Genomic DNA, 288,358 nt, shown 5'->3' with positions numbered 1-288,358 from the left:
TGGGTGAAAAGAATTAGCACAAAGAGGAAAACTGACCTGTTTTTGCTCCATGAAAATTTTTCACCTCAAGTTAACTGTGCCGTGTAGCCACCTACAAGATGAAGCCAGTCAGACATCTGGCATGGATGGAGGGGGTGCTCACAAGGCCCCACTCCTGGCTGAGCACTAACAGCAGTAAATGGCTGTCAGGGGCTGTGGGTGTAAGTCTGTTTTCTTCAGGAGTCTGTCCCATAGGTTGTCCATACTCCTTCATTGATGGCTCCAACTGGACTTAGTGGGGCTAAAAGGGAGGACAGGAAGTTGGAAGGGAGATGCAGGGGAGGTCTTGGAGGAGTTAAAAGGGGGGCAAGGGTGGTAATATAAAATATATTGTACACATGGATGAAATTCTCAAATAATAAATTGGAAGTATGTTTCCTTTCAAGTTCTCCAGGATAAAACAGAAAAGCAATGCCTTTCTTTTATTAGAGACAAAAGCTACATAAATAAAATGTTAACAGTATGTCAGATTCTCTTTGCCAAAACAGGATTTCTTTGATGGTCCGGCCAGTTGGCCACTCCTAAGTGACTCCTGCTCTGAGTGGGAAGGTTGAGTAATACACTTGCTTCTTGATCTAAGCCTGTATTCATTCCCTATTAAACAAGTCTATCTGGGGTGTCTTTGTGCTAGGAGATGTGGGGTCTATAAGATTGTATGAAGCAAATTGTTTAACCGTTGGAAAGATTGGGCATGAACAAAAGGGTTAAAAATGAAACTGTGTTAAAGTGCAGGAAGTCCTCACTAAGAGCTGGGCTGTGACAACCGGAGGAGGTGGCACTTGGGCACAGGAAAAGAGGACAGAAAGAGGTGCCTGGCCAAAACTGAGGGACAGGAAGTTGTAGATTGGATTGTAAAATTCGGTCCCTGGGACTAAATTCTAAGTATATGTGACAAAATAGGATGTAGAGCTTGAAAGGTCAGTGAGGGCCAGATAAGGGGTGTCCTTGAGCATCAGGCTTGAAGCTGTGAGACTGACAGGACCCACCTTAGATGGCCAAGCCAAGAATGGTATGATCCAAACAGCACCTAAGGATGGGGGCTTGGTGAGAGTCCACAGATCATTTAGAGGAGGAAGAGGAGGGGTCACGTGGCCGAGACAGCTCAGAGCCTGAACACAGAGCTGAGCAGTGCCAGACGAAGATGTGGGAGCTGGGGAGACAGCTCACTGGGTAAGTGCTTCCATGACCTAATGGGGACCTGGGTTTGGATTCCTTGCATCCATAAAAGCCAAGCATAATAGCATGCATTTGTGATCCCAGCACTGGGGAGGCAGAGGTAATAGAATGCCAGACTTGCTAGTCTAGCCGACTAGTAAACTCCAGGTTCAGTAAGGAATCCTGCCTCAAAACATCAGGTGGAGCACGAACGAGGAAGACTTCCAACAGCAACATCTGGCATCCACATGCACATGTGAGAAGGTTCACCAGTATGCCCCAGTCCACACACATGAGCATGTACAGACACACACATGAACATGTACAGAACGCACACAAATGAATTTGTACACACACATGAACACAAAGACATGGAGAAAAATGAGAAAAGGAGGAGGAAAGGAGATGGGAAGGACATGTAAATTAAAAGGTAAACTAGCCGGGTGGTGGTGGCACACAGGAGGCAGAGGCAGGTGGATCTCTGTGAGTTTGAGGCCAACCTGGTCTACAGAGTGAGTTCCAGGACAGTCAAGACTACAAAAGAGAAATCCTGTCTCAAAAACCAAAAAAAGAAAGAAAGATGAAAGGGAGGGAAGGAAGTAAGGCAGAAAGGAAGGGAGGGAGGGAGGGAGGGAGGGAGGGAGGGAGGGAGGGAGGGAGGGAGGGAGAGAGGGAGGGAAAAGAAAGAAGAAAGAGAGAGAACTAAGATACAAAATCAATGAGAAATAATCAGGAGATTCTTGGTCCTTCACAAACTTGCATGTTACAGTATATATAAAGTGACTGCTTTTTAAAATAATTGCATCAAAGTTACATATTTCTAATTAAAAAAATACATGTTGGGTTCAGAATACAGAAAAACAAAGTGCAAAGAAAAATACCATTTTACCTCTAACCCTGACCCAGAGATAACCCACCGGATACACCAGTAAATAGCTTGTGTATGCACTTTTGCACACTTCTCTGAATACTTTCTTACAGATTCCTTCACGTGGAGCTGGGTGACCTGATACACTCTATCTCCACACTCTCCTCCAGTCTTGTGTATTAATTTGTGTTTCACTAAATGCATAAGTGATTTGAATTTTCCCTGGTGTTATTGACCATGGGTATCTATCTCTTCTGGAGGGACTAGTTTGTGTCTCTTGACCCTTTCAGTTTTGGTTCTTCATCTTCTTCTTACATTTTAGTTCTTTATATAGCAGGATATTAATTCTTTATCCATCATATACATGACAAATCTTTCCCTTACTGTTTCCTGGCTTTTTGGGTTTGAATTAATTGTATGATTTTTGTGCTATATAAAAACACTTACAAATTTACACACATATAGTCAAATATGCCATTTTTTGTTCTTTTTCATTGCCTGGTATTCTTATGAAATATGAATTATGAAATAAAGGTGAAATGATCACCTTTATTTTCTTAAAGCTTTTAAATCATCATCTATATATGTATGTATGTGGGTTTTACATGTAGCAATTTTCTGTGTGTATTCTATTTCAGTATTTTCATGTGTGAATAATTAAGTATAACACCACATCTTTCAGGCTTTGTTTCATGGACTTTTTGCCCAGAAGATGTAAATTGAGGCTTTGAAAAGTGTGTCCGCAGACTGAGTAAATTTGTATAGACTTACATTTTTTAATGCCCATTTTAGAAATTAATAATAATAAGTAATAATCTTTTAGGAAACTCCAGATAACATTAACTCAAGGCTCTATATTTTAGAGCTTGGGACATGTACTTTGAAACTCAAATAATGAACTCAAATATATTGCATGTCTGCTATTTTTATAAAGCTATAGAATTGAAAAGATCAAAAACTAAGAGACAAAAACTAAGCTTGCAACCAGCTAGGCTTACTGGCACACACGATCCCAGAACCCAGGAGACAGAGGAAGGCAGGTCAAGGCCAGGCTGTTGTACATCACAAATTCTAAGCCAATCAGGGCTACACACTCAGACTCCGTCTTCAAAACAAAGCTAAACAAAACAAAAGCAAACTTACAACCAAAAAGGACTGTTTTAGAGACAGAAAAAATGTCAGTTCCCATTAGAGTGGATGACATCATGTCATGAATATACAAGAAGGTGAAGAGATAGAGAAAGTCTAACAAGAGTCCCTGGGCTGGCAGACAGGACATGGTAAGCCTGGACATGTCCTGATTGAGCTGATAGCACAACATCTGAATAGAAGCAGTGAAAAGATCTAGAAAGAAGGCCAGATGAAACCAGAACTGAGAAGGAAATTCTTGAGAGAAGATTAATAATGTAAGAGTTTGGACCACTATATCAAAATACCATGCAGAGGAAGGCTTGGCCGACAAACATAAATTTCTCACAGTTGTGGACACCACAAAATCTATTGTCAAAATGTTAAGGTTTTCACTTGGAGACAGTCCTGCCCCCTCCCGCTTGCAGATGGCTGCCATTCCATGCTCAGATGGCCTCTTCTTTGTACTCCTGAAAGAAGAGAGGGCTCTTCTGTCTCTTCTGGTGGTGGCAGCAAACCCACCTGGAGGACCCCTATTTTCTATCTGTATGCTAGATTTCGGCATATGAACTTGGGTGTGGGAGGACAAACACTGAGTATATAACCAGAGGGGCTCGCAGAGAGGCGCAGCTTGAGTCCTGGGATGGGCCTGCTTTAGGAAACCACAAGAAGAGTTAGAGAGAGAAAATCATGATGGTGTCAGGGAGCAAGGAAAGTCTTAAATTTAGAAGTGCTTGTGGTAGGTTTGTTTTTACAGAATAAATCTGAGATATGTTATTAAAAATTAATTGGCAATTTCCTGGATGAAAAGCTTGGAACAGAGGCTCAAGTGACTTGCTTGGAGAACTACCATGACTGAGATACACGCCAGCCACATGAAACACAGCTAGAAATGGAGGCTGAGGAAGAAAACAAACTCTGCAAACTAAGCTCAAGACACAGTGTTTCAAAAGGAAGAGAACTTAAAATATATAGGTATAATTTCAAAACCCTCAGGCTGCACACAAAACTGCACTTTCTGCCTTGACGGAGCAGAAGGGGACAGACCAGTGGCTGAGAGGGAAGTGGTGAACACTTTCTAAACTGGGCCAAGGTTCACAGGCAGCTCTCTGGTTCTGAGGGCTGGCAAACAGGCAGGAGAGTACGCTAATAATAATGATTAAAGCCACAAAATCTCTTCTGGCAGAGGAACAGAAACTAAAGGGTATATGGGGGGCAGGGGGAATGTTTGGTGCCCTCAAGGTAAAGGAGTCTCAGGTCAGATGAGGAAATAGTCAGCTGAACCACAAATGAAAATCCTTTTTTGCTTAATACCTTCCTTCTTGTTCTTCCATAAAAACAGTGAACCCAGTTCAGCCCTCCCTCTTTGATTAGTTGAGTTGATCTTTGATTCTTCCCATCTCTTTTTTTGTTTGTTTGTTTTGTTTTGTTTAGAGACAGGGTTTCTCTGTGGCTTTGGAGCCTGTCCTGGAATCACTTGGTAGACCAGGCTGGCCTCACAGGAATCTGCCTGTCTCGGCCTCCCAAGTGCTGGGATTAAAGGCCTGGGGCACCACTGCTCGGGCTCTTCCCACCTCTTAAATGGCATATTCATTACAAACCTGCGGCTAAAGTGAATCTCAACTTCATCATACCCAATATCGTCAGTCCGGACAGTGTTTCTATTTCTGCCTTTCTCGACGATTCCCTGTATTAGCTACTTTTTCTCTGTTAGAACCTCCTTAAAGGAGGAAGAATTGACTTTGGCTCGTAGTTTTAAGGTTTGGTCCATCTTGGTGGGGATGACGCTGCAGAACAATTCATTTTGCTCTATAGAAGGTCCGGGAACAAGGAAAGGAAATGTCAATAGTCAGTTTTTCCATCTAAGCCCCCATCCATCTATATTCAAGTTGGGTTGTTCCCCTCAGTTAATCCTTTCTGGAAATGCTCTTCTAGACACAACAGAGGTGTGTCTATCCCTTGGGTGTGCTAAACCCAGTTGTGTTGACAACGAAGATTAGCAACATATTCCTCCAAGGGTTTTTTATTATCTTTCTTCAGCTGCCCTTTCAAAAATGCACGCTTGGATGGCAAGCTCTACTGTTTTTCTTATAAACTGTTTAGGGAGCACACGACAGCGTTCTAGCCGTCTGACATTACTTAGGAACTTCTGCATTTTCCTCTGTAAGCTATTTGGGACTTCACTCTCCTGTTCATACAATGCTGCATGGAGAGTGAAGAGTTCCCTGTTGCCTTTCAGTTAAGGAGTTGGGGATAAGCATATTCTGCTTTGTGAATGGAAAGCAGGTATCTCAAGATGCAGAGAAAGAATGAAGGAGGAGGAGGCAGGAGGGAAATTTTAGGGTTCCCAACTGCTTCCCAACCCTGACTCTAACTCCTTCCTGGTACTGAGCTGTATATCTACGCATAAAGTTCTTGACACACCTGAATTTCCATAGTAATTTCCCATCAGATTCTCTAGAGGAACAGAACTGATAGGATGAATATACACTGAAAGAGGATTTGTTCCAGCAAGACAGCTCCCTGGGTAAAGGTGCTTGGTGGGCAAGTCCAGAAACCTAAGTTTGATCTCAAGAGCCCATGTGAAGGTGGAAAGAGAAAACTGACTGCACAAAGCACTCCTCTAAGCTTTGCATACACTGTGGCACTCAGGCCCAAGTGCATGTATGCACACTGAGTCCCATGTCTATGGCCACGCCTCCCTGGTTCACAACCTCACCACTTCTATCTAAAGAATCAGTTGCTCAATCTATTTCAGGTGATTTCCTCTTAGCATGTCTTCATTTGCATCTCTTCATTCATTGCCCATCAACAAAGCCAACCTCCTGGGCCTCCACTCCATCTGTCACAGAAGTCCAAGAGTTCCTAGAGGTTGTCCAAGACCAGAATGAGGCCAGGATCTAGATGTGCTACTATATTGTCACAGACTGGGAGAGGGTCTTGTCCAAGGTCTACCCTTAGTCTCTTTTCCAAACACTGGATTATTATAAAGTGCCTCTAAAATGTCACTATAAGTCACCAGAATGATTTTTGAAATAGATACTCAAAGCTGGTCAAAGCCAACGTTTATGAACCTATTGTTATGAACTAATGACTGCCTTCAGGTCTTCATATGCATTATTCCTCCTTAAAGATGAGAGGCTAAGTTGAAGAACCAAGATTCAACCAAGCTGTCTAACTCCTCATGTGTTTCATAAAAAAGTTAGGGTGGATTTAAGAGTGTAGGTAGCTGAGAGGTGAAGTGTGTGCCTAACATGAACTGAAGACGCCCTAAGTTTGATCCCCAGCTCCCCATTAAAAAACTATGACGCAGAGGACACTCTTCTCAACCCTTGAGCTAAGATCAAGTGAGAGAACATGTTAACGAGAAGAGACGGGATGCGGCATGACTGAAACAGGAAGGAAGCAGAGCACAGTGGGTGAGAGGCTAGGAAATGAAGCCGACTTCTGACTTCTTGCCGTTAGAGAGGGGGCCTGCTCCCCTCCTCCCTCTCCAGCATGCTTCCTTCCTGCTCCTGTCCAACCATGTACTGAAATGCCCTTTCTATTTTCCTTCTGCACACCCTGTCTATCCAGGAAGCCGCCTCCAGTCCTCACCCGCTTGACTTTCCCTGACCCACGCCCCCTCCACACGCACACATGTGCAAACACGCACACACACAACCCTCCACTCCACTACTTACTGAAACGCTCAACCTCACACGGCTTGAGATTGTTACTTAGCATTTGGAGGTGTTTGGTGTGTTTCCTGCTTGTCCCTCCAAGTCAGTGGAGACTCCTGATGCCCCCAGGCTATGTGTTAGGAGTGCTTCCTTAGTTCCTGTCTGCATCATTCCTTGGAAAGTGAATCATGTGTTGGGTGTTCCTTGAACATTGGTTGACTCAGATCCCATCATTGCAAGGAAACTTCTAAGTGGCCTTTGCATGAGTGAAGTCTTACTCTTTAACTTTCTATTTGCATGTGGCATCCTAGGGACAGTCATTGTTTGAGACTTCTTCCAGAATTTCTGTTTACTAAGTATGGTTTGAGTTATTTCATGCAGACAAAAAAAAAGTAATCGTTTGTTTCCAGAAAACATTCTTCATAACATTATTACTGGCAACTCACACTGACATGGTTTTAGCTGAACTGTAATCACAGATTCCCACTCTCCAAGTTTCTTTTGGAGCCAACTTTACTCTCCTGCAGCTTCCTAAGACTGGCGGCTAAATCTTCATATAAAGTAGACACAGTCATACGTTAGAAAAACAATCTAGTTAAAAGTCCAGTGTCTGTGTTCAGTATGAGCAGGGACAGGCAAGTATCTTTCACAAGACAGCATGAGGACTTTCAGGCCATAATCATCTGAGAATTCATAGCACATGGCTCTCAGAATTCTATCCAAGCCACGAGTGCCCAGGTATCCCAAAATCTTTGAAACACCCAGCAGAGAGTTTCTTACTGTTGATAAATTCTCATAATACAATTTTGTAAAATTATTCAAATTTCTTACATGAATTTGAACTCTGTCTTCCAAGTAGGTTTCAAGATATAAGTAAAAAAGAAAACATTTTTATATTTCTTTGTGTAATTTCTAACTCTTATTCGCAGTACTTTGGAACTATAACTGAGCGAATGAAATTGACTCATGATTAAGTCAATAGACATTTAAATAACTTTTTCTATCCAACACCGCAAGGATTTGTTTTGGAATTTCGTGTTCAGAGGCTGTTATCACCTTTTATGTTTTAAGTGTACGTGCAGTAGCTGACCCGAAGAATCCCGGACTGAAAGGAGGTTAACAGAAACCTGAGAAGTGTTACCTTTCTACTGAGTAAGGCTCATTCCACCCTGGCTGTGCTTCCTCCTTGAGCCGGTGCTAGGCAGACACTCCACAGACAGCCCTTCCTGCCTTACTGAAAAGATACGGGTGGGTTCCTGGGTTCACTTTTCATGTTGCTACAAATACCTGAAAAATCTCTGACAGCTGCTCACAAGGAAAACAGTTTTCTCCGGTGGCGTCTCACTGGGTACACACACAGCACTTAAGGCCAGGCCCCGTGCCCAGCAGTAGATGGGCACCACAAGGTGAACTTAATGCTACTTTTGGAGGGGTGTGTGTGTCTCATATTACTTTGTTTGGACCTCTTTTATCTTACAAGTCTTTTGTTTGTCTGTTATGGTTTCCAGTTTTGTGTTTTGATGGTTTGTTTACATGTCTGTTGTGCCTTTTCTTTCTTTAATTTTAATTTTCTAAAGAGAAAAAGTGTGGAGCTGGATGGTGGGGAGGGTCTGGAAGGAGATGAGGGAGAGGAACTGTGATCAGAATACATTGTGTAGAAAAACTGACAAAAGCAATATAAGGAAGGGCGGGTTCATTTTGGCTCACAGCCTGTCCTAGGAAGGCACAGCAGGGAGAGTGGGAAGTTGCTGGTCATATTGTATCATCTGCCAGGAAGCAGAGAGAGAGAGAGAGAGAGAGAGAGAAAGAGAGAGAGAGAGAGAGAGAGAGAGAGAGAGAGGGATGCTGGCAACTCTAGCCTGTGGGACAATGCCACCCGCAGGCAGGGTCAGTCTTCCCTCCTCAGCTAAACATCTCTGGAAAAACCTTCAGAGACATTCCCAGAGGCAAGCCTGTTAGAGCATCCAAATCCAGTCGTTTACAGTGAAGGGTAACTACGGCAACTTACACACAGGGTGGGCAGTACTTCTACTCCGTATCTACCAGCATCTCCGGTTCCTAATAACAAGGACAGTTGTTAGGAAATCCGTTACCCGTGCAGAAAGACCACAGACTTAATCCGAAGTATAATTAGTTAAATTCATTGATGCTGTTAGCAGAACAACAGTCTCTGAGCCAAACTGATATCATCTTGAGGAGGGAGGTGAGGGAAGGGTTTTCAAAGGCAAACCATGGGAAGACCTTGAGTTTTTCTGTAGAAAGTCAAGAGCTGCTTTGCTCTGCCAAGATTAGGTAGTCAAAGTGACCTCAAAATAGTCCTTGAATGTCTGCATAAGGTGGTTACAGAAGCCGAAAGGTAGTCAGTCATATTGATAAGAATAAGAGCAGCTCCGCCGGAGCAAGAAATTCAATTAGGTCAAATCAAACCAAATCAAAATGCCCATCGTTTTATTAAGGATGACACTCTCGGGTGGCTGAGCGCATGGTAGGGAGGCAGGACAGGAGGGAGCCCATGCAGACCCGAAAACCACGTGTTCCTCCTCTAGTAGGCCCCTTAAATACCCTGTGGGAGTATTTAAGGACCTGGCATGCTTGGATTTGGAGGCCAGAGAGAAGCAACTCCCAGGCCAGAGGCTGGGGCTATGCTCCCAACTTAACATTTGGCTCCCTGTCCGGGAATTGAACCCCAGTCTCCCATGTGACAGGCGGGGATACTAACCACTATGCTAACGAGGGGCTACGCTCCCAACTTAACACATATCATAATAAGTAGATGGTCGCAGCTGTACATTTTTGGATGGGGGTTACTAAACCGGGGTTACTGGGAACTTATCTTCCAGGGACTGGAGTCACAGACAAATGGCTATTGGGTACCAAGATGGATGCCTGGCATACAAGGGATTTCTTTAGCCATCATAGTGATTGCTGAGACAGCTCATATATAGCAGCTGGTACACTTGCCCATAGTCCCCTGCCCAGTTCTTAGTATGTTCTGGATTTCTCCATTTCCACAGTGTCTGGTGGCCAGTGTGATTCATTGCACACTGTAATATGTCAGCCAACTGGCTCTGTCTTCTCTGCCTCCAATTTCTTCTACTTTCTCTTCTCCTCCTGCAATCAACCTTTCTTTAAGAACCACCGTCAAGAGGGTGTGTTCTGAAATCTTCCCCTGTGCTAACCTGGGCTACAGGAGTTCTATTCTCTCTTCCTTCCCACCAGTTCCATAGTGGCTTTCTGCAGCCCCTGCTCCTTTCCCTTCCTTAAGTTTCCCATCCTCCTCTCCCCTTCCTTCCCTTCTTCTCACACCCAACCCGCACTAGGAAGCACCACGTTCCATGCTTCTGCCAATTTCACCAGGGCCTGTGGGAACGTCAGGACAGTGTAAGTGAGGGTTGGAAGTAACAGGAAGGTAGGAGGAACTCCTATTCCTGAGACTGTAAGAAAATAAATTCTTGGGGTCCCCACTTGGCAGCCGGAACAAGTAGAAACAAAATCACAGGGAGTAATCGGTTTTACTCACGTTGTAGCACTTCCGATAGTCTGTGAGTTCAAGGCCAGCCTGGTCTACAGAGTGAGTTTCAGAACAGCCAGGGCTACACAGAGAAACCCTGACTCGAAAAGTAAAAGCAAACAAAACCCTCCCATCAATTCCTGTATCAGATAGTAAAGAGACATTGTGAAGGCAGCCTAGAAAATAAAAACAACTACTGATGAGAAGAAACTGGCTTATTGTGTGAGAGTACAGTTGCTCTAACCTATAGTCAGACCTTAGGTCCTTGTCTCCATGTCCTCACTCCTCTCTGCTTGTTCTCCGCCATGAGCCTGTCTTGGTTGCTCTTCTATTGCTGTGAAGACACCATGGCCAAAGCAATTTACAGAAGAAAGAGCTTGTTGGGGGCTTACAGCCCCGAGTGTGAGTCCACAGCCACCATCAAAGGGAGCAAGGCAGCAGGCATGGCCCTGGAGCAGCAGCTGAGAGCTCACACTTGAGACAATGCCCACAAAGCAAAGAATGGCTTAGGAAACCTCAAAACCCACCTGGAGTGATTCACATCCTCTGACAGCCTCCTAATTCTTTCAAATGATTCCACCAACTGGGGACCAAGCATTCAAATATATATACACCTATTGGGGCAATTCTCATTCAAGCTTAGTTACAATTCAAATATCCACACACATGAAGCAAAACCTACACCTATGCAGTGGTTCTCAGTCTTCCTAATGCTGCAACCCTTTAATACAGTTCCTCATCTTGCAGTGGACCATAAAATTATTTTCTTTGCTATATCGCAATGTGAATATCTGTGCTTTCCAATAGGCTTAGACAACCCCTATGAAAAGGTTGTTTGACCCCAAAGGGATCTCCACCCACAGGTTGAGAACCACTGACCTAATGGAACATCTGTTCTGAGTACCACACACACACACACACACACACACACACACACACACACATTCACCAAGCAGAAGTGCATCTCAGCAGGTGTGGTTCAGGTTTCTCACCTCAACAAGTTGCCCACGGACATCTGCATCTCCCCTTCATACCAGCCCAAGGCCAGGCACAGTACTAAAAAGCATTTCCCTGTGGAAAGAGAGGAAGAACTGAGATATGCTGCTGAGCTTTTCCTCACTGTGAGGCCACATCAGAGGCAGTCAACATATTAAATTTTATTTTGGCTCATCTTTATGGCGGGTCTAGTCTGAGACTGGTTGGCCCTACTTACTTGAACCAGTGGCCAGGGAGCAGAGTGGGGAGCAGAGAACTGCCAATCACCTTACAAGCCTGGAACAAGGAGGGCGCTAGTGCTCTATACCCCACTTCAGTGTCTTGCGGACCTCTTGCAAGGCCCCACCTCTTAAAAGTTCTGCTCCTCCTGCAACCTTGAAGCTGAGTCTTTCTGCAGGGGAGGCCTTGAAGCTGTCTTTGTGGGGGAGGGGAGCACTCACCCCTTAGCTCATGGAAAGCACCCACCTGTTCTGTAGGGGACTGGAAGCAGGTCAGGGTTCTCAGCTTGGCTGCCAGAACACGGGCTGAACTTTCAACCAAGGCTGTCAATCCTGAGTGGAGGTTCCTCATCCAAATTGCCCTTCCTGTCGCTGTTTTCCTAGTCATCAGGTCTTCCAGGAAGTGCTTTTTGACCCACAGAGTTAGATTAGGTGCCTCTCTGCATCCCAGGTTGCCCCTTCCTATGTACAGTGGCAACTCCTAGTGTCTGGCTGATTCTCACGCTAGACTAGAAAGAGCTGGGAGGACTAAGGAAACCCAGCCACCTTGTTTAGCTGCCTCTTGCAACAAGGGCTTTACTCCTTCCACTAGCTAAGCTGGGACAGATGTGTAAGAAATACTGTTGCTTTCTTTCTTTTTTCCTTTCACTGTTTCATTTTTACTTTCAACTCCATTTCACACAGTGTTGCAGCTTCCTGGGGGAGGGAGGCCTCTAAGGTTTGGAGTTCCGTGCCTGGGGGCTCTGGAACTGGTAACAGGCGGGCTGTGGTGTGACCTTTCCTCTGTTCTTAGCCCACCAGTTCTCAGAGCACTACCAGGAGAAGCCCCTTCCCACACCCCAAGGCTAGGAGAGTCTACCACCACCTTCTTCCCTCTCCAAGGACACCAGGCACAACTTTCTAGTTTTAAAAATCCTGAGTCAGAAGGGGAAGTGTTTTGCCAGCAACTTCTGCTTTCTGCCCTCTGAAGAAAGACAGGAGTGTGGCTCCCTGCACAATGAGAGAAGAAAAGGTTTGGGGGAGGGGGAAATCTCACTTCAGGAAAGTTTACAACCATTTCTCAGGCTCCTACCAGAGTGCTTACACCCTCATCCCAAATAGAGACACACCCTGCAGGGTGGGTAAAAGACTTTTGCAGGCAGGATTGAGCGAGGACTTTGAAATGGGGAAAGCCTGAATCATCTTGTGGGGCAGGTTCTTAAGAGACAGGCCAGTGGAGTCAAAGAAAGGGGAGCCGTAGAGATGAGAGCAGAGGCCACTGAATGGAGGTGTCCCTCCGCTTTTTATTTATTTATTTATTTATTTATTTTTTTAAGATAGGGGAAGGGACTACAAGGTGTGGAATACAGGTAACTTTCCAAATCCGTGAGAGGCAAGGAAGTCTCCTGAGAGCCTCCAGAGAGAACACAGACCTATACCTTAAGGTTAGCTCAGAAGGACTGAGTTTGGCCCTCCATCCTCCAGAACTGTTGAGACAATACATCTGTGTTTTAAGACACAAGTTTGTAGTAATTGGATACATCAATAACAATAGGTCATAGCTGGAGGAAGTTTTATACAGAAAATTACAGAAATGTTTATACAATTGACTTCCCTTTCTCTTATAAGTAGAAGTTGAAAAGCAGGTATTGGCATACTGAATCTAAAATAAATGTGCTGTGTTTAACCAGCAAGGAGTTTGGAGGGTAGTGTTTTGGCTTCTAACTGTATTTTCCCTACACCATCTGAATGATACCTAGAACTTCCTTTGTGCACCGTTTCCAGGTGCAGACGATCCCAGCTTGTGAAGACTGCAGCACTGAGCTTCTGGACACTTGGGAGACGGGGCCCATATCTGATACAGGAATTGATGGAAGGGTTTTGTTTGCTTTTACTTTTCGAGTCAGGGTTTCTCTGTGTAGCCCTGGCTGTTCTGAAACTCACTCTGTAGACCAGGCTAGCCTCCAACTCACAGAGATCGACCTGCCTTTGCCTTCTGAGTGCTGGGATTAAAGGCACGCATCTTTAAAGTTTCCAGAAATAAATTCTTTTTAAATATCAGCAGACGCACCCAGCATGCTGGGCATGGCATTCATAGCTCAAGTGGCAGAGCAGAACTAATGTGCTATTATGTGACAGCAATTCCCACCCAAAAGGAAGGCATTGCCAATGGTCATCACTCACCTTCAGTGGGTCTCTCAGAGAGTCTGTGGTTTACATACCCTGTCTCTGGGCCCAACAATGACAGGGCAAGAGGGTAAGGAAACAGAGGGAGCCCTTGAATTTGCTTGCTTGGGAGATTCAGGTATAGAAGGACAGAGTAAAATTACAGCCCTCCGGGCAGCAGGTTTCAGTGAAGTTGCTCAGCTTGGGGGGCGGGGGACCATGTGGTACCACAAGACCCTATATCCCAGAAGTACCCTCATCCTCATTCCCAGTAAGAGGATGCAATCTGATTTTCCTGCCTTAGTTCGTTAAACACAAAGAGATTGCTTGATCAAGTCTTCATGGCGTAAGTCTGTGCTATGAGTGAAATAGCTTCAGTTGGGGAGGGTGTAATGGATTATTTTTTTTAATTTTTTTTATTTATTTATTATGTGTACAGCCTTCCATGTGTGCCCACATGCCAGAAGGGGGCGCCAGGCCTCATTATAGATGGCCGTGAGCCACCATGTGGTGGCTGGGAATTGAACTCAGGACCTCTGGAAGAGCAGTCAGTGCTCTTAACCACTGAGCCATCTCTCCAGCCCCGTAATGGATTATTAAAAATGTTGCAGGATCCCTGGTGGCAGCAGGCGGCAGAAACCGCTGCAGGTTCCCAAGTGGTGGCAGGCAGGGGGCATCAGGTCCCGAGAGCAGCCAATCCCAGGCAGGGACGGTGCACGAGACATGCGGCAGGTCTCATGGCTGGTCCCTGGCAGAGTCCCCAGCAGGTGGTGGGCAAGAGACAGACGGATAGGCATACCACACAGAGTGAGGTTGGATATTTATTTAGTGGTTATGGAAGGGAAGGGAGAAGGGGAGAAGAACACAGACATACAGAGAGAGAGAGAGAGAGGGGGGGGGGGAGACTGGAGCTGCCTCTCAGAGACTGAGCCAGAAAAGAAGAGACTAAGGTTGCAAGCAGGAAGGAAGATCTGCCTGCCTCTGCCAATGGGGAAGGGAGTGGGCATGGCTTGTCTCTTAAAGAGACAGAACAATCATTACAGAGGGATGCAGACAACTATATTTCCTATATCAGAAATATATAGCCTGATAAAAATTCATGTAAAAACAAAACATCTGTTATCCAAGACTTGCATTCCTCCATTCAGTTCAAAGAAGAGACTTCTGTTTCATGGGATTTAAAGAGCTGGGTTTTTATATAAAAACCCAACTGTCCTTGTATACTATAATTTCCTCTCCTAGGCCAATATAAAATTAGATTTCACAGAACTCTTGGGGTTTTTTATTGCACTTAGTACGTATGTATGCACACACATGTGTGCACACACATTTGACACGTGTGTCAAATGAAAGTGTAAGGACAACTTGGTGTGGGCAGCTCTTGCATTCCTCCATGTAGGAATCAAATGCAGTCATACATCTAGGCAAGCACTGTTACCCACTAGCCATCTCGCCCTCCCCAATTCTGCTTTAAATATGCATTCTTTCATAGCAAGAGTGTTTCCCCTTTACCAAACAAGAGCTTTTCATTTAAATTCCTCTATTCTGTTACATATCTTGAATAATGTTCTTTTTAAAAAAAAACAAGTTTATTTATTGAAAGAATCTGAAAATAGTAATAAGGACTTCGTTAACAATTAACAAATTTTAAGATATTAATATGAAACATTAAGAATTTACGTGAAAACTCCATGTGTTCTAGATCAGTCTGATAGCAGCTGCTTCTAGACTTGTCAACACTTGCTTTTTAGATGCATGACAAGCTACCACAACTTAACAGCGCTGATACCAGACCACTTAGGGCTCCAGATGTGCTGCGGTGTGTCAACAAGGGCCCAGCAGGCCCTGACTTTAACAGGCAGAAGAAAGCTCAGTGTGGTCAACACTACTGAGCAGCGTGAGACAGAAGCCAGGCTAAGAATGGGCAGTTCTCCCTGCCATAGGAGGGGAAGACGAAACTGAAGGCAGAGACCTAACTGCAGCACCTTGGCTGACCAGTGACTCCACAAAGGCTCCAGGGTCTATGTGGTATCCACGTGTGTTATTTGTTACATACATGTGCTGCACAGAGAGCTCCATATGGCTGATGCTCGGATGCAAACCTAAGACTCTTATGGGAGAAGGGCAGGCCCACAAGCCTGATGTCAATAGTGAGTTGGTCTCAAAACCCTTGTGGCCACTGCGTAAGGGAAGAGAGGAAGCACAGAGCCCTGTCCTGCACTGTCTGCATTGGGCTGGACACAATGGAAACACTGGACAACAGGCAGTCTCCTCTAAATCTTCACAAAGTGTGTACAAGAAAATATGTACATAATCACTTCAGAAAGTTTAAAATAATCTCTAAAAAGTGTACACAGGATTTAAAATGTCTCGGGAGCTGCTGCCCTGCGATATGAGGACCGTGACGTTGCTGGATGGCTGTGCAGTGTTCCTCTGCTCTGGAAGGCGTCAGAGGCCGTGGGCCAGACTGAAGAGGCACCTAGACATCACATGCCTTGCCAACCCATAGCAAAGCTGCCAGGTGACCCCAAGAGTTGCAGGGGGAAAGGTGCAGTCCCTGGGGAAAAGCACTGCAGCTAAAGGATGATTTCTGCCTGAGACATTTATTTCAATATCAAAGGGAAGATCAATTCATTCTGACCCCCTCAGAATTTCAACAGACTGATTTATGGGAATTCCTGATCTGGGATCTCAGGGGGCCCATAGGAGAGATGTAAGACACCCAGCCCAGTCCTCATTTTGCTTCTTTAGAAATGAAAAAGAGGTTTAAAAACATGAAAAAAATGATCTGTTCTTCAAAAGGCAGACCCGAGCTCTCCCAGCAAGGCAGGAGGACACAGAGATGCCTGGACACCCATGTGGTTGGTCAAGGCCAGGTCGGCCAGAAGGCCAGCAGGAGAGCAAGAGAAGGAAGGCCCCCAAGGGCTTGAGGGCTCAGGTCAGAGGCTGGCAAGTGAGGCCTAGCTGTCCTCCTCGTCCTGGTCCTCATCCTCTGGGAAGTGAGCTTGCTTCTTTTGAACATTCCAGTGCAGATACTGGGCAAGGCTCTCAAACCAGCCACTCACAGGGTCACACACACAGGTAGAGGGCAGTGGGTAGCAGGAGGTGGTGATGCTGATGCTGTCTCCATGGCATATTTCCTGCCTCTTCCGTCCATCAAAGGACACCCATGCAGTGTTCCTGGCTTCTGGTGACAGCATAATGATCAGTTCCACCCCTACTGGGACCACGATGGGCCTTAATGACAGCGAGCAGGGGCAGATGGGTGTAACCATGATGGCCGGCTCATTGGGGTGGATCATGGAAGGCCCGGCTGCCACTGCATATGCTGTACTGCCCGTCAGGGTGGACACAATCATGCCATCGCCCTGCACAGTGGTGATAAGGTTTCCATCCAGGTAGACATCTACATTCTATAGGTATGAGGAGGAGCCTCTGTCGATCACCACTTCATTCAAGACCTGGTACTGCATGTCCTGCCTTCTGCCCTCTGTGTCCAGGCCATTCTCACTGAGGCCATTATGGATGGCTCTCTTCTTATCTCTGGGCTCTTTCACCACCCTGACCTTCAGCCGGCTCCTCAGGATAATCGCAGCATTCCCCTCTATCACCTGATTCACTTGGGATTGGAAGTTCTCAAAGTTGAAAGGGGTCAGGAAGCTCAGGGAGCCAAGGTGGAAGGCTATAACAGGAGGTGCACTGCCCTGGAAAAGAGAGGAGGCATAGAGCAGGGTACTGTCTCCTCTGAGGCATATGATGAAGTCTATCTGGTTGGAAATGTCATCATAATCTTCACGGAAAGTGCAGAACTTCTTCACTGGTCCAAAGTTTTCATCACTCACTATAGCAGGGTCTTCCAGCACTTCCTTTTCCACATATACAATCATGTTGTTCTCCTCCGTGAGGTACATGCAGAGCTTTGAAGGGCTGCAGTAGGCTGGCATCTCTTTCCTTACCTCCTGTGTGTGCAGAGTGCAGCTGACCCACTATCTACGGCTTCCACATCCACAAAGTTGAACAACTGTGGTTTGAAAATAATTTTTCAAATTTGAGTGTGTGGCAAACACATAGAAAGCTCTCTTCCTGTCTCTGGTTCCTAGACAATACAGTGGTACAACTGTTGACACTGCGTTCTCCCTGATAAGGCATCGATATCTGATGGAAAGTGTGTGGCAGGACTGCCCGGGGTGCATGCAGAAGTGTGGGGGATGTGGGGGGGGGCTTTTTTTATGTGAGGCACTTGGAATTTGGATCAGTGGCAGTCCTGGAACCAACTACCAAAAGACAGCTGTATTTCTATGCTCTTCATATTTTAAAAGCACATTTGAGATAATTGAAAAAACAAAAGTGCTTATTGTTAAGTTTGGATCTTAATTGCTCCTCCAAGGCTGGTGCTTTGAAGGCTCAGTCCTTGTCTGCCAGCAAGCGCTGTGAGCAGGCGGTGGACACAGGAGGCAGGACCTAACCATAAGAGCTATGTTAGGACCCTTCCTCTCTCCTGGCTCCCTTTGCTGGGTTGCTGCTGTGAGGTGAGCACCCTGCTCCTGCCATCTGTTCTGCCTTACCTCCAATGCCAGCTGAGTCTTCTCTTTTGGCTTCTCTCAGTAGGTACCTCAGAAAGTAACATACTGTTAGAGACTGCAGTCACTGTTAGTGAGTGTGGGTCACCATAATCACATGAGCACATATGGTTTTGCTCTAACCCAGCACTTCTCTTGTCTCATGGAATGCTAAAATCCCTGAACCTGTTTTTAAAAACTGCCAGTGCCTGCCCACTCCCCACTTCCATGCACATCAGAGCTGGTAACTGGTTTAGGGAGGAGGAAGTACCAAGTATTTCTCAGAAACTCCAAGGAGAAGCATTGCAGGCCAGTCCCGCAGAGGAAGGCCCTCCAGGTAAGCTGCTTCGTTGTTACCCATTAACCCAGGCAGCCGTGCATTCACGTGAAAGCTGAGTTAACTTACACAACTCACATAAAGATCAATGCCTTGTAACTCGGGGGGTGGGGTGCTCTCAGCAAGGGAGATGATACAGGGACAACCCCCCCATGCCCCACTTTCTTTGGTCCGTGGAAGGAAAGTGGGGAGATTATAAAGTTTCAGCACACCTACTTAAAGGGGGCTGTCCATTTTCTTTCCAGAAGCCTCATCTTTTACTAGCCAAACCTTGTAAAGTTGGCAAAAACCAGAAGATGTGGTCAAAGTTTCTGGAACTGAATGTCAGTCACTCAAATCCCTTAGTAGAAGAAAAGTCTTTCCAGTATGTCTGTCACTCTGGCTACAAAGTCAACCCGCCAGGGTTAGAATGTAGGGCCTGAGCAGTGTTTGTGATTAATTTCTACACTGTTAAAATTGGCAGTGGTGCTGATGATGAGGCTATGGATATTCAAAGAGCGCATGTCTATAAGAGTGATGTTTATGTATGGTTGGGATGTAGGACCCATCCACCCACTTTAAAGAACGGTGCACGGGCTAAGAACCTGGCTCAGTGGTGCCAATTACTTGCAGTGCAGGCAGGAGGACCTGAGTTTGGATTCCCCAGCCCCCACATAAAAGCTAAGCATGGTGGAGGCAAAGCCAGGAGTATCCCTGAGGCTTACTGCTGGTCAGCCTAGCTAACACGTCAAGTGTCAGGTTCAGTGAAAGACACTGTCTCAGAAAGTAAGGTGGAGAGCAATACAGAGGAGACACCTAAAGTTGATCTCTGGCATGCACACACACACAGACACACACACACACACGCACGCACACACATACTCATGCATGCAAGCACGCACACATGCACGCACATGCACACACGCACATGCACACATGCAGGCACACGCATGTACACACACACACACTTAAAAAACGCAAAGAAAAGTAGAGTACAGAGGTCAAACCAGTTTGGAAGTACCCTGCTTTCTCCTGAGTCCCAGGACTCCTCTGCTCCCTCTGCAAGCAAAACCACCACAGAATTTACATCTGCCATTTGTGGTTTTCCTGCAGCGAAGAATTCAAACCACTGATGTTTCTAATTCTACCCCTAAGACGATGACAGTTGGACAGAACATGAAGCCTTGGTCTTCTGTCAACTCCCAGCTAGCCCTGCGGTGATGTCCTTATTTAAATCTTATAACAAATATTTCCATCCTCTCTGTCACTTTAGACGAATTTACATTCTAGGCTCCTATCGAGACTTAAAGAAGGAGAGCAGGTGACTGGAGATCATGCCGCAGATCATCCTGGCAGCGGAGGAACTGTAGGTTACTGTGGGGATTTCTTGTAATAGAAGGAAACCACTGGCCTATCCCCAAGTATCTTGTAACCTTAGGGTCAAGGAGTTTGACGCTGAGGTGTGGGGCTTGGTCACGTATGATGCAGAATGTTAGACCTGCAGGTTGTGATTTTGCCCTCATAATCTCCCACATATTAAAGCCTAATATAATTAGGTAACCTGACTCTGAGTGTCTACTTAATGAAAGCATGAAACACTCTTAAGTAAGACAAATGTATTCCTTCTAACTGATTAATGGGAGCTTCTTGGGAAGTAGAGTGGAAGTGCTAATAACAAATTTTCACTCTTTAGGCACACAAAAGTTCAACAAATGCTAACCAATACTTCCTGAATGCTAGCCCCTGTATTTTATTCACAAGTCCCACCATAACCTCATTACCCTATTGAGTAAGTAATATTATGAACTTCATTTTCCAGATACGGATACTGTAAGACTAAACAGCTTGTACAAAACTACAGAACTCCAAAGCCAAGATTCAAACACAGAATCTAAAACTTACGCAGCAGTGGTAACATGTAGTCAGGGTCCTAGCTCAAGGTCTAGTGGGAAAGATCTCTTGATTATTACACAAAGCTCATCTGCAGGAAATAGAAGACAGTCATTTGCAGGGAGTCAGGGTGGAAGAAGACTGGGTCAAAAGCTCCCGGAATTAGCTCTATTGGAAACGTGGCCAAAATAAACAAGACTATGGGATTTCACAAAACAGAGAGAAAGAAGACATTGTAGGTGGAGGAAACATATGAACAAAAGCAAACAGCAGATGTATATGTTGATTCTCACCATTGTGCTTCAGTAAAGAAGTGTGGCCACACGAATACACAGCGACTCTGCAGGAGCCTGGAGAAGTCGTAGGGTCTGAACCTGCTGTTGGCAGAGGAGGTGATAGGAGAGAGATCTACGAGGCATCACCAAGGAAGAATGCCAAGAGTTTTGTTGCTGTTTAAGACATATCTGGCACATAGTAAACTCTCAGGTCATTGTCTTAGTTAGGTTTCTATTGCTGTGATAAAACACCATAACCAAAAGCAACATGGGGAAGAAAGGGATTATTTCACTTATACTTCCAAATCACAATCTTCCTTATCCAAGGAAGTCAGGCAGGAACCTGGAGGCAGGAACTGAAGCAGAGGCCACGAAGAGGCACTGCTTACTGCCTTGTTCTCCATGACTTGTTTGCCTTTCTTATTGCGTCCAGGACCATCTGCTGAGGGATAGTACCACTTGCAATGATCTGGGCCATCTCATATCAATCACTGATCAAGAAAGTGCCCCACAGATTTGCTCTCAAGCCAGTTTGGTAGGTGAATTTTCTCAGTTGCGGTTTTCTCTTGTCAAATGACTCTAGCTTGTATCAAGTTGACAAAATACTAACCAGGACAGTCATATCTGCTGATTGAATGAAGGAGAAAATAAAATGCTTATAAGACCCAAAGATGGGTGAAGAAGTAGAGTGGATATAAATGATTTAATAAAAAGCAGAAATAATTCTGAGGTTTTACACACGGGTAAATGGTAGAACCATGAACTTTTATACAGAATTCAAGCAAAGCAACTCATTTGGAGGCTTGCCAGGCACAGGTGAGTCAAATGAGGCCAGGATGATGCTTCCAGAGCTCTAATGAAGCACGTGCTGGTTCATTTCTTCACTAAGCATTCTCTGGTCCTCTTACTTGTTCAGTAAATGATAAACATGTATCATCTGTGCCACAACAATGGGCAGGAAAGACTTGTCAGAGAAATGGTCTAATCATTGACCTAGACGTAAGCTGAATGCAGAGGTGCACATCTGTATAGTCAGTATCAGGGAGACAGAGATGGCAGCTCTGTGGAATTTGCTGACTAACCAGCCTACACGAATCAGTGACCTCCGAGTTCAATGAGAAATCCTAACTAAAAAGTGAAGTAGAGAACTTGGAGCTGGAGAGATGACTCAGGGATTGAGAGCAAGGGCTGTTCTTCCAGAGGACCTGCATTCACAGCACTGACATGGTGCTCAGAGCTTTTTGAAACCCCAGCCCAGTGTTGTGTAGCAGTTTCCCCTGAGATTGAAACATTCCATCTAGAAGGGAAGCTCCTTAAGACAAAGTTAACAACTCAAAACAGCTCCAGGAAGTCCCTGAAACTGACCAGATTCACTGGGCTCCTCCCTCTCAAGAGAAAATCATAAAGCGGGCTGCAAGTCACTCTCAGGAAAGTAAGCCAAGCTGCAAAGAGGGCTCTGAGAACAGCCAAGTGGTCTGGAAGAAGCAGAAATCAGCTGAGTTTCCTGGAAGAGGTTCTCAACAACTGAGATACCTGGGAAGGATCCTCTCCAAGCTGTTCAGCCGCTTTCAGACTGTGCAGTGAGCTCCACGTCCCAGTTTTGTGAGCTGTCACCCATGTGGGGCAGGCTTTGGTGACGCACCTGTCTTAGAGTCATTTCTGCTCCTGTAAGGAACTCCTCACCCGTACTCCTGTAAGGAACCCCAATAAAACTCATTGGTTCAACAAGTTGGACTTTAGTGGTATTTGTACTTTGGTCTGTCATGGGCTCCCTATTTGGGGAAGTAGGTATATGCATTATATCTCTCTGAGAAAAATCTGTCACACAATACCCAAGGTACCTGACACCCTCTTCTGTCCTCCATGGGCACCAGGCACACATGTGGTGCACAGACTTACATAACAAACACCCATACACATAAAGATAGGTAGGTAGGTAGGCAGGCAGACAGACAGACAGATAGATAGATAAAAGGGTGAACAATTGATAAAGACACTGGCATTGGCCTTTGGATGCCACAAATACACACACAAGTACATATGTGCACACACATATGCACATACACAAACACATATATGTTGGAATACACTCTTTTTTTTTTAATACACTCAACACCAATGAGAGTAGAAGAGACAAGACATAACCAGTGAACCGAAGTTAGGATTCTCGGAAGGCTCTGAAGCTGGATCTAGTTTCTATTCTTGTCTTATACTCTAAACCACAAGGTGGGGTGGGCAAGCATGCAAGAGTTTATAGAAGCCCACGTGGCAGTCAGAAGGTTGTGAAGGGCAACAATCCATTGTTTCAGGTGTTTCTCCAGGTCATTTTGTTCTAGGTAGCAAATGAAGTCATGCTTGGCAAACAGGCAGCACAACCTTCAAGCAAATCTTAAAAAACTCAATAAATCAATATCTAGTAATTGGTCTTTTCTAACTTCAACGCTTCACTTATCACACACACACATGAGCATGAACACACACACACATAAAGAGAGAGAGAGAGAGAGAGAGAGAGAGAGAGAGAGAGAGAGAGAGAGAGAGAGAGAGAGAGGGCGCTGAGTTGGGACCTACAGATGGCTATCCTGGCAGAGGACCCAAATTTGCTTCCCAGCTCCCATGTTGGGCAGCTCACAACTGCCTGTAACTCCAACCCCAAGAGAACAGACACTCTCTTCTGACCCCCACTGGCACTGCAGGCAAATGTCCAAGCCACATACCGATACACATACACATTCTAAAAATAATTTTTTTTAAAAAAAAAAAAAGCTAAATCAATTCATTTTCCTCTTTCTTTCAACTTCCATGCCCATACGTCTGCTCTACTAGTGCTTTCCTTCTGTCTGCCTAGGTTCCTACAGAGGCCTACACACCTCCCCGCTTCTTTCTCTGTTGCTCTATGGAGCTGTTTTCCTCACTGTGATGAGAATGCTCTGATTCAGAAAACCAGGTCTTGCCACTTTACCACTTGACATCCTTGGCTTTCTGTCCAATTTACTATAAAATCCAAATGCATTTGCAATGATGCATTGGTCTCTGCACATTCCCACCCTTGCCCATTTTGTCAGCTTCGCCTCCCACCATTGTCTCTAAATCACTGACCTTTTGGTTATGCTGAACTGCTCCCATGGCCTCTACCTCCCAGGTTCTTCATTACTGAAAGGCCTTTATGCACACAGCTTCCCTTTGGTGATGCACACACACACCTTTTACCCACCTAGTCATTCTCCAGTTTTCAGGCTGATTGTCTCCTTCTTGAAATTATACCACAGACTAGCTAGTTTTTATTGTTGTTTAAAAAGAAGGGGATGGGGCTGGAGAGATGGCTTAGTGGTTAAGAGCATTGCCTGTTCTTCCAAAGGTCCGGAGTTCAATTCCCAGCAACCACATGGTGGCTCACAACCATCTGTAATGAGGTCTGGTGCCCTCTTCTGGCCTGCAGACAGAATAAAAAGAAAAAAAAAAAGAAGGGGATGGTGGGTGGTGGTGCCACAAGCTTTTAATCCCAGCACTCAGGAGGCAGAGGCAGGTGGATCTCTGTGAGTTCGAGGCCAGTCTGGTCTACAAGAACTAGTCCAGGACAGGCTCCAAAGCTACAGAGAAGCCCTGTCTCAAAAAAGAAAAAAAAAAACCTAACTAACTAAATAAATGAAAATAAAAAGAAGGGGTTAATTTTGACTCATGATTCTGGAAGTCCATGATCAGGGCCACACTGCTGAAGTGCCAAGACCAAGGAGAGTGTCTAGGGTGGGAGATTGGGAGTGAGCGTGTACACACATGTGTATTGTATACTCTCTGCTTCATAAAGCCATCAGGAGTAAATCGCTAAGACTCCACTCTGTCGGCCTCATCTTATCCCAATCACCTCCCATGGGAGGTAATGTTGTAAGAACATTTAAGGTCTGCTTCCTTAGCAATTTTTAAGTATAAAATACATCATTAACATCTCATCCAACATATCACAGTTGGGTTAAGTTTCTGCACTCTTACTTTCGCACAGTGAGGTGATCCCATAAATAGTGTTATTTTATTTTATTTTTTTTTGTTTTTTGTTTTTTTGAGACAGGGTTTCTCTGTAGCTTTTGGTGCCTGTCCCAGAACTAGCTCTTGTAGACCAGGCTGGCCTCGAACTCCCAGAGATCCGCCTGCCTCTGCCTCCCGAGTGCTGGGATTAAAGGCGTGTGCCACCACCGCCCGGCTGTTATTTTATTCTTTAATTACATGGAATGGATAGTCTCTTTGTCATTATCTAAGAAGACTAGACTACTTGAATAATACATCTTAATTTAATTCAATAAGCAGTCAATAACAAGTTTAATTTACATTTTATAATATCCTTTATTACTGCGTTGATCACTCTTATCTATACCTTAAATCAACTACATTTAAAACTAAAATGTCAAGTAATAACAAAATTGATATTTTTTTCATCCTAGTTAACTTCTTTTGACCTTTGCTTTAAACATGTGATAAAACCACATGTTGCAGAGTTAGAGAAAGGAACACACCAAACTAACCCATAGTATCATGAATTCAGAAGCCATAAACCCCAAACAGGAAGATTATGGGCTAGATATGGCTTTTAGAACTCTCCAATAAAAAATAAAATACAAATTATCCAAATTACACATAGCAAATGACCAGTGCTTCTCAAGTAGATATTTGGATTAGTAAATAGTAGCAGGCACATGAGACAATAATACTCATAAGCTTATATCAAGTAAAGGTATATTTGGATCATTCTAGGCAGAAATGAATCTGTTCTTTTGAAAACTCTGAGACATAAAGAATCAACCATTCTTCCTCCATCTTTGTTAAAGTAACTTTTAACCAACCCCCAAAAGAGGGCAATAGATATACGGAATCTGTGAATTGGAAGAAAAATTTAAATTCAAGCAGTGGATTTACATTTTGAGGCTACAGCCTGTGTGTCTGGAAAATGTCACGAGTAAATGATTCACAATATCTGATTTCATACAGGTTACCAGCTGTGTGGAAAGGCGAGGCGAAATATGCAAAAATCAAACAACACGCAGGTAAAGGAACTGATGAAGCAGTGAGTTCATGACTGATTGAAAGTGTGTGCTGGTCACGGGTCACACTGTAATCCCAGCACTCAGGAGTTTAAAAGGTTGGTCTGGGAGACACAGTGAGACATGAGAGCCTAACTCAAAGCACATTTTCTCAGGGAGCAAGATGGCATCAAATATTCATTCTGATCTTGATAAGGGGTACCACTTTTGTGGTGTTGTATCACCCTTGAGAATCAGCCTCTCCTCTGTAAGAAGCCTAACTTCTCCTCACAGGCCAGGAGGAGGTAATACATAGAGTGCCTGGCATTGGGTGAGACACAAGGTAAGGACTCATTAAATGCAATTGTGTGTGCCTATGGCCCCAGCTAAGGCACAAGGTAAGCACTCATTTAAATTTAACTATGTGTGTCTATGACCCCAGCTATCTGGGATGGTGGGGCAGGAGGATAGCTTTTTTTGAGACCAACCTGGGAAATATGATAAGATCCTGTCTCAAAAAAGAAAGAAAGAAAGAAAGAAAGAAAGAAAGAAAGAAAGAAAGAAAGAAAGAAAGAAAAGAACAGAAAAGAAAAGGAAATTATTGTTAAGATTAGTCTCTTGTAAGTTTTAGGTAACTGTACAAATAAAGATAAAGATAGAAGACCATTTGTTGAAAAGTATTAGAACCAATGCATTACTCGCCGTGGTTCTTAGTTTGCTGGGAATGATAACCAGGACCTCGTGTCTAGCCCCATTGTCTTCACTTCCTAACCTGTAGCTGCCATGAGCGAGTTCATCTCTATCCACATTGGTCTGGCTGGTCCCGACTGGCAATGCCTTCTGGGACTGCTGTTGCCTAGAACATGGTATCTAGCTGAGTGGCTAGATAATCAAAAAATAAAACCATTGGTAAAGAGGGGACTTTTTCAGCAACTTCTTCAGTGAGGTGGGCACTGGTAAGCATGTGCCCAGAACAGTGTTACAGAACTGAGATCCATGGTCATTGACGGGATTCTCAATGGCACTTAGTACCAGCTCTTCTGCAGAGAACAGTTCATCACAGGTAATCACGGTGCTGTTAATGTCTATGCCAGGGGACTACACCACTGGCTAGGAGGTCACTTACCCGGTGACCATCTTGAAGATGACATCTTTGATGTGATCATCTGAGTTTAATTTGTAAGCTGAATGGCCTGTGCAGAGATCTTTGTGGATTTTGTGAACCAATACCAGAGCTAATGGGGGAAGTGACTCTGGTTTACCTCCCTATTGATGAAATGTCTTTATCTTGATCACATCAAGATGTCTGAGCTGGAGTCCCATGTACCCAGTTTCACAATCGTATATGAGTCCTACAACTCCATCCTCTCTACCCGTACCATCCTGGAGCACTCTGTCCACTTGATGGTGGACAATGAGGTCATCTCTAACACTTGTCATAGATACCTTGATACTGAATGTCCAAACTGGACTAACATTAACTGCCTTTCTACCTAGATTACCTCTCACCAGTGCTTCTCCCTGAATGTTGATCTCACAAAATTCTAGGCCAACCTGTTGCTCTATCCTCACATCCACTTCCTCCTGACCACATACATCCCTGTCATCTCTGCTTTTTAAGAAAAAAAAAAGCTTACTATGAGCAACTTTCTGCAAGAAAGATCACCAGTATTTACTTTGAGACAGTCAACTAGATGATGAACTGACCCTCACTATGGGAAATGCAAGGCTTGCTGCCTGTGGTACCATGAAGATGTGATTCCCAAAGATGTCGATGATGTTATTGCCACCACCAAAACCAAATACACCATCCATGTTATGTATTTATACCCCACTGGCTTCAATGCTGGCATTAATTACCAGTCTTCTACTGTGGTACCTAGCAGAGAGCAGGTCACCATACAGTGAGCTATGTGCAGGCAGAGCAATACCACAGCCATTGCTGAAGCCTGAGGTTGCCTAGACCACAGATTTGACCTGATGTAGGCCAAGCATGCCTTTGTTCACTGGTGTGGGGGTGAAGGAATGAAGAAAAGAAAGTTTTCTGAGGTTCATAAGGACGTGGCTACCCTAGAGAAGGACGATGAGAACCAGGAAGTATATGGGTTCTACTGAGGTGAAGGAGGGAAAGAGGAAAGCAACCCTCATTATGCTTCCTTCCTTCCAGCCCTGCAGGCCACATTTGCAGAATCTGAGCTACATGTCAGCTGGCAGGCTTTAAAGGATTGTCTTCACTCTGCAGTAGTCATGTCCTGCCTCCTCCATATGTACCTGTGACACATTTCCATGTCTCAGAGTAAACGCTTTGCAAAAGAAAAGCAGAACTCATATAATCACAGTTCAGCTGTGTTATTTGCTATGAAGAACAACATACAGTTAGCAAGATAATTGAGAGAAAATACACTATAAATTTCTTCTTGCCAGAAGTTTGTCATTTTGAGATTTCTAAAGTTACATGGCTCTTTTCTTGCAAGACACTTCCATTTCAATTGGATGTTTCTATAGGACAGAGGTCCTATCTATTATTGTATGTGGGTTTTATGAATATGCCATTGTTTGATGGAGGAGGGTCATCTGTCTATGTGTTACTTTCATTGGTTAATAAAGAGACTGCCTTGGCCTTTGATAGGGCAGAAAATTATGTGGGCAGAATAGATAGAACAGAATGCTGGGAAGAAGGGAAGTGAGGCAGTTGCCATGATTCTCCAACCCAAGACGAACATAGGCTAGAATCTTTCCCGGTAAGCCACCACCTTGTGGTGCTACAGAGATTATTAGAAATGGGTTAGGCAAGATATGAGTGTTAGCCAAGAAGAGACTAGATATATATAATGGGCCAGGCAGTGTTTAAATGAATATAGTTTGTGTGTTGTTATTTGGGGGCATAAGCTAGCCAGGCGGCCGGGAGCTGGGTGGCAGGAATGCAGCCCGCTGTTCCTTCTACGATTGTTTAAAAAGAAATTGTTTGTGAGGAATACCAAGCATTATATGCATTGTCTGACTTTTAAAAGACATGATGTAGGCCTGGAGAGATGGCTCAGACGTTAAAGGCTAGATGCCCAACCAAGAATATAAAAGACATAATGTAGTTACATAAAAAAAGCATATTCATGTTCATACATACACACACACACATAAAAATCTTATACACAAACCAGTAAAGAGTCTATGGCATTTTGTCTGAAAACCCCTCCTTTCTCATGGTTTAAACTGCTTCTTGTTTTCTGATGGATCTGAATCTGTATATGGCACCTAACTTCCCTTCTGTGTCTCAGATTCACACGTTCAAGTGATGAGCAGATAGCTCCATCAAACAGCAAGTCAGAGTCACACTCATTGTCCTGCTGCCAAGGGACACAGCATTTACCTGAGCAGCACTTTCTCCCTTCTCCCTAAACGGCATCAGGTTTTTGCCTCGTTCATTTTCTTGACCCATCCTTCCTCTCTACTGGGACCACCACTATCCTAGTTTGGGGTCTCATTTATGATTGAAAGGTTGCTGACCTGACCTACTCTGGCTTCCTGTCAGAGGCTCTGTACTATACTGAGAGGCATCCATCTACACATTAAACTGGCCTCTAACTCCCCTAGTATCACCCGCCACTTAATAATGCCATTATAGCCTTTTCCAATTAGTATCCCATTGATCTCCTTTTGGTGTCTTATTGCTCTAGCTAGGACCTCAAGAACTATATTGAATAGATACGGAGAGAGTAGATAACCTTGTCTTGTTCCTGATTTCAGTGGAATTGCTGGAAGTTTCTCTCCAGTTTGATGTTGGCTGTTGGCTTGCTCTATATTGTCTTTATTATGTTTAGGGATGTTCCTTGTGTTCCTGATCTCTCCAAGAACTTTATCATGAAGGGATTTTGTATTTTGTCAAAAGCTTTTTTGGCATCTAATGAAATGATCATGTGGTTTTTATTTTTCAGTTTGTTTATATCGTTTTGTATGTTGAACCATCTCTGCATCTCTGGGATGAAGCTGACTTGATCATGGTGGATGATGGTTCTGATGTGTTCTTGGATTCCATTTGCCAGTATTTTATTTAGTATTTTTGCATCAATGTTCATGAGTGAGATTCGTCTGTAATTCTCCTTCTTAGTAATGTCTTTCTGAGGTTTGGGTATCAGGGTAATTGTAGCTTCATAAAAAGAGTTTGGCATTGTTCCTTCTGTTTCTATTGTGTGGATTAACTTGAGGAGTATTGGTATTAGTTCTTCAGTCTTGTAGAATTCTGCACTGAAACCATCAGGTCCTGGGATTTTTTTGATTGGGAGACTTTTGATGACTGTGTCTATTTCTTCAGCAGTTATAGGTCTGTTTAATTTGCTCATCTGGTCTTGATTTAATTTTGATAAGTGATATTTATCCAGAACATTGTCCATTTCCTTTAAGTTTTCCAATTTTGTGGAGTACAGGCTGTCAAAATATGACCTGATGATTATCTGGATTTTTTCCATGTCTTGTTGTTATGTCCCCCTTTTCATTTCTGATTTTGTTAATTTGGATATTCTCTCTCTGCCTTTTGGTTAGTTTGGATAAAGGTTTGTCTATTTTGTTGATTTTCTCAAAGAGCCAACTCTTTGTCTCATTGATTCTTTGTATTGTTTTCTTTGTTTTTATTTTGTTGCTTTCAGCTCTCAGTTTGATTATTTCCTGCCATCTAGTTCTCCTTGGTGAGTTTGCTTCTTTTTGTTCTAAAGTTTTCAAATGTTCTGTTAATTCACAAGTGTGGGATTTTCGCAGATTTTTTATGTAGGCATTTAGTTCTATAAATTTTCCTCTTAACACTGCTTTCATTGTGTCCCATAAATTTGAGTATGTTATGTGGTCATTTTCATTGAATTTTAGGAAGTCTTTAATCTCTCCCTTTATTTCTTCCTTGACCCATTGATGATTCAGGTGAGCATTGTTTAACTTTCATGTGTTTGTGAGTTTTCTGGAATTAGTATTGCTGTTGACTTCTAGTTTTATACCATGGTGATCTGCTAAGGTACACTGGGTTATTCCAATTTCTTTTGTATTTGTTGAGGTTTGTTTTGTTACCGAGTATTTGATCAATTTTTGAGGTTTCATGAGGTGCTGAGAAGAAGGTATATTCTTTTCTGTTTGGATGGAATATTCTATAGATGTCTGTTAAGTCCATTTGAGTCATAACATCTGTTAGTTCTCTTATTTCTCTGTTCATTTTTTGTCTGACTGACCTGTCCAGTAATGAGAGGAGAGTGTTGAAGTCTCCCAGTATTAGTGTGTGGGGTTTAATGTGTTTCTTTGACATATGAGGGTACCCTTGTATTTGGGGCATACATGTTCAGTACTAAGATTTCCTCTTGATGGATTTTTCCCGTGACTAATATGAAATGACCTTCTTTGTCTCTTTTGACTGATTTTAGCTTGAAGTCTATTTTGTTAGATATTAGGATAGCTGCATCCTCTTGTTTCTTAGATCCATTTGATTGCTATATTTTTTCCCAACCCTTTACTCTAAGACAATGTCTGTCTTTGAGGTTGAGATGTGTTTCCTGTATGCAGAAGAATAGATTCTGTTTTAGTATTAATGTGTTAGCCTGTGCCTTTTTATAGGTGAGTTGAATCCATTTACATTAAGGGATACTAATTACCAGTGATTGCTACCTTCTGTTAATTTAGTTTTCATCATTGGTAATGTTAATTTGTGTGTTTTTCCCTTCTTTGTGATTTGCTGCTATGAGACCATCAATTGCCTGTGTTTTTGTTGAATGTAGCAAATTTCCTTGGGTTGGAGTAACCGCTAAGTAAGTGAGCCAGAGTCAGAGACCACTGAGGGTCTGGATATGAATCTGGGACCTTCAAGGGAGTAGACCTAAACCAGGACCCTGTGAGTCTGGGCATGAGTCTAGGACCTGCCAGGAATTGGGCCTGAACCAGGACCTCTGCCAGTCTGGGCGTGAATCTGGGAACTCTGAGAGTAGGCAGGAACCAGAGATCTCTGCAGGGCCAGGCATGAGTCTGGGTCCTCAGAGGGAGTAGGCCTGAGCCAGGACCTCTGAGGGTCCAGGCATTGGTCTGGGACATCAAAGGGAACAGGCAGGAACCTGAAACCTCTGTGGATCGAGCGTGAGTCTGGGACCTCTGAGAGAGTAAGCCTGAGCTAAGTCCTCTGCAGTTCTGGGTGCACCTGAGCCTGGGAACTCTAAGCAGTAGACCAGAGCCAGAAACCTTTGCAGGACCAACTCCAAGCCAGGGACATAGAGAGTGACTGATGGAGACAAAGAACATTGACTTCTGGTTTCCACAGGCATGCATATATGCTCCTGTACGTACACACACACACACACACCAGAAATCACCAAAGAAGGCACACTCTGCCTTCACAGGTTGTCTTCAAGCATAGGCTAATTGCTCTCCTTCAGGAAGCTGGAAGATTTGCTTTTGTAGTGAAGCTGCATTAGCTGAACTAACTACATGGTTCCTCTCAAACCTAAGCTTGTCTAATTTATTTACACATTACTAAAACAAAAGATTAAGTCCTACAGACTCCAGTCCCATACAGTGTACTTATTCTCAGAAGATAAGTCAGGAAGTGCGGTGAGTGTCTCTCCTTGTTTACCTTTTGTAGCAGTTGGTTCTGTTTAATGATTACTGCAACCAGAGCGGAATTTCTGTCTGGTTTTAATCCGTTAGGGCGGTGGCCTGAAGCATGGGATCCAGAGACAGGCTGCTGTGCTCCACTTCTATTTCACTGGTATGAATTTGCGGCACATTATTAAACCTCCAAATTTCGACTTTCAATCTGTAAACTGGGAATGACATGCCTGTTCATGGAGTGGCTGTGAAGATTCAGTGGGGTCAGATCAAGCACTCAGTGCAGTATGTTGGACAGAGCAAATGCTGGAGAATGTCTGATATGTACTCTCCTTTTAAATACAGCTCCTGGATTTTACCCTCCGACTCTGACACTATGCTACTTTAGACCTGAGTAACTGAGTTAGTTATGCCAAGTGTGCTGCTTCAAGAGTGGTGTAGTTGAAATCACAAATGGTGCTCCTTAAACACAGGAAAGGCCATTCTGTGAGTCAAGGATACAGCTTAGCTGTCAATTGTCTAACATACATGAAGCCCTGGTTTGGTCCCCATCACCACATAAAACAGTGATTGATGGTATATGCTTATAATCCTAGCCTAAGACGTTCAAGTTATTCTTAACCACATAGCAAATTTGAGGTCAACTTCAGATACATAACATCGGAAGGAATGGAGGAAATAAGAGAAGAAGGGCGGTAGAGAGGATGGAAGGATAGTAGGGAGGGAAGAGGGAGAAATAAGGAAGGAGGAAAAAGGAAGGAACGAACAAAGGGAAGAAGACATTGCTGTAACACTATCAATCCTTGGTGCAAATCTTTGACATATTTTCCTCAAGCTCATTGTTTTAGAATATTTGATCTAATACTTCTCTATAGGTATTGTTCTGTATGGTCAAGAATGATCTATGATAGCCATATTTTCTGTGAATGAGCGAGTTTATTTATGTATATAGCAAGCCAGGGTAAAAGAAGAGAAAGAATGCAAAACATCATCAAAGTAGGCACTCAAAACATCCAGCAGAAATCAACTAGGGAAGCCCCTTAAAATACCCTACTGCATGGGCAGTGGTGGTGCACGCCTTTAATCCCAGGACTCTGGAGGCAGAGGCAGGCAGATCTCTGTGAGTTCAAGGTTAGCCTTATCTACAGAGCAAGTTCCAGGACAGCCAGGGGTACACAGAGAAACCCAGTCTCAAAAAAACCTAGCAAACAAACAAAATAGCCTACTGAAGTTATCTCAGAATGAGTCTCACTGGTGCAAAGCAGAGTGTCCCCTCAGGTGAACCTTTCAAGTAAAAGAGCAAAGAGCAACAAACAGGCACCATCAGAGTGGGCACTCACAACATCCAGAAAACAGGTACCATCAGATTGAGCACTTGCATCCAGAAAACAGGTACCATCAGATTGAGCACTTGCATCCAGAAAACAGGTACCATCAGATTGGGCACTTGCATCCAGAAAACAGGTACCATCAGATTGAGCACTTGCATCCAGAAAACAGGTACCATCAGATTGAGCACTTGCATCCAGAAAACAGGTACCATCAGATTGGGCACTAGCAACATCCAGAAACCAAATGGAGAAATTGAGGCAGTTAGCACGGCACTCTCTCTCTCCATGGTTGAACTTCCCATGTCTGAACTTCCAGCCTCCATTTCCCACAACAGACCCTTTTATATCATGGGATAAACAGTAGCAATCTCCCTTGGAAATGTTTCACCTTCCTTTCTCACAAATACAATGTTTTCCTCCATTTGTTTTTCCTGTTCTCTTCCCTCCCTATGACAGAGTTAAGGGGGTCCAGCCCATTCCTAGATAAGAGGCCTTGGAGGACATTTGACAGAGATGTGCTTGGGTCTGAAGTGGGAGCCGCACTACTTCTCAGTAAGTTCAAACCTCACCTGAAATATATCAATACAATATACAATTCAGGTAGACAGGCTATTCCATTAAAAAGACTAATGTATGTGTTTGTATGTATTCATTCTCTGTAAACAAATGTAGATGTATACATAACATCCCTTAAAATATCTTTATGCTTATATAATACTATACAGTAAGTGTTTGTGTATAAGATAGATATATCGTGTGATTGTGAAGCTGGGTTCTTAAATCTGCTAGCAATTCTGTCAAGGTTGAACCTGGGTGAAGGCAGTCTGGAGGAAGAACTCCCCCTGCTTCTGGACCCAGTCTTGTCTCTGAAGAACGTCAACTGTTTGTATGGAGCCAGGTTGCTCCTCATTGAGCTGGGTAGACTAATTTCATCCATCTTTACCAATTTAAATGTCAACTCCATAATGTTGTTTTGTTTTTTATATTAAAAAGTTTCTTCCATACATTATATTTTGATCACATTTTCCCCTTCCCTGATGCCTTTCAGATCCTCTCCACCTCCCTACCTATCAAACTCATCCAGCTTTGTGTTCTTTGATCTCTCTCTTTCAAAAATAAAAAAGACAAAAACACAAAAATTAAATAAAAACAAAGAACCAAATAAGCAAAAATGAAACAAAAGCCCACCAAGAAACATGGAAGGTGTTTGTTTGTTTTGACCAACTACTTCTGGGCATGGTTGGCAAATTCCACCAGAATTCCCAGGCGTGCATCTCCAGCTGCACTTTTACCTGACTTTTAGCTCTGTTCTTATGTTGTTCTAACAAGGCCTGAGATGCCTCCCTTCCTCATGTTTCCCATTGTGTCTACAGTAACACACTAGCTGAGATGTCAAGAGAGTCCCTGTTACTTGTCATATTAAGAGGCTTTATGACTAGTCAAGGCCCAAACAACCTAAAAAACAAATTCTAGTTTAGGAAAAATCACAGAATCTTTAAACATTCAAATTTCTCAAATGCAAAAAAAAAGTCCTTGTTTCTAATTCTCATATAATTCTTCTGAGGTTTTATATACATGCATTTTGACAGGTGAGAAATTTAGTATCTCTTCCCTTTCAGCTAGGGACGGGAAACCATGAGTCAGAAACTGAAACGAGTATCGTAGCATGCTGAACCTTACACCACCTTCAAATGTAAACTGAAGTTTTCCACAGAAGACTGACTCAAAATGAAAATTAATCACACTGTGTGTGCGCACAAACACATGCATGCACAGAGGCAGGAAGGAGGGAGGGAGGAAGTGTATGTGGTGTGTATGTGAGAGAGGGGGAACCAGAAGCAGATCTATAAACTTTCAAAACCATTCCTAACTCATATTGCATTTGATTCAATCTCTCTGTTCCATTGGGTCTCCTTAGCTATCAGACACAAGACACAAAAGCAACACAATATGAACGCCTACTGAACAAAGAAGAGAACGCTTATGTGGATTAGCAGAGACATTAACAAACAGCAGCCACTGCACCGACACCAGTATCTAAAGGGATGGATGGTACTACCAGTTGTGCAGTTGCTTGGGGACTGTTTGAGACTCTTCAGCCATCAGCATCAGCAGGGAAGCTTCCTCCTGCAGTAGAATAGTATAAATACAAAGACCCACAACTGGACATTGTGCACAGACTGAGAGACCTTGGAATACTAAATGGGATGTCTCTATCAATGCCCCCCACAGAGTTCAGGGAGCTATGTGGAAGAGGAGGAAAAAAGATGGTAAGAGTGACGGGGGGGGGGGGCGGATGGTGCTAAGAAAACGGTCTTTCAGACACAACAAGACTAGTACACATACGAGTTCACATAGACCATGGCAGCATGCACAGGGCCTGCACAGACGCATATCGGATGGGGGCCTACTGCTAAGAGGGGGAAGTTGACAAGAGCTCCCATCCCTAAACCATCCTTAACCCAGAAGCTATCTCCAGCTGACATCTACTTACAAAGGAAATTTTAGTTTTCCCCAATGGAATCTTATAGGCGCCATGCCCAGCAGTAGATGACCAACATAAAACAAACTCAGTGGTATTTTTGAAGATTTGTTGTCTCATATTGCTTTGCTTGGGCAAAAATAAACAAACAAACAAACCGCCTTACTGGTCTTTTACTTTTATACTATGGTTGCTAATATTGTGTTTTTAGACTATATATTTGTATGTGTGTGCTTTTTCTTTTCCTTTTTTAAGAACTACTTTTGTTCTTTGTTTTAGCCTATCTTTTTCTATTAGAGAAAAGAAAAGACAAGTGCAGAGTTGGATGGTGGGGACTTAGGAAGGGTCAAGGAGGAGATGAAGAAGCAGAGTTGGATGGTGGGGACATAGGAAGGGTCAAGGAGGAGACGAAGAAGGGGAAACTTATCAGGCTATACTGTTTGAAAAATGTTTTTAATTTTAAAAAAAAGAGCATACTAGTAAACTAGAAAGGATGGGTTTTCTGGTTTGGGGAGATAGCTTAGTTGAAAGAATGCAAGCGACACAACACTGAGGCCTGGGTTCAGAGTCCCAGCACATACCTAACAGACACAATCTGAGTAGAGGATGACATTAGCCCGCCCTTGAACTACAGCAGCGTCCCCTCCACCCTGCTCCACGGTGCAGCAGCGTTGTCAGCCCCTAGCCTCCTGTGAACACGAAGATGAAATGCACTCTGTATCTCTTCCTTACCCTTAGGTGTCCTGGGATTTCTCTTTGATTTATAATTAAAGAATTCTAGACCATTAAACAAAAGGTCAAATCAGATTGCTAATGTTACAAATAATCATGACTTGTTCTTATTTTTATTTATTTATTATTTGAGATAGGAAAGTGGTCTGCAGGCAAACAGCAGCATAGGATGGTCTGGATCTTGCGGTCTTCCTGCCTTGGTCTTTCCAGTGCTGGGATTACAGGCTTGTGTCGCTGCATCTGCTCCACAACTCTGTGTTAGCAACTACTAGAGAGCAGTGATGGAAACCTAGGCAACTTAAACAAGAAACAGGACCACTACCCAATGCACTCAAGTTAGACTATAAAAGTAAAACAGGAGTGAAGCAATCAAAGGTATTTTTTCTCTTAAGATAGTTTACTAAATCAATTCGTCCTAGGGACACATGCAAAAACACATTCACAGCAAAGATAAGCACTACACGTACATACAGGCATACCTAGCCAAGCTCTGAAACTGCACCAACATACAGAATTTACACAAATACATATTTTTGAATGTTATTTGTTGTTAAGACTATATCTTTCCTTAGAAGAAATATAAAATTAAATCCCAAAATATTAAACAATAACTTTAGGGTTTCATTCGGAAAGAAAATTTCAATTTAAGATTTCTTTTTGTTTTTAATTATGTATTCTTGTAGGTGATGTGCAGATCTGGATGCAAGTGCCTGTAGAATCCAGAAGAGGGTGTCAGAGCCCCTGGAGCTGGAGTTACAGGCGTCTGAAAGTCACCTGATATAGGTGCTGAGAACTGAATGCAAGTCCTTTGCAAGAAAAGGGCAAAACCTACTCTAGCTACTGAGCCATCTCTCCAGCACCCACTTCCTTTAAAAAAAATGGTACAAAAAATTTTCAACTTAAAGTTTCATTTATTCAACTGCCTATCACACATGTGTATCACAGATTATTTATCTGTTTGACCATTCATTCAGAAAGCATGATGTGTGAGCTGAAATACATCACCAAATGTAACAAAGTCTATCTTTAAAAGACATTGGAGGGCTGGATAAATGACTTGTTAGTCTCTTAAGCACAGACTGCTCTTTCAAAGGACACAGGTTCAATTCCTAGCACCCACATGACCTCTTTTAACCATCTGTAATTCAAGTCCCTCTGCTGGCCTCCACAGGCACTGCATGCATATGGTACACAGACATAAGTGCAGGCAAAACACCCGGGCATATAAAATGAGAAATTTAAACATAAATAAAAGACACCTGAGAGCCAGTCATGGCAGTGCATGCCTATAATCCCAGCACTTGGAAATCCAAGGCAAAAAGGATAGCAAGCCTGAGGACAACATGGACTACTGAGTAAGACCCTATTAACAGCAAAAGAAAACGTAAGTTAAGAGACTGGAGGCTAGAGAGATCACTAACTGCTCTTCCAGAAGACCTGGATTCGACTCCCAACACCCACATAGTGGCTCACAACCATCTGAAACTTAAGTCCCAGGAGATCCAACACCCTCTTCTGGTCACCACAAGCAACACATGCATGTGGTATACAGACATATACGCAGGCAAAACATCCATACATTTAAAAAAAAAGGCTAAAAAAGTTTAAAGATTATTGGAAGCTGGAAGTATAACTCAATGGTAGATAACTTGTGCCTAACACGTACAAAGGTCAGGGTTCAATCTCCAGCATATTCTCTCTCTCTCTGTCTCTCTCTGTCTCTCTGTCTCTCTCTGTCTCCCTCTGTCTCTGTCTGTCTCTGTCTCTGTCTCTGTCTCTCTCTCTCTCTCTCTCTCTCTCACACACACACACACACACACACACACACACACACACACACACACACCATACAAATCATTATTTTCTGTAGTTGACAAAATCTGTAGACTGTTGTTGGGAGGACAGACCAATAGCACTGAAGGGAGCCTGACCTCTTGATGTCCTGTATTACCAGTGGGGATAGAAAGCTTCTATTTTATGAAGTTAGGATTAGAGCAAGTGTTAGCAAAATACAATCTGTTACACATATTTGAAAAAATGTATCTCATGTTTGTCCATTAAGGGAGCAAGGGAATTACTAGAAATAACTCTGAAATTCTTTCCCACCAACACTGAACTCAATTTCTCTTGATATGTTTGTTAATAAATCTGAGGAGAAAGAGGAGAGCAATCACTGTGCATGAGTAGTTTTGTCCATGAGTTCTACTGTGCGTTGTAGGCAGAGGACATGCCTCAGGTGGAAGAGTGCTTGCCAAGTACATACAAACCTTTAGCCTGGAAGCCTGGATCTCCAGCACCTATAGATTGGGCATGGGGGTTCACACCTTTCACCCCAGAACGTGAAGGGTAGAGAAAGGAAGATCATAAGGCCAAGGTCAAAGTCACCCCAGCTACACAGAACTCAATGATAGCCTTGAATCCACGAAACGTGTGTGTGTGTGTGTGTGTGTGTGTGTGTGTGTGTGTGCATATACGTATGAATTTTTGAGGAAAGAGTTCATTTTGGTTCATAGTTGGAGAGTACAGTCTCTCATCATGGAGAAGTCATTAATGGCAGCAGAAACTTGGAACACCCGGTCAGACTGAAATATAATTTTAAAATATGTTCTTGGGCTGGAGATATAGCTCAATGGTAAAGTACTTGCTTAGCATGGACAAGACAGTACATTCAAATTTTAGTTCTACAGAAAGGAAGGACGGTGTTCTTAACGCTAGCCTTGATTTGTTTATATGAACTGAAATTGAAGCTTGGAGAAGCACCAATAGTGTGTGACTTTGCACCTATTTTCAGAACGGTAAATCATGCCATATGCCCCACAAGAGAAAGGCCACTGTGAATTGTTGAGTTCATGTTTATAACACAAAAGTGTTTTCACCTGGAAAGGTAAATTGGGATGAGAAAGTCTGAATCAGAGAAGTGCTCAGTGGGAACCAGGGGGTTACTGGGGGTGTGTCAGAACATGCAGATGAAAAGATGTCTCAAAAGCTGGTTGTGTCCGCAGCGGTGAGCAATCTACAAGACTAAGAACGTGAGAGGCCTGCCTCGAGTCCTAGAGTGTGAAAAGTTCTGACAAATTCCACACACGATGATAAACTTGTACAGGATGAGATTTCACTCCACCCCCCTACACTCTCTTGCCCTCTTTTTTTCTAGCTAGTCCCATATTACTTTAATGTCTGGAGTTTTTGGACCTACTGAGTTTGTTCTTGCTTGCATCAACACAGAAGGGGGTCTATTTATTGGAATGTGAGCAGCTTATCTGCTAGACCACTGGAGAAAATGGCACCTCCTCTTCCAGCACTCAGTAACTGATCATAGTCCAGCACGGAAGGGCAGGCCCTCATGGGACCCTCTCTCATGCATGATGAAATGATGAGGGGTTCGATCTTGTGTAGGTAAATAAAACTGCAGGGAGTCTGAATAAAGAGATAAAAAGTGTTATTTTTAAAAGTCTGACTAAGGCTGAAAATTGCCTTTGATTTCTGACAAATAAAAATTTGGGAACTCATAGTTTTAAGTCCAAAAGACAAAATTCTATAACCATAGCTCAGGGTTTTCTTGCTGACAAAAAAAAAAACAAACAAATAACAAATGTTTCATCACTGTGGTGGTTTGAAAGAAAATGGCCCCCAAAGGAAGCGGCACTATTAGGAAGTGTGGCCCTGTTGGATGTGCATGTGGCTTTGTTGGAGGAAGTGTGTCACTGTGGAGATGGGCTTTGAGGTCTCCTATGCTCAAGCTACATTCAGTGTCACAGTTCACTTCCTGTTTCCTGTGGATCAAGATGAAGAACTCTCAGCTCCTTCTCTAGCACCATGTCTGCCTGCATGCCATCATGTCCTGCCATGATGATAATGGACTAAACCTCTGAAACTACAAACCAGCAGAATTAAATGTTTTCCTTTCTAAGAGTTGCTGTGGTCAGGGTGTCTCTTTCACAGCAACAGAAACCCAACTAAGACATTCACTATCATGAGCTCAAGTCCACAGCTGAGGCTTGCTTTCAGGCTTCTAGAACTTCCTTCCTTCTGTATTTCAGATTCTTCTAAATCCTTAACATTTATCACTTGGTCATGGATGGATGGATTCTCCCACATATTTGCAGAACATCTTAGGTAAATTCTATACTGAGTTTCACAACAGTCAATAGAGAAATGGACATGTCCAGCACTCACATCTTCCCCAACTTTTCTAAAATGTTCAATGCTCGACCTAAGCATGGACTACAATTGGTTGGATGAAAACTATCAGTGATTTGTCTTCCATCAGGTAGCTTCAAACAGGTTCCTTCCATCTCACCTTCTTAAAAACGGGGGAAACTTGCTTTCTCCTGTCTGCTTCATCTGTGCTTTGCCACTTTCCATGCACAGAAGCATAAACATTACATGCACAACATGACAACCACACTATTATCGTGTCTGTCTTCTTTTCCACTGTCCTGTGCAATGCCACCAAAAAGAAACTTCTGACCATTAAGTATCATTTCATCGCTACCTTTCAAGTACTACTTCTGAAGGGAAATTGCTAAATGACATTTTGTGACATCAATCGCCACCACCTATTGATGTGGGATGCCCCTCTGCATGCTGTGAATATCACTGGTTAATAAAGGAACTGCTTTGGGCCTATAGCAGAGCTAAAGGAGAACAGAGCTAAGCAGGGAAAACTAAACAGAATGCTGGGGAAAAGGAGGAAGAGGAGTTAGAGAGAAGCCATATAGCTAGATAGACACTGGAACTTTAGACAGTAAGCCACAGCCACATCGAGATACACAGATTAATAGAAATGGGTTAAATTAATATATAAGGGTTAGCTAATAAGAAGCTAGAGCTAATGGGCCAAGCAGTGACTTAATATAATTTTGTGTGATTATTTCGGGGCTAACATCCAATAACCTATCTCCATCCTTATTGCCAGCCTGACTCAGCTTCTCACCAGGTTGTTCTTACTCATGTGCAATCTATGGCAAGCCCCTTGACTTGCACTCAGCATCCTTGGGGTTAGAGTTTTGGTTGTATGGCCCAGATGTTTTAGAAAACTCTCTTCATTTTGAGTCCCCAGTTGGGATGACTATTAGCACTGTTTGGGTGGCTTCTTGACTGTTAAAGAATCTTGGCAATGGAGTGGGTGATGAAGCAAACAGGTTTATTTTATGGAAAGTTCACTTAGTAAGTTGGGATTTCTTAGCTTTCAAAAGCTGAGTCTGTTTCATAGTGCTTGGTGAAAATTAAAGCAATGATGGGAAAGGACTCCACATCTGGGGACACTGTATATAATACAAGACAGTATGAGTTCATATTCTTGTGGGTTTGGATTTTAAAAAAAGCTTACTGACAAAACCATTCTATGGAAGCCATCAGAGGCTTGGAAACTAATATGTCAATGTTGATTATCTAAAATGTTCACAGTACAAAATCTTAGAGCATACCAGAGATAAACTACAAGAAGGGGTTTTAAACCAACCAACAGATAAATGTTTTTATTGTGTTTTAAAATAGTTTGCCCTCCATGACTTCTTGAATCATATTAAGAAGCATTGTGGGAACCGTGTCTCAAAAGACTCCTTCTTCTAGGAAACATCGGAAACAATGGCACACCTTGAAGCAAACCAAAGAAAGGACAATGGGGTGTAAATACCATCTGGCCCTTCTTATGCTATAGTTGCTTCCTGGAACTGTAATAACTGTGGTGCTCAGGAGGCTTGATGAGTTCCCATTTTGGATATTTTATACTTCAGCGGAAAAAAAATATGGTATCCTAATAGCCTGGAAAACTTGCTGCAGGAAATGACTTCTACCCTAGAGAGTATCTGATTCATTCTGGTTTCCAGGATAAAGCATCCGCTACAACATTGCATCTCTCAAGGATTTAATCTACTTAAGCTAATGTAGGCAGGGGGCTGGTAGAGAGAGTCTTCCACTCTAACATGACTGGAGTAGTCTCTGGGGTAAGGACCATGAGCTTGATAAGCAATCCATCATAAAACCTTCATTTTTCTCTTTGATCAAACTAGAAACATCTGAATTTAACTTTTCTACCCTTAGAGTCGGATGCACAATCACTGATAAGAGTATAACCCTGATTTATAACCCACAGTCCAGAGACCAACTCATTAATCCAACAGCACTTGTTGTGTTTGGCTCCTGGTCCTCTCCGACCTTCTAGACTTTTCTCTAAATCCCTTTCATTCCATATCGAGCTGCTGCCTATTTCTGCAGGCGTTGTGTTCTTCATCATCTCCGTAGCAATGCCTAGGCTCACTCCTGTCCTTGGACATTCCTTTGGTAAGTTATACTCCAAATTCCAGCTCAAGAGGTTTCTATCCTATAAGCTGACTTAGGTGCCTCCTAGCAGCCCCCACTATTCTAGGTAAGTCTCCATGCTAGCACTTAGAGCCCACAAGGGAAGAGTGTTTTCTATGTTACTCTTCCTCACACACAGTAGGCCTGTAGATAATGGCTGATTCCTGGTTTAATTCTATGTTCATAGCACTTAGCTCAGGGCCCAACAATTATAAATACTATAGCATTTATTTGTTGATAGAAGATATAAATGAATTTATGATATAATCTAAAAGTAAAACATCAGATAATTGATTATGGTATTTGTAAATATAGTTCCTAATTTATTTTGTGTGAGCCATATTTTTATTTCTAAGTGGGAAAAGCAGGACTCCATTCATCTGGTGAGCAGGAAGGAAACACAAGGGTTTCCTTGTTCTCTGAAGAGTCACTTGAATTGTCCCCAGACACTGAGCAAACATAAGCAAAACATCTGTCCACGTTTACTTTTGTTGCTGTGATAAGGATAAAGAGATTATTTCACGCTACAGTTTGCAGTCCTAAATCAAGGGAAATTAAGGCAGGAACCCAAGGCCAGAACTGAAGCAGAGCCTGTGGAGGAATGCTGCTTGCCAGCTGGCTTCCTCTGGCTTGCTCAGTTACCTTCTTCAGAGGACCCAGGATCGCCTACACAGGGGAGACACCGTCCACTGGGACCGGTTCTCCTCCATCAATCACCAGGGAAGCAGTTAGGCTAACTGCAGATCTTCACCTCGCCCTTCATTCCTCCAATCTCCTAGTCTCATTCCAGCTCTGTAATAGATCGGCTGCGGCACCCTCCCCTCCCTCTGTGCTGCCGCCATCTTCAATGGAGTTCTCAGCTCTTCTCCAGCCTTCCTGCCCTTCACTTCCCGTACCCTAGCAACCATCTCCAGCAAGCACTCCCTGGGAACCTGCTGGCCACATAGACCAGGGAAGCAGGGAAGGCTACTGCAGGTCTTCAACTCTCCCTCCTCTCCTCCAATTCCAATCCCCCAGTCTGATCCCCAGTTCTGTAGCAGACTACCCGCTACGGCCCTCCTCAGTCCATATCCCAGTTCCAGGGAGCTAGGCAGATCCCCGTGGAACACCCTGTTCTCCTCCCTCCTCTGAACTCTCTCAGCACTACTTCTAGTCCATTTCCATTCCTAAGTGTCAGATCCCAATACCTAGGAATACATGCTACCTGGAGCTCTCAGTGGCCACACCTGTCAGGATCCCAGAAGCATTCACTACTAGACAACACATAGCCAACAACTCTCCTAAGAAACAGAAAGACAACAGAAACCACGTAACAAAAGATGCACCCAACAAAGATAAGAACAGAGATCAGCACCTAGAATTACAATCTTCCCAACACCAGATGCCTGGATAAAAACATAATCAAAACTGGCAGAGCCCAGGAACCCTTCTATAGTAGACCCTGAGAAAAGCAACATGGCTGAAGCACAGGCAAGGACCTCACATCGCTTCATGAATGTGATAAAGGTTCCTTAAAAGAAAATGAATAAGTCCATTAAAGAAATCTACAAAAATGTAAACAGTGGGAGGAAATGAAGAAAACAGTTCAAGATATGAAAGTGGAAATAGAATCAATAGAGAAATCCGGAACTGAGGAAAGTTTGGGTATGAAAATTTAGGAACTCAAAAAGGAATTTCTGAGGCAAGTCTTACCAATAGAATACAAGAGATGGGAGAGAGAGTCTTGGGCATTAAAGACAAGGTAGAAGAAATGGATACCTAGGTATTAAGAAAATGTTATTTAAAAAAAAACCTAGCACAAAACATACAGGAAATCTGGGACATTAGGAAAAAACGGGTCAAAGGTACAGGAAATATTTTCAACAAAATTATACAAGAAAATTCCCCTAGCCTAAAGAAAGAGGTGCATACCAAGGTACAAGAAACATACAGAGCACCAAATAGATGAAGTCATAAATAAAATCCCCTTCAGCACATAATAACCAACATACTAAATGTATATAAGAATTAAAAATCTTAAAGGTGCAAGGGAAAAAGAAGAAGTAACATATAAAGGCAGACCTATAAGAATAATAACCTGACTTCCCAATGGAGACTGAAAGACAGAAGGGGCTATAAAGATGTTCTACAAACTTGAAGAGACCACAGATATCAGTCTAGACTACTATATGCAGCAAAACATTCATTCACAATAGATGGAGAAAGAAAGACATTCCATGATAAAATCAAATTTAAGTAGTACTTATCTACAAATACAGAAGGCTGAAGAGGTTAACCTCACTAAAGAAAACACAAGAAATAAATAATATCAGACCAGCAAATCAAAGAAGGAGGAAAAACATACAATGAGAACAAAATAACAGGGCGGGAGTGATGGCTCAGTGGTTAAAAGGACTGACTGTTCTTCCAAAGGACCTGGGTTCAATTCCCAGCACCTACATGGCAGCTTACAAGTGTCTGTAACTCAAGATCTGACACCCTCATACAGACATACATGCAGGCAAAACACCAGTGCACAAAAAACAAAATTAATTTTTTTAAAAAAGGAACAAAATAACAGAAATCAAGAAACACTGCTCAATGAAAACTCTCAACACCAATGGTCTCAACTCCCCAGTGAAAAGATACAGACTAACAGAGCAACTGCAAAAATAGGATCCATCCTTGTGCAGCTTCCAAGGAACACACCTTAACTAACATCAAGGATAAACTTCGTCTCAGGGTAAAAGGATGGAAAAAGATAGTTCAAGCAAACATGCTCAAGAAACAAGCCAGTGTAGCCATTTAATATCTCAGAAAATCAACTTCAAAGAAAAACTAATCAGCAGAGATAGGGAAGGACACTACACTCATCAAAGAAAAAACCCACCAAGAGGACATTGCAATTCTTAACATCTCTGTACCGAACACAGGGGCACCCAAGTTAATAAAAGAAACACTACAGCTTAAATCATATATTGATCTTACATATGGATAATAAGAGAATAATAGCGAGAGATCCTACTCTCCCCAACAGACAAGTCATCCAGACAAAAACCAAACAGAGAAATATTGGTGCTAATTGATGTCATAAACTGAATGGACCTAACAGATATTTATAGAACATTTCAACCAAACACACATAAATACCTTCTTCTCATTACCTTTAGAACTTTCTCCATAATCGATCAAATGCTTGCACACAAAGCAAGGCTCAAGAGATACAAGAAAAATGAAATAACACCATGCATCCTGTCTGACCACCACACATTAAAACTGGGTATCAACAACAGAAAGCTTACAAGCTTAGGGAAACTGAAAACTCTCTACTGAATGAAAAATGTGTCAAGACAGAAATGAGGAACTTTAAAACTTTGTAGAACTTATTGAAAATGAAAACACAACATGCTCAAACTTGTGGAACACAATGAGGGAGGTTCTAAGAGGTAAGTTACTAGTGTGAGAATCCCTCTTCCTGTGTTTCAAATTAACAAAAACTAACCAATGCAATCACTTGTCAACTTCGGCACACAAACACAGCACTTCCTTCTTTTAACAAAATAAAATATAAGAAGATAAAACAAAAACCACTACATTCTATTTGGACAAGGCAAGCCAAGAGAAGGAAACAAGCCCCAAGTGAAGTCACAAGAATCAGAGACTCACTCATTCATACATTCAAAAGTCCCACAGTTACTAAATTGGAAACCATAATGTACGCACAGAGGACCTGGTGAAGACCTGTGCAGGCCCTGTGCTTGCTGCTTCAGTCTCCGTGAGTTCACATGAGCATTGCTCAGTTGATCTAGAGGGCCATGTTCTTCTGGGGTCCTCCATTCCTCTGGCTCTTACACTCTTTCTGCCTCTTCTTTGGTGGGGTTCCCTGAGCTCTGAGAAACATCACTTTAAAATACAACCAACCTTTCCTTCCTTGTTTGCCCCCTAGATCTCATTTTATTATCATCATTTATAAAATACAGTCCAATTTTAAAATTCCCGCAGCCTTTAAAACATTCCAAGGATTTAAAAGTCCCAGGTTTCTTTAAAAACCTAGTCTCAGATGGGTGATGGTGGCACATGCCTTTAATCTCAGCACTCAGGAGGGAGAGGCAGGAAGATCTCTGTGAGTTCGAGGCCAGCCTGGTCTACAAGAGCTAGTTCCAGGACAGGCTCCAAAGCTACTGAGAAACTGTGTCTCAAAAAACAAAAGAAAAAACAAAACAGATAAATAAATAAAAACCCAAAGTCTCTTAACTGTAACCCCTTTGAAATAAAAAGAAGTTAAAAAGAAGTTATATACTTTCATAATCCAAAAGGGGAGAATCTGGGCACAGTTACAATCAGGTTAAAGCAGAACTCAGCTAGTTATCTTGATGATTCTTCCATCTGAACTCAAATCTGTCCTCTAACTAGTCTGCTGTGCTGGCTAGATCTCCCAGGTGGCTCTAGACATTCAGGTTTCCCAATTCTGTTTACAAAACATAAAACACTTCCTTTTAAATTACATGTTTATTATATATACATACATACATACATACATACATATATATATATATATATAAAGATATGTCCAAACAACTCCCTCTCCTAAGAATGTATCTTCAGGAAGAAGAATAACCCTAGCCTCTTATTGAACTGAATGAGGATTTGGTCACGCATGCTCACCTATGTTCATACCATGGCATGTAGGACTGGAATGGTTTTAGAGTCCTACGTGGTAGCTTTGGTTATGGATGTTACGAATTTGCAGTGAGTCCCAAGAGCAGAGGGGGCCGGGCAGCAGGTCCCGAGAGCAGCCAGCCCTGGGCAGGGCCCAGGCGCACTACACAGCGGGTTTTGCTGCGGGTCCCCAGCAGCTTGCTGCAGGGTCCAGGTGGTGGCAGGTCCACAAACCAAGGTGGCTGGTCCCAGTGAGCCCGGCAAGCAGTGGTATGAGCAGGCGGCGGGTGGGAGGCACATGGACAGGCATATCATACAGAATAGAATTGGATATTTATTAGTTGAGTTATGGAGGTAAAGGAAAAAGGGGAGAAGGGGGTGACAGAGAGAGGGGGAAAGAGAAGGGGACAGAGCAAGAGCCAAGATGGCAAGGGAGGGAGGGAGGGAGGGAGGGAGAGAGAGGGAGAGGGAGAGAGAGAGAGAGAGAGAGAGAGAGAGAGAGAGAGAGAGAGAGAGAGAAGCTGTGGGGGAATGGGCATGGCTTGTCTCTTAAAGAGACAGAACAATCATAACAATAGGTTTAAGCACATCAGTTACTTCAGTACAACAAAGCAGACCTTCAGGGAATCCATGGCACCAAGAATAGGGTAGTTTGTTACACTGTATTTCTAAAAATGAATTAAGCTCAAATGTGAGGAAAATTAATTCTCCAAAGGTAGCCTTCATAGCTTCACATGATATCCACAAAGGAAACAGAAAACCCAGGCTTTGTGGAGTGCCAGAGGAAATGAGGACTGTATTTGATTAAAAGGCTAAAGTGAAGTTTTGCCTATTTGAAATCAAGAGGGTTTTCTGGGATATTTCACTGGATCTGGATTCTGCAATCTCCCTATGTTTTTAATGACTCTTAAAGTCTATGTGAGGACTTGATCGAAGGTTCTTCAAACTAAATCTTGGGCAGGATTTTATTAACATATCTTAGTAGTTTTTAAAGGTTTACTTTAACAAAATGTGAGGTGTTAGAACCTAAATCAACTCTAAAATGAGATGATGTATGAACTATCTGCTTAGTCAATAATTTAGTAGCAGAGCATATTAGTATTATTTTCAGGTACCACACACCAGCATTACTTTTTCTCAAAGAAACATCATGGACAGGAAAGACTTTTCTATATGATCCCACTTTGTAGATATGAGAAGAGTCGAGTTTATTTCTGCTTTAGTTTCCTTTCTGTTGTTGTGATCAAACAAACAAAAACCACTCAGAATAAAAGTATCTAAGGACAAAGGGATTTGTTTGGCTTACACTCCGGTGACAGCCCACCACTGAGAACTCAGGCAGAAGCAGAAAGCACAAAGGAACACTGTTGCTAGCTCCCTTGCAGGCTGTTCTTTATCTGCCCTTCTCAGAAAGCCTAGGACCACCTGCCTAGGGAATGGCAGCCCTCCTACCCAACTAACAACAATGACAACTTGTCCCAGGCATCCCCATCCCTCAACTGAGCTTTCCTTCTCCAATAACTCTAGGCTGTGTCGACCTAACAGTTAAAGCCAACTAGGACAACCTACGAGCCTTGGCAGTTAAGAAGCAATGGATGCCCAGATTTCATCCCAATCTTCACCTTACACAGCTAGAGCAACACTGCCCCTTTCAGCATTGCTTTGTATTGTTTCCTTGATCAGTCACATTGTGGTCAGAAAGCATACCATAGACTACATTAATCTTTTAACAAAATTTGAGATTTACTTTATAAGTAAGTCTATAAGCTAGTATATGTCAACTTTTAAAAATGTTCTTAAGGTCTCAAAAGGAGAGTCTATTCTACAGTCCTTAGTAATTTCCTTTGTTTTTTTCCCCCTATTAGCTGTATTAATTAGGTACCTAAAAATAGAATGATAATGAAATTGTTTAGCTCTACTAAGTTCTACTTCGTATACTTAATATATATTTACAATGTTATTAGGTAATTAAAATTTTATAGCTATCTTGGGCCTGGAGAGATGCCTTTGAGATAGAGAAATTTGTTGTTCTTGCAGCAGACCTGGATTTGGTTCCCAACATCCACATGGCAGAGTACAACCATCTGTAACTCCAGTTCTGAGGGATATGGTAGCCTCTTCTGGCTTGAGGGCACCAGGCATGCATGCAGTGCACAAACATATATGCAAGAAAAACAAACATGCAGATTTAAAAAAGAAGTTTACAACTATCTTAATTTACTAGTGAGCTGACATTATCATTATGAAGTAACTCTGCTTAATATTTCTCACTTAATGTCTATCTAGTATTAAGATTTTTCATATATAGAAATCTTGTATATATTTTCCTATTCTTTTACTTTTTAAATTTTTACATGTATTTTTATGTGTATTGAAGTTTTGCCCACATGTAAATAAATGTATGTACCACATGTGTGGCTGGTGCCTACAGAAGCCAGAAGAGGGTGCTGGCCGGGACTAGAGCTAAAGACAGCTGTAAACTGCTATCAGTTTACAATCAACACTGTTCTCTAGAAGAGGAGACAATGCTCTTACCTGCTGAGCCATCTCTCCAGCTCCTCCTACCTCTGGGTTTTACTTTTAGCCTTTCTGTATATTTCCAAATATATAATCTGTCCTGGCTATTTATGGTTTTGTGTCAATTTGACACAAGCTACAGTCATTTGGGAAGAGGTACTATCAACTGGGAAAATAAAACAAAACTCCAAAAGATCTATCTGGAGGCGAGTCTGCAGTACATTTTCTTAATTAGTGATTGAGACAGGAGGACCCAACCCATCGTGGGTGAAACCATCCCTGGAGAGGATGTGTAAGAAAACAGTGAGCAAGCTGTGGGGAATGAGCCAATGAGCCTTGTTCCTCATGGTCTTCACTTCAGTTCTGCCTGGAATTCTTGCCCTAACTTCCCTTTATGATGGACTACCACTGTAGACAGAAACAAACTCTTTCCTATCCAAATGGCTTTTAGTCACAGCGCTTTATCACAGCAATAGAAACCTAATTAAGACACCAGTTTATACTAAATGCAGAAAACTCTAAGCATTTATTGTAAAGTCAGGAATACAAGGGTGCTCACTCCCTCTGCTCTTACTCAGCATCATGCTCAATGTCCTGGCTAGACAAGAGAATCAAAACAGGTACAAATAGGAAATGGGCACATTTTTCCTTATTAGTAAACAATATGATCATCTACTAAAACAAACAATAACAACAAAATCCTCAAGACATAACCAGGAAATGTAGACAACTTTAGCAAAGGAGCAGGATACAAAATCAACACAAAACCCAGCAGACTTTCTATATATCAACCACAGACATGCTGAGGGGGAAAGGTCCCATTTACAATAGATTCAAAAAATAAAATAAAATACCAAGGAATAAACCTAACCGAGGAGGTAAAAGGCCTCTGTGATGAAAACTTTAAAACATCAGAGAAAGAAACTGAAGAAATTACAAGAATAACAGCCTCCCCTGCTCATAGGTTGACAGGTTGACAGACAATATTTATACTGACAATAAATAGTCTATAGATTCAATGTGTTCCACATCAAAATTCCAATGACATTCTTCACAAAACTGAAGGGGGATCTTAAAATTCATATGGCAATACAAAGAACTTCAAATAGCCAAAGCAATCTTGTGCCGAGTAACTTCAGTATCAGTGAACAGTGATTTGTTTCTGCTATTAGCTCTTGATTCTTAATTCACAGTAAGCCTGATTCCCCCCCACCCCCTTGTGTTACTGCTTAATTCTGCCTATGAAGCGTGCATAGGCAGAATTAAGCAGTAACACAAGGGCAGGCGGTGGTGGCGCACGCCTTTAATCCCAGCAATCGGGAGGCAGAGGCAGGCGGATCTCTGTGAGTTCGAGACCAGCCTGGTCTACAGAGCTAGTTCTAGGACAGGCTCCAAAGCCGCAGAGAAACCCTGTCTCGAAAAACCAAAAAAAAAAAGCTGTTTTAGGACTACTTTGAAACCTACTATAAAGGCACCCTTTTCATAAAAACAACGTGCATTTACTTGTGTAAGATACTTGCTTCAGGATCTATTGGAACTACTTTAGACTGAATTTAATCACTGGAGAGTTTGTCTGGATCTTAGGGTATGTCAATTTTGTTTGTAAATCTCAACGGTGGCTATAATGTCAAGTTCTCAGAGATGCCACTGACGATGCCCAATGCTGCTGACATCCTTGTGTTTTTTTGTTTTGTTTTTGTTGTTGTTTTGGGTTTTTGTTTTGTTTTTGTTTTTTTGAGACAGGGTTTCTCTGTTAAACAGTCCTGGCTGTCCTAGAACTCACTTTGTAGGCCAGGTTGGTCTCTAACTCAAAGAGATCCACCTGCCTCTGCTTCCTGAGTGCTAGGATTAAAGGTGTGTGCCACTACCACCTGGTTTTCCCTTCCTTTCTTATTCAACATGCAAACATCTTCCCACGGAATCACTGAGACTGCAGATGAAGAAAGCAGCCTTTCCTTCTTCTCCCTCTCCCTCATCCCCTCTGCTCTGTCACTCTTCACTGTCCCATTCCTCGTTTCCTCTAGGAATTACAGGGACACCTTGAAGGCTAAGCTCTCCTCTCTTCTAACTTTAATGATACTGTCCCGAGAGGTTCCAACTTTCCACTCAGGGTTTCGCCTCCGTGGCTGTAGGAAGGAACACAGAGACTCTGTCTTCCATGTACTTCCCAGTCAGATGGAGCCAGTCTCTGCCCAGGGGTCTCAGGAACTCTACTGCAAGGTCCCACAGAGATGGGGACTCTGTGGGCACCTGTGGCTCCGGGACTCCAAACTTCCCCCAGACTAACATTTCTCTTTCCTTATCTTCAGATCATCAGATTCAATGTGGCTAGAGAAAGCTGATGGCCATGTTTTCATTTTCATATTTTTTATGGTTTTCACTTTGTAAGTTTGCTCAAATAACCACAAGCTTGACAACTTAAACGGAAAACTGTCATGGATTTTGTTATTTGTCAGCCAGTTATCCCTACCTAAACTGTCCTCCATGTAACAGCTACAAAGTTTGAAGCTCTTCAGTTTAATGGCACATTCAAGGGTTTTCATGTTAGTTTAGCTTTTGTGTTTTTGTTAAAACAATGAGAACAAGGCCTGGAGAGATGGCCTAGAGGTTAAGAGCACTGGCTGCTCTTCCAGAGGTACTGAGTTCAAGTCCCAGCAACCACACGGTGGCTTATAACCATCTGTAATGAGATCTGGCGCCCTCTTCTGTCGTGCAGGCATACATGCAGGCAAAACACTGAACACATAATAAATCAATCTTTTTTTTTTTTGATGAGAACAAAATGACTCACTGAATATAACAAGTGAAATTTGATCATATAATAAATACTTTCAGGAAAAGGCACTGTCAGAGATATAGTTATTTCTCTGGGTTTTACCTTCACTTAGATTTTGGCCAGAAAATTTTGGTCTCTTATCAGCTGCTCGATCCTTTAAAGAAACTTTTTTTGCTTTAAAAAAAAAATTATCTACCATTTAAAATTGTTTTCGGTATCACCAGGACTTAGTTGCTGTCCTGTTACTGGCAAGCATTTAACTGGGGGTCTGCTTACAGTTTCAAAGGCTTAGTCCATGAGCATCGTGATGGGAAGCAGACAGCCATGGCATTGGAGCAGCAGCTGGGGGCTTTACATCCAGATTCACAGGCAGCATGCAAAAAGACAGAGATAAAGACAGACATAGACAGACACAGACAGAGAAACAGAGAGGCAGACTGGGCATGGTGTGGACTTTTAAAACCTCAAAGCCCACCCCCAGTGATACATTTCCTCCAGCAAGGGCACACCTAATCTTTCCCAAACAATCTAACAACTGATGACTAAGCAGTCAAGAACATAATCCAATCAGGGCCATCCTCATTTAAGGCCTGTCCTCGGCGCTCCTGAGCTTAGGAATGAAAAACCTGTTGAGCTACTAGGATGCATGAGCTCCCCACACACAGTTCCCAGAACTGCACCTGCCTTCTCAAGACCTGTTTAATTTTATATTAGATTCTGTGAGTACCCAGTACTCCTGTTTGCTTACATCAGTCAAAGCTGAGATTCTGATGCTTGGAACCCTAGAAACTAGGCCAATAAAAGGTAAGAGGTCCAAGAGAAAAAGGAGAGAAACAGGGAGCACATGAAGACAGTCTGAGATTGCTAAATCACAAAGGGGGGTGTACTGACGGCTGTCAAAGTACAGCTACATGGTGAACGAGCATGCTTTTGTGTGTCCAGTTAACGAGCATCTCAATGATCAGGATGATATTAAGAGTTCACCCACATACCTCCTTCATCGGAAATAAATCAATGAGAATGAATGGCAGGAGCAGGGCACACCAGGCTCCTGGGAAAGTCAAGCAAAGATGATGAAAGCAGCAAACCAAGTATGTTACAGTCAAACACTGTACAGGTTTATTGAAACTTAACTGTGAAATTCAAGTTATGAAACTCATTTGTACTGTGTAAGTGATACATTTAGAAAATGTAACAAACAAGATAACCCACAAAGAGAAATACAGCCGGTCACTGATTCCTGTTTTCAACAAACACCTCAGAGAATGTGCAGTGTAACAGCGAGCCAGATCCACAACAAACACATCAGCCCAATGGTGTGTGGTTTCAGATGAACAATGAACTGTTGTATAGTCCTGTACTCTTATCATAAAGGCAAGTCTTATAGCCCAGAGAAGACCAGATGCTCTGTCCCAGGCTAAGAACTAAGAAGGGTAGATTTCAGGCATGACTCAGACAAGGCAGTCTCTTTTCTTGATAGAAGATGGTGGCAGAATATTTAATTTGTTTAATCTGAACCTTAGCAATCTAATTTAGAGAGATAAGAGCTCATTTAAGACTACCTTATAATGCAAGTGTGTGTATATATGTAGATAGATAGATAGATATAGATATATACAGGAAGTTGCAAGAGATTTAAAGTGCATGCATATGTTCACAAAGAGATGCACACAGAGAATAAAATGCATTTTTATGGATAAATACAGAGATTCACACACAATTTTACATATATACTACATCCTTTTGTGGAGACTTTTTTTTTTAAATTTTTCTAGACAGGGTTTCTTTGTAGCTTTTGGAGCCTATTCTGGAACTTGCTCTTGTAGACCAGGCTGGCCTAGAACTCACAGAAATCCACCTGCCTCTGCCTCCCGAGTGCTGGGATTAAAGGCGTGCACCACCACCGCCCGGCTTTTGTGGAATTTTATTGCTTCTAGAAAGTATAAAAATTGGGGCTGGAGAAATGGTTCAGCAGGTAAAAGCACTGGCTGTTCTTGAAGAGGAACTCAGTTTGGTTCCCAGTATCAACATGGCAACTCACAACTATCCATAACTCCAGTCCCCAGGGATCCAATGCCCTCTTCTGACCTCTGTGGGCAACAGGCATGCATGTAGGGCATTTATGTGCATGCAGGCCAACCACTCGTACTCATAAAATACAAATAAATAAACCTTTAAGAAATTAATTTTTAATAATCAGCATTAAGACAGCCACTAATTTTTAATATACCATAGTAACTGGGCAGATTAAGAAGATATTGGGATCCACTGTGCTACATGATACAGGATTATGAAGCCTTGGCACTCCTGGCACTATGGGAAAGACAATTCTTTGATGGGGGAAGCTATCCAGTGCAAAGTGCTGAAGAGCACCCCAACCTGTCAGTAGCATCCCTAAGTTATGATACTAAAACTGTCTCTTCACATTGACAAATATCCCTATGAACAGAACTGAAAAGCAATGGTTTTAGCACGACTACAAGAAAATAAATACAACTGCTAGCTATGATTTCACTGTAGAGTCAATGGTGATTCAGTAGAGCTACATCCCAGTTCTGATTTAAATACACGTCACGGCTAGAACTAGGAGAACGACCCTGGTGTTTGTCTGCTAGGAGCTGCCCAGTACAACAGTCATGTACCAGCTGGGACAAATAAGAACTCGAAACACAGCTCTCTATAGTGAGCAATGGCATTAAGTACAAAACGCACTGCATCTTGAAGAATTCATGTAAAAAATGTAAATCTCTCGGCATTCTTATATAAAGCTATCTGAGTTTACTTACCGGATGAAATACATTTTAAATCCATTTTACCTGCTCATTTTATGGTTTTAAAGTGTAGCTACTAAGAAACTTTATGTATGTTATTTGTAGCACAACCCACTGAATGGCGCTTGTCTAGACTTGACATGGGTTATATTATTCTTAACAGAATGAACCTTGAGTTTCTTGAGCCACAGAGAGGGGTCAGGAGGTCCGATTATAACTCCTTGTGGGGCTGCGAAGACTCCTCTGCTTCCTTCGGCCAGTTACTCTTGTTCCAGTGCTTTATTCTGAGCACTTCAGCTGGTCCTCTTCTGGTTGTCGACGGAGCTCCCTGGGGCTGCTCAGCACTCTCCTGCACCCCCTTTTCTTTCATACACTCCAGAACTTTCTTTGTGGGAGGCTGAGACATAGGAGCATCCATCATACTTAGAAAATCAAAAGCTGGAAGAGGAGGTTTCCATTCCTGAGCAGATAAAGTTGCTGGAAGGAAGAAACAACCAGAGTGTCAACGATTAACAGAGATGAAATCACTGTATAAATATAGCTACAAAGTGCTTTATTTTGAAATGCATATTTGTAGGAAGCCCTCATTAGCATCACTCATCAAATCCACGTGGGAAGTGCAGTGTCAACTCCAGGGATTTGACTAAATAGCTAGCATTGGACACAATGTCAGCATACTAGAACATTCCAAAATTCCTGAAACAAAGTCAAATTGTAAAAGTCTGACTGAATTGAATAGACAAGAATGAGGCTCAATATGACGGATTTCAGATGCCAAGCAGTTAGTGCATGTCTTACTTTGTTTTGCTGCTGCTGTTGTTGTCTTTTTAACAGAATAGTTGAGTTTGAATCATTTACAAAAAAAAAAGTTTATTTGGGCTCATGGTTCTAGAGTCTGGGAAGCTCCATCAGGGACAGCATCTGGAGAGGACATTATAAAGCTTTAATTTAACTGTGGAAGCAGAAGGCGAGTGGGTGGGTATAGGAGAGAAAGGAGGGTCCAATTCCTAGAGGAGCTAATCTAATGAAAGGCATTAACTGATTCATGAAAATTCCCCCTTATAATCCAACGCCACTTACTAGGACCCACATTCCAATATGGCCAAATGTTGACCAAATTTCAATCTATGTGTCAATGTAGACAAAGCACAGCAAGAGAAGTATACTATGATTAAAACTAGTTATAGTTAAAGAGCCAGGCATGTTAGTGCACACCTTTAACCCCAGCACTCAGGGGGCAGAGGCAGGCGGATCTCTGGGAGCTGTAGACCAACTTGGTCTTCAGAGTGAGTTCCAAGACAGCCAGGGTTTCACAGAGAAACCCTATCTCCAAAAATCACTGCCCCCCCCCCAGAAAAAAGCTTTAAGAAAAAAAAAAACAATTTATAAAATTGAGCAGAAGAAAACAGTCACTTATAAAGCAGTCATTCAGGAGTGGGGAGATGACTCAATGGTTAAGTTCACTTGCTGCTCTTGTAGATGGCCTGGGTTCTAGTTCCCAGTGCCCACACTGGGTGATTCACAGCTGCTAGTAGCTCCAGTTCTGGGGAACCCAACCCCTCTTCTGGTTTCTGAGGACTGTTGCATGCACATAGTGCACATACATACTCAGATGCGTACCTGTGTACACACTTACACATAGTTGTAACAGGACCCCAGAGTTAGGGCCCCAAGACCTCAGCACAACTGACTCTATGACGGAAATAAAGCTGTAAAACTCAGTATGTAGACAGCACCACCTGCCAAAACTAAAACAAAGGACTATTCCATCCAAGTCCATAGTTCTGGAAAGTCTCTAAATGTAATAACCTTGCTTTTTGACTTCTGTAGTTCCACTTTGGGCTAATTGTTCTTGTTAACTGAAGTATGTCAACCCAGAACATGGTTTGTGTCCTTAAACGCTCACCCTGAGAAAGGCTCAGTGCTGCACTGGGATCCTACCCAGTGTAGTCACTAGTCAGCTAATAAAGACTTTCTACTAGTTTAAATCCACGTCTGGGCAGTCTTCTCTGGTGAATATTCCACAAGAAAGCAATAAATAAGAAATCATCCATATATACAATCCATCATATCCGTTTAGAAGACTAACATCTTAAAATTGTAGATTAAACCCTTAAAATTACAAACATCACCCACTCCAGTCCTAAAAAGCATCCTGTCTTAATCTTACTTATTTTGTGAGACAGAGATCTCACAGTATAGCTTTGGCTACCCTGGAACTTGATATGTAGAACACTCTGGCTCACTCTGGTTCCTGCCTCTGCTTCCCAAGTGCTGGGATTAAAGGTGTACACCACCACATCTGACCTTTTAGTCTATTTTTAAACAGTTTACATTCTGGCTAGTTTTATGTCAGGCTGACACAAGCTAAAGTCACCGGAGAGGAGGGAACTTCAATTAAGAGAATGCCTCCATAAGATTGGGCTTTAGGCAAGCCTGTGGAGCATATTCTTAATTAGTGGCTAGCCCTCCATGGCCTCAGTGGCAGCCCTACCTCTGGGTTTCTACCCTGCCGACTTCCTTTAATGACAGATTATGATGTGGAAGTGTAATAGAAACCCTTTCTTCCCTAAGCTGTTTTGGCCATGGTGTTTATCACAGCAAAAGAAACCCTAACAAGACTGTGGGGGGGGGGAGGAGGCCAGAAGTAAGCCATGGTGTCCACAGTGTCTTCCTCCATCACTCCCACCTTATTTACTGCACCCAGAGCTCACTGACTGAGCAGGTTCCACAGAGCTGATCTGCTCTTTTAGACCAAACTCAGGCTGTTGGCTTCCACAGCAAGCACTTCACCAAGTGAACCATCTCGCTGGCTCTGAAAAGTAACTATTTCTATGACTAATTCCAGAGAAAAATACCTTCGAATATATTTAACATTGTTGCCCATACTAGTAATGCCTTAATCTTGAAGCATTTTCTGTTTTTAAGTTAACATCCTTTCCATACACTTTATAAAAACAAGCCCATTTTTTTAAGTTAATTATAGATAGTAATAATTTTAAAGTGCCATGGAGTCAACTGAACTATAAATACACAGCGATTAGTTAATTTCCCTTAGGTGACTGCCATGCAGTGAATCTTCACACTGTTTTCAAATACTGGTCATACTGTGTAGAGAATGACAGACTTTGGAGAACTTAGCCCCTTTTAAAAGGGATGTCTTTATCAACTTCCTCCCCTTGATGCTCACTAACCTATGCAGAAGAGGAGTCAGAAAGACTCTAAGAGCCAGAGGGGAGGGATGAATCAAGGAAATAGCATCTTCCAGACACAACAGGCCTGATACACGGGTGAGGTCAGAGACTGGGACAGCACGCAGAGGCCCACGCAAGTCTAAACCAGGCAAAACCCCAGCAGATAGAGGGGTGTGGACACAAAGGTTCATCCCTAGTCCAGAAGCTATCTGCAATAGAATCCTCCTGGGGGAGGGAAGATCAGAGTTCTCCAGTGGAGAGTCACTAGGTCTACCCACCATGCTCCACAGCAGGCCCACGCCCAGGAGTAGCTGTCCAAAACAAAGGGGACCCCACGGTCTTCCGTTGTTGTTATTTGTTTAGTGAGTGGTTGTTTTGGTATTTTTTGTTTGACTGGTTATTTTGGTTTTGTTCTTTTTAGTCTGTTTTGATTTTCATTTTGTTGTTATTGTTGTTTGTTGGTTGGATGAATGGGTTTGTCTTTTACTTTTTTTAGAGAGAAAATTAATATGAAGTTAGGTGGGTAGGGAGTTAAAAGAATCTGGGAAAAGTTGAAGGAAAAGTATGATGAAAATACATTGTATAAAATATTTTAAATAATAAAATGCTGATCCTTAGACGGGTAAAACTGATTAAAGTTGATAACTTATGAGCTACATTAGCTAACCAAAAGTTTACTAAAGATTTAGTTGGCCTAATTAAAATATTTTTGAGAAAGAAACTAAGTAAGCACATGAAGTAAACTTTTAGAAATAAGTTGTGGTAGGAGAATTTATATGATGTTACATGCAAAAATAATAAATGCTCTAAAAATACAAACTTGCACCTCTCCTACAAATCAAGCAATCACCTTCGTAAGGTTCAGAGTACAAATGAAGAACAGTTTATTAGAGCTGGAAAACTCAAACAAAAATCTGCACTGCTCATATGCTGTGCGTCGACATCTGCTGACAGACAATTTCTCCTACTCAACTATACCAATCTCGGCACTTCACGGGGACATTAAATTATGTTACTCGTGGAATTCAGGCTTCAAACAGGTACTGATAAATTACTAGATTACAAAGTGACCAATGGATGAAATTCTTATCTGGATGAAATGAACAGGCAAGGGGAAGAGTGACTATGTGCAGTGGCAATATCACTTAAATGTTTATTGAAGTGTCTTTGAGGAAAGTCTAGTTTAAGGGGAATAAACATGCAATTTTTTAAGGCTAACCCCCGGAGCTTGACATTTCAATGCTGCTAATTATTGCTCAGGGAAATATAGAAAGGTCTTAATGTTTTCAATTGAAAACAAATCTGTTCTCTGATCATATGGCTGATACATTATTCATGAAGTTATTAAGGACATAAAGAACAGTAGTAAACACTTCTTGACCCTTTATTATATGCCAGACATTATTTGCTCAATCCTTAAAGTAACAAAAGCATAATAATCTTCCCATACCAGGGCAAAGAAAGACTGAGGGACTGGACAAACTTACATACCAACTCTCAGTAAAAAATGGCCAGTGGCCACAATCTCACCTGTGGTGCAGGTCACTCTGGGAATATTCACTGTATTCCCAGAATGTTACTACAACCGGCCCAGCTTCTGAGCCTCTCTCAAAGCATGGTTAGCAGAGGCCTGTCTATCAAAGAGTGTCCAGTCTGGCTAGCACAGAGGGACACAACACACAGGGGTGTGCCATTAAGTCTTATATGCTGCAGGAGTAACTTAACAGAAACACAGAGGCACAGAAATGATGGAGACCCTCACTAGGTGAGGTGGTAAAGACATTAAAAACTGCACAGAAAAGATGCCAGGCTCTCAGAAAACTCCCAAAAGGACTGATTCTTTCAGAAAAACTGACAACAGTTGCAGTAAAAGCTCTCAGTATGTCCTTGCCAGGAAGACCTGAACACAGATAATACCTTCAAGTTTATACGTTACAAAGTTTTTAAAAATAGCCTTACTTGACTGTTAATTAACTTTGTGATGTATCAGAGTAGGAACTGTGCATCTCTCCAAGCAGCAAAGGAAAAAAACAACAGAAAGCATGGAAACTGGGTCATGAGCTCACGGCTGTGCACCTGAGAGCAAAGCGGCAGCACTCACGTGACCCTGTAAGGAGGCCATGCAGACAGGACAAGCATCTGCAGAGTAAGAAAGGACCAGGAGCCTCCTTCCACATTATGACTGATGCTAAATAGGCAATTTTCTCCGTTTCTAAGAAAATATTACAGTCAGTGAACTACCTTAGAAATCAAACCTAAGTATCAACAAGTTATCATCCTATAGGGATAGAGGATAGCCAAAACAATTTAGAAAATAAAGAATGGAGTCAGAGGAATTAATGTCTCAAAAAAAAAAAAAACAACAACCCTACTCCAAATCAACAGTAATGGTGTGGTGTGACCAGACAGGGCCATGTAAATGAGCAGTGTGGTAGAACGCAGACAGGGACATGTAAATTATTTCACAGTAGAATTATTCATAAGAGCCAAAAATTGAAGGCGATCTATCACATGATGAACAGTACACACAATGTAGTGTCTTCACATGGTGAAATATTACCTGCCCATAAACAGCAATGACTGCTTATCCATGCCACAGCATGGTTATTCTTTGAAATCTGCACCCCAAGAGGTGGTCAGACATAAACACCCACATATGATATTATTCGTTAATACTACAGGTTAAATATTAAAGCTAGAATAGTTTGTGGATGCTAAAATGTCGAGATATCTATATTCCTATGTTCACTATAGCATTATTCATTAATTGCCATGATTTGAATATGACCTGTGTCTGTCAAAAAACAATGAGTAAGAGTGCACACAATGAAATGCTATTCGTTCTTTAAGTAGAAGGAAATCATGTAATTTGTGACAATGTGGATGACCTTAAGGGCATGACACTCAGCAAATTACTCTGGGTATAGAAAGACAAATACATGACCTCACTTGAAAGAAGAAATTTAAAATAACCAAACTCACAGACGTAAAGAAATCCCAAGTTATGGAGGGAGGGAATCTACAAATGGGGAGATGCTGGCCAAAGAGCACAAAACTTGTTAGACAGAGAAAGCTTTCTGGAACTCTGCGCTAGAGCAGGGACTGCAGTCAGCAGTACATTACACAAACAAGAAAATTCCTAACAGAAGACTTCTCTCTTTTCTGCATGTATATATGCATGCACTGTGCAAGACTGTGTGTTTACATGTGTGTGTGTCTGTCTGTGTATGCAGGTACATGTGCACATGTGTGTACACATGGAGACCACAGGTTGACCTGAATCTTTGCCCACCTTAAATTTTGAGGCAGAGTCTCCTGCGTGAGCGCAGAGCTGGCAGTTACCCTAGTTAGCCAGTTTGCTGTAGGGATCCCCCGCCTCTGCCTCCTGTGTGCCGGTGTTTCAGGCAGGCCCAGCGTTTATCAAAGTGTTGTGGGTCCAGACTCCTGTCCTCAAGCCTGTTTTACCTGGTAAGCCATCTCTCCAGTCCAAACAGTAGATTTTAAATGATCTCATCACAAAAAAAATAATAAGTGTGTGAGGTAACAAATGTTAATTGGCTTGATTTAATCATTCTCCAGTACATGTATATATTAAAATATCATGCACATCATAAATATAGAGATTTCCATTTGTCAGTTTTTAAAATTGTCCCTGGGGCTGGGTAGAGTGCTCAATGGTCAGAGTCTCTTTGGACTAACATCAAAGTTGGACAGACCTGGTGGATGCCTATAATCCCAACACTTAGAAGGCACAGAAAGGGAATCCTAAAACAAGCTGGCTAGACTAGTCAGAATAGTAAGCTTTGGGATCAGGGAGAGATCCTATCTCAATTAATGAGGTGCAGACAGTTGAGGAAGACATCTAATGTCATCTTACCTTAAATTATCCCATCTATCTTTTGCAAAAGACATCTTTTTATCTTTCTCTATTTCTGTATACCTTACTTTTACTCTTACTGTGGCTGGATGTGTAGCTGACCACTAACACCCTCCTTGATCTCTCTTGCTCCTCCTTTTTTTTCTCCCAGATTTCTACTTCTATTTATTCCCTCTGCCTACCAGCCCTGCCTGTTCTTTCTCCTGCCTCACCAGTGACCGTTCAGCTCTTTATTAGGCCATCAGGTGTTTTAGACAGGCAAAGAATCACAGCTTCACAGAGTTAAATGCAGCATAAACAAAAGCAACACACCTGAAAATAATATTCTACAGCAACTCACTTCCTATAAAACTAGGTATTTTCTTACAGTTATAGCAAAACAACAAATTTCATGCATAAGAAAAGACTGTATGCAGACTGTCCTGTGACACCTGCAATTTAAAGACTATGAAGGTGGCAAGATGGATTTGACTTTGGCAGGTCAGCGTTCCCAATGTGACAACTTTTTAAAGTAGATTTATTACGAGATTCACATGTCTGAAGACACTGACAATGTACACAAGCAACATGGACTTAACAAATCAGTATCCTAAAGAAAGAGGCCTTAGTAGGTGAGGCAGAGGTCTCCATTCGGGATCCAGGGACTCAGACTGTTCACAGTCTGTTCAGTATGGTGTGCAACCAATACATTAATACTTATGCAGCCATATAAACATTACAGCCTTACTCATTCTCATCTTTATTAGCTATGATTAACATTAAAAAAATCTATGCAACAAAATACAGAATTAAGTGTACTGAAGAAAACAGAAAACTTACTGATAGGATTTTCTAGGCCCGCTCCCAATTTTCTAAGCCACAATCTCAGGTTTTGTTCCGTTATAGACTGAGGTGAAGGAAATGCATACACTTGGCCTCCTGAATGCAGATTCACCAAAAGCAGCTGAGGAAGTGGGGGCAGAGAGCCAAAATATGCCTTCAAGATTCCCCTCCCCACTGGAGTATTCTTTCTGCAAGAAGGGAGGATTGAATATGTCAATTATTCCTTCTGTGACAAAGAGATAATAATGATCATTTATAGAACAGTAAACTTCAATTATTAGCCTGTCCGTAAGCTTATGAAAAGACTTCTCCAAGACCAAGAAGTCTACTATTAAATTAGTAATCAAATTCCTTTAAAAATTTTTGTGACATGGAGCAGTCTATCATGGGAGGAAAAAAAGACAGCCAGTGACTTTCCATGAAACTCAAGAACCCAAAGCCTTATCAACACAGGCTTGAGACAATCAATAGGTTCCCCTTAGAAGTTTAGCTAAGTACTTCATTGTGTGTCAGCCCCAAACTAACCTGTTACATAACTATAACAGGATGCTCCCTTTTACAAATACTTCTTTCCCCTAAAAATGTGCCTTTCCTCGAGAAGGGGGGGGTTAATTGCATATTAAAGAGCTAAGAGAATAGCTATGTTCCTATAAGGAACTACACATTAAACATGTCCAGCTTCCTAATGCAGCAGGTTTCACAAGACATAAAACACTTTAGGTATCTACAATGGTAGTTACCTAGGCAAACTTGCCTCAAGAGTGAGATGCTAACAAGACTTCACAACAAAAATGTGCATTGCCACATTTTTGCTGCTTTTCAAGCAAGTTTTTTTTAAAAAAAGAAAGCATATCTCAAGGGTTATGTGTGCACATGTGAACTGTATTTACAGACATTTAATAAAACACCAGTCATTCTAGAAAACATGCCAAAAAAATACCACTTAGGGATACACTGAGTGAAACCCTTCTAATGCTCTGGGGTGACTTTAAGCAAACTGAAGTTTGTAAATATCACAAAGCTTACTTTCTTATTTGCCATTGTTTTCAATGGACATCAACTACTTTTAAAATCAGAATAATATTGCCTACAACTATTTTAGAATAACAGTCAAGTCTAAACAAGGCCATCTTGAAACTTACCTGAGAGAGTTAGTTATGAAAATATCGTGATAATAAATTTGGTCCCATGTTAACTACAAAGGTTATGGGATTTCATTTCCTAATGAAAATGTAATAATTGTATTTCCTTTGTGTAGCTCAGAGTGGCCTTGAACTCACGAGTGCTGTGATTACAGGTATGCACCACACCACAGGCTTCCCCCACCCTTTACCTCATAAGTCAAAACAAAAGCATTCAACACATACTTACAAATTTAGCCAGCAAGGGGTAAACGAATCCAACTGCTTCTGTCTCATCAGTGCCAGAACTATGTTCCTATACTGAGGGTTTATGCTGCCATCACTGAACAAGATAAGCAATGGTCTCTGAAGTCTTAAATATGCGGGAAGATTTTCCACAATGATTTCTGGCTGTTAAAGAAGAAGCATCTGAAATCCCTCAAACAAAAATCATGGGCATTGTACAACAAAAAGTATAAACAATACTCAAATCATTCATGTGATTTCAGCTCATAAAATGTAATTCAAACATCTTCATTCAGAGATTTGACCACAGTAAGTAAATCTTAAGCACTTCAAATTCAACCCTACTTCATGGTAATGAATTATAGTCAAAATAAAATTACTAACAGACCTTAAGAACATATTACCTTTAAGAACATATTAAGCAGTGGTGCATGCCTTTAATCCCAGCACTCAGGAGGCAGAGGCAGGTGGATCTCTGTGAGTTCAAGGCCAGCCTGCTCTGCAAAGTGAGTTCCAGGACAGCAAGGGCTACACAGAGAAACCCTGTCTAAAGAACCAAAAAGGACACATTAGCTGATGCCTCTATAATAATTCATGCTGAACTCTGAATCCAGATTAGCTAATACACACTTAATAAGCAAAACTCTTTCATAAGCTAAAGTGGACTTCTTGATGCCTGTCTATATAAGGATGTACGGCCTCTCAGTCCCAGCATCAGGTCTGCCTGCATGCCACCATGCTCTCCACCATGCCGATAGTGGACCGAAACCCTGAAACTTGATTTGCAGCCTAGATCCTACAATCCCCAGGATGGAACTCATTGCCTCCAATGCAACAGCAGCCAGGTGTATGAAGCGAAGGCCACTACCTCGCGTGATCCAGGGGCTTATTAAACACAAAAGTATACTTTGAAGGGCTGAATTATAATAAATCACTATTATGCCAAAATTAAACAATCAGAATTTACAAAGAAAAAACATAAGCTAAATATTGAAATTATAACCTTTTCCCCACTATCCATGATTAGCTTACTTTTTCCAAACAGGAATATTTTGGAAGATTAAAATAATTAAGGTTGTCCTAAAACAAACCCCAAAGCCAATCTGACCTCTTCTGAGTTTAAAGAGATGGAGAGGAATTTAGTAAGGAGAAAGTAATCTAATCTTCCACCATTTTTAGTACTGTTTTAGGAGAGCATCCTAAAGTGAATCCAGCGCAGTAGCACTGAGCCCCCTGGAGGCACCTGTGAGAGAGAAACATCATCTCCCATCAGATGGAAATGTTCCCAGAGGCTCGGTGGGACAGGAAGCTTAACCCCAAAGAGGCATAATGCCTACCAGCTTCCTCCTTCACCGGGTCACCAGAAACTCTCATTAACAACCTGACATTTTAGATGATGCCAATGACCTTTGTCAAACATCAAGCTGACATATGCCCTTCCCTATTTAGTTCTCAAATTACCTTCCCTCTGCCAATCATTTCTCTTCCACTCTTTCTCTTCATATTTAAAATCATCATCCTACATTTTCCTATACCACAAGCTGAACACTAGGTCTGTTTTTCAAATCCCCTAGGCCGGTTTTCTGTGCTAACTACTGCCTATCTTTTACACGTGACACAGTCCCCTCCTAAACGCTGACAGATCTCACCGAGCCCCAGAAACATGAGACGAGGATGATGACTTCCACTCAACTCATTTACTAAAAACTAAGAATCTTGACACATGATGCTAGGTGCTTCTTAAGGAACTTTCCTGCCGACACAGAGTTTATACATTAGAAGAGAAAGGTATGGAAACTGCCGTGATCCTAGAGTGCTTTTCATGTTTGACTGTAAGGAAGCCTACCTGTCAAAAAGACACGGTGGGGGAACTGAGAGATAGTAAAGAACAGGCAGAGAGCTGCAAAGGCTACATGCGGGGCATCAGGGAGCTGAAGGACATCAGTGTAGGGAAGGCAAGCGGCAAGTGTAACCATGGGAGCACACAGGAGCACCTCAATAGTCTTCTGGCACTTTAAAGCTGTACAGATTGTAACAGTAGCTGATACTTGCTGAATATCTGCCAGATGCCTTCTACAAAGTGGCATTCCTCTGCCATTCAGTCTAACCCCTAGAGAGTCTGCACCTCACACGTAAGAAACTGGGAGCAGCAAAGGCACCCCAGAGCCAATAAAACTCAGAGGAATTTGCAACCAGAAAGTATGCATCTCTAGACCATCTGCATTAGGACAAGGTTCACCGTACATTGGATACTTCGGCCCCAGAAAGCCATGTAAACTTTTAGCAACAAACGCAAAAAGCTGTGTACATAATCAATGGAACAGCAAAATCAAACCAAACAGTATTCACCCACAGAACATGACACCCCAGTGCCTCCAAAAGCTGAAAACGTGTATGCTAACATATTACCATTTATCAATGTGGATTTTACTTCAAAGAACTTTCTTATTCTAAACGATATACTCACAAATGCTTCCAGTGGTGCATTTGCTAGGATCTGAGCCATGTCTTGCATTGAGGCACTGGCTAATGGGACACTCTCTATTCTGCCTTCTCTGGGTCTGGCCAGCAGCATGGCTGGGAGAGGTGCACCATATTTATTTGACCTATGGAGAAATATACTATTAAAATTCACAACCAAAACATATCAAGTCACCAAAAACATGAAGAACCAGCCCAGCACCTCCTAGTGGAGGCAGCACAGGGAAGCCTCGCTGCTAGCTAGTGAGATGGTATAAGCTACAGTGTCCGCTGTGAGAACAGAGGAGAGGGGATCATGAGTTTGAAGCCAGCCCAGGCTATACAATGAGACGCTGTCTCAAACAACTAAAGCTTAAAACTTTAAAAAACCCTAGTGCTAAGTAGAATTTAATCTGTTTCCAGACAAATTGATATGTGAGGTTATCTGAGAAAATTCAGGAGTCTTAACAATCTCTTTTAAAAGGACATGACAATAATCTAAAGCTCTCTTCTCTACAACTCACCCTCAAGAAAATGTGTGAGTAGAACCTGGAACATGGTGCGTGGCTCTCCACCTTCCGGACTGCTCGTCACAGGCCTGAGGAAGCAGGGCACCAATGGCAAGGCTACAGTCTGCCAGGTACTATAGTCAGTGCCTTATCTATCTTCATTTAATAGTCTGAGCACTTCTAGAAGTAGTCTCTGCCACCTGTCTTAGATCTGAATGGGGTTCAGAGAGCAAAGATCAGCAGGCAATGAACTCCTGAGGTGCTCTAGAGTGTGTGAAGAACTCACTTTTGCTACTAAATCTGATAAAATCCAAATCCTCTAAATCAAGAGAAAATTGTGTTGTGTGTCATTGCCAGTAAGTGTGTATGAGAACAAAGTATAGACACTACAATAACATAAAGGTTGGCGAAGACCCTACTACAGATCACCCAGAGGGGACACCAAGTTGACGAGCTAGCTGGCTATAAACCACACACTCTGAAAACGGCATTGTCCCAGTTCTTTATATCTTGGATGCAAATTAACAGCAGAAAATACTAGGTGGCTATAGTTTATCAGATAGATAGGTCTCCTGTTTCCTGGTTCAGTAATACTTTCTACAGAAAATGACTAATTTCACAAAATGATCTAAGGTTCCCTTATTGAGAAGTGTTCAAAATGAAACATTTGCGCTCCAACATCAGAATTAGCAACACTGTAGCCAGAAAAATCAAAAGCACAAACTACTAATGTTTAATAAGTCCACTTGTACCAAAAAATGAATTGTCCAGATGAATATGATGTGTGTTAATACAAGTGTCCACATGTGCAATACAGGCCTCCATTCTATAGCAATATTCCAATAAAGCATCTTGGTAACCCACAGCAATCCCATCCACTGGTAGAACAACTGAAGTTTTAATATAATTTTATATATTCTTTGGTGGCAAATAAAAACAATCATCAAAAAGTAAAATTCTCAACACTATAAAGATTCCAAAGACAACTTAAAGCACAAATATCAGGACACAAAAGTGAAAACTTTTATAGGAGCAAAAATAAGTATAATCACTTCTGTGGATGCTTCAAAATAAGTATGAGTCCAAGATAACTCTTACAGGCACTTCAAATGGGTTTTTAGAGAACTTAACAGCATGCACTTCCCAGACATCTTCCTGGAAGAAAATTAAAAATTTAGAATACTGGGGTACAGATGGAAGCAGAGGGGGCAGGAAGATGGGAGACCAGGCTAAGTGTAAATGAAATTCCAGACACCTGTCACCTTGCACATTGGCTGAAAATTAACTTAAGAGTCTTCTTAATCCCCATATGAACTGTGAAGTGGCACATTCTATTGCATCATTTCATCTGCCCCAGAAGTAGAAGAGCAATAAACTTACAGTATCCAAACGTCATCCTCAGAATAAACTCCTGTGACGACAGAGCCTCTCAGCTGCTTTCCCGCTTCCCTGAAATGTTCTTTTGCTGCACAGACACAGTCAAGATAAGCTCGTGAAACTAACATTATGTGTGCTAGGCAGCTAACACAGGCTTTACAGATGGCAGAACTTCATTACCATTAAATTACCAAGATTAATACTTAAATGCAGATATGTAACAGCTAAAACAAATCTGTTTTGTGACACTGTTGCTAAAGAGATATCTATTGATATGATAGAACCATGGTTTTCTAAAAAAGAAAAAAAACTCTCTAAATGTCTTTTTAAGGTTTACAGCACTCAGAGGCTAGAGAAATGGCTCAGCAGTTAAAAGCACTGACTGCTCTCCCAAAGAACCTGGTTTCAATTCCCAGCACCCACATGGCTGGCATCTCACACTTAACACAATTCAAATTCCAGGACTTTTGACACCCTCACACAAACACACACTCAGGCAAAACACCAATGCATATAAAATAAAAATACATTTTAAAAACGTATAGCACTCTAATCATATAGACTGCCCAAGTAAATAGTTGGTATTTTTAATGTACTGCTCAAGCACGGAAAATGGACACAGCTGTCTTTTTACATATAATCTGGAGAGAGAGATGGACCTTAAAATTGCAAACACACACACTCACGTACACATGTATTTACCACACATGAAGCAAACATGAAATAAAATAAAAAAGGGAACTTACCTGATATCATGGCTGGACTAAAGAGCCCCAGTACTGACACACTCGTAAAACTGAACAGGTCTTTATATAACTCCCCATGTAAGTATTTTTCTGCTTCTTGAATGGATGCTATATTCACTGGGCAGGAAATCCTGTTTCTGGATAAATATATAACTATATTCAAAATTAATTTTTAAAGTTTTTTGCAGTTTGTAAAAAACATATAGAACATAACAAATAGTACATTACACAGACGACTGGACAAAATTATTCTTTTTTTTTTAAATCTGTCTTTTTAGATGAAAGTGATAGACCATGCAGGAAGTTTCACTGTCAGTATCTACCCTGTGATCTCAGTCTAGTATCCTCTTGAACCTATTAGAAGCGTATCAGCAAAGAGTGGAGTTGAGCTGCAGACCTCAAACCTAGACCTCTTCGAGTGAAGCTGAATACTCACATCTGAATGAACTTCAGGAGATCTTTAGTTCCCAACATGCCCGCATAAGACACTGGGCTCTCGCCTTCTTTATACAACTTTACCGCAGGAAATGCAGTGACATTTTGCTTCGTACATACATCAGACCAATCTGCACAGTTTATCCTAGTGAGAAGGATGGTGGATGTGCCTGGATTAAAGAAAAACGCACATTTTAGAAACACCAATGCAGAATGCTCACCACTTAGTTTCCCTATCTTCTAATCCCACTCATTTCAAGCACCCAGCATGAAATACTCCAGGACTCTCTTCCCCTGAGCTCTCTAAGACTTTCCCCTGCTGGCTTTTTCCTATCTCTACAGCTCCTCCCCTTTGGACCTGTCAGTAGGCTTTCTATTCCTGGGGTTGGGACCTTCTTGAGCCTGAGTCTAAACTGCTTTTCCTCTTGATTCTACACTCTCTTTTTCAACAATCCCAGGAATGACCAACAATCCAATACAGCCTACACTTGTACCTCTGGCCTCAAGTTCTCCTTGAAGTTCCAAACCCAGCTAACTTTAGTGGTGTCTCTGTCACGCTGTGAATAAACACATCCTGAAACTCCAAAGTAGGAAACTAAGTAGCTTCCATTCTGTGTAGTGATGAAGGGGCCACTCTTGTGCAGCCAAGAAAACAAAAACGAAGTAATTTCTTTTATCCCTCCTTGTTCCTAAGTGTCCCACGCCTACCCAGTCAGTATCTTGTCAATTTTAACTGCTCCAATTTTACATGTTTCTAATTATTTTCTATTTATATTTATTGGCAGCAATTTCTTTTTTTCTGGATAACAATAGGCTTCTAATTAATTTCCCAAATTCAGTATCTCTAAAATATTCCTAGAGATACCATTTTCAAACTCAAATCTATTCAGGGGACCAGCAAACTCCTCCTCACCCATCCCCCATCCCTGTTTTGCTACCAGCCCACCAAGCTTTGTAGTGTAGGTATGTGACAACATGATACTATGTCATGGTCGCCATGCCTGGCGCCTCACTTGCACCAGCTCCCTCTGCTACATGCAATGATATTACTCAGCTCCTCATCAAGTTTTGTAGCTCAGTATTTGCATTTCTGATTACTGTCTGTCCCTGTGAATGAAGAGAACTCTTTGGCAGAAGGGACTGTGCCTGTACTCTTTACCATCAAGGCTTCAGTCTGGGGCCTCAGCTACCAGCCCCATCTAAAGCCTACAGTCTCCTTTCGGCCTAGGAAAATGCATAAGACATAAAGCATAATTCTTACTTGTTCAACAACGAAATATGTACAGTTCTATGGAATATACAGATCATTGGGTGGAAATAGACTTTAAAAAATTAACTAACAAGCCGGGCAGTGGTGGTGCACGCCTTTAATCCCAGCACTCGGGAGGCAGAGGCAGGCGGATCTCTGGGAGTTCGAGGCCAGCCTGGTCTACAAGAGCTAGTTCCAGGACAGGCTCCAAAACCACAGAGAAACCCTGTCTCGAAAAACCAAAAAAAAAAAAAAAATCAACTAACAGAAGCAACACATAATTAAGCTAAGAAAAAAGAAATAAATTCATTCTAATAAAAAAGAGCCAATAAATTAAATTAAGAAATCTGTATCAATTTAGGGCACCCATGTATAACAAAACTCTATGACTCAAGTTATGAAATATACTGTTTTGTATTTTATAATAAAAGGTTTTTAAATTTTATTTATTTGTGAGTGTGATGTTTTTGCCTGGATGCCTGTGCACAGTGTGCATGCCTGGTGCCCATGGAGGCCAAAAAGGGCATCAGATCTCCTGGAATTGGAGTTACAGACAGGTGTGAGCTGCCGTGTGGGTGCTGGGAATCAAACCTGTGTCTTCTGGAAGAGCAGACATCACGGCTATAAAAAGTTTTGAATAATGGAGACCACCTTTATGCTTTAAAAGAGTCTAGCTCCCAGAAGTAATAACATCACTTCAGATTTTATGTTGCCTCTGCTTAATAAAACGTAAGGTGTGAGATTCACCACTATAGTCCCAGTTCTTCGGGAGCACACATCCCATAAAAATGTGGGGATGTAGACTGTTATTTTTTACAGGTATATTAAAAATGGTTAAACCAAAGTACAATACTACCCAAACATTAAATGAATTAATAAACAAAGGTGCAAGCTCTTCCTTCTAAAAGCAGACCTGCTAGCTGTTTGTCTGCAGATCTCTACCCCTGAATCTTGCTGTGCAGTGAAGCCTGCTCATCCACAGCATCATAACTGCCTCCTAAGTGTGGAGCCCAGTGAATACTACTGCATCCTTCTTTTCCACTGCGACTGATGTTCTCAGCATCAGTCTCTCCTAAACTCTTCTCTCAAAACCCAAAGCTGATTTTTCTTTTAAATAAAAAGGAGCACTGATATGTGTTATTTAAAGTTATAGGATTCCTGATACCGAAGGAATTAGTTCAAAGAAAGTGGATATTTCAGTCAACAGTCTAATATGCCTAGGGTACTAGATCCATAAATTTCACTAATACATTAACTTCAAATAGAATTTCTAACCTGAAAGGGGGATATACATAGTGACTATAGGTACAAAAAAATAAAAGAAAAAGAAAATCTGACATTTGCTGCCACCTTGTGGATGAGAAAAAAATACTCATAATCTTGGACTTAAAAAGGGGGCTTTTTCTCAAGAGGCCAACATCAAAGACAAAATATAGAATTAATGTCCAAAGTACTACAACATCTTTATAACTTAAAAATTTACGGTACAAGTTGAGTTATGTTGGTAATGCACATGCTTGGAATTAGGATGGTCAAATATGTGGTTACATACGGATTCACGGGCTGTAGTCAATGGTCTGCCTGGACGGTTGGGGACTTGGAAGGAGTATGATTGAAAATTGGTAAGAAAGACATTTGGGGAAAAGGTATATGGACAGAGCTCACCAAATTGGCAAAGGATGCAAAGACAGTTTGGTGCCCCATATAAATGCTCATCAAAAGGTGAAGTGTTCAATAATCAAGTTGATAGGATGACCTATACTCTGGAGAGGCAGCCTCTTTCTCTGGCTATCCCAGTGGACCCATAGTTGTAGACGTGAAGCTTATGCATGAGCTCAACAACATGGACTTCTACTCCCCAAAGCTGACCTGGCTACAGCTGCTGCTGAATGCTAGATCTACCAATAGTAAAGAGCACTGAGGCCGCATATATATGGCAGCATCCCCCCAGGTGACTAGGTAGCAACCTGGTGGCAGAATGACTACACTGGACCATTATGGAAAGAGTAGCATATTACTCTTAACCAAACATATTTTGGCTATAGATTTGCCCTTCCTGTATGTAACGCTTCTCACGGATAGAAGGCCTTATTCACCATCATGATATTCCATCCATGGACTGACAGAAGCCCTTATCCACCATCATGATAGTCCATCCGTGGACTGATAGAAGGCCTTATCCACCATCATGATATTCTATCCGTGGACTGACAGAAGCCCTTATCCACCATCATAATAATCCATCAGTGGACTGACAGAAGCCTTATCCACCATCATGATAGTCCATCCGTGGACTGACAGAAGCCCTTATCCACCATCATGATAGTCCATCCGTGGACTGACAGAAGCCCTTATCCACCATCATGATAGTCCATCCGTGGACTGACAGAAGCCCTTATCCACCATCATGATAATCCATCCGTGGACTGATAGAAGGCCTTATCCACCATCATGATATTCTATCCGTGGACTGACAGAAGCCCTTATCCACCATCATGATAGTCCATCCATGGACTGATAGAAGCCCTTATCCACCATCATGATAATCCATCCGTGGACTGATAGAAGGCCTTATCCACCATCATGATATTCTATCCGTGGACTGACAGAAGCCCTTATCCACCATCATGATAGTCCATCTGTGGACTGATAGAAGGCCTTATCCACCATCATGATATTCTATCCGTGGACTGACAGAAGCCCTTATCCACCATCATGATAGTCCATCCGTGGACTGATAAAAGGCCTTATCCACCATCATGATATTCTATCCGTGGACTGACAGAAGCCCTTATCCACCATCATGATAGTCCATCCGTGGACTGATAGAAGCCCTTATCCACCATCATGATAGTCCATCTGTGGACTGATAGAAGCCCTTATCCACCATCATGATAATCCATCAATGGACTGATAGAAGGCTTTATCCACCATCATGATAGTCCATCCATGGACTGATAGAAGGCCTTATCCACCATCATGATATTCTATCCGTGGACTGACAGAAGCCCTTATCCACCATCATGATAGTCCATCTGTGGACTGATAGAAGCCCTTATCCACCATCATGATAATCCATCAATGGACTGATAGAAGGCTTTATCCACCATCATGATAGTCCATCCATGGACTGATAGAAGGCCTTATCCACCATGATAGTCCATCTGTGGACTGACAGAAGGCCTTATCCACCATCATGATAGTCCATCTGTGGACTGATAGAAGGCCTTATCCACCATCATGATAGTCCATCCGTGGACTGATAGAAGGCCTTATCCACCATCATGATAGTCCATCTGTGGACTGATAGAAGGCCTTATCCACCATCATCATGATAATCCATCTGTGGACTGATAGAAGGCTTTATCCACCATCATGATAGTCCATCCATGGACTGATAGAAGGCCTTATCCACCATGATAGTCCACGCAGCACTACTTTGAACCAGGGAACTCACTTTGCAGTAAAAAGAAGTACAGCAGTGAGCTCACACACACAGAATTCTCTGGTCTCACCATGTCTCCCATCATTCTGAAGTAACTTGACATAATGTGCCTTTTAAAGGCACAGTTATGGTGTCTACTAGGTGGCACTAGCCTGGAGGGCTGCAGCAGAGTTCTCCAGAAAGTTATAGGTACTCTGAATCAGCAGCCAATATACTGCACTATTTATCTTACAGCCGGTGTTCAGGTGTCCAGGAATCACAGGGAGGAGTGAGAATGGAGCCACTCACCATCACTTCTAGCAGCCCACTAGAAACGCTTTGCTCCCTGTTCCTGTGACTTTGCTCTCCTGGCCTAGAAGTTCTGGTTCCAGATAGAGAGCTGCTTCTGTCAGGAGGCATAACTAACATTCCATAGATACAGAAGTCAAGACTTCCCTGTGGCCCCTCAGGACCCTCATTACCTTGAGTCAGCAGACTAAGAAAGAAATTACTGTATTATGAGAAGTGATTGACCTAGACTATCTCAAGGAATTAGACTGCTTTTCCACAATGGAGATAAGGAAGAGTATATCTGGAGTACACCAGGTCCTGGGTATCTCTTGGTGTCATCATATCCTATGATTAAGATCAATGAGAAGCTACAGCCCAATCCAGACAGGATGAGAAATGGCCCAGAGGTTTCAGGAATAAAGGTGTGTTTCACACCTCTAGGTAAAGAACAAAGATCTGAGGCGGTACTTGCTTAGGTGGAGGAAATACAGAATGAATAGAAGAAAGAAGTTACAAACACCCGCTAAGGCCATGGTGACCAGTTACAGAAACAAGGACTGTTATGAACACTGGTCGTATTTTGTTAAGAATATGCTTGTGCATATATACACACACATTAAGCAAATATCTGTGCTTTCTTTCCTCTATTTCTGCATCATGCATTATAATGGTGATTAAGGTAGTATCAGTAATTACATGTTACAAATCTACAGTATCAAAGTTATGGGACACTAAAACACTAGGCATTCCTTCAGGGATCTTTTTTTTTTTTAACCTGCTTTCAGGGGAAACTGTATTGGTGGTTGTAAGTGGACAGTCACATTACAACAGACAGAATTATGACTTGTTACTGTTTTCACCTGGAAATTCAACATGATGTACGGAGATATGATTGAGTGTCGGGTTGAAAGGACTTATGACAGTTATTCTTGGTTGTCAACTGATCTGGAATTAACTGAGAGGTAAACTACTGGGCACACCTGAAAAGGGTTTCCTTGATCAGGTTACATAAAAACAACCTAAATCTAAGTAACACCTTACTTGGCAGCCAGATAAAGGATGTCCTGAGCGGAAGTCTTTGCTTTTTTGCTTCACTGCCTTCCTCTCTCCCTGGTGAGTAGATCACCTGTGGGAAGATCACCTACTCAGTTGCTGCTGCCTTTATTGCAGATGTGTTCTTTTGCTGAGGTCAGAGCTATCTTCTCTAAGCTTCCAATAGAGACTGAAGACAGGCGGCTGTGCAGGAATCCTTCAGGCTTTCAGCACCACTGGAACTGCAGAGGCCTCCAGCTTTGTGCACTGGGTAGCTACTGGACTCTACTGGTTCTCTTTCTCTAGAGATCCCTGATACAACTTTAAAATCTGAGGTGTAAAATGCTCCAAAGTCTGAAAGTTGTTGGGTGTTCATGTAACACCACAAGCAGAAAATTCTAGACCATTATCAGAAAAATACTGGCTACAATTACCTTGACACTATGTTTACAGGATGTATAAATTTCATGTTTAGATTTTGGCCTCATCCCAAAGATATCTCATATAATTTATATATAAAATTAAAATAAATTACATTATTAAATTTAATTTACTGCCAAATGAAATTATTAAATTTACTTACAAATTAAATAAATCCAAAATACTTCTGTTCCTCAGTTTTTCAGATCTGGAATATTTAATCTGTATAGAGGTCAACACAGATGCAAAATGCTGTTGTCATTGATACTATTGTGCTGGTTGGTTTTATCTACTTGACAAGAACCTAGGCATATCTAAGCGGTATCATAATTGAGAAAATGCCTTCTAACTGGCCTGTAGGCAAGTCTCTTAATTACTGATTTCTGTAGGAGGGCACAGTTCACTGTGGGTTGTATCAACCTGGGCAGATAATGCTGGGTTGTATATAAAAGCAGGCTGAGAAAACCAAGCAGAGCAAGCCAAGAAGCAGCATTTCTCCATAGTCTCTAATCCAGTCCTACCTCCAAGTTCCTACCTGAGTAAGGAGAAATAAACCCTCTTGCCCCTAAGTTGCTTTTGGTCATGATGTTTTATCACAGCAAAAGAAAGCAAGAAAACTAATTCCCTGCAACCCACCAACCACAAAGGCCAGGGAATCTTCATCCTATGATCTCTGTTCTAGATCCAATCAATCCCCCTGCCTCATCTATAGTTCTGTGGCAGATCATCCACTACAGCCTTCACTTCTTCTCTGACCCATCTCTAGAGAATCACACAGATAGATCTTCTACAGCCATCTTCACTACCCCATCCTTTTTCTCGGCCAACAACACCCCCGGAATTCCTTGGGACCCCCACCCCCCACCCCGTGCTGGCTAGGGAAGTAGGTAAGCAATTTTCAGGTCTTCACTTTCCCTTCTCTCCTCCAAATCTAATCCCCTACTCTGATCCCTAGCTTGTTAGACTACTTGCTGTGGCCTCTCCTCACTCTGCTACCAATTCCAGGACACTAAGCATACACTGGTGGAACACCCTGCATTCCCACTCCCCACCCTCCCAACCCCCCACCCCACCCCAGTCAAGATCATCTCCATGCCTAAGTGTCAGCTCTCAATACCAAAAAACCACATTCTATCTGGAACACCCAGTAGCCACACCTGGCAGGATCTCAGAAGCATATTCTACCAGGCAACTGTAGGCATCGCCTACAGCCATCAACATTTTCCTAAGAACCAGAGAGGGCAACAAAAACCGAGGAACAGAAAATCATCCCAACAAAGATAAGACCTAATATCAGGTCTTATATATATTTTATAAAATTATAAATATTCCAAACCCAGATGCCTACGCATCAGCAAAAAACGCCATAATAATAGTCAAGACAAATGTCACCAGTAGAGTCCAGCAACTCTACCACAGCAGGCCCTGAAAAAGCACTATAGTTGAAACAGAAGACAAGGAACTCAATCTAGCCTTTATGAATATATTACAAGTCCTTAAAGAGAAACTTAATAAATCAATTGAAGAAATCTATGAAAACACAAATGAACAGTGGAAGGAAACAAAGAACAAGACTTGCAAGTGGAAAAGGAATCAATAAAGAAAACACAAACTAAAGAAAAATCCAGAAATAAAGTGTAGAAACTTGAAAAGGGGCCTTAGAGGTAAAGCCTCACCAACAGACTACAAGAGATAGAAGAGAGTCTCAAGCACTGGACACACTAGAGAAGAAAAGACACCTTGGTCAAAGAAAAGAGTAATTTTTAAAAAAAAACTCCAGCTACAAAACATCCAGGAAATCTGAGACACTATGAAAAGGCCAAATCTATAAATAACAGGAACAGAGGAAGAAGCAGCAGCACAGGTGAAAGGAACAGAACAATTGAGAGCTCTAGAACAAAAAGAAGAAATCACACCCAAAAGGAGTAGACAGCAAGAAATAATCAAACTCAGGACTGAAGTCAATAAAATAGAAACAACAACAACAAAATTACAAAGAATCAATAAAGAATTGTTTCTTTGAGAAAATAAAATTGAAAATCCCTTAGTCAAGTTAACTAAAAGGCAGGAAGAGAAGATACAAATTAAGAAAATTAGAGACAAAAAAAGAAAAAAGAGGCCATAACAACAACGAGGAAATCCTGAGAATCATAAGGACATACTTTAAAAACCCATACTCCATCAAATTTGAAAAATCTAAAAGAAATGGGTAACTTTTTCAATACATAACACTTAACAAAATAAAATCAAGACTAGATAAGGAATTTAAAGAGACCTATACCCCTATTGAAATAGAAGTAGTAATTAAAAGTCTCAACCAAAAAAAAAAGTAAGTAAGTAAGTCCAGGACCAGGCAATATTAGCACTGAATTCTGTGAGTTTTGAAGGAGAGTTAATGCCAATACTCCTCGAGTTATAACACAAAATAGAAACAGAAGGAACACTCTCCAATTCTTTTGAAGGGGCTACAGTCATTCTAATACCTTAGCTACAAAAATTCTCAATAAAGTATTTGCAAATCAAGTCCAAGAACACATCAAAAAGACTATCCACTATGATTAAGTAAGCTTCATCCCAGAGATGAAGGGATGGGTCAACTATGTAAATTTCTAAATTAAGCCACCATATAAACATCGCATTAGATACAGAAAAGGCCTTTGACAAAATTCAACACCCCTTCATGATAAAAGTCCTGGGGAGATTAAGAACATAGGGATATACCTCAACATAATGAAGGCAACTTACACCAAGCCTATCAACTTAAATAAAAATAAAAAAAACTCAAAGTGTTTCCACTAAAATCAGGAACAAGACAAAGTTGTCCATTTTTTTCATACCTATGCAATGCAATTAAATCTTAGCTAGAGCAGTAAGACAACTAAAGGAGATCAAAGGGATGGATACAAACAGGAAGGGGAAAAGCAAGATAACTTTATTTGTAGACAATATCATAGTATATATACGTGATCCTAAAAACTCTACCAGGAAGCTGCTACAGCCGATAAACACGTTCAGCAAAGTAGAAGAAAACAAAATTAACTCACAAAACATCAGTAGGCTTCCTATATACAAATGACAAAGGGACTCAGAAAGAAATCAGGAAAACAACATCCTTTACAGTAGCCTCAAATAATATAAATCTTCAGGGAACTCTAGCCAAGCAAATAAAAGACTTGTGTGATTAAAATCTTTGAAACATTGAAGAAAGAAATCAAAGAAGAAATCAGAAGATAGAAAGATCTCCCGTGCTCATGGGTTTACAGTTAAAAATGATTAAAATACCAGAAGCAATCTACAGATTCCAACACAGTTCTTTACAGACCTTGAAATGACAATTTTCAACTTCACAGTGAAAACAAAAATCCCAGGACAGTTCAGCACCCCTGAATGACGGAAGAATTGGTGGAGGTGCCACCACTGTCCCTCCTGATTCACTCTTCAAGTCAGAGCCACAATCTAAAGTCTTATGTGTGGTTTGCTTGGGTTTGTATCTTTAAGACAGTTTTATAAAAAGTTTCACATTCGGATCAAAAAATAAGCATGCATATCACAGGATAATACCTTTCAATTTAATTGCCACATCAATGTAGGACTGCAGAAATGCCATGGACACTGCATGCCCTACAATAAAATCAGAACATTCAACACACATTAGGACATGCTTATCTAGGGAGCACCCATCCTTACATCACACACATAAACACGTGTAGAGATTTAGGAAAATTATCAAAACTAGCATTTCCAAGTAACAAATAATCATACTACAGAATACTCAATATTACTCAATCTCTTATACAGATTTCAAATGCAACTCATTTTCATGTATACAGAGAAATAGCTAGTTCTTAAAGATAAGACATTTTCTATACTACTAAAAAATGTTGATATTTTAAAATAGTTACATTCAATCATTCTAGCTGTCAAAAGTAACTAGGTGAATTTCTAGCTTAATCATTAACCTTCATTTTGTAAATTATATATCTAGAAAAAGAGATCAGTTTTACTCCTCAGAATCAAAAGTAAATGCTTCAATGTGTGCACTCTACCTGAGACATGAAAACTATGCCATTTTACAATGTATAATATGTAGAAAGCAAACGTAAAACCCATCTACTAAGGGTCCTCATATGTAATATGCCCTTTCAAAGAGCATACTTACAAGTAGCATAGAAGAGCACTATGCTGTCCGAAGTCATGACTGTCGAGTTAAATGTTTCCTGTGTTAACTCCACTGTCAGCTCCAAAGGTAACTGTCTCTTCCTATCTCTGTAAACAGTCTCCGCCACTTCATCATCTTGAATAGCTAAAATGATTTAAAGAGAGGTTAATTTACATATATATTACATAATTAAATATTCAAAATGCCAAGAGTTCTCGTAGGAAAAGTGTACTTTATACAAATTTCTGAATCTATGTTGTCTAAACAGTATGATGATGTTTAGGAAAGTTCTCGGTTGCCTGGTTATAGCTTAATGACTCTGGGATGCTTTGACCCAGAAATCACAAAACTGGTCAATTCCTGGAGCATTCATTTAATTTTATTCTACAAACAATGGGAACATGACAATTTTGTTTTTAACCACTATTAATTTGGAATTCTAAAGGAGTCTACCGCATTTTCCTTTTTACTTATTTGTAGCCTACAGCGTGCCAAGCATGGTGATAAAGTAGGACAAATGGCTCAAAGACCTACCCTCGACCACACGGCACTTCTACCGATGGACGTGCAGGGTAATAAACTCATTGACGAATAAAGATATAATCACAAATTCTGACCAGTTTATAGGTAAAAGTCTACCAGATAAGGAATAAGAAGAGTGCTTTACAAGTGAGCAATGACATGAAAGCTGTGAGATACAGAAGTGCTTGTCACACTCGGGCACCGAGAGGAGAGGACTAGCGCAATGGAACTGTGAAGGCTGCAGACAAAATAGACTCCAGACTAAACGGTTTGAACTGTAGGCAGAAAAGTGAGCCAAAAATTTTGGGTTAGAAAACCCTAAAAGCCTAAATGTACACTGATTTCCTTTAAGAGCTGCCTTCCTCCCATGGCACCAAAAAGTTACACTCTCAATAACAAAACTATTAAGAGTTCTTGTGTACCATATGCGACTTAGACTTTTTTTTTCCTTTTCTGTGTGCTGTCCATTTTAATTCACACTTTGGCCACTTCCTTTGGGAGGTACTTGTCTCTTAAACTGCACTGTGACTAATTCTTTCCTAAAACCCTTTTCTACTTCACTGTCAATGGGATGATTCAAACTAGAGAGGACACTATGTGTGTAGGCACAGCGCTATGCAATACCAAAGGCCAATGTAGATTACATACAGTAGGAGGGTAAAATGGAAAAAAGTTCACCTGCCTTTCCCACACCCAAAACAACAACAACAACCTCTAGGGGCAAGACAGCAGATCCTAAGGAAAGCAGCTCCATAGGAGGCAATCTGGAGCAGACAGAAGGAGGCAAGAGGGCACATGACTTCCACAAGGAACTCTTAAAAGAAGCAATTGCCACTGAGGAGAGGAATCCCACTAAACCTAGACAGGACCAGGTGCCCTAACCCTGACAAGTGGAATAGAGCAGGAAGCAAGAGGTGTTGACTGAGGTTTCTGTTCTGCCCGGTTTCCACAGTCGTTAAGTTCCAAAGAAATCACAAAGAGGTTTACATTAGTTATAAACTGATTGGCCCATCAGCTCAGGCTTCTTATTAACTCTTATAACATATATTAGCCCATTATTCTTATGTGTGTTAGCCACGTGGCTCAGTACCTTATTTGGTGGGATAGTCACATCTTGCTTCTTCTGTGGCTGGGCTAGGACTGTGGGCCAAGCTGTCCTCTTCCCAGAATTCTCCTGTTCTCATTGACCCGCCTCTACTTTCTGTCTGGTTGTCCTGCCTATACTTCCTGCCTGGCTACTGACCAATCAACATTTATTTAAAATATAATTGACAGAATACAGACAATTGTCCCACACCAAAGAGAGCAGAACTCAGGACAAATGATTTAAAGTAAATCTGGGGAGAAAACAGACATTCTACACACCAGAAGAGAACCAGGGCTCAGCTCAAACCAGCAAGCAAGTGATGCCGATCAGAATAGGAACACCTCAAGGGGAGCACTGTGGAGATTCTGTGATGATTAGATATACACAGAGCATTCAAATACTCATTAGTGGGACACAGAAACAAGACGTGAGCCCTGATTCAGTGGTCTGTAGTTCAGCACAGAAAAATGTAAATAAGCAATTACAGACTAGGATTAATGTCACAAAAAAATAATAGGAATGATAACAATAGCAATAAGCCTTGTGTCAGATGCTTAAGTTCTGGGCTATTGTGACACTGGCAAGTCACATAATTGTGGAAACAGATTCTTTATAAATCAAAGGTGAGGTTAGTTCTCTCAAAGGACTTGATTGTTAATCAAAGAAAGGCAAGTCAGCCATGAGAATAAAAGTCAAAAGAGACTGATAAATAAATAGCAAAATATTACTGAAATCTATTACTGATACTGCTGACAACCAGACGTATTTACAACTGCAAACACAATGTTAATTACAATCTCATTTCCTAGGATGAACAATAAAAATGAAGCACACCATGGGTGAGAACTGACTGTGGGAGACAAAGGCAAAGATGTGGGAAGCTGGAAGCCTGGTGTAAGCAGTGTAGGTGTGGACTAACGTGCAAAAGAACGCCCCTTTCATCTGCTCACTGGTCACCAGTGACTCCAAGTCTCCCTCCCCAGATTCCCTCACAGATCCTGAAGGAGATCACACAGTAAAGCTGCTCATCTACCTGGCATTCCACTGCTGCACTAGGGGAGGGGAGAGCAGGAAGGATGGTCTTGCAGATCTTACCCAGATCTGGGCCCTCCTCATCTCCGTCTTCATCTTCCTGGATTTCTTCAATGTGCATATTATTTTTCACATGAGAAACTATTAAATCAGCATCATTTAGCGACAGAAATTCCACAGGCACTTCCTAAAAAATGTTATTTAATTTTTCAAGTTAGCATACAAAGTGGCAGGTGCCATTATGACATTTTCAAATGTGTCAATATATTCTGTGCTTGTCTCTTGCCCCTACTGACCTCCCCAATCTTCCTGCACCCTCTTTGCTGGTCTACTGACTCCTGCTAAACAGTACCCCTGCTGCTTTTGTCATGTGTGGTTGTTCCCTTTTCCCTCCTCCTCTCTCATGGTCTCCTTTCCAGTTTCCTGAATCTTCACACACACACATGCACATGCACACACACACTCACCTAGGTTCTGCACATGCATATAAACATGCAGTATTTATCCTTCAAGTCTGTTTTATTTCACTTAACATAATGATTTCTAGTATTCCTATCACTTTCCCGAAACTATCATGATTTCATTCTTTCACTGCTGCAAAAATTCTATTGTGGGGCTGGAGAGATGGCTCAGCGGTTAAGAGCATTGCCTATTCTTCTAAAGGTCCTGAGTTCAATTCCCAGCAACCACATGGTGGCTCACAACCATCTGTAATGAGGTTTGATGCCATCTTCTTGCCTGCAGGCATACACACAGACAGAATATTGTATACATAATAAATAAATAAATATTTTTAAAAAATTCTATTGTGCAGATGGACTATACTGTTTATCCATTCATCTGCTGATGGACATTAGGCTGATCCCATTTTCCATTTATGGTGAATAGTGAGTAAAGTAATAAGAACAATATCCCTGTGGTCTGTTGACCTAAGAATCCTTCAGTTAGATGTCCAAGAGTGATATAGCTGGATCATATGGTAGTTTTATTTTAGATAGTTTTAAAGATTTATCCTTAAATTGTGTGTGTGTGTGTGTGTGTGTGTGTGTGTGTGTGTGTGTGTCTGTATGTGTGTGTGCACGCGCGCAGGTATGTGCCACATGAGTGCAGGTGCCATAGTGGTTGAACCAAAGCATCAGAGTCCCTGAAGTTGGAATACAAGTGGCTGTGGGTGCTGAAAACAGAACTTCAGTCCTGTGCAAAAGCAGCAAGCCCTCTTCACAAATGGGCTCTCTTGCCCCTCTATTTCTTTTGTGTATGAAGGGTGTGTACACATGCACATGCTCATCTGTGCGAATGACGTTAGTGCTGGGTAGTTTTACACTAACTTCACATAAACTACAGTGTCATCTAAGAGCAGGGAACTTCAATTGAGAAAATGCCTCCAGAAGATCAAACTTTAAGCAGGCAAGGCTATAGGGCATTTTCCTAATTAGTGATTGGTGGAGGAGGACCCAGCGCATTGTGGGTGGTGGCACCCCAGGGCTGATGGTCCTGGGTTCTATAAGAAAGCAGGCTGAGCCTAGCAGTGGTGGTGCACGCCTTTAATCCCAGTACTCCCAAGGCAGAGACCAGAGGATCTCTGTGAGTTTGAGGCCAGCCTGGTCTACAGAGTGAATTTCAGAACAGTTAAGGCAGTTATACAGAGAAATGCTGCCTCAGAAAAACAAAACAACAAAACTGTGTGTTTGTGTGCATATATATATATATATATATATATATATATATATATATATATGAGAAAGAGAGAGCAAGCGAGCAGTATGAGCAAGCCATGAGGAACAAGTTGTAGTGATAGGAGCGGTGGGCTGCGTCCCTGGCACCCGGCCGCCTGCAAGGCTAGCTTTACCCGAAATAATTACACAGAAACTGTATTCTTTGAAACACCGCTTGGCCCATTTCTATCTAGCCTCTTCTCAGCTAACTCTCGCACCTGGACTAACCCATTTCTAGTGTAGCCCACGAGGTGGCTTACCAAGGAGATTCTAGCCTACGTCCATCCTGGGTCGGAGCTTCATCGCGTGTGTCTGCCCGGGAGCGGGCAGCATGGCGTCTCTGCTCCAGAGAGCATAGCTGTCAGTCTGAGCTCACTTCCTCTTCCTCCCAGCAGTCTATTCTGTTTACTCCACCCACCTATGTTCTAAGCTATGAGCCCAAGCAGTTTGTTTATTACTTAACCAATGAAATCAAAAGATTGATATATGACACTCCCACATCACACCCCTCAAGCTTCTGTATCATCTCCTGTTTCCAAGTTCCTAACCTGTTTTGAGTTCCTGTCCTGACTTCCTTCAATGATGAACTGATGTGAAAGTGTAAGCCAAATAAACTCTTTCCTCCCCAAGCTGTTTTTGGTCACAGTGTTACATAACAGTATTAGCAACGCTAACTGAGACAAGGCCCATGCCTGTGAATGAGGCTGTGGGGTGGCATATCACAGGCATGGAGGTCAGAAGACAACCTTTTGTGTCCTCCCTTCCCACCCTTGTTGGACAAGACGGATGCAGGTTAAGATCTTTCCTGGTAAGCAACACCTCATGGTGCTACACAGATTATTAAATATGGGTTAAAACAAGATGTGAGAATTAGCCAATAAGAGGCTGGAACTAATGGGCCAAACAGTGTTTCAAAAAATACAGTTTCTGTGTAATTATTTTGGGTAAAGCTAGCCATGCAGGAGCCGGGCAGCAGGAAGGGGCCCACAGCTCCACACTACAGTACACCAGTAACTCTAGCAGGCACAGCACACAGGAGGATGAGACAGAGACTCCAAGTTAAGGGCCAGTCTGAATCTCATTTCTTTTGGCAAATTTTGCAATTTTGCTTCCATAAATATCGCTAGAAGAAGGAATCAGTGATAGTCAAAACAATTTAAAATATTACATAAGATAAAATAACTAAATATAATTTTAGGTAAAGGTCAGATATGCTTTTAGAAAAAGTTATATGTGTGTGTGTGTGTGAACATGAGAAAAGAGACTGACACATTAGAAAATAAAAACAGCAATTATTCATTTAAAGAATGATAATTTAAAGATCTTTTTAATAATAAACATGTATTACTTTAGTCCACATGGATTACTTTAGTTAAAAGAGGTAGCATTATAGACCAGTGTATAAAGTGACTAACCTTCTCTGCTCTTCTGAAGGCCACATTAGCATACTGAGGAATGTTCATATCCATGGAATCTCTTTTAAAAATTAAAATAAATTTCTTATTAACTAATCTGAAGAAACACCTAAACAGAAGTCCCATAGTCATTCAGTCCCAAAGAAATACACAGCTTATATTAATTATAAACTGTTTGAGCTATTAGCTCAGGTTTATTATTAACTACCTCTTACAACTTAAATTAACCCATAATTCTTATCTATGTTTAGCCACATGGTTTGGTACCTTTCATCAGTGAGGCATTCTCATCTTGCTTCCTCTGCATCTGGCTGCATCTTACTGACCCTCTTCCTTTCCTCTTCCCAGAATTCTTCTAGTCTGGTCTCCTCACCTATACTTCCTGTCTGGCTACTGGCCAATCAGCATTTTATTAAACTAATATGAGTGACAAATCTTTACAGTATACAAGAGCATAACCCACAGCAGAAACCACCTAGGATGTCAATCTAAAACAGAACTGTATGTTCTGATTCTAAAAACGATTGTGAATAGATGATTACATTTTAGTGAGACTGAGAAATTTCATGTATAAATACCAGCTGGATTTTCTAGTCTTCTTTTTAATTCTAATCAAGCTAGTGTATAGTCTTCAGCTCAGGAGTAGTCCTGACTATAACAGAATCTGCTAGGTTTAAAGGGATTTTTGTGATTAGCTTGCAATATTAAAAATAAGGAAAACTACATTGAAGGCATCATTAACACTCAATGTGCGATACCTTGACAAGAGCAAAACTCCGGCTTTCCCCAGAAGACGCCATGCTACCCACTCCGCAGTTCTTCGATCAGCTTCGTATGTAGCTTGTCGGCTGATAATAAAAACCAGCGGCAATCCTAGTTGTAGATGAATGGTTGAAACTTGCCGAGGATCTTCAGCTACTTCCATCTCCATTTTTAAAAAAAGGCAAAACATCCTCACTATATGGCATTAATTCAATATGGTGACAGAACTGACTTTCACAAACTATCCTCTTTCAAATGCAACCACGGTACACTAGTGTGCATGCATACCCCTCCAACATACACACACACACACACACACACACACACACACACACACCACAAAAATGTATTTAAAAATACATTTTAAAAAATTTAAAAATGTAAATGAAACTGTCTACTACCAAATTAGTCCCTAGGAAATGAAGTAAACAAAAGTTTAATTTACCTGTCTTAGATCTCAATATATAAACAAAAATTAAAATAAAATACTATTCAGGAAAAATTACACTATAAGCATATATATCTACTTTTACCATTTTTACCAAATTATTTTACTTTTCCAAAATGTCGTTGGAGTCCAGCAGTGGTAGCACATGCCTTTAATCCCAAACTCTAGAGGCAGAGGCAAAGGCAGGTGAATCTCTGTGAGTTCAAAGCCAGCCTGGTCTATAGAGTGAGTTCCAGAGGAGCCAGGGCTACAGAGACTTTGTCTCCAAAACAAACAAACAAACAAACAAAAAGCAAAACGAAATAGGTCTGAGGTAACTTTGTATCTGGTAGAATCTCAATCCGTTTGAGATTGAAAACATATGCAAATTTACAGTCAATATTTGTAGTTTAAGTTGATTAAAGAACAAAAATCTAGATACAGTGATGGCCAGGTGTGGTGGAACATGCCTTTAATCATGGAACTTGGGAGTTAAAGGACTGTCCAACACTTAAGAACATCCTAGGCTACTGAGAAAGTCCTATGTCAACCTGATCCACACAGCCAGGTTCCATCTAAAACATACATAAACACACCCAATTGTTAGGCTCTATGTCTAAGTTACAAATCCATGTTCCATCTACCTTTAAAAAGAGAGAAAAATGAACATATATAAAAGCACCAACCTGAATCAATTTTCATAGGGTTGGAAGTGAAATACTATCACATTGCAGTGATTAGACATATACTATGGTGGTTTGAAAGAAAATGGCCTCCAAAAGGAGTAGCACTATTAGGAGGTGCGGCTTTGCTGGAGCACATGTGGCCTTGTTAAAGGAAGTGTATCACTATGGAGACAGGCTTTGAGGTCTCCAATACTCACACTACACACAGTATGACACTCAGTTCACTTCCTGTCGCCTGCAGATCAAGATGTAAAACTCTGAGCTCCTTCTCCAGCACCATGTCTGTCTGCACACTACCATGTGCTGCTATGACAATAATGAACTAAACCTCTGAAACTGTAAGTTAGCCCCAATTAAGTGTTTTCCTTTTTAAGAGTAGCCATGGTCATGGTGTCTCTTCACAGCAATAGAAACCCTAACTATGACATATACTATCCACACAAAAGTTTGAGTCTTACTTTCTACTTTTGCTTGCTCAAAATATAATGCGAACACACCAAGTTATTCAGCTCTCAAACGCCTGAGGCCAGGCTACTATGCAAAACCCAATGTACCATACCTCAAAGGCATGTGGTGTGACTGATGTGTAACTAATACAGAAGAACTCTGTAGAACAGTGGTTCTCAACCTTCCTAATTCTGTGTTAACAGTTTCTCATGTTGTGGGCAGATTTCTCTGTGTTTCAGGCCATCCTGATCTACAGAGTGAGTTCTAGGCAGTCATACTATAGGGCTACATACTATAAGACCTTATCTCAATTAATTAATTAATTTCTAAAAAAATGACCATGACTGGGGCTAAAGTTTAAGAACAAACTACAAATGAGTCCTTCAGATCAACTAATTTTGTGTCTCACGGGTTATAGAATCTGTAGTAACCCCAGTGGCTCCCTACCTCTTGCCATGCCGCCAAAAAGCATATTCCTGTCACACTCAATTTTGGCCTACAGGCTGTTTCCTATAAAAAGGCTTTGATTTTGTTTTGTTTTATAGCCTCAAGGACATTCATTAAAAACAAAAAAACAACCTTGAATACTAATAAGGCCAAATCTTAAGTTAGAGGTGACCAAATCAGATCAGATCTCTAACATCTCCTTATCCCAAAAGGTTAAGACATCAGCCCTCGCCCATCCCAGGAATCCCCTGAGCTCCCTGCTCTTAGATTGTCCTCCTCCACAAGAAGGCTGCCAGACTGATCTGCTTGGCTTTTGAGAACACTTCCAGAAACACTGGGCCAAGCCTGGTTTCCCATTCTAGCTCTAATCCCCACTCCCTTCAGTTCTGCACTCAGCCCTCTCCTGGCTTCACGCTGCCAGGCATTGGGCCTCTCGTCCCTAACCAAGATTCAGAAGCCACACAGTTCCTTAGCAGTCCAGGGGGAGCAAAAGGATTTAAACTAAAAAAATGAGATGCCTATGCATCACACTGTGAGAGTTTTGAAAGAAACACACACACACACACACACACACACACCTGCAGCCCAGCGATTTACTATTCCTTTTGCCGAGCAGAGCCAGCTGTACTCCACGGTTCCAGAGAGAATACAACGCTACCCTTGACTTTATGTGTGTCATACTTTCAGGTGCAGCTACACTGAATCTATTCCCAACTCACTATGTAGTCTTCAAAATTGGGGTTTTTTTTCCATTTCAAATTTAGTATTGTATAATTCCTGTCATAAAATGAAATAAAATCAGAATCTCCTCCCTGAGTGTCTACCTAAATACAGTTTTTAAAAACAGCAAAAGAAAATTCATGGAGTAGAAACTAGAAAAAGGGTACAACTCCAAGATAGACAATCAAGAAAAAAAGCAACACTTTTATTGTTTAGCGTTATTCTGCCCCCTACTGGTAGGTCAACAAAAACCCGGAGTTCTCATTTAGTTGCACTTTTACTTTGTGCATGTGTACGGGGTCCCAGGGTTGAACTAAGTCATGAGGCTTGGTGCCTGACACCATCTTGCTGGCCCAAAATTCAGAGAATTCTTAGTACCCGACTGAAGATAAGAAAACATGGCTGGAGAGAAATGGTGAAGAACTCTGGGGGGTTCTTCACCTGTTCCTCAAATGGGACACCAAAACAAATCCTATGGATGTAAGATATAGCTGCCATTCTTTGTCAAAGAAAGAGATCTATTACTTACTTCCTTTTAATTTTTTTTCTTATACCGTACATGTGGAAAGTGAGGTACGATGATCATGAGTTGGATGCCAGCCTGGGCTACACAGCAAGTTCAAATCTAGCTACACAATGAGACCTGATCTCAGCAACAACAAAAAACAAACCAGAAACGTCTTCACAACAAAGATCCAACTGAAGGAAGTGATTTAAATAAAGAGTTTAAGGATTAAGCCAGGGAAAGTGTAGTTGGCTAGCTCTAGTCCATTAAATGTGAAGCCTGGCTTCTGAAAAGGTTGGAATTTTGACTACAGAGTAGACTAGAAATACATATTTATATATATGTTTTAACGGTGAGAAAAGAAAAATATTAACAAAAATTCGAAAGGCCCAGGAACATACTTGAAAATAAATATATGAAGTTAATTTTCCCATCTTTCAAAGAAAAGGCAAATACCTCCTTCTACCTAAAATGAAAATATCAGCATTTTAAAAACTTACTCTTTATTAGTTTTTATAACTCTACACTTGAGACAGTATTTCCTAAAGAGCACTTTATAACGGTGAAACATTCCTAAGAAGAACAATCCCTTTAGATGCTTCTCAGCTTGTTCTTGTGTTAAATCCACGTGAGATTTAAAGACATCCCTTCTCACTACACGATGACACTTGTTTGCCCACCCACACTCCATCTGCATAAGGGCAGCGATAATAAAAGTGATATCACTGGATATTCACTGTCTGAAGGACGACATGGGGCAACCTGCATTTCTTAATTTACACTTTGTGGTGCTCTCCAGATTATTTGTAAAACACACGAACCATTTTTTAAGATGTATCACGTGAGAACATCTACTGAAGGTTTTTCTATATACTCAATACAGGCCTTTAATGTTTCAGAGAGAGTGCTGATCACCATCATTAAATGTGGCTCTAGAATTCTTGAAGGCTACTGCTAAGCAAAGAGAGACACAATAGGCCCACGGCTGCAATAGCTACCAACTTTTTAAAGAACGACTAAGCCATTCACAAAGGAGGGCTCGTCTCAAGCGTGACTGCTCTGTTCTCTGGACGCTCACCACGCATCTGCACTCCTTACAACCACCACACAGCATGACCACTGCTGTTATCTGTAGGGATTTTGATGCAACTAATCGAGACATAAAAATACTATTTTAAAAACAGTTTATAATCTACATTTAGCAAGAAATTACTCTTAAAAGCTGGGAAATGAAAATGCTGTGTCCAAAGAAAAGAGATTAAAATATATAGCCATGAATATAAACACCTGGGGATCAAAACTTACTAAATTTCATGTGATAAAATATGAATAGTAAAATGAAACACGTACCAACAGAGGTGCTTTCATTGTCTTAACAAATATGTGAATATTCAGTGTGGTCAACGGCTGTTCCATTAGTGTTCTTCTACAGCGCTCGGTCAAGTCCAAGGCCAGCTCACAATGGCAAAAGTAAAGATGTGCACGCCCTATATCCTCAGAGCTGCAATTGAACACCACGAAGAGACACTTAAGGAAATTCAATGCGTGATCCTCTTACAATCCAAAAGGACCTACTAACAAATTTCTTAATTCTCATGCATTCAATTACTGTCTTAATAAAAACCTAAGAATTAACTTTAAAAATAAAATCAACTTGGACAAAACAAGAGAGAAAATATTTCAGAAAATTAACCTTAATTAACTGAACTTTTATACATTAACAACCAGAGTAGGTTAGAGGTTTCAATGAAAGACTCACAGATGAGATTATCTTTAAATACAGCTGCCTTCCTAGAGCTATGCTAAATGAAGTTTTGTAATATAAATTTTCTAAGTTTAATTTAAAACCAAAACTGTTTTAAATAAACTTTAGCTAAACTATGCCTTAAGATAGAAACCATGTGATAGCTGTGGGAGTCTGTGAATTTGTAGTTCAAAAGTACAAAACTAGCAAATACAATTCATAATTTTAGTTCTGGCATTATTTCAATATGAGGACTTAAACTTACAGTGAAGATTAAGTTTTGCCAAAATTAAAACAGCATTTTTTTTTTACAACACTGTTTGGCCAACAGCTCAGGCGTATTTCTAGCTACCTCTTATATCTTAAATTAACCCATTTCTATTAATCTATGTATTGCATGAGACTTTCTGGTAATGTAAAACAGCATTTTAAAAATCTCCATATATTACTAATGGAGTTCTGTAAAATATTACAATACTTTATTTTTATATGTCAACTGAGTAGTCAACTGATTTTTAATTTAATTACCATGTGATTCCTAATAGAGCCAGTGATAAGTAAAACAACCATAAATAGTTACTTAATAACTCTTGTTAAAGCTCTATGCTACTTCAGAAACAGTGCCTAGAGACTGAAATGAACCTGAACAGCCCCTCTTTGAGGACTAGCTATCACGGTACCAGGAGGTTTTCAAAGGAAGGAGACAACCAACAATCCTACCCAGCTACGATGCCCATGAATTACATCAATAACCCAAACGGTGACACACATACCTCAGCAATAACCAAGAGCTCTCTAATTGGGCTCAAGACCCACTCAACAGGAAGGACCCCACACCTGGTTCTGGAAACCAAGCTACCTACTCAGTACTAGAAAAGTCATGGTTATTGGAGGAAAATCTACAACTATTAATTTCCTAAAATAGCATAATCCCTAACAACAATCTATAAACATTTACCTTATAGCCACTGATAAGTGTAGTCTTCATCCTCTATCAAGGAAATTACTCTTTGCAACAGAGAGACCATAACAGAAAACCATAACCAGTACAAATGCAGAATTGTGGGGCTCAGTCCCAATCTACAAAACCTCCTGCACCTAAGGTTCAAGGACCATTGTGGAAGAGAAGGCAGAAAGACTGTAAGAGCCAGGGGGAGCAGAGAGTTTGCTGTGAGACTGTGTCTCCTGGTAACATCAGAAGCTGCACACATTAAGTCTCACTAACGTGACTGCCCAAAGGAGAGTTGAATAAGGATGGCATCAATGAGTATGCCAAACTAGATGAAGAAAAGCCCATGAGACCTCGACCCTACACAGAGTATAGCCAACTGAGGAAAGCTGGAGCAGGAGAGGTGGCCCTCCCCAGGGAAGAGCACACACAATGGGTTGTCCAGTGCCAATGGTCACTCTTGAAAACACACAAACAAGTAACCTTATATGGACTCAACAGATTATATTTAGGAATATGTATACACACACACACACATACACACACACACGTACATATATGCACTAACAGTGAAAAAAGAGACCATAAATTTGAAGGAGATGGGAAGAGGTATATGACAGGGTTTAGAGGGAGGACAGGGAAGGGAGAAATGTTGTAACTAAATTAACCTAAAAATTGAACAAAAAAACCCCTCTATGTTCAACAGTAAAGACTAATAAAATTACCTGAAGTCTTTAAGGGCTTAAGCAAAAAGATGCATTAGGAGAACAACTAAAACTAACTTTATAAACTATAAGATTGTACAAAGAACAAAGAAATATTTCATTCTGCCTCAAGTTGGGAAGGAGAAGGAAGGGAAAGAGAGGGAAGATCACAGAGCTCACACAGGAGAGGAGGCACGTGAAGGTAGGATAAGAGTACCTGTGAAAGGAGAGCAAGCACTGTGTCGCTAAGGCTCTAAGAAAGTGCACAGCTTCCCGAGGGCTAACTCTGGACCTGAAGCACAGTGCTGAGCACATCCTGCTTAGGGCTGCGCTTTTATCAAGAGCTCCAAAGTAGAAAAAAGCTGAAGAGCTGCTTTAATCAGGGATCCTTAGTTTACTGCTCACAGAAAACAGAAAATAAGGAGTTTATTGGAAGTTTAGAAGAGCATGCCACAGAAAACAAGAGAAGTTCAGTAGCAGACTGAAAACACATTGAGAATCCACCACGGAGAACTGAGCAGCGGAAACACAAAGACTTTGGCACCAACTCCAACTCTATGAGGACCTGTCTGCTTTTCCTGTAGTCAACCTGACAACTGCAGAAGCAGAAGAGCAAAGACCTATGAGGTCCTGAGAGGCCCACAGGAGGGCACATGAGAAACCCTGGCACGACCACAAGAGGTCATTGGTGCGGGAGAATCGTCTTCTGTCAATCATGTTATAAATAAACGCTGATTGGCCAGGCAGGAAATATAGGCGGAAAAACCAGACAGGAAGTAGAAATGATGTAATGAGAACAGAAGAATTCTGGGAAGGAGGAAGTTGATTCCTTCCACTCCTGCCCAGATCACTGAAGCAGTAGGATGTGAGCTGCCAGCTGGAAAAGATACTGAGCCACATGGCTAACATAGATCAGAAAAATGGGTTAATCAAGATGTCAGAGTTAGCCAGTGAGAGGCGAGAGCTAATGGGCCAATCAGCTTTATAACTTATAAAGATCTATGTGTGATTTTCTTTGGGGCTAAACAGCTGGGGGTACTGGGCAGGACAGAAAACACAAACAAGCAAGCCTGGCCCCCCTCCATGTTACAGGTCATGGCATTTTGCCTTGCTTTGGATCAATTTTCTTGGAGGGAATTTTGAAGCTACACTTGGTTGTTAAGTTTCATTGGCTACCTCTTGTGATTTTAAGTACTAAAAGGAGAAACTTTACCTGAGATTGGCACTCCCCTATAAAAAGCACTGAAAAGTGAGCTTCTCTCTAGAACTATAAGTTATGAATTAGACAAAAAATTAAAACATCCTGTTCAAAAGCTGCCTTAAGTACATTAGGATTATTATGATGAAGTGACTTAGAGAACCGTCAAAAGACTCTGGAGCCTAAATCTGAGCCTGTTATTTACCATCGTGTGACCATTACATATCTATTCCTAAAATACTTCCCGTTGCCACTGTGACACTCTAGTACATAGTTACCCACTGTCTCTACGTAATGTCACAGAGTGGGTTACCGCAGAGTAATGAAGGCAGCCCAGGCTTCCCTATATGTTTACAAATGTGTCATTCCTTCAGAGAACCCCAAGTCACGTCAGTGATGGAAATGCTGACTAAGCAACATGAAATGTGTCAACAGCAGAAAATCAAACCTTTGACCTGGGCTTCTCATTACATACCCAATATCTTCTAAAAGAGCAACTTCTGTGGTTAAAGCAAACTGATACGAGGTTCCATACACAAAAGCAGCTTCCATGACGGCTCTGTGCTCTGAAGAGGAGATAGGGAGATGTCAGTTTCTGACAACAAGTAAACTTTTATTCTGAACATTAGCCTAACCTTTTATTACCTATTAAATTTAAGGGAAAATACAGAGGAAAGATGGTTCAGTAGATAAGAAAGCTTGCTGCTCTGCCAGAGAACCTGAGTCCATACCCCAGTACCCACGTGGGGTCGCTTGTAACTGCAGCTCTGAGGGAAACACCTTCTTCTAGCCTTCTCAGGCACCCACATATGTGGCATACCCTCAAGACATAAACACATAAATAAAAATAAATCTTAAAGAAATTTAAAGTATATTTTATTCTAGTTTATAAAGGTACTGAGACCACAGAAAATTAATTATCCTTGAATATCTTTGTAACATACAAATGTGCGACTGTTTCTTTTTATTAGTGGAAAGTATGCATGAATTCACAAGTTTCATGTTATATTTTATATGTTTATAGGTACATTATTATTTATTAAGAGACAATTCAGGAAGGCATATTAAGAAAAGAAAAACCATTCCCCTATTTTCTATCCCATCTCCAATACTCAAGGTAGGATACTTCTAATTCATTTTTTCTTTTGGTGTTTATCTAGAAGCCTGTAAATGTCCTTCTTATTTCCTGATACTTGCTATCAACATGTGCATGCAGACATACAAGTGTCGATGGCAGATAAAGCTACTATTACAAATGGTCTATTTGTGGATGCCCCACTGTGAAAGATAAAAACTACATCTCATTTCTGAAATCCAGCTCTAGAAATGTCCATTCTTCACACTCCCTTTCTGGTATAGATTTCATTTTTATTACATCTTATTCAGTGTTCCCCTTAGCTACAGATGAGCCATAGAGAGCAGAAGGACATACTGCTTCTCCTTTGCATGGACATTGTTTCTACTGCAGCTGTAACTATTCCTTCATGTTTGCTTTAGATGTCTCTGTTTTTAAACCCTTCCACACAGTTCTTCCCTGTCAAGTCTTCCAATGTATCGGTAAGTTATCTAGCCCATCATCTAGGGCATGCTGCCCATTCTAACATAATCAGGTACACAGCTGCCATTCTGAGGCCCCTATTTTTTGTCTTGTATTGGGTACTTTGTCCTGTTAATCCTGCGTTCTTGTTTATTGTTACTACCTCTCTCCCTTCTCTAGCACCATCCTACAAGATACATGAAATACACAATTGCCATAACCCTGTACCTCTTTTTTTTTATGTGCACTCTTTTGCCTGCGTGTATGTCTGTGTGAGAGTGTTAGATCCCCTCAGTAGGAGGGTACAGACAGTTGTGAGCTGTCATGTGGGTGCTGGGAATTGAACCAGGGTCCTCTGGAAGAACAGCCAGTACTCTCAACCGCTGAGCCATTTCTCCCACCCCTACCCTGTACATCTCAAAGTATCTTAATTCTTTTACACTCAACACAATATACAACTGGTTGGTTAGAGACTAGATCCCAGCCATCTCTCTTAAGAGTGGCAATTAAGAAGTTTGATGTTATTCTCATTCTTGGTCCTTGTGCTAACAACTGTTAGCTGGGACCAAGCACCTGACCAAAAGCAGCATAAGAAAGAAGGGTCTGTTTTGGCTCGTGATCAAAGAGGATATAGTCATGGTGGGAAGGGTATAGCAACAGGAGCATGATGTAGCTGACCACGCTGCACCTGGAATTGTGTTCAGCTTGCTTTCTCCTTTTCCCTTCAGCCCAGGACCCTGGCCCATGGGATGGAGGTCCCCATGTTTACAGTTAGTCTTTCCTCTCAGTTAGATCTTTCCAGAGAGACCCTCACAGATGCATCCAAAGGTTTGTCTTCCAGGGAATTCTCAATCCACTCACACTGATCATGAAAATTAATCATCATAGTCCTTACATTGCACACACACCCCAGAAAATTTCAGATGATTTTCCACTGCTAATATCCTGGGCATGGCTCTGTAATGACTGCAATCTAGAAGCTCGAGGCCTTTAGCTCAGCAAATGTCTTGAAAGGCATCTTTGATGACTCCCCTTTGTCATTACTGTGTTCTCTTTTGGCATCTTTGCTATTTCCAGACAGTTATCTGCGCCTCCCTACTTAGTCCCTTAGCACTCAAACTTGACTTCAGATTACTTCACACACCACCACCACCACCCTTGTTACACCCGCCACTGCAGCCAGAATCAGCCTCCTCATCTCACTCTGTCACTCCCATCAGCACAACTGTCTTAATCCTTGGTGATGTTACTGTGCATATGAATGATTCCTTCAAAACCCTCATCCTCAGCTCTCAGGCCTTCTCTATGCCAACACTGCCTTTACTACTCACTGCTATGACACAATCCACAATACAACTTTCTGCAGCTGTTCACTGCATTCTCATCTTTGCTTCACTCCTAATCAAGTTTGGGTTACATGGTCAATATTTACAACTGCTGCCATTCCTAATGGGCTAGTACATAGTTCAAGTTAAGTTCAATATTCTCCCTATTCTGTACCTACACCCATGAAAGTAAACTCTGCAAGGCGAAAAATAAACAAAACCTGTTAGCCAAGAGTCTCGCTTTCAATTAAATATTATTTCTGTCTAGCAATCATCCTGTTTTAAATTTTATTACTTGTTTATTTTGAATGTCTGAGACACAGTTTTGCTACAAAGCCCACTCTGGCCTTATGTGGCAGCCCAGTGCTCTGAGGACAGAGGGTGAGCAGCCATGCTTATGTAAAAACCATTCTTTATTTCCAGACCTCCTACATGACTACTTCATCTTTATTTTCCTTCTCTCAAACTGAGGTTTCATTTCTACTTCAGTGCACTATTTTATTTCTATTTCGTTGGTAAAACAGACCCAATATTTTAAAGGAGTGGGATTGGAAGAGATGTCTCAGTTGGTAAAGTGCCTGCCATACAAGCATGAGAATCAAAATTTGATCCTTCAAAGCACACTTATCAAACAAGAACAAAATCTAAGCATTGCAGTGAGTGCCTATAATTTCAGCACTGGGAAGGTAGAGAGAGGAGCGCCGCCTTCAGCAGCTCAGGGATCGAGGAGAGACACGAGACACGGAGTTGGTGGTGGACTAATCACTCAATTAACTTTTCTACCTGAGGGAGTAAAACTTAACTCTTCGGGGCCGGCAGAAAAGGGGAAACACACACACACACACACACACACACACACACACACACACACACCTTTAGCACCAGTCTTCTTTCTATCATCTCTCTCATCTATTTCCTTTTTTACATCTATCAAGATGTATCCCTCTGTCTATTCTTAATTTTTTCCTTTTAGCTTATATACTCCAGCAAAATCTTTCAAACAACATAAAAATTACAATGTGATTACATTCTACTTTTAAGTGAATGATTATATGAATGGAAGTAAAAAAAAAAAAAACATGTTTTACATATCCCTTACATGATTAAACCTTTTATGCATTACAGGTGAAAAACAAATTATACTCAAGAGCACACGTACATTCATGTTCAAGCAACTTGTTATAGAGTAACGGCGTGTAAGCAAGGTATTTTTCTCAGCCAGTTTTTTTACTGGCAGGCTATATTTTGTGGTTACAAGGAAAGAATCAATTAGTTTATTATATTATTTTTCTTAAATGGTAATCTTATAAAAAATCTTAAAAGAATCACAAATCTAAACTTTTATATATGAAAAAGAATCAGTCTGTTCTACTGCAAATCCTCAGGGTGCATACCTGCTCATCAATAATTTTTTATACCAGGAAGCTGAGGATAGAAATGGGTACAAGGAATTACTCACCTTTGACCACCAACCAACCCATCCTAGCAGGAAAGGCACATCAGCTAATAACAACAGGACTTTGTTTGTTCTTGTTTCTTGATCTCAACAAATCCCTCACTCAACTATGTGCCTTTCTAAAATTTAAATTGTTCCCCAAGATTTTCTACCTCAAAGCCATTTAAAAAAAAACAAACCCTTAACCTAACCTGAAGTCATTATCTAAAGCTTTGTTTTAGCTGTGATGCACACTGAAAACCATGAACACGTCTCCCAACATTAAGAGAACTTGCTGGAGAGATGGGTTAAAGGTTAAGAACACTGGCTACTCTTTCAGAGGTACTGAGTTTAATTCCCAGCAACCACATGGTGGCTCACAGTACTCTATAATGAGATCTGGTGCCCTCTTGAGGCATGCAGGCAGAACACTGTATATATAATAAATCTTAAAAAAATAAGATTGCATAAGATTAAGAAAACTCGAGCTAGCCTCGCTTCTGAGACACAATTGTTTTTCTTAATCATTAATACTCATAAGTACCAGCCGCAGGGCACTTCCTTATTCTCTGTAGCCCTTGGTTTATCAGGGCAAGGGCAACCCGATATCCTGCCTTTACCTATATCAATTTCCCACTAAACTGTCCTCTCTCACAATCCTTTACTGTATTTATTAAAAATCCTCAATCATCAAAATTCTATTTAAACTGTTACTGTATAAAACCCTTGCTTCAATTAAACAGTACAGCTTAAGAGGAGATCATCTTCATAATAATCCACAGGTAGAAATAGAAATGCCCAGTAGAACGGAATATTTCCGTGAGATAATCACACTACATTAAAGGCAGTGGGGATCCCCCACACCCATGCATGCCATGCCTGATTCCAGAGAAAAATGGCAGTGGCAAACATGTAAATACACAGCAGTAGCAAGAGGCACTCTGGAGCCGAAGCCCTCTGGGCCTTGACTATTCAAGAATCACCCACTAGTGCCTTGCATTTTGGTGGGCCAAACACCTGAAATCAATTGCCAGCTGCTGCTCTTCTGACATGGCCACTGGGAAAAAGAAGATCCCCTGGGCTTCTAACCAGCCCCATCTAACTCAATCAGTGAACTCCAGATTCAGCTAGAGCAGTGGTTCTCAACCTTCCTAATGCTGTGACCCTTTAATACAATTCCTCATGTTGTGGTAACCCCACCAGCCATAAAACTGTTTTCACTGCTAATTCATAACAGTAATTTTGCTACAGTAATATTTGATATTTCCAATGGTCTTGGGCCAACCAAAACAGATCACAACCCACAGGCTGAGAACCCTGAGCCCGAGGCTTTGTCTCAAACTATAAAGGAGAGAAAAGCAAAGGCACATCACCCTCTGGCCTCCACAGACAAGCATTCACAACGGGTGGGGGCAGGGAAGTCCATATGCTCCCCAAACTCTATCTATGAACTTCCCTAGTCTCTTCCTGCTGCCACAGAGGAACTCTCCGTACTCCCATGACAGAACCACGTCTCCCTTCCACTAGATTCTACCCAGCTCTTGCACGCTTAGAGCTCTTGCTGCAGCCATTCCCTGCAGGATGCAGTCCCTCCTCACAATCAGCACTTTCTTGTTTCTTTCAAGCTTTTTCTCTGCTTCACATATTCTTCCACACAACGCCCAGCTTTCCCCATTCCCTTAGCAAAACTCCTCTACAGCATCTCCAGATCCACTTGTTCTCCTGTGCTCTCACGCTCTACTGCTCTGAGTCTGCAGAAACTGCACTGGTCAAGGTCATCAGAAACCAACGTGTTGTGAGGCATTACAGTCAACTAGCAGTTCTTAATTCACTATATTTAACACAACTATTCCTCTGTTCCTTAAAAATCTCACCTCCAGCAGTGCCCCATTCCCCACTACTCATCCCAGTGGTGAAGACTGAGCCCATGTTAGCAAACCTTCTTTCACTGACTCTAGCCCCAACCCCAATCTCCAGGGTATAAGCAGAAATGGTCCCCTTAGAGGAGGGAAGTGGCTACAGCTTGAATGTTTGGAGGTTCCTGGTTTCTGCCAATTATTGAACCCTGAGAAGACATCCCCTGAAGGAATTCAGAAACATGAAAATATCTCTGTACTGTAGAATGGCTCACAGAAAATAATTTTTGGCATTATAGGCGCCTGTCCTCTGATGTCACTAAGACAGAAGGATGAGGCATGCATGCCCAGCAGACAGAAACCTTTTACTTCTTTAGTAGCTGGTTCCTCTATTTCAGACGTTAGAACATTAGTAGCTAGCATACCCACTGAGCTGGAAAGACTTGCTTTGTTCTGATCCAAGATCTGAGAGCTCCTTTTCCATATGTGGGGTGTGTGGCTGATGCAAACATTCCCAGTGCCCAGAGGAGAATCTTGAGAAGCAGTATGCTGTGATGTCTCCCAAGTGTGCCTGGCAAGAATAACCTGATGTTTATTTTCAAAGTCAAGATTCATGGGCGTCCTTCCACACCTGCTGCTTCAGCTTCCAGAAATGGAGACAGAGGTCAGCGGTCTTTCATTCTGTGAACAGAGCCCTCCTTTCAGCTAAATATGGAGGCTGTTCCATGCTATTTACAGCCCTGACTCTTCTCCACCAATGTTATACTCATCACGTTTGTACCAAGAACATGGCTGACAGAAAGCAAGCATCCCCTTCTTGTCAGATTGTCTGTTATCTATGTATGGCTTCTTTGATGACCACTCTGGTGGTAGACAGGATCCCATGCCTACTTAGCTCTTTCCAACACTTTTTGTCCAGGGATGGTGGTGCATGCCCTTAATTCTAGTCTCAGGAGGTAGGAACTGCTGGATCTCTTTGAGTTTGAGGCCAGCAAGGACTACATAGTAAGACTATCTCAAAAACAAAAACAAAGAACAAACAAATGAAAACCCCACAAACCCTTTCTTCCCTCACAGAAATATGTGATAATGGTGGAAGAGGTGCAGAAGAGATTGTCCAACAGAAGTTTTGGAAGGGAGGTGGGGTCAGTAAAGTATTCGTCATTGCAGATCTAGCTCTCTCTGCACAGCTCACTTATGACCACTTGTCCTGAAAACAGTGCAGACAGATGTTACCCCCTTACACTGCCTACTGTGACTAACGCTGCAAGGAACACGAGAACAGATGCGGCCCCTTTAGACACACACCCAGAATTAAGACTGCTGGATCAAACGCTGGATCATTGGAACCAGAGTAGACGCAGCTTACACCATCAGAAGGTGGCCACAGCCCTAGAGAGAGGACCCCTAGATCTTAAAAAGTAAGACTTTCCCATCTGGATGAGCCCCAGGTTAGCATCACCACTGGTCAAGGAGTGTGTAGTGACGTCCCTAGTCCTTTACCCTAGACTCGCCAGACACATTCCACATGGCATGGCTAAAGGGATACCAGATACTGTATGAAAGGAAGCTCCAGGCTAACTTCATACAAGGCAGAGTAGAGGGGGAGTCTTCGGCAAAACACCTCTATTACTGTGTTAATGAAAGTAGTTTCTACTAATGGGCAAACAAAAGTACCAATGTGAGGGAAAAAATCTAATAAGATGTCAACTCTCATAATCAGAGTGAAAGGTAAACCATTGGTTTAAATGTGGGCCTCCAATGACCGTTTTCTTCAAAGGTCTTAGAAACAAACCTCTCTATATAAGTTGTTAATATCACATTATACTACCTGCGAAAATATGCCTGGTTTACCCAATTACTGCTGAAAATACATAGCAAATCTTTAGAGAGGTGGGGTTTGAGAAAAGTTACGTCTGAGTGACATTCCATCCTCCCTGAATTAAGAAAACCAGCACAACTCGACACTTTCAGCTCAGATGTAATAAGCATGAAGTCACTGACACGCTTCTCAGTCACCTGAAGGGAAGAAGAAGTGAAGTTAAATTCTTCCTCTGCGTTCTAGAATGAGAGGTCAGATGATGCTGTATCCTGGCGAGGCTCACAGTAGTGGGACTAGAGACCCCCAGAGAAGACTGGGTTTGCCGTGTAACATAGCCACCGCATTTCATAGTGTTGATGACCCTCACCTGGGGTATCTGTGAGGGCAAACAATGGCAAGTCTAGTCCACCTTCAGCCTTAGGGAATAAACTAAACTTAGGAGTCTTCTTGTTCATTCACGGCATCCTATACCTTGAGCTAAGGAGAAAAGTTTGGAGAAAATTAGCTGGCATATCTTTGTTCAAAGAGGAAAACACTTATCTTCACCTTGCTTTTCGGCAAATGTGCACACAGACCACACCTTCTGTCCCTTTCACTGGTCCCTCCTGACTGAGTGTAAATGCTCAAGTGCTCCCGGGCATCACAGCTCTCCTCCTCAAACCCATGCTCTGAGTCTGCATCCCCAACATAAGCTACTGTAGTGTATTTCACAAGTATAATATCAGAAAGGGCACTTCAGCGCTCCTATTCCAAGCTTTCAAGTCTCATAGACCACCTCACAGGCACCTTTGTCTGTAACATAACAGAAAACATACTACACCTCCAAAACAGTACCCCATGTTCACACTTGCTCCTACATCACTGCTGCCACCCTGTCTAGGTCACCCCATCATCCACATCACCCTGTCTAGGTCACCCCCATCATCCATGCCACCTTGTCTAGGTCACCCCATCATCATCCTCACCACCCTGTCTAGGTCACCCCATCATCCACACCACCCTGTCTAGGTCACCCCATTGTCCACGCCACCCTGTCTAGGTCACCCCCATCATCATCTGCACGACCCTGTCTAGGTCACCCCATTGTCCACGCCACCCTGTCTAGGTCACCCCATCATCCTTACCACCCTGTCTAGGTCACCCCATCATCCACACCACCCTGTCTAGGTCACCCCATCATCATCCTCACCACCCTGTCTAGGTCACCCCATCATCATCCTCACCACCCTGTCTAGGTCACCCCATCATCATCCTCACCACCCTGTCTAGGTCACCCCATCATCATCCTCACCACCCTGTCTAGGTCACCCCATCATCCACACCACCCTGTCTAGGTCACCCCATTGTCCACGCCACCCTGTCTAGGTCACCCCCATCATCATCTGCACGACCCTGTCTAGGTCACCCCATTGTCCACGCCACCCTGTCTAGGTCACCCCATCATCCTTACCACCCTGTCTAGGTCACCCCATCATCCACACCACCCTGTCTAGGTCACCCCATCATCATCCTCACCACCCTGTCTAGGTCACCCCATCATCATCCTCACCACCCTGTCTAGGTCACCCCATCATCATCCTCACCACCCTGTCTAGGTCACCCCCATCATCCTCACCACCCTGTCTAGGTCACCCCATCATCCACACCACCCTGTCTAGGTCACCCCATCATCCACACCACCCTGTCTAGGTCACCCCATCATCCACACCACCCTGTCTAGGTCACCCCATCATCATCCTCACCACCCTGTCTAGGTCACCCCCATCATCCTCACCACCCTGTCTAGGTCACCCCATCATCCTCACCACCCTGTCTAGGTCACCCCATCATCCACGCCACCCTGTCTAGGTCACCCCATCATCACCTGCGCCACCCTGTCTAGGTCACCCCATCATCACCTGCGCCACCCTGTCTAGGTCACCCCATCATCCTCACCACCCTGTCTAGGTCACCCCATCATCATCCTCACCACCCTGTCTAGGTCACCCCATCATCATCCTCACCACCCTGTCTAGGTCACCCCATCATCATCCTCACCACCTTGTCTAGGTCACCCCATCATCACCTGCACGACCCTGTCTAGGTCACCCCATCATCCACACCACCCTGTCTAGGTCACCCCATCATCCACACCACCCTGTCTAGGTCACCCCATCATCATCCTCACCACCCTGTCTAGGTCACCCCATCTTCCACACCACCCTGTCTAGGTCACCCCATCATCATCCTCACCACCCTGTCTAGGTCACCCCATCATCCTCACCACCCTGTCTAGGTCACCCCATCATCATCCTCACCACCCTGTCTAGGTCACCCCATCATCATCCTCACCACCTTGTCTAGGTCACCCCATCATCACCTGCACGACCCTGTCTAGGTCACCCCATCATCATCCTCACCACCCTGTCTAGGTCACCCCATCATCCACACCACCCTGTCTAGGTCACCCCATCATCCATGCCACCCTGTCTAGGTCACCGCATCATCCACGCCACCCTATCTAGGTCACCCCATCATCCACACCACCCTATCTAGGTCACCCCATCATCATCCTCACCACCCTGTCTAGGTCACCCCCATTGTCCACGCCACCCTGTCTAGGTCACCCCATCATCATCCTCACCACCCTGTCTAGGTCACCCCCCTTGTCCACGCCACCCTGTCTAGGTCACCCCCCTTGTCCACGCCACCCTGTCTAGGTCACCCCATCATCCGCTATCCACACTACTATAGGAATTTCCTATTATCTCCCTCATTCTACCACCCTTACTTCTTCCAATCTAGTTCAAACGTATTGCCAGATTGAAGTGATTAAGTATAAATCAAGGAATTAATCCTTGTGTAGCTACAGCTGAATGAGCCCCATAAGTTATGTTTTGTACTAATTACTAATTAATTAGAAACTGGGGACAGCAAAATAGGCAAATTGTTAGTACTGTTTTAAATTTTAATTTTTTTTATTTTGGGGGAACTGTTCACATGATAGTCAAGAGACAATTTCTGGGACTTGGGGCTCTCCTTCCACAAGGAGAGGGAATTCTAAGATTGGAAGAGTGGCCCAGTATCTTTACCCAGTGAGACATCTTGCCAGCCCTGAAGTACAATTTTATAAGCATATTATATTTTACAACATGCCATGAAGCTATATATTTACAAAAACTAAAATTTCAACATATAGCTTATTTCATAAAAGCATAGAGTTGGGTAGAGAGATGACCCTTTGGAGCCGAGTGTGAGAACCTGAGTTTGGATTCCTCAGAACACACATAAAAGTCAGGCAGAACCCAGTGCTCAGGAGGCAGAGACAGGAGATCCTCCAGGGCAAGCTGGCTAGCTAAACTAGCAAAACTGGCAAGCTCTAGGTTCAGCAAGAGACCTTCTCTCAGGAAATAAATTGGAGCGGCTGAAGAGAATATTGATATCACCCTCTGGACTCTGTACATGCACCAACATACAAATACAGAAACATACACAATGAACCAATGAAAAAAGTACTTAACATTTGTGGGAGGCACAGCCGTCCTTGTGCTCACAGATAAGCACTAGGGGGACCAGGAATGCCAAACACACAGGGCTGTCTCTTCAAAGGGAGACATGTGGAACATGTTTCCCACTCACGAGACTGGAAGCAGATATGGTGAATAGCAGCGTGACCTTTATACTGTCTGCATGGCTGAGACCACACCGGACCCTCGCCCAGACCCTTATTGTGAATTTGTCAATCTATAGAACCCATCATTATGGAAGATGTCTCATGTACTTTACAAAGAGTTTCTATGTAGTCAAGTCTTAGGTTTTATTGTATAATGGGCTGAATTAATTATCACCAGGATAATTTCACCAGACTGTGCTGTGCTTAAATATGTCTAAAATAAACTACTTGGGGTCAGATTCTTGCAGTTTGAACCAAGCTTTCTTGTTGCCTCACGTGGATGTTACTCTGCTATACATGGTGGTCAGAGAGACCCCCTGCAAACATTACCACGAATAAGTTACTACTGTTAACATCTAAGAGTTCTGAAAATATAACTAATCTGTTTATAAAGTGCTTATAAACTTCTTTACCAGATAATTTGGTAATAGTTTATGTGGTTCTGTCAAAAATGTATTTTTATATTAAGGAAAACTACAAAATATTTTTAAAAAGAAAAGAAAGGCAGAGCCAATAGCATTTATCAAATATTAGAAACTATAATAAGTACCATAAGGACTATAAAGGAAACAAAACTGGCAATAATTAACAGTCTTATAATACTTCCAAATACCCAAATACTCCAGAAAGCATTTATTTATTCAGATTCACTTAATCCTATTCTGGGTTCAGTCCTGTGCACTGAAAAAAAAAAATCATTTGAATCTCACAAATGACACTGAAATAACACTAAAAGGTAGGGACAATTATTTTCTGCCATGTTCTGCATGACTTGATCCTAGAAACCTGACCAATGCAATAAAGGAATAAAGAAAGGACGGATGGACGGACGGACAGATGGACGGACGGACAGACAGACACACTCAGGAAGGCTGGGATCAGGTGGGTTGTGTTCACTTTGATGGAGTGCATCTACTACCAAAGCAACAAGGAGTGGGGGTGGTGTTGTCAGCCTGGCTCAGGAGGGGAGCAGCCTCAGAATGCAGCAGTCTGAGAAGAGGAAGTTACTGATGCTGGTGTCACCTGGGAGAAGGCTTCCTCACTCAGCAGGCATTCACCCCAGGCTTCCTCCGCTGAGACTGGAAAACAGAGGTTAAATAACTTGCCCCAGTCCCACTCTCAGCACCTGGTGAGCTGGGGAGCCAGCCTGGCCCACTGGGCTCCGAAGCACAGTACCTGGTGTTCCGATGGCTTCCACATATGAGAATATCATATTGGCTTTTCCTTTCAGAGAGTTTTCTATGTTGTGAAGGTCTTCCAGGATGGTAACATATTTTACTTCATTAAAAAGCAGAGCACTGAAAAAAACACAAAAAAAATTGTCTTGGGCTTAGCTACACGTGTACGAACTCTGATTAAAGAACCTAACTTTTTTCTGAGATAGGATTTTTCTTGTAGCTTTGGTGCCTGTCCAGGAACTCACTCTATAGACCAGGCTGGCCTCAAACTCACAGAGATCTGCCTGCTACTGACTCCTGAGTGCTGGGATTAAAAGCGTGTGCCACCACCAATCGGCAAGAACCTAACTTTTTAAAGTGTAACTCCTTTGAACGAACTGTGGGTAAGGAGACACTGTTCCTACTGGCACTGGAGTAAAACTGGTCTCTGGGCCATTCTCTCCTTGAACATGAACAAGGGCAGCTGTGAGAAAGGGTGTTCATTCCCCATCACGGCCACCTCCGCAGACCTCTAATCTCACAGGTCTCTCAGGCTTGGACACAGATGAACCATCCATATGTCATAGCATGGGTTTCTTCCCAGAGTCCCTAAGCCTTTCATGACCCAGCCATTACCTACCTTTCCGATGTTACCGTGTCCCTGTGCAGGCACACCTCAGAGCCTCGGCTGGGAGCTGTGCTTTGCTCCAACTGACTACACATCTCAGAGACGACTTCCTGCTGTAGCTGCGTCAATGAGCCTGCAGCTCTTCCTTCTTACTCTGCTACCCCTTCATGGCCCCTGCTAGAATTTGCAATTACCTACAACTACACTTTGTTTATTCCATTTTCTTTTAATTCCTCACTCCCACTAACATTATCTCCATAGGCAAGGACCTTGATACGTATCAGTTTATCTGTAATAAGTATTAAAATAGAGTATAGTACAGAGTAGGTGATCAGACATTTATTGAAATAACCAAAGAAAACAGCAGGACACGCTTCATTTTGAGAAACGGAAATTCAAATCACTAGAGAAAGTCAGGCACAACACATATATCTGTCAGGCAAGAGGATCGTGAATGCAAGGTCAGTCTGGGCCACAGAGAAACAGAGAGAAAAAACAATACTGTAATGTTTACTCAGAAATACATTTCTGAATTAAGGTTCTAGGGAGAGGACACAAAGCAGATACTGTCATGTTTAGAACAGTGACCTCCCTACATCACCATAATTGAGTGTGTTTCTTCATTTGTTTTATGAAGACAGGGTCTCACTCTGTAGTTCAGGCTGGTCCAGACCTACTTTAATATGAAGCCCAAGTGGGATTTGAGTTTACAGCAATCCTTCTGCTTCTGCCTCCCAAATACTGGGGTTTAAGCATGAGCCAACATGTCCAGCTTACTAACAAATCCTATATCTTCATCCAAAAGATTCCTTTATTTATGTCTATTTCCATATAAGATGTGCCCACAAAGTTTTTCTTTTCATTTAATCTCTACATGCATACCATATTTTTTATTAAGCTAATTAAAGACTTTGGAAAGGTTTTCCAGGCCCACTACTTAAGTAAAGGTCCATTTAAATACTTACATTAAGTTATTCAAATATAGCTTTCTCTCACAGAAAAGCACTTTCCGTTAAACAGAAATTCTCCAAACTTTTGGAATTAAATCCCTTTTATAAGCTTATGTTTATATATGTTTGTTTATGTATGTTATCCTATTAATAGTTGCCAAATGGAAAAGCAAAATTTAAAAATATTTAATTTTAGAAAATAAATAAAATTTAATTTTAGAAAATAAATAAATGTGCATATTAACATAACTTTTTATTTTAAAAAAATTTTCAGAACAAAAGAAAAACTCATAAAACAGTGTCAGAGTTTTACATTTTTGCAAGTCCCTTTAATATGGAACCAAATCTGCCTCTATGTCCAATGTGTTGTGGTATTGTATGTCATATGGCCTCTGGGAACTTGCTCATGAGAAAATTCTGCTGAAAAAGGCAAATAATGCCTTATATCACAAGAATATTTTGATTTCATAGTCACTCTGAGAATGCTATTCCAAATTATATTAGCTTAAATACTTAACTATTTACTAAAGATTTATGAGACATAAAAACTTGAGCTATACTCCCAAGTAGGCTCTTGCTGTGTTTTCTGAGCAGTCCTCACTGTGCTAGGTGTTCTGTATGTTTCACTTCTGTCCCCGACAACAGTACTGAGGTGCTGCTGCTCAGACAGGAAGTGGACTGGCTTCAAACACTTTCCCTGTTCTGCTAGAGCTGAGATTCAGACCCAGGTCTTGTGACCATAACGGGTGGACATTCTGATGGTATCACACACCCTTTTGGGAACCGGGGAGGAAGGTCCTGCTAGTTAGTGCAGGCTGAACTCAAACCTGCAGGAAATCCTCCTGTCTCATCCCAAGTGCTTAGATTACAAGCATGTATCAGCACACTCAGCCATCACTGACGACTCTTACAGTTAATGATGAGGCAACCCAAACCGACAACTTTACACTAACACTCCCAAAATGCCCTTGAGATACTTCAAAACCAGCTGAGCATCATCCAGTGTGCTTAAAAGGATCTCATGGGAATCCTTAACTTGGAAATTATATTCAGTGTAAACACAGCCCAAGTTTCTGCCAAAATGCCAATAATATCACAAACTTGCTTTTCCAACCTCCCTGCTACAATGCTTGGCTAAATGACCTGGAATCAGCTACTGGAGGTTCTGGTCCAAGGGCAAGTGATACAAAGAAGCAGAGACAGCACAAAATGACCTTGCCAGGTGGTGGCAGTGATGGTTCAAAGGCAACGATGTTAACAGTGTTGCCCGAGCACCCCAGTGCAAATAGATCATCCAGTACAGCAGAGTCCTCCCTGCATTAGTGCCATGATTCTAACTACAACTCTGGGCTGCACAACCTTTCAGTCCGCTTCTCCAGCTCTTCAAGTGAAGCTGAGATTTTCTGTATCTACTCCAAACCCTCTGCGCCAGTCAGTCAGACAGACAGACCCTGATTTCAGGGTCTCAACTAAGAACCCTATGTAATGCTCTCACTCTGTCTGGTTTAATTTTCATGGCAAACATCTGAGATGAGAACTATCATTAACCCCATTTTAAAGATAAGGCTATGGGGTTTAGAGAGGTTACTTTGCCTAATGTCCCAAAGCTCATTAAGCAGTCATTATACAGGAGATAATAATAACCAAAACTAATGACATTCATAATCTAATGATCTGTGATGTTTCCCAGTGGCTTCCTGGCTTTATTATATTCCTTAATAGGCTGATTTCCAGAATATGAGCCATGTCTAGGGAGCTCAAAGATCCATCCCAAAAGCCTGTGTACTCCTTCACTTTGGTTCCAACGAGAAAAACTGCTGACAGAAGTGGGTTAAGGAAAAAGTCTCTTGGGATTTTCCTACTCTGATAACAGGGTGAGACTCTGTCTCCCTTCCCTTGGCACCACTCTTCTTGAGACGTTTCTATCAGAACCACCATGTAGATAAGACAGACGATCAGCAACTGAGCCGGTGTCAGTAAAACAAAGGAACCAAGAACCTGCTTTTTCCTCTTGTTATAATGTACATCAATGAGTCCTTTTTCAGAAATCAACTTCTGTCAGAATTCAAATTCTGTTTTAAAAAAGTCAGTACAACAGTGTATGCTAACTTAGCATCCAAAACCTCCCACAAGAGAAAGGCATAGAAGAGGTATGATTAATTTTATGTGTGTGGAGTTTCTTTATTCATGCTTCATTTTGTTTTGATTTTGAGATATGATTTAATAGGTAGCCCAAGATAGCTTGGCCTTTACTACATGTGTAGTCCAGGCTGGCTCAAACTACTTCTTTTTTAGTTTTCCATGTGATGGTGTAGAGACAGCACAGCACAACACTCCCAAGAAATCACTAGGACCTAAACCACGAGGCTGTGACCACCAGACTCACGCAAAGAGACAGGTTGAAAGCAGGAAGCTACCTGAGAAACACAAACTAAAGTAGACATGTGCCCATTCATTCTCGAGTACTGTACAGCCTCCTACCAGCTTACCCCTTAGAAAACAATTACAGGCACATAAAGAAAGATTTCTGTTCCTTCTATAGTCAGTAAGAGTGTGAGCTTTCCAAATTCATCAACCACCAACCCACTATGTACTGACCACCTAGCAGAGTTCAGGTCACAGTCTGAAGATCTGACATCAATACCTATTAACAGCGCAGTGACAAATTCATGTCCAAGACAAGCAACCATTTATTCTAAATATCCAATAAAAATTCCAGTGTCAACTTGGTACATTTTAAAGTAATTTTTAATGACATTTTAAGTATCATTTAAAAAGTCTACATAATTGGCTATAGTACCCCATAAGTATCTAATTTATAAATAATTAATATGAACTTTACCCTAAACTTATTTTATTCTCAGATTTTATAACTTCATTCTTTTCTAATTGCATTTTTTATATTTTTTAAAAAAATAAGTCATTTATCAACACTTTTGATAGTCTACTGACAAAAGGAGCAGAGTTAAAGAAAAACTGTGGATCACTGTTCTCAATCAAAAACATTCTACATAGCAAATTCAAAAGCTTTGAGAAAAAAAGTAACAGCATGGCTTACGCATTTTTAAAGCAAGTAAACACAAATATTTCCCAAAGCAAGCTCATGAACAAATGTTTTGAAAACAACCTAAGTATTATCTACAATTATTTGCCATATTTAGTTACAAATATAAGTAGAACATCTTGACCAAAAATAACTAACAAGTTGGCTGAAATTAGTGTAATTTAGCTTTGCACACTACCAGAGGAGAAAGGTAAACACCAACCCAGCTATAAACCTCCTATCTACATTGGTGGCCTGTACTACGTGTACGCTAGAACAGCAGTGGCTCAGAAGGTGGAGTAACCATCACTATCTGGTTGGATTTAAGGTCCACTCCGAGAGATGAAACCCATGCCTGACACTGGTCAGGTGGTACCTGATAGGTGTGAACCTAGAGGGAAACCATATATTTTTCTTCTAAAATAACTCCAAACTACATCCTGCTATACCCACACATCAGTATCTTGTCCAGCTATCATCAGAGAAGCGTCCATCTGCAATAGATGGGAACAAATACAGGGACCCACAACTGTACAATGCACAGAGATTAAGACCTTGGAACACCCAGTCCTAAATAGGAAGTCTTGAAGCAAATCCCTCCCCTCAGGGCTGAGGGAACTCTGGGGAAGAGAAGGTGGAAAAAGCCAGTGGGGATGGAGGACAGCCAGGGAACACAATAGGACTGACACATATAAGAACTCACAGAGACAGTGGCAGGATGAAGAGGATCTGCACAGGTTCAAGTCAAATGGGTCTCTCTACTGAGAGAAGTGGACACAAGCTACCATGCCTAACCAAGACACTATCTCCAACTGACAACTGCTTACAATGGAAAAACTAAGTTTCCTCCAACAATCTCTCACTGGGTTACAAACCACACTTAAAGGCAGGCCCATGGCCAGCAGATGGCGGCCAACTCAAAAAGAACTCAATGGTATTCCGGGAGATATTTTGTCTCAAAACGCTTTGTCTGGGCACTTTTACTTTTAACCTTACTGGTTGCCTTAGTGTTCTATTGCTGTAAAGAGACACCATGATCAAGGCAACTCTTATGAGGAAAGTATTTAATTGGGTCTTGCTTACAGTTTCAGAGGGCTAGTCCATTATCATCACGGTGGGGAGCATGGTGGCCTGCAGGCAGGTGCCCTAGTAATAACTGAGAGCTGCGTCCTGATCCACAGGCAGAGAAAAAGACTGGCCTGGTGTGGGCTTTTGAAAGTGACACACTCCCTCCAACAAGGCCACACCTTCTAATCCCTGGTGACTAAGTATTCAGTACATAAGCCTATGGAGGCCATTCTTATTCAAACTACCATACTGATCCTTTGTTTGTGTATTATGGCTCTGATTTTGTGTTTTTAAGGGTTTTCTGTCTGTGCTTGTGTCTCTCAAGCTTTTTCTTTGTTTTGTCTTGGTTTTTTTCCCCTTCTTGTGTGTTTGTTTTGTTCTATTCTTATTTGGTCTTTACTTGTTTGTTTTCCAAAGAAAGAGAGAAAGAAGTCTGTAGTTGATATGGGAGGAGATGAGGGAGGAGAAACTGATCAGAATAAATTGCATGGAAAAACCTATTTTTAACTTAAAAAAAATTTGTAAACTTAAAAATGTCAGTAAATTTTGGGTTGCCTATTTTCTGCTTAATAAAATGCTAGAAGAATAATATGACCATACATATATTTCATACACATGACTGTACATATATCTCTTATGAATATATCAGATCCTAATAAGATGCTAGAAGAATAATATGATTATACACATATTTTATACCTATATACTTATACATCTTATGAATAAATATATCAAACAGAAAACAAAAGCATTCTTAAAAAAAACAAGATATGGGCCAGTGGAGGGGAAACCGTCCAACTATGGGCAATGGGATTATGAAGACCATTTGTGTGTTGATAGCGTTATGTAACACTCATGAAACAGTAAAAATATCACCGTTCAATCTAACTATAGTTTATTGCTGGCACTAATACACTATACAACTTTATTAACAGGTATAATCTAAATTTTCAAAATAAAAATTAAATATGAATAAAAATAAAATAAATTCTTTAGGGTCAAAGCAAAACTATGAAGACACAAAGATCAGTGATCTCTTGGGGTGGGGCACAAATGTATTAGGACAGTGAAAAAGCTGTATGATACTATAATGATTTGATTCAGTTCTTTACATATATGTCCAAACCCACAGAATACATAACATGGAGAAATTCATCACTACAGACTGACATACCGTTAGCAAACGACATGCTGCTCTGATAGTGGCAAGGGGCAAGTGAGAGAGATCTCTGTACTTTCCTCATCTTTTTGCTATGAAACTAAAACTGATCTTCCAAAGGAAAAATGTCTTTCAAAACAAGCAAAACTACTAGAAAATACTTTGACAAACGGAAGCCATCATATTCTCGGATGGGAGGATTCATTCCTAAGATGTCAACTGTCTTGAAGATAACATAAATTTAACTTCAACAGAACTTAGAGTTAGGAAAGAGGAGAAACTGCACAAGATAATTTCGAATGGCACATAAAAACAAAATAAGCATGCAATCCTGAAAACAAAATCTGCAAAGACCTAAGCCTTTCATATATATTACAAACTCTACAAATTAAACCAGTGATACTGACATACAGACAAACCAATGAGACACGGCTCAGAAATAGAGTTCAATACATATAAGAGTTTTGTGTAAACCACAGCACCTCAAATACTGAACAAAAATCCTTATTTCAGTTGTGTGGGGCATCTAGGTAGCCACCTGCATCATACACTCCTCATCCCACTCACCATGGCAGATCAAAGCAGATTTTAATCTTAAACATAAAATATTTAAGATTATATATTTACATGTCTTCATAATATATATAATTTGTAAATATGCTTATAACATATAATTTTAAAATATATCTATTCTTAAATATAAAATAAAAACAACACAAGAAGAAACTCTCCCACATAAACACAATCTACGGCTCTCTAACAAAGGAACAAAGACAATTCAATAAAGAAAGTGCAATCTTTTAACAAAAGGTGCTAAAAAAAATGGCCATCTACATACCAAAGTGTGAACCACAATACACACTAACTCTACACCTTATACATTCTGTATGTAGTGGTACTGCCTGTAGTCCCAGGATAAGCTGACAAAGAGGTAGAGGAAAGAGAATTAGAAGTTCCAGGTCATCCTTGGCTACAGAGTCATTTTGAGACCAGCCTGGGCTGCATAACACCCTGTCCCCAAAAAGAAACCAAAAGTTGGTGACCTGCGATTGTTAACTCATTTTAAAATACAATATCAAAAGTATAATCCATTAAAAGTATTGCTAGGTTCAACTTCACTATTAAAAAATTTCTGTGCTCTGAAAATAAAAATATTAAGAAAACAGAGGAAAAGCCACAAACTGAAAGACAGTATCTAACAAAGCATGTATCTAATAAAATGCCTCAATCTAAACATATAGCAACCCAATTTAAAAAGTAGGTAAAATAATATCTGGACAGCACACCAAATAACAGGTAACCAGCCAGCATCTGAAAAGATGTTCACAATGAGATGTTACTACACACAATAAGAACACAGAGAAACTAGAACTCTTTCATTGCAACATTGAGGAAAGCAGTTTGGCTGTTTCTTACAAATTTAACATTACAAACTACAAATCTTCTTACTCTTATGTATTTATAAACAAAGGGAGGAATACATATCTACACCAAAAATTATACATCAGTGTTTATAGCACTTATTCATAATTACCAAAACTTGGAAGGAACTAATAAGCTTAGCAGGTAAATGTGTAAACAGGTGAACACGCACACCAAAGAACACTATTCCATGATAAAAATGAATGTAGTATCAAACCATGAAGACATGTAATCATTTATATAATGCTTAAGTAAAAGAAGCCAGTATAGAAAAGCTACACGCTGTGTGGTTTGCACGTGACATTGTGCAAAGGGAACGGTTACAGGAACAATAAAAGCATCAGCCATGAAGGGGGATAGAATTTTGGAGCAAGGAAACTCTTGTGCACAACACTGCAATGGTGTAAACACGCACAAGCATGAGTGCTTGCTGAGCACTGGGTAGTCCATGAAAACAGAATGACAAACTGAAAAAGTATATTCTTTTTCATGGCAATTTACAAGGTATAGCCATGATATTTGGTGGAGTTATTCAATATTTAAATATCATTATTGGAAAATGCCACACAATACTGCATTCCACAAGTCTCTATTATGTTCAAAGTGAGAATGAAGGAATGGTCTCTCTGATTTCTACTTCTTGATTTTATTTCTTCTTCCCCTAAATAGCCCCTAGATGACCTGTGTCCACAATGCCCAGCTGCCCTGTCACAGCTGCAGTTCTTGCAGCTGCCTGAAACTCTTAAAGGAGAAGCCCATCACTGTAAATGGCTCTTCTTGAGGTGGGCAGGATGAAAAAGAAATCAAACATTAAACTAAGTTTGTAGTTCTGCTGACTGTTACTGAATTAACTGTCTGTCGCTAAGCCCCGTTATTTTCACATTCTAAGCATTAAGAAGAAAACCACCTTTTTGCTCTACTTCCCTAGATTACACAATGCCACACAGCAGTTTCTACATGTGCTAAAACTGATCAGATTTTGTGTTGAGTCATCAGGACAATAAGCCCAACTCCAAAGTCATGATGGAAATTTAATTAGGGCTGGATACTCCTGGGTTCAATCTTTACACACTAGGAAGGGGACAAGAGAAAAAGGGGAAAGATTTTTATTCACCCACTGTGACATAAAGAAAACTGCCCACTCCACAATGGTCTTGATTCTTTGTAACCATCAACAGTCAAGTGCAATGGTGTAGACACAAGCAATTATTGTGTCCACCAAAATTCTCCCAAGGGGCTCTTCACTGCCTCTTTGATGGTCCAGGGAGGCAGATTAACAGAAAAGTATTAGGAGTGACTCAAAATATCCAAAACTAAAATGTTTTTTAAAAAGCAGCTTTCGCCAAGGACTACTGACAACAACTTCTTAGCAGAAGTGCTTGGAAAGTGCCTCAGCCAAGGTCTGAGATAAGGAACCTCAAAAAAGGAGACATACATATGAGTAACATTATATGAACCCAGCAGTTATATTTAGGAATATATGTGTATATATGAATACATACATGCATGCAATAACAATTAGTAAACAGCATGAAAAAGAGAGATCATATAGAATGTATAGCAGGAGGAAAGGGAAGAGAAATATGTGGTAATTAAATTACAATCTCAAAATTAAGTAGCTGAAAAAAGCGGATGAATGGACCTGAATCCAGCTGTACACATTAAGCACAGCTAGCCTAAAGTGAGGTCTTACCTGTGGATATCGGCTCAAGGACCTGACAGTGAGGGTCATGAAAACATCACCAATAACAAAAGGCTTCTGAAAGCCAACAACAAAAATTAACTAAAAATAAAACACAGGTGCTTCTGGGAGTGCACACCACTTCACTGCAGCCTTGGTTCCAAACATTCTTTTTTTTTTCTTTTTTAATTTATTTATTAAAGATTTCTTCCTCCTCCCCGCCACCGCCTCCCATTTCCCTCCCCCTCCCCCAATCAAGTCCCCCTCCCTCGTCAGCCCGAAGAGCAATCAGGGTTCCCTGCCCTGTGGGAAGTCCAAGGACCACCCACCTCCATCCAGGTCTAGTAAGGTGAGCATCCAAACTGCCTAGGCTCCCACAAAGCCAGTACATGCAGTAGGATCAAAACCCAGTGCTTTTGTTCTTGACTTCTCAGTAGTCCTCATTGTCTGCTATGTTCAGCAAGTCTGGTTTTATCCCAGGCTTTTTCAGCCCCAGGCCAGCTGGCCTTGGTGAGTTTCCGATAGAACATCCCCATTGTCTCATTGTGTGGGTGCACCCCTCACGGTCCTGAGTTCCTTGCTCGTGCTCTCTCTCCATCTGCTCCTGATTTGGACCTTGAGATTTCAGTCCAGTGCTCCAATGTGGGTCTCTGTCTCTGTCTCTTTTCATCGCCTGATGAAGGTTAATATCCAGGAGGATGCCGATATGTTTTTCTTTGGGTTCACCTTCTTATTTAGCTTCTCTAGGATCACGAATTATAGGCTCAGTGTCCTTTATTTATGGCTAGAAACCAATTATGAGTGAGTACATCCCATGTTCCTCTTTTTGGGTCTGGCTTACCTCACTCAGGATAAGACACTTAAGGTCATGCTCAACTTCCTTAGCGATCAGGGAAATGCAAATCAAGACAACTTTAAGATACCATCTTACACCTGTCAGAATGGCTAAAATCAGAAACACCAATGATAGCCTTTGCTGGAGAGGTTGTGGAGTAAGGGGTACACTCATCCATTGCTGATGGGAATGCAAACTTGTGCAACCACTTTGGAAAGCAGTGTGGCGGTTTCTCAGGAAATTCGGGATCAACCTACCCCTGGACCCAGCAATACCACTCTTGGGAATATACTCAAGAGAGGCCTTATCATACAACAAAAGTATATGCTCAACTATGTTCATAGCAGCATTGTTTGTAATAGCCAGAACCTGGGAACAACCTAGATGCCCTTCAATGGAAGAATGGATGAAGAAAGTATGAAATATATACATATTAGAGTACTACTCAGCAGTAAAAAATAATGACTTCTTGAATTTTGCATGCAAGTGGACGGAAATAGAAAACTATCCAAACACTCTTGACTGAGACTGTCAGCACACCAGGCAACGTCAAAGTACACTGCCTGAACCTCCTCAGGACACAATCAAAACTGTGCTACAATTTGCCTTCTTCACACGTCTGACTCCAGCAAAACTAACTACCCCACTATTTCCAACAACTCCATGTCTGTCACACATTTCCCCACCTCCCTCTTCACCAGGCATTTACTCTTAAAGATTATCACATCCGCTACTTCTTCAGGAAGCCTACTTAGTAACCATCTACCCTCTACCTTGACGTGACTTCCCCTTCCCTTCGGCATACACACTTATAGTACTATTCTAACCACATCATATCTTCTACATCTACCTCCTCGAGAAAATACCAAGTTTCTCGAGAACAGAAGCCAGAGCCTACTCATCATCCCCAATGTCTAGCAAGCGTCTGACACGTAGCAGGAACACAGTAAGCAAACGATACGTGGAACCTGTATTCTCTAAGTCGGTACTAGGGCTGCACCTCCACAATAGGACATCAACGATCTCCTCCGACAGAGCACTTTGGATGACCTGCTCCTCAGCACCCACAGTCTCTCCTGAGCTAGGACCCGGCTGATTCACCACTTTGGGCCATGAGGTGTCCAGTGTGAACCTACTCTCAAATCTGGTGTCAACCCTGGATTCTTACTGTAAAAAAAGACAATTTTAGTGTCCCTATACCTTAAACAATCACCTTTCTCTTTTTCTTCACCCCTATTTCTATGTTGAAGATTGTTATCAGGAAAACACAGCTTGCTACAATACTGAGGGGACTGAGGGTGAGGGACTAGCCATGCAGCAGGACACATCACTCTCTAGGACCTCCATAGTTGGACAAAACCCCGGGCCCCTCCCGCAACCTCCTTGGCTTCTCTACCCCCAAACTTGCCTATCCTCCTGCAACCTAGGTGGAACTCTGAAACACCAGAACACAGTGGTCACACAACAGGAAAACCTGATCATCCTAACCCCAGAAAAAGCAGAAGAAAACGACTTTAAATGTAACTTTATGAAGATGATGGAGACCTTTAAAGAGGAAATAAAAAACTCCCTTAAAGAAATGGAGGAAAAGACAAACAAAAAAATTGAAAGAAATTAATAAATCCCTGAAAGAAACCCAATAAAAAAAATCAAACAGGTGAAGCAATCAGTTAAAGACTTGAAGACTGAAATAGAGGCAATTAACCACAAACCGAGGGAATTCTGAATATGGAAAATCTGGGTAAATGAACAGGAACTACAGAGGCAAGGATAACCAAAAGAATACAAAAGATTGAAGAAAGAATCTCGGGTGTTGAAGATACTAGAGAAGAAATAGATTCATTGGTCAAAGAAACATTAAATCCAACAAATTCTTAACACAAGACATCCAGGAAATCTGGGCCACCACAAAATGACCAAACCTAAGAATAATAGGGGTAGAATAAGGAGAACTCCAGCTCAAAGGCACAGAAAATATATTCAACAGAATCACAGAAGAAAACTTTCCCAACCTAAAGAAGGTACAAGAAGCTTACAGAACACCAAATAGACTGGATCTAAATAAATAAATAAATAGGTACCTCACCATATAATCAAAATGCAAAACCAAAACATACAGAATAAAGAAAGAACATTAAGAGCTGCAAAGGAAAAAGGTCAAATAACATATAAAGGTAGACCTATCAGAATTATACCCAACTTCTCCATGGAAACCATGAAAGCCAGAAGGTCCTAACAAATGTGCTGCAGACACTAAGAGACCACGGATGTAAGCCCAGACAACTATACCCAGCAAAGCTTCCAGTCATCATTGATGGAGAAAACAAGATAGTCCATGACAAAACCGGATGTAAACAATGTGGATCCACAATGCTAACTCTATAGAAAATACTAAAAGATTTCCTTCCCCAACCCAAGGAAACTAACTGCACCCACAAAAACACAGGCAACAGATAACCCCCACCAACAAAATCCAAAAAAGGGAAACACACAAACACTACTACCAAAAAATAGCAGAAATTAACAACCACTGGTCATTAATATCTCTAAATATCAATGGACTCAATTCACCTATAAAAAGACACAGGCTGGGGCTGGAGAGATGGCTCAGAGGTTAAGAGCACTGACTGCTCTTCCAGAGATCCTGAGTTCAATTCCCAGCAACCACATGGTGGCTCACAGCCATCTGTAATGAGATCAGGTGCCCTCTTCTGGTCAGCAAGCATAGAGACAGACAGAACACTTTATACATAATTAATAAATAAATCTTTAAAAAAAAGACACAGGCTAAAAGAATGGATACGAAAACAGGATCCAGCTTTCTGCTGTATACAACACACCTCAACCTCAAAGACAGACATCACCTCAGAGTAAAGGGTTGGGAAAAGGTTTTCCAATAACATGGACCTAAGAAACAAGCAGGTGTAGCTATCCTAATATCTAACAAAATAGATTTCAAACTAAAATCAATAAAGAAGAGATGGAGAAGGACACTTTATATTCATAACAGGAACAATCCATCAAATGAAGTCTCAATCTTGAGCATCTATGCCCCTAATACAAGAGCACACACATATGTAAAAGAAACATTACTAAAACTTAAATCGCACCGCACACCCCACACACTAATAGCAGGAGACTTCAACACTCCACTCTCACCAATGGACAGGTCAACCAGACAGAAATTTAACAAGAGAAATAGGAGAACTAACAGATATCATGAATCAAATGGACTTAACAGACATCTATAGAACATTCCACCCAAACACAAAAGAATATACCTTCTTCTCAGCACCTCATGGAACCTTCAGTCAAACTGACCACATACTCGGGAACAAAGCAAACCCCCACAGATATAAAAAAAAATGGAGCCGGGCGGTGGTGGCGCATGCCTTTAATCCCAGCACTTGGGAGGCAGAGGCAGGCGGATCTCTGTGAGTTCGAGGCCAGCCTGGTCTACAAGAACTAGTTCCAGGACAGGAACCAAAAACTATGGAGAAACCCTGTCTTGAAAAATCTAAAAAAAAAAAAAAAAATGGAGTAACCCCCTGTGTCTTAACGGATCACCATGGTTTAAAGTTATAATTTAACAACACTAATTGCAGAAAGCCTACAAACTCATGGAAATTTGAACAATTAACTATTGAACCATCCCTGGGACAAGGAAGAAATAAAGAAATTAAAGACTTCCTAGAATTCAATGAAAATGAAGGCACAATGTACCCAAACCTGTGGGACACTATGAAAGCAGTGCTAGGAGGAAAGTTCGTAGCACTAAGTGCCCACAAAAAGAAAATGGAGAAGGCTCACATCAGTGATTTAACAGCACACCTGAAAGCTTTAGAACAAAAAGAAGCAGACTCACCCAGGAGGAAATAATTAGAGTGAGGGATGAAATCAACAAAATAGAAACAATACAAAGAACCAATGAGACAAAGAGCTGGTTCTCTGAGAAAATCAGCAAGATAGACAAACTAATCAAAAGACAGAGAGAGAACATCCAAACTAACAAAAATCAGAAATGAAAAGGGGGACATAACAACAGACACTGAGGAAATTCAGAGAATCATTAGGTCATACTACAAAAACCTGTACTCCACAAAATTGGAAAACATAAAAGAAATGGACAATTTTCTATATACATACCATATTCCAAAATTAAATCAAGACCAGGTGAACAATTTAAATAGACCTATAAACTGCAAGAATATAGAAGCTGTCATCAAAAACCTCCCAACCAAAAAAATCTCAGATTCTACCAGTGAGGCAGACGCCATAGCTCTCCTCTCCAGGACAGATGTGATGAAGCTCCAGCCCAAGATGGACGTAGGCTAGAATCTTTCCTGGTAAGCCACCACCTAGTGGTGCTACACAGATTATTGGAAATGGGTTAATCAAGATGTGAGAATTAGCCGATAAGAGGCTAGAACTAACGGGCCAGGCAGTGTTTAAAAGAATACAATTTGTGTGTTGTTATTTCGGGTGTAAAGCTAGCCGTGTGGGAGCCAGGCGGGATGAAAAGCAGGCCTGCTCACCTCATCTCACTACATACCAGAAAGTCCAAGAAGAGCTAATACCTATACTCCTCAAAGTGTTCCACATAATAGAAACAGAAGGAACATTGCTAAACCCTTTTTATGAGGTTGCAATTACCCTGATACCAAAACCACACAAAAACTCAACCAAGAAAGAGAATTACAGACCAATCTCACTCATGAACATGGATGCAAAAATACTCAACAAAATACTGGCAAACCGAATCCAAGAACACATCAAAAAAATCATCCACCATGATGAAGCCAGCTTCATCCTAGAGATACAGGGTTAGTTCAACATATGAAAATCTACCAATGTAATTCATCATATAAATAAACTGAAAGAAAAAACATATGTTCATCTCATTAGATGCTAAAAGAGCATTTGACAAAATCCAGCACCCCCCTATGAAAAAGGTCTTGGATAGATCAGGGATACAAGGAACATATCTAAATATAAGAAAGAAATATACAGCAAGCCAACAGCCAACATCAAATTAAATGGAGAGAAACTCAAAGTGATTCCACTAAAATCAGGAACAAGACAAGGCTGTCCACTCTCTCCATATCTTCAACATACTTCTTGAAGTTCTGGCTATAGTAATAAGACAACAAAGGAAATCAAGGGGATTCAAATTGAAAAGGAAGAAGTCAAACTTTTGTTATTTGCAGATGATATAATAGTATATAAAAGTGACCCCAAAAACTCTACCAGGGAACTCCTACAGCTGATAAATACCTTCAGAAATGTGGCGGGATACAAAATAAACTCAAAAAAAATCAGTAGCCTTCCTATATACAAATAATAAAGAAGCTGAGAAAGAAATCAGAGAAACATCACCTTTCACAATAGCCACAAATAAGAGTTAATAAAAAGCCTGAGCCAATAGGCCAAAAAGTTTATAATTAATGTAGACCTCTGTGAGTTTCTTTGGGACTGAATGGCTGCAGGACTGGGCAAAATAGAAACCTCTGTCAACAGACCTTGAAAGAACAATAATCAACTTTATATGGAAAAACAAAAAACCCAGGATAGCCAAAATAATACTGAACAATAAAGGAACTTATGAAGGCATCACCATCTCTGAAATCAAACTCTATTACAGAGCTACAGTAATGAAAACAGCTTCGTACTGGCAAAAAAACAGAGAGATTGACCAATAGAATCAAATCAAAGACCCAGATACTAATCCACAAACCTATGAACATCTGATTTTTGACAAAGAAGCCAAATTTATACAATGGAAAAAGGAAAGTATCTTTAACAAATGTTGCTGGCTTAACTGGATGTCAACATGTAGAAGAATGAAAATAGATCCGTATCTATTGCCATGCACAAAACTCAAGTCCAAGTGGATTAAATACCTTCGTATAAATCCGATCACACTGAACCTGATAGAAGAGAAAGTGGGAAGTAGTCTTCAATGCATGGGTAAAGGAGACTGCTTCCTAAATATAACTCCAGTAGCACAGACCCTGAGAGCAACAATAAATAAATGGGACCTCCTCCCCTTCTATCCCCTCCCATGATCCCCATTTACTCAGGAGACCTTGTCTTTAGCTACTTCCTATGTAGATTAGATCCATGTATGTATCTCTTGGGGTCCTCTTTGTTGTCTAGGTTCTCTGGGATTGTGACTTGTAGGCTGTTTTTTTTTTTGGGCTTTATGTCTAAAAGCCACTTATGAGTGAGTACATAATATATTTGTCTTTATGGGTCTGGGTTACCTCACTCAATATGATGTTTTCTAGCGCCATCCATTTGCCTGCAAATTAAAAGATGTCTTTTTTTTTTTTTTTTTTGCTGTGTAAAACTCCATTGTGTAAATAAATGTACCATATTTTCCTTATCTATTCTTTGGTTGAGGGAAATTTAGATTGCAATGCAGGAGTGTTCCCTTTACCCCACATCCTCTCCAGCATTAGTTGTCATCAGTATTTTTGGGTCTTGGTCATTCTTACAGATGTAAGATGGAATCTCAGAGTTGTTTTGATTTGCATTTCTCTGATGGCTATACTGAGCATTTCCTTAAGTGTCTTTCAGTCATCTGAGATTCTTCTGTTGAGAGTTCTCTGTTTAGGTCTTTACCCCATTTTTTTTATTGGATTATTTGTTCTTTTGATGACCAATTTCTTGAGTTCTTTGTATATTTTGGAGATCAGACCTCTGTCTGATGTGGGGTTGGTAAAGATCTTTCCCCATTCTGTAGGCTGCCATTTTGTCTTGTTGACCGTGTCCTTTGTTGATGGTGTCCTTTGCTTTACAGAAGCTTTTCAGTTTTATTAATTGAGAAACAAGGTACTTTTAAAACCCTAAAGGCGGTAGTGGCACATGCCTTTAATCCCAGCACTCGGGGGGTAGAGGCAGGCGGATCTCTGGGAGTTCGAGGCCAGCCTCGTCTACAAGAGCTAGTTCCAGGACAGGCACCAAAGCTACAGAGAAACCCTGTCTCAAAAAAACAAAAAGAAAAAAGGAAAAAAGAAACCCTAAGGGAAGCAGCAAAGCTGAGCATCTATCTGCAGCTACCAACCACCTGTGTGTATGTGTCCCTTGAGATGCATACACTGACACCTGTGTGTGTCCGGAGGTGCATACACTAACACCTGATTAAAGGTGTATACTACCACACCCAACAACTCTCTTCCTTTTTTTTTACTTTAAGAACTTCAACTTTTAGCCTGCATATATTTTTAACACACTGTAAATCATTTAAAAATTTTCTTTGTCTTTGACACTCTCTTTACTGGATCTCTCTCTGTTTTTCTGACCACATGAGTCTTTAATTTACCAAGCAATCTCAGTAGGACTAAAGCCGTGGCTTTGTGTTTGTGTGTCCCCTGAGATTCAAACACTGACACCTGTGTGTGTGTCCTGAGATGCATACACTGACACCTGTGTGTGTGTGTCCTGAGATGCATACACTAACACCCGTGTGTTTGTGTCCCCTGAGATGCATACACTGACACCCAGGTGTATGTGTGAGTGTGTGTGTATGCATGTGTGTGTCCTGAGATGCATACACTGACACCCAAGTTTGTGTGTAGGGGTGTGTGTGTGTGTGTATGCATGTGTGTGTCCTGAGATGCATACACTGACACCCAGGTGTGTGTGTATGCGTGTGTGTGTCCTGAGATGCATACACTGACACCCAGGTGTGTGTGTATGCATGTGTGTGTCCTGAGATGCATACACTGACACCCAGGTGTGTGTGTATGTGTGTGTGTGTCCTGAGATGCATACACTGACACCCAGGTGTGTGTGTATGCATGTGTGTGTCCTGAGATGCATACACTGACACCCAGGTGTGTGTGTATGTGTGTGTGTGTCCTGAGATGCATACACTAACACCCATGTGTTTGTGACCCCTAAGATGCATACACTGACACCCAGGTGTATGTGTGAGTGTGTGTGTATGCATGTGTGTGTCCTGAGATGCATACACTGACACCCAGGTATGTGTGTAGGTATGTGTGTGTGAGTCCTGAGATGTATACACTGACACCCGGGTGTCCAGGTTTAGGGGTGTGTAGGTGTGTGTGTGTGTGTCCTGAGATGCATACACTGACACCTACCCCCAATATGTGGGGATTCAGAGGCAGAACTCTGAGGAAAAATTAGATCATGAAAGCAGATCCATTATGGATGATATTAGTAGCCACGTAAAAGAAACTAGAGATATCCAGGTTCCTCTGCTCTGAGAGGACAAAGGGAGAACACAGACCCTCATCTGACACCAAATCAGCCAGTAATCTGACACTGGACTTGCAGCCTCCAAAACTGTGAAAAATAAAATTCTGTTTTCTATGCCACTTGGTCCACGCATTTTGTTACAGCAGCCCAAACAGACTAAGGCATCTAGTAAATACTCACTGTACTAGCAAACCAAAAGCAACTGTATGACCATCAGGTCCAGTTAAGAAAACCTTTCAAAAAAAAGCATATATTCCTGTTTTCTGTCACTGAAGAAACTTTAGATCCTTGAGATAATAAACCAGCGATCTGTATGAAACTTATGCCTATAAAGATGTTAAACTCTAAACTAGCTCCCAGAACTGTGATTCTTGAAAGTGAAATGACCAATAAGCAAGCAGAGGAGTGCCCCCCCCCCAGTACTTACAAAAGAACGTGTGCAACAATGGCGTCCACATCAAATAAGGTGTCGGTGGGGAATTCTCTGAGCAGTATGCTGCCCCTAGGGAAAGTTTGAAGAACATGTTACTGAAGCACCTCCTGACACTCCAATTTGCTTAACTAGCTAACATTAAGTTCTTTGATATCAGAGCCTGTGTCTTGTCTGTGTAGCCCAAACACCTATCAGACTGCTGGTACACAATATTCTCAAATATCTACTGAGGATACACTCAAATAAGCATGTTCATTTTGCAAAGTTTAGGACCTACACTTGGAAAAAAACGGGTAAAGGAACCAATCCAAATTCAAAAGTGACTTCTATTAACATCTCCATCACATGCAGGTTTCCAGATTGGCTTGGGAAGGAAGCAAGCAGTGAGAGAGAGAAAAGTTTGTCTCACATCTCCAGGAGAAGACGACAGAGTCAACAGTAGAAGAACCGATACCTAGACAATTGTAGACGGATCCCTCAGGAGGAAAGGGTTCCCTATATGGAGCTGGAAGAGCCACACAGAACACTCAGCCTGCTCTGTGCTTCTTGCCCGATATTCTGAGTAGAAATTCACATAAGGTTCTGCAGCTTTTGTAGAGAAGGAAATTAAAGCTCGGAAAGGCTAGCAGTAACTCTACTCCTTGGACTTTCTACCGAACTTCCTAAGCCGTTTCTGAAGACCACGTTATTCTAGCCTAGCGATGTGCTATGTGCTCTTAAGTGGTCTAAAACTACTGCTTTGCATGAGTAGGCCACACTCAAAGAGAATTTACCTGAATAAATACGCTTTCATCAATCCCTCTTCTTTCCCACAATACCTTGATGCTTCTTCTTGGACACAGTTAACCTGTAAGAGATTATATTCAAGGTTTAAGGTATGCATCACAGGGTCAGGGTTCATGGTAAAGAAAACAAGGAGAATGAAACATTACCACCTGTCTCCAGCTAACGTCTGCCCCTCACTTTTCCTGACTCAATGTGTTCACTGCTCACTCAAGCGCTCGAGGAAACCACAGAAAGGAACTCAAAGTGATATTTAATTTTCCACAAGTTTACATTTAACTCAATTTTGCAAAGCAATCAAGAGGTAAAGAGGTAAAACAGGAAAAAATGCTTACAATAAGATAAACAACCACACAAGAAAACCAAAAAGCAGAGGCTGAGGGTAGAGTTCGGAGGCAGAGTGAGTACTTAGCAAGAGAACTTAAGCTGGGTCTATGACAGCAACTCTGCACCTGTGCACAGGAGTGTCCAATAAGTTCTGATGATTTCCTCATCCAAGTCCATCAACCCCTTTACTTTTATTAATAGAACCACACTCTTAAGAAAAAAATAAAGTCTCATATTAGAATTTTTTTTTAGTCTCCACAGCGGGTCAGGATGGTCACAGGGTAAACATGGCATTAGGAGATGTCACTGTGTGAGAATTCATTGGCAGTCCTCAAAAGGAGACTGGAAGCTTCTCTCTCAATAAGAAGTCTAGAGTACCAGTGGCAATCGCAAGCACGGGCACCTTTACACCATCCACTAAAATTGTGCAACAGAAAGATAAACCAAGTGTCCAGTGTTAAAGGAGCCACACCAAGGCAGACAGCACAAAACCCAGATTTATGTGAGGAAATGTCAGACCAGTCATGAACGTAAGATGGAAGGTGAGAGGGCACAAAATAAGGAGGCAGGAACATAGGTACAAGCCAAGGACTAGGACAGGGAGGAAAGTCATGAGGACCTAAGAGAAAGGAAAACTGTGAACAGTGACTGTGTGCACGTATCACCACACAGAAGCAAGCACATTTCCAGCTAGAGAGATAAACGACCACTGATGTGACTAACTTAAACAAAGGCTGGAGAGGCAGTTATTTTATTTGAATTTGGTTAAGGATTTTGTTTGCTTTGATGGAATGGGGTTTTTGTTCTTGCTAGTTTATTTATGCAGAATATAAGGAAACCGGAAGAAATGTTTCTCAAAAAAAATTATAAAAGGGGAACTGGCGGGAAAGACATAAGGAACAGAAAATGAGAATTAAGTCAGCTATAACCAAAAGAACTTTGGTGGACGTCTCCTTAACTTTGAAGTCCAAAGAATAAGGAATGCCTGATGTTATGACAAGAGGTCATGTACTCACTCACTAGTGTGTGAGGATCTACCATTATGTTAGCCACTGGGGATACAGCAAAGTCCCAAATAAAAAACTTTGTTTTGAATTTACATTTTAAAGTAATAAACACTAAATAATCAATGTATAAAGTTAAGTACCATACACAAAACCAGTAAATGGACAGAATATACCAGACCATTTGAGATAATCAGGGAAAGGTTCCCTGTAGAATAAGTAATAAAACCTAGAGACAGATACTGGGGTTCAAGACAAAGATCAGAACAGCCAAGCCAGTAGAGAAGCCTTACTTCTACCAAGGCTGTGTGACTGCAGACTGAGCTCTGAACCTCTGTCTCCTCCCACCTTATAGTCCCCTCTAGCATTGGAATTAAAGGCACGTGACTCCCTAGTACTGGGATTACACAGGTGAGCCACCACCACCTAGATCTCTTTCTGCATTGATATTGTGTAGCCCAGGGTGGCTTTGAACTCACGGAGATCCTTCTGCCTCTGTCTCCCAAATCCCAGGATTAAAAGTTATGACACCTCTACCTGGTCTCTAGTGGCTTAGTTTTACCCTCTGATCTTCAGGCAAGCTTTATTTATTAAAACATAAATAAAATCCCACTCTCTTTCCCCTTTTTTATCTAAAATAAAAGACTATAACTAATATATGAAAACTGTATACAGTAAGTACAATAACTCTATACAATATGTACAGGATAAGTACATCAACAATGTCTAGTCCATTTGCATTTGACAAATTCAGAGAAAATAATCCCCATCCATCCTACTGTGTGAGTCCAAAGTCTTGTGCCTAATTTACTTTCTATCATAATTTGCTTTCTGCATCTGGTAAACAAGGAAAACTAAAACTATCTACTCTTCAACTCTCTCAAAGAGCCAAGAAGGAAATGACATTAACTGAGAAAGCAGGAAGTACAAGCAAGCGACTTCCAAAAATTGTGAGAAAAGACAGAGACAGCTGGCTGCAGGCTGGCTGCAGTTCTTCTGCAGTGTTGAGGCATCCATTTCAGCCTACAGGCCTGGAATCTCTGACAGACTTTTCTATGAAGCAGAATTTTTGAAGTTGTCCCACCTCATCTGGGCAAAGGTTTGGCAGTCACTCTCTTTTGTGTCCTGTTTGTCCAATTAGGACAGCATACTGTCAGCAGTTGAGACAAGAGCACTTTCTTACCCAGTGGCTTATTTTTGCCACAAAGAAAGCAAACTCCATATGGAGTTTCTTCGATGCCCATTATCTTTTCTGAAGTAGATTGGTGTTGCCAGGAGCAGACATGTCTCAATGTCATAAAAAGAAGAACCTATGTTATTAAAACATCTTAAATGTCATACTCTGTATATCTCTGAAGTATTTGAAGATGACCTGTGCATCTAAAATATATCTGTTTGACCTCGAAAACATACCTAATATGACTACAAGTTCTGTTGTAATAGGTGACTAATTACTAACCTGCATTTCCTTATTATCCTAAACAGTTGGTAGTAATAATTTCCAACAACTAAAAATTTTTGTTACATTGTTAAATGAGCTGTATAGGTACAATACCTTGAACAAGATTAGGCTTAGAATTCTCTTATTTAAACAAAAAGGGGAGGTTCTGTGGGAACTCCTTCAGCCAATAGCCTTTAAGATATCAGCCCACTTGAGTGTGGTCTCTTATATTATAAATGCAGCTATAAAGCTTGCATGCTCTCTCCTGACTGTTTCCCGTTCATGCAGAAGACTATGAGTCTACCCCTAAATAAATAACCCTTTATTATACTCAATTCTGAGCTAGTGTGGGATTGCTTTATAGCGTCCATCTTCAGCTGAAATCTACATTTCTAACTTAGTAGGCTTGCCTTTGAGTATCATGCAATTACTATTTCATTTCTAACGTTTATTTTTATTTTATGTCCATGAGTGTCTGCATACATGTATGTGTACCACATGTGTGCCTGGAGGAGAATGGTGATGGCGGAGCCAGAAGAGGACATCAGATCTCCTGGAACTGGAGCTACCGATGGTTGTGAGATGCCATGAAGGTGTTAGGACCTGAACTGGTTCCAACACAAGAGCAGCTAGTGCTCCCAACCACTAAGCATATCTATCCCACCCCTTCTGAATTTTTGCTTAAATTTTTACCCAGCGTTCATGATAAATCGATGTTGGTAATATCCTAGAACAGACTCAGTAAGTAAACGAAGCTAGCTGACAGAAAGAACTGACACACCTAAAAGACGGAGACTGTGGTGTGACTGGGTTTTGTAAGGTAGGACGTCTACTGTAGACACTCAGAGAGACAACAGTCACCTCTGGGAGAAAGGCAGTAGATGAACTGAGAAGGAACAGGTAGTAGACACTAACCTGAAAGAATGACAGTCACTGGGAGACGTCTCTGTAAAGTCTCAGGTAATGAATGAAAGTTAGATGTTACCCAATCCAATACATGTGGAAATTGTCCATAAAACTCCATAGCAAATTTGAATTTTTTTGAAAAAAAATTATATTTTGAAATTCATTTGTTATAATTTACAAAACCTTACCATGGGCTTGAAAATACCCAGACAGAACAGGTTATGAAACACAGCCAAGTTCTCACAGCTAGGGATTAAGCCAGCTTTTTTCTCTCCATGTACTATTACTTAGTCATCTGAAACTGTGCTTAGGTAAGAAGCAAGAAAAAACAAACTTTTTTTTCTCTCAGTTTGGGAAAAGGTAAGAAGCTAATGTGTTTTTAGATATACAGTCATAGGCCATACTGTGTAAATGTCTGTCACTGATATTCTATTGATATAAATAAATATCTGTCTACCTTTGAGACAGAAATTCCATGATCCTGGAGAGGTCTAACAGCTTCTTTAAGTTCTTCAAGAAACACAGAGTTACTTGGCGAACCTAAAAAAGAAATGTTGAATAAATATTTGTGAATCTCCTCTTTTAAAAGAAATAGTTAAAATTAAAGGTAAAATCTGAACACACAAAAATATTGTGTGACTAGACTTCAAAATGACAAGTGAACACATCCAGTCACATATTTCCTACTGTTTCTTCATTCTTCTCATCACAATAAAATTTTGTAAATTACCTTAAAAATTTCTTATTAAAGCATATGATAAAAAAATAAATTCAAGCTGGGTGGTGACACCTTTAATCCCAGCACTTGGGAGGCAGAGGCAGGTGGGTCTCTGTGAGTTCCAGGACAGCCAGAGCTACACAAAGAAACCTTGTCATGAAAAAAAAAAGTTTAAGTCTAATGTGGTATTATTCCTCCAAGAATAACACCATATACACAGTTCTTATATACAGATACAAATCTCCAAAATGACTTTAACATCCCAAATCACAATTATAATTAAAGAATGCATAGAGACATGAATTCGTTTTGGTAATTCCAATACAGCTATACTGTCATTAGCATAAAGACCTAAATAAAACCATCACAATTACATACAATAGTCATGCTAATTAACTCAGTATAATTAATGACACAGCCAAAGCAAAATATAGAATACTAAGCTAAAGCATTATTAAAACTACATATCCAAGTTTTATAAAACTGCAAAAATAGCTACATGTAAAGAAAAGAATAAGAAAGCATTCTTCCAGAAATGACTGCATGAAATCCAGACGGCTGGACTGTGTTTGCCATGAAGTAAGCACATGTGTAAGCCATCTCATACTCATCGACATCCTACACTTAGAAGGCAATCGCTACTGCATCGTAGCCGATGAGGAAAGAAACGGCTCGGGTGCTTGGGTTCTTCCAAGCAGGCAGATGACAGGACAGCTTTACAGCACACACTATTACACCCGACAGAAGTCCTCACTGACTGTGGTGACGAGAGAGAAATGCATATCACAAGAGCCCTGAATGACGTTTCAAAGATACGTACCAACTTGACAAAAATAAGCTAAGGAGGCTTTTCCTGGCTGCAGTGTGCTGAAATACTGCTCAGGACTCAGTTCTGGGAGGGCATCTTGGGCTGACTTGGAAAAACCACACATCACAACCAATGCGACCCCAGCCCTAAATACACCGATCCCAGACGACATCATGAGCAGGAGCTGGATATGTGTGCCAGGAGACGAGTCTGTCTTCTTCAGGGCTCCGCTCTACTGCCTGACGCGTAGCTGGCACAGAGGAGGAGACCCACAAAGTGCTGTTAGATGAATTTGTTAAATGAAGTTAAAGACACCAGATGAAGAGTTAAATCACTACATGACTTGATGTTGCTAGAACTTTATTTCCTTCTAATAAGAAAAAAAAAATCTGAAGGGGAATGATATATGAGGAGGACACTGTGATCATGCTTCCATTTCATTTTATCTTCTCCCAGTGCTGGGGATTGGAGAGTTAAAGGAAGTACTGTGTCACTAATCTAGCTCCATTCCCAGGCTTTGAAGCAGGTGTGTGCGTGTGTGCGTGTGTGTGTGCGCGTGTGTGCATGTGTGTGTGCGTGTGTGTGTGCGTGTGTGCGTGTGTGCATGTGTGAGTGTGTGCATGTGTGCGTGTGTGTGTGCATGTGTGAGTGTGTGCGTGTGTGCGTGTGTGTGTGTGCGTGTGTATTGTTGTTGTTGTTGATTTTTGAGTTTGGTTTTTCTGAGACAAGGTTCTAGTTTGTAGCCTGGCTCACCTCAAACTCACAGCACCCCTTTGTTGCCTTTCGAGAGTTTGGATTACAGTCATTCAATATCATACTCAGCTTGATTCTTGATAATGGCAAAAGAAATCTAGGATATCTACAAAATGCTTAAGTTGCACAGGTATCTACTGCAGTGTTAAGTTGACAATTTTTAACATTCTTAAATTAATTAAACCTAGTTCTGTGTTTTTTTAATTTTCTGTGTTAGACAATGAACTCAAAGCCTTGAACAAGCTAGGTAAGCACTCTACCACTGATCTTTAGCCCCAGCCTGAAGTCAGGGTGTCACTTACTGTCCAAGCTGGCCTTGAATTTATAATCTTCCTGCCCCAGCCTCCTAAGTAGCTGGGAGTACAGGCCTATACCACCAAGCCTGACTATACTCATTTTTAAAATTAGACATTTTGTTTGACCCATTTATAGCTAATGTATAACAAATACTTCCAGCAACTGCTAAACACCATTTGGCTGGGAAAAAGACACTCAAACTCTGTTATGGGTTCACTACCTTTTAAATCTCCTGCAAGCGATCTACTCACATTATGCTGGAACATTCTTTTTGAACATATGCCTACCTTAATGCTTAAGACATACTATTTGACTATTTTACACTGCTTACACAGAGTTCTTTCTCAACTGACTAGTCCAGCCCTACCTTTTGAACCCAATTTGGTCTACCCATCCTCCCGTCACCTTTCTTGGTATACTTACCACTTTCCTCTCTGGTCTATTGTCAGTTTGGTCTGCTATTCTCAAGTTTTACTTGTTTTTTCTTGAACAACTCCGGGAGTTTTTCTATTGATGATCTATACTGTCAAAATTTGAAAGATAGTTTAGTCAAGCAATTTACTACAGAGCTACATTCCCAGCCTCTAGGAAAATTAAAATAATCTTAAAAACTAACATATTTACAAAGAACAGAAGTACACTCACAGGTACAGGTGAGAATTTTCATCTTTTAATCTGAAATAGGACCTCTGTATTTCAAACACAAGATCATTATTTTAAAATAGGCAATGAAAGCAGCAAAAATGATTTCTATATACTCCTAAGAGTAAGGGCAGAATTTTTCAGCAAAGAATGACTTTATAAGCAAATCATGAAAGCCCTGGCTACATGCTCATTCATTCGAGAGTATCAACAAGACAGCTCTCCCGAGAGAGCAGGTATTCTTTAAAAAAAAAAAATGAAACTAATGATTCATGAATTACTTAATATTTCTGAAATTCATTAGACCCTGTTACTATCACTGTGCAGATTTGCCTTTCAGGTTTTAATTCTGAGTTAAGTGTTTAAAAGTTTAAAGCAAAATGAGAAGTGACAGCTATATATAAAAATGTCACCTTAATGATACCTAATTAAAAGGTATCGTTGACATTAAAATTGCTTATACATTCTAGCCACTGTAAGCAACCTATTCCAGGGCTACTTTATATTAATGGGAACATTTTAAAAATAGATCACCCACTATTTTCTTTTTATTCTGGAGGAAACTGCATGTATTTCTGTGGCTAAGGGAATAACTATAGAGCATTCATTCCTATATGAAATAACAATAACCTAATTAAACCACAAAGTATTAGGTTAAATTACAACTGAAAGATCAAGCATCAATTATTTCCTTGTCTTGAGGCTACAATTCAATTACTTTAGCATAAATTGGACAGTCGAGTTGGTACGCTGTTTTTCTCTGCGCAATACGGTATGCAGCTCCAAAGGTTTGCAAACTTCAGATGCCTTTTACCTAACTGGACAGATGAGATTGCATGTGTGATAGTGCTGTGCAATTGATCCGTTAGCGACCAGAGACAGGAACGTATCAGTCATCTCTCAATCTTTCCGCCTTCAATAATATTGGACTATTTAAAAATTACATAAAGCACAAAGTATGTGGGGTCCACTAGGTGCCTGGTCAGGAGCCACAACAGAAGCACAAAGGGTGAAAGGGACAAAAGGCTTACGTACTATATTTCACAGCACCAAAAGCCACAGTGCTGAAAATAGGTGTCGGTGTCAAAACACATAATTATTGATTGATAGCAATTATCTCTAAAGAAAAAAACTGAGGCAGAGATAAATATCAAGGCAACTTTTGAAGTTCACAGAACATTTCTTTTCTTTTTTTTTTTTATTTCCTCAGCTTTTTCAGATATGATCTTACTATGTAGCCTAGCCTGGCTTCATTGTGATCCTCTGGCCTCAGGCTCCAGAGTTCCAGAGTGCTAGGATTATAGGCATGAAATGTAATCATACCTGGCTCGCATCACTTCCTTAAGTAAAATCACCTCATTTTTATTTTGATATTCTCCTCTTTCTTCAGATCTTACACTCTTTCATCTTTCTTTTTTCCATGTAAATAAACTTCCATAGCTTCTATTATTAATCTAATCTATCAAACCCAGCTACAAAACAAGGGACGAACCCATCCTTGGAAAGTAAAAAGCATTTGTTCAGTCTTGCCCTCCTTACACAAGGATCTTTAAACTAAAGGATAGAGAATGTGGGTGGGCAAGACTATAAGCAATCAAAGAGTAAAAACAAAGATAGGGAAGACATTTAGTCTCTCTCTGTCTCACACACACATCCCTAGTAACTAGAAAATCTACACACCTCCACAAACTGATGAGAACCATGGGAGAAATGTGACCTGGCTCCTCCGGTGTGGTGGATCCTGAGTTCCTGGGGTAAAGAAGGCTTCACTGAGCTTCCGCATTCCTCCTCTGCTGAGATTGTTTATGACACCATACGATTTCACTGTGGGAGGGGAGGAAAAGAGGAATATCAGGCGACAAAAGTCACCAGAAATGCTCAAAATGGTAGCTATCTTGTCCACATGAACACAACACCAAGAACCCCTAGCTAATGTGTCGTGAGCCTCAGGAAGAAATCCTATGATATTTTAAGCCGTTAAGATTTAAGGAACTACTTGTTTAGCGTAAACTAGTCTCTGTCCACTGACACACATGCTATAAATTAGCAGTTGCCTTAACATGAACTCTCAAACACTGGCTAGGAGATCAAGCAAAGCTCAAAACTGGTCTGGGCCTCACAAGAGGTTTATCAGACACTGCCAATCAAAAACTGAGCCACATCAAGTTGATAAAGCTGTGGCTACAGTAATCTGGAGAAGACAGTAACTAATGGATCTACAATGAGTGTGTACCAAGATTCTTGCAGCTAATCAGCTTATCTCAAGCACCGAGAGAAGGGGCTTCAAAACAGGATATGCACACTGAATTGGAGCTCTTGGTTGTATCTGACAAGGTATGCAAGCACCAGCAAAAGCAGGCAATCTACAAACATAAACCCTAAGTTAGACCCACGCTGTTCTGTGCTCAAAGAAGCATGCTGATCAAACCACTCAACCTCAAAAAGAATTCACATGCTCCAAAGCCAGTTTAGATATGGCTCAGATAATGATAAGATTCTCACAGTTTTTATCTGTCTCACAGGACGAAGCCAGAGGCCATGGAGAACTGCACGCTAGGGCACACAGAATGAGAACTGTTTGCTGCTGCTCTGTACTGAATAAGTGCTGCGTGGTCAAGTTCCCTGAAGAAACTGCATCTCTGTAAAGCCCCTGCAGCATGCTTTCGTAGAACACCAGGAAAGACGGAGTATCATAAAACAAGACCCAAAATCGTCTTGCACTACAGCTCTTGCCCCTTGCAATCACCGCATACTATCCCCCTTTGTGTCTGGCTTAACACCTTTAAGGTCTGGAATGTAGACAGCCTCCACCAACCCTAAAACTAATGAGATAAAAAAAAAAGCATCTAAATGCTACAGATTCCCCTGCCTCGTTATAGTTCACCTGATGAGCCACTGAATAAACCCTCTGACTTTTATGGCTTTCTTTTCATTTTATCATTATAGTGCATGCATGTGCATGGTTATATGCAGATGGGTGGTGATGCCATCGGCTGCATGGTAAACTACTGGCCCAGAATGAGGAGGACAATACAGACCTTAAACCACCCAGCAACATGCACTTGGTGCATGGAGGATGGGGAAGCCACACTCTTCTTAAGCAGAGCATGGGAAAGGGGTTATTTAGGAGAGGCTGGGTTTTGGATGCTCCAGTAAATATTCTGCCTGCAAGAACACTCAATCTGTGATGAGATATTCATTCTAAGAACGCAGGATTCCCTCTTAATCTTGCATCATTCTGACTGATTTGCTACCAAGTAACAACAAAAAAGGTAACACATTTCATGTAGTGACCTACTATACAGTCGTTTCTCACTTTTTTAAGGTTTATTTTTGTGCCTCTTAGTCTCACACGAAGATAGCACCATGCGCTCCTACACACAATTCCATCCTGGACAATCACCAAACTGTTACTGCTCTCCCCCTTCCCGCCCTAAATTTTATGCCAAGGACATCTTTCCAAACTGCAGGTTTCAAAGAATCGCCTTTCCCTTGCAGAAGGCCTTAACATTATTCACCTCTTCCCAGTACCACCCGTGCTTAAGGACCTTTTCCCAAGAGAATACTTACAGTTTCGGCTCGCACTTTACTTCATTCGATGTCCTCGACTCGTGTTCCTTCCTACTCGCGCAGAAAAAGGAAATAAAAATAATGATAATAGATAAAGCACAACCAGGATCCTTCGGCGCCCCATAAATAGGTGGGCTAGCTCGGAAGTCGGAGCTCCGCAAGCAGCCTGCTGCGGACGTGCATGCAATCCTGCAGGCAGACTCTCGAGGCCCGCTGCCACCCACCTGCCGGAGACCAGCGCACAGGACCTCACGGCAAAGAGCTGAACCGTCTCCGAGGACAGCACTTCCCGCCACCCGGGAGGAGGCGGAGCCAGAGGCGGAGCAGCGGCTGGTTCCCAAGGCAGCCCGCAAACGACAACGCCTACCTGAGAGAGCTCGCCGCCCACGGCCGCCTCCGCAAAATCGGTTTTAGGGGCAAAAACAAAAAAAAAAAAGAAAAAGAAAAAGAAAAAAAAGGAACCCGAGGCTCCGCCTTCTCCTCGTGCTCCTTACGTAAGAGATCCTCCAACCAATGGAAGGCCGGCGGGGCGGGGCAAGAGCACGCCTAGGTGACAGAATCTGGAATCCTCCCGCGGGCGCGAGCAGGTCTTACAGTTGCTGGGCCAATCAGCAGCGTGCGTGGGGAGCGGGGCGGGGAAAAAGAGGGGGAGGACAGCAGAAGCCCAATCAGATGGCGGCATCCTGGAGTGACGGGCTCCGAGGCCCGTGGTCCTCCGAGCGCGGCACCCAGAGGGCGTGTCCACCCGGGCCAATCGCCGGCAGCCCACAGTGCGGAGCGAGCGCCTCAAATGCTCGGCTCGCTCAGCTGATTGTCTCCAGCCGAGAGTTGTTTTCTGCTGCTGCGGAGTCGAGCGGCGGCAGGAGGAGCCGAGCCCCCCGGGGGGAGGGGGAGGCGAGCCCGAGGGCAGCGGCGGCCACCGCGCGGGGCTGCGAGTCTTGTCACGGTGCTGCCCGGGGGCCTTAGGCTGGGGCGGGCGGGAGGTCCGGGGGAGTTTGGGCCGCTTCCTTCCCGCGCTCCCTTGCCGCTGCTCGCGTCCCCTCATGAGGGTGTTAGTGTCGGGGCCGGCGCCAGCCGCGGTCCCCACGGCTGGCTGCGAACCCTCGACGCCCGGCGGGGGCGCCGTCGCGGCCTCGGGTGCCGCGGTGCCAGGCTCGGTGCAGCTGGCGCTAAGCGTGCTGCACGCGCTGCTTTATGCAGCGCTCTTCGCTTTTGCCTACCTGCAGCTGTGGCGGCTGCTCCTGTACCGCGAGCGGCGGCTCAGTTACCAGAGCCTCTGCCTCTTCCTCTGTCTCGCGTGGGCAGCGCTCAGGACCACGCTCTTCTCGGCCGCCTTCTCCCTCAGCGGCTCGCTGCCCGTGCTGCGGCCGCCCTCTCGCCTACACTTCTTCCCGCACTGGCTGCTCTACTGCTTCCCCTCCTGCCTCCAGTTCTCCACGCTCTGTCTCCTCAACCTCTACCTGGCAGAGGTAAGGCGGGAGGACCGGCGTGCGGGGGAGCGGGGCCGCCGGGATCCCCTCCCGCCGAGACCGTCGGGGGGGGGCGGGGGAGGGGCAGGGGGGAGGTGGCCGGAGAGCAGCCTGGGGACACTGAGGCACTCCGGTCTTTTCCCTCTCCCTCAACTTAAGCCGCTGATGGACTCGGTGCCTGAGAGGGTTGGAGAAGTGTGAGAGAGAGTATTGCGTGCCCCGACAACTTAAGACTGTGGGACACCCTTTGTTCAGTGTTCCAGACCTCCACGGTAAGGCGTCGGTAGCGACCACAGAGCGGCATCGTAAGAAGTCACAGCTCCGGTGGCTCTGCTGGGGCTGGACCGGGTTGAGGGAGGTTGGATGCTGAGGTAGCGGCAGCTCTGCCGAAGCTGGACCGCTGCCAGCCATTACGTCACCAGGCAGAGCTGTTCCTCCGCTATTGTTGCTGCGTTCCTTTTATTAGAGGCTTATACCCCCACACACACACACACATATCCTTAACTATGACTCTATGCACCTTACACAAATTCTGATCGATCGCTACCCCGGCGGGGTGAACGATCAATAACCAATGCTGCGGGACAGTCGAAGGACCTCCGTAAAGCCCTTAATGTCTGTCCCAGTTGCTGCTTGCTTTGGCGATTCTGCCGGTCTCTTACAGCATAGCCCTTTGGTGGAGAGCGAATTAGAAGAAACAAGCGTAACCTATGCCTGTTGCAGAAACAAACCACGGAACTGGTTTTTGTTTTGTTTTTGTTTTTCAACAACTTGCTTAATAGCTGGAGTCTAATCACACCCCCTTTCTCTTTTTATGGGGACTTGCTGTTGGATTGCATTGTTCGGCAGCGCTTAAGTATTTGACCCATTTCAAGACAGGTTTGGGGTGTGAGGTTGTCTATCATGTATATCAATGGTATTTAAGCCTTAGTATTTTCAGGCTTAACCCCCAAAAGTCTTCCTTTCTCTCAAAATAAAAGCTTAGGAGGGGAGGGAAAAGGTGACATCATACGCTTAATACTGACTAATATAGAACAGTATTGGTCTATGCAGCTAATCCTCTCAAAGGCTTTTGGAGGTGATAACAGTTCCAAGGAAAAGTTTTTTTCAAAGGCACTTTTGAATCAGATTAAGTATTTATATTTTCAACATAAACCAATTCTTTTTCTCCCTTAATAGGGAAACAATGCACCATTTTAAAATCACAGTTATAATTTCAGCTATTCACACTGAAAAAATTGTTAAGTAAAAAAACAAACTTTATTTTTATTCTCCATCTTTTGGAAGGCCACAAGATACTGCAAGAACCCAAACCTTAATAAGCAAAAGTAAACTGCATATGCAATTATAAATCAAATAAACATGCTATAAGGTGTCATTATATGATGTTCTTATCCACTTACTCAAACGGTCCAACACACTTATTTATAGATGAACTGCTACTGAGTTCTTCTTGACACCACTTCTAATAGAACACTAATAATTTCCCATCATTGAAGCTTTACTTTAGCTACAGACACAGTTCATCTACCTGAAAATGATTAGAAGTTCCTTTGCTGGGAGCATCAGATACCTTGTATGTCTGCCTCCCCCTCCACATACTCGTGACTTAGATTACATATGTGATTCTTGGGCCTTTCCAAGTGGCAGACTACCCTTTCACTTGAGTTGTAACACATGACCATAAAGTACACAAGCTTACACATGCAGCTAGATGAGATTTTAAATATGTATACATCCAAGTTACCAACAGCCTGAGTAAGATACCGGGGATGCCTTAAGGCAATTTCTCAGTCTGTGGGTTGAGACCACATTGGGGTTCAAGCAACCCATCACAGGGGTCACCTAAGACCACCAGAAATCATAGATACATACATTATGACTCATAAAAGTAGCAAAATTACAGTTATTAAGTAGCAGTGACAATAAATTTTATGACTGGGGGTCACCACCACATAAGGAATTGTACTAAAGGGTCACAGCATAAGGAAGGTCAAGAACCACTCCTTAAGGGTTCACTTGTATCTTCTACCAGTACCTCTTGCTCAAAGGCAAATAAACTGGCCGAAACATTACAACAGGAAAAATATCAACTATATTTAAGCATAAAATTCTAAAAAGTATACTTCTAGAACTAAAAAATACAGAATATCTAGGTAGAATTTTCACATTTTTTAATCCCTAATATCACAAGTAATGAAATATTAAAATCTGAAAGTCTTATTAAATGAATTACTTGTAACCAGGCATGGTGGCTCATATCTTTAATCCCAGCACTCAGGAGGCAGAGACAGGTGGATCTCTGTGAGTTCCAGGCCAGCTTGGTCTAAAAGCAAGTTCCCAGACAGCCAGGCAGTTAGACCAAAGAAACCCTGTTCAGAAAAACAACAAAGTATCACTTCTTTGTGTGATACACTTTTTGAAGAAAAAAAAAATTCTTACCCTAGAAAATACAAGTTTCAAAATATTGTACTAAAGCTTTTTGTGATATTTGTCTTTTATAATAATACTAACAATTTTAGAACACACAATACTTGAATAAATTTCATCTTTTTTGAAAACCTTTAGAATATACATTTTAACCAGAATTTATTTCCCAATTCATTACCAAAAAACCCACCTCATAGGTATTTATACTTAAAAGATTATTTGAAATCAGGTATGGTGGTACATGCCTATAATCCTAGCACTCAGGAGACTGAGGCAAGAAAAATGTCATGACTTTGAGGCCAGCCTATACTGCACAGTTCTAAGACAATAAGGCCTGTGTAGCTGAAGTACTTAAAAGGTGAGTATGTTAGCACACATTTGTAATCCTTGCACCTAGATGGCAGAGGCAAGAGGAGCAGGATCTCTAGTTGCACATTGCAAGACCCTGCCTCAAAAAAAAAAAAAAAAAAAAGAAAAAGAAAGAAAGAAAGAAAAGAAATCAGTAAGAGTGAATTTGTTTTTCTTGTGCTTCTTGAGGTAGGCTATTTATGTACTCCAGGCTGTCCCTGAACTCTCCATCCTCCTGCTTTAGCCTTCCAGATGCTAGGAATTTTAGATATGTATCACCATGTCCAGCTCTAAATCACAATTTTTAAGTAATAACTCTTAAGTAACTGGAAGTATGATTTCCATTGATCCTTCTGAATTAGCAACCTTTCTCTCAGTGCAGAGTTGTTTATTTCAGTGTTTTGTTTTATTTTTCAGATAGGCTTGCTAATTAGCTCAGGCTGGCCTGGAATCTGCTGTGTATCAAGATGGTATCAAACTTAAAATTCTTATGCCTCAGCTTCCGAAGTGATGGGATTATGGGCATGGGCCACCCCACCTTTGAATTCTTCATACTATAGCAAAGCCACAGGGGAAGTTTGTTGCTGAAAGCAAAACTATTATTTGATTTTTATCCCAAAGTATTATATTTACTGTCTCTCGTGTTAACTTAAAACATTTGATGTGTCCATTTCTGATTAATTAAAAACATTCCAACTTTTTATTGGAAAGAACCCATAGATCAGGAATGAAGATATGGCCCTTCAGGTAAGAGCATAACTCTGCTCAGTTTCCTTCACCTACGTGGTGGCTCACAACTATGTAACTTCAGTTCCAGGAGTTCCAACATACCTACACTCACATGCACAGCCCCACACACAGTTACATAGTTTTAAAATAAAACCACACATCACTATACATACAGAAAAAAAAATTGCTACTATGAACACATTTTATGGTGAGTCTTCCAAAACACATGTTTTTAAAAGTTAAGAACTGCTTAAACCACTCTTTCATTTGGTCTACACCTGAATGGAATTGAGCTAAAAGTAGTCCTTTCTGAAAAAAATTGGACTTTAAATCTTCTCATAGATATCCTCCCATAAATAGATTTTTAGAAGGAGAAAACTACAATACCTAAAAGCAGATATTGAACTTTTTCTGGCAAGATCAGTGGAGCATGACATTTACCAGACTAAATTTTGTACTCCTGTGTTTTCACTAGTGAAGATTTAAGTCTTTAACTAGATTATCTTATGGTCCTATCCTCCTTTAGGATATATAAAAAGACAACATAATAACTAACGCTATGGCACAGTCAAATAAATAAGTTCATCTGTGAGGCCCATATTGACATTTTCCCTTCCAGTTTTTGTAATATAAACACTAGTTGCTTAGTCAGTATAAAGTGCAACGAATTCTAATGCCAAAAGAGCTAAACTATTGAATTTTGGATTTTAACTTTTACATTCATGAATGTTATTTATTGCCTCTTCAAGGTAAATGTACTATTCTAAATAGCAATGGCACTTTAAATAAAATGTAACTCAACTTCCGTGTATCCTGCTTTGTTGTATTATTTCCCACAAATGTATTTTATCACCTAAAATGAAAACTCCTAAGGACAAGTTATTTTTATTATATTTTTGTCTCACAGCAACTAGAGCAACTGTGACTATATTACTGAATAATGATATAAAGCCCTATTTTGTTGAATATTTGAGGTAAATTATATATGGGTTGTCTGTAGTCTTAATTTTGTGTTTAAAAATTACACATGTTATGAAAGCATAGATTATCTGGCTTTAATAAAGAAAAGGTTAGTTATGTTTACTACTGGAAAAATATTACTAACAAACCTACTTTAAGATATATTAACTGAAAAGTCTACAAAATAAATGTCTCACATCACAAGTTACTATTCAGTGGAAATGCTTTAGTTCAATGTTTGACTTCTATCTGCAAGAAATATAAACTGCTTTTGTCTGAACCTACTCAACTGTCTTTAACCCACTAACTTAATCCTACTTTTTCTATAACTGCAAACATATATTCTAGATACATGGTATATCACAGAAGGCAGGATCTGAGTGATTTACATTTACTGGAATTAATAGTTTCAAAGCATTTTACAACAACATTACAGTGAGAACCTAATGATCACCAAAGCAGATTATGTAGGTGCAAGTGCCCATGTAGGCCAGAAGAAAGTATTGTTTCCCCTGAACTCGAGTTTGAGGCCATTGTTAGCTACCTAATGCGGATGCTGAGACCCAACCTGGGTCCCCTGAAAGAGCAACAAGTGCTTAACTGTTGAGCCATCTCCCCAGTCCTATAAAATAAAATCTTTTTTTAAAAAAACAAAAAAACTATACTGAGGTCTTAGCAATTACAGTATAGCAAGAAGGAAAACCAAGTTTAGAGAAAAAAAAAAGTAAAATTGTTGCGGTCAAACATCCTAATGATGGGCACAGTCACCGCTGAGGTCAGAAATGTGCTCCATGGACTGGATGAAACTCCAACTATGGTTAGTATCTGCTGGGATGGTGGTGATGGGACACTGGAGGAGAGCCATAGCTTGGGATTGAAAGTTGAATAGAATCAAGGGAGAAGGAAATAAGTGTAGGCCACACTAGAAGCTTTTTCTGGGAGCGAAATGTTCTTTTAATAAAGTGTGTGCATGTGTGTGTGTGTGTGTGTGTGTGTGTGTGTGTGTGCACGTGTGTGTGCACTTGTGAACATTGATTCTAACCTTATATATGTGTGCACGCACACTACATAATTAAGCATCCTAGCAAGTGCCATGCTTCTTGATAGGTGTAAAGCTCATCTACATTTGAGATAGTTATCTCAGTCCTTTTGTTGAAAATTTATCAACTAGTCTCTCTTTGTTAATTATGGCATAGATTAAATAATTTGGAGTAAGTTTATATGAAAGAACTTAGATGTGACAGTGGTGTGTTTATAAATATTATTTTTATTTGCTGAGGACACAGGTTAAAATCCTCAAATAGTTTTTGAGTTTTCAAAAACTATTAGAAGTATCTGGGCAGTAGTGTTGTACACCTTTAATCCCAGCACTTGGGAGGCAGAAGCAGGTGGATCTCTGAGTTCAAGAGCAGCCTGGTCTATAGAGCGAGTTTCAGGACTGGCTCCAAAGCTACTGGGAAACCCTGCCTCAAAAAGAAAAATAAATAAACTTAAAATTAAAAAACTATTAGAACTAATGAAAGAACTTAACATACTTACAGAATAAGACTTTTTATACTGCTAAAAAAATGGAAACTGAAATTAAGAAACAAGCCACTTACAGAACAATAGTATTAGAAAGTAAAGTACTTAGGAATAAATGTAATGAAATGCAAGACACTATGAACATTAAGAGAAATTAGAGAAAACAAGTATATATAGTTCAATGGTAAAGTGGTCAGCTAACATACACAAGGCCCTAGCACTGAAAAAGCAAAAGCCTATATAAATGACAGGTATACCTAGTGAGATGCAGTGGTTTTAAGATGCCCTATACATGTAATGCCATCCCTATTTAAAGCTCTGTGGAAGTTCTGATAGTTATGAAATACTATATGTGAAAAATAGAGGACTTAAGTCCCTAACGTTCTGAAAAAGAATAATAAAATTGGAAAATCATACTACGTGATTTTTAAGATTTATATGCTACAGTCATTGAGACCACGTAATACTGATTTAAAGATAGATCAGTAGAGCAGAGTTCAAAGTTCAAAATTAGACACACATACTTAAAAAACAGAATGTTTTACAAAGATGTCAAAATTTAGTAATAGAAAATTTTGTTAAATATACACTGTAGGGAGAATGAACACTAATTCTAACATATACCATACTTAAAAATCTGTTTGAGTTAAATCATGGATCTAAATATAAAAGCTAAAATTTGTGGAAGGAAATCTTTATTTTAGAAAACTAAAACTGACAATGAAGTTTAAACAAATTAAAGTCTTTGGGTTTTTACAAAACAAAGAGTGACAGAAAATATTTACAAAACTTATAGCTGGCAAAAGTATATGCATTAAGAATATATAACAAATTCTTAAAATTCTATAATTAGAAAAGACAACAAAAATTGGCAAAAGCACCTGGTTGTGGTGGCACATGTCTTTAATCCCTGCACTCAGGAGTCAGCGGCAGGTGGATCTCTGCGAGTTTGAGGCCAGTATGGTCTACAGAGTGAGTTCCAGGGCAGCCAGATCTGTTACACAAAGAAACCTATCTAAGGAAATAAATAAATAAATAAATAAATAAATAAATAAATAAATAGGCAAAAGGGTTCGACAAACACTTTGCAAAAAGATATGTGCAAAACCAAGAAGCACTTTAAAAGATAATCAGGGTGATTAATTAGGATAATTAAAATTACAATCATTAATTACCAGCAAACATTGATTAGGGAATTAAAAGTGTAAAAGACTGGCTTTAAAAGTATACATGGGGGCTAGAGAGATGGCTTAGCAGTTAAGAGCACTGGCTATACTTCAGAAGAAACTGGGTTCAATTCCCAACACCCACATGGCAACTCACAACTGTCTATAACTCTGGCATCTAGGGAATGTGACACCCTCACACAGATATGCATGCAGGCAAAACACTAGTGCACATAAAAATAAGTCATTTTTAAAAATCATAGATAAGTAGATATATATTATGTATGTGCTGACAGTTTACATATAAGGCTTAAAACCAGTTTGGAAAGCAACTTAGAAAGCATAAGCCTGCCATACAATATAGCTGTTATTGTCATAAATAATTAAGAGAAGCCGTATGTCCATAGAAAGCCTTACATATAAAAACTAATAACATTCAGCTTCATGTATAAGAGCTCAAAACTGAAATTAACCCAAATATTCATCAAAAGTAAATTTGTATGGCAAAGGAATACTACTGCTATAGGTTTTTTTTTTTAAAGAAAAAACAATTTACACATTAGTGTAAAGTGATCCTCAAAGTAGGTAGGCTGAAAGAAGTCAGACTTCCCATTCCCCAATGACATCACTTATTCTATAAAACATTATACCAAATGTTTTAAAATGCAAAGTAATCTGTACAAGTACAAGTATGACTTGTATAAAATGTACAAGTCATTTACTAGGCACTTGGGGTATAAAGACGGGAACATGCATAACATACAACAAAGAGTCTGCTTGAGCAGTTCGGGAACATTCAGTATCTATAGATGGTTTCTTAAACCATCTTTTAAAACTCAGAATTTGCCCATAGTGGTGACACGCACTTTTAATCCCTGCACTCAGGAGGCATAGGCAGGCAGCTCTCTTGAGTTCAAGACCAACCTGCTCTACAGAGTGAGTTCCAGGACAGCCCAGGCTACACAGAGAAACCCTGTCTCAGGAGAAAAAAAAACAACTAAGAATTCTATACAGTGATGATGTATGTTATTTTACGTTAATAATGCCTCATATGGATTGATCACTTCCTCAATGAACAGGATTCTGTTTACTCCAAGGATAAAAACTAAAGTGGTAAGTGGGAAACATAACTCCACATTTATTAAAGTTACTTAGGTAAATTATTCAGTTACTCTGTGCCTTCCACCTTGCTTATAAAAATTAGAGCAATAGTAATACCTGCTTATAGGATTATTGTGAGAAGTAGATTAAATATGGATATTTAGAATGGTACATGGCATATAATATTTGTCATTAGCTATTACTAAATTTTGGAGAATCTGTATTCTCTCACCACAAAGACATTACAGTAGAATTCTGTCACAAAAGTGTTTATTTGTAAGGGCTGAGAATGTGACTCTAGTATAGCATTTGCCCTAGCATGTGTGGGGCCCTAGATTAAATGTCCAGCATGGAAAAAATACATAGAAAAGCCGGGCGATGGTGGCGCACGCCTTTAATCCCAGCACTCGGGAGGCAGAGGTAGGCGGATCTCTGTGAGTTCGAGACCAGCCTGGTCTACAGAGCTAGTTCCAGGACAGGCTCCAAAGCCACAGAGAAACCCTGTCTCGAAAAACCAAAAAAAAAATACATAGAAAATTAAGTTGTTGTGTAAAACTAGGTTTGAATCTTTATATTAGGCCAGAAAAAGAAAAATCTAAAGTTTAACAAAATTAACATTCACTTTTAAAAGAGCATGATAAATTCAAAGAAAGGAAACAGAAGGAAGTAAATATAGAAAATAATGAAACAAAAAACAATAAAGAGGTTTAACAAGCATAAAAGCATCTCTGTACTTTTATCCTTTTGGGTTTGTTTTGATATGCATTTGATCATTTTGTTTTGTTTTGGAGACAAGACCTTTCCACATAGTACAGGTTGTATAAATACTTGAGCCTATTTCTCCTCCTTCCCAAGTGATAGTATTTACATTCATGGCATAATGTCACAGAAAAAAGAAGATTTATATCTACTTCTGATTCATCTAAACTGCACCTCTGAGCCCTGACTTTCTAAATTTTACACATATTTGACATATTCATCATACCTAAATGTTGACCAAGGTTTCCGTCCCACCCGGTCCCACAGCCTTTCAGTCCCAAAGAAAAACACAGAGGTCTACATTAATCATAAACTGGTTGGCCTATTAGCTCAGGCTTTTTATTAACTCTTATATCCTACATTAACCCATAGTTCTTGTCTGTGTCAGCCACATGGCTTGGTACCTTTTATCAGCGAAGCATTCTCATCTTGCTTCCTCTGTGTCTGGATGACGACTGCAGACTGACTCTTTCCTCTTCCCAGAATTTTCCTGTTCTTGTCGTTCTGCCTCTATTTCCTGCCTGATCACTCCACCTCTACTTCCTGCCTGGCTACTGGCCAATCAGCGTTTTATTAAAACAATACAATAAGTGACAGGATAAAAGGCCATCGTCCCACAGCACCTAAAATATCCAGATTCAACACATCTTTGCTTCTCTGTTCCCACCCTACACCTATGTCCTCCAAAACCTAGTTTTCCACTTTCATTCTGCATTTAATTGGCTCCCACTGCTCTACAATTGTGATTGAAAAACTGTAAGTGGACTGCAAGAAGGCTCAGAGGTGAAGAGCACTGACTGCTCTTCCAGAGGTTCTGAGTTCAATTCCCAGCACCCACATGGCAGCTCACAGCTGGAACTCCAGTTCCATGGAATCCAACACCCTCATACAGACATAAATGCAGGCAAAACACCAATGCACATAAATAAAAATAAATAAATCATAGTGGGAAATGAGGTGAAGCACTTTAAAAAAAAACTATAAGTAATACTTTTTACTATCTTTTCACGCATACTTAGCATTCACTCTGTCACCAAACCCTAACCTCTTCAGCCCATCCCCCATCACAATACCTGGTTTAAGCCACTACCACCTGCTGTATAATCCATCCATCATAGCTAGCCACTGAACTAGCTGTACACCTACACCCACTTGCAGGTTCAGTCTCTGCACTGCTGGTAGTGTTATCCTTCTCCAACAGAAATCTAATTTTCCAAGTTTTCCCTTTAGAATCTTTTATTGGCTCTAGTAACTCTTTAGGACAAAGACAAATTTATACACACTATAAAGCATTTCATCTTTTTTTTCTTTTTTCTTTTTTTTATTGAGAAAAGGAGAAAAAAAACAAGTTTCCACCTCCTCCCCGCCTCCCATTTCCCTCCCCCTCCTCCCACCCTTCTCCCCCTCCCCCCACTCCTTTCCCCCTCCCTCTCCAGTCCAAAGAGCAGTCAGGGTTCCCTGCCCTGTGTTAAGTCCTAGGTCCTCCCCCCTCCGTCCATATCTAGGAAGGTGAACATCCAAACTGGCTAGGCTCCCACAAAGCCAGCACATTACGTAGGATCAAAACCCCGTGCCATTGTCCTTGGCGTCTCATCAGCCCTCATTGTTCGCCATGTTCAGAGAGTCCAGTTTTATCCCATACTTTTTCAGTCACAGTCCAGCTGGCCTTGGTGAGCTCCCAATAGATCAGCTCCACTGTCTCAGTGGGTGGGTGCACTGTAGTAATATGAGGCGGCGGCGGGGCTGCGTCCCCCACACCCCAGCCGCCTGCTCGGCTAGCTTATGCCCCGAAATAACAACACACAAACTATTCATTTAATCACTGCCTGGCCCTTTAGCTTTTGCCCTTACTGGCTAATTCTGATATACCGATCAACCCATCTCTAATAATCTGTGAGCACCGGTCTTACCGGGAAGATTCTAGGTCGGAGCTTCATCGCGTGTGTCTGCCTGGGAGCGGGGCATGGCCTCTCTGAGGCGTCTGCTCCGGAGAGGAGAGCTGTCGAGTCTGACCTCACTTCCTCTTCCTCCCGGCATTCTGTTCTGTTTACTCCACCTACCTACGTCCTAACCAATAAAAAAGGGCCAAGGCAGTTCCTTTATTAGCCAATGACCTTCCTCCATCAGTGCACCCCTCGTGGTCCTTGTCCCTCATCACTCCAGCCACGACATAGCCTTTCTTTTAGTCCTTTGTACTTGCTGATTCCCTCTTCTAATAGAGTTTCCCCATGGTTTCTGATAGCTAGGGTCTTCTTCCTTCTTTCAGTCACCCTTCTCACTTCCTGTGTAACACTTCAGAGAAGTCCGCACACCACTACTCCAGTAGATCCCCCATGTATATGTACATGTATAATTTTATAGTAGAATGATGTCAGTCCCTCCCCCTCCCTCTCCTTTCTCTTCCCACTATATTTAGGAAACTCAAATGTTAAGAAAGGCTTCAGTGGTGACGGTGAATCGAAGACTTCAGGTCTTAAGAAGATAGCCACATTAACAGTTCCCATTGTGAGACAATATTAGAAAATAATGTGACTTTAAGGGAAAAGAGAAATTTGTATTTCTTTTTACATGTATTCATTGTGTATGTGTGTACTCAAATGCATACATGCGTGAGCATGCTGCGAAACTTGTCAGAGAACAACTTTCAGTAGTGAGTTCTCTCCTCCACCTCGTTGGTTCCAGGGATAGAATTTAGGTTAACAGCACCATACCCCAAACCCAGAAATGTGTTATTTCTTAAAATAGGAAATATGATAACCCCAGGATTTGGGAAGTGGGTGCACCCAGAAGATCAGGAGTTCAGGGTAAGCCTCAGCTTACTAGTGAGTTTCAGGATAGTTTGGACTACATGACACTGTCTCAAAAATTAAACCTATAAATAGGAAATATACTTGTAATGATGAAGAGAGTCAGATATATGAAGAAATTGTCAATAATACTAGATAAGGCAAGCAAAACATTTGTGTGGGTCATTCCCAACACATGTAACTGTTAAATGTTACTCCTTTTTTTTTCTTCTGTTTCTGTGTTGCCTTTCTTAAAGTACTAAAAAACCAAATAAAGTCTTTATAATTTTCATGTAACAAACTGTGTTAGTTTTGTTTCCATTACTGTGATAAAATTAAAAATCTGGGCAGTAGTGGCACACACTTTTAATCCCAGCACTCAGGAGGCAGAGGCAGGTGAATCTCTTTGAGTTTGAGGCCAGCCTGATTTACAGAGTGAGTTCCAGGACAGCCAAGGCTACAGAGAAACCTTGTTTTCAGGGTGGGGAGGTGGATTCTGACAAAGACAATTATTAGGTTGAGGAATGGTTTAGTTTAGTTCCCAGTTCCAGCCCATTCCGTCACAGCAAGAAGTCACAACAGTGGGAGTTTGAGGGAGTTGGTTAAATCTTACCAGGAACAGAGAGTAATGAATGTGTGCTTGCTTCTAGTGCTCAGCCCACTCTCTTCGTTCAGTTCAAGGCCTAACTGATTCAAGGGTGCCATCCACCTTCAGGGTGGGTCTTTCCATCTCCATCAACCCAGTTAAGATCATGGACCAACCTAATCTAGACAGTTCTTCACTGAGACTTTCTTCCCAGGTGATCCTAGATTGTGCCAAGCTGGCAATGAAAACCAACCATAACACAAAACTTTAATTACATCGAATACTCATCAGTATTTCAGGTGGAACCTGAGCAATATATTCATTTCACCTCAAGTCTGAAGAGTAAAGGAAGTATCATAGAACACAGGACATACCCTAAACATCTGCCTCCTACTGTACTGTGGGTTATCCACTGTCAGATACTAGTTTAAGAAAATGTACATCTTTGATCTGCTTTCTTGAATAAGATGTGGTTGACTATTTTAATTCTGTATGTCCTTTTGTTGGTCTTTTATTTGGTTGTTTTAATTTTATTTTTATTTGGTTTGCTTTTCTTATTTGTTTGTTTGTTTTGAGATAGGGTCTCTTTGTGAAGCCCTAAGTGTTCTGGAATTCATGTAGACCAGATTAGCCTCAAACTCAACAGAGATCTCCCTACCTCTGCCTTCCAAGTGCTGGGATGAAAGGGATGCACCACCACACCCAGCGATGTTCCTACAATTCAACTGAATTATTGCTGACACTTTGTCAGTATATTAACCGCACTGTACGATTTGTTTTTCCAGATGTCAGTCCCTCAGAGGTAAAAATCCTTAAGTAATACTGTCTTTAAGTTTTGTGCTATTTTTTCTGCTACTATGTAGGGCTTTCCGATTGCTGATTCAGTCATTTGGACTGCTTTGAAATGATGTAATGTATTTAACAGAATATGAATTTTTCTCCTTTGCAGCTTCATATTAAATTTTTTTGGTTGGTCGGGTGCTCCCTCACTTTCTTTCATTTTGTGAAGCCTCTTACAGAACAGAAAGTTCAAGACGTTTCTAACTGATATTTTTGACAAATCTGTTCTGAAAGGACATTTAATAGCAGAACTGTTAGAATAACTTAAGCCTGAGTAGATACGTATACTTAGCAGCAGCAAGAAGGAAAGGAGAGGTTTTGTGACAACCTACTGGGGGCATTGCAAGTACTCCCTTTGGATGAGAAGCAGCCTAGAATCAATTGTGACTAGGGAACCACTGTGAATGTTGTGGGTTTTTCAGGATTATAAACTAGAAGTTGTTAGAATCCAGTTGGAACATCAAATATGGAGGGGCCGTGTAGTTAAGGATTGGAGTTCTGCCATGTGTAGGGTGGTGCATGCCTTTAATTCCAGCACTCAGAAGGCAGAAGCAGGAGGATCACTGTGAGTGGCCATCCTATTCTACATAGCAAGACCCTGTCTCAAAACCAAACCAAAAAAACAAATTTTAACAGTATATCCTAATCCTGAGACTCTTGCTAACTGACCTTGAGAAGTTTACCTAACTTCCACGCCTCAGTATTTCCTCCATGTTTAAAATGGAGCTACTTGTGACTATCTCAGAGCTATAAAGATTAAAGAAAATACTATATTAAAATACTGAAAGCAGTAAATACCAGAACACAGTGAAGTACAAATGTTACCTATTGTTATTTTAGATAGGGGAAAGAGGGACTGAGGAAGAGAGCACCCCTAAGATTAGAATTTCCTTCAATGAACTTTGGACAGCATCATATTTCCTAATCTATGATAATGTATGTTGTACCATTGTTTCCTTTCTGTATGATGCATATGGGTTTGTAGATATTGACCCCAATTTTAGATGATGAACTGAGGTAATAGGTTTACAGTGAACCACAGTAGAAAGGAAAAGAGTTGGAAGTCGGGTCTTGTGGCTACACTAATGATTTTTCTATGGTATTAGCAGGTTTTAACTACTGTTAGTGAGTATTGATATTACATCCAACTGTATTGCCTTTAAGAAACCAAAAGGAGAGCCAGAAAGATGGCTCACCAGGTAAAGGCACCTGCTACTAAGCCTGGTGACCTGAGTTCAATCCCCAGAGATTACATGATAAAAGGAGACAACTGATTTCCACAAGTTGTCCTCTGATGTCCGCAGCATGTTGCATTGTGTGTCTGTGTCTGTGTGTGTGTGGGGGGGGCTGTCTGCCTGCCTATCTGTCTCTCTGTACATACACACAAATGCAAAATGTAACAAAAAAAGTCAAGAAGAAAGATAAGTGAACAGCATTCCCCTTATTCCTCTTTCCAGAAGTCCCTCTTTCTCTGGTGTACGCTGTCCCTTTTCCCTGACCATTTCACTGAAACTGATATTCTTCCGTGTATTTTTCTTGTATTTGCAGTCTACCATCTTCTTGACTTAAAGGCATGAAGGATATTATGAAAAAGTACTACAGTACACTGTGGGAGTTTTTGCTACTGGAAAATTGATTAAAGGACAAAAGAGTTTCAGATTCTATTGAAATCCGTCTTCTAAAAAGGCATAAATCTTCACTCTTTGTTCAGAAATAAACTCAGCATATTCCTTAAATATAAGACATTGACATCTTCAGCAAACTTTCCATGGCAACAGTCTGTGGTGACCAATTAAATTGGGTTTTGTTTGGTTTTGGAGAGCTCACAAATTTTCTACTTGTCCATAAACTTATACTTTATTTCTGAAAATTTTAGCCGCTGCTCTTCGAGGGCATAAAGAGTGTGTGAAACAGTGTTTACAGATCATTGTACTTTATTAAACAGATTTCTGACTACTTGGGCATATTAGTTCTATAAATCTTTAACGGCTGTTAACCAATTACTTTCACTGTTAACATTAATGAAGCAGTATTTGTCACCCTGAAAACTTGTTAACTGGGGAGTCAACTTTGCTTTTTTCTCCTCTTCTTTCCCTCTGTTCTGTTTTTCTGGAATCTTGGATTTAAATCTTTTTCATCCGCCAGTCAGTGGTGACACATGCCATTAACCCCAGCACTCAGGAGGCAGAGGCAGGTGAATCTCAGTGAATTCAAGGCCAGCTGGTCTACAGAGTGAGTTCCAGGTCAGGTTCCAAAGCTACAGAGAAACCCTGTCTCAAAAAACTGAGCATAAATCAATGAACAAACAAATATTTTACAGCCTATATTGAGCTATTTCTTATATCTCCTTGTCTATTTTTCCAAATGCCTTCAACACACACACTTTTGGGGAAAGATTTTCTCCACTTCCAGCCCTTCCCTTGACTTTGTCATTCTTCCAGGGTAACTTAATTTCCATGAGTTCATTTTTTTAAGTTCTTTATTAATAGCATTTTGTATTTTGTAAATACATTCTTTTTTATTTACTTTTATGTTTAAAAGAACAAATATTTTGCCTGCAGGTATGTCTTTGTGAGAGTGTCAGATGTTGGAATTGCAGATAGTCATGTGAGTGCTGGGAATTGAACCCCGATCCTCTAGAAGAGCAAGTCAGTTCTCCCAACCACTGAGCCATCTCTACAGCCCCATAAGAGCATTCTAATCTATGTGAATATAATGATCATTTTTGTTTACTTGATTTCTACTTTATTTTCTTTTTCTCTTTGTTTTGATCTCACTCTTTTTTTAGAGACTCTGAGGCTCTTGTTACATTTGGCTTGCTTTTCATAATAAGAAATAACTGAGCATGCAGGTGAGGCATGTATACTTTGAGCTATGTTTAAGGGAGATCTGAGTGAGCCACTTCTTAGAGGTTTCTGATATAGAGGCATAGAACCTTTCCTCTTGGGTTGATCAGATTCCTCATGGGAGATAATATTATAATAATTCAGAGTATCAGAAGTTCACTCCAGCATTTTGAGAACAGACTAAGGCAAGAAATGTAGAGTAGGGGAGAATACTTAAGTCTTGTGTATTCCCTCACTCTCCCTGGTTTTAGTGTGGTCCCAAACTGTCTTTTGCCAACTTCTTCATAGAACAAATGTACGGGTATCTAAAAAGGGATGTTTCTCCAAGGAACTAGAAGTGAGAGATTTATTGATTCAACTCTCAAACCAGTATTATTTACTATTTAGTATTATTTATTATTTTAACACTTTAGTTTTATTATATAAAACCATTTTAAACAACTTTAAAGTAAACCAAAGTAGAGAAAAGAAACTTTAAGAACACAGTTATTAGGATACTCGATTTCTAAGAGAGATGCATGAAGATATTATACCCTAGAATCAAGAACATAAGCTACAAAGTAAAATACTTAGAAGACAGAAGTGCTTTAAAAATTAAGTATATGGTCGGGCGGTGGTGGCGCACACCTTTAATCCCAGCACTCGGGAGGCAGAGGCAGGCGGATCTCTGTGAGTTCGAGGCCAGCCTGGTCTACAAGAGCTAGTTCCAGGACAGGAACCAAAAAAGCTACGGAGAAACCCTGTCTTGAGAATCAAAAAAAAATTAAGTATATGATTGACATTGAAAAGGAGGAAGTGTTCAATTTTCAGCTGAAGTATCGGAAACCTCATAATCCCTATGTAGTCAACAGCATTGGTAAGTTTGGGAATAATGTACCATTCTGCACAGGAGCACGAGCAGCTGAGATGGAAACTATAGATCTGTGAGAGTAATCTGCATAGATATGTATGCCTAGCTAGTCACCATGGAGAAGAGATTATATTTATCTTGGTTCATTTCAGTATGAATTCTAAATTTTATACAGTTATCTTCTGTGGTAAAGTTTTTATTTCAATTCAAAAAAGAAAATTCTACAGAAAAGTGCTTGTTCTGTAAATATTTATTTCATCACTTATCCACTTCAAAGCAACAAATCCTACATGCCATGCAAATAAACAGTATATGTCTCCAAGGTAAACCTTAGGCCATTCAGTATGAGGAAACAGACTACCATGAACTAGTTTAAACAATTTTTTGAATAACCAAAACTTACCCTACCATTCTACAGACTGAAAGGTCCATGGTTCTGGCAGATTCACTGTCTAGTGAGGGCCCACTTTGTAGCATAGATAGTGGTTTCCCACAAAAAAGTGTCTTCACTCTCTGAAGTTTCTTTTATAAGAATACTGTGGCAATTTGAATGTAATTGTCCCCCATAAGCACATAGGGAATGGCACTATGGGGAAGTGCTGGAGTAGGCTTGGCCTTGTTAGAGGAAGAGTGGCCTATGGAGGCTGGCTTTGAGGTCTTACATATACTCAAGCCACACCAAATTTCTCAGACAACTTCCTTTTCCCTGCAAGTCAACATGTAGAACTCTCAGCTACTTCTCCAGCACTACGTCTGCCTGCACACCGTGTCATACCATGATGATGAACTAAACCTCTGAAAATGTTAGCCACCTCAAGTAAATGTTTTCCTTTATAAGTTTCTACAGTTGTGATGTCTCTTCACAGCAATAGAAACCCTAAGGCAAATACTAAGTACTCACTTATGAGGACTCCATTGGTCCCAAGATCTAAGCATACCCTAAATGGCCTCCTAATACCTTCACACTGATGATTAGTATTGTAACGTAAACATGGGAAGACCATAGCACCATCTTCAAATTTTGGGTAGTCACAGGAGACTTACATAGGATAAAATTCACATGTAAAATATATCTCTACACTTACCTCCCCTTTGAGAAACAAAATTAGAATTCATAATCTACATTTTAAGATAGAAAAATATTTCAGATTGCTTATTTATGATTTTTATAAGATTAAAATTAAACACATCGTGACATTACTTTAAATCTTCATTAATCCATATCCTACATCAGCGCTTTCTCTCATTGCTACTGAGTACATAAGAACTTCACAGACACATACGATGTGCTTTGGGCACACCCCTTATACCTGCTTACCTTTCACTTTTTCCCCATTCCTTTTGTGGGTCTCTCTTCACCAGAAGTTCTCTTCTGCTTTCCTGTCATACACACACACATGCTAAGTGATACTTTCTCCATTAGAGATGGTAGTGTGGATGTTGTAAAAGGGGGCTATATGATGAAAACCACTTAACATTCATCAACCTTCATGAATAAACCCTTATAAAAATGGCCTATTTTATTTTTCTAATATTTGGAAACTAACATTATTTACTATTCTAATCTTCAAATAATCTGCAAAAACGTGTTATGTTTTATGAGTTAACTATCTTAACAAATTGTATATCATTGATAAGCTTGTTTCTTGAAAATAACTAACTTTATTGTCACTCAGGATTATATCCTGTTAGATGTAGTTGTAAAGTACTTGGAGTCTATTGATATTAATACCATATTGTCGTTTTTAATATTCCTACAGTAAAGGTATGATTTAAATACCTGATTAAACAATACATCGAAATACATTCTGAAAGTTCAGGTTGTAACTAACCTTTTAATTCTGTTTTTATCTAGCTCAGATCCATCTTACACCCATTATTCCATGACCTGTAATATGAATCACCCTTCTAAACCAGTTCCCATTTTCCTCTTGATAAGATCTTTTTAATAGCCTGTTCTGAAATGTGGCTATTCCCAAATGCACTTTATGGCATGGCTTTTGTAGAAGGAAGGCAGAAGTCTCCCAACACTCTTTTCTGCAGTTATGCCATCATCTCTGAAATCTATGCCATCTGATTAGATCATAATTGGGTATAATGATAGCCTGTACCTCCTTGAGTGAGTCAGCGCTTTTGTCTTGCTTGTCTCCTTTGCTAGAGGAGCATTTTCAAAGCCCATGTTGTTAGCCCACCAAAAGCTTCAGTCCCAGAATTTTTCTCTTACTATTTAAGCTGTCCATTAACATGACCGTACCTTGAGACAGTTCTTTACAACAGAGCTGTTCTTTCTGACTAGTGTTGTTTTTTTTTCTCCAAGACTTTTTCAGTTCATTTATCTGTTTTCCACCCTCACCCTTTTGATCCTTTTACACCTTCTTTCTCATTCCATTTTATTCTTCGTCTCTTGATATTTTGGTCTGCCAGACTAGTGCAGACATCAGAAGGAGCTCTTGCTCTAGAACAGTTCCCACAGCTTACAATTCTTTTTTTTAATTTATTTATTTATTAAAGATTTCTGTCTCTTCTCCCCCACCGCCTCCCACTTCCCTCCCCCTCCCCCAATTAGGTCCCCCCCCATCAGCCCAAAGAGCAATCAGGGTTCCCTGCCCTGTGGGAAGTCCAAGGAACCCCCACCTCCATCCAGGTCTAGTAAGTTGAGCATCCAAACTGCCTAGGCTCCCACAAAGCCAGTACGTGCAGTAGGATCAGAAACCCATTGCCATTGTTCTTGAGTTCTCAGTAGTCCTCATTGTCCGCTATACTCAGAGAGTCTGGTTTTATCCCAGGCTTTTTCAGCCCCAGGCCAGCTGGCCTTGGTGAGTTCCCCATAGAACATCCCCATTGTCTCAGTGTGTGGGTGCACCCCTCGCGGTCCTGAGTTCCATGCTCGTGCTCTCTCTCCTTCTGCTCCTGATTTGGACCTTGAGATTTCTGTCCGGTGCTCCAATGTGGGTCTCTGTCTCTGTCTCCTTTCATCGCCTGATGAAGGTTAATATTCAGGAGGATGCCTATATGTTTGTCTTTGGATTCACCTTCTTATTTATTTTCTCTAGGATAGCGAATTATAAGCTCAATGTCCTTTATTTATGGCTAGAAACCAAATATGAGTGAGTACATCCCATGTTCCTCTTTTTGGGTCTGGCTTACCTCACTCAGGATAGTGTTTTCTATTTCCATCCGTTTGTATGCAAAATTCAAGAAGTCCTTGTTTTTTACTGCTGAGTAATACTCTAATATGTATATATTCCATACTTTCTTCATCCATTCTTCCATTGAAGGGCATCTAGGTTGTTTCCAGGTTCTGGCTATTACAAACAATGCTGCTATGAACATAGTTGAGCATATACTTTTGTTGTATGATAAGGCCTCTCTTGGGGATATTCCCAAACAGCTTACAATTCTAAATCAATACATGAGAATGCAGTCTAGTTAAACTTGAACATTCTATAATAACATTCTTTTTTCCTGCTAGACTATTTCAATTTCAAAGTCAACAAATCATGCTTGGCTATTCCTGCTGTCAAGTGAATTTCTGCATGTTAATATTTTTTAAACATTTCTATTGATCTTCTCTGTGTTTCAAGTACTTAAATCTAACATTTTCCCCAGAATACACTTTTATATTGAAAATATATATGCTTTTATAGAAAAATAAAATAGAATCCATTTGCCAGTTTTCCTCATCCTTCTTTGTATCAAAATGTCTCAATCGGTAGCATCATTTTTTAATTACATTTACTCATTTGTATGTAGACATATATCTGTGTATGGGTAAGCATGTCACAACACATACGTGGAGGTCAGAGGACAATCTTCAGGAACCTGTTCTCTCCTTTAACTATGCAGGAGAGAACATGCAGGTCCCATGACAAGTAACTTTAACCAGTGCACCATCTCTCCAGGCCCAAATGTTTTTAATAAAGACATGGTTTATAAATTATTTTAATGTTGTGTAGACTTCTAAGTTTTTCTTCCTTCTTGAATCAGAATTTGTTTTTCTTTCTTCAGCTGAAATGCTCTACTACAGTCTTCTTGAGCAAGCTCAAGCTGCTTTCCTCATCCTGATCCACCTTCTGCCTCACCCTTTCTATTCAGTTCATTTCTACAAAAGGATTTTAGATCAGAACATGAAGGGTCTTTTTACCCTGCTTAAAATATAAGAGTACCTGTCACTGTTTGTATACTATGCCAAAAGAAACATTAGACTCATGGGTTAGAGAAAAGGGTTATTTATTACTCCAGGCTTTTAAAAAACAGCTACCCGAGCAGGACTTTATATCAGATTTCTAGGCTCCAGTTCATAGGGCTACACTGTGAGGAGCTAAAATTATCTGCACATGCAGCAGGGTGTGCTACAGTGGAATCTGAAGGGAAGAAATAGATAAAGCAACAGGAGAAAATGAATATAAGCAGACTGCCACCGGAAAAAGACTCTCCAGAAATGTCCTCAGGCAAAGAAACATCCTCCCTTATCCTGCTAGTTAAGAAATGTGTCTTTAAGTTTTAAACTATCTCTACCTTTCAAAGATGTTTACTATACATATTACTTACTTCTCAGAAGGTCTAAACTGTGCACAAATAGATATTCATAGAAAATTGTCTCCCAACACATTATCTAATTTGTATTAACTTCAGTTATCCATCTATGCTCACTACCTCTGTGACTGTATTTTGTAAACTTCTTGAACTGCTCTGTCATTACCCTGAAAACTCTTCTTTGGAAGATTTTAGTGACATACAAGTCACCCAAGCAAATGCTATTTTCTTAAGTATTTTTCACTTTTCATGGAATTACAAGGGCTATACTTCCCTTTAACTTTAAACTATCCTGCTGTTTTCTATACCTGCTTTGTTTCTCTTCTTGGCTGAGTTCTCTAGTTCTACATTGTGCTTTTTAAATCCTGACTGTTAAATACAAGATACCACAGGTTTACTTCTCATCTTTGTTCTTCAAATATCTGTTGCTAGAGCTTCAGTTGTCACTTCTGCAGGTGTCTGTACTTTACATCATATATTCCAAAACTCACTGACTTTGTATCTGTATAAGTGTAATAAACTTTAAAAATAAAAGTGGAGCCCATAATCTAATCAATTTCTTTTATTAGTCAGTCTCTCATTCTAATATTTATTTTCCTGGTAACAGCAGTGGCAAATGGCTCAGCAGGTAAAGGTACCAAGACTGACCACCCGAGTTCAATTCCCAGAACCCACTTGGTGGAAGGAAACAACTCTACAACTCCTCCAACCTCCACACACATGTCATGGCACATGCCCACACACTCATATACACAAATAAATGAATTAGATTTTAAAAGTTGAATTTTTGTCAGGCGGTGATGGTGCACACCTTAAATCCCAACACTCAAAAGGCAGAGGCAGGCTGATCTCTGTGAGTTTGAGGCCAGCTTGGTCTACAGAGTCCGTTCCAGGGAAGCCAGAACTGTTAGAAAACCTTTTTAACCTGAGAACATCGTTTAGTAGATTCAGTCTTATCAATGGTTTTTAAAGAAAAAAATGTATAGCCCATTTCACTCCATTTTCTGTGGTTATGGAAGAATCACCCAAACAAAAATCATATTACAGTTTGTAATGGGTTAAAACCTACTCCCCTAGCATTTTATATAAGAATTCTGATTAGATGACCGCTGTCTTCCAGCTTCAATATCTCCAGTCATCGCATGCTCTTCCATACTCCCCATAATACCAAAGTATAAGCTTTAACCTGAATTTATCAATCATTTTAAAACATATTTTCTGAAAAATCTCTGAACTTTTTGCTAGAAAGTGAGGCTACAAGTAAATTGTGACTTTTCTCAAGCATGTAAATATGACAAATTCCATGGATTTTGGTTAGTAATGCAATGACATAAAGCAGATCTCTTTCCCTGAGGCACTTAATCAGACATTTTAGAGTGTGGCATGTTGGTAGTCCTTAGAATGAGGTGATATTTGTTACATCATCATGAAAGCATGTTCCAGATAAGGTAAAAATATATACAAAGGCATGAAAACGTATAAAATTGATGCTTTTATTCAGAAGTTGTAAACTTTTCAGAATGATGGATCATAAGATTGAAGGCAGGAAGCTAAAAGAATATTAGATGGGACACAATTTCACGTATTAAATGTAAAAGACCTTTCATATATTAAAATGGATGCATTTTTTTTTCCTGGAATGAGATTTACAAAGACAGTACTCTACTTTAATTCACTCAGACAAGAATCATTTGTAGACACTAAAGCTAGTGAATAAGCTTTGAAGAATAAATAATTGCATAGTTTTTTAATACTTCTCCATATAATACTTACTAGTTACAATGTAGAAAGTAGTTAACAACAGTAGGAAAACCATACAGATATTACCTCAGCTAGTTAATCAGAATTAGCAACATAGGAATTGAACAAAACACCATCATGAGTCACTGATGGAAGAGTACTTCATTATCACTTCAGTGGCATTCCAGCTGAAAAGCATAAATCAAGTTGTAAGTAAACAGCAGATAAATCCAAAGTGGAGAAGCATTCAACAAGTGGATATGCTAACGAGGTAGGCAGAAGAGCCACTGAAATGCTAAGTGAAATTATAAAAGACAAAGGTATAATAGATTAAAGGAGATTAAACAAAGACAGATGGCTAGGAGGTAAAGATGTATGCCACCAAACCAAGCGACGTGAATCGAGTCCCCAGAGCCCACATGGAAGGAGAAAACAGACTCCAGTAGGATATCCCTTGATCATATGTGTATCATAGAACCCACATGGAAGGAGAAAACAGACTCCAGTAGGATATCCTTTGATCATATGTGTATCATAGAACCCACATGCCCACATGTACATGAGATAAATTTAAAGTGAAAGACTAAACATAAAATGTATTTAATGCATATTTTCTGATTTTTTTTACCATAAAGACATTATTGAGACAACTAAAAAATATTAATAAGGTCTGAACATTGCATAATAGTGTTATATCTACCTTTAATCCTAGTACTTAGAAGGCAGAGGCAGATGGATTTCTGTGTTTCCAGTGAGCCTAGTCTGTATAGAGAGTTCTGGCCAGTCAGGGATACATAGTGACATGTTATCTCAAAAAGTACTGGCTGGAGAGATGGCTTCGTAGGTAAGAGCACTTGTTGCTCTGACAGAGGACCCAGGGGCTGTGCCAACCACCCATATGGAAGCTCACAACCATCAGGAACTCCAGTTCCAAGGGTTTCAGTGCCCACTTCTGATCTCTATAAGCACCAGGCATATACATGGCTCACAGACATACATACAGGAAAAACATGCATACAAAAAAAAATGAAAAACTAAAAACTACTTAAAATACTATTATTTCAACATTGAATTTTTGACTAATGAAGCTGGAGAGTTAGCTCACCAGTTAACAGCACTTGCTGCTCCTACAGAGGACCCAGGACCATGTGGTGGCTCACAACTGTAACAACTCTGGTTCCAGGGGCTCCAATGCCCTCTTCTAGCCTCTATAGCACTGCACAGACAGGCATGAAAACAAACACATAAAATAAATCTTTAAACTTAAAATATTTCAATTGTGTATGGTTATATGTGAATTTAATTTTCAAAGGATATGTTAAATGAGGTAGTTAGCAGTAAACACGCAGCTTACTACTAAATGATATCTTAAAATTTTACATAGAACATAGGTATTCACAGCAGCATTATTCACAAAAGACAAAAATGTAAGGACTTGGTCCTGCCCCAACTTAATGTGCCAGACTTTGTTGATTCTCCATGGGAGCCCATACCCATTGGAGGAGTGGATGGAGGGTGGGCTGGGAACGAGGCAGAAGGGAGGTGAGAGGACAGGTAGAAAAAAAATGGGAAAAAAATGTCCATGCCACCTACCTCTCCAATGAGTAAATGCATATATGTGTATGTGTGTATACACATCTACATAATCTTAAGAAGGAAATTGACACATGAATCTTAAAATCACTTCTGCTAAGTGGAATAAGTCAGGCACAGAGGGTTAATATTGGATGAGTCTAGTTATATAAACAGAGCTACATTTATAGTTGTGAGAGACTGGAAGAGGAAGAATGGGAAGTTTTTTTTAATAGACTGGAAAAATGGAAAGGTTGTGGAGGATGATGGTGATGGTTGTGTAGCTGTGTGAGTTTACTTAATGCCACGGGAGCAGATATTTTTAATGGTGACATTGTAATTTTCATTTTCTCTATATATTTTTTACCACAATTTCAAAATTAAATTACTTGGACCCAGAACAGGAAAGGTGATGAAAGGGAGGGATTGTCTCCTAAAGAAGTGGATGGAGTTAGCTGTGGTCTTAGAGAAATCAATTCAAAGGCTCTTGAAATAGCCCACTGTGGTAATGAGGACAGAAAATGGACAGTCTGAGAAGGATAGAAGTTGTCCAATCTGGTGACTAATGGGGTAGGATTTCAGACTATGCCATACACTGAGCTCTTGGTACACAGTAGCATGTTAGGCAAACACAGTAGCTATGGCTAGACCTCAACATTCATCTGCTTAGTGCCCACTTATTTACCTTTCATAACGTGGTTCCTTTGAGAAGCCCTGCCTTGCTCTTTATAGTTTCTCCTTATCTCTTTCTCTGTCCTGGATCATTACTCTCTCTCTAAGTTTTATAACAGCACCTTCACCTTTGTACCATAATATGTCAAAGTAGATATAGATCTCTCATGCAATGAGGTCCTTCAAAATACAAGCAGTAATTATATTTATGAGTCTATGACACCTAACATAGATATCTGAGTTTCCCCATTGTTTTGCCTTCCTTTGTCTTTGTTTTAAGACAATCTAATCATGTAACCCAGGCTAACCTAAAATCCTGTACCATTCTGCCTTTGCCTCTGCCTCCTAAGTGCTGGGGTTACGGGGACATGACACCATATCAAAGGAAATGGAGTAGTAATAAGTGCCCAGGAAATATTTGAATGAAATCAGTAACTTCCTGAGTATTTCAAATATTTTTGGCTATAACATTTTGTATTTTGTTTTTCTCTCCAAACCACCAAAATTCGTACCATATTTCAGTGATCTTGTAACTGGTCTTCCCAGTTCTGTTTTGTGTTCCCTCTGTGCAGACCTATATGTTAATACCGGATTAGTGAAATCCCATGCTTTGGAATATCTTGATAAAAACCTTCAATCCTAGCCAGGTTTAATGGCTGGGATTAATCCCAACACTCAGGAAGCAGAGGCAGGTAGATCTCCATGAGTTTAAGGCCAGCTTTGTCTCTGTAGTGTTCCAGGACAGCCAAAGCTGTCTCAAAAAAAAACATTTAGTTCCTCCCCATTATCTAAAAAATAAGGTTTAAATTCACTGGTAAGGAAATGATCTTTGGAGAAGAAATGACCATAACCATATTGATACTAAGTAACAAACTCTATTTTAGAACAAAACAAGACTAATAAAAAGTTTAAGGTAGGGGCTAGAGAGATGGCTTAGTTAAGAGCACTGCCTGCTCTTCCACAGGTCCTGGGTTCAGTTCCCAGCACACATACCTCCCATTAACTCACAAAACTCTGTAACTCCAGTTCATAGATCTAATGTCTTCTGGTCTTTAAAGTTGCCAGGAGCACACATGGTACACAGACACACATGCAGGCAAAACACCCATGCACATAAAATTAAAAATTAAACTACACTTTTTAAGAAAGCGTTTAGGATACATGGCAAACCATATAGCATATAATCTGCTTCATAACAAAAGTTCAATACATATTTAAACTAAAATAACTTTGTTGGATGTTTAAGGTAGAAACTTAAGTATTTGGATGCCTGGTTTTGTTTCACAATAATACAACTGAAAGCATTGAACTTTATAGCTACATTAACTTGAAGCACAAAGTCAAAATAAACTGAATAATTCTGTGTTACATATGTTCTCAAAACTCTTTTTATACTCTCTTTATAGGTTATATGTAAAGTCAGATGTGCCACTGAACTTGACAAGCACAAGTAAGTTTCATGAGTATCAAGTTTACTGCCTAAAAGATCTAAAGGATTAATTCATTAATATTAATGCTTCGTACCTAAAAGATATAAGTAGTTATTCTAATTTACTTATTTACTATATATATATATATATATATATATATATATACACATACATACATACATAATATGGTGTTTTGTCTGTATAGCTGTATGTATCGCATTTATGAGTTACAGCTGTGAGCTGTCATGTGGGTGCTGGAAATCAAATGCAGATCCTTGCTCACCAACGACAGCTGGACAGGGAAGGAACAAGCATAGGACCAAACTAGACCCTCTCAATATGGGTGACAGTTGTATGGCTGGGGCCACTGACAGTAGCACCAGGATTTATCCCTACTGCACATACTGGCTTTTTTGGAACCCATTCTCTTTGAATAGATACCTTGCTCAGCCTAGATTATAGGTGGGAGGGCCTTGGACCTTCCCCAAAGCAATGTGCCTTACCCTCTCTGAGGAGTGGATAGGTTGTAGGATGGGGGAAAGGTAGAGGGAATGGGAGGGGGGAGTGGGAACAGGAACTGGTATGTAAAATGAAAGAAGATAGTTTGTTTTCTTTTAAAAAATAAAATAAAATAACCAGATCCTCTGGAAGAGCAGCCAGTGCTCTTAGCTGCTAAACCATCTCTCCAGGCCCCATAAGTAAATATTTTTTACAAGTGGTTGATAAAGGTAAAAGGAAGGAATTACTGAGGGCGCCTAGGCAGTCTTGTAGGAAATTAAGTCATTAGATTGGTTCAAAGGAGTAAGTCCAGCAGCTCATTTTCTCCCTTCTGCTGTGAGAGCCATGATGCCCATACCTATTCCCTCCTTCCCTCTTCCTCCCCTTCATCCCCTCTCCCTTTACTATCCTGTCTTCTCTCTCCCCCTTTCTGACTCTACATAAAAAAAGCTAGTGTATACAGAGTGTCCTGAGCTCAACACTGCACTGATTAATCTCAACAGAGCAAACAGTAAATGAGTCAAGAGACATGAGTTTCAGACCCAGTTCTAGCTCACTTAATTCTTCTATGCTTTGGCTTCCTAAACTATTCTAATTTTAAGGTCACTTTTGGATTTAAAACTGTGTAATTATTCTATTATTTGGTTTAACACTTCACTAAGTGTGATAGCACACGCTATAGTCCCAACAATGGGGAACTGAAAGAGGAAGACAATTTGGGCTGCATAGCAAAAGCCTCTCAAAAAATGTTTTTTAATGTAACTAAAATTTTTTAAACTAAATTTTTTGCTTGTATATTCAACAGTCTTTTTCTTACCAATAACAGATTAATTTAATTAAATTCTATAAATTATCTCTAAGGGCAGACAGTTTATGATGTTCATTGCTGAAAGCAATCCAAAATAGAAGATGCTAGAATGCCAAGTGAATTGCTACACCATACATACTTAATTTGGGGGTTCAAATGTCTTTGACCTGGGATTATTTCCACAAGAGAGCAGGTAACTGTTAATTGGTACAGATGGTCACACCATACAAGAATTTTGTGTAAGTGCTTGGAAACTATGTGTTCTGTTCCTATCTTCTTTTTTGGTTAAGTTTGAAAACTATGTTTACTATAGATAATCAGGTCATAGGTTCAAACATTATTCAAAACACATTTCCCATAGCTCTTAAAATACTGTGGCTGGCCTTTAATCCCAGCACTCCAGAGGCAGAGGCAGGCAGATCTCTGAGTTCAAGGCCAGTTTTATCTACAGAGTGAGTTCCAGAAAGCCAGTGCCACACAGAAAAACCTTGTCCTGAAATAACAAAACAAGAAAAAAAATAATACTGTGGTGAAATTAATTAGACACAGCATTTTAATTTGCTAGACAGATTTTTAAAAACTGATAATTATTAGAATGCAAAGGTCAATGCAAATGCACTCAGTAGTTATAAAAATGAAATGGTGTTAAAATGATTCAATATTTTCTTCAATTCCACGGGTCAGTCTTTACTTTAACACATGAGATTATTTCTAAAGTAATGCTTTAGAAACTGTGCCATTTTGAAATAGTTCATTTATGAAGTTCATAATGGTAGACATAAAGTAACTCTGAGAGGTTATTAAATTCATGTTGAATGAAATTACAAGTAATTTAGGCTGAAAGAATTCTTGCACCTGAAAAAACACTGAATTCTCAATGGTTTTATAAACACCACACTTTGCTTTCTTTCAGAATTCTACTGCACTTGGGCTTTATACTGGCAAGCTTCCTCTTCTTAGCAGTGAACTTGACCTGTGCAATGCTAGTCCATGGAGATGTCCCAGAAAATCAGTTGAAATGGACTGTGTTTGTTCGAGCATTAATTAATGATAGCTTGTTTATTCTTTGTGCCATCTCTTTAGTTAGCTACATATGCAAAATTACAAAAATGTCATCAGCAAATGTCTACCTCGAATCAAAGGTAAGTCTAATTTCAAATTTTAATCCTATACATCATATTTTAATGAGAAATTTGTGCTGCTTCTTTGAAAAAGTACTCTGAGGGCAGTCACATTTTTAGCATGAAAAAATCGTTGTAACAATTAAAAGGTATTCAAGTTTTGGTTGTGATCCTTAGCCCTCAACAGGTAAGCCATCTCTCCAGACCAAACTTAGGCTCTTACCAAACAATAATTTGAGTATTTTTTGTGACCCTGCATTAGAGGCTGATCAGGGGAACTAAACTAAAACAAATATGAATGAATGAATCAAAAAGCATCTTATACTCTCTGGGGTCAATTCTCAGAAATACTCAGGATGGTCCAGCATTTGACATGCGTCATAGGCTTTCCTACAATATAGCCTCCAGCAAAACTAGAGGATCATTTACCTTTATAACAAGGTTGAGAAAGCCCCAAAATCTACACGTGATGTGTGCCCTCAAGGGTTTGGTGCTGGTAAGACCTAAAGCCCTCATGAACTTGTATAAAACATAGAAACAACCCACCGGGGCTTCTGCTGGCTCCACGTAGACCAAGTGTGTCTGAGAAAGGTTCAAGCATGCCTCTGTATTAAGGAACAGAAAATAATGAACATGTTGAAGGCACAAACACAGAATCAGAAAATAAATAAATATGAAGCTTTTTAAGTAATAAAAATCAAGGCATGTTCTAAAAAATATAAAGCATCTTATAAAGCTATAGAGAGAACTTAAGACTTTGTCTAGTAAAAGCAGTAGTTTGCCATTAAACAAACTTAGCAGATAATGTGGACATACACTTGAGTTAGCAGTGTAGATATGCCATGGAGGGTTTGGAAGTGTTACTTCAATCTATACTAAGTCCATGCCTTATCTATATGATACTTGAAACAGTCATGTCTTGTTTCTTATTTTTCTTGTTTTGAAAAATACATAAATGTTAATTCACTAATAAAGAGTCATGGAAGTTTCTACTATTGAAGATAACTGACAGTGTCATTGGATAGTGAGTGTTTACCACAATATGTGTGTGACATTGAGTGTAGGTTTGTAGATGTGTGGATATTGAGGTGTGGGGTGTATATATTCCGAGGAACTTAGACAATTTGTCTTCTCAGACTAACGACTACATTCAGAACATTATGTAAAACCAAACTAAAATTGTTAGATACCTAGAGAAATGTGTGTGTGTGTCCAGACTTTAGAACCACAGTCCCAGAAGAATCTCTGCTTCATTCAGGCAACACATCATCTTGCTTTTACTTGCTCCTTGTAAAAACACTAGGCTTATTTGTAGGAGTTTTTGTTTTCCTGTAGCAAAATTCAGCAATGGTCTTTTCAGACAATCAATGTTTATCAAGCCATTACCTCTTCAGCTTCACATCTGCTGTTTTGCTCTCCCTGATAATGTTTTCTAAAACTCAGACTTGGTCTTTTGCTTTCTTCTTTCTATTCTTCCTTTGCACAATTTGTAATAATGATCTCTCAGCCAGATCTCAAGTGCTTTGTTTTCAAATGGCACATGGTATGCCACTTGCCTGACACAGAAAGAAGGCCTTTTTGTTTCCTAGTGCTCTCTGTATTTCTCTCTTCCCCGGCCTCAAAGACCTAATTAAATTCAGCCATTTCTCTCCATCTCCAGAATCAAGTCCAAAAAGACTGACTATCAGACTGAAGTTCTGGGTTCCCTAGGAATTATTCTCATTTTCTATGAGCTACCATTTTGTGTGTGTATGTGTAGGTTTACAGTAAAACAAAGCCGCTTCCCCCCCCCCCTTTTTTTTTTGGTTTTTTTAAGACAGGGTTTCTCTGTAGCTTTGGAGCCTGTCCTAGAACTAGCTCTTGTAGACCAGCCTGGCCTCGTACTCACAGAGATCCATCTACCTCTGCCACCCAAGTGCTGGAATTAAAGGCGTGCACCACCACTGCCCGGCCGCTTTCCCTTTTGTATCTTTGTCATGTTTTAGAATGTACACATCTGTCTCATGAACTAACATGGGTAAGACAATTAGAGCAGGAGTAATTGAAGCTCTAGGATCATGCTACCTGGGTTTTCCTAACTCAGGGTTGTTAACTCTCTGTAGCTCTCTTCCATAGCAGTGCTATAATGATAAGACAGTAATATGTGGGAAATCACAGCATCTGAACCAGCACTATTAGCTATTATTATCTTTTTTTTAATTTTGAGACAGGGTTTCTCTGTGTGGCCCTGGCTGTCCTGGAACTCACTCTGTAGACCAGGCTGGCTTTGAACTCACAAAGATCCCCCTGCCTCTGCCTCCTGAATGTGTTACCACTGCCCAGCAGCTGTTATTATATTTATCATCATGTTTAGCATAGTCTATAGATGACTTATTAGAGGATTGGAAGAAATTTTCAGATAGCACTTTGGGTAAAAGTTGTTTTTTTGGTATTTTTGTTTGTTTTGTTTTAGCTTCGTCTAATATTGTTCACTAGCTGGTTTTATTTCCACCAGACCAGCAGTCCTCTCTCCACGCTGAGTGTTAAAACTTGCGAATATGAAAGCATATAATTTTACAACTTTAAAGGAAGTAGCAGTGGACTGCATGTAGCTCAGTGTACTTGGCCTTGGTTTCATCCCCAGCAGTGAAACAAACATGCAGCAATAATGTTACCATGATACTTATATTTAGAACTCAGAGTAAATATAACTTTATGCCTTCCTTCCTCTACCATGAAGTAGCAAAGAATTTTCTCACGTTATTAAAAATTTATGCTCCCACCCTGCCATGGGACCAGGTTGCACTGGGACACAGTGTAGCCATGGTGAAAACAGAAGCCTCCAGAAACTATTCAATCACCAGAACCCCAGCCTCAGCCCCATTGGCATCTGGAGGAGTGACCACCTGAGCCTTGAGCCCATCTATACCTGGGGGCTCAGCGCTGCCTGGACCTGAAAGGAGCATTCAACAGAGTCACAGCCCCCAGCCACACCAATAAGAAGAAGGACCTCCTGAAGCACAGGGTTCACCCATACAAATTGGAGGAAGAGGTGGGTAGACAAGAAGGTAAGATTATACTAAACAACACAAAGAGCAATACAGCAACACCAGAAACTAGTGGTTCTACAGCAAGAAGACAGGAATGTCCCAACACAGATGAAGCAGAAGAAAACAACACTAAAAATGACTTTATGAAGATAATTGAGGCCCTTAAGGAAGAAATGAAAAATTCTCTTAAAGAAATGGAAGAAAGTGCCGCCGATTACCGTCCAGCCATGGCCAAGTCCAAGAACCACACCACACACAACCAGTCCCGGAAATGGCACAGAAACGGCATCAAGAAACCCCGGTCACAAAGATACGAATCTCTCAAGGGGGTTGACCCCAAGTTCCTGAGGAACATGCGCTTTGCCAAGAAGCACAACAAGAAAGGCCTGAAGAAGATGCAGGCAAATAATGCAAAGGCCATGAGCGCACGTGCAGAGGTCATCAAGGCCCTGGTGAAGCCCCAGGTGGTGAAGCCCAAGGTGCCAAAGAGCCCCACCCGCAAACTCACCCGTCTGGCTTTAATTGCTCACCCCAAGCTTGGGAAGCGGATTAGAAGCTACATGGCCAGGGGTCGTAGGCTCCAAAAAACAAAGCCCAAGGTTCAAGCCAAGGCAGAGGCCTCAGCTGCAGCTCAGGCTCCCAAAGGTGCCCAGGCCCCTGTGAAGGCCCCATAAAAAAGGTCGCAGTCTGCCAGTGTGAAGACAGATGGACTGGTGTGAACTCCTACACAGTATTTGCAGATGTTCAGGACCTTATGCTGTTTTTACAAATAAACTTGAGGCAAGTTCTGTTAAAAAAAAAAAAAAGAAATGGAAGAAAAGACAAAAAAATGGAAGAGATCAACAAACCCTTAAAGAAAACCAAGAAAAAGCAATCAAACAGGTGAAGGAAACAGCTCAAGACTTAAAAACTGACATAGAGGCAATAAAGAAAACACAAACCAAGGGATCTCTGCAACTAGAAAAGCTGGGTCAGGAACTACAGGATGCAAGCATAAACAACAGAATACAAGAGATGGAAGGGGGAATCTTTGGCTTTGAATATACAATAAAAGAAATAGAAAATGTTAATGCCAACAAATTTTTAACACAAAATATCCAGGCAATCTGGGACACCATAGAAAAACCAAACCTGAGAATTAATAGGGATAGAAAAAGTTCAGCTCAAAAACACAGGGAATATAATATATTCAACAAAATCATAGAATAAAACTTTCCCAATCTAAAAAAGCACATACCTATAAAAAAATACAAGAAGCTTACAGAATATCAAATAGTCTGGACCAAAAAATGAAAAGTCCCCTCACTACATAATAATCAAAACACTAAACATACAGAATAAAGAAAGAATATTAAGAGCTGCAAAGGAAAAAGGTCAAGTAACATATAAAGACAGACCTATCAAAAATTACACCAAACTTCTCAGTGGAAACAATGAAAATCAGAAGGTCCTAGTAAGGCATTATGTAGACACTAAGAGACCACAGATGCCAGCCCAGACTACTACATCCAGCAAAGTTTTCAATCACTATAGACAGAGAAAACAAGATATTCTATGACAAAACCATATTTAAACAATACCTATCCACAAATCCAACTCTACAGAGAGTACTACAAGTAAAACTCCAACCCAAGGAAATTAGCTGCACCCACAAAAACAGACAATAGATAATACCACACCAGCAAATGCCTAAGAAGCAAAACATACACACAGTGCCAACAACAAAAACAAAAATAGCAAGAACTAGTAATCACTAGTCATTATTATCCCTTAGTATCAATGGATTTAATTAGCTTTAAAAAAGACACAGGCTAATAGAATGGTTACAAAAACAGAATCCATCCTGCTGCTGCATACAAGAAACACACCTCAACAAAAAAGACAGACATTACCTCAGAGTAAAGGGTTGGGAAAAGATTTTCCAATCAAATGATCTAAGAAAGAAGCTGATGTAGCTATCCTAATAGCTAACAAAATAGACTTCAAACTAAAATTAGCAAAAAGAAATAAGAAGGTCATTTCATATTCATTACAGGAAAAATTCATCAAGATGAAATCTCAATTCTGAACATTTATGCCCCCAAATACAAGGGCACCCTCACTTGTAAATGAAACGTTACTAAAGCTTAAATCACACATCAAGCCACACACACTAATAGTGGGAGACTTCAACAGCCCACTCTCACCAATGGACAGGTCTGCCAGACAGAAACTCAACTAAAAGAACTAACAGATGTTCTGACTCAAATTGGCCTAAAAGATATCTATAAAACATAGAAGAATATATCTTCTTCTTGTCACCCCATGGAACCTTCTCTAAAATCGACCACATACTCGGTAACAAGGCAAACCCCAAAAGATACAAAAAATTGAAATAACCCCCTGTATCTTATCAGATCACCATTGTTTAAAGTTAGAATTCAACAACCCTAATTGCAGAAAGCCCATAAACTGATGGAAATTTAACAATGCTCAACTGAATCACTACTGGGTCAAGGAAGAAATAAAGAAATTAATGACTTCCTAGAATTCAATGAAAATGATGGCATAACATATCCAAACATAAGGGACTCAAGGAAAGCAATGATAAGAGGAAAGTTCATACCACTAAATGCATACGTGAAAAAACTAGAGAAATCCCACACTAGTGAATTAACAGAACAATTGAAAGCTCTAAAACAAAAAGAAGTAAACTCACCCAGGAGGAGTAAGTAGATGGCTGGAAATAATCAAATTGATGGTTGAAATCAGTAAAACAGAAACAAAACGATGCAAAGAATCAATGAGACAAAGAGTTGGTTCTTCAAGAAAATGAACAAAACCTTTATCCAAACTAACCAAAAGACAGAGAATATCCAAATTAACAAAATCAGAAATGAAAAGGGGGATATAACAGCAGACAATGAGAAAATACTTTAAAAACCTGTACTCCACAAAATTGGAAAATTTAAAGGAAATGAACAATTTTCTGGATAAGTATCATATCCCAAAATTAAAACAAGACCAGGTAAACAAATTAGATTGCCTATAACCCCTATGAAAATAAAAAGTCATCAGAAGTCTCCCAACCACAAAAAGCCCAGGACCAAATGGTTTCAGTGCAGAATTCTACCAGAACTTCAAAGAAGAACTAATACCAATACTCCTCAAATTATTCCACACAATAGAAACAAAAGAAACATTGCCAAACTCTTTTTCTGAGGTGATAGTTACTTTGATACCCAAACCACACAAAGACACAATTAAGATAATTACAGATCAATCTCACTTATGAACATGGATTCAAAAATACTCAATAAAATACTGGCAAACCAAATCCAAGAACACATCAGAAAAATCATCCACCATGACCAAGTAGGCTTCATCCCAGAGATGCAGGGATGGTTCAACATATGAAAATCTGTCTGATCCACCAAATAAACAAACTAAAAGAAAAAAACACAAGATCATCTCATTAGATAGTGAAAAAGCCTTTGACAAAATACAACATCCCTTCATGATAAAGGTCTTGGAGAGAGCGGGGATACAAGGAACATACCTAATAATAAAGGCAATATACAGCAAGCAACAGCCAACATCAAACTAAATCAAGAGAAACTCAAAGTGATCACACTGAAATCAGGAACAAGGCAAGGCTGTTTACTCTCTCCATATCTATTCAAGATAGTACTTGATGTTCTAGCTAGAGCAATAAGATAACAAAAGGAGATCAAATTTAACTCTTGTTGGATAGCCCTTGAAGTCATTTCTAAAATTTCAACCTCTAAATTGTTACCTTTCATCACAGCATTGCAGCAGGATTGTTAAGTGCATCTACAACTCCATTTACAGAGCATATAAAAGTCTTTTATGTTCTATTTTTTTATTACTTAATTTGTATGTTGAGCAGCTACAACAGTGCTGTTGTTTGATTCTCTTTTGCAAAGAGAACTTTTACTTGCTTTTAAAACAGTAGTTATGGGGAGCCAGGGATGGTAGCCTTTAATCCCAGCATTTGGGAGACAGGTTTAAGTTGGTCTGTTAGTTTGAGGCCAACCTGGGCTGTGTTCTGCTAGTTAAAAAAAAAAAAAATAGTTACCTATAGTTCGATAATTTATTTCTGTGCCTTCACTGCTTTTTTCTCTTCCTTATATATTTAAGGCTGCCACCTTGTTCTTTATCTATATGAGTATTTAAACTGTAAACACTTCATTCTTTTACAAACTAATACAGGTAGAACAATATGTTTCCAAAAACTATTTTGGCAGTTTTCCATAACCTTATAATATTGTAGCAACACCCCTTATTTAACAAAAACAGGAAGAGGCTGGAGAGATGGCACAGTGGCTCAGAATACATGCTGCTCCTGCAGAGGACCAGAGTTCAATTCCCAGCACCCTTGTCAGGCAGCTCACAAATAAAGCCCCAGGAGGATCCAGTGCCTCTGTTCTCAACAGACACTTGCACACAGGAGCACACACACACAAAATACACATACTCGTATCTTAAAAAGTAAATACTTAAAAACAAGGAAAATTTAGGTTTAGATTACAGCCATGTCTTATGTATGGTATACTTACATATCAGTGATAATTACATATTATCTCTGTCAGCTTAACTCAGAAGAAATCTGAAAATCAGATGTTCGTCATTTTTAGTTCTGTTAACTTCCATAAAAAGTTACCAATTTTTCTCTCTGTGCTTTTCCACCAAGATGACTCTGACCTGAAGTTCCTATACTCTAGGTACCTGTCAGAATAAATCTCACCTGTTTTATTCACAGGCTGGTAGGTCAGAAATACGACCTAAAAGTTATATAATCTGTTTCACCTTCTAATATGTATTTATGTTCAACTTGATCCAGATCACTGTAGCTTTGCGATGGATTAGTTGTCTTTTCTAACCTAGACTGTGACAAACATCATGCTTTGGCCTACATCAAGAGATTTAAAAGAATTTTCTTATAAGAAAAGTTGGTTCTATGGACTGGAGAGATGGCTCAGCGGTAAAGAACACTTGTTGCTCTTTCTGAGAACCTGAGTTTTATTCTCAGTTCCACGTCACTGCTCAGAACCAGCTCCAGAAGACTGATGCCCTTTTCTGTCCTCTGCATGTAGCTGTGCGTACGTGGTGTACATTCACACACAACTACTGACATATAAATAAAAATAAAGAAGACTTGTCCTGGAAAGTGCTAGATGCCAAGCCCGACAACCTGAATTTGATCCCCATATCCCCATGGTGGGAAGAGAGAATTAACTCCCACAATTTGTCCTCTTACTTTCATGCATGTGCCTTGGTATTTGTGCTTGAACACACATACATTAATAAGTAAATAAATATTTGAAAACTTTTTTCTAGTTTAATTTTTTATTTTATTTTTTATACATTTTTTATTGATATTTATTGAGCTCTACATTTTTCTCTGCTTCCCTCCCTGCCTCTCCCCATCCCCCTACAGTTCTCCACTAAGGTCCCCATGCTCCAGATTTACTCAGGAGATCTTGACTTTTTCTACTTTCTACTTCCCATGTAGATTAGATCTATGTAAGTCTCTCTTAGTATCCTCATTGTTGTCTAAGTAGTCTGGGATTGTGGTTTGTAGGCTGGCTTTCTTTGCTTTATGTTTAAAAACCACCTCTGAGTGAGTACATGTGATAATTGTCTTTCTGTGTCTAGGTTACCTCACTCAAAATAATGTTTTCTAGCTCCATCCATTTTCCTGCAAAACTTAAGATGTCGCTATTTTTTTCTGCTGTGTAGTACTCCATTGTGTAAATATACCACATTTTTCCTATCTGTTCTTCGATTGAGGGGCATTTAGGTTGTTTCCAAGTTCTGGCTATGACAAACAAAGCTGCTATGAACATAGTTGAACACATGTCCTTGTGGCACGATTGAGCATCCTTTGGATATATACCCAAAAGTGGTATTACTGGGTTTTGAGGAAGGCTGTTTCCTAATTTTCTAAGAAATAGCCCACTGATATCCATTGTACCAGCTTGCATTCCCACCAGCAATGCAGAAGTGTTCCCTTTTCCCCACAACCTCTCCAGCATAAGTTGTCATCAGTGTTTTTGATCTTGGTCACTCTTACAGGTGTAAGATGGAATCTCAGAGTTGTTTTGATTTGCATTTCTCTGATGACTAAGGATGTTGAACATTTCCTTCAGTGTCTTTCAGTCATTTTAGATTCCTCTGTTGAGAGTTCTCTGTTTAGGTCTGTACTCCATTTTTTTAATTGGATTATGTGATCTTTTGGTGTCCAATTTCTTGAGTTCTTTGTATATTTTGGAGATCAAACCTTTGTCTGATGTGGGGTTAGTGAAGATCTTTTCCCATTCTGTAGGCTGTCGTTTTGTCTTGTTGGCCATGTCCTTTGCTTTACAGAAGCTTTTCAGTTTCAGGAGGTTCCATTTATTAATTGTTTCTCTCAGTGTCTGTGCTGCTGGGGTTCTATTTAGGAAGTGGTTCCCTGTGCCAATGCGTTCAAGTGTACTTCCTACTTTCTCTTCTATAAGGTTCAGTGTGGCTGGCTTTATGTTGAAGTCTTTGATCCATTTGGACTTGAGTTTTGTGCATGGTGATAGATATGGGTCTATTTTCATTCTTCTACATGTTGATATCCAGTTATGCCAGCACCACTTGTTAAATATGCTTTCTTTTTTCCATTTGGTATTTTTTGCTTCTTTATCAAAGATCGGGTGTTATAAGATGTGTGGATTGATATCTGGGTCTTCTATTCAGTTCCATTAGTCCTCCTGTCTGTTCTTATGCCAGTACCAGGCTGTTTTCAGTACTGTAGCTCTGTAGTAGAGTTTGAAGTCAGGGATTGTGATGCCTCCAGAAGTTCTTTTATTGTACAGGATTGTTTTGGCTATCCTGGGGTTTTTTGCTTTCCCATATGAAGTTAAGTCCATGAAGAATTTTGCTGCGATTTTGATGGGCGTTGCATTGAAATATTGAAAACTTTTAAAGAAATCTTTATATGATAATCATCAATAGATATTGTGTATTGCTTTTGAAGTATTAGCTACATAGAGTTCCCAAGAAAAGATTTTTTTTTCATTTTCAGCACCAAAAAAAAAAGTCTCTGATTAACATTCTTTTCTCAAGCTAGTATGTCTCAGGTTCGAAAGCAAGTTAAGTAGCTAGCCCTGCTCAATTGTTACAGAGCTTACTGTATCAATTTTTGCTCCGGTTCTGCCTTTCTTTTTTTATCTCATTCTTCCCTACCCACAACTTATTCGTATGTGTTTTTATAACCTGTGTGTACCTCTGTAGCATCTGATTATTTTCAACAAATTATTTAAATTTGTAAATTAATAATAAGTTTAGTTATGCCTTTGGATATGTTTATATTTTTTTCTTTGGATGAGTTTTTTTTTTTTTAATTACCACAGAATGACCTTAGAGACATTGTGTTTTAAATGGAACTACAACGTGGAAACGAGATTGAGAGAGACGTAAGGAAAACCCATGCAGCTGTTTTCGCCTAAGTGTGACTTTAGGCAGTTAATAGCATCTCTGAGCTCAAATGTCTTCATTTTACCTGTAAACCCCTTCACAGCATACACGAATCAATAGCACCTATGTTCATCAACAACAGACTTGATGAATCAGCAAAAACATGCCTTTACAATAGCCTCAAAGAAAAAATATCTAAAAATAAACCTAATGAAAGAAGTGAAAGATCTCTACTGTAAAGCTTTAAGACACCGACAAAAGAAAGTAAAGGCAATACCTGACAGAAGGTGGGAGGGGTGCGTTATGCTCCCGGATTAGCAGAAGTTATGGTGTAAAAACAACTACACTACCAAAAGCAATCTACCGATTCAGTGGAATCTTCATCACAATTTCAATGACATTCTTCACGGAAACAGAAAACAATCCTAAAATTCATATGTAAACACAAAAGATCAAGCAGACAAAACTAAGCAGAAAGAACACAGCCAGAGGCATCACATTTCCTCATCTCAAATTATACTACAGAGCCATAGTGATAATGATACTCGGCTACTCAAATAAAAACAAACACATAGACCAGTTGAATATAATAGAATACCAAAAGATAAACCAACATAGCTGTGGACATCTAATTTTTGACAGTTATTTTTTTCAATGCACTAAAAGAGGCTTCCGGCAAAACTGTATATCCACATATAGAACAATGAAGTTATACCCATCTTTTTTACCCTGGACAAAAATCAGTTCAAATTGGATCAGAGACCTTAATTTAAAGCTAAAAACATGGGAATCGCTATAGGAAAACATAAGTGAAACCCTTCAGGATATAGGTACAGGCAACAAATTGCTGAGTGGAACCCCACTTATACAGGAAGTAGCACTAAGAACTGACAAATGGGAACCATGTGAGATTAAAAAGCTTCTACACAGAAAAAGAAATTCAGCAGAAAAAAACAAGCAGCCTACAGGACAGGAGAAAATCTCTGCCAGTTATACCTGAGACATGTATTTAATATCTAAAGTATATAAAAATTGCAAGAATTAAATACCAGAGAAACAAAACTGATGGGTGATAAGTGGGCCAATGACCTGATCAGAAATTTCAAAAGAAAAAAATGAAAACGGTCAATAATGTTTTTTGAGTGTTTAACATCTCTAGCCATTGGAGAAATGTAAACTAAAACTACTTTGAGATTTCATCTCTCCTCGGTAAGAATGGTAATCATCAAGAAAAGAAAGGACAAGTAAATACTGAAGAGGATGTAGGGAAAGAGAAACACTTATACACTGACAGTTAGCCATATGCTAATCAGTGGAGAGTCCTCTCAAAAGAATACATCTATCATATGACCCAGCAACATCACTTCTCGACTTACACCCAAAAGATGCCACATCCTACTGCAGAGACACTTGTCCATTCATGTTTTAAGGCTGCTTTTTTTTTTACAATAGCAAGGAAATACAATTAACCTAGATAGCCATCAACAGGTAAATAAATAATGAAAAATACATATATACAAATGTGATTTTATTAAGTTGTAAAGAAAAATGAAATTTGCAGTAAGATGGATGGAATTTGGAAAACATTTTAAGTCTAGTAACCAAACCTAAAAAAGAAAAATACAGTATGTTCTCTTTCATATGGGTATCCTAGCCTTTAACTGTTAAATATGCAAATCCAGATGGTAAAATATGTGGATAAAGGCCTAGAAGCTAGAAAGAGGTCTGTGAGACTGGAAAAAGGTTGTGAGGGAGGGATGAGAGGAGACAAAAGAAAAAAATGGAAGTGGGAAAGTAAAGGAACAAAGGGTCCAACAGAAATAATGACAGGAAGATGGGAGAAGCAGGGGAGGAGGAACCAACCAAAAAAAAGATATATGTGAAAAACCCATACAGAAATAGCTGTTACTTATAAGTTAATTTTTTAAAAAGTCTGATCTGTGAGGTGGAAATGAGACACTGCTGATCTCCTGGGTTCCTCTGAAGTTGAGTAGTAACTACCAGGCTGGAGAGATGGCTTAGCAGTTCAGAGCACTGACTGCTCTTCAGGAGGACCTGTGTTCAATTTCCAACACCCACGTGGCGGCTCACAACTGTCTGTAATTCCCATTCCAGGTGATCTGGTACCCTCACACAGACATACATGCTCATAAAATAGAAAATAAAAGAGTTGTAACCACCTTACAAGTTTGCTGTCAGGATGCAGTGAAAATGCACATAAATACTACTACAGTGTGCTGCACTTAGGAAGCACTTAAAACGTTGGCTTGTGTTTGTGCGAGATAGTAACCTAGCTTGAAGGAGTGTTTTGTTATTGTTTAGATTTATTTCTTGTTGGTTTGTGTGCATGGCATTTTATCTGCATCTTTGTCTGTGTACCATGTGTGTGCCTGGTTTCCACAGAGTCCAAAGAGAGAACTGGATCCCCTGTAACCAGATATGTCTCATGTGGGTGCTAGGAATCAAATGTGTGTCCTCTGGAAGAGCAGTCAGTGCTCTTACCTGTGGAGTCATCTCTCCAGCCTCTGAAGGGGGTTTTAAATATCTGAAAATGATGGCAAAATTTATCTGTGAAAGGATCCTTATATATTTAATCAAACTCAAAAGGAAGAACTACTCATAAAAGGGAATAAAAATCTCTACAGAACTAGAATTCTCTTTTGAGTAGCTTAGCTTTACAATATGTGCCATTTTACTTTTATGTACTCTTCCTCTGATTTTTATGAGTTAATGTGTATGAAAGATTACATGTGTCTAATATTTAGTTTCCTTAGTACTTCTTGCTGACATTCATAAATGTCCCCTTCTTTTTTTAGACCTTGTGCTCTAACCCTCTACAAAATAGAGAGCTCAGAAAAGTAGGGAGCAAATTTTGCTCTAAGATCTAAAAGTTCAGACTGCCTTGCAGATTTGTCAACCTTAGCTTCACACACATAAAGTATAACTGATAATTTTTGTGATTTCTGTAGATATACAAACTGATAACAACAGTCTGCAGTTGGAGTTTAGGCCATTTCAATAGTGGAATGAGTCAGGCTAAAGCCCAGGTGATGGTCTAGCATTTGCCCATTGATCCCTTCGTGCACACACTGGATAATCAGATGACAGGTCGAGCCGGGCGGTGGTGGCGCACGCCTTTAATCCCAGCACTCGGGAGGCAGAGGCAGGCGGATCTCTGTGAGTTCGAGACCAGCCTGGTCTACAAGAGCTAGTTCCAGGACAGGCTCCAAAGCCACAGAGAAACCCTGTCTCGAAAAAGCAAAAAAAAAAAAAAAAATACAGATGACAGGTCGATAGGAGCTATCATCTTTGCAATGTTAGCTGTCCTCTTCTTTATGGGATCCAGGTAAGTGTGGAGGCCAACAGCACAGAAACATCTTCGAATGCTGGAAGGCAAGCTTGTCAGCTCTGAGTCCTGCGACTACTATAAATATTTTTTAATTGTTGGTGTTGTTTTGTTTGAGACAGGGTCTCTCTGTGTAGTCCTAGCTGTCCTAGAACTTGCTTAGTAGATCACGCTGGCCTTGAACTCAGAGATCCTCCTGCCTTTGCCTCCCAGGTGCTGGGATTAAAGGTGTATGCCACTACCACCTATCTTGAAATATTCTTGAAGAGCAACAAAGGAATAAATTTATCTGGATAAAAGAAAACCAGTAAGCATACCTAGATTACATGAAATCCTGAGAACATTTTACAGTGTGTAGAAAAACAAACTAGCTTGAATTCAGTTCTTCAGAAATGAATGAAGAACACCATGGGTAATATATGGATAAACATAATTTCTGCATTTTTAAAAATACATAATGTGAGGTTTACATATGTGGATGTAATAGATAATTCTCCATAAGTTGTATCTAACAACTATATAATGAAGGATAGGAGAAGAATATAAAAAGTTAAGGGTGTGCATTGTAATATTTAGAGCAAGGTTTTCAAATTTCGATCTTGAAACCGAGTCCTATATCAATGGAGATATCAAGGAGCTTTGTAATGTGTACCTATTACTAAATAACATGTTAAGAGTTAAAAGATTAACCTGTTAATTCATTTAAAAATAAACCCACTACATGTAAAATAAATAACTTCTATGAGTTATCAAATTTTCTTATAAAAAAAATTAGATTGACATGCTACATTATTCAAGTGTCCTTAACGTCTGACTTGGTAGCAGACATCTGGGTTTCCCTGTCAATATTTGCATTCACTGTGTTGGGGTATGTTGTTCAGGTTGAAATAAACTTTAGAAAGTCTGTCTTCCCACATGCATGCAGCTGGGAAATGGAGAACTTTAATACATTTTCCAGATAATAGGGGATATCTTCTATAGTGCTAACACAAAAACACAGAAGTGAAACTTCCTTAAAGATTAGTTACCAAGAAGAACCTAAAGCAGTGAGTGACTTTCTATTAGTCTATATTAGACTTGGAAAATTTTGTAAGAGCATGCTTTGATCGTGTAGAAAAGAGTGGTAACAGATCTTCAGTATGCTTTATTTTCATTAAGTTGTGTCCCAAATTGTATGTGTTAGTATCACACCATCTCGTCGGGAAATTCTAGTTGGTAGAAAACGTTAATTGTGGATGCAAGTGCATATAATTTCCCAGGATCTAATTTTCACTTGAAAGTTTAGTAATTACCAACTGTTTCTTTAAATTTATAGGTTTATTTTGTATACATAAAAAATGCACCTGTATACCAAGTCTGAATAACCATTGCTTGTCTTCTATAGCTGTCTACCGAGTAAAACATGGTGTTCTATGAAAAAAATTTAAAAAGTGACTGTTTCCACTTCCAAATCAATTAATCGTGTAAGTGGTTTTCTCCAGAACAGCCACAGTGCTTCGTATGGGGCACAGATCATCATTCCATACATGTAGTAATAAATAGACAAGTACTCTAGAATCAGTCTAATAAATATTTTTACTGTTTCCTAAAGGTTATTATTAGGAGGGTGCATACCTGAAATCCTAGCACTTGAGAAGCTAAGGCAAGAGTTCAGGGCCAGCCTCAGCTTCAGAGAGCCTTTGGGGCCAACCTGGGCTATGTAAGACTCTGTCACAAAAAAAAAAGCAAATAAATAAAGAATTCTTAAGCTTTCATTTTTAACCAGGAGTGCATGATAGTGAAGAGTATAATCACCATAAAACAATTTATATTTGTGCCCTAAATATTATTCATTGGATCTTCATTTATAATGTGAAAAGTTAATGAAAACAAGTATTTGCTATTTAAAGCATTCATCACATCTGCATTTAAATTTTCAATTCCTTTTGCTTTAAGCTCTGAATGATTGGTCTCAAAAAGATGCTGCAGCTTAACTTGGACCATAGTACTATTCAAAAAAATGTTCTGTTGCAGAAGACATAAAAGGTAAACTCTTAAATTTTATAAAAACCTATTGAAAGATAGTTATCATTCTATTTTTGTTTCTTACTAATGGTTTTATGTAGTCCCTTTTCGGCAGATTGAAGGACTCTCATTGAGTCAGACAACTCTCTGACACTTTCCTTTCTTAGCATTTTAAAGAAGACATTTTTATATATGCTAATATATATAATGTATGTGTGTGTGGATTCCTGTGTGAGTGCAGGCACATGTGAGCCATGGCATACACGTAGAATCAGGAGAGCTGTTTTTTGTGTCAGCCCTTGACATCCTATGGCTCAGACAGACTCTTCATTGTCTACCTCTGTGTAGTGCAAATAATAAAAACCCAGAAACAGATATTGGAGTTAAGCCTGAAGATCAGAATAGCAAAGCAGCCAGCCACTGGCTCTTATCTCTACCTTAGACCAAAAAATGGGCAAGATTTTGTCTCCACAAAGCCTGAAGACTCCACACCCAACACTCCACTGTCTCTTACCCCTTATATTCCTCTCTTCACCCAGCCATATCATTCCTGTTTTCCACCTCCCTAGTGCTGGGATTAAAGGTGTGTGATCCTAAATGCAGGGATCACCTTTGTGTAAGCTCTGTTTCTTTTTTAGATGGATTCAGTCTTGTGTAGCCCAGGGTGGCCTTGAACTAACGAGATCTGTCTGCCTCTGTCTCCTGAGTCTTGGTGTTAAAGGTGTGTGCCTCCACTCCTTGGCCTGTATGGCTGGCTAGTGTGGCTGCTTTGCCCTCTGATCTTCAGGCAAACTTTATTTATTAAAATACCAATAATATACCACTATACCTCTGCTATACCAAGCTAGCTAGTCGCATACGTCCTGGAATCCTCCATCCTCTACCTGCCATCTCAGTGTAGGACCACTGGGATTCACATGCACAATACCATGCCCAACCTTACATGAGCTCTGGGGATTTGAACTTAGATTGGCAGGCTTATGCAGCAAGTACTACTCAAGCCAAATCATATCATCTTAACCATTCTCAATACATAGTCATTGTCGTTAGGTGTGGTCACAGTGTTACACAGTTATCCCTACTATCCATTCTCAAACCATTTGTCTCATCTCATATCAAAACTCTGTACCTATAAATTTTTAGAGTAAAAATACTGTTTGTTTTGAGACAAGGTCTTTCTATATAGTCGTGGCTATCCTAGACCTCCATGTCTAGGATACATGATCTGGCCTGAAACTGACAAAGATCCACCTGCATCTGTCTCCCAAATGCTGGGATTGATGGTGTGTGCCATCACACCTGACAAAATCCTAAATCCGAACATGAGTTTTAAATCGATTTAATTTTTTAACTTTGAGGAAAATTATAAATTTTGTAAGGCAAAAACCATGTGGTATGCGTATTATTGGCTGCCCGTGTGGGTGCAAAACAATTGCAGCATGTCAAAATAAAATGTATCGCCTGATAAGGAGTTCAGCAGGTGTGGCAGATACAACTGAGGAACCTACTAACCATAAAAACAATTGCAGCATGTCAAAATAAAATGTATCGCCTGATAAGGAGTTCAGCAGGTGTGGCAGATACAACTGAGGAACCTACTAACCATAAAAACACAGAGAACAAAATGAACTCTTGTGCGAAAAATGCACATACTTATAACCTAGCTGTGCTGTATCAGACCTTTTAGAAAACACAGCACACAGCTGTGAAATGGCCATAGCATCATCACCTCTTTGTAGCTAACATTGGCAGTATGCTCAACAGACTGGAAGCAACAGCCGCCTCCCAAAAATGGGCAGAGAGAATTCTATTGTTTTAAGAATAGTTTTGATTTGGATCTTTCAGGACCTTGGGCCCTAAAGACTTTCAGAACTGTTCCCTGCTAGCATCACCAACAAACACAGAGAGACAACAGAAGCCAAATAGAAGCTATATACCCAACATATCAATACTTACATGATAATATTTAGAAATTAGAGCACCATAGGGCTGGAGCGATGGTTCAGCAGTTAAGAGCACTGACTGTTCTTCCAGAAGACTCAGGTTCAATTCCCAGCACTCACATGGCAGCTCACAAACATCTGTGACTCTAGGATCAAGTCCCTCATACAGATATATGTATAGGCAAAATACCAATGAACATAAAATAAAAATAAATTATTAAAAAAGAAAGTGGAGCATCAGAATGAAATTTTTAAAGTCATTTATGTACTGGTTTCTAGAATCTAGAAACATCAATGACAGTAAAAACTAATACGTTCTGCTTTCAGTAAGCATATAAGTCTATATTATTATCAGATAAAACAGACTTCAAGACAAAGAATACTATCATAAATAAAACTACATATTTTATCAGGAAGTAAAGAATATTAGAAAATACAAGGGGTAGATGTATGATTACATCAAGAAGATGTAATCATAAGTGTGGGTATGAGGCTAAAATATCAGAAACAGTGGGGAAAGCAGGCAAATGAGCAGTACCGCATGATCCCCAGTGATGCTTGAAGATCACTAAACATAAACTGTGACCATTGTCAGTGCCCTTCAGCTAATTGATGCCAAATAACCAATGGGAATTTCTTCGGTTAAATATGAAATTGTCATGAAAGTAAATCTCACATGACTAGCTGCTGTCTTTGTTAAGGTTTCTGTTGCTGTCCTAAAACACCACAACCAAAACCAACCTGGGGCTAAGAGGGTTTACTTCAGTTTATATATCTTGGGTCACACTCCATTACTGAAGGAAGAAAGGAACTGATGCAGATGCCCTTGAGGAGTGCAGATTACTGCCTTATTCTTCATGGCTTGTTCTTATAGATACTCCTAGGACCACCTGCCCTGGTGTGGCATCATCCACAATGGGCTGCCCCTTCCCACATCAATCACTAGTCAGGAAAATGTACCACAGATTGAGCTGGAGGTAGCATTCTCTCAATTGATGTTCTCTCCTCTCAAGTGATTCTAGACTATGTCAAGCTGGCATGAAAAATAGCCAGCACACTCATTAAACAAGTCACAACATATCCAGAAGGGTTGGACTTAGAATATTCTCTGGATATACTGTGATTCGATATTAATAACTAGATAGATAACCCATGGGTAAAGGAATTAACAGAAATTTAAAATTATGTCAGACAGAAAGTTAATGAAATATATTGTATCACTGATTGTAGGATAAAACTAAATATTTTAAACGCTTAAGGGTAAAGATGCCTTTAAATGCTAATATACTTACATAGTATGTTAGAAAAGACTGGAATCAGTGATATGTTGTCTCTGTCAACTATAGAGGGGAGAAAGGGAAATAGTACCAGAAATAAGCACAAAGTATAGAGGAGGACTAAAATAATAAAGATGATAGAAATCTATAAAACAGGAAGTACAATAAATAGAAGCCAAACACTGAGTCTTTTTTTTAAGTTAAGCCTGCATACTATAGAACCCAGCATCTGTATTTATGAGAAAGAGAGAAGTAAACAGAATACTTGTACATGTAATTCATGAAAGTATAATGCTTTTTATTTTAATATTTATTTATTTATTTATTATGCATACAATATTCTATCTGTGTGTCTGCCTGCAGCCCAGAAGAGGGCACCAGACCTCATTACAGATGGCTGTGAGCCACCATGTGGTTGCTGAGTATTGAACTCAGGACCTTTGGAAGAGCAGGCAATGCTCTTAACCTCTGAGCTATCTTTCCAGCCCCACACTGAGTCTTTGAATAGATAAAAATTACAGGTTGAGTAACCCTTTAACTCAGGCAAAACTCTAATCAACATAATAAAAAGGATAATCAAAGGGGGATTTAACTGGGAATGGAACATTATTGTAATATTTGAATATCAGCCAGAGCAGCTCACTACATTAAGATATCAGAAGGGCAAGGGAGACAGATCCACAGGTCAAAGCACTTGCATACAAGGAAGGGGATATCCTGAGTTCAAATCCCCAGAACCCTTCTAAAATTGGATGTGATAGGGCATCTGTAGTCCCAGTTTTCTTAGTGGCAAGATGGGAGGCAGAGGCAGGACAGTCTGTAGAAGCTGGACAGACTAGCCTGGGAAAGCAGTGGCAAAATAACAAAAGAGAGATCTCTGCTCAGACAAGGTAGAAGGAAGGCAATGACTGACACCTAAAGCTTTCTCCAACCTCCGTACAGTCTGCACCATGGTACTCACATACCCACATTCATTATCACAAACATTGTACATACATGCATGCATCATGCACATACCAGAGAGCAATAGAGAAAGACCACGTAATTTCAGTAGACACAGAAAAGCAGTTATTTGACAAAATTCAGCCCCCTTCGTGATTAAAAAAGATTTAACATGAGGTGGGGAACACTAGGAGGAGGGGATATATTGTATGAAAGAAGAATAAATCATAAAGATATAACAACATTCAGTTAATAGGAAATAGAGGAGATTGCTTCTATTTGGTTAAAGAGATGTCTGTTCTAAAACACACAATATCATTCTTAAATCTTATAGTCAACTTAAATATTAGATTTCCCTGTACCTAAGACCAGGAATAAAGAAATATATTGGTAGATTTTTGAGGATATAATTCTGTTCAGTATACCAAGAAAAAAGATATAAAATTGGGAATTACGTAGAAATATCCAGGTGTGATGGCACAAACTTGTAATCCCAATATTTGGACGACTGAGGTAGGAATATTTAGACCAGCCTGGGCTAAATAATGAGACCCTGTCTTAAAAAGTAAGGGAGGGAGGAGAGGCTTAGGAGTCATAAATTCCTTAGTCCATTTTTATCATGGAAGTATTTTTCCTTCCCTTATGACAGATAGTTCAGCTGGATTATAGTATTCTGAGTTGGCAGTTATCTTTCACAACTTGAAATACATCATAGCAAGCCCTTCTGGTTACACCATTGGATAATCTGATGTTATTCCAATGGGTCTGCCTTTACATATGACTTACTGTTTCTCCCAGGCCATATTCAGTATACCTTTTTTGTTTTGCTGCATATATTTAGTGTTTTAATTATAATTAGTGTTTTAATTATAATGTGGGAGGGTCTTTTTCTCATCTTGTCTGCTTGTTATCCTTAACACCTCTTCAATGTGGGTTGGCATCTCTTTTCCTGACTATGGGAAATCTGTTCTGACTCTTTTGAAGATGTTTTCTATGACTTTAGAAAGAGATTCTATAACCCATAAATTTGGTCTCTTCCCGATCCTCTAGCTTGGAATTCCCACTAATACCTTGTTATCTGTGTCCTTGCTGGACTGTCTCAGTACTTCCAATTGTCTCCAAGCTCAGATTCTGTCCTCTCTGTGCTCCATCTACTGCTGAGGCTTCCTGCAGAGTTTTTTATTTGACTATATTTTTTTATTTTCAGACTTAAGACTGGTTTTTCTTCAATATTTTATTCAGCCATTTTGCTGAATTGCTCTTTCATTTCATCCTTAGCCTTCCTTGTTAAGCAAGCTGTCTGTATCTTTAAACATGCTTATAGTCATTTTCTTAAGTTCTTTCAGATTTCATCTAATTCTAACTAGATGTCATTGTTATAGGGATAAGTAATCTTTGGAGGAGTTATGTTGTCTTGGTTTCTTGTGTTACTTGCATTGGGATTTATGCTTCTGTGTTATTTCTTTGCTTGTTTTATTTTTATCAGCTATATTCTTTCATTTGAACTGTTTGCAGCGTTCAGTGAGACTTCAGTGTTGTATTGAATTGTAGCTCACTAAGTAACTCCTCAGACCAGGTCCAGGTACCTGGTGTGTCCTCTGTATTGCTTCTTTAGTAGGTTATGAACTGAGAGCGTGACCACAGCCTTTTGATAGCACCACTAGGCATTGTCATAATAGCCAGTTAATGACAGTGGCTACTTTGACTTTCATAACTGTTGGAGGATGAACAACTAAGGAAAATATGGCGCATACTCAGATTTTAGTTAATCTCTACCTTAATTTTTGAGACAGGGTCCTTGCTGATCCTGGAACTCACCCATCTGGGAAGAGTAACTGGCCATCAGGTCCCAGGAATTCTGCCTCCACCTTTGCAGCCCCAGGATTACAGGCAGAGTGCAGCCATGGCTTCTCATGTGGGGGCTCCGGAATGGACTCATTCGTGTTCTCATGCTTACACAGCAAGCAGTTAACCAGCTGAACCATCTAGCCATAAATTCCCTTAAAAACTAAAATTGAACAAGCTGGTCAGCATATTAAGTTGTATTCCTTAATGTGCACAGATTTTTGCATGTCATATCTTGTAATGTTTTATTGTTGATCTCAAAATTTGTGTGAAAAAGCAAAAGTAAAATACTGAAAACAGTGGGATTTTTTTCTATAATTTTTCTGTGGCAATGAAAGTTTTCTATAGCTGTAATATTGATTCTGGTTCATGAGCATAGATGATTGCTGAGCACTCAATGATGACAGGGCCATTTCACTTAAATATAAACACTCATACGGAGCTAATGGATGTGGTAATGGTGTGGGTGAAAACAGTGAAAAGAAGAGATTTAGGATTTATCACTGTGCAACTTAGTCACAAAGCTACAGGAACTCAGACTGCGCTGCTGCCTTAAGACGGGCAAGTAGACCAACGGAGCAGAGTTTAGGGCCTGGAAATAGAACAACAGAGCTATGGCTTCTAATTTTTGACAAAAGAAGCAATAGCATGCCGTGGAAAGAAGGATAACCCATTCAATAAACGGTGCTAGCAAAGCTGGGTGTCTACCTGCCGAAGAGTGAAAATTGACACTATCTTGTCACCTTGTATAAAAGTCACTTCAAAGTGGACCAAAGAACATAATTTAGCTGCTAGAAGAAAACAGTGGATACTGTTCAGAAGACACTGGGGCAGGGAAGGACTTTCTGAGAAGAACTTCAGGAGCACAGGAAGTAGCCCCAGTCTCTACAAATGAAACTAAGAAGCTTCTGTATTTCAAATAGGGAGTAATATACAGAATTTATAACAAAATGCAAAAGTCAAATACCCAGCAAATAAAACTGTCAGTCAATAAATGAGCTAATGAAACAGATAGTTTAAAAAAAGCCCCAAGCTATTTTTAAATACACAACATCCCTAGACATCAGGAAAATACAAAATAACCCCACTTTGATATAACACCTCACCACAGTCAGAATGGCTCATCAGAAATTCGCCACCAAATGTTGGCGAGAATGTGGGGAAAGAGGAACCTTATTCACTGTTGGTAGAGGTGCAAATTAATACAGCAATTATGGATTAATTAAAATATTAAAGTAGAACTACCATATGACCCAACTTATTCCACTCCTCGGCATATACCCAGAGAGCTCCCTTTCCTTTTTTTTTTTAGTATTTATGCTTATTATGTATACAATGTTCTGTGTGTATGCCTGCAGGCCAGAAGAGGGCACCAGACCTTATTACAAATGGTTGTGAGCCACCATGTGGTTGCTGGGAATTGAACTCAGGACCTTTGGAAGAGCAGGCAATGCTCTTAACCGCTGAGCCATCTCTCCAGCCCCCTCCCTTTCCTATCATAGAGATATTTCCACACACATGTTTATTGCTACTGGAATAAACCTATTTTAGAGAGGAAATGGAGCCAATCTAGATGTCCATCAGCAGATGAAATGTATTCATAAGAATGTGGTTCATACACAAAATGGAACATTGTTGGGTTGCAAAGAAAATGACATTTATAGGAAAATGGAAGGACTTAGACTGTATAATATTGATAAATAAGTAAGGTCACTCAGACTCAAAAACAAATGCATGTTCTCCCTCATGTACAGATCCAGCCTATAATGTATGTGTGTTTGTATGCAGATAGCTCTAAGTGTGGGTATAGTATGACATTTAGAAAAGAGACCAAGAAAGGGTAAGAGTAGGCAATGAAGAAGGACAGCATGAGGGTGAAGCACACAGTATGTAAGGCACTGAAAATTAATGCCCTACATGAAGGCTCTGCAGCTTCAGAGCAGCAGTTCTAGCGGTCGAGAAGTTCACTGAGATGCATGGCACTTAGGACAGGGAGTTGCTCATTTGAGCAGCTACTTAATCAAATGTGTGATGCTTTTATCTGTGAGTGAGTTTGTTATAATAAAGGGATTTTAAGAATGACAATAGGCAAACATATCAGTACAACAGAATAAGACCTTTATGTCAATTCACACGTATGTTGTGTTCTCATATCTGATAAAGATGCTAAAAGCAATCCAAATGGAAAAGGAATGTTGTTGTTGTTGTTGTTGTTGTTGTTGTTGTTGTTGTTGTTGTTGTTGTTTTGAGACTGGGTTTCTCTGTGTCACAGCCCTGACTGTTCTGGAACTAGCTCTTGTAGACCAGGCTGTCCTCAAACTCACAGAAATCTGCCTGCCTCTGCCTCCCAAGTGCTGGGATTAAAGGCATGTGCCACCACTGCCTGGTGAAAAGGAATTATTTTAAACTAATAGAGACAGAGCAATTAGATAACTTATACAGTAGAATCTCCTAGATCCATTTTTCACATATCTATATGTCTGTGTATTCATATATATATGCACATACACACACACAAAGTTCAAAGTGGAAAAAAAGCCAAAAAAAATCTAAAAAAAAAAAGAAACAAGACCTGTACAAGTTGGGTACAGGCAAAGATTACTTAGATCATAAAACATGCATAATAACCAAGAAGAACGAAATTAGACTTAGTTGAATTTTAAAACATCATCAAAAGGCAGAAGTAAAAAAATGCAAAGGCAAACCACAGCCTTCAAAAATATTTACAATGCACATATCTAATGAGGATCTACTGCCCAGCATTTATAAAAATCTTCTACAATGCAGATATTTTTAAAAGACATGCTAAGTTAGAAGGTGTGAAAAGATTTGAATAGATTGTTCACAAATGCACAAAAAACCAAAAATATAGTATCATTAGTAATCACGGAGAGGCAGAGACACATCCAGCAGCAAACCTACAACAGAAAGCTTGCCGACCCCAACAGGGTCTAGGACAGGACAACTGCATGAAGCTGCTGGAACTCAGACCTGTTGAAATTATAAAGTTACACATTCATGTTGGAGGAAGATGTGATTCTTGCAAGAAGAAGCTGAACCACAACATGCTGTATAAGTCGGAAATTCTGCTCTTGGCTATCTGTCCAAAAGAAATGAAAGCATATATACGCAAAAAAGATTAGGGATGTACCCAGAAGCTGCCCACTAACAGAAACACATGTGACCAAGATGTTGTGTGAACAAATTGATGTAATTATACAGTGGAATTAATATAATTAACTGCCCCAGTTTTCCTGGAGTTTTCTAGAAAGTGGATCTTTCAAGTGCTAAACCAGGAAAAGCCATGACAAAACATGAGAACTTAGTCACCCTCAGCAATGACAAGAGGTAACCTCTGGTGACACTGAGACATGTAAAATGAAATCTGAAAACAAGTCTGTAGTCTTTGATTCACTTATATGAAGCTCTAAAAGAAGAACTAGGTTGAAAAACAGAAATATGAGTGTTTTTCTCTAGGGATTGGCTGTTGATGAGCGGCTGTGGGAGCCCTGTGTACTGATGATGGTGGTCTATTCTTGGTAGAACTTTAGCCTATCAGTGGTTGCATCCTTTTTTATTTTTCAATTCTGAGCTTTGCGGGATAACTCCCATTTATTTTCTGAAGCCCTGGTATTCTTTCATTGTTTTATATAAGTTTATATATATAGTATATATATGTTTATATATAGTTTGTCTATGAGTTGTTTTATGAATTATGTCATAGTTTTTGATTCATTGCCCTTTCCCCACTGAAAATGCCCTACACTGTTTATAGGTTTAAGCAATTAATCTATTTTATTCAGGCAGTTATTTTATTTCACAAAGTGAAAAATTTCATACTTTCTCTCTCTCTGTCTGTCTCTGTCTGTCTCTCTCTCTGTGTCTCTGTCTCTCTGGTGTGTGTGTGCATATGTGACCTTGCACTTTGGTGGCTAACTTAGGTAATTCTTTCAACATTCTATTTTGTTCTTCTTAACATACTTTTCTTCGATAATATGTTCCTTTAAAATCTAACCCAAGCAGGATGCAATGGTATATAATAGTTCCAGATATTCAGGAAGCTTAAGAAGGAATTTTACTAGAGCTCAAAGAGATCAAGAACATCCAGTGAGCATAGTGATATATTTTTCATAATTTTTTTAAACTCTGGATTGATTCTAGTTTGATATTTTATTAACTTGAAGGGGAGGCAGAAAATTCAAATGTATATTTACTAAAGATTTTTGTCTGTACATTTTTTTAAACTTAATCTTTTCATGCATTATCAAACAAAGGTTTGATATAATGTACGGAATTAAATCAAGGAATAAACTCTACTGTCAACATCTTTCCAAGTATCTTTTTTTGCTCTTTAGTTCTTTCAGCTGCCTCTCATATGTGCTGTTCTTCTGAGGAAGTCAGTTATGATAGTGATTCTCAGCTCTGCCAGGACCGATCTACCCTTTTATGAACAAACTGTTAAATTTCTTGTATTTACTTATTTTGTGTGTGTGTGCATGTGTACACACCTGTGGAGGTCAGAGGACAAGTGTGAGAGTCTGTTCTTTCCTTCCATCATGTGGGTTCTGGGGATCAAACTCAGGACTTCAGAATTGGTAACAGGCACATTTATCTGGTGAGCCATCTCACTGGCCCTAGTAATAAATATTTTAATAACTATCTTCTGTCCTGAAATAAATATATTTTAACTACTAGACAAATAAAATATAATGTACGGCCAGGCGGCGGTGGTGCATACCTTTAATACCAGCACTCAGGGAGGCAGAGGCAGGCAGATCTCTGTGAGTTCAAGGCCAGCCTGGTCTACAAGAGTTCCAGGACAGGCTCCAAAGCTACAGAGAAACCCTGTCTTGAAAAACAAAAATAAAAAAAAATTAATGTAGTAAACACATAATTAAAGTATAAAGAGCAAATAAAAGAAGTTAACAAATATCAATCTGTAAATTTGGGAGCATGACATAATCAGAAATTTGTCTCCAGACATAAGAATCATGAATGGGGCCAGGCGGTGGTGGCGCACGCTTTTAATCCCAGCACTCCGGAGGCAGAGGCAGGTGGATCTCTGTGAGTTCGAGGCCAGACTGGTCTACAGAGCAAGTTCCAGGACAGGAACCAAAGCTATGGAGAAACAAAAAAAAATCATGAATAGGGGTGGTGGCAGAGGTGGGTGTTTTCCATTATCATATATGTCAAGCAATATTTTTTTTAATATTTATTTATTTATTATGTATACAATATTCTGTCTGTGTGTATGCCTGCAGGCCAGAAGAGGGCACCAGACACCATTACAGATGGTTGTGAGCCACCATGTGGTTGCTGGGAATTGAACTCAGGACCTTTGGAAGAGCAGGCAATGCTCTTAACCACTGAGCCATCTCTCCAGCCCCCAACATCAAGCAATATTGATAGTGCTATAGGTTTATGAAATAATTGAACTCTTGATAAAATTTTGAAAAAATCCAAATGCAAGTTTGATGTAATCTCCATAATTATAATAGGAATTTCACACATTATATGTGCTTCTGGAAAATTTGGCATGTATTTAAATTATACAAACTATTTTTAGTTACTACAAGTTTTTATTTTAAAAAATAGTTTTCATTACAATTTAAAAAGCTTGAGAGCCCTCCTTTTTTAAAGCATACTCAATGAGTTAATAAACATGTATAAAGAGTAACTCATTTTAAGAACATAAAAAGGGCTGGGCATGGTGGCGCACACCTTTAATCCCAGCACTCGGAGGCAGAGGCAGGTGGATCTCTGTGAGTTTCAGGCCAGCCTGGTCTACAGAGTGAGTTCCAGGACAGCCAGGGTTACATAGAGAAGCCCTGTCTTGAAACAAAAAACAAACAAAAAAAAAAGCAAAAACAAAAAAAAAACTTAAAAAAATAAAAGATAACCTCCATAGGTCTTCATCCAACTTTAAAGCGGTACACCATCTGGTCATTGTTATCAAGGTCATGAAGGCTGTCTTAATAACCCAGATATGGAGCTTCATTCTTTCACTAAGGTCTCATGAAGAAAAGTTAGATAATCCAACAAACAAACAAATATTAGCTTCTGACATCCTAGTTGGGTCCCTAAATTCTGCACTTGAGATACAGTGGGGATTTTATTCCCAGTGACCGCTGGGTCGTTTCCCACATGAACTGAAATCATCTTCTTTGCTTTTTTTGAAAACGTGAATTTAAACGTTCACTAAAGACATAAGCTCTAGTATTTAAAATCGCTGGCTCATATGGGATTGAAGATTTAATGAAAAGTGCCCACATAAGAGAGAGTGTCTTGTGCCGTGAAAGTTAGGAAGTCAAGTGAACTCAACTCAGGATTCTGCCCACAGAGCAGTCAGTGAAAGAGACTCCAAAGAGCTGCACTTACAGCTTATTTGTGTGAGCTACTCTTTCAGTTCTGACATGGAGTCAGAATTCAGAGCAGTCCGCAAACAATCCTATACCAGGTTAATTTTTGTCCCAGTCTGCAAAACAGTACCATATCACTAGGGCCATATGTCTTTGTTTAAACATTGACTAGGGGCCCTGCTTAGCTATATGTCCTTATTCTAGGAAGATGTTCATCAATACCTATGATCATGAACTGGCAGAAAAGCACAAGGAGCCCTCCCAGCAGGGCGGGGAGCTTCATAGCTTCAGATCACAGTGAAAACAGGAAACAGACTACCAAACATGTTAGCGTGTAAAATGGAGTTCAGTTCTGGCCAGATAATATTAAACTGGTTTTTCTTCTTGGATATCATAAAGATCAGAGGAGAGCTCTCCTGTAGGAGTACTCCTCTGTGACCTATGGGTCATTTAGTAACCCTGGACCTTGAGTGCTAAATGTTGTAATTGTTCCTTAAGCTTGTGACAATTGAACACAAACCTTCCAAATTACCATGTTGAGTGTTTACTTGAAATGGATCAGTCTCTTTGGCAACACTCTTACCTCTTAGAATAATGTTTTTAACTCGAAGGTAAAATATGAAGGATTACAAAGAAAACCAACTGTACCCCAGGTTGAGAGTCCCTGCAAACAATACCATCACAGTCCTCTTCCTTGTGCTCAATACAGTTGAAAACCACAAAGTAACAAGAATTTCTATCTCTAGGGAAATGGTAAAAGCCATCGTATAGACTGTTACACATTGGAAAGCATAGCTGAGGACCTGGATTATTGTCAGCAATATATTGTCACTCAAAGGACTATCATCCATTTCCTAATAAATGAAGCAAATATGCAAAGAACTAAATTTCTATTCTTGCTTTGTATCAGGAAAAAAGTGTATGAAATGGACTAGTGCTTCCATTTCCCCCATCCCACTTTGATTAGACTACATTGATTAGAATCAATTATGGCTCAGGTTTTTGGCCAGTTTGTCTATTCATGTATTAGTACAGGAATAAGGCAACTTCGGCAAAACAAAATCTTCCTTCAGCTGCCATTTGGCAAGTGGCCGAAGCACTCACATACATTAAACATGATGCAATTCAGGAACAGGAATGACAGGCAGAATAATCAAGAGTTGACCTGAGCAGGTGTCCGCTCAGCTCTCTAGGGGGGACTCTGCAAGCGGTGACTGCTGTATGCAGGTGAAGGGCTCGCTCACCATAGAAACACGCTGAAACCTTGCCTGTGCTGCTCATTTGCACAGGGCATGTCTCTGTGCCAGACTGTCCTCGTCGGCTCTGTCGTCGTTCTTCTCTACTCCTCCAGAGCTTGCTACAACCTGGTAGTGATCGCCATATCACAGGATACGTTAGAGAGTCCGTTTAATTATGGCTGGGATAATCTTTCAGATAAGGTGAGTATCTGTCACACATTACCAGTCTCCAGCGGATACACCTGATAATTAAGTTAGTCTTAGCAAGAACATTTGGTGTTTGACTCAGACATGGTTTTATGCAGTCTCCACTCTCTGTAAAACTGTTTAAATTTTCCCAATTGCATGTGAACTTTGGGATCATTCTTCAAAAAGTCTTATCTGAGATAATAATTTATTTTGTAAATAATAGCGCTAGAAACCTGTTAGTCATACGCCTATTTACTAGCTTTTTAAAGGATGATATTTTTAATATCTCTAGGAAATTGTCTGTCATTAGCCAGGGAATACTTAATGTCCTATATGGATGAAAGAACTGCATGAATCTTAATACTTGGTTCAGATTTATATATCTGTGTAAATAATTACTTTTTTTTGGTTTTTTGAGACAGGGTTTCTATGTAGCTTTGGAGCCTGTCCTGAAACTAGCTCTTGTAGACCAGGCTGGCCTCGAACTCACAAAGATCCACCTGCCTCTGCCTCCCAAGTGCTGGGATTAAAGGCGTGTGCCACCACTGCCCGGCAATAATTACTTTCTTTAAATCTGTTTTTATCAGCCTTGCAAAGTGAAGAGCACTGGTAGATCTTTGTGTGTCCAGATATTTACTGTAATTTTCAGCATTGTAGCTATACGTCTTTAACTTCTCAGCACGTCATCTCCTTCCTAAAAGTACAGTTAGATGTATATCTCAGTTTCACTTTGCCCTGAATCCAGGGCCTTCTGGAAGACTATGTCACTCGCTAGTTAAGGATGGACTTCTCACATGTGATTCTGTGTGGCAGATTCTCTTCACTTCTTTTCCTGCTTCCCCTTCCCAGCGTCTGGTGGAACAGAAACAAATTCAGTATGTAGAGTAGCCCCAAAGTGTATTTTAAAAATCAGTCGTGCTGATTTACTTAGCACGTCTCGTTTTTCCGCAGGCCTAACTCACAGTGCTATTGTGCCAGTGGGGCAGCTGGAATAGTGAACCCTTATAACTAACCCTCTTCAGACTATGGTGCCTCAAATGACATCATTCTGCATTATCCAAAACCTAAAATTATTTTTCTAAGCTAATGCATTGAAAAAATTTTAATTGTCTTGTTGTAATTTTTTTTTAAAAAGTACTGTTATGTTCCTTGAAGAAAAAAATACCATTACATGAGAAGTCACAAAATAACAAAATACAGGAAAGTTCAGCACTTTTGTGATTATACTTAATATATGTTAATTTACCCAGTCTGAAGCACTTGTGGCAAGTGATTGCTTAAATATAAAACCAGTGTGAAAATGCTCTGCCATGCTCTGTGGACAGGCTCGTGGAGAAGATGGAAATGGAGGAGACTACATCGTCTTCGGAATGGTCCTCTTTCTGTGGGAACACGTACCAGCGTGGTCAGTGGTACTGTTTTTCCGGGCACAGAGATTAAACCAAAACCTGGTAAGATATCATAATATCCCCCATGCTCAATCTCATTTTTTTTAAAGCATGGAATATTTATCCTGAGTTTCTGCTTTTAGTAAGTCTGAGACTAAAACTCCCAGATTCTCGTCTCTGGCCTTTACCCAGTCTCTAACGCTGCGTCCACAGGCACCGGCTGGCATGGTGAGCAGCCACAGCTACAGCTCCAGAGCTTTCTTTTTCGACAATCCAAGACGGTATGACAGTGATGACGACTTGCCAAGACTGGGGAGCTCACGAGAAGGAAGGTAGATGTAACTAGTCCCTTAGGCTGGGTTAGCATTGAAATAGTTTGCAAAAACAACTCTGAGCTTTAACCCACCCATTAAACAGGTGATTTGGCAGAGCATGTCGATAAATATGATCATGAACTGCTTAACCTATTGGGGCTTAACCATATGGTACAATGTGCTCTGTAAACAACTGTCAGCTGACCTGAAGCCAGTATATCACCCTTTCTGAAAAAAATGTTCAAATGGGATCATATCATCTCAGGACCCCGTCTCAGTCAAAGTGAAAGCATGCAGTCCCAGGCAGGGAAGGGTTGCTGGACACTGTATATTTGCTTCCTTGTCCCCGGTGCAGTTCCAGGTCAGAAAAGAAAAGGCTTCCTGTGCCCCCATAGTTCAGAACCATCAGAAAGAAAGCCTTTTCATACACCAACAGGACTCTTCCAGCCTGATCCCTTCTCAGTAACTCTAACCTCACCTGGACAAGTGCTGTGAAGTCATCTGTGGAGTAGGGTGGTAACACAGCCTGGTTCATGGGCTTGAGATGAGGCGTAAAGGGATATATACATACATACAGATGTGTGGAGCAAAGCATAGCACATAGAGCATATTATTATTGTCAGGCGCATTCTGTCTCTTCTGTGATATGTGTTACAAGGCAGAGATATCAGATAGAAGCCATTAAATTGTGTAGAAAGCCTGTGTTTTGCACATTTAAATATATTTCTGTGTTGTGAAATTCTTTGGAAATGTTAAAAGTGCCAGCGTGGCTTCTTCTAACCACAGCCCTCTGGCTTCTTTGCCTTACTTTTTTGCTATTGCAGTTTATCAAACTCGCAAAGTTTGGGCTGGTATGGCACCATGACTGGGTGTGGCAGCGGCACGTACACAGTGACCCCGCCGCTGAATGGCCCTGTGACAGACACTGCTCCCTTGCTCTTCACATGCAGTAACCTGGATCTGAGGAGTCACCATCGATTCTACGTGACTCCGCAGAACTGAGTGAGGGCTTTCCCGCAGCGGGCATCTCGAACTGTTTTCATGGATGTGTACGTGTACTCGGCATCTTTAAAAGCATCTGCATCAACATTGCGTCATCTACTGCAACTAGCAAAATCTGGAAATCCAGCCGTGTTTCGTGGAGAGCCTCAAAACACAGCTGTTTGTTTTGACCTCGGCATAGTGAAATTCAAAGTTCGGAGGAGAGAGAGAGATTAGATGCTAAGGTACTTGATGACCTCAGAACCTCCTAACTTTGAGTGTACAACGCACATTTGCATATTTGCACTTTTACCTGTGTTCAGAAAGAATACTTTGCAGTCCCCAAAGCCACGCTCAAGTATTGAGTATTCACACCTGAATATTATTGTACACCAGTTCAGAAGGCAGTTTTTCCACAAAAAATCAAAACCTAGAAATTCAGAGGTGTACTCTCCATGGAATCTTTACCCAACTTCAGCTTTAGAGTGTGATCAGTGCACAGAGTTAAGGCTTAAAAATGTATCATTCCTTTTAAAAACATGTAACATTGAAGACAGTTTTTAAAGCATGTTTTGAAAACAATTGTTATTAAATTACTCCATTATTTTAAACAAGTGATAGTAGAAACCCTCAATGGTGCTGCTGTGAGCCAGTGGAGACTGTGTGGCTTTGAGCAGGACTGGTCAAGTGGCTATTCTGTATGACTAAGGTAAGTAGCAGTTTAAGCATGATTCTTCCAGAAGCAATAGTGACTTTTGCATAGGGGGTTTCAGTAGAACTTCTTGGGACTAACAAACAAGCTTACAGATGCACTTAGGGATTGTTCATTTTAAAAAGTGCTAAGTTAAAAACAGTATGTTTTCAAAACATATTCAATTTATCTGAAAGGAGATGGAGCAAATCCCACCTACTGGGTCATGATTGTCCTCAGGTAAATTAAATCATGAGACATTTTGCAGTGAGCTAAAGTGCAATACTTTATAAAATGTGTAATCCTGCCTTTATTTTTCACATTTTATACCTTGTATATGGGCTTAGCCAAATTAAATTAATTCCAATCAATTCCAGTACTGGATTAATAAGCAAACAAGAGAAGCGTAGAGGTTAAGAACATTGGGATAGTTTAGGACTTCATTTAAACTGTTTTAAATCTGCTACTGCAAGCAGTGTGCTTGAGTGCACTCAAGCTCACACACACAACAGTAGGCAAAGACAACACAATTTTAAAATGCACTTTCTACCTGTGTTTCTATGGGAAGCGGATGCTGAATACCTCAGATTCCAAGGGGACAGGCAGCATAGGTTTCACGCAGGTCAAGATGACCCCACACAGCATCTACCAGCTGCTCTGGAACTGGGCGAACACAGCTGCCCTCTTCTGTCTACTGACTAGAAACTGTCTTATTTGTACTCATACCTAAAATCTTTCAGCTTTTTAACAACTAATGCAGCAACTTCACAAAAATATATATGAATCTTTAAAAACATTGTTAATCCTTTCTATCTTTTGAGAGGATGGTATAAAGCCAAATACTTTTCTTCTTTTTATGAACTGATTTTAAATTCAATCTGAAGCATACTTATACACAGCGTTTGTTTGTAAGTTCTTACTGTAACAAATGATTTCAACTTTTATAGTGTAGAAGTTAGCCTTGGTACTATGACAACAACCTAACAATAGTCTACAACTGTGGATTTCTTTTCAGTTTTTCGATTTTTCAGAATACCAGTTTATTTTGATGATGTTAGGTATCTAACTCTGTTGTTTTTGTTTGATAATTTTTTTCTAGTCAAGCTTCTCTACACAAACATCCTGGTTGACTAAGTAAACAAAGATTACATAAACTCTTCAGATAAAGAATCTCAATTCTTTTTGCTGCACTGGTTGACTATGCTGAATTTGAGATTTATTAGTTATATTTATCACTGACTCAAGTACCTAAATTCTCTTTTTTTGGTTTTTGGAGACAGGGTTTCTCTGTGGCTTTGGAGCCTGTCCTGGGACTAGCTCTTGTAGACCAGGCTTTTTTTTTTTTTAAAAAAAAAAAAAAAGAATCTCTCTATGTAGTCCTGGCTGTCCTGGAACTCACTGTGTAGACCAGGCTGGCCCTGCCTCAACCTTCTAAGTGCTGAGATTAAAGGTTTGCGCCACCACACCTGGCCTATAAAGTACCTAAATTCTTAACGTTTGTCTCCTATACATCTCACAGTACATCACCAAAGAAGAAATCTGCCCGTTTGCTTAAAAATTCAAAAGCACTAGCAGCACTTTAAGTCTGTTCTCAGAGGGAGCTGTTCATTAAAGGCTACAGTTCCTTCCTCCTGCCCTGAAGCACATGACAACCCCAGCCCTTCCTCACAATCATTGATTAGAAAGTCGAAATTCATTGCTTAAGTGTATAATTCTACAGTGATTAGAAATATTTGTCCTTATGGTTTATTTCATTTGGGTTGCTATTAATTTTGAAACTCTTAACCACCTATTGTAGCTGACTGTAGTTTTATGGATAATGTAATTTATAGATGAAGTGGCTTTTTTATGCGTAATAGCCTTTTTATTGTTTAATGGTGTTTCTCAGCTATACAGTCAGTGTCAAACTGGTTGCAAAGGTATAGCTGTGGCCAATGAATGTATTTGTTGTTTCACTAAATTATAATAAAACACTACTGTTAATGAATGTGCTTTTATTTGGAGGCGTGCTTTCTTAATATCCCTTAATGGAATTCATTCAATTTCTTTCAAAAATCTCACTACAAATGGAATTTGCTTTTAGTGAATAATGAATACATCTGGATCACAACACATATTTCAGCCTGTTTGAAATAAAGTACCATGTTCTTAAATGGTAGTGTCATTAGGTAGACATTTATTCAAATGCTAAGAAAAATCCTCACAAAAGTGACATTTCCCTCCTGAGAATCTTACAGTTCGTCTAGTCTACAATCCAAGCTAGTCTTCCATCAAGAAGCTCCTATGATATCGCTTCCTCCCTCAAACTTGTCCCAAAGTAGACACCATTCATGAATGACCAAAGACCACACCAGAGGTTAAATTATTTTCATCTTTATTGCTACCCTGAAGTCTACTGATCCTTGCTGTAAGCAAAGACAGTGAGGTACAACTGTCACTGTGAAGCAGTTAATTCAACAAACATATACTAAATGCTCATATGCCAAACATTATGCTATAGAGATGCCAAAATTAATAGTTTCTTTTCCTGCCCCTAAGGAGCTCACATTCTAGTAAAGGACACTTTAAAAAAATAAAATAAAACATACAGTACAATAAGTGATTCAGTAGAGGTAGGTTGCAAGTACAGTGGTGACCACAGGGAGGAGACAGGTGTAGTTTCAAAGAGAATTTCAAGAATGCATGGAATTTCCCAGATTGGAAAGCCTGGGTTTCTCAATGCAAATATGGTGTCTACCAAGGTCTGGAGCAAGATCCAACTTTTGAAAACCTTTAACACTTTTATCAGAACAGAGTGGCAAAGACAAGAAGAAGAGCTTGGACACCAAGTAAAGGCTCTCACCACAAATCTCATAAAATTGCCAGTGGGTATTAGGCTGAATGCTTCTAGCGGGATCTGGTAATATGGACCAATAACAGAGATGAGGAAACAGACTTTGTTAGTTCTTTGGATAACAATAACAAATATGACAGAGAATGGAAGGTGGGAAGAAAATCAGCAGAACTCAAGACACCAACAGGAGGAAGAGGAATGAGCTGGAAGCCTTGTACGGAACAATGGTTCTAAGTTAACCAAATAAGGAGCAGACACACAGTAGGTTTGTGTGTTTCAGAAGAGACGGTGGGATAACCAAGTGAGTCCAGCAGGAAAAGGGACTGAGAAGTCTGAGCTAAAATCTGTTGGGCATCACTGGATGGAAACAATCCCAAGAGTGAAGCACAGTGACTGAGAATAAGAAGTCTGAGGAGTGACATGTAGGTTAAATGAGGGGACCAGAGGAAAGACATCCAGGAGAGAACCATTTACAAGGATACGTAGTTACTGGGACTTTAAGGAAGGGATTGTCAAGAGGGTCAAGTGCAGGAAGTTCAAATCAAGAAATAGCTTGTTAACAGTTGCTAGACATCATTTGTAAGGACGGAGTTCACAGGGCAAATCGAGTGGGAGGCAGTAAGTGGAAGCAGCAAGAACAAGAATGGGTGATGAAATACCCTTGTATATGCTGATCACTTAGTTACAAGTCCCCAAGAATATGGACTTTCATTTGCTTCCCTATTCAAAAGGGGGGAAAATAGGACACATTGCTAAACATAGTTATATGACATTCATTTAAAGTATACTAAATACATACTTACACATTGAGTCAACGAACACTAGACACCAACTATATACCTGGCACTGAACCAAGTCTTAGAGACAGAGAAGATACAAGCAGTGTAAAGTGACATTTCTAACCATACATATATAAATCTTGCTTCTCTTATGTGACATCTCAACCTATCCTAACTGCTCAGACATTATATATGATATAAAAGGGGCATAACTTTGAGGTATACAGCATTTATAATTTATAATTGCTATGTGATGTAAATTCTTAAGCCACTTCAAATATTGTTCTTAGTGAAAAGCTTCCACTAATGAAAACCTATCAAAATTATAGTTCCATTTTATGGAGGCAAAAGAAATCAGTTTCATGAATTAAAAACATGAATTATATACCCTATGATTACATGGGTCAAAAAAAAAGGCAACAACACTTAAACTTTAGGTGATTAGGACATGATATGTTTCTTTATTTTAAGGCTTCTACTAGTTTAGCGAAGATTTATAAGGTTTGGTTTTCCCTAAAAAAACAAAAAAAATCATTTTTAGGAAATAACTGCACATCACACGGAAGTATTTTGGAATAACACAGGATGTCCATGACTAGTTCTCAAACAATAAATAAAAAACAGGATATCGATGTCTACACAGAAGATAGAGCAGGGCCTGAGGACACAGCTGGGGTGGGGAGGGCTAGCCTAGCATGCCTGAGGTCCTGGATCAGTCCCCACTGTGGGACGGGATGAGCAGTCACAACACATGTCAACTATCAATCAATTTGAGTAAAACAGATTTTTTTGTACTGTTTTTGAAACTTTTCTGTAAATCTGAAATTATATAAAAATAAAGTTTTCCCCAAAATTTACTATTAGGGGAAGTATTATGTGAATAAATATATAATCTATTCATCTTTCTACAATGTTCAGAAATCTCCTGTGCCTGAGTTGTTCTACTTCTCTACGGACAATCAACATAGCTACATAACTCTAAAAGGAATGTTTCATACCAGTGTGTTTTAGGGTTGCCAGGAAAACACAGGCCTCCCAGTTAAACCTGAACTTAAAACAAATTAATCACCTTTAGTATAAATACGGCCCTAATACTGCATACAACATACACTTAAGAGAAAACTAGTTGCTTATCTAAAATTCAAATCTAACTGGGAATTCAGTATTTTCTTTGCAAACGAGGCAAATGAAAATTCATCGTGTTTTTAGGCTGATGACCATAGGTTATTGGTGAGCCTCTTAGAATTTTACAATCACTTGTCACAGCGACCTTAGCTTTATTTTTATCACATCTTCTTAAATACAGCTCTAGCTCGAGAGGCTAAAGACATCATTCACCTACCTTTATCTTATGGGAATTTGGTGATCTTACCTTTGTCTAGTACTAAAATTTGTACATTATCAAAATACTACTTTTATTCACAATAATATTAAACATGAACACAATTTTTAAAAATGTCATTTACTTAAAACAATGTATTTCTCCTTTTACAAAAGCAGCTTTATAGAAACATTTGGCTTGAGAGGGCCACTGCAGTCAGGCTGCTCAGAGAGATTCAGCTCTTTGGCCTCCCATGTCCAGAAACAGGCGCGTTCCAACCTGTCCTCCTCAGTGGACATTCTGCAACAGGTGCCTGAAGTTCTCTAATTCTCTCACGCTTGTAGAAATCCTGTAACCAAGAAACACTTCACTTAAGAACACTTTCAAAAATTTTCTGTGATTTTTCATTTTTAGAGTATATAAAAAGTTTAAAATAGTTAATTCAATCATTTGAAAGGTACATAAATCTACTTAAATCCTAAGCAAGCCTAAGATAATATTATCAAAATACAAGCTAACTTTTAATACTGGAGTATTAAAATATATACATATGAAATTACACAGATGTATATTTTAAATATCCAGAGCTACATTAAAGTATTTAAAGCAATCAGTATTCAGTATGTAATACTTAAGTATATAAGTACAAAATACTTAGATATTTTAGTTATTCATTAATGTATTTGTATACATTATAATGTTATTTGTATCACATACATAATATAAATATGGAAATGTAGAAACATTAAAATAAGTATTTAAATATCCAGGAGTATAAGAATACAATAATATACCTTTATTTACTACTAAATGTACAAAAATCAAAGCTATTGATCTTTATAATAAAGACTGAAAAAAACCAATTTTGACCCAAATGTTTTCACCAATTTTCATATAAAGTAAAATCTGTTCTGTATTATATTTCTGCACGTTCCCTTTCACATGCACTTCAGCTCTGCTCTCCACTACGATAAAAGTAAAACACACGATTGCATTGTACACTCAAGATCCTAAGTGCTAGAGAATTTTTAAAGCCAATTATTTCAATCCTAAAACATTTGATTTTTTATTTTATTTTATTTGTGGGTTTTTAAGACAGGGTTTCTCTGTAGCTTTGTAGCCTGTCCTGGAACTAGCTTTTGTAGACCAAGATGGCCTTGAACTCAAAGAGATCTCATCTGCCTGCCTCTGCCTCCCAGTGTGTACGTACCACCACCGCCTGGCTGATATTATTTAAGTGAAAAAAAAAATGCAGTCCTTAAAAATGTTAATTGAAGCCGGGCAGTGGTGGCATACACATTTTAATCCCAGCACTTGGGAGGCAGAGGCAGGCAATCTCTGTGAGTTCAAGGCCAGCTTGGTCTATAAGAGTTAGTTCCAGGACAGGCTCCAAAACTACAGAAAAACCCTGTTTCAAAAAAAAAAAAAAAAACAAAGAAGGAAGAAGGAGAAGAAGAACAACAAGAAGAACAAGAAAATGAAAGCACGGGGTTCGATTCCCCGACGGGGTTCCAAAAAAAAAGAAAATGAAAGCAAAGAAAATGTTAATTGAGGGGATGAGAGAATGCTGCCTAGCATGCTACGGGTAAATCCCCAGCACTGAAGAAAGAAGAGAGGTTTGTCAGTCCGAGAATCAACATGAGCCAGCAGGAAACACCATCCACATTTCAAACTGTTGATGTATCTTCCATTTCTCATGCTGTTTCTCAAAACATCTGACAGGAAATAATTATTTCTGAAGAATTACTAATCTTTCTGTATGATGCTGAGTTCATAGAAATATTTGTGACTTCTCATACCCTTCAAAAATAATACCAATAAAATGCTTTTAAATAATTACAATAAGCTGGGTCTGATGGCACATGTCTGTAATCCCAGGAAGAAGGTAGAGGCTGGCAGATCTGAGTTCAAGCCCAACCTGGTCTACAAAGTGAGATCTCGCCTCAAAACAGAAAAAAAACAACAAAATACCGTGTACGTATGTACAAATGTACAAAATAATTATAATAAAATGTACAAATTTAACAGTACCCAAATGTCAGTAAGTTAAATAGGAATATAAACAACAATAGATGGAAATAATCAAGTAGTAATTGTATGTGTGTATATTCTTAAGGTATTTTATCAGATCATATGATTGTATAACAAGATAATTTTACTGAAAATAACATCCCTAGTTTTATCTGAAAATGTACCTCTTAACATCAGACTTAGATGGCTAGCAGAAACAATTTCAGTACATTAAAACTAACCTTCCAAATGCATTAAACAATGAGACTATTTCCTGTCGGGTTAGCTGGAATTTGTAACTTGGTCCACTTTCTGGCATATTTGCTATCAGTTTCTCAGAAAACAAGATCTTCAGAGCAGTGCCCAAACCCTGAGTCTAAAACAGAAAGAAGAAAACAAATAAGAAAACGTCTCAACAAAGAGTGAAGAAGAAGACTGAGCAAGACTCACCTGGAGCTTTCCCCACAGTCGACACTTGAAACAACCAACACAATCCATGATTCTCGAAATATTTCTAAAATGTTGTCGAAAGTCCTCCTAAAAACAATGTAACAAAATTTTATGTAAGTTGTATACTTATGCAATCAACTCAGAATTGTTTTCTGTGTGTCTAGCCATGGACAGTGAACCAAAAAGCACCAAACAGAGCAGCACACACGGAGCCTTACTATACACCAGCGTCCTTCTTAGCATCGAATCTTCCCACAAATCCAAACTACTCTGATCTACCCCTCATGCATTTCTTTAAAAGACTCAGACTGTTAGGCAGCAGGCTTAAATTCATTCCCCTAGCAACCTGTATATTTTGAAACCAGCCCTATCTCACTCCAAACCCACGCTACCCGAAAAGAAAGCTAAGTATTTAGTTTTATATGCCAATATTGGAAGTTGTGGGATTAGACGGTATCTAACAAGGGAAAGGAAGGGAGGAAGGAGGATGGTGACCTCTGATAATGTTAAATTATAGCTGTCCTTTCCTGGAATTAGAGGAAACACTCAGATTTTTTTTTTTACTACTGATAGTACTGATAAACAAAATCTAATAGCCACGTATGCACCGCCAAGTGCTGGGATTAAAGGGATGTACCACTACTGCCCAGCAAAATGAATTTATGAACAATGTTCACATCTGTGTTTAGCAGAAAGCTTTTAAAAGTAAATCAGCAACAATTTTTTTTTAGTTTTTCTATATTTTTTTTCCCTATAGAAACTATACCTAAACTTGAAAACACATAAAAGCCAAATGTTTTGGAATTTGGATCAAATTGAAACACTGTGAGAAATATTTCTAATTTGTACAGTCTAAAAAAAAGCTGATGTCAAAATACACTCCAAAGAACTAGCAAGTGAACTAAAAATAAGTAGCATATTAAAAACAGCAGCAAATTCTGTGTTTTGGTTTGCTTGGTTCTTTTTTGTTGTTGTTGTTGTTGTTGTTTGAGACAGGGTTTCTCTGTGTAACAGTCCTGGCTGTCCTAGGACTTGCTTTGTAGACCAGGCTGGAAAAGTCTTCCTTCCCCCTCACTCTGCAGTCCCTGGAAGTAAGTAAGAGTGTGTGTGTGTGTGTGTGTGTGTGTGTGTGTGTGTGTGTGTGTGTGTGTGTGTGTGTGTGTGTGTGTGTCTAACCACTGAGGTACAAGCTGAAGAGGAAAGAGGTGGCAATCAGGAACAGCTCATCTCAACAGAATGTACAAAAGGAACTTTCTTTGCAAGGTAATTACATTAGCTTCTTTTATCGAGCTGAGAAGCAGAGAAGAGTGCTACAGACATACTCAACCTGCTGAGCTAGAAGTCAAGATTTGTTATTAAGTATAAATACCTATTTATATTTTTAATTTATTTTTTAATTGACATTCAGATTGTTTGTGGGGTGCTATGATGCCTTGATATTTATTATTTCATAAGGAACAATAAGAAACACCGAGGTGAAACTCTAGCTCTACTCGTAAGAGTTCTGAACACATAGTGCACACCTATTTATTAGGCACCCTCGTGAGCAAAAGGCCACTAAAGCTTCCTCAATGGAAAGCCAGTGCTCTGACCAAGCTCCCGTCCCAATCCATCTCTCTTCCAGGAATCCGTGGTCTTCCGCTCACACCCGCATACTCAACAGGCTGAAGTATAATTACCTTTAGTTTATGTGCTTCATTCTTATCCCCAGCAAAAAAAGAGTTCTCATCAAAATGCAAAGGAAATGACCTGTGTTTTAAACAGAGAAGGGTCATGTTCGTGTATTATAAGTATCGAAAGTCATGCTAATATATTTTACTGGTCAGTGATAAATAATTAAAATAGAGCAAAAATCAGTAACACCAAAAATGCAAACAAATACTTATCCTCAAATTTAAATGCTAAGTGCATTAGAAGTCTGGCCCCAAACTTAGACTGCGCAAATAAAAATAATGCTGGTATTAAGAACTTAAAAAAAAAAAATACCCAGGTGGTGGTGCCTTTAATCCCAACCCTCAGGAGGCAGAAGCAGGTGGAGCAGTTGAGTTCAAGGCCAGACTTGAAACTATAAAGCAAGTTCCAGGACAGTCAGAATTATGGAGAAACTCATCCCAAAAAAAAAAAAGTTGTTACACAGGTCAAAGTAAAACCAAGAAACTCTAGATATGGGAAGGCCAGGTATGGTGATAAACACCTATTTCCCAGCTCCTAGGAGGCTGAGCAGGAGAATCTAACCATCTCAAAGAAACAAAAAGTTCTAAAGTCCAATGAACAGAACTATAGTTATATTATTTTAAAGATGGTTTCCTGCTCTAACTAAATAATGCAGTTCCTTTGGACACCACCCCTTGTCTCTATGCTAATGTATATGTTGTAGAACACAGAACCTACTTGATTTCATGAAGAATCTCCAAAAGTAACGCTTTGTTTTCTGCATCCTGAACTTTATCTCCCGTGAAGAGCTGAAAATCTGGGCGCTCAAAAAATGGGAGCACTTTCGAAAGAGCCCTTAACTCTATCAAGTACAGAAAGTACAAGTTCTTCAGTCGCCTTGGGCCTTCGCCTTCAGTCAAAACCCCATCGAAGCGCTGCTGGAACTCCGTCACGTTGTGGCCCCACTTCTTCTCCAGCCAAGTATCTAAGAAGAATGTTAAGTGATTCAAGTGTACAGATGAGTAATTTCCATTTTAATTATAAGGGGCTATTCATATTTATAAAAGGTAATTTCATTTTGTAGTTTAAAATACATTAATTCAACCAAGAAATTTTTTTTTAAGTCTTTAAAAATTCTGTTATAAACCAGACGTGGCAGTGCACACCTTTAATTCCAGGCAGAAGCAGGTGACTCTTTATGAGGTCAAGGCCAGCTTGTTTTACATACAGTGCCAGGACAGATAAAGCTAAGACCGTGCATAAAAAATTAAAAAAAAAAATGGCTGGGCAGTGGTGGCACATGCCTTTAATCTCAGCAGCACTCAAGAGGCAGAGAAAGGCATATCTCACTGACTTCAAGGACAACCTGCTCTACAGAGCGAGTTCCAGGATACATAGAAACTCTGCTTGAAAAACTGAAAAGAGATAGATAGATAGATAGATAGATAGATAGATAGATAGATAGACAGACAGACAGACGATAGATAGATAGATAGATAGATAGATAGATAGATAGATAGATAGATAGACAGACGATAGATAGATAGATAGATAGACGATAGATAGATAGATAGATAGATAGACGATAGATATAGATAGATATAGATAGATAGATAGAAGATAGATAGATAGATAGATAGATAGATAGATAGATAGATAGATAGATAGAAGATAGATAAGACAGACAGATAGATGATAGGTAGATAGATGATAGATGGGTAGATAGATGGATGAATGAATAAATAAATAAAAATTTAGAAATTCTATAGTAAGAATTTTGTCTTCTGGAACCCATTCTTATTTTTAATTTATTTATTTTTATTTTATGCACATTGGTGGTTTACCACGGGTGTTGGGTCCTCTGGACCTGGAATGACAGACAGTTGTGAGCTGCCATGTGGGTGCTGGGAATCAAACCTGAGTCCTCTGGAAGAACAGTCAGTCCTCCCAACTACCAAGCCATCTCTCCAGCCCCAGGGAACCCTTTTTATTTTTTTTTAAAGGAGAAAACAGTTTATTTGGCTTATAAGTCTATATTGCAGTCAACTACTGAATGAAGTCAGGACAGGAACAGGAAAAGTAACTGGGGGCAGGAGCTGATGCAAAAGTCACTGATGTATGCTACTTGTTATCTTGCTTCTGGGGCTTGATTTGCCAGTTTTCTAACAGATCCGATGAGCACCAGCTCAGGAATGACACAACCTGCAATGAGCTGGGCCCAGTCCCATTACTAACTAAGAAAAAGTATCCTACAGGCTTCCCTACAATCTGACCTTATGGAGGAATATCTTAATTTATGCTTCTCTCTCTCAGACAACATTAGCTTGTGTCATGGGGACATAAAACTATCCAACACAGTATATATTTAACAAGCTTCTCATAGTTTAGATTTGCTTCTGACCCTTCAAATTGCTCTTAATTTTAGTTGTCCCTCCTTGTATATGCACAACTTTATTTCACTTTTCCCTATTCTTTCCCATTAAGACTTATTTTTCTATTTCAAAATAAGTATCTGCTTATAAAAATATTTTTTATAAATATTACATCCACTCTGAAATCATACCTGCTATTAATCCACTAGCATAAGCATAATTTTGTCTTCTATAATTAAAACTTTAGCCTGGATCATCACGTCTTCATCTGTTGTGTAAATGATATTAGATACAAAATATATTGTGCTACAGTGGATGTATTTACTGAATATGGATGATAAATTTACATTCATGTACTGACTTGATTGACCAGTGATCATCCCAGATGAAAGTTAAATAATATTGGCTTCTCTCCCTGATATTAAGCATAAATGCTTCTAGAAAAGTAAATGATTATGTATTGTATAATATTTTTCTGATATCATTTGATTCATGGCACAATAATATGCAACTATAATTTATTGTCACCATTTAAATTTCAGACTTTAGATAAGTTTTGTAAATTCTGTGTGCATTGGTTTCCTTGAGAATTCTCTTTTTATTTGATTGTCATATAAGTACTCCCTACTGAAGATCTGTCTGCCTTTGAAACTTTAAAAAATAGAAGAAAGTGCTTCATTGCTGTTTCTCTTGACAGTTCAGGGTCTCCTCAGATGATCACTAATCTGTCTTATAGAGCATGTAAAACACCAAACACTTATGATTTAATGTACAACATAATAACACGCTACTTCTTCATCTTTATAGTGCAGTAATGTAGCAATTCACTAATCTGAATGTCACCTTTTAATCTGCCATGTAATGTCATGAGTATACATGACTCTGAGCATGGCTTCAACTTTCTTCTATTTATTTCTGTTTTTTTTTTTCTATAAATGAGGGAACCCATTCTTAAAAGCAAAATAAATCAAATATTTACAGAGAAAATGGGTTTTGCTAAAAATCAAGTTTCTGAATATCAACAATCATAAAATCAAAATATATAATTAAAAATGAGTTGCTATCAGTGAGTCTATAATTTGATATCCTAAAGAAGCTAAATAAGAAGGTGAACCCAAAGAAAAACATATAGCTATCCTCCTGGGTAGGGGAAGTAGACAAGATTGCCAGGCAAAAAATCGGGATCTTAAGGGTGGGTTGGGAGGGGGGTAAGGGGAGATGGGGAGAGAAAAGTGAGAAGGGTAGGATGGGGAGAACTTGGGGCAACGGGATGATTGGGATAAAGGAATGTTGGATAGGGGAGCAGGGAAGCACATATCTTAATTAAGGGAGCCATCTTAGGGTTGGGAAGAGACTTGGACCTAGAGGGGCTTCCAGGTGCCCAAGGCGAGGTCCCCAGTTAGTTCCTGGGGCAGCTGAAGATAGGGAACCTGAAATGATCCTATCCTATAGCCATACTGATGAATATTTTGCATATCACCATAGAACTTTCAACTGGCGATAGATGGAGATAGAGACAGAGACCCACACTGGAGCACTGGACTGAGCTCCCAAAGTCCCAATGAGGAACAGAAGGAGGGAGAACATGAGCAAAGAAGTCGGGACCAAGAGGGGTGCACCCACCCACGGAGACAGTGGGGCTGATCTATTGGGAGCTCACCAAGGCCAGCTGGACTGTGACTGAAAAAGCATGGGATAAAACCGGACTCTCTGAACATGGCGGACAATGAGGGCTGCTGAGAAGCCAAGGACAATGGCACTGGGTTTTGATCCTACTTCATGTTCTGGCTTTGTGGGAGCCTAGCCAGTTTGGATGTTCACCCTCCTAGACCAGGATGGAGGGAGGAGGACTTTGGACTTTCCACAGGGCAGGGAACCCTGACTGCTCTTCAGACTTGAGAGGGAGGGGGAGAGGAGTGGGGGGAGAGGGAGAGGAGTGGGGGGACGGGGAGAGGAGTGGGGGGGGAGTGGGAGGCTGGGAGGAGGCGGAAATTTTTTTTTTCTCAATAAAAAAAAAATGAGTTGCTAAGTTGGAGAGGTGGCTGAGCAGTTAAGAGCACGATAACTTCCAAAGGACCTAACTTCAGGTCCCTGAATCCATGGCAGCTCACAGTTGCCTGTAACTCCTACTCCATGCGGACCTGACACCTCTAGCTCCTAAGGCACCCGTACTCACATGCACATACCCCACATATGTATGTATAATTAGTAATAAAAGGAGATTGTTTGAGTGACTATCTGAAATTACTAATGAATTTAAAGCACTATTTCAAATCAGTTACCATTTTGTTTCTAAAAGGTAAAATATTTCCCAAGTCCAGAAGAAATAAGTTACTGAGGAAAAAAATCAACCATGGTTTGACTTTCTACAAGAATCCTAAACCATGAAGAACAGCAGACAATGCTGTAGCCATTGAAGTCTGCACATAAATAAAGGCTCTCATATGGTAACAAACTGTGCTGCTCTTGAGTGTATTTTAATTTCCATGGCCAACAAAGAATATTTCCAATGTGATGTGTATGATTTTGAGAGAGTAATACATGGTGATGTGGGAGTGTCATATCATATCAATCTGTTGCTTTCATTGGTTAATTAATAAAGAAACTGCTTGGCCTGATAGGTTAGAACATAGGTGGGTGGAGTAAACAGAACAGAATGCTGGGAGGAAGAGGAAGCTCAGACTCCATAGCTCTCATCTCTAAGGAAGACGTGATGAAGCTCCAACCCAAGATGGACGTAGGCTAGAATCTCCCTGGTAAGTCACCACCTCGTGGTGCTACACACATTAACAGAAATAGGCCAAGCAGTGTTTATATGAATACAGTTTGCGTGTTGTTATTTTGGGGCATAAGCTAGCCAGGCAGCTGGATGGCAGGAACGCAGGCCGCAGCTCCTTCAACAACTTGGACCATTCAACTGCACACAATTTCTACCTTCCTAATCACTGCCATTTACAAGTGGATTCTGACTGCCCAACAGTCAAACAATTATGTTTTTACATCCATGAAAACACCAAGAAAATGTTAATACCTAAAAAACACAGATTCAACACAATGCCCATCAAAATCCCAACAAATTTCTTCAAAGACCTCGGAAGAAACCTTCAACTTCATATGGAAAAGCAAAAAACCCAGGATAGCCAAAACAATCCTGTACAATAAAAGAACTTCTGGAGGCATCACAATCCCTGACTTCAAACTCTACTACAGAGCTATAGTACTAAAAACAGCCTGGTATTGGCATAAGAACAGAAAGGAGGACCAATGGAACCAAAATATTAATCCACACACCTTTGAACACCTGATTTGACAAAGAAGCAAAAAAATATCAAATGAAATAAAGAAAGCATATTTAATAAGTGGTGCCGGCATAACTGGATATCAACATGTAGAAGAATGAAAATAGACATATATCTATCACCATGCACAAAACTCAAGTCCAAATCGATCAAAGACCTCAACATAAAGCCAGCCACACTGAACCTCATAGAAAAGAAAGTGGAAAGTACACTTGAATGCATTGGCACAGGGAACCACTTCCTAAATATAACCCCAGCAGCACAGATACTGAGAGAAACAATTAATAAATGGGACCTCCGGAAACTGAAAAGCTTCTGTAAAGCAAAGGACATGGTCAAAAAGACAAAACGACAGCCTGCAGAATGCGAAAAGATCTTCACTAACCCCACATCAGACAGAGGTCTGATCTCCAAAATATACAAAGAACTCAAGACATTGGTCAACAAAAGATCACGTACTACAATAAAAAAAAATGCAGTGCAGACCTAAACAGAGAACTCTCAACAGAGGAATCTAAAATGACTGAAAGACACTGAAGGAAATGTTCAACATCCTTAGTCATCAGAGAAATGCAAATCAAAACAACTCTGAGATTCCATCTTACACCTGTAAGAGTGACCAAGATCAAAAACACTGATGACAACTTATGCTGGAGAGGTTGTGGGGAAAAGGGAACACTTCTGCATTGCTGGTGGGAATGCAAGCTGGTACAACGGATATCAGTGGACTATTTCTTAGAAAATTAGGAAACAGCCTTCCTCAAGACCCAGTAATACCACTTTTGGGTATATACCCAAAGGATGCTCAATTGTATCACAAGGACATGTGCTCAACTATGTTCATAGCAGCATTGTTTGTCATAGCCAGAACCTGGAAACAACCTAAATGCCCCTCGACTGAAGAATGGATAAGGAAAATGTGGTACATTTACACAATGGAGTACTACACAGCAGAAAAAAATAACGACATCTTGAATTTTGCAGGAAAATGGATGGAGCTAGAAAACATTATTTTGAGTGAGGTAACCCAGACCCGGAAAGACAATTATCACATGTACTCCCTCATAGGTGGTTTTTAAACATAAAGCAAAGAAAGCCAGCCTACAAACTGGTGTAGGAGGGCCTTCTATCTATCTGCTGTTTCACTGGTTGATTAATAAAGAAAACTGCTTGGCCTGATAGGTCAGAACATAGGTAGGTGAGGAAGACAGAACAGAATGCTGGGAAGAAGGCAGTGAGGCAGATGCCATGATTCTCTGACCCGAGACGGATGTAGGCTAGAATCTTTCCCAGTGAGACACCACCTCGTGGTGCTACAGATTATTAGAAATGGGTTAATCAAGATGTGAGAGTTAGCCAGTAACAGGCTAAAGCTAATGGGCCAAGCAGTGCTTAAAAGAATACAATTTGTGTGTTGTTATTTCGGGTGTAAAGCTAGCCGTGAGGGATGAAAAGCAGGCCTGCTCGCCTCATCACTACAACAAACCACAATGCCAGAGAACTCAGACAACAATGAGGACCCTAAGAGACTGACATAGATCTACATGGAAGTAGAAAGTAGATAAAGACAAGATCTCCTGAGTAAATTGGGAGCATGGGGACCTTGGGGGAGGGCTGAAGGGAGTAGGGGAAAGGCAGGGAGGGGATCAGAGAAAAACTGTAGAGATCAATAAATATCAATTAAAAAAAAAAGAATACCTCTTCTTGAATTTTGCATACAAATGGACAGAAATAGAAAACACTATCCTGAGTGAGGTAAGCCAGACCCAAAAAGAGGAACATGGGATGTACTCACTCATATTTGGTTTCTAGCCATAAACAAAGGACATTGAGCCCATAATTTGTGATCCTACAGAAGCTAAATAAGAAGGTGTACCCAAAGAAAAACATATAGGCATCCTCCTGGATATTAACCTTCATCAGGCGATGAAAGGAGACAGAGACAGAGACCCACATTGGAGCACCGGACTGAAATCTCAAGGTCCAAATCAGGAGCAGATGGAGAGAGAGCACGAGCAAGGAACTCAGGATCGCGAGGGGCGCACCCACACACTGAGACAATGGGGATGTTCTATCGGGAACTCACCAAGGCCAGCTGGCCTGAATCTGAAAAATCATGGGATAAAACCAGACTTGCTGAACATAGCAGACAATGAGGACTACTGAGAACTCAAGAACAATAGCAATGGGTTTTTGATCCTACTGCACGTACTGGCTTTGGGGGAGCCTAGGCAATTTGGATGCTCAACTTACTAGACCTGGATGGAGGTGGGTGGTCCTTGGACTTCCCACAGGGCAAGGAACCCTGATTGCTCTTTGGGCTGACAAGGGAGGGGGACTTGACGGGGGAGGGGGAGGGAAATGGGAGGCGGTGGCAGGGAGGAGGCAGAAATCTTTAATAAATAAATAAATAAAAGAATACCTAAAAACCAGTGCATTTAAGATTTTAAAAGTACATACCTTGTAAAAGATACCTTGCACTCAAATGCACATTAATGCTTGCATGAAGACCAGATATAAGCCTGTAGAATGCTCTCTTTTCTACACAGAGGCCTAAAAGAAATCAATGATTCAGAAATAAAATTTTTTATGTGAATCTTAGTGACTTAAGATTTCATGACTTTAAAAATAAAAAACTTTACCATTTAAATTTGTTTAAAAGTTTCTGATTTACCTTCTAGCCAGCTGTAAAAAGTGTTCTCTGAAATGAAAAGAAAAATTGTTATAGCTTTTTCATTACACCAAAATATAAATTTTCAAGTCTTTTAAAGATTGTTCCAGCTCATTGAGCAGTGGTGATGGCACACACCTTTAATCCCAAAACTTGGGAGGCAGAGGCAGGCAGATCTCTGTGAGTTCGAGGCCAGCCTGGTCTACAAGAGCTAGTTCCAGGATGGGCTCCAAAGCTACAGAGAAACCCTGTCTCAGGGTGGGGAAAAAATTGTTCCAGCTAAAGGTCTGACTGAGTCTTACAATTTCTTCAAATGAAAAGAAGGTTGGGCGTGGATCCAGGAAGCACTGCTCTGCCCTCAGACCCTGTCTCTAACATTTTATCTGATATCAAATGGTAGAATTAGGGGTCTGGAGGAATGTCACTCTGGTACATCACTTGACTACATGTTTGTGACCCCTGGGTTCAACCCCTAAGACCTCTCTCCCACAAGTAACACACACACTAAATCTAGCAAGACTGCTTAACTAGATAAATTTTCATAGCAATCTATGCTTTAAAAAGTAAGTACTTTCACATATTTAAGCTAAGAAGAAGCAAACACTATAAGATGACTGCAGATGTAACAGAACCTCATGCAGCTCACCACCTCCACAGAGCCGTGGGGCAGGGCAGAAAACAGCAACACTGCCAACATAGTGAAGCTTACTGATTCTGGTTTCAGAATTATGCACCAAAGAAATAAGATGGGGAGAGGACGAGGAATTTGCAGAAAGGTAACTATTTTAATTTTAAGGCCTCAAGTCATAACATCTGTCAGTAATGCCTGAGCTAACAGAATACTGAACTACATAACATGGTAAAATTAACACATCCATTGAAACTGACAAAGAAGTATAACAATAACGTGAAAATATTTTAAACATTTTATAAAATATGTAAGAAATTACATCGTTCATGCAATATTTGCTATAGCAATGATAAAACTATTATGCCAGGACCCTTTTATTTTACTAAGGTTGTTTAAAATGGTAATAAACCAAGCATAAATCTATGAAAGAAATAAGAATGATAAACTCAACTATATAAAAACTTCCATTTGTTAGTCAGAAAACTAAATAAACAAAAGCAACCGAAATGCAAGCAAGCTGAATAAAATATGTTGCAAGCATGACAAAGTGCTAATATCCCAAATATAAATATATAAAAGTCCATAAACAATAAAATGTTAAAATACCCATTAAAGGATAAATGGGGAATGGAAAATTACAAATAGAATAGCTGACATAAACTGTTCAGCATACCAACAACTAAAAGATAAAAATTAAAAGAATATTTTTAACAATCAAAACAGAAAAAAAAAGCATAGGTTGGAGAAATGGCCCGCGGTTAAGAGCACTCGTTGCTCTGCAGAGGACCTGAGCTCGTTTCCCAGCACCCATGTCAGGCGGATCCGGCTGCATGGAACTCCAGATCCAGACAGTCTGACACCCTCTTCTGCCTCTAGAATCAATATTCATGTGCACATAGCACACAAAGACACACATATAAATAGAATTAAAAATAAAACAAATCTTTAAAAATACAATAATACTGTCACAGTTAGTTTCAGCTGTCGACACCCCTGGGAAGAAGGAATCTCAGCTGAGGATTCCCTCCACCAGTCTGTCCTGGGGAGTGTCTGTGGGCACGATTACGAGTAGACGTAGGTGGGCCCAGTCCACTGAGGGCCATTACATCCCTAGGCAGCTGGGCCTGAGACTTATGAAGAAGGGAGCTGAGCAAACAGAGGAAGCAAGCCAGCAGGTAGCATTCCTCCATACATTTCTGCTTCATGTCCCTGGCCTTGACTTCCCTCAAGGATGGACTGTAACTTGTAAACTAAAAACTCTTTTCTCTCTCATTTGTTTTCGGGACATGGTATTTAACAGTAACAAAAAAGCAAACTAGAATATAGCTAATGATCACAAGGACCAGATAAGAACATATGTTTGTTTATTTAAGAACATGTTTGTGTGTATATAATACATATTTTATATTATTACATGGTTATTTACAAATATTTATGTAATATATTCTAATAATTATATATACAGACATATGTTCTTAACAAATATGAATTTATCAAAAGTGTCACGATGTCCCACAGCACAGCAGTATGAAATCATAACCAGGAATGTGGTGTCAAAGTCGTAACCTTGCTACTTATAACTCACAGATTTCAGTCACGCTGCTCCTAACCCTCTCTGGAACTTGTTTTCCTCAATTATAAAACTAAGACAAAAAATTATTCTTCCCAAGATATTTAGGAGGATTAAGAAAAAATTATTTTTAAATTTACAATAATCCCACACACATTGTTATTTAGGAATTGTGATACTACAAGCAGTTGTTTCTTCATGAGAAGCCCCCTCTGCTCCGGTTGTCAGACCAGAGTTAGGGAACTATGAGGCAATATTGCTTGGGACCTACCCTCCGATGACATTCTCAGTTAACTTTCCCCTGGAATAGTTGTTCTCAACTTGACGTGAGGATGGAGAAGGCAGCCAGGACAGAGCACTAATCTAGCAAGTGCAAGGTCTGAGCTCCAATCAGAATTCCTTTTAAAAGGTGGGGGTGGATAGAAAGATAGTGCTGTGGTTGAGAGTACCTGTTGCTCTTCTAGAGAACCTGGGTTTGATTCCCAGCAACCACATGGTGACTAACACGATCTGTAACTTCTAAGAACTAGTGTGGTGTACATTCACTCACAAAGAATAAAGTCTATTCTTTTATTCTTTTTGTTTGTTTGTGTTGGTTTTATTTTTTCAAGACAGGGTTTTTCTGTGTTGCCCAAGCTGTCCTGGAACTTGGTCTGTAGACCAGGCTGGCCTCAAACTCAGAGATCCACCTGTCTCTGCCTCTTGAGTGCTGGGATTAAAGGTGTGCACAACCATGCCTAGCTAAGAATAAGTGTGTGTGTGTGTGTGTGTGTGTGTGTGTGTGTGTGTGTGTAACATTTGAGGTGGGAAGCAAGCATTTGTGCTCAGGTCCGAAAGAATACATTTTAAGTGAAAAGTTTTGGAAGCCCCCTCAACCTGACCTGACCATAATGCAGTTAAATAATCACTTAATGCATAGGAGTAGCCATTGGCCCTGTGACCAAAATCAATGCAATACCTATGGATGAATCAGTTCTCTAAGGATCGAGATCTCTACGGATAAACGGTCCTTTCGCTCATAAAAAGACCCCTCTAGCGTGTCTAGAATGTAGCGCAGAACTAGGCTACTGCCTGAGGAGAGTACGGTTATTCAGACCAAAGCTACAGGGTCGCTTCTGCAGCGCAAACAGAGCATCTCCCTCCAGCTATTCCCATCTGCCTCAGTTCACTGGGCTGCCACAGCACAACTGCACTTTTCATCACAGTAACTGAAGCAGCTACATAAGACAAGATAATCAATTATCAAAATGATAACAAAACGGTAATGCTATCAGAATATCACATTGTCTTTTGAACATGATGCACAAATAGCTCATAAAAATATGGACTTCCAGGTGGCTCAGGAGGGAAAGCATATGGCTGCATGCTCCCACATACATACACTAAGTAAATAAATACATGTAATCAAAATTAGACATAAGAATAATGTCTCAAAAACAAGAGATTTTGAGGAAGAGAGAAGATACGTCACGTTCAACATTTTCGTCTAAATGGACTAAGGCCAAACAAGCACAGACTCAGTACAGTGGGTCCGTCTATTTGTCTGTCTGTGTTGGTGCAGAGAACTTAAACGAGGACTTTTCACTCTTTCCCTCATTTTTCTCACTTTTCATTTTGAGACAGGGCCTCACTAATTAATTCATCCAGACTGGCCTGTTGTAATAGGAGCAGCGGGTTGCTTCCCACCACCTGGCTAGCTTTACCCGAAATAATTACACGGAAACTGTATTCTTTTAAACACTGCTTGGCCCATTAGTACTAGCCTCTTATTGGCTAGCTCTTACATATTGATCTAACCCATTTTTAATAATCTGTGTAGCCCACGAGGTAGCTTACCAGGGAAGATCTTAACCTGCGTCTGTCTGGAGTGAGAGAATCATGGCGACTCCTGACTCAGCTTCTTTCTCCCAGCATTTTGTTCTGTCTACTCCGCCTACCTAATTTTTTGTCCTCTTAAAGGGCCAAGGCAGTCTCTTTATTTAACCAATAAAATCAACACAAAACAGCAGACTGGCCTGGAACTTGCAATCCTCCTGCCTCAGCCTTCCAAGAAGCTAGGATTATTAACCTGCACCTTAAGGCTCAGTTAACTACATATATAGTGTTTAGATAGCAAAAACTATTTCAATCTCACCACTACAGCAAAAAAATTCTTTGAAAGGCAAAGTAACTCTGAAATATATTTGAAAGTTTAACGTTCCTATTAGCGTAAACTTGGCAATGATAACTAAACCCAAGATTCAGCATGTACCTTAAAAACCAGCTCTGGTTAAGTCCCAGCACAGCCCATGCCTCAACTAGTTAAGAAGATGCTTTCTATGGCTTCCACAGCTTGTGGGTAAAGCACACGTCTGGACTGCCTGAGGCTGAGGCGGGCTGTGCCTAGTGTGTGACTCTAGACACAGGCCTTTCTCTCTCACCTATTCTTTCACCTCAGCACTTTAGGGAAAAAAAGTAAAAGTTAAGAGCTAGTGTGTATGTGTGTCTTGAGACACACAAGAGGGCAGTCAGCATTCAAGAATATGCTAAGCTGTATAAAGAAGGAGCTCCAGGCCAGCCTGGGTTATGGATATCTCTAGAGAAACAGGAGGAGGAGATATTCTGAGTGTCAGAGGAAGTGGGAAGAAATGCAGTCTGCCACAACACCAGAACATGAATCTCGACAGCCAAGCAGACCCGATGTATAAAACACATGATAAAGGTACATACCTTTACTTTTTCCTGAAAAACAAAACAAAACATTAATTATTATAAACTACTTCTGCCTTTCCCTTAGGAAATGCTACACTTACATGAAAATAACAAGTTAGCAATGATCTGTTTTAGTCTGTCAGTGTATCCACACAGGTGCAGTCAATAAAAGGAGCACCAGAGCCTCCACGCTGTCCAGCCGCAGCCAGGCTCACGGAACTCACGTGTGCTCATAGGAGGGGAAGCACAGCACCGGGAGCAGCTGCAGCTCCCGTGTCCACCCAGCCAGCAGTGTTCTTCTACATTTATTACCCTAACCTACAACACAGTTCTAGCTAAAGACCGCATTACTGCTGCTTTGAACCCCGAGAGGGACAGAAGATTTAACCTTGGGAACGTCTTCAAAGACTATAAAATTCAAATGTTTCATAGTGCAGCAGCTTGTATGCAGCTAATTACTTACTACTGAAATATCATCTTCATTGTTTTCCCTATTTTTCTTTTTTTAGGTTATATTTTTTATTGAAAATAATTTTCATGCAGTATTTTCTGATCATGTTTTCCCCTCTCCCAACTCCTCCCAGAACCTCCCCACCTCCTCACTTATCCAAATCCACATCCCTTCTTGTTCTTTCACATTAGAAAACAAAAAGGCACATGAAAAATAATAAAATAAAATAGGATAAAATAAAAAGAAATAAACCTGAATAGGACAAAACAAGCAGGGGGGAAAAAGAGTTGTCCCCCTAAAAAAGAGAACAAGAAACACTTATAGACAGAGACACAAACATTCATTCACACACATAGAATTCTCAGAAAGAGCCAGGTGGTGGTGGCATACACCTATGACCCCAGCATTCAAGACACAAAAGCAGACAGATGATTGTGAGTTTGAGGCCAGCCAGATCTACAGAGTTCCAGGACAACCAGACCTACGCAGAGAAACCCTGCCTCAAAACTTGCCCCAACAAAAAAAAATACCCCTGCAAAAAGGATTCCCATAAAGAAACAAAATCAGAAGCCATAATACGTGAGCAAAAGTCCGATAGGGCTTTAAAAAAAAATCCAGACAAAGCGTCACGGAGACATTAAAACTTTCACTGATAGCATCAAGTTCACTTTGTGTTTTTCTTTAGCTTCACTGTTGTTTGTAAAACATATACTCATCACGGATGTCTTTTTTTTTTTTTTTTTTTTTTTGGTTTTTCAAGACAGAGTTTCTCTGTAGCTTTAACTATTCTGGAACTCACACTCTGTAGATCAGGCTGGCCTAGAACTCACAGAGATCCTCCCTCCTGCCTCTGCCTTCCGTATGCTGGGATTTCACTACCACCACTCGGCTCAAAGACTGTATCAGTAAATTCATACTGGAAGAAAATAACTGATGGTTTGAATAAGAATGGTCCCTACATGCTCCTGTGTTTCAAAGATTGGTCTCCAAACTGTTTGGGAAAGAGTAGGAGGTTTGGCTTTGTTCAAGGGAGTTTGTCACTGGGCTTGGGTTTTAGAGTTTGAAAAGCCCAGGACATTCAGCTTGGTTCTCTCTCTGCCTTGTACTTGTGGATCAAGTGTGAGCTCTCAGCTACTCTCCAGCAGCAACACCTGCCTGCTGCCATGCTGCCTACCATGGTGGTCATGGACTTTACGACCCTCTGAAAATGTAAGCCGTCAACTAAATGCTCTGCCTTGGTCATAGTGACCCTTCACAGCAGAAGAGGAGTAACTAAGGCAAAAAGGACATGTTATTTATTTTAAAAATAAATGAAATCATATGCAGAAATGGTTGATTCTATAAATGTTTACTACCTGACAAGGCAGTAAGTACCCTTGGCATCTACGTAACGCCTTGCACATGGTAAAGAACTATTTGCAGCAAGGGTAACTGATTCTTTTTACGGCTCTCAACGATATCCAAAGTCAAACTGTTTTATTGGAATTATAATTATAAAATGCTTCAGTCTCTAATTATTGTAAAGAAATTATTCATTGGAAAACAATTCCCATAATTACCAGGTTCTATACTGAAATAATTGCTGCCCATATCCCAAAACACTAAGGAATTATGGATACATACATACATACACACATTATGTATACATGTGTGTATACATACACAAACACACATATGACAGAATGATGCTCCCAATAAGCAGGTATATGAAGGAGGGAAACACAGCATAGATTGCTTCAGAAAGAGCCAAAAATGACTTCTACTTGGGAAGGAAGATGTGTTGGGAAAGGCAGCAGGTAGACCAGATATTGAGTGTATATAGACAGGGAAAACTGTCATTGAGATATAAAAACATGTAGACTTACAATCAGACCATATATGGAATATGAATAGAATTTAAAGCCTTTTACTTAAGGGTTTTTTCTTTTGTTTTGTTTCTTATTTGGCTGGGAGTCAAGCCCAGGACCTGAGACATGCTGACCAAGCACCATATCATTAAACTTCCCAGTTCAAGTTTTTTGAAAAATTAGGTAAATGTTTTGGATATTAATTTATTTGGAGGCTAAATAAAACTGAAGTAACCAAACAACTACGTAGTGTGTTACAAAATCAGACAATAAATACATAACCTAATCTTCATATTACAATGGCCTAAAACCATGACTATCATTAAGAAAAACAGCTGTGCCTTCACAAGCGTGAGCTATAACTTCTCCAGAAACAGGACCAGTGGACTACATGACCTCAACCTCCCTTGCCACTCAACCCTGCCTTCCTCTACTCTAACCCAAGTTCACTAGCCAATAAACAATAGCAACCCAAGTAACTCACCTTGACCAGAAGCCAAAGGATTTAAAGGCCTTTGAATTGTCTGCGGTCTGCAAACAAAAGAATTGTACTATATGAACACCAGCGTTACCAACAATTATATCTGATTTAGAAAGTGAAACGTTTTATCATGCAGAGGTTTTATCCCTGAGAGAATCACACATGTGCATGCACACAGAAATGCACACACTTAAACACTCAAATGCACACACAGGTTTTCCCCCAAAGTTAGCTAGTACATTCTTTAGAGCCTTCAAGTTTCCAAGTGAAGAACCTTAAGCATTTCTCAGTCACCCAGCGATCAATGTCCATTGCACTGGTTAAGAGAACAAACGGAATGCTTCCCCTAAGCACTGAACACATACCTAGCTTGTCTGACTCTCCATCTGTAAACAGTTACAACTATAATAAATTGTTACCATAAGAACTAGAGGAGCAATGTCCATTGTATGTTTAAAACAGTGCACAGTGATTACACAAAACACCACCTCAGAGCTGTTCACTGAACTCAGTTTAACTTGAACAAGATAAAATAACTGCAGCCACAGAAAGGTGAGCGGAGAGTAAGGAAAATCCCTTAAAACCCCACCACTGACTATGGTGATCTTGGCAAATGAATCAAAGCTCTGGTTCTGAATTACTTAATCTACATAAGGAGATCCTATAATCCACTCTAATCCACTCAGGAATGTTTGTTCAGTGGTTCCAATACTAAATAGATCTACTATTATGTAAGTCTTTAAAGATGTATTTGTTGCAGCCAGTGCCCCAGGGGGAACCGGATTAATGACATTTTAATTTCTATGTCCAAATCAATCTTTTAAGGACATGAACCTGATCTGCACAAGTCTAGGAAAATAGTACATACTTAAAACAGTTTTCTTCATAGATGACACTCCATATCCTCCAAGCATCCGGCCCCTTGTAGCCTGTGTAGCGCTCAGGGTTAAGGAGTAAATCCACATACTCAGCATCAGGGGACTGTATGTCTGCAAAATAAAATGTATCATTAAATCCTAGCTATTTCAGAACAACATTTTAGGATAAAGGAAAATAGGAAGAAACAAACAGCCACATTCACTGTTCGCAATAGTTGCAAAAAACCCTGATCTTATAAGCGGTAAGAACACATGGGTTTTAGAGTTTAAGAGAACATGTGAGTGGATGCTCACAACTACACATGAGTCTGTTTCCATCCACACTAGCACGGCAGCTCATCACTGACCAGAGGGAATGAGAGTTTGCTTAGCAGGAGAGCAACTGCTAGCACAGGCAAAACCCTGGGTTCGATCCCTAGCAGGAGAAAAAGAAAAAATGGCTGGGCAGTGGTGGTGCAAGTCTTTAAGCCTTGTGGATCTCTGTGAGTTCAAGACCAACCTGGTCTACAGAGTGAGTTTCAGGACAGCCAGGGCTACACAGAGAAACCCTATCTCGAAAAAAATAAAAATAAAATGAAAGAAAAAAGTAAGACCAGAGATACATGTCAAAACATGACACATATTCCACTACATAAAAAAAATTTTTTTTGAAAAAATTTAAAGTCCTTTTCCTTTTTAGAGGGGGTGAGTTTCGAGACAAGGTCTCATTACAAAGCCCTAGTGGTTCTGTGACTCAAGAGATGGCACCTACTTCTACTCTGCCTCTGCCATGCTGAAATTAAAGGTATCCACCATCAATGCCCAGCTCTTTTTTTTAATGTTTATTTATTATTTATACAGTGTTCTGCCTCCATGTGTTCCTGATCTCATTACAGATGGTTGTGAGCCACCATGTGGTTGCTGGGAATTGAACTCAGGACCTTTGGAAGAGCAGGCAGTGCTCTTAACCACTGAGCCATCTCTCCAGCCCAATGCCCAGCTCTTTTCACTAACTTTTTAAAAGTTCAATAGTTCACTACTTAAGAGTCAGAAAAATTTCAAAATTCAGATTTAATTTTGCTTAGCCAATTGAGAGGTCAACAATTAAAATAGAAATAAAAAAATTCTAGAAAAAGAAGAATTAGATATCTTGATCAAACTCCTAATGTGTTCTAAGGTTGCCAATTTCAGCACCAGCTTCAGAAATAATGTCATGGTTCAATATTCTCTGCACCAAAAGCCACAAAGACCATCGCCACAGAAAAGGCTAATGACCCAGCAGCATTTACAGAAGATGTTTTCCTCATTCCTACACTTTAGTTTCTTTTGCAAAATGCAAAAGAGAGAGAACTATAAATTACTTGATGCATAAAAATGCAAAACATTAAAAGGTAAATTTTTTTTACAGAAAATTTTAATTTTTTTTTACTGTGGTAAAAATACCTATTATGAAATTAGCCATTTCCACCATATTCAGTGAACCGTGGGTACATTCACACTGCTGTATAATCATTGCCACTTTGTTTCCAAAACTTTTTCACAGCCCTAAACAGAAACTGTGACCATTTAACAATTAACTCTCCATATGCTATCCCAGACCGTCTATTAACTACTAATCCATTTTCTGATGCTATGACTCTGCCTTTTCCATACAGTTCACAAGTGAGCCATACCACACTTGTCTTTGTGTCTGGCTTCTTGCCACACAGAACCATTTGCTGGAAGCTCACCCCTTCTTATGGCTCAATGATATATGTGTATCTGTATGACATACACATAACACATTCTAATTATGTTTGCATCTGGTGATAGACACATAGACTACTTTAACCTGTGCCTCTTCTGAATGAACATTGGTCTACCTTTGCCTGAGTCTTTCTCGGTTCTTCTGAGTTACACACCAGGAATGCCACTGCTAAGCATACGAATTGATGTTAAGCTTTCTGAAGACGCTTCACACTGTCAGGACTGAGATTTTAAAATTAACTGAAAAGAACTGAGGGGCAGGCGGCATCTAGAGCCGCTCTCGTTAATGACTTGCCTAGTACATTTTCCAAAGCCTGAGTTCAATGCTTAATACAACTAAAGGAAGGGAAGGAGAAGGGAAGGGAGGGGAGGAGAGGAGAGGGAGAGGAGAAGAGGGGAGGGGGAGGAGAAAGGGGAGGGGAGAGGAAGGAGGGGGCAGGCTGGTTTTCTCTTAAGGCATCACTGGGAACAAACATCATACCGTCAACTTCACAGAAGCTGTCTGAAGAATCATCATGCTTGGTCCACTGAAGAACAGCCTTCTGGGTTTCCTCACTTCAAATAAGGAAAATTGCATTATTCCTTTTTCCAGTCGGCTGTGATGAAGAAAAACAAAATACCTGAAGATCAAATCACCTCAGAGATTCGTCCACCGCGCCAAGCCGCTCAGCTTGCTCACATTCTTCAATGAGGTTAGCTTCTTCAGAGTACTGAACAGGGCAAAGACAAACAGATTGGCCACATTTTAAAACTGCTGCTTTGCTTTTGTTTTTGAGACAGGGTCACATGCTTTTAAATTTCCCTGCTTTCTTTAACCTCTCGAATGCTGGACTACAGACATGAGCCACACGACCTTAAATATTGTTCAGGCATTAAAGTCAGTCAAGACTCCTGTGACATACCACTATCAACCCAGCTTCAAAGCCTGTAAAATGAGCCCTGTCTGTGTAGCCCTGGCTGTCCTAAAACTCGCTCTGTAGATCAGGCTGCCTTCAAACTCAGAGACCCACCTGCTTCTGCCTCCACCTGACAAAAAATGAGCTGTTAGATCCAAAAAGTGGGTGAAAGGCTTCTTGCCTTTAGTTTTTTGTAGAAGCACAATTTACCATTATGTTCAGAAAATAAAGAACATGGCAGTGACAAACAGTGACTAAGATGTGCACCGGGAAAAGTTTGAGGTACATGGAAGGCATGGTACAGCAGAAGGCAAGGCCCAGTGCCCTGACTGTAAGCACCGGCCACCTGACCGTGGTGGCCATCCTAGATCGTGTGTCTCAGCTCCTTCCCACACCATAACTGGAAGAGCACCTTACAGAAAGTATGCTATAGCTGTAGGTATTTAAAACACACGCTTTACCTACTCTATTTCTTCTTGATGTCTACACATGCACACATACATTTTTTTCTAGTAGGTCCTTGAGTTTTGATAACATCACCACTAGTCGGTAAGACTGGAATCAGGAGGCCACAAATGTTTGCTACACCTACAGTAGTCTTGTTAGGATGAACGTAAGAATTTCTGTCCACGCTAGGATACTGAAAGAACTGAAATGACTAAGTTTTTAGGGAACATTACATAACTGAAGTGCTCAGATTTTTTGAAATATTTATTGACCGACAACAGTGCTTCATTTTATTAGTTAATATATAAACAGTTCACCTTTAAAAAAAACTTCTTGAAACCCAAGTCTTTTATACACAGTTAAATAAGAAAGAGTAAAGAGATACATCCTACCTGACCTGCAACCAAACGGCTCAGAATATCTACACAGAAAAAGTATGACAAAACAAAGGTGCTGCCGGGCGGTGGTGGCGCATGCCTTTAATCCCAGCACTCGGGAGGCAGAGGCAGGTGGATCTCTGTGAGCTCGAGACCAGCCTGGTCTACAAGAGCTAGTTCCAAGACAGGCTCCAAAACCACAGAGAAACCCTGTCCAGAAAAAAAAAAAGTTCTAGTCTTTGAGAAAATTCTGAATGGCATTTAACTTAATTCTGATATGCTCTAGTTTTTTTTTTTTATATTTTTCTTTTTTCTTTTTTCTTTTTTTTTTTTTTTGGTTTTTCGAGACAGGGTTTCTCTGTGGCTTTGGAGCCTGTCCTGGAACTAGCTCTGTAGACCAGACTGGTCTCGAACTCACAGAGATCCGCCTGCCTCTGCCTCCCGAGTGCTGGGATTAAAGGCGTGCGCCACCATCGCCCGGCGTATTGATATGCTCTAGTTTTGCATCACTCTTAAAAATGATTTATCTGAGTTTGGCCTTAAACTGATTGAAGGATGGAGTAAGAAATACACAAGAAGCGGAACTGGCCATCACTAATGACTGTTCAAGCTATCTCACTGCAGAGAGCAGGGGATGGGTTTCGAGACCGCGGTAGACAACAGTCGCATCAGTGAGTGTATGTGCATACCTTGTAGCTCGCAGACTTAATCCCATCAGGAACTTCATCCTGAAAAAGAAACACGCTTATTCTACCTTCTGGAAAAATATCTTAAATTCTTATGACTTATGAGAAAAACTCACAAATTACTGGAGACTATTTTTAAGTGAAAAGAGTTAGGAAATTTTAAATAATTTCTTTAAAGTAAATAAAAACTAACAGGTGTAGTAGCACACAGCTTTAATCCTCCCAGCCTGGTCTATGTAGCAAGAGCGATGAAATAAAATCTTCTCTCAAAAAATGAGCAAATAAAATTCAAGAACCATATATTGCTGATCGTGTGCTGTCATGGAAATATAAAAATGGTCACAAACATTCTATCACTGTTGTGGTGCATGGGACAAACGCAGGTACATGGGCTGAGTAAGCTGTGGCGAACACCCCAAATCTGTGTGTGCTCCTCAGTCCCTCCGCGGGATAGTTCGCCCTGTTAGGAAGTATCAGGGTGAAGCACAGGCCTTATCTGTGGGGAGTGCAAGTACTCCATTCCCTCACTGTCACCTGAGTGCTCTGGGCCCAGCTGTCTCTGCTCTTAGCAGTATAGTTCAGAGACTTTGCAATTGGGCTGTGGAATGTGTGTTGAAACAGTCGATTAGTGTTTCTCCTCTCTACTAAACCACAAACTTAAGGGCAAGGCCTGGCACCCTGCTCACCCACATAGAATATTCATTATTCAAATCACATGCTATTGGTATCTTTACCAGTCCTTTCATCTCATTTTCCTTTCTCATGCCTCACAAAGCTGTATTATCTTTCTGAATTATGGCATTTCTCTGAAAATCTTATATATATATATATATATATATATATATATATATATCGAGTATATTTTGAGATGGATATGTTAGGCTTTTCTTTTTTAGCTTTTATTATTAATTTATTTACAAAAATTTCATACACATATAACGTGCATTCTAATATCACTTCTGTGTCTTCTTCCCCTCCTCCTGCAGAGCCCCTTCCCACATTCATGATTTTGTTGTTTTTGTTTTTTTAGACACACTGAGTTTAACCAGGTCATCTGGAGACCACGGGTCAGGACTCTGAGCTGGGGCCTAATGAGCTCTTCAGTGGGTAAAAGTGAAGGCAATGGTTGTTCCTCCCCGAGAATCCAGCAGCCACTAGTTCAATCTTTTATTAGAGACATTGCTCTCCTGGCTTGACAGTTGTTTTCCTTTTGAAGTTTGAAGTATTCTACTGTGAAAGCAGAGATTTGCTTTTTTGCACTTTGAAGTGCTACAGGTTTTTACAAGTATAATAATAATTACACATAATTATTTTATTATATATAATAATTATCATCATCATCATTATTGTTATTATATTACCATGAAGACATTGTAATTCAAAATAGATTTTCTGGAGCTGGGAGGTGGATGGCTCAGTCAGTAATGCCTCCCACACAAAATGAGAACCTGAGTTTAGATCCTCAGCATCCGAGGAAGAAGCCAAGCTAGAGGCAACCCTGCAAACCCAGAGCTGGAGAGGCAGCGGACGCCCTGCCTCCTCAGTGAACTACAGTGCAAAGGGACAGAAACCACTTGCTGTCAGCCTCTGGCCCCCATGACGCAGTGCTGCACACGCACAAATAACATCATTTGTAAGTTAGGTTTATGATTTGCAGCTATTGGATGCTATATTTAAACAGGATCAAACTATAGTCTGATCGCTAGTGGCCCTTCTGGAAAAGGCACGAACAACGGAAACAACCGGGACAGTCCTTACAGAATGGCAGGGTTTGACAGCACAGTCTCTTCTTCCACACTGGCTGATGTCATTCCAGAAGGGACACGGCTTCTTCAAGTTTACCTGTCAAATAGAAAGTTATAAAACTATAAAGCCCCGAGAGTATAATCGACTGCTAGGATCCCAATCCCAGGCTGGGGCGAGGGCTTATCTGAGATCACGCCGTCTCTCCCATTACCAGTCAAGTTTCACTGACTATAAATGTAAGCTGGTTAGAGAGACACAGACCACTGTGCGGATGGCAGCCGGGAGTCAGGGCTCAATAGCCTGCCCCACTTACCCCCACCTCCACCCTCACCCCCGATCAGCTCCCAATTTAGCTAGTGACAAAAGGCAGAGAACAGGGAGAACTATGGACCAGGTTTTACAAAGTTTTTCAGTAGTGTTCTCATGGTCAGATACTGTCACTATTTAGTATGTTCAAAACTGCCTCCTCTCAAAAAAAAAGAAAGCTTATCTTAATTGGAGCCCATCTGACGACTGAAAAAACAAAATGTTTTGAGAATAACATACAAATTTCTATTTTAACTTCAATTTAACCAGTTTGTTTCTAACTCTAGAAATTATTGAAGTTAAAAGTAAAGATGGCTCCATGGTTAAGAGCATTAGCTGCTCTTCCAGAGGTCCTGAGTTCAATTTCTAGCAACCACATGGATGCTCACTACCATCTAAAATTAAATCTGAAGCCGAGCGGTGGTGGCACATGCCTTTAATCCCAGCACTCAGGAGGCAGAGGCAGGCGGATTTCTGTGAGTTCGAGACCAGCCTGGTCTACAGAGCTAGTTCCAGGACAGGCTCCAAAGCCACAGAGAAACCCTGTCTCAAAAAACAAAAAAAAAAATAAAAAAAATTAAATCTGGTGCTTCCTCTGGCATGTAGGCAGAACACTGTATACATAATAAATAAATCTTGAAGAAAAAATTGAAAAAATACCTTGTAATATCTAAAGTAGTCACTTTCGAGAAGTCTTTGTAGTCTTGGGAAAAGTTTGTAGTTATTAAATTTATCAATGGTCTCAACATCACAGGTACAATCATCCAGGTAACCACTAACCTGTTACAAAGAAAATGAAATATTAGATTTAAATGTCCCAGATATCACATGGTCTTTTCCTCATAGTTATTAGAAAAAAGAAAGAAGGGAAAGCCTGCTATTTAGCAACCTTATCTTGCCACCCTCTCTTGATTCCTAAGATAGAGAATAACAATAATACAGCAAGCCTGTTGTTGTGTCTCTAGAGTAACACAGTGGCACTTCTATAGGGTCAGCTAAGCTCAGTACACAGTGGCACTTCTATAGGGTCAGCTGAGCTCAGTACACAGTGGCACTTCTATAGGGTCAGCTGAGCTCAGAACACAGTGGCACTTCTATAGGGTCAGCTGAGCTCAGAACACAGTGGCACTTCTATAGGGTCAGCTGAGCTCAGTACACAGTGGCACTTCTATAGGGTCAGCTGAGCTCAGAACACAGTGGCACTTCTATAGGGTCAGCTGAGCTCAGAACACAGAACTGGACCCCTAGCAGCTACCTTGTGGCTCTCCCCTCCGGATCCAGCTTACCTGGCCAAAGGTTGGCACTAAGATTAAGAGGGAAGGGTGTGTCTCCCTGTGCTAGATTAACAAACAAGGAAACGCCAGTCATATTTCATATTCCATTATGTGAACTAAGGAGCACACGCACACAGGCAAACCTATTAAAAGTAATGTAACATTAAGTAATAAGTATGTAATGATTAAAAAAATAGAAAAAAGAAAATGCACACCCTATAGAGAAGAGGCCCTGCACAACTTTGGTGTGGTGTGTCTGCACTGTAAACGACACTGAAGATGACAAAGTGCACTGGCCCCTCACTGAAGAGCTACTGACAGCCGCTACGGGAGAGTCTGGTTTAGGGGTGTGCTCCCTGGTAGGCTGACCATGCTTGGTGGGCAGCCCCACACCCATACAGCAGCACAAATTGATCTCAGTCAGTAGTTTTTTAAAAAGAACAGCCAAGTCCAGGTGGTGGCAGCACACGCCTTTAATCCTAGCACTTAGGAAGTGGATGCGACCAGCCTAGTCCACAGGGTGAGTTTCAGGATGACGCTTACACAGAGAAACCCTGTCTCAAAAAACAAACAAAAAAGCCAACAAAAAGAAGTGTGCTTCTTTTCCAGAGGACGCGTTTGGCTCCCAACACCTATCAAGTGGCTGACATGGCCTGGAACTCCAGCTCCAGTGCATCCAGTGCCTTCTTCTGACCTTCCTATGCAGGGCACTCACATGACATACCCCACAGATACATACATACACATAATTACAAATAAAAAAATTACTAAGAGCCAGGCATGGTGGCTTATGCAGAGGCAGGAGAATCTCTGTGAGTTCAGAGCCAGCCTGACCTCCAAAGTGAGTTCCAGGACAGCCAGGACCATTACAGAGAGAAATCCTGTCTCTGTGTAACCAAATACACATATTTCATTTTTCATATACATATATATATTATATATAATAAGAAAGCAAGTTATAAAACCTTATTAAAACATTCCATGCATGTTTTCCTGTACTATGTAAAATCCTGTGCTATCTTATTAAAATACTGAATGAATATGTTTGTTGACCAAGGTTTTCTGTTCCACCCAGTCCTTGCAGTTTCTGTTGTCTGAGGTTTTCTGTCCTGCCTGGTTCCTGCAGTCGTTAAGTACCCCCCCCCCCAAATAAATCACACAGAGATCTACATTAGTTATAAATTGATTGGCCCATTAGCTCAGGCTTCTTATTAAGCGAGGCAGTCACATCTTACTTCTTCTGTGGCTGGGTCAGGACTGCAGAATAGGACTTCCTTCTTCCCAGAATTCTCCTGTTCTCATTGACCCACCTCTACTTCCTGTCTGGTTATCCTGCCTATATTTCCTGCCTGGCTATTGGCCAGGCAACGTTTTATTAAAATACAATTGACAGGGCACAAACCATTGTCCCACAGCATATTTACTTTGTACTATGTGAAATCCTATACTATCTTATTAAAATACTGAATGAATATGTTTACCTTGTGCTATGTGAAATCTGGTGCTATCTTAAGAACATTGAAACACAGTACAGAAACTTTTCACCTAAAAACAATATAGTAACAGCAATGCCCGAAAACTAACACTTTTTACTGATTTTTCTGGTCTTACTTATTTTCTAGAAGTCTGCTCCAAATATTCTGTCATATCTATTTTAATTCCTTTTGAATGTATAAGGGTAAAAACCACCTACTATTTCTTGCCTTTCATTCAAAACATTTAAAAGAATGACACAAAAATAGCACAAAGATCAAAAGGAGACCAGCAGACCAGAGAGAGCCAGACACAAACGGAAAAACAGAAAAACCTGAGCTTGAAGCCAAACACCCCAGGAGCTCAGTGCCAAGGTGAAAAGAAACCTGCAGGACACAGCTAACCACTGTTGCTTTGGGGACGCTCTCACTTCATCTTTTACCATCTCTCCCGGGTGCTTCCAGAACATTCCACATGGTAACGCAGTATGAGAACTCCTCAATTTCCTGTCTGTCTCTATCTAGAGTATAAAATCCTTGAGGTAAAAAGGTGTTTGTTCTGTGACCCCAGCCTGCAGCCCTATGCTTCTGCAGATGACACAGACGACCTCAATGACCACTCACAGAGTGTTGGGGGGGGGGAGGTGTGAATGAATGATGGCTGCCCATTGTTTCTCCTGAGACACACCTCACTGTCTACACACGAGCTTGGTGTCCCAAGCTCAAGCGCACATCTGGCAGTGGCACACTCAAAACCAAGGAATACAGGCAATGAGGACAACCTTCTGTACCCCACCTTCTGTCTCCTCACATGGCATTCTAAAGTGCACCAGAGGAAGCGCCAAGCCAGGAAAGAACGCAAGATCCCCAGAGCTGAGGTGGCACACAGCCAGGAGACTACAGAGGGTCAGGAGACGCACACATGGAAGACGTCTAAGCCTTCTGCCTTTTACCCTTCATGTGAAATTGGCCGTATTCTCCACACAACCACAGGGAGCAGGGTGACTAAGGACACAAAATAAAAATGATAGGGTTGGGCTGGAGAGATGGCTCAGTGGTTAAGAGCATTGCCTGCTCTTCAAAAGGTCCTGAGTTCAATTCCCAGCAACCACATGGTGGCTCACAAAAATCTGTAATGTCTGGTGCCCTCTTCTGGCCTGCAGACATACAGACAGAATATTGTATACATAGTAAATAAATAAATATTTTTAAAAAATGATAGGGTTGCCGGGCGGTGGTGGCGCATGCCTTTAATCCCAGCACTCGGGAGGCAGAGGCAGGCGGATCTCTGTGAGTTCGAGACCAGCCTGGTCTACAGAGCTAGTTCCAGGACAGGCTCCAAAGCCACAGAGAAACCCTGTCTCAAAAAACCAAAACAAAAAACAAAAAACAAAAAAAAAATGATAGGGTTTCAACAGATTCAAGAGCTCAGTGAATTCAGAGGCACTTGGAAATCAGCCAAGGGACAGACAGCAGAGCTGCGCAGGCCGGGGGCGGGGCGGCCGGGGGCTGCGTAGAAAGCCATTCTTGGAAGAAGTCTCACAAAAGTGTGATGCCAGCCTAGTTCTAGAAACTAGAGAACAATAGGCATGTTGCCAAATCAGTCTCAAGAAAGGGTTATGGCAGAAATGCCACCAACAGAACCCACAGATTCTTAGAAACAAATGAAAATCCTAGAACAAGAGACTGGTGCTAGATGCAACAAGCTCGGCCTGATGCTACGCTTCAGACGTCTGCTGCTCAGGGTAACCATGACACTATTCCCACTGCCAAACACAACTCCGCGTGTCCTGGGAATCTAAACTTGAAAATAAAAATGCACCCTGCTCCCCTCCCAAAGTTGTTAACATCTACCAAAGTTTGAAGTGTATTTGCCCTAGACTTCAAGTGATAGCCAGCTTTGGGAAGGAGCCAAACTAATAACAGAAGGTAAAAAGGTCCGCACTGGTGTACAGTAGGTGTTACAAGATGTTTGATTTCACTGTGTAATAAGTAATAAATAAGCTGACCGGCCAACAGCTAGGCAGGATTACCAGGCACAAAGAGGACGCTGGGAAGAAAGGAAGAAGTATGGACAGTCTGTAGATAAGGTAAAAAGCCTCGGAGCAGCATGTAGATGAACAGAAGTGGGTTAATTTATAAGAGCTAACGAAAAACAAGCCTAAGCTATCAGCCAAGCTTTCATAATTAATAAGTCTCCTTGTCATGATTTAGGAGCTGGCTGGTGGGACAGAGAAAGACTTGCTCCAAGTAGACAGACAGAAGGACCTAGCGCACAGTCTAGTCTGTGAGCACTGCAAAGCCTCTCTCGCCTGTGACAAGCTCCCAAAGGGCAGCCCCCCCATAGCCACCAAGCTCTGCAGTTAGATCTATGTAGGTTTAAGCTCATCCCTGTCACTGTGTTTTCCATAAAATAATAATTTCCATCTCACCGATTTGGTATCAGAATAATAAAATAAATGCTTGGAAATGTTAAATATCACAGAATTGACATAAAGAAAATAAACGCAGGGCTAGAGAGATGGCTCAGAGGTTAAGAGCACTAGCTGCTCTTCCAGAAGTCTTGAGTTCAATCCCCAACAACCACTTGGTGGCTCACAACTATTTATAGTGGGATCTGATGCCCTCTTCTGGCATAAAAAGGTGTACATGCAGACAGAGCACTCATACACATTAAATAAATAAATAAGCAAATAAATAAACAGAAAATAAATGCTTGAAAAATGTTAAATACCGCTATTAACCCAGCTCTACTTAAATGTTCTATTCCTCTCCAAAGAAGCCCACATTTCTTCAATGAGGAAGAAAATATAGGCCTAATTCAGTTTCTAACACTGGACTATTCCAATCGTCCCACCGGAATAAGGGAGCAGATCATGGAAAACTAGCATGGGGTACGGGGTGAAGCACTCAGTTACTCTCTCCACTGACTACAGCTGATTTAGTCAAATGCACTAGCCAAGGAAATATATGCATGTGCAATCACAAACCTATGAGTCCACCCTTGTGAGTGGTATGTAAATGGTTCCAAGGCTGACCACTTTGTGTTGGGCAACAGTAAGGGGCTTATTCTTACAGGGAAAGGTACTTTTTAATTCATAATGAAAAACAAAACAAAACAAAACAAAAAACTTCCTAGTTGTCTTGTGCACAATACTAAGAAAGTCTAGCCCAATCATAGTTCATTTTGTTCTGACTCAAAGTACTGTAAGAATGTATTTTATTTTTATTTAGTTTAGTGTTTTTTGTTTTTAATTTATTTATTTTTATTTTATGTGCATCGGTGTTTTAGCAGCATACGTGTCTATGTGAAGGTGTCAGATCTTGGAGTTACAGACAAGTGTGAGCTGCCATGTGGGGGCTGGGAATTGAACTCCAGTCCTCTGGAAGAGCAGTCAGTGCTCTTAACCACTGAGCCATCTCTCCAGTCCCCTTGTTTGTTTTTCTTTAGTTTTCTAAGACAGGGTTTCTCTGTAGCTTTGGAGCCTGTCCTGGAACTAGCTCTTGTAAACCAGGCTGGCCTCAAACTCACAGACATCCGCCTGCCTCTACCTTCCAAATTGCTGGGATTAAAGGCATGCACCACTGCCAACAGGCTAAGACTGTATTTCTTGTACCTGATTTTTATGAAAAGCTTTTCCCAAGTGTGTCAATTAAGGAGAAGGAAGGAAGGAAGGAAGGAAGGAAGGAAGGAAGGAAGGAAGGAAGGAAGGAAGGAAGGAAGGAAGGAATTCAAATTAAAAGGGGAAAACTAAAATTATCAGCATTTTCAGATCTTATTCAGTGTATGTATATGTATGCAACATATACAGATACGCAGTATATACCACACAAAAAAAGTTAAAATTATTAAATAAAGTCCAGGATACAAAAATTAAATCAAGAAAACAATTCCATTTACAATAGCATCAACAAATAAAATACTTCCGAAGACATGCCTCCTGGTGAGCATGTACTAAAACAGGAAAGCTGTTTACACACCACTGCTGGGCATGTAAACCTCCAGACACGATGGAAACCAATGTGGATGCTCCCCAAGAAACTAAAAACAGCTATCACTGATCTAGCAATCTGACTTCTGGATACACACCCAAAAGAAATAAAACCACTGGCTCAACGAGACATCTCCACACCTGTGCTCACTGCATCACACAGTATTCAAGACACAAAAGCATCTAAGTGTCTGACAAGGTAAGAGTAGATAATTTAGCCGGATGGTGGTGGCTCATGCCTTTAATCCCAGCACTTGGGAGGCAGAGGCAGGCATATTTTCATGAGTTTGAGGCCAGCCTGGCCTACAGAGTGAGTGCCAGGACAGCCAGGGCCACACAGAGTAGATAACATGACACAAACACTACACAATGACTACTACTCTGTCCTTTGTGGCAACCTGGATGAATCTTGAAGATACTGTACTAAGCAAAATAAACTAGATATAAAAACATACTTCATGACCTCCCTCACTGGTGAGATCTAAGCTTGTCAGAAATCTTGCCAGCAAGCCACAACAATGTAGCGATACACAGATTACTAGAAATGGGTTAAATTAAGAAGTAAGAGTTAGCCAATAAGAAATTAGAGCTAATGGGCCAAGCAGTAATTTAATACAGTTTCTGTATGATTATTTCGGGTCTGGGCAGCCGGGAAAAACAAGTGGCCTCTTACAACAACCAAGGGTACAAAGGATAGAAGTGGAAGATAGGAGAAAATACAAGATAAGTAAGCCCTGGAGTCTGAATGAACACCATAGTGACCATAGGTAATAACAGTGCATATTTGCTAAGAGAATAGATCTTAAGTATTCTCGCCATACATGTAGCTAACTGTGTGAGGACAGATAGGATCATTAGCTTGATGATACTATCCCAGTGTATAGGTGTAATAAGACAGCTCCTGGAATATGCCCTATTATCTATCAATAAATAAATGTGTGCATTCAAAATATACTTTATTTGTCAAAGAACTAGGAATACTTAATTTCTTTGTGTTTTGTAACATAAGAAGAAGAAAAAGAACATGAGGGACTGGAAAGATGGCTCGACCATTAAGAATACTGCTGCTCTATCATGAGAACCAGAGTTCAGATCCCAGTACCTGTTGGTTTGTGAGGCAGCTCACAAACACCCGCACCTCCAGCTCCAAGGAATCTCATGCCCTCCTCTGGTGTTCAAGGGCACAGCATACACTCATACACACACACACACACACACACACACACACACACACACACACACACTCATACACAGAAAGAGAAAAAGAAGAAAAGAGATTTTTAAAAGGGTACAAACTTGGCCGGGCGGTGGTGGCGCACGCCTTTAATCCCAGCACTCGGGAGGCAGAGGCAGGCGGATCTCTGTGAGTTCGAGACCGGACTGGTCTACAAGAGCTAGTTCCAGGACAGGCTCCAAAACCACAGAGAAACCCTGTCTCGAAAAACCAAAAAAATAAAATAAAATAAAAAAAATAAATAAAAATAAATAAAAACGAAAAAAAAAAAAAAAAAAGGGTACAAACTTTTAAAATAAATCTTATTGGAAAACTGAAAAATAAATCTTATTTAAAATAAATCTTATTGGGGCTGGAGAGATGGCTCAGTGGTTAAGAGCATTGCCTGCTCTTCCAAACGTCCTGAGTTCAATTGTCGGTAACCACATGGTGGCTCACAACCATCTGTAATGAGGTTTGGTGCCCTCTTCTGGCCTGCAGACATACACAGAGACAGAATATTGTATGCATAATAAATAAATATTTTAAAAAAATAAAAAATAAATCTTATTGCATATTTTAAAATATACAGCATGATGTTGTTATATATAGTAAAATGGTTGCTATAACAGGGCAAATTAACATATCCATCTTTTCATGTAATTACCCACCTGTCCCATGACAGGTATAGCTGTAACAAAACTCCTGAAAGCACTACTAACCATACGTCTCGTGTTGTATGTTGTATCTCTCAATTCCCAACCAAGATAAACAGAGAGCAAACGATGCCACATACGCACTCAGCTTTAAAAGGAAATCCTGCCGTTTAACCTGGGCAGCCCTGGAAGATGTGTGCAGTGAAGTAAGGGAAAGGCTTGCACAGTCTCGCCTGTGGAATATATGAAAGGAGAGAGAAAGGGGCTCGACTGGAAATAGAAAGACTGTGACGGGAGGTGAAGGACTGGGGTGATGGAAATCAAAAGATCCGACACACTAGAACACTGATGTCAGATAGCAAGGCACAGGGTATCGAGAGCGATCTCTGCCTACGTCTCAGTCTTATTAAAGTTCACAGTGAAAAACCCGGGCGGTGGTGGCGCACGCCTTTAATCCCAGCACTCGGGAGGCAGAGGCAGGAGGATCTCTGTGAGTTCGAGACCAGCCTGGTCTACAAGAGCTAGTTCCAAGACAGGCTCCAAAACCACAGAGAAACCCTGTCTTGAAAAAAGCAAAAAATAAAACGAAACAATAAAGTTCACAGTGTGAGCCAGGTGGTGGTGGCGCACACCTTTAATCCCAGCACTCGGGAGGCAGAGGCAGGCGGATCTCTGTGAGTTCGAGGCCAGCCTGGTCTACAAAGGGAGTTCCAGGAGGCTCCAAAGCTACAGAGAAACCCTGTCTCGAAAAAACCAAAAAAAAATTAAAAATAAAAAATAAAGTTCACAGTGTGGGGCTGGGGAAATGACTCAGCAGTTAAAAGCTCTTGTTGTTCTTGTAGAATTCCAGGGTTCAATTCCCAGAGTCCACATGGTGGCTCAAGACCGTATGATCTATTGGGAACTCAACAAGGCCAGCTGGACTGGGTCTGAAAAAGCATGGGATAAAACAGGACTCGCTGAACATAGCGGACAATGAGGACTGCTGAGAAGTCAAGAACAAGGGCACTGGGTTTTGATCCTACTGCACGTACTGGCTTTGTAGGAGCCTAGGCAGTTTGGATGCTCACCTTACTAGACCTGGAAGGAGGTGGGAAGTCCTTGGACTTCCTACAAGGCAGGGAACCCGGACTGCTCTTCTGGCTGATGAGGGAGGGGGACTTGATTGGAGGAGGGTAAGGGATATGGGAGGCGGTAGAGGGGAGGAGGCAGAAATCTTAAATAAATAAATAAATATAAACTAAAAAAAAAAAAAAAGACCGTAACTCCAATTCCAGGGGATCCAATGCCCTTGTCTGACCTCCACAGGCATGTATATGGTTCACAGACATACTGCATGCAAATCCTTCTTTTTAATTAAAAAAAAAAAGAAAAAAGCCATCACATTATGAAGTGACTCAAAGGATAGCAATCATCCTACAAATATTTCTTCCATATAATTTATTCAGAAAAGCCACGGGTGCAGCAGGCACTTAGAGGTAACCTATAAGACCATCTGATGAGTATTTAATACTGGGTTTCTGTCCACCCATCAAGGCACTTCTCCATGAAGCAGCAACTTGGCCTAATGAACAAAGCTCTTTTGTTCTGTTTTGTTGGTTTTTCAAGACAGGGTTTCTCTGTAGTTTGGAACCTGTCCTGAAACTGGTTCTGTAGACCAAGCTGGCCTTGAACTCACAGAGACCCACCTGCCTCTGCCTCCTAAGTGCTGGGCTTAAAAGCATGCACCACCACTCCTTGGCTTTTAAAGCTATTTTTAAAACCGATATACAGGACACCTGACAGGTTAAATCTACAGGTGCACATGTTTGGAGAGTTTATCTACAATGTACTCCAAATGAGCTGTCGTTTGTGTCTGTTTTTTTTTTTTTTTTTTTTGGTTTTTCGAGACAGGGTTTCTCTGTGGCTTTGGAGCCTGTCCTGGCACTAGCTCTTGTAGACCAGGCTGGTCTCGAACTCACAGAGATCCGCCTGCCTCTGCCTCCCAAGTGCTGGGATTAAAGGCGTGCGCCACCACTGCCCGCTGTCGTTTGTGTCTGAGTGCCCTTCCTGCAGCAGCCTGAGGCAGAGCTACCTCGCTCAGGGGGCTGAGTGTCCCTCTCGAGGGAGCCCAAGATAGGCCAACCACACACAGGCAGCTGAGCCTCACTACTACTCATCAGATTCAACAACAAAACAGCTTCAGTGCAAAGGAATGCACACTAATTTTCAACTAAGTGCAACAAAATAAGGTCATACTTTCTCCATAACTGCCTTTGGTATTTCTTCTGATATTACATCTTTAAGATAGACTCCACAAATTGTGCCTAAAGTTTTGTTACATTCACTTATTCTGTCAAAAAATAAAAATAACAAACTGGAAGGGCTTCCTTTCATCTAAGTCTATGTCTATGATAACAAACACTATTTGGTTCAAAGAAGGACTATTTACTCAAATGGTGATAAGAGCAAACTTACTACATAAATTGGTATTACTAATTACTATTTTAATGGGATAATGAAAAAGCAAGTGGTTGTATATAAGAAAGATTTACAAGTCTCAAATAATCATTTTGAATAATGAACAGTAAACAATAAAACACTATTCTGAAAAGAGTTTACAAGGGTTGGGGAAATGTCTCAGTAGCTGCTCTTGCAGAGGACCTGTGTTCAGTTCCCAGCAACCACATGGGTCACCTAATTCCAGTTCCAGGGCATCCAACACCCTCTTCTGACCGCCAGCGGCTCCTGGCACTCACATGCTGCACATACATGCACATACATGCAAGCAAAACACTCAAATAGTTAAAATAAAATAAAGCTAAAATTTTAAAGAACTTACAAAATGCTGGGTGGTGGCGGCCTTTATTCCAGCACACTGGAGGCAGAGGCAGGCAGATCTGTGAGTTTGAGGCCAGACTGGTTCACAGAATGAGTTCTCGTACTGCCAGGATTACACAGTGAAACTCCATCCAAAGAAGAGAGAGAGAGAGAACTTACAACATACAGTGAAAGGCATTTTAAAAGGACTTCTAATCAACAAATGTATGTAGTAACTGACCAAGCCCAAAGACACATCTCTGCAAACAACAACAACAAAAAAATAGCTGGCTGAACTAAACGATACTTTTACATCTTATGCTGTGGTAGTCTGAATGAATTGGCCCCTATAAACTCATAAAGAGTGGCCCCTATAAGTTCATATTAGCAAGTGTGGCTTTGTTGGAGTAGGCGTGGCCTTGAAGAAAGTGTGTCACTGTGGAGGTGGGCTTTGAGGTCTCACATGATCAAGCCATGCTCAGTGTCCAAGTTCACATCCTGTTGCCTGTGGATCAAGATGTAGGATGTGCTCCCTCAGTAGCAACATCCTACATCCCGCAGGCTACCATTTCCCACCATGATGATAAAGGACTGAACCTGTGAAACTATAAGGCACTCAAATGTTTTCCTTCATAAGAGTTACTGTGGTCATGGTGTCTCTTCACTGCAATACAAACCCTAAGACACGCTGAAATCTCCCTAACATTTGCTGAAGCACCAATCAAATACCAGGTTTGAAAACCATTTTTAACTCAGTTTTGATCTCTCAGTACTTACTGACCTGTGTCCTGTTGAATGCTTATCAAAGTTAATCTTATTGCTTGGGGACCTTCATTAACTCCCCCCCACCCCCATGACTGTCTAAGGTCAAACAGCTACAAACTGCTGACTCATCACAGAGAGCCTGTGAGCCCAACCCCAACTACAATCCAGATACTCGTGCAAACAGAGGTGGTGATGTGGTAACCCGAGGCAGAAGTGGTAAGAGAGACTGACAGCAGGAAGGGAGAAAAAAAAAACACCTAAAACTATTCTGACTATTTCTGTCATTAGCTAGGCCATATTTTGGAGGTAGCTCAGCCTGCCCCAGGCTGAGGGCAGATATTACACGCAAGCACCAAGGAACCAGGCTAGTTTGCTATTATTCAGCTGACTCTTCCTTTAAAGAAACTGACTTAACAGATTTCTTTTTGGTATTAGGGAGTATTTTAATCTGAAATTATTGGGGGCTGAAGAGATAGCTAGCTCAGTGATTAAGAGCAAGGACTGCTCTTCCATAGGATCTGAGTAGGTCCCAGAACCTACAAGGTGGTTCACAGTCTAGTTCCATGGGATCCAACAGCCTCTTCTAGTCTCCTCAGGCACCACATGTGCGTGGTGCACAATCAGGCAAACACACAAATATGGTAAATAAAAATAAATAAATCCTAAAAATAAATAAGAGCCAGGTATTGTGACCTTCACCTTTAATCCCAGCACTTGGGAGGCAGAGGCAGTCATCTAGGAGTTCGAGGTCAGCCTGGTCTACATACTGATTTCCAGAACAAGAGACCCCGGCTCAACATAAACAAATGAATAAATAAAAAACAAACCTGAAGATAATGAAACAACAACCAAAAAAATTTAACTATTCAAGAAAAATGCAAAAATAATTTAAAATTTCTTAATTTTAAGGAGATCTCTAAAAAGGTTGAGTGTGGAACAAAAGTTGTAGAGCCAAATGGTATTTTTATACCATTATCCAAACACGGAGAACACACTTGAGTTTAACACCTAGCAACTTTTCTCAGCACTGATAGTTACAAGTTGCCTGTTCCTGTCTCATGTTTAGAAGTTGAAACTTTGTATACCCGAAATTTGTGATCCAAGGAACTTCCCCCAACAACTCACCTCGGCTCCCAAATTACTTAAAACAACCAAATCCAAAACTTAAAGTGGGGAGCCAGTCGGTGGTGGCGCACTCCTTTAATCCCAGCACTCGGGAGGCAGAAGCAGGCAGATCTCTGAGTTCGAGACCAGCCTGGTCTACAAGAGCTAGTTCCAGGACAGGCTCCAAAGCCACAGAGAAACCCTGTCTCGAAAAAAAGAAAGAAAAGAATGAAAGAAAAAACTTAAAGTGGGGAAAGAGATGACCCCGCCCTCTCCCTCTGAATGTCAACTGTGATTCCAACATTATAGTATCACATCCAGCATACACGTTATTTCTGGTCATAAATAGTAAGACCCAAGAATGCTTTGCCTGTTTATCCCTCCATGTTTTACAAATGTAATTTCCAAGTCCACCAAAAGGTGACTTTAAAGAGTAATGCATCAACGGGTTAAAATCATTTGTTACCAATCCTGAGGACTGAGGTAGATCCCACGTGGTGGATGGAGAGAGCTCCTTGCTATGCAAACACCCACCCGTACAATACACTCAAATTATTTTAAACATTGTAAAGAGCAGTAACAAACAAGAGGAGTAAGAAAGCGAACAGGCCAGCACGAGATGTGGTTTTGAAAACCTGGATGGCAATACAATTTACCTATCAAGAAACTCAATAATAGAATGATCTGATATCGTTTTAAATAGAAGAAAGGCGGGGGACCACTAATAATCAAGAGTTCTTCCAGACTTTACAAGAACGCACTTAGAGACTAACACACCACTTAGAGACTAACACACCGATTGATTCCAGGTTCTTCTGATGTTTCCAAGCTACCTGCTGGCGTTTTCTGAAGACAGCAAAACGACATTCAGAGTCAGCCCAATACGTCTAACCTAAATGGCCTCATACAAAATTAACAGGCTACACTACAAAAAAGAAAAAATTCTTTTAATGTTTTGCTCACATCTCCCATAGAAATAAATAATCACAGCTCATAATTAAACTGAAGCTGGGGCCTGCCTAGGATTCAAACCGCTAAAGGAGTGTCAGGATGCTAGAACAAGCTTCAGGAAGAAGAAAGTGCACCAAACACAGGCCGAGGAGTCAAAGGACAACAACGGCCGCAAAGACACAAGGCAGTTGGACCAGGGCACCTAAAGGGCCACACAAGGTCATTCAACCTCTTGACTACGACAGCAAGACTAGGAGAACAGCTGGTCCCCCACCCCCGAGTCGGTCCCGAGCGGGAAGGAAGGGGATGCCCAGGACACAGCGAGCACGAGGTGTCCAGGTACCGGGTGCACTCAGAACCCCAGATCTTGTGAACTCGACTCCGCCCCGCGGAGAGGCCACAGCAGGACACTGCGTGACAAGCTGGCCAGGAGCCCACGCCCATCGCAGGGTCCCGCGGCCCGGGCGACAGCGAACACAGTCCGGGCCGCGCACCGGGATCGCCCGCGCCCGGGGATGCGCAGCCCGTGGGCAGGCCGCGCGCGCCTCACCTGGCAGAAGCAGCGCTGCGCCGCCGTCTCCGGTCGCCGCTCCTCGCTGTGGCCCGAGCGCAGCAACCACAAAGTACCCAAGAGGCCGACGAGTAAGCCCCAGCCGCGGCCCATCGCCGCCCTCAGCCTGCGCCTACGTCCCCGGCTCCGGGGCGCAGGCCGCGCGCCCGCATAAGAAGCCCGCGCCCGGCTCCGCCCCGCCCCGTCCCTCGCTCCGCCCTCCGCGCTCCCGCCTCCCCTGCGGACGTGCAGTGGCGCGCGCCTCTGCCCACGCGAGCCTCGGGCGCCTGCCTTCCAGCTCTCCCCGCTCACGCACTCGCCTACGGGACACCTGGCCTGCAAGCTCCACCAGCCCGCGGCGATGCGGTCCTTCCGGGTTCGGGGCCTCCCCAGAGCCACTGCTCCGCGTCGTCGCTGTCCTGCCCGACACAACCCCTAGTCTCTACGAGGAAATAGAGCCTGGGTTTACGTGTCCACCGTGCTCCGGCTGCCTAAAGCCAAAAGGATGTTGAAGTTCAGCTTGGAGGGCACAGCTGCACAAACGATTTAGAACTTTCTAGTGGCTGTGCCAAATAGGGAACAGGTGAAATTGGTTTCAGAATGACCGTCGTGGTTTTACACCTATAATCCCAGCACTCCAGAGGCTGCAGCAGGAGGACTGCCCAATTTCGAAGACAACTTGAGCTACATACTAAGGGAACTGCCTGGGCTATAGAGTGGAAATGGGAACAGCCAGTGTTAACAAGGACAGGAGCCAGGCAGTGGAAACCCTGCACCTATAGCATGTCTTGTACACATACAAAGATAGTATGGCCTCCTTGCTTATCTGGAATTATATCTATAATGCAACTCATACTTACCCTTTCTAGAGTCAGAGCACATTCTCCCCCACCACCACCCTGTCTTTGTTTGTTTGTTTGTTTTGTTGTTTTTCTTGTAGTCTGTCCCGCAATTCACTCTAAACACCTGGCTGACCTTGAACTCAGGCTGCTTCGAGCTCGAGTGCACCACCACCCCGGACACAGTCTCTGTTTTTAAGGCGGTTTACCTGGTGTCCTTTTCACACAGTTTCAGATTCCAAGTAAGTTTCAATTCAATATAATTTGCAGAGCTGAGCTTGACACTGGAGGTAAAAGATGCATAATAAGGCCCAGCCCCTGTGTATGGAGGACACCGTGGAAATGACAAGGTCATTTTTTCATTCTTTGTTACTTTGTTTTGCTGGGGGGGGGGGTGCGTTTTTATTTTGATAAAGAGTCTCACTGTGTATTCCTGACTGATCTGAAACTTGCTGTATAGACCAGTCTGGCCTTAATCACACAGGGATCAACCTATCTCTGCCTCCCTAGTGCAGAGATTAAAGGCTGGTGCCATTACAAGCAACTTTTCAATTTTATTTTTAATTCATTAATAAGTACATGTATTAATGGGGTACAATATGATGTTTTCGACCTATGTGCACCTTGTAGAAATAATCAGTCAAATGAATATATCCATCACCTCGACAGATTTCCTTATGAGAATGTTTGAAAAAAATCTGTTCGTACCCTCAAAATACATGGTATATAAACTGCAGTCTCCACATAATGCCATAGTAAAGCTTCCGAATTCTACCTGTAACTTTGTACCTTTAGACCAACTCTCCTTTCCCCAGCCTTCCTCTGCCCCCACCAGCCTCTGGGTACCACTTTCCTACAAATGCCATGAGATCAGATTTTAAAATTTCACACAGTGAGATCACACAGTTCTTCTCCATCTGCACTTGCCTCATTCCACTTAGCGTGGTGATCTCTGGTTACAGCTGTGTTGCAGCTGTGTCCCAGCATCCCCTTCCTTATATGCCTGCACAGCCTCTGTGGGGGCATACACACGTGTGAACTACATGTGTGTTCATCCACTGATGGACACTATTCTGCTCCTAGCTACTATGTGTAATGCTTAAATAAGTATGGGAATATAAAGGACTCAACTCCATAACAAGTACAATAATATGGGAAAGGAGCTGAGCAGGCCTTTTCCCAAAGGCTGGGTCCTGTGAAAAAGAAGTTTGTGTGAAGGTCTTCAACACCACTAACCATCAGGGAAGTATAAATTAGAGCCGCAATGAAGTGCCTACTCATACCTCTTGGAATATTATCAAAAAGATGAGTGGCCCAAAATATAGTCCCAACACAAGTTTAGGGTAAGCCTAATCTATGTTAAGAATCCCAGGCCCAGCCATACCTTTAATCCAAGCATTCAGGAGGCAGGTCAGGCAGATCTCTGAGTTTGAGGCTAGCCTGGTCTACAGAGTGAGTTCCAGAACAGCTGGGGCTCTGTTACACACAGAAACCCTGACTGGAACCACCCCACTCCCACCCCCCAGTCCAACCCACCCCATCCCACCCTGCCAACACCAGAAAACACACACAATTTTAAAAAGTCCCAAGCAAGCAACAAAAAAATGGCTAATAAAGCTGGCCATACTGGTATTCAATTCTTTTAATTCCAGTAGAGGTAGGTGGATCTCTGAGTTCAGGACCAGCTCAGGCTACATAGTTCCAGAATACCCAGAGCTACACAGCGAGAGCCCTGTCTAAAAAGAAAAGAAAAGGAAAAGGAAAGGAAAAAAGGAAGGAGGAAAAAAGAGGAAAGACCGAAGCAGGAGGATCATTGTGAGTTTGGATCCAGTTGGACTATGTAAGACTAAACATGGAATTCCGAATGTGATCGTTTCCATAAATATCCTACTTCTGTATATACAATCGAGCGTTGAAAGTTCTATACTGAAGAGATACCTGCACTCTTTATGGTCGACATTTGTGTGACATCTTGGATAACATTTTCTTCTTCATATTTCTACCACAGAATTGCAGACACTTGAACCCCTTAAGCATGGCCTCTGTCTCAAACATACCAGAGACTCCGAGTCTTTTCTGTTTTGAATGAATAGCTTTCTTATGACCAAGTACTCAGCCATCAAAAATGAGAAACAAGGTAAGAAAGGAGGAGTACTAAGTAAGGAGAGGGCAAGGTTTTGGAAGCAAGCATGATACAGCTTAAGACCTTACACTGATGCAAGAGCCTGTGAGCCGGGTGTGAGTTAATAGTGTCAGCTTCCTCTTGTGTGCCATTGAATATCACTGAAGCTACCCAAGAACCTTCCAATTAGTCTTTTGGGTGTGTTTGCTTCTTCAGTGCCTTCCTGGGCACTCATGTCAAGTGTGAGAGAACCCATGAAATAACTAGCTAGTTCAGTAAAATTTCCCAAGTGCCACAGAATACCAAGTTCAGTCTTTGATTCTGGAACCCCAGCTCCCCCCGTCTGTTACAACTTTGTTCAACAACATTACGTTTTGGGGAGGGGAAACAAGATCACAACTTTGTTATTCTATCACTAGAACAACAGCATGACAGACTTAATATACACAGCATTTCTTATTTTGTTGTTTTGTTTTTTTAATGCACACAGCATTTCTTGATGGAATCCTGATTGCTATGTAAATAACAGCTATTATTTTTTTTTAATGAGCAAAGCAAGAATTGGCTTGAGCCAGTCTTTCAAAAGGGAATAGAAAGGCATCTACAGGAAATTCAGTGCCTATATCATTTCCAGCATTAAACACACAAGAAGAAAGAAATGAAAGTAAATGATATAGTCAAGGAAGAATGACTAAGCAAAACCTTAAAGACTTGGTACCACATGACAAGACTCTTTTATCTAATCTTTCCTGAACACAAATGTCATATTGTCAGGCCTTCCTTGCCATATGATTAGAACTATTAGAACTCTCCGAGTGGGAAGGCACAGGCAGTTAAGCTGTCTTTACGTAAAGTTCCTGAACAAGCAAGCTGTGGATTATGGTCTGACTTCACTCCTTAATTTCCCATTCCTGTCTCCACCCCCACTGTGGTTTCCAGGTTACCAGTCCTGCTATGCCTCATTAAGTGACATTATCACTGAACCCAGTGACAGTTTTCCAGGAAATATACGCTGCATTTTATAGTCCTGATTCCTCTCTCTTCAAATTCAAGGGATCATGTTTTTTTGCTTTTGGTTTTGGTTTGGGTTGTTGTTGTTGTTGCTGTTGTTGTTGCTGCTGTTGTTTTTTCCAGTCAGGGTTTCTCTGTGTAGCCCTGGCTGTCCTGGAATTCACTCTGTAGACCAGGCTGGCCTTGAACTCACAGAGATCCACCTGCCTCTGCCTCCCCAGTGCTGGAATTAATGGTGTGTGCTACCACCGCCTGGCTCAATGTACATTGTAGGAAATGCTTTTCTTCATGACTTCCTCTCCTTTGTCTGTCCCACCACATAGCTCAGGCTAGACTCTACCATCCTTCTTCCCCAGCCTGCCGAGTGCTAGTGTAACAGGCCATTGCACTCTGCTCTCCTCGTACCTTCCTGATACTGTCTAATTATAACTTCATGATCATTCCCACAGTCCACCTTTAAGATGGGTCCACTCCTTAGGATCCCATCTATCTTTTAGTATCAGTGCACTCTCTTCAATGAAATTGCTTAGTCCCATAGTTCTAAATGCTCTCTCTACACTGCAGACTCCCAAGCGTATATTTCTAGCTCAGATCTCACTCTTTAGCTTTACAATTCAGTGGTCTATTGGACGAGAACGTTTGTGGCCAGTCATCTGGAAAGCAGAAAGATGCTTTGGGCTTCTCTCTGTTTATCTTTCACATCCTTTTGATATGCAATGTCTGTTCTCTTCATGCATCTTCAAATTTCCTTCTCTACTTTCATGAGGAAGAACTGAGCTCTGGTCCTTACTGTTTTTTTCTTTTTCTTTCTTTCTTTTTTAAAAGCAGTCTTTTTTTCTTTTCCTTCTATTTATTTATTTATTTTTCCTGAAACAGGGTTTCTCTGTAGCTTTGGATCCTGTCCTGGAACTAGCTCTTGTAGACCAGACTGGCCCTGAACTTACAGAGGTCCACCTGCCTCTGCCTCCCAAGTGCTGGGATTAAAGACATGCAGCACCGCCCCAGGCCTGTCCTTATTCTTTCTCACTTACTTTATTTCCTCACACACACAAAAAAAAATTCTTCACCCAAGGCCAGTTTCTCAAATTACAATTTAAGTTTTCCAATGCACCCAACCATTTGGAAAGTTAAGCTCAAGCCTCTTAACCTGACATTCAAGGTCCCTTATGATCTCCAGCTTTGTTTCCTGCATTTCTCTTTAAAATGATGTATTGTTAACAGTCCCCCCCCCCATGCCTTGTCTCAAGTTTTACATCTTTTCTCACTTGAAATGAGTTTCCAGACTTGTCATTTTTCTTCTGTCCTATGCTTCCATAATTGTCCTTACTATATGGGATGAAATATACCTGTTGATGTATAGGTTTTCTGCATTCATCAAAAGGTAGAGATCTTGGGGGCTGGAGAGATGGCTCAGTGGTTAAGAGCATTGCCTGCTCTTCCAAAGGTCCTGAGTTCAATTCCCAGCAACCACATGGTGGCTCACAACCATCTGTAATGAGGTCTGGTGCCCTCTTCTGGCCTGCAGGCATATACACAAACAGAATATTGTATACATAATAAGTAAATAAATAAATTTTCAAAAAAAAAAGGTAGAGACTTTTTCTTGACTGGCTATTTTTAGCTTCCTCAGCCCTTCTTGCTCAGGAGAGTGTGTGTTTCACAAGGTGACTCCAGGGTGGATTGCTGACTGTACAAGTAAACTGACCAAATAACAAATCTAAAAGGGTAATGACAGCTTAAGCTATCACAGGACAATGTGTTGTTTAAAAAAACAGATTAGAAATTCCACAGGAGTGGCTCTGAATGAGCTACCTAGGAGAGAGAGGGCCTGAGGAAACAAGCTCCACCTGAAGCAGAAGCCTGGAGGAAATCCAGTCCCGGAAGCCAACTCAGTCCCGGGACTCTGGCTGACCAGGATTGAGCCAGTGACCTGACTCAGAGTCAGCGATCTCCACTGGAACTGGAGTGGAAGAGAACCAGCTACCTAGGACAGAGAGCAAACAAGCTCCACTGGGAAGCCAGGAGCAAATCCAGTCCCTGGGAGCCACGCTCTTGGGTATGCAGAATTAATACAGTAAAAATGGCAATCTTACCAAAAGCAATCTACAGATTCAAAGCAATGATCATCAAAATCCCATAAAAATTCTTCAAAGACCTCGAAAGAATGGTATGCAACTTTATAAGGAAAAGCAAAAAACCCAGGATAGCCAAAACAATCCTATGCAATAAAAGAACTTCTACGCTGGGCGATGGTGGCTTTAATCCCAGCACTCGGGAGGCAGAGGCAGGCGGATCTCTGTGAATTCGAGACCAGCCTGGTCTACAGAGCTAGTTCCAGGACAGGCTCCAAAGACACAGAGAAACCCTGTCTCGAAAAACCAAAAAAAAAAAAAAAAAAAAAAAGAACTTCTATAGAGGCATCACAATCCCTGACTTCAAACTCTACTACAGAGCTACAGTACTGAAAACAGCCTAGTGCTGGCATAAGAACAGACAGGAGGACCAATGGAACCAAATAGAAGACCCGATATCAATCCACACAACTTTGAACACATGATCTTTGATAAAGAAGCAAAAAATATCAAATGGAAAAAAGAAATCATATTTAACATATGGCATAACTGGATATCAACATGTAGACGAATGAAAATAGACCCATATCTATCACCATGCACAAAACTCAAGTCCAAATCGATCAAAGACCTCAATATAAAGCCAGCTACACTGAACCTTATAGAAGAGAAAGTAGGAAGTACACTTGAACACATTAGCACAGGGAACCACATCCTAAATAGAACCCCAGCAGCACAGACACTGAGAGAAACAATTAATAAATGGGACCTCCGGAAACTGAAAAGCTTCTGTAAAGCAAAGGACACGGTCAACAAGACAAAATAACAACATATAGAATGGGAGAAGATCTTCACTAACCCCACATCAGACAGAGGGCTGATCTCCAAAATATACAAAGAACTCAAGACATTGGTCAACAAAAGAACAAATAATCCAATTTAAAAAATGGAGTACAGACCTAAACAGAGAACTCTCAACAGAGAAATCTAAAATAGCTGAAAGACACTTAAGGAAATGTTCAACATCCTTAGTCATCAGAGAAATGCAAATCAAAAGAACTCTGAGATTCCATCTTACACCTGTAAGAATGGCCAAGATCAAAAATACTGATGACAACTTATGCTGGAGAGGTTGTGGGGAAAAGGGAATACTTCTGCATTGCTGGTGGGAATGCAAGCTAGTACAACCTCTTTAGATGTCAGTGTGGCGATTTCTCAGAAAGTTAGGAAACAACCTTCCTCAAGACCCAGTAATACCACTTTGGGGTATATAGCCAAAGGATGCTCAATCATGCCACAATGATATGTGCTCAACTATGTTCATAGCAGCTTTGTTTGTCATAGTCAGAACCTAGAAGCAACCTAAATGCTACTTGACTGAAGAATAGATAAGGAAAATGTGGTATATTTACACATTGGAGTACTACACAGCAGAAAAAAATAACGACATCTTGAATCTTGCAGGAAAATGGATGGAGCTAGAAAACATTATTTTGAGTGAGGTAACCCAGACACAGAAAGACAATTATCACATATACTCACTCATAAGTGATTTTTTTTGGACGGTCCTAAATTGTTTATTGGGTATGAATTGTACAAACATTACGTATATTAGCGGTAACGGTGGAGCTGCAGAGTGTTGCGCCTTCTCCAGGCTGCACGGCGAGAGCCACCAATAGTGTGGTGGAACTTGTGGCCCTTTCCAAGGCCACGGCTCTTGCGGCCTGCAGAAGTCAGCCCACGCATCTCTCTGTGCTTGTGGACCGGTTTGGTGATCCATTGGGTGTCAGGGTTTCTTCTGATAGCTTTATGGAATGGATCGATGAGGATAACCTCAAAAAATTTGTATGTGGAATCTTCGCCAACCCAGTAAGAATTCAGGACTCTCAGAGCCCCACAGTGGCGTCCAGCTCTCTCCTCAGCAACAGACTGAAGGCTTCGGGCAAACTTTAGCTGGTTCACACCATGATGGACAGGCTTGCCGTAGGTCGCACCCTTGGGCACCGGGCGTTTGCGGCCACCACGGCGGACGCGAATCCTGTATATGACGTAACCTTGCTTGGCCTTGTAGCCCAGCCTCCGCGCTTTGTCGGGCCAGGTGGGGCGGGTAGCCCGGTGCAGCGCGGACAGCTGGCGGTACTGCCAGCAGCGGACCCTCAGCAGGAAGCGCATCACGTCCGACTGCTTCTTCCGCCACAGCTCCTGGATGTACTTGTACGCGCCCATCTTGGCTCACCTGATGGCCGCCGTCAGAGGAAAGGAAGAAGCCTTTCTCTCATAAGTGATTTTTAAACATAAAGCAAAGAAAGCCAGCCTACAAACCACAATCCCAGAGAACTTAGACAACAATGAGAACACTAAGAGAGACACAAATCTAATCTACAAGCTGGGCGGTGGTGGCACACGCCTTTTATCCCAGGACAGGCTCCAAAGCTACAGAGAAACCCTGTCTTGAAAAAAACAAAAAACAAAAAAACAAAAACAAAAAAAAATAAATCTAATCTACATGGGAAGTAGAAAAACACAAGATCTCCTGAGTAAATTGGGAGCAAGGGGACCTTGTGGGAGGGGAGAAGCAGGGAGGAGAATCATAGAAAAATGTAGAGCTCAAAAAATATTAAAAAAACTTGCTATTTTAATCATTCATAATTATAACATTAAAAAAAACCCTCAAAAACAGATTTGAGGAAATGTTGTAAGCTGAGAAGACAAGAAGCCAATTGCAGGCCATTAGAGGACAACAATAATTTTTCATGAGGGTGAGAACACAAATACGATTAAAATTAACAGGGAAAAATTTACAAAGAGGTATGGCTGTAGGGAAAACGATAGCAAACTTGGGCTCCAACAACCAGCTTCTTCAGTATGTAGAGCCATTCAGGTTCATGCAGAGAACATCTCAAAGCCAGAGTGCAGTCAGGAGTGGCTACAGACTCAAAGACTACTGATTCGGAATGGTCCAGGGAAAGATGAAAAATTCTGAACCAAACAAAAATGGATTTGTGGAGACACTGTTAATCTCCACTCAGAACACCGGCAGGGTTCAGCTTAAGAGAGCACTTACTCTCTTCCCACTCCCCTCATCCTAATCAACCCTTTATCCATCTCTGGAGCTAGCCCTGGCTGTAGAGTGTCGCCCTGCCTCCAGACAAAACAAACAGAAGAAGCTAAGCATGTAACAGACATAAAAATCTCCAAACTTGGAACCTAAGAGATGGTTTCACAGTTATGCGTGCATATTGCTCTTGCAGAGGACCCCATTTGGTTCCATACATCCACATCGATTGGCTCACATTACCTGTAACTCCACTTCAAAAGGTAAATCGGATCACACAACTACTTTAAAACTAGCAATGCTCCCAGTTTGAAAGTTCAGGACTCTCAGCATGACAAAGGTCCCCAAGATCTGACACCACCTACTTCCAGCTTCATTTCTAATCCCTCTCTCTTTTAAACGAAAGATTTCTAATAATTATCCCATTTAAAAAGGTGAAGAGGGGCTTCACACATTAAGAAAAAAATATTTAAGAGGTGATATAAAAAGGCAGAGGGAGAGTAAAAAAAAAAAAATGGGAGGGCTAGGGAGATGGCTCAATGGGTAAAAGACTCCTTCCACCAAACTTGAAGGCCTGAGTTGAGTGCCCAGGACCTGTATGACAAATGAACTAAGGCACCACACTCATACACACACAATAAATAAAATATAATTTTTAAAAAGAGAAATGAAGTCAGGCGAGAGTGGTGCATGCCTTTAATTCCAGCAGAAACAGGCAAATCTCTGAGTTTGAGGCCAGCCTGGTCTACAGAGCGAGTTCTAGGACAGCCAGGGCTACACAGAGAAACCTTGTCTGAAAAAAAAAAAACGACAGAGAGAGGGGTGGGAGGAAGCGGGGAGATGAAATGAAAAACTTAAAAGAACAGAATCTAACCACCAAGTGAAAATATGAAGACAGAGAGAATGATCCAGAACTAAGCAACAAGAAAGACAAACTGGAAGGATGATGACTCCCTAGACTCACAGTCCACTGGGTACCCAGCATACAGACTGGAAAACGTCTCTATCAGGACCAGCGCTTAGAGTGAAAGGCCAGAAGCCTGTTTCCTTATGGAGAACCGAGAATCAGAACATTCTAGAAGCCATAGGACAATGAACAAGAACCTTCAAAATCTTGATAGAATTATAAACCCAGACAGACTGTTAAGCATATCTGAAGGCAGACTTAAGATGTAACTATTTTTAAGTCAGGCATAGTAGACAGGTGTGCAATTGTGGTTCTCTGGGAAGCTGAGATAGAAAGTTTGAGGCTTGGGCCTGGAGGGATGGCTCAGCCGTTAAAGGCTGGGCTCACAACCAAAAAATAAGAGTTTGGTTCCCAGCACCCACGGCTGTCCCTCCAGGTACAAAAAAAAAAAAAAAAGAAAGTTTGAGGCTTGGTGTCATGGTGGATGCCAGGAACACCACAGTGTAGGAGACTGAAGCTCAGGGATTTCAGAAAGTTCCAGGCCAACCCACACCGTGTAGCAAGGCGTGTCCAGCTCTTTTCCACTTGAATCTTTGTAGCATTTTAAAAGATTCTCTGTATATGATACTTTGATGAAAACAAGAGCTATGGCCACACTATTGCTCTTCATAAGACTTATCTTATGAAGGATATTTCTCAGAAGCCTAGGAACTTAGTTTACATTCCCACCTAAGCATCTTATTACTTAGCAACAGACACATCTGATTAAGGGCATTTTGGTAGATATTTGGAATGCGTGTATGGGATGAACAACTTCTAAACACTTGAGAGTGTACTGGCCACCCATGGCACATCCCAGTCGTCCTGGCTATTACCAAATAATTTAGGAGGCTGATGAATGAGGAATTATGAGTCCATGAATTTCATAAAAACATGAAGCAAAGGCCGGGCGGTGGTGGCGCACGCCTTTAATCCCAGCACTCGGGAGGCAGAGGCAGGCGGATCTCTGTGAGTTCGAGACCAGCCTGGTCTACAGAGTTAGTTCCAGGACAGGCTCCAAAGCCACAGAGAAACCCTGTCTCGAAAAACCAAAAAAAAAAAAAACAAAAAAACAAAGACAAAAAAACCAAAAAAAAAAAAAAAACATGAAGCAAAGCCTTGGGGGTCACATGTGACATGTGAGCCAAAGTATTTGTTGCTTGCCTATCTATCTTCTGATTTCTCTCTTTAAAAAAAAGCAGTTTCTATTGTACCTATCACTGTGACTTCAAACCACAAACATTTCCCCTCACAGCTCTGCCGGGCCAGCAGCTAGGAGCTGATGACTGAGCTGAGCTCGGTGACTCAGTCTTGTGCTGTTGCAATCAAGAGTAAGGCTGCATTCTTCTGAAGTCATCCCAGGGCTGGACACCTTCAGACAACAACTCACTTGGATGACTGTTGGCAGGAGGCTTCGCTTCCCTGTTGACTTTTCTTCCCATGTGGGACTTTCTGCTGATGTAGCCTCGTGGTTGGCAGCTGGCTTCCCCCTGAGGGAATGACCCACGGGAGAGTAGAAGGGAAGCCTTGTTTTTTTATAATAACCCAGGCTCAGCAGGTGTATGCTGGCTGCCACATCCACTTTAATCATCAGGAGGAAGTCACTGGTCTGGGGAAGAGAGATTAGGCTCCATTTCCTAAAGTGGTAAGGGTCATGGCTGTGCACACATTCTAAAATCATCAGACCCATCAGTAGTAAATTATAGGGTGCAGATTGGAAGACTATGTGTGATTTATGAGGTCTTAAGTCTGAACTTAATTTAAACATTTTTATTTTATTTTTTTGTTTTTGTTTTTCAAGACAGGGTTTCTCTGTGTCTTTGGAGCCTGTCCTGGAACTAGCTCTGTAGACCAGGCTGGTCTCGAACTCACAGAGATCCGCCTGCCTCTGCCTCCCGAGTGCTGGGTTTAAAGGCGTGCGCCACCATCGCCCTGCTAAACATTTTTTAAAAATATTTATTTATTATGTATACATTATTCTGTCTGTGTGAATGTCTGCAAGCCAGAAGAAGGCACCAGACCTCATGACAGATGGTTGTGAGCCACCATGTGGTTGCTGGGAGTTGAACTCAGAACCTTTGGAAGAGCAGGCAATGCTCTTAACCACTGAGTCATCTCTCCAGCGCCCCGGCTAAACATTTTTACTTAGTATTTTTTGCATATGGGTGTTTTGCCTGCATGTATATCTGTGCACTATGTGCATGTGCGCAGTACTCTTAGAGACAAGAAGAGAGTATTGGACGCCCTGGGGCTGGACTATATATGGTTGTAAGCTGCTATGTAACTGTTGAGAATTGAATTCCGCTCCTCTGCAAGAGCAGTCAGTACTCTTAACCACTGAGCCATTTCTTTATCCTCTGTTATATTACTATGAATGACTCTCAAATAAACTAAGACTTTCCTATATTTTCATATCCCTTCTATTTTACTCTGATATTTAAACTTCTTTGAGTATTGGTGACATTTCTTAGACTATTTTTGAGATTTATTCTAATTGTGGTGTGCATGCGTGTGTGAGTGTGCGTGTGTACTCATGGACACCAGAGGAGGACAGCAGATGCTGTGGAGCTGGAGTTACAGGATGTTGAGTCACCAGTGTGGATACCGGGAAGCAAACTTGGAACTCACTCCGTAGACCAGGCTGGCCTCGAACTCAGAGCTCTGCCTGCCTCTGCCTCCTGTGATTAAAAGCGTGCGCCACTACCGCCCCGTGTACTCCTTGCTCTTTGCAGAATCTGGGTTGGAGTCCTAGTAGCCACAAAGCAGCTCACAACCCTCTGTAACTCCAGTTTCAGGGGATCATGTGGCTTCTTCTGACCTCTTTTGGCACCAGGCACATATGTGGTGCACATACCTACATGCAAGTAAAACATTCATATGCATAAAATAAAATAAACAAGAATTTAAAAAAAAAATCACAGCTGCTTGAATCACAGTGCCAGAAGATCCGATGCCATCTACTGGCCTCTGTGGGCACTTGCAGTCGTGTGGCATAAGCTCAGAGCCTTTGGCGGTTCCAGGAAAGCAGTGACTTAATACCGAGGTCAGTCGATAGCGGCGCCCGGCTTTTCCCACTCTGGCCTGCAGGGGACGGTGCGGCCGGAGGCCTCCTTCTGCGCTTTCTAGGCTAAAAGGCGACGCGGCCACCGGGAGTGAGAGGCGAGCCAAGCGGAAGGGGCGGTGCCACAGAGATCCCGCCCTCGGACCGCCTCTGCCCCCTCGCCCCGCCCCCTCCCCCGCCCGGGCTGCCATGGCCATTCCCGGCATCCCCTATGAGCGACGGCTTCTCATCATGGCGGACCCTAGAGATAAGGCGCTTCAGGACTACCGCAAGAAGCTGCTAGAGCACAAGGAGATAGACGGCCGTCTTAAGGAGCGTGAGTGAACCTTTCCACACTCTCTCATGCCTGGACCCGCTTCCGTCTCTGATAGAGCGGAGGCTTCGGCCGAGCCCGAAAACAGAGCGCCCGGCTTGGGAAGGCCTGAGTCCAGGGCAAGGCGCTTTGTCATCCCGCCCTGAGCTGGGGTGCAGCACAGTCTCGACCGTGGAAATAGCCCGCTCCCGGTCCAGGTGGCATAGGGAATAGCCACAGTTCTGAGGTGGAAGGGGAGGGGAGGACTAGAGGAATGAGGATCAAGTGGGCTGGGGACTTTATCCCAGGTGCAAGGAAAGTAGCATTGGAGTCTCGGGACCCGGGGACGGGAAGACGCTTGGGTCAAAGAAGCTCCAGCAGGACGTGGGACTCAGTGAGCAGAAAGCCAGTCGTGAAGCCTTAAAGAAAAAGGGTCCAGTGGCCGTAATAACCTTTCTCGTCTCTCCTCAGTTTTTATACGAGCTGCCTAGTTCGCCCACCCTGAGCACTTGGGTTTTGAAAAGCCTGCATAGTTGAGTTATATGAAAAAAGGCCGCAGCTTCTATGATTCGGTGAAGAATTGCGTTGGTTGACTTTAGTATGGGCAAACATAGAGTAAGCCAGGTAGTCCCAGGTAGCTGTGAAAGATCTGATTCCACAGATTATCATTTAGTTTTGTAGCAATCCGGGGGTGGCAGGATGTCATATTTTGTAGTTTGGTACAGTGCGTATGAAACCTACATAAAGTGAACGATACATGAGTAAACATTTTAACGCAGTTCTTGTTTAATTTAAAATGTTGACATTTTATTATTTCAGTAAGGGAACAGTTAAAAGAACTTACCAAGCAGTATGAGAAGTCTGAAAACGATCTGAAGGCACTACAAAGTGTTGGGCAGGTAGGTTATAAAGTTTGAAAGTGAATGAGTAATTCACTTTTTTTTTTTTTAAAGCTGAAGGTAATGTGACTTTTTTCTTTCGTAGATTGTGGGTGAAGTGCTTAAACAGTTAACAGAAGAAAAATGTAAGTGGGTTAATTTACTAATTAGTTAAAAAGCAAAAACAAAAAGACTCAGTCCCTCCCCAACTTTTTTTTTTAAACATTTATTTATTTATTTGTTATGTATACAATATTCTGTCTGTGTGTATGTCTGCAGGCCAGAAGAGGGCACCAGACCTCATTACAGGTGGTTATGAGCCACCATGTGGTTGCTGGGAATTGAACTCAGGACCTTTGGAAGAGCAGACAATGCTCTTAACCACTGAGCCATCTCTCCAGCCCCCTCCCCAACTTTTGTTTTTTAGTTATTTTTTTATTTTTTATTTTTTTTTGGTTTTTTCGAGACAGGGTTTCTCTGTGGTTTTGGAGCCTGTCGTGGAACTAGCTCTGTAGACCAGGCTGGTCTCGAACTCACAGAGATCCGCCTGCCTCTGCCTCCCAAGTGCTGGGATTAAAGGCGTGCGCCACCACCGCCCAGCCCTCCCCAACTTTTGAAATGCCTATTTTGTCTTGATTTTTGAGATCAGGTCCTACGTAGCTCTGGATGCAGCTGACTCTGTAGAACAGGCTGGCCTTGAACTCATAAGAGATCTGCCTGCCTTTGCTTTCCCAGTGCCGGATTAAAGTTGTGTACTGTCATTGGAAGCTATTTTAATTTTTGTTACATTTCTCCGTGTGTGAAAATGTGTGAGTGTGTGTGTTCATGTACTGCAGCACACATGCGGAGATCAGAGGACAACCTGTGGGAGTTGGTTTTCCTCTCTCACCAATGAGACCCAGGGATTGGACTCAGTCGGGTCAGTGGGCTTTATTTGATGAGCCATCAGGGTAGCCCTGCAGTGTCTCTTCTAGTGACAGCAGTGCAAAGTTGGTGGTTCCTAAGCTCGATTTGGTGTTTCCTGTTCTTGGAGGTCAGAGGTAAAACTGTACCCACCATAGATGTAGATATATTTGTTTTCTAACTTTGTTTTTCAATTTGTTCTTCTTCTAGTCATTGTTAAAGCCACAAATGGACCAAGATACGTCGTAGGTTGTCGTCGTCAGGTAATACTTGGCGTTTGTATAAGGCTCTGTAACAGAAAGGGTACTTACACATAAGTTACTTAATTCTTGAGATGGCAGGTCAGGCATTGTGCCCATAACTCCCAATGGTGGTTTGTTCAGACGCAGCAAATGATTAGCAAAGCCTGGATTCAAGTCAGATTTTGCTTCTGGAATTTCTCCTTCCCTGCTGTTTCACATTCTTAGTCAGTTATGAGTACTTAGAAATCAAAGCATTTTATAATTAGAAAAATGCTTTAATATAATGTCCTTCTTGGAGAGGGTTAAACATGTTAGGCTACCTGTGTTTTACATTTAAATATTCAAAAATGGTACTTATAGAGTCTACAGTAGTTAGTTTTATTGGTGGGCATTTAAACCAGAATAGGCAAATTGGGTTTGTTTTTGAGACAGGGTTTCTCTGTAGCTTTGGAGCCTGTCCTGGAACTAACTCTTGTAGACCAGGCTGGCCTCGAACTCACAGAGCTCCGCCTGCCTCTGCGCCCCAGGTGCTGGGATTAAAGGCGTGCATCACCACCGCCCGGCCTAGAATAGGCAAATTGAAATACCTTTGAATTTCATTTTGCAGACATTAGACAAGTGACTGAGAGTGATCCAGTATACCTGCAATCTGCACACCATTCTGTTCTTTAGGAAATGTTTTAAGCATTGACTTGAAGACTCTGAACATTTCTCATATTGAATTTATGCTTACATTGTTGGTTTTGTTTTATGGAACTGTATCTTGCTGTGTGGCTCATGTTGATTTTAAACTAACAGTGCGGGTGCCTTGGTCTCCTGAGTGCTAGGGTAACATATGCCATTTTTCCAAGTTCAGATTTTCAAACATTGATACAGCATGATTCTGGAACAGTATTTAACATTGAGACTGAATCTAATGTTAGGATTTCAGTGTATAACTGAATAGTATTCTAATCAAATCCTACAAGTCTGGGGGCTGGAGAAATGGCTCAGCAGTTCAGAGCTGCTCTTCCAAAGATCCCAGGTTGGGTTCCCAACACCCACAAATGGGCTCACAACCATCTGAACTCCATTCCCAAGGGATCTGACATCCTTTTCTGGTCTTTGCAGGCACCAGGCATGCACGTGTTAACATAGCGTACTTGCAGACAAAGCATCCATATACATAAAATAAACATTTAAAAAATATTACAGGCATAGAGTCAGGGTTGTAGCTCAGTAGCAGAATGCATGACAAGCATGTGAGGGCCCTGAGGTTCAGCCACTAGTAATGAGAATGTATTTTTTGTTATGTCCTAAGCAGGAGGGCTTTTGTAGTCCTTTCAAGGCTCTCGAGATGCCAATATTTGGCATTATTCAGCTATTTCTTGATTGTATTGAAGTAGCTTCCTACTGATTACCTCTCTTCAGGTACTCCTTACAAAGACTTTTTTAAAGCTGGACAGTAGTGGCACACGCCTTGTAATCCCAGCACTTGGAAGGCAGAGGCAGGCAGATCTCATGAGTTCGAGGCCAGCCTAGTCTAAAAAATTAGTTTCAGGATAGCCAGGACTGTTACACAGAGAAACCCTGTCTCAAAACAACAACAAACAAACAAAAAGACTTTTTAAAACTACTCAATCCATTAAATTTAGTGATTTGCCTATTTTTACTTAGTATGTGTGTGTGTGTGTGTTAAGCGTGTGGTGCATGCATGTGATTGTGATGCACCTATAGAAAGGCCAGGACATCATTCTCTGTGTTACTGCTTTGAAACAGAGTTTTATATAGACCTGGAAGTCTTGGCTAGTCTGGCTGGCCAGTGATCTTGGGATCTGCCTCTCTCTACCTACCAACTCTGGGCTAATTCAGTAGCCGTGCCTGGCTTTTTATAAAAGAGAGGTAGACAGTGCTCTTGCAAGCTGAGCCATTTCCTTACCCCTTACTTAATTTTGAAATGACTAAGGTCACACCACTCCTGGTGTTATTTTGTCCCTGCCTGGTCACTTCTCAGTCTTCCACCCTTAACAGCTACCTTGACAATGCTTCTGGGATTGTCCACAACCTTGACCATGGTCCAAATATGATTATGTAGTGCCTGGAAGATACTGATGGACCTTACAAAGAAGCCCCTCCCCCCCTCCAGCACTGATGTCATTAAGGTTTTGTCTCTAAAAATGTTATATGCTTGAGCTTGGGCACCAAGAAGCTTTCCAGATATGAGAGTCAGTTCTTGGTCTGGCCATTAATAAAGGACTCAATACTTTTAATTGATTTAGTCAGTGACAGTAACTATTTTGGTTGGGTTATTTTAGTTTTAATGAGCACAATCTCCTAATTTGTAGCTCATTGTAAAGTCTTAGACAGAGTAGGTTATGATTTTGAAAATGTAATGGCAAACAATTTTGAAACTATTGGAAAGTAACTTTTTTATTTCTGACAAGTGATATCTTAAGTATAATGTGCATTAGTTGAATATAATGTCAGTAAGTTACCTTGCAGAGGTGTGCTGATAAATTATTCGACCTGGTGTACTTAGTGTAAGGTCTGTTGTATACAAAGATAAGGTAGTTGACTTTTTGTTTTGTTTCTGCATTCCTTAGGTTTTAGTTTTGGTTGGGTTTGGGTTGGTTTCGGTTTTCAACACAGGGTTTCTCTGTGTAGTCGTGGCTGTACTGGAACTCCTTCTGGTAGACCAGGCTGGCCTTGAACTCAGAGATCCTCCTGCCTCTGCCCTCCAGGCCTGGAATTAAATGCCAGTGCCACCACCACAGGCTGCCTTCCTTAGTATGTTGATGGGAATCTCTTGAGAGGAAACAGTGGCTTTCCTTATCTTTTATGATTATGCATGTACATGTTTCCTTCTAGAAGATTTTAAAAATATATTTAATGGATATACTTACAAGCTATTTTCCCTTCCTCTCACCCAAATGTTCACTAAGGGTTTTTTTTTTCCCTGTAAATATTCTGGTACCAGTTCCCAAAGTAACTTTTTTTCATAGATTTTGAATCAAAATAATGAACAAAATTATATTAAGTAATGAGCCTTGAGAATAAAATCTCAAAATCTGTCCTTTCTTCAAAATCATGGCTACTTCAATGGATAAAGACACTTGCCACCAAGCCTGGCCACATGAATTCAATATCAAGAACCCATGGTAATGGTAGAAGGAGAGAACCAATTCCTGCAAATTGTCCTCTTTCTATATATGCACACTATTGTTTATACATATACACATACATATAAATGTAAAAAACTAAAAAGGCAATTATTACCCCAGGTTTTATGTATTAGTGATCTCTGACTTCACACGCTGAGTTTGCACAAAGGACGTCCTTGTAAGGGTCACATAGAAAGAACTTCAGAATTACTGCTTTATTAGCCCTTTTATTGACAGGGCATTTATAATATGATATTTGGGGCTTTTGTGATATATTATATACGACTTCTGAATATTGAGTAGTGTTTTCCTTTTTAAATGTTTGTGTGACCTTTTTGTTTTATAAAACTAGCTTGATAAAAGTAAGCTGAAGCCAGGAACGAGAGTTGCTTTGGATATGACTACACTAACCATAATGAGGTGGGTTTCTTATTCTTATTGTTTACTTTGAGTTTCATTTTCACAGGGAAGATTTTCTTTCTTTTTTTAAGATTTATTTATTTATTATGTATACAACACATATATGTATGTATGCCTCGATGTATGCCTGCGGGCCAGAAGAGGGCGCCAGATCTCAGTACAGATGGTTGTGAGCCATCATGTGGTTGCTGGGAATTGAACTCAGGACCTCTGGAAGAACAGTCGGTGTTCTTAACCACTGAGCCACCTCTTTAGCCCCCAGGGAAGATTTTCTAAAAATACGTGATTTGTGGAGTCATCAAACGTTTTACTACTTCTTACTCTTTACTTACTTCTTACTAAGTTCAATGTTTTTTGTTTTTGTTTTGTTTTGTTCTGGTTTTTCAAGACAGGTAGCTTTGAAGCCTGTCCTGGAACTAGCTCTTATAGTCCAGGCTAGCCTCAAATTCACAGAGATCTGCCTGCCTCTGTCTCCCATGTGCTGGGATTAAAGGTGTGCGCTACCACAACCTGGCAAGTTAAATGTTTTTAGAAGGTACTTACTTATAGGTGCTTGTATAAATAATTTATATTTACCATGTAAGCAGAGAGAAAATAAGTCTTTTGAAAGAAAAGTACCTGATTTTTTTTTTTTTTTTCATTTTAGATATTTGCCAAGAGAGGTGGATCCTTTGGTTTATAACATGTCTCATGAGGACCCTGGAAATGTTTCTTATTCTGAGATTGGAGGGCTGTCAGAGCAGATTCGGGAGTTAAGAGAGGTGGGTGTTGTGTTTCTTTATCTAAGATTGCTGCAGTACTGCTTTTAGGATACCTGAGGGGAGAAACTGAATGTAATATTACAGGAAACTCCAGCTGGCAGTAGCATTGACTGTCTGGCTATAGGCATAGCTGGTCCATATTATTTTGGAGATGTTTGATGTTAGGAAAATCTCTTTTATGACAAAAGAGAGAAGAATGTAGGGGAAAGCGGAGAATAACTGATACAGTCCAATGCCCTTGCCATTTATAGTTCTCAGTGTCTTAGTGTACTTGGGTCAGAGCTCGTAGGGCAAAGCGCTGTGTGATTTTTCTGTAAAGCCAGTAATGTTAACATCTCAGTCCAATAGGATTATTGTTACCTTTGCCGTAGCATTTATGTTTTTTATTTTATTCAAACTGTTTTTTTTGCTCTTTAGGAAAATACTGGGTATATTTATTTATTTATTTATTTATTTTATTTTATTTTAAGTTTTTTGGTTTCTCTGTGTAGCCCTAACTGTCCTGGAAATCCCTTTGTAGACCAGGCTAGCTTTGAACTCACAGAAATCTACCTGCCTCTGCCTCTTGAGTGCTGGAATTAAAGGCAAGAACCACCACCATCAGACTGAATTTTTAAGCTTTTAAGTGATGAATCCGATTGGGATCTCCTTGTCTCCTGACCCTGGAAGTTACATTGTTTTCCTGATGCAAGCCTAAGTAGGAATGACTGAGAAGGGTTGGGAGTAGTTCTTGGGTAGGTAGTTCATAGTCATTCATAATTCTTAGACCTCGGCTCATTACACTTTCTGAAACAGTTATTAAAGTATAGGCTTCTTGAGCTGTTAAGATAGCATCTCCAGTAAAGATGCTTGTCCTACAAGCTTGGTAACCTGAGTCTGATCTCTGGGGTACAGCTAAAAGAGAAGGTAGAACTGACTTCATAAAGTCCTCTAGTGTGCTGTGGCATGTGCACCTTTGTGAAATCAAGTTTTTCATTTCAATATTTGAGGAAACACTAGCCTGATTAGAAAATCAAAGCATACCCTGATGTTTGAGCTAGAGGAAGGAAGCTGAAGGAAGAGGAAATGTTTTTATGAAACTTGCCTCCCACCAGTGCCTTGCTGCATTTCCTCTGCACATGCTTTTTATCCTTAGATATTTTAGGATGTTGGTTTTTTTTCCCCACACTTCTGTATAGCACAAATAATAAAAACCCAGAGACAGATACCGGGGTTCAATTTGAACATCAGAAAAGCAAAGCAGCCAGCCACTGACTCTTCTTACATCTACCTCGGACTGAAATGAGCAAGACTGCCTCCATGAATCCTCAGACTGAGACTTAGTCTGAAACCTGTCTTATATTCCTCTCTAGTGCTGGGATTAAAGGCATGTATCACCATCACCTGGCCTCTGTGGCTAACTACTGTGGCTGCTGGGATTAAGGTGTGTGCCACCACTGTCTGGCCTGTGTGGCTGACTAGTGTGGCTGCTTTGCTCTCTGATCTCAGGCAAACTTTATTTATTAAAACACAATAATATCCCACTATACTTTTGGCTATCCTAACCTGATGGAGGAGGGTCATCTCTATGTACTCGCATAGTTCACATAGACTTTATCTCCTGTGGTTGGTACTGTGAATGAACTGGATAGTCAGTCCTCTACCTCCTCCTCTTCTTTCTCCCCTTCCTCCTCTTCTTCCTTTCCTCTTCTTCTTTCTCCTCTTCCTCTTCTTCCTCCTTACTTTTCCTTCTCTTCTCTTCTTTTTTTTTTTTTTTTGGTTTTTCGAGACAGGGTTTCTCTGTGGTTTTGGAGCCTGTCCTGGAACTAGCTCTTGTAGACCAGGCTGGTCTCAAACTCACAGAGATCCGCCTGCCTCTGCCTCCCTAGTGCTGGGATTAAAGGCGTGCGCCACCACCGCCCGGCTTTTTCCTTCTCTTCTTTTCTTCCTCCTCCTTTCCCTCCTGGTTCTCCTATTTTTCCTTTCTCCTCTCCTTCCTGGAGACAGTATCTCATATATCTCATGATATAGCTAGCCTTTGGTTCACTGTATCTGAAAGTCACTCTGAACCCCTGGTCTTCCTGCTTTCACCTCCCTAGTGTTGCAAATGAGGTTGTAGGCATTCACTGGCACACTTTGGAGATAAAACCCAGGACCTTGGCATAATAAATAAGCACTCTTCCACCTGAGTATATGTCCAGCTCTTCATTTTTCTTTCTGTGAATTAAAGAGTAGGAAATAGAACTGTTTTTTGTTTTACGCTGTGACACAGTGCCAACAAAGGAAATTTTATATATTTTCTTTCAGTGACCATTTATGACATCAAATAATTTTTTATTTTGTGATTATTTGCATTGTATTCTGTAAATTATTAAAGTTTTTTTCTTTGCTGATTATTATTATTATTACTGTTTTTTTAAATATTTATTTATTTATTATGGATACAATATTCTGTTTGCATATATGCCTGCTAGAAGAGATGGTTGTGAGCCACCATGTGGTTGCTGGGATTCAAACTCGGGTCCTTTGGAAGAGCATGCAATGCTCTTAACCGCTGAGCCATCTCTCCAGCCCCTACTGTTTTGTTTTTTGAGACAGGCTTTCTCTGTACGTCCCTGGCTGTCCTGGAACTTGCTTTGTAAACCAGGCTGGCTTCAAACTCGGAGATCTGCTTATCTTTGCCTCCCAAGTGCTGGAATTAAAGGTGTGGGCCACTAATGCCTGGCTATTATTTTTTTAATACCAGCTATTCACCTTAGTACCGCCCGTATGGCAGGCAGGCGTTCCACCACTGAGCTGCACGCTAGTTGCTAGTTTTTTCTCACCTTGTCGTCTGAGACAGGGTCTTGGTATAGTACCCACTCTGGACTTGACCTTGCGGTCCTCCTACATTGTCCTTCTTCAGGCGTGTGCCACCAGGCCCGGCTTCTCTGATTTCTTTATAGTGCAGTTTTTACTGAGGTGAAATGTGAACCTGATAAATGCACAGGTTTTAAGTATGCATTTCTAATAAATTTTTACAAAGTATATACCTGTGTATAATTAAAGCTGTTTTTTAAGTTTTTAGTTTTAAGACATCTCTATCTTAAATAAACCCAAAACTATTTAAATCATCCTGTAGGTTAATAAGCATGGTATTAGACTTTAAATATTTTAAAATATATTAAAATTTTTACTGTTTAAGAAATATGCAACTTCTTTTTCAGGTAATAGAATTACCTCTTACAAACCCAGAATTATTCCAGCGTGTAGGAATAATACCTCCAAAAGGCTGTTTGCTATATGGACCACCAGGTTGGTATCATTATCTTCGCCTCTTCAACAAAGGAGTGGGTGAAGGAATGAAAAAGTAGTAAGATAGGAATTTAATGTAGGCAATCCCAGTCAGTCATGTGGAGTCCCTCTGAGCCTTGTCACAGGCCATGTAATTCTATAGACGATAGTCCTTAAACTGCAGTTCATGTGTATGAATGTTCCTGAGATGAGCAGCTTACAGAGACTCTCTGATAGAGCCTTCAGAATCAGAACTACTGTCATCAAACTAATACATTATTTGGCTGTTTCCTGGTGTTACATCTCCTGATGGTCCAAAGGCCTTGTAGGTAAAGTTGCTCAGCCCTGGCATGCAGCAGTTGTGGTCGTCCCTGTGCTTGAGTACCACACACTTGCGGTGTCAGCGGAGATGGTGCTCTCACTCCGCAGGGTGCTGCTACATTTTCAGGTGGGAAAACACAAAGTATGTCTGGAAGTTGCATGCTGAGAAGTACATTGTGTTTAGAAAAAGCATTCCTTTAATTATTTGAATGCCATCTAAGTGAGAGGCTTTACCTGAAAGGACAGTTTGCAGGCTGTGGTGACTCAGACTGCTTGGTGCTTAATGGTGATTAGATATTGATTATTTAGCCTACAGTTTTCTGGAATGATTGAAATGAGTGGTACAAGCTGTTGAGTCATAAAATTTGAGATCTCAAGTCAAATTAGATTTTTTTTTTTTTTTTGATTTTCGAGACAGGGTTTCTCTGTAGCTTTCGGTTCTTGTCCTAGAACTAGCTCTTAAAATAGTTTATTTTTATGAATCTGTGTGTCTTAGGTACGGTGTCTGTTCTGTGATAAACACCATGACCATAAACAACTCAGAGAAGAAAGGGTTTATTTCAACTTATAGCTCTCAGGTCGCACTGGGAAGTCAGGGCAGGACTCAGACCTGAAGGAGGGTGCTGCTTACTGGCTCACTCTTCGTAGGGCTAATGTAGCCTTCTTTCTTTTCTTCCTTCTGTTTTGACTTTTTTTTTTTTTTTTTTTGAGATAGGTTTCTCTATGTAGCCCTGTCTGTCCTAGAACTCACTCTGTAGACCAGCCTGGCTCCAGACTTAGAGATCTGTCTGCCTCTGCCTCTGTGCCACCACCACCCAACATAAATAATTAAAAACAAAAATTGTTAGCCAGGCTGTGGTAGCCCATGCCTTTAATCCCAGCACTTGGAGGCAGAGGCAGAGGCAGGCAGATGTCTTTGAGTTTGAGGCTAGCCTGGTCGGTCTACAAGAGTTAGTTCCAGGACAGGCTCCAAAGCTCCAGAAAAACCCTGTCTCAAAAAACCAAAAAAAAAAAAAAAAAAATGTTTAGTATGCCTAGCCCATGTTGTAAGAATATTTTTTTATTTACATTATGCCTAAAATTAGAAAATGAGATGCTGTGTCACAACTATTAGAATGGCTGTTTTCAAGGAAGGAGTGAATGTGTGAATGAATGCAATGAATAGCAGGTGTTGGCGAAGATATGAAGAAAGAGAAATTCTATATCACTGATAGGAATGAAAATTGATGCAGCCATTTTAGGAAACAGTATGGGGTTTTTCAGAAAATTAAAAATAAAACTGCTCTGTGACCTAGCAGCCAGTGTGCAAGGCGACTGGAGTCAGGACCTTGAGGGGACATTTGCACCCATGTTATGTTATAGTGATATTCACAATAGCCAGAGCAAACCTCAGTGTCCTCAATCAGCTTGTGAAAGGAGAAGACTGTGCATGTGTACACAGTAAAGTATGGTTTCGTCTTCAGAAAGAAGTAAATTTTGTCGTTTGTGTCACCACAGATGAATCTTGAAGTGATGCTAAGTGGAGTGAGCAGCCCAGAAAGACAAATACCAATGATCTCGCTTGTTGGGAGATTGTTGAGAGTTGGAATTGTAGAGAATGGTTTTATTTTAGAGGGGCCGCGGAAGGCAGTGATTGAGTTTACAGACGATTACAGAAACACGACGATTGTTGTATTGGGTATTTCTAGGCTATAATTGTTCCCATCACAAAGTAAACTTATGAGTTAATAGATAATGTTAATCAGCTTGATTTAATCATTCAACAATGTATACTAGTAGGGTTTTGGGGGTTTGTTTTTGTTTTTTTGTTTTATTTTGTTTTGCCTGCAGATATATCTATGAAGTTGTCAGACCCCCTGAAACTGGAGTTACAGGCAGTTGTGAACTGCCATGTGGGTGCTGGGAATTGAACCTGGGTCACCTGGGAAGAGCTCAGTGCTCTTAGCCACTGAGCCCCTAGTGTTATATTCTTAATGTTTGCAGTCATTTTCAAATTAAAATCAGGAGTGACACCTCAAGTTAAAATTAAAGTTTAAAAGGAAATTCTATTAGGATTTAGCTTAAGTTTTAGAAAATTTACTATCAATAGGATTATGTTGTATGTGTCTGTGTGTCTCTGTGTATGTGAATGCTCTGTGTGCGCCCAGGGAAGCCAGTTCTCCTAGAAGTGGAGTTGCAGGGATTATAAGCTGTCTAACAAGGTGCTGGGAACTGGACCGTGGGCTCTTTACCACAGAGACATCTTTCCAGCTTCAAGATGATGATGTTGAAAGACTTTTAAAAATACTTCTGCTTTTAACCTAACGACATTTGGTATTTCTAGGCACTGGAAAAACACTCTTGGCACGAGCTGTTGCTAGCCAGCTGGACTGCAACTTCCTAAAGGTAAGGGGAAATTCTTTTATACTTATTGAAATGAAATTTATTTGAACTGTCTAATTTATATTACTCTTTTTCTTTTAATCAGGTTGTATCTAGTTCTATTGTAGACAAGTACATTGGTGAAAGTGCTCGTTTGATTAGAGAAATGTTTAATTATGCCAGGGACCACCAGCCATGCATCATTTTTATGGATGAAATAGATGCTATTGGTAAGAATGACACCTTTTTAATTTTTTCTTAACTTTTTTTGTAAGTATTAGAAGGAGTTGTTTAAACCTGAAAGGACCTCCTGCCTGAGCAGTAGTTATGACTTGTACGAAGCCGGTGAGTGGGTATCCCAGAGTCCCACCTGCCCGCATAGGACTGCTCAGAGGCTAAAGAGTGTGGCCATTTTTAGTAAATTAGCCAGAACTATACCAGAGTAATTCCTCACTCAATTTCTACATAGCATTTTTAACTTGAGTACTATTACATTCTGTTTTATTAAATGATGGGCACAAAGAATAATGTGTATATATTTCCAAATATATTACTTTAGGTGGCCGTCGGTTTTCTGAGGGTACATCAGCTGACAGAGAGATTCAGCGAACTTTAATGGAGGTAATATTTGGTATAGAGGGATATATATGTGTATATGTATGTATGTATATAGAAAGTTACTTTTTATGTTTTGTTCTGTTTAAGACAGGCTGGCCTCAAACTCACAGAGATCCACCTGTCTCTGCCTCCTGAGTGCTGGGATTAAAGGAGTGTGCCACCACTGCCCAGCTAAGAAAGTTACTTATTAATGAAAAAGTGAAGGTTGCATATTTGAAGTTGAAGTGTATATAGCAGTTTAGACGAAGAGTTAAACATGAAATTTGTAATGTTGCTAGTAATGAACACTTTCATATGTCATAATCCCTAATAATAATAATTACTGCTCTGTTGTTTGGGGCAGTGGCTCAGTAGGCAAGAGTGAATGCTTTGCGAGTATGGACCTGCGTTAAAATCCCCAGCACTCATGTAAAAAAATTTGCTTGGCAATTGTGCACATTTAACGTCAGCATGAGGGGTAGAGACAGGAGAATTGCTAGGATTTGTTTTGTCAGTGTAACTTCAGGTTCAGTGAAAGATTCTGTTTCCAGGGCATAAGGCAGACATCCTTCCACGGGTGGCCTCCAGAATGACCCCACCACACACACATATTACATCTACACACGTACACCAAAGGAGGAAGTGACTGCTGCTGGAGAACAGGGAAAGAGAGGAAAGGTTGATAGTGGACACCAAGTAGACAAGAGCAAGCGTTTTTTTTTTTTGTTGTTGTGTACTGGGGTATCTCTAAAAATCAAGTAATGTCTATTTCAGAACAGTAAGAAAAATTAGTGTCTTCACCATGAAGAAATGATGAGTGAGGAAACACATGTTTCACCTGATTTCAGTAGTATACATGTATGCATATATTAAGACATGGCGCCATATAGATGTGCAGTATTATTGTTTAAGAGTGAAAATGAGGGCTGGAGAGATGGCTCACTGGTAGTTAGTTCTCCCAGAGGTATCGGGTTCAATTCCCAGCACCCATATGGCAGCTCACAACTGTCTTTTACTACGGGGGATCTGATACCTTCACACTAGTGCACATGAAATAAATTCAGATTTTTTTTAAAAAGGAAAAATGAAGAGAAAAATTGATACTGAAAAGTAATGTTATTGGGCTGGGTGTGGTGGCGCACACCTTTAATCCCAGCACTCAGGAGGCAGAGGCAGGAGAATCTCTAAGTTTGAGATCAGCCTGGTCTACAGAGCAAGTTCAAGGACAGTAAGGGCTCTTACTCAGAGAAGCCCTGTCTTGAAAAATCCAACAAATAAATAAATAAAGTTATCTGCAAATTGTGCTTGGTAAAATTGCACCATTCTATAAATTTTTAATATATCAATATTCAAATGTACAAATTATATCGTTTCTTAAGCATATGACTTTGTGTTAGTTTGGTGATGGTATGAGTAACAGGTATTAAGATTATCAACAGTAAATATGTTACATTTATGTGTGGCTGCTCTAAACACCACTCTTTGCTCTTTATTGCTAAGACTGTGGCAACTAAAATAGATTTTTAAAAACTATTTTTTATTCTTTGGTACATACATAAGGTATATCTTTATGTCTACCCTTCCTTCTTCATCCCCACTCCTTCCAGTGCTCCCTCACCATTCCACCTTCATATTCTCTTTCTTCTTAATCCTGCATAAGCATTGACAATGAACTAGTTAGGGGTGACACTCTTGAAGAAAAGTAACTCCATTTCCCAGCTGTCATCAGTTACCAGTAACGCCTCATTAGCCCACCAGTCGTGTAGGAATTGTTGACTGGCTTAATCTTGGGCAGGTAATCGCAATTCTATTTCATATCCAGAAGATCCCATTCTCAGGCTCTTCTGCCCATCTCTCACGATGGTGTCTGAGCCTGGTGGGAAAAGCTGGTTTTAGTAATGGAGAAGATAGGTGATGAAGAAAGAAGCAATATCCCATTGCTGCCAGTGAAAACTAGGTAGCACAGGTCATTCATTTGATTTTAATTCTTTTTGCTGTTGTCTTTGAAAAATCACTTTTCACAAATTATAATCATTTATTCAGATGAGCAGTTTTGCTGTTGCATTTTTAGACAGGCTGTCTTCTATGTAACTTGAGTAGCTTGGAGCTTTTTTGTTGTTGTTGTTTTTCGAGACAGGGTTAGGTTACCCAGTAGCTTTGGAACCAGTCCTGGAACTTGCTCTGTAGACCACGCTGGCCTCGAACTCTCAGAGATCCACCTGTCTCTGCCTGGGTGCTGGGATTAAAGGAGTGCGCACCACAACCCGGCTAGCATAGAGCTTTTAAGGACCAGGCTGACCGTGTATTTATGACTGTTTATATACAGTATTTTAAATTTAAACTACAGGCTTAGAAGCCTTAAATTGGGTCCTGGGAGTCCAGTGCAGTTGGTAAAGTTCTTGGCTAGTGGGCATGAAACATGCATGTATGTTTGGTCCCTAACTCCAAATAAACCACTTTAAGTAGCCCATGGCTGTAATCCGCTCTCCTGAGGTAGATTTAGGAAAACCAGAAGTTCAAGGTCATCCCTAGCAACATAGTAAATTTAAAGCTAGCCTAGGGTACGTGACACTGTGTTTCAAAACAAAAACCAAAACCATAAGAAATATTTTAGAACAACACAATTATTAGTGTTATTCATGTAACTGATAATGTTATCAACTAGCGGGCATTGCCTGCTATCTAGTTATTTTTTGTTGTTGTTTGTTTGTTTTTGTTTTTTGGAGACAGGGTTTCTCTGTAGCTTTAGAGCCTATCCTAGAGCTCACTCTGCAGACCAGGCTGGCCTTGAACTCACAGAGATCCTCCTGCCTCTGCCACCCGGGTACTGGGGTTAAAGGCCTGCACCATAAGGCCTGCACCATCACGACCCAGCCTAGCTAATTATCTTTAAATTTATTTTACTGTTTCATTAATTTTTGTGTGTAGATCCACATACATGCATGTGTTTGGTAAAGTCTGTCTCTTTGATTTTTTATTTAGTTACTAAATCAAATGGATGGATTCGATACTCTGCATAGAGTTAAAATGATCATGGCTACAAATAGACCAGATACACTGGATCCTGCTTTGCTCCGTCCAGGAAGATTAGACAGAAAAATACGTGAGTCATTGTTTTCTTGGTCTATGTCAATTTTTTCTTCTCACCCACCTTCCTCTCACTTTCTTAAACCAACAACTGGAGTACAAAGTCATTTCTTGTCATTTTCAGATATCGATTTACCAAATGAACAAGCAAGATTAGATATATTGAAAATTCACGCAGGCCCTATTACAAAGCACGGTGAAATAGGTAAGAAAGTTGAGTGTTTTATTCGTGTATACATCTAGTGAATGAAGCACAGCACTATGGGATGTTACTCTTGGTTTATTGAACCTAGGTTTATTTGTTTATGGGTGTTTTTTTTTCTTTCCTTTTTTTTTGTTTTTGGTTTTTCAAGACAGGGTTTCTCTGTAGCTTTGGAACCTTTCCTGGAACTCGCTGTGTAGACCAGGCTGGCCTCAAAGTCACAGAGATCCGCCTGCCTCTGCCTCCCCAGTCTCCCCAGTGCTGGGATTAAAGGGATGTGCCACCACTGCCTAGCTTTATTTATGGTTTTTTGAAGACATTTCTCTGTGTAGCCCTGGCGGTCCTGAAACTCATTGTGTAGACCAGACTGACCTTGGACTCTGAAGTCTGCCTGTCTCTGCCTCCTGAGTGCTAGAATTAAAAGCACGTGTCACCACACCCAGCTTGAGCCTAGTTTTACACCAAATAAACATGGTAGTTTTAATAGAGTAAATTTTTGCTGAGCTTATAGTGAATGCTAGGAGGTGGAAGTGCTAAGAATGTCATGGCACTGAATGAAATTCTGGCCTTTAGAAAACCTTGATTATTTCACAAAACAGATACAGATTAGATGGCGATAGATGGTGTGGAGAAAAGTAAAGCAAGGAGAAGGAGATGGGAAGTGTCAGGAGATTTTGAAGTGGGGAAAGGTTAGTAGGCTGAAGGCTTTACCAAGAAGGCCATTTATTCATTCACTTGGTTCATTGATTTATTTAAGTGTTTGCATGTATGTCTGTGGGTAGACATGTACACCTGAGTACAGGAGCCCACAGAAGACCATAGGTGTCTGGTGTTGGATTCCTTGGAGCTGGAATTACAGGTAGTTGTGAGATCCTGATGTGGGTTATTAGAACCAAACTTGGGTCTTCTGCAAGGGCAGTGTGTGTGCTCTTAACTGTTGAGCCTTCTTTCTGGTCACCAAGGAGGTCATGTTTAAGCTATGACTTGATGTGGATACTTGGGGAAGGTCTCTGAGCAGATGGGGACCTGGCACATCCAAGGACCAAGCAAGAAGCTAGGGAGGGGCTCTAGAAGAGTAGGGAGCTGTGAGGAGTAGTAGAAGCCTGTAGACCAGGCTGCAGGGCCTTTGGCGGTCATAAGGTAGGAAGGAACTTTGACTGTTCATGATGCCGACCTCAAATTTAGTTTGTTCTTAAAGGTTGTATAGCCGGGCGGTGGTGGCGCACGCCTTTAATCCCAGCACTCGGGAGGCAGAGGCAGGCGGATCTCTGTGAGTTCGAGGCCAGCCTGGTCTACAAGAGCTAGTTCCAGGACAGGCTCCAAAGCCACAGAGAAACCCTGTCTCAAAAAACCAAAAAAAAAAAAAAAAAAAAAAAAAAGAAAGAAAGAAAGAAAGAAAGGTTGTATAGCTGTAATAGTACTGTGTTTAAAAATGGCTACTCGCTGGGCAGTGGTGGCGCATGCCTTTAATCCCAGCACTAGGGAGGCAGAAGCAGGCAGATCTCTGTGAGTTCGAGACCAGCCTGGTCTACAGAGCTAGTTCCAGGACAGGCTCCAAAACCACAGAGAAACCCTGTCTCGAAAAACCAAAAAAATAAAAAATGAAAATAAAAATGGCTACTCAGTTTCTCTTTCTATGCCATTACTAACAGGTACGTGTTTAAGTTAATTTGAAAGCTGGATTTTGTTTTTTGCTTTCAGTATTATTCGTGGTCAGTCTTGTTTCATCCATAATTTCTGCTGCCTGTTGCATGTTTAACAAACAAATGAATTTTAGGCATACCATTTCATGTATGAATACTTCAGTTCACATAAAATTGCTTTGATAGCCTGCTGGGGGCAAATTGGAGAACAACAAACAAAGAAATAAGACATTATTTCAGTAAGTCAGATCAAAAATGGTGGTGATGTGGTAAAGGTTTCCCTCCCAGATTTGCTGAGATATAATTACAGTCTTTGAAATAGTGAGACTTGAAAGTCATACATGATGACACGGGCCTGTGATGCCCACACTTGGAAAGTGGAGGCAAGCAGGCAGGTCAGAAATTCAAGATCATTCTCAGCTACAGGGTGAGTTTGGTCCAACCGCAGCTCCATGAGTCCTTGAATCAGCCAGGCATTTCATCAGTAAACAAAAGAAACTCTGGATTTAGTTTATGGGGATAAGATGTCAGGACGATACAATGTCAGATACAGACTACAGAAAGAAGCAGGAAAGACTTAGGTTTGGAGGGCTGGTGAGGTGGCTCAGTGGTAAAGGTGCTTGCCACCAAACCCAACACCCTGTGATTGATCAGCACTGTATGGTGGAAGGAGAGAACCAACTCTTGCAAGTTCTTCTTTGACCTCCACATGGAATCCTTGGCATGGCCATGTATATTATCAGACACACAATAGATGAATAAGTAACCAGGTGATGGTGGCGCACGCCTTTAATCTCAGTACTCAGGAGGCAGAGGCAGGCGAATCTCTGAGTTCCAAGACAGCCTGTACTATGCAGAGAAATCCTGCTTCAGAAGAAAAAAAAAACAATAAATAAGTAAATAAATTCTTTCTGTTTGTCCTTTTGCACAAAATTCTTGTTGACTTCTGAACTAGGGAATCTAATATAATTGGTTGACAGCTTTTAAAACCCTCTAGAATGGGCTGGGGGCAACACAGCAGCAGATTGCTTATCTACAGTGCTCTAGGTTCTAGGTTCAATCACCATTACCACCAAAACAAGAGAACTTCTTAGAGCCAGGCATAGTGTCACAGCTTTGATCCCAGCACTCTGGAAGCGGAAACAGGAGGATCTCTTGAGAATTTCAGGTGTGGTGAGTCTATATAGAAAGTTTCATACTAGCCAGGGCTACAAAGTAAGACCCAAGACCCTGTCTCAACGGTGGTGGCGCACGCCTTTAATCCCAGCACTCGGGAGGCAGAGGCAGGCGGATCTCTGTGAGTTCGAGACCAGCCTGGTCTACAGAGCTAGTTCCAGGACAGGCTCCAAAGCCACAGAGAAACCCTGTCTCAAAAAATCAAAAAAAAAAAAAATCAAAAAAAAAAAAAAAACAACAAAACCCTTATAACTTAATGGTTACAAATAGCTACAAATGATTGAAGGTTACTGCTCACTGCTCATTTCATTGTTCCTTTGAGGTTTTTTTGTTTTGTTTTGTTTTTCTGATTTTTGAAACAGGGTTTCTCTATGTAGTTTTGGAGTCTGTCCTGGAACTTGCTCTGTAGTCCAGCCTGGACTTGAACTCAGAGATCCACCTGCCTCTGCATCCCAAGTACTGGGATTAAACGTGTGTGCTACCACTGCCTGGCTCCTTTGAGAATTTTAAGTTGGAAAGAGTGATGTAAACAAAGGATGCCAGTTTCTAAGTAGCTTGTACAAATACTTACCTCTCTCAGTGTTAGATACTATGTTTTTTTTGGGAATCCTCTCAGGAAGCTTATGGTGACATTAATATGATTAAGTGCTAACTAACTAATCACCCAGAGATTGCACATAGAGATTGATCTGTTGGGCACTGCCTGGCTGGCAAAGGTGTCCCATCGTTCATTCATACCAAGTAGCCTGTGTGCTGTAGTTTTCCTCACTGATCTATGTCAGGCTCATAACAAGCACAAAGCTGTAGCTCTTCATGTCTATGTTGTGAGGAAGTAGAGACTTCACTGTAACTGTTATTTCAGGTGATACAACTTGGAGTTAGCAAAGAAAATCAGAAAGCTAATAAATGCTTTCTTTAGCATTTAAAGTTCTTATTTTGATAAAATAATCTCTGCCGTTAGTACATTTTACATTTAATCTCTATAACTAAAGTATATTTCATTTATTGTTACTGTTTTATCTACTTATTTTATGTGTATATGTCTGTGCACATGTGTGTATGTGTGTAAAAGACAATTGTTAGTTGCCTTGTGGGTACTGAGAAATAAACATGGGTCCTCTGAAAGGTCAGCAAGTGCTCTTAACTGCTGAGCCTTCTCACCAGCCACCAAAGTATTATGTTTTTATTGTTTGATTTTTTTTTTAATTTTATTTATTTATTTTTTTGGTGGGCAGTCACTGAACTCAGGACTTTATGCTTAGGCATGCAGCCAGGCTGTGGTGGCGCACGCCTTTACTCCCAGTACTTGGGAGGCAGAAGCAGGCAGACTCTATGAGTTTGAGGCCAGCATGGTCTATAGAGCGAGTTCCAGGACAGGCTCCAAAGCTACACAGAGAAAGCCTGTCTTGGGAGAGGGGGGAAATTCTCTGTTAGCCAAGTGGTGATGGTGCATGCTTTTAATCCTGAGAGATGAGGCAGGCAGATCTAGGCCACTTGGTCTATAAACTTGAGTTCCAGGCCAGGCTCCAAAGCTACACAGAGAAACCCTGTCTTGAAAAACCTAAAAGAGTGGCTGGAGAGATGGCTCAGCAGTTAAGAGCATTGCTTCCAAAGGTCCTGACTTCAATTCCCAGCAACCACATGGTGGCTCACAACCATCTGTAATGAGGTCTGGTGACTTCTTCTGGCCTGCAGGCATACACACAGACATATAATAATATACATAATAAATAAATAAATATTAAAAAAAAAAAGAAAAACCTAAAAGAAAGAAAGAAATGCTGGGCATGTACTCTACCATTGAGCCATACCGTACCCCTCAGGATTTTGTTAGAGTTACCATTTTCATGTGTGTGTGTGTGTGTGTGTGTGTGTGTGCTTTGTGTTTTGATCATATTCAACCTATTTCTCTTGTACTTTTCCCACCTCAACTGATTCCACCTCTCGATTTTATTTATTTATTTATTTTTATTTTTTGGATTTTTCAAGACAGGGTTTCTCCGTAGCTTTTGGTTCCTGTCCTGGAACTAGCTCTTGTAGACCAGGCGAGCCTCGAACTCACAGAGATCCGCCTGCCTCTGCCTCCCGAGTGCTGGGATTAAAGGCGTGCGCCACCACCGCCTGGCTATTTGTAGTTTTTTGTTTGTTTGTTTTTGAAGCAGGGTTTCTGTGCGTAAGAGGCCTCATTGTCCTGGAACTCTCTCTGGAGACCACGCTTGCCTCTGCCCTTCCAAGTGCTGAGATTAAAGGCATGTGCCACCAGTGTTCGATTTTACTTCAAATCTTGACATTTTTTTACTAAAAATTCAGATGTATGTCTCCTTGATTCTGGTTTATTTTCCAGCATTTTTATTTAGCTTTAGTTGTTAATGTTGTAAAATAGTAGCGAGGGTAATGCTAATCAAATTCAAATCAACTAGTCCATTTAAAGTTTCTCTGTGGCGGGCGGTGGTGGCGCACGCCTTTAATCCCAGCACTCGGGAGGCAGAGCCAGGCAGATCTCTGTGAGTTCAAGACCAGCCTGGTCTACAAGAGCTAGTTCCAGGACAGGCTCCAAAACCACAAAGAAACCCTGACTCGAAAAACCAAAAAATAAATAAATAAATAAAAATAAAGTTTCTCTGTGGGCAAAAATAAAGACTGAGTCTTCATTATTATCTTGTTAATTTTTTTTTTTTCCTAAACAGATTATGAAGCAATTGTAAAGCTTTCCGATGGCTTTAATGGAGCAGACCTGAGAAATGTCTGTACTGAAGCAGGTGAGAGGACAAGGCAGAGTTTTACCACTGTCAAGAGCAGAGCTGCACGTTTTCAGGATTTCAGTGTTTCCTGTTTTGTTTTGCTTTTGAGACTTGATTTCAAGAAGCAGAACAGAACAGCCCAAAGGAGAGAGTACCACAGGAGTAGTTGATCTTGATTTCTTGTAGGGGCCTTCGGGAAACCCACAGGATTCCTCTGAGGATTGTGGCTAAACTCGGAGCCTAGAACATTTATTTGCTAGCATTCCTCTCCCATTGGACGGAATCTGCCCTCGGGGTTATTATCTCTGAGCACTCTGATTCCCACAAGCAGGCTGGGGAAGACTGAGTTGCAGGACTGTTTGGCAGTTCTACGTGTGTTTGAAAGAATTACTTTAAAGTCTGTGGTCCTGCAATTTGTTTAAAATGAAGTTTTAAGATACAATTTCGAATTTTTTTTTATTCTAGTTTTATTTTTGGTAACAAGACTTTGAAGCCCTACCTAGCTAGCTAGAATCATTTGGTTTTTACTTTCCATGCAGAATTTCCACACCCAAGACCTGTGTGCCATCATTTTTGTAGTTACTGTCTCAGTGATAATAAGTCAGCTAACATAGGACCTGAACTATCTAGGGTCATTTATCACATTCCAGAATCTGTGTCTGATTGCATTATTACCAAGGATGGCTTTAGTGAACCTGGAGTCAAAAGCAGCACTGTGATTTTTTTAAAGGCTGATGCTATGAAAGTTTGATAGGTGCTTTTTCTCCTCTCACATTGAAAAATGTTTTTGTGTTTTCTATTTTTTAACTGATTGATGGAAATTGCACATTAATAGGAATCATATATTTTTATACACGTATATATTGCATAACACTTAGATCAGATTAAACGTACATGTCTCCTCAAACATGTAACCTTTCCTTCATGGTGAAAACACCTCGAATCTTTTGTTCTAACTTTTTGAAATACATAGTAAACAGTGATTATCCTGCCTCTCCCTCTCAAGTGCTGGAATTATAGACTTAGAGCATACAGTGCTGATGGTTGAACCAGCCTTTTTACAGTCTAGGTAGTACTTCACTGACTCCTATATCCCCAACCTCAAGCCTTGCTGAGTGTCAGTCATTACCAAATTTATTGGGAGTTGGTTTAGTTTTGCATTGCTGGAGATCAAACCCAAGGCTTTGGGTATGTTAAGCAAACACCTGACCTGTTCCACATCCCTAGCCCAGGGGTTTTGTTCTTCTGGAGAATCGTTGCATATGTTAAGAGACTTCAGCCTAGAATGTCTAAGTCTTGATAGTGTTGTGTGTTTGGAGAGGGGCTGGAGAGATGACTCAGAGATTAAGAGCACTGACTGTTCTTCTACAGGTCCCGAGTTCAAATTCCTAGCAACCACATGGTACCTCACCACCATTTGTAATGAGATCTGGTGCCCTCTTCTGACATGCAGGCATAGATGCAGGCAGAACACTGCATACATAATAACCCTTACGGAAAAAAAAAACAACAGAATTACCTTGGAGACTGAAGAGGTGACTCAGAGGTTAAGAACACTGGCTGCTCTTTGGGGAAAAAAAAAAAAGAAATTACCATTGGACATGTGCAATCTAGATTTTTGTTTTCTTTTGCTTTGTTTTTGTTTTTATGAGACTGGGCTTTGCTGTATTTTTGGAGACTGTCCTGGAACTAGCCCCCCCCCCCTTTTTTTTTTTTTGGTTTTTCGAGACAGGGTTTTTCTGTGGCTTTGGAGCCTGTCCTGGAACTAGCTCTGTAGACCAGGCTGGTCTTGAACTCACAGAGATCCGCCTGCCTCTGCCTCCCGAGTGCTGGGATTAAAGGCATGTGCCACCATCGCCCGGCTTGGAACTAGCTCTTTTTTTTTTTAGGTTTTTATTTATTATGTATACAGTGTTCTGTCTGCATATATGCCTACTCACCAGAGAGAGCACCAGAGCTCATTACAGATGGTTGTGAGCCACCATGTGGTCGCTGGGAATTGAACTCATGACTTCAGGAAGAGCAGTCAGTGCTTTTAATCTCTGAGCCATCTCTCCAGCCCCCAGGAACTAGCTCTTGTAGACCAGGCTGGCCTTGAATTCACAGAGGTCCAAGTTCTGAGATTAAAGGTGTGCACCAACACTGCCCAGCTGCAATCCACATTTAAATATTCAGATAATTGCATTATCTGCTTCATTTAAAAATTATGCTACGCTGCTTGCAAAAATGATTTGAATGGAGATAGCGTATTTTAGTAAGGTAGCACTGCTGGTCAGAGGTAGTAGATCTATACAGCTTCACATTTACTCCACAGAGTTTTCTTCCTCCTTTCTTGATAGTTGTCTGGGCTGGTTTCAATCTTGGAATCCTCCTGTTTCAGTCCCCTAGTTGCTGAGATTATAGGCATGTTCCACTGTGGTAGCTTGATTTTCTTATGGATCTGTAATTCACATATGGTAAGCAGCAAATTTGTTTTGTTTCCATAGGTATGTTTGCCATTCGTGCTGATCATGATTTTGTAGTTCAGGAAGACTTCATGAAAGCAGTCAGGAAAGTGGCTGACTCTAAGAAGCTGGAGTCCAAACTAGACTACAAACCCGTGTGATTTGCTGTCAGGTTTTTGATGGCTGCATGACAGACATTGGCTTAATGTAAAAATAAAGTTAAGGAAAATAATGTATGTATTGGCAGTGACCTCATTAAAAGTGAATAAACATGTATGAGCAACATAATAGTATGTAATTTAGTAATTCTTTTAAAATTGATACAGAAGAAAGTTGTATGTTAATGTTGCAGTTACTGCAGCACAATTTACAAACACATGTTGAAGATTTTCATAATTGCTTTGTGAGCATTTTGTACAACATTTAAATGATTTGAGATAGTACAGGAGAGCATTTCTTATGACTTATTTTATATTTTGTTTTCCTCATCCTGAAAAAATGGAATAAAATCTGTTTTAGTTGTCCTTTATATATTCTTGTCTTTTCTAAGAGCACATTTATTCTAGTCTTTCTGGTTCAGTAAGTGAATGATTTGAGAGCCTGGATGAAATTGAAAATTGAAATGGGTCCTTATGTGTGCGTGTGGGAACATACATGCATTTGCATCTTCCAGGAAGTACTTACTCTTTACCTACTGCCATTAGCCTACTTGATAGTTAACTTTAACTTTTTTATGATTAGAAGTACTGCTTATAGTTCATTTGGTAATGTGAAAAAATAGTTTCCTTTTGAGGCTGTTATGGTCTGGATCCAGGAAAAATCTGTATTACAGAGATACATAATTTTGCATATACATGGTTTCCAGAGATGCATTATTTCCTAGGCTCACCATGGATTCTGTACATATCTGTGGGGGGACCAGGCTGAGCGTGTCTAGAAATGTTTAGAAGTTCTGTTACTTGCACACAAGTCTTTCTAATTTCATGTGGCAATCAAAGTTATATCAGGAAATCTTCATTGCCTAAAGATTGAGATTATTTATAGT

At 40.7% G+C, this 288,358-nt stretch overlaps 5 protein-coding genes and 1 pseudogene across 11 annotated transcripts; 2 read left to right on the top strand and 4 right to left on the bottom strand.

Annotated features, from left to right (window-relative positions):
• Window positions 1-15,999: 15,999 nt before the first annotated feature.
• LOC142836122 (NAD kinase-like) lies at window positions 16,000-29,207 on the bottom strand (annotated as a pseudogene).
• Window positions 29,208-54,213: 25,006 nt separating this feature from the next.
• Window positions 54,214-140,578, bottom strand: Txndc16 (thioredoxin domain containing 16). Of its 6 annotated transcripts, none has more exons than XM_075950334.1 (23): window positions 140,309-140,578; window positions 139,089-139,139; window positions 137,199-137,342; window positions 135,300-135,399; window positions 133,839-134,076; window positions 132,758-132,840; window positions 128,613-128,686; window positions 127,834-127,908; window positions 108,414-108,535; window positions 96,086-96,176; window positions 92,366-92,516; window positions 87,780-87,946; window positions 87,022-87,082; window positions 83,955-84,078; window positions 81,251-81,394; window positions 80,653-80,712; window positions 70,677-70,845; window positions 70,241-70,377; window positions 69,498-69,582; window positions 67,616-67,754; window positions 65,153-65,313; window positions 63,779-63,969; window positions 54,214-56,365 (listed from the first exon to the last, which is right to left on the bottom strand). In XM_075950334.1, the coding sequence occupies exons 5-23, from the start codon at window positions 133,999-134,001 to the stop codon at window positions 56,100-56,102; spliced, it is 2,463 nt and encodes an 820-aa protein (XP_075806449.1). In that variant the 5' UTR covers window positions 134,002-134,076; window positions 135,300-135,399; window positions 137,199-137,342; window positions 139,089-139,139; window positions 140,309-140,578; the 3' UTR covers window positions 54,214-56,099. The 6 variants fall into 6 exon arrangements, with proteins under 6 accessions (XP_075806449.1, XP_075806446.1, XP_075806447.1 ...); XM_075950331.1 differs by lacking the exon at window positions 140,309-140,578 and adding an exon at window positions 139,313-139,600; XM_075950332.1 differs by lacking the exon at window positions 140,309-140,578 and adding an exon at window positions 139,456-139,545.
• Window positions 140,007-204,838, top strand: Gpr137c (G protein-coupled receptor 137C). Of its 2 annotated transcripts, XM_075950336.1 has the most exons (7): window positions 140,007-140,557; window positions 167,409-167,452; window positions 169,652-169,880; window positions 199,340-199,489; window positions 200,803-200,928; window positions 201,079-201,197; window positions 202,004-204,838. In XM_075950336.1, the coding sequence occupies exons 1-7, from the start codon at window positions 140,132-140,134 to the stop codon at window positions 202,179-202,181; spliced, it is 1,272 nt and encodes a 423-aa protein (XP_075806451.1). In that variant the 5' UTR covers window positions 140,007-140,131; the 3' UTR covers window positions 202,182-204,838. The 2 variants fall into 2 exon arrangements, with proteins under 2 accessions (XP_075806451.1, XP_075806452.1); XM_075950337.1 differs by lacking the exons at window positions 167,409-167,452; window positions 169,652-169,880.
• A 3,071-nt stretch (window positions 204,839-207,909) lies between these two features.
• On the bottom strand, window positions 207,910-249,954 carry Ero1a (endoplasmic reticulum oxidoreductase 1 alpha). Its single transcript, XM_075950321.1, has 16 exons — window positions 249,748-249,954; window positions 235,632-235,751; window positions 234,678-234,761; window positions 232,923-232,961; window positions 231,150-231,223; window positions 230,995-231,068; window positions 228,779-228,899; window positions 227,914-227,960; window positions 225,150-225,161; window positions 220,243-220,269; window positions 220,029-220,121; window positions 212,636-212,882; window positions 211,924-211,993; window positions 210,245-210,331; window positions 210,037-210,170; window positions 207,910-208,133 (listed from the first exon to the last, which is right to left on the bottom strand). The coding sequence occupies exons 1-16, from the start codon at window positions 249,859-249,861 to the stop codon at window positions 208,073-208,075; spliced, it is 1,404 nt and encodes a 467-aa protein (XP_075806436.1). The 5' UTR covers window positions 249,862-249,954; the 3' UTR covers window positions 207,910-208,072.
• A 7,389-nt stretch (window positions 249,955-257,343) lies between these two features.
• On the bottom strand, window positions 257,344-258,066 carry LOC142835968 (large ribosomal subunit protein eL15-like). Its single transcript, XM_075949828.1, has one exon. It carries the CDS (start codon window positions 258,015-258,017, stop codon window positions 257,403-257,405), a length of 615 nt encoding a protein of 204 aa, XP_075805943.1. The 5' UTR covers window positions 258,018-258,066; the 3' UTR covers window positions 257,344-257,402.
• Window positions 258,067-262,940: 4,874 nt separating this feature from the next.
• Window positions 262,941-287,842, top strand: Psmc6 (proteasome 26S subunit, ATPase 6). Its single transcript, XM_075949103.1, has 14 exons — window positions 262,941-263,169; window positions 263,965-264,044; window positions 264,130-264,169; window positions 265,137-265,189; window positions 268,661-268,728; window positions 269,375-269,489; window positions 272,675-272,762; window positions 275,386-275,447; window positions 275,530-275,653; window positions 275,983-276,044; window positions 279,003-279,123; window positions 279,232-279,312; window positions 284,816-284,887; window positions 287,356-287,842. Exons 1-14 carry the CDS (start codon window positions 263,043-263,045, stop codon window positions 287,472-287,474), a joined length of 1,212 nt encoding a protein of 403 aa, XP_075805218.1. The 5' UTR covers window positions 262,941-263,042; the 3' UTR covers window positions 287,475-287,842.
• Window positions 287,843-288,358: the final 516 nt, after the last annotated feature.

The sequence above is a fragment of the Microtus pennsylvanicus genome, chromosome 15 (genome assembly GCF_037038515.1).
Source record: "Microtus pennsylvanicus isolate mMicPen1 chromosome 15, mMicPen1.hap1, whole genome shotgun sequence".
NCBI lineage: Eukaryota > Metazoa > Chordata > Mammalia > Rodentia > Cricetidae > Microtus > Microtus pennsylvanicus.
Note: the sequence above shows the minus strand (reverse complement) of the source record. Positions and strands in the feature narration are given on the sequence as shown.

What these genes read in the sequence shown, in the direction of transcription:
- Txndc16 (XM_075950334.1), bottom strand. Translation starts at nt 134,001, where the DNA reads ATGATGTCGTCTGGGATCGGTGTATTTAGGGCTGGGGTCGCATTGGTT. An exon ending in AGTGCTCTTCTATGCTACTT is followed by an intron (nt 80,713 to 81,250) that starts GTAAGTATGCTC and finishes ATTTTATTGTAG; the next exon opens with GGCATGCAGTGTCCATGGCA. An exon ending in ATGCACCACTGGAAGCATTT is followed by an intron (nt 65,314 to 67,615) that starts GTGAGTATATCG and finishes CTTCTTTAACAG; the next exon opens with CCAGAAATCATTGTGGAAAA.
- Gpr137c (XM_075950336.1), top strand. Translation starts at nt 140,132, where the DNA reads ATGAGGGTGTTAGTGTCGGGGCCGGCGCCAGCCGCGGTCCCCACGGCT. An exon ending in ATGTCTACCTCGAATCAAAG is followed by an intron (nt 169,881 to 199,339) that starts GTAAGTCTAATT and finishes TCATTTGCACAG; the next exon opens with GGCATGTCTCTGTGCCAGAC. An exon ending in AGAGATTAAACCAAAACCTG is followed by an intron (nt 200,929 to 201,078) that starts GTAAGATATCAT and finishes CTGCGTCCACAG; the next exon opens with GCACCGGCTGGCATGGTGAG.
- Ero1a (XM_075950321.1), bottom strand. Translation starts at nt 249,861, where the DNA reads ATGGGCCGCGGCTGGGGCTTACTCGTCGGCCTCTTGGGTACTTTGTGG. An exon ending in CGCAGCGCTGCTTCTGCCAG is followed by an intron (nt 235,752 to 249,747) that starts GTGAGGCGCGCG and finishes TCTTTGTAACAG; the next exon opens with GTTAGTGGTTACCTGGATGA. An exon ending in CTGTCAAACCCTGCCATTCT is followed by an intron (nt 232,962 to 234,677) that starts GTAAGGACTGTC and finishes TTTCTTTTTCAG; the next exon opens with GATGAAGTTCCTGATGGGAT.
- LOC142835968 (XM_075949828.1), bottom strand. Translation starts at nt 258,017, where the DNA reads ATGGGCGCGTACAAGTACATCCAGGAGCTGTGGCGGAAGAAGCAGTCG.
- Psmc6 (XM_075949103.1), top strand. Translation starts at nt 263,043, where the DNA reads ATGGCCATTCCCGGCATCCCCTATGAGCGACGGCTTCTCATCATGGCG. An exon ending in GGATGAAATAGATGCTATTG is followed by an intron (nt 275,654 to 275,982) that starts GTAAGAATGACA and finishes ATATTACTTTAG; the next exon opens with GTGGCCGTCGGTTTTCTGAG. An exon ending in AAATGTCTGTACTGAAGCAG is followed by an intron (nt 284,888 to 287,355) that starts GTGAGAGGACAA and finishes TTGTTTCCATAG; the next exon opens with GTATGTTTGCCATTCGTGCT.